The sequence below is a fragment of the Monodelphis domestica genome, chromosome 3 (assembly GCF_027887165.1).
Source record: "Monodelphis domestica isolate mMonDom1 chromosome 3, mMonDom1.pri, whole genome shotgun sequence".
In the NCBI taxonomy this organism is placed as follows: Eukaryota; Metazoa; Chordata; class Mammalia; order Didelphimorphia; family Didelphidae; genus Monodelphis; species Monodelphis domestica.
Genome location: NC_077229.1, coordinates 18,404,379 through 18,690,170, shown reverse-complemented (window position 1 = coordinate 18,690,170; position 285,792 = coordinate 18,404,379). Strand labels below are relative to the sequence as shown.

Sequence of the window (285,792 nt, the reverse complement as noted above, 5' to 3'; positions counted from 1 at the left end):
TTCCAAGTATCTCTATTGTATTAATTCTAAAATCAATCATGACTCAAAGAACTTCCTGTTCTATGCTTAAGCATAGGTCAAAGCCCTTTCCATTGTTTAGCAAAAGGTTTCTGTCCTAAAGTAGTCTTAAGTAGGGAGGAGAAGGACCCTCCCATGCCTAGGGTTTCACATTCCAATAGAGTTTCTTACTATCAGTAGGAAATTTTTTCCAGTATGAAATTTCCCAATGGGGAAATTTCCAACATTCATAAGTCTAAGAAATTTTAAGGTTTACAGTGCATAGTTCCAAATTGCCATCCAGAATGGTTGGATCAGTTCATAACTCCACCAGCAATGAATTAATGTCCCTACTTTGCCACATCCCCTCCAGCATTCATTACTTTCCTTTGCTGTCATGTTAGCCAATCTGCTAGGTGTGAGGTGATACCTCAGAGTTGTTTTGATTTGCATCTCTCTGATTATAAGAGATTTAGAACACTTCTTCATGTGCTTATTAATAGTTTTGATTTCTTTGGCTGAGAACTGCCTATCCATGTCCCTTGCCCGTTTATCAATTGGAGAATGGCTTGATTTTTTGTACAATTGATTTAGTTCTTTGAAGATTTGAGTAATTAAATGTTTGTCTGAGGTTTTTGTTATGAAGATTTTTTCCCAATTTGTTGCTTTCCTTCTGATTTTAGTTATATTGGTTTTGTTTGCATAAAACCTTTTTAATTTGATTTAATCAAAATTGTTTATTTTACATTTTGTGAGTCTTTCTAAGTCTTGCTTGGTTTTAAAGTCTTTCCCTTCCCAAAGGTCTGACATGTATACTATTCTGTGTTTGCCTAATTTACTTATAGTTTCCTTCTTTATGTTCAAGTCATTCACCCATTTTGAATTTATCTTGGTGTAGGGTGTGAGGTGTTGATCCAAACCTAATCTTTCCCACACTGTCCTCCAATTTTCCCAGCAGTTTTTGTCAAATAGTGGATTTTTGTCCCAGAAGTTGGGGTCTTTGGGTTTGTCATAGACTGTCTTACTGAGGTCATTTACCCCGTCTATTCTACTGATCCTCCTTTCTGTCTCTTAGCCAGGACCAAATTGTTTTGATGACCACTGCTTTATAATAGAGTTTGAGATCTGGGACTTCAAGGCCACCTTCCTTTGTTTTTTTTTTCTTCATTATTTCCCTGGATATCCTTGATCCTTTATTCTTCCAAATGAACTTTGTTATGGTTTTTTCTAAATCAGTAAAAAAAAATTTTGGAAGTTCCATGGGTATGGCACTAAATAAATAGATAAGTTTGGGTAGGATGGTCATTTTTATTATGTTAGCTCGTCCTACCCATGAGCAGTTAATGTTTTTCCAATTGCTCAAGTCTAGTTTTAGTTGTGTGGAGAGTGTTTTGTAGTTGTGTTCATATAGTTCCTGTGTTTGTCTCGGGAGATAGATTCCTAGGTATTTTATTTTGTCTAAGGTGATTTTGAATGGGATTTCTCTTTCTAGTTCTTGCTGCTGAGCTGTGTTGGAATTATATAGAAATGCTGATGACTTATGTGGGTTTATTTTGAATCCTGCAACTTTGCTAAAGTTGTTGATTATTTTGGCTAGTTTTTGGTTGAATCTCTAGGATTCTTTAAGTAGATCATTATATCATCCGCAAAGAGTGATAACTTGGTTTCCTCATTGCCTATTTTAATGCCTTCAATTTCTTTTTCTTCTCTAATTGCTACTGCTAGTGTTTCTGGTACAATGTTAAATAATAGAGGTGATAATGGGCATCCTTGTTTCACACCTGATCTTATTGGGAATGCATCTAGTTTATCCCCATTGCAGATGATGTTTGCTGATAGTTTTAGATATATACTGTTTATTATTTTTAGGAATGACCCTTCTATTCCTATGCTTTCTAGTGTTTTTAATAGGAATGAGTGTTGTATTTTATCAAAGGCTTTTCTGCGTCTGATTGAAATAATCATGTGATTTTTGTTGGTTTGCTTGTTGATATGGTCAATTATATGGATGGTTTTCCTAATATTGAACCAGCCCTGCATTCCAGGTATAAATCCTAATTGATCATGGTGAATGACCCTTCTGATCACTAGCTGGAGTTTTTTTTTGCTAGTATCCTGTTTAAGATTTTTGCATCTATGTTCATTAGGAAGATTGGCCTATAGTTTTCTTTCTCCATTTTTGACCTGCCTGGCTTTGGAATCAGTACCATGTTTGTGTCATAAAAGGAATTTGGTAGAACTCCCTCTTTGCTTATTATGTCAAATAGTTTGTATAGTATTGGGATTAGCTGTTCTTTGAATGTTTGATAGAATTCACTTGCGAATCCATCAGGCCCTGGGGATTTTTTCTTAGGGAGTTCTTTGATGGCCTGTTGGATTTCTTTTTCTGATATGGGATTATTTATGAATTCTATTTCTTCTTCTGTTAGTCTAGGCAATTTATATTTTTGTAAATATTCATCCATATCGCCTAGATTAGTATATTTATTGCCATGTAATTGGGCAAAGTAGTTTTTAATGATTGCCTTAATTTCCTCTTCATTGGAGGTGAGTTCCCCCTTTTCATTTTTGATGCTGTTAATTTGCCTTTCTTCTTTCCTTTTTTAAATTAGATTGACCAGTACATTGTATATTTTGTTTGTTTTCTCAAAGTACCAGCTTCTAGTCTTATTTATCAGTTCAATAGTTCTATCACTTTCGATTTTCTTAATTTCTCCCTTAGTTATTAGGATCTCTAGTTTGGTTTTCTCCTGGGTATTTTTAATTTATTTGCTTTCAAGTTTTTTTATTTGCATTTCCAATTCATTGATCTCTGCTCTCCCTTGTTGGTTAATATATGAACTCAGGGATATGAATTTTCCTCTGATTACTGCTTTGGCTGCATCCCATAAGGTTTGAAAGGATGTCTGACCATTGTCATTTTCCTCAATGAAATTATTAATTGTTTCTATGATTTGTTCTCTAAATAACCAATTTTGGAGTATCATATTATTTAATTTCCAATTAATTTTTGATTTGGCTCTCCATGTACCCTTACTGATCATTATTTTAATGCCTTATGATCTGAAAAGGCTGCATTTATTATTTCTGCTTTTCTGCATTTGTATGCCATGTTTCTGTGACCTAGTGTATGGTCAATTTCTGTGAATGTGCCATGTGGTGCTGAGAAAAAGGTGTATTCCTTTTTGTCCCTATTTATTTTTCTCCATATGTCTATTAACTCTAATTTTTCTAAGATTTCATTCACTTCTTTTACCTCTTTCTTATTTATTTATTTATTTATTTGATTTATCTAAATTTGACAGTGGCTGGTGCAGGTCTCCCACTAATATGGTTTTACTGTCTATTTCCTCCTTCAATTCTCCTAGTTTCTCCATTAGAAATTTGGGTGCTATATTATTTGGTGCATACATGTTGATTAGTGATATTTCTTCATTGTCTATAGTCCCTTTTAACAAAATATATTTACCTTCCCTATCCCTTTTAATCAGGTCTATTTTGTGCTTTGGCTTTGTCAGATATCATGATTGTAACTCCTGCCTTCTTTCTGTCAGTTCAGGCCCAAAAGGTCTTACTCCATCCTTTAATTCTGACCTTGTGAGTATCTGCCCGCCTCATGTGTGTTTCTTGAAGACAACATATAGTAGGGTTTGGGATTCTAATCCATTCTGCTATTCATCTACGTTTTATGGGTGATTTCACCCCATTCACGTTCAAAGTTATGATTGTCACTTGTGGATTCCCTGGCATTTTGATATCATTCTCTAATTCTGACCTTTCTTCTTTAGCTATAACCTTTTAAATTAGTAATTTACTTTAAATCTGCCCCCCCCAGTACCCTCCCTTGATATGCTTCCCTTTCTGGCCCCTCCCTTTTTGTTCCCTTCCCCTCCCCTCTCTCCTTCCTTCACTTTTTGTGTTCCCTCTCCCCTCCCCCCTCGGTTTTCCCTTCTCCCTTACCCTGGTGGATAAGATAGAATTCAAGATCCCAATGGATCTAGATGCTCTTCCCTCTCAGAATTAATTTCACTGAGAGTAAGGTTTAAATAAAAACTCTCTTCCTCTCCTTCTTATAGGGGAATTCTTCCCCTCCGCTTCCCATGTGTATCTTTGTGTGAGAAAGATTATTCTATTAATTTTTTTCCTTTCTATTTCTTGGAGTATATCTTAGTACCATTGATAATTCCCCCCCTCCATTTTTTCTTTCTTCCCCCCCCCCTTTCTCCATGTCGTCTTGATGCCCCTAACTTTCCCTATGCGTGATTCTTCTTACTACTCTAATGATGCATACAATTTTTGAGAATTACACATTACATTTTCCCCACATATTAATATATATAATTTGATATAAATGTAGTCCTTATAGAAGAGAGTTTGAATAAAAGAAAAAGATAACATTTTTCTCCTTTTTCCTTTCCTTCATATTTACCTTTTCATGTTTCTCTTGCTCTTTGTGTTTGGATGTCAAACTTTCCACAGAGCTCTGGTCTTTTCTTTACAAATACTTGGAAAAATTGTATTTTGTTGAATGCTCATACTTTCCCCTGGAAATGTATAGTCAGTTTTGATGGATAGTCAATTCTTTGTTGAAGACCCAGCTCTCTTGCCTTTCTAAATATCATGTTCCAGGCCTTACGGTCATTGAGAGTGGAAATTGCTAGGTCCTGTGTGACTCTGATTAGTATTCCTTTATATCTAAATTCTCTTTTTCTGGCTTATTGTAAGACTTTTTCTTTTGCTTGGAAGCTTTGGAATTTGGCAATTACATTCCTGGGAGTTGTCTTTTGGGGACTTAGTGTAGAGGGTGTTCTGTGAACTCTTTAAATGCATATTTTGTCCCCTTGTTCTAGGATCTCCAGGCAGTTTTCTTTGATGGTATCTTGTATTATAATGTCAAGATTACTGTTTATTTTTGGCTTTTCTGGTAGGCCAATGATTCTCAGATTGTCTCTCCTTCCTCTGTTTTCCAGGTCTGTCACCTTGTCAATGAGATATTTTATGTTATCTTCTAATTGCTTAGTCTTTTGACTTTGCTTTATTAATTCTTGCTCTTTTGCAAGATCATTGTCTTCCAGTTGCCTGATTCTGACCTTTAAAGACTGGCTTTCCTTTTCAGTTTGTTCTGACCTGTTTTTTGAGGCTTTGAGCTATTTCTGCATTTGCATATTTTGGTCCCTCAGATTGCTGAGTTCCTTTTGCATTATTTCCCATTTTTCCTGCCAGAAAGCTTCCATCTTTTTGATAATTTCCCATTTAAATTCTTCCAGAGCTTGTGGAGAATTTCCATTTCTTTTGGAAGGTTTTGGAGCATTTATTTGTGTTTCCTCTTCTATTTCCTCTGTATTTTGTATTTTTGCTCCATAAAACGTGTCCAAAGTCACCCCCTTCTTCTTGCTTTTCTTGGTGTTTGGAGGTTGTTGCTCCTGTGCACTGTTTGCCATCTCTATGGTTTTTTTTCCTCCCCTTTCCAGTCAGAAATCTGAGTGAGGAGGGCTGGCTCTCAGTGTATGACTCTAATGATCGAGGCTTTAGCCCCAGGCAAATTCTCCGTAGCTTTGCTGTCATCCCAGGGAAGCCCAGGGTCTCCCCCCCCCCCCCCCGCTGGCATTTTGGGTGTTACTGCTCTCAAGTGTGGGTCTTTGGTGTTTTTAATTAACTCCCAAGACCTGTGGGTGCCCCTTGCTCACTTCAGGGGATGCCTTCACACACTCGTTGATTATAGTGCACTAGTTCTGGGTGCCCACGATCTGAGTTCTCCTTGCCCCCCTGCCAGGGTTTTGGGTTTTACTACTCACAGGAGGGGGTCCTTGGTGTTCTTACTCAGGTCCCCAGACCTGGGGCTCCCCGTTGTTCAGTCCTGGGGTGCCCCTCCCTCACTTGTTGATTCTGGCCAGTTCCGACTTAAACTCTGGCTCTGTCGGTATGGTGGGTGAGTCAGCTTTTCATTCCCTTATGTTGTGGAAATTCTGGAGTCCCTCCTACCTTCAGTGCTGCACCTTAGTGTGGGGTCTCTCCTTCCTTATGAGGATGCTTGTTTTTGTTCTGGTGGTGGTGGTGGGGTCTTTTGATGTCGTCTGTGTTGTTGGGCCTGAGGAGAGCGTCTACTCTGCAGCCATGCTTACCCAGAAGTCCTGTATGGGGTATTCTATTGGTTTTGATCACTTCACTGTGCATCAGTACATAGAAGTCTTTCCAGGTTTTTCTGAACTTCTGTTCCTCATTTCTTATGGCTCAATAGTATTCCATTATAATCATATACCACAACTCATGCATCTATTCCCCAATTATTGGATGTCCTAGTTCAAGGGTTCTTAACCTGGGATTGTGAATTTAAGTATTTTGATGACTGGATTTCAATTCAATAAACATTTACTAAGCCTCTACTATGTGCCAGCCACTGACTAAGTGCCTGAGGATTCAAAGAGAGGCAAAGATAGTCCTTGCCCTCAAGGAGCTCACAATCTAATGGGGAAGACAACGCATAAATACATGCATACGAGGCAGGTGATTTCCAGGATAAATAGGAACTAAGGAATAGAGCGAAGGCACTAGAATTAAGAGGTTCCAAATGGAGGTGGGATTTTAGTTGGGACATAAAGGAAGCCAGGGAGATCAGCAGTTGGAGAGGAGGAGGGAAAGCTTTCCAGGCATGGGGGACAACCAGAGAGAATTCTGAGAGAGGAATATATGGAGGCTCTTGTTTGTAGAATTGGCTTCCCTTTGTAACCCTGCGTACTTGATATTATTCATTTAACAATACCATTCTGAGAAGGAGTCCATAGACTTCACTAGACTGCCGTAAGAGTCTAGGACACACACTGAAAGGTTAAGAACCACTGCTCTAGGGGGCATTGAGGTGTCTTAGTGGATTGAGAGCCAGGTCTGGAGATGGGAGGTCCTGGGTTCAAATTTGGCTACTTCAGATACTTCCTAGCTGTGTGACCCTGGGCAAGTCACTTCACCTCCATTGCCTAGCCCTTACCACTCTTCTGCTTTGGAACAAGTACACAGTATTGATTCTAAGATAGAAGGTAGGTAAGGGCTTAAAAAAAAGGAGAGAAGCCCTGCTCTAGTCCATGCCCTTTCCAATTTCTGATGAGGGAACTGATTCTCAGAGATGTTGATTCTTAGAGCGTTGTGGAGCTTGTTCATCGTAGATCTGAGCCCTTCTGTTGGAAATATGACAGATCTTATTATGAAAACATTTTAAGAAGAAAAGTCCATTGGAAGCATTCACACATATGATCCTGACTCCCCCAGGTTCCTCCAGCTCTCAGCTCCTGCCATCTATAAGGAAAACCTCTAATCTCAATTACGGACTGCTGAGAGCTGCTGAGGAAACCAGGGCGCCTCTCCAAAACAGGCTGGTGCGAGGGACAGGCGTGGGGAGATGCTGTTAGCAGCTGAGCTGGCTCCTTGGGGAGTGAGCTAATTTTACAAGTGCACACACAGGGCTGTCACCATCAATGATCTGCTCTACTATTTGGGTGAGCTCTGACTGATATATTGGGGTCAAATCTCTTCCGGTTCCTTGGGCAAAAACATCAGATGCCTGAACATGGCAGCATCTCCCTGCACTCCCCGCCAACCTTCCAGGCCAGGCATGTTCTCCCCCTTCCCTTCTGCCCCTTAGAATTCCAGACTTTCCAAAGAGCTCACATATCACCTTCTGCTGTCTCCCCAGCTGATAGTGCCTCATGGGCTAATGAGGAGACAACATGCAAGCAGGGATGTTCCAACAAGTTACAGACAGGCTGCTGAATACCTAGGAGACTCCCTTGTGTCTACCCTGAATGCATTGCACATGTATGTCATTTTCCCCACGACATCTCTCCCCTTAGAATGTAAGAAAGGCTGTTTTTCTTGCCTTTCTGAGTATCCCCAGTGATTAGCACAGTGAGTGGCACAGAGTAGGTTATTAGTAAATGTTTGTTGAGGGGCAGCTACGTGGTCCAGTGTATTGAGAGCCAGGTCTAGAGATGGGAGGTCCTGTGTTCAAATCTGGCCTCAGACGCTTTCTAGATGTGTGACCCTGGGCAAGTCACTTAACCCCCATTGCTTAGCCTTTACCATTTTACTGTCTAGGAACCAGTACACAGAATTAATTCTAAGATGGAAAGGAAGGGTTAAAAAAAGGGAGGGGGATTGATACTAAGACAAAAGGGAAGGGTCTTAATAAATAAACAGACAAATAAATAGAAAAATAAATAAATACTTATCCACTGATCTATTACAGAGATTTTAATACTGATTAAATATAAACCCCTCATACAGGAAGCACCAATTCGTAAAGTTTAGGGGGGGAAAGTCTAGATATTACATGTAAAGGACTTTGTCTACATAAACTCCTTCAAGATTTTAAACTTTTAAAAATGTATTTCCTTATTTTGGCAACGATTTGTAATCCGTCTCTTCCATTGTCAGCCCCCACTCCCCCAGTTCGGTAACAACAACCGCACCCAAAATAAAACCCTCCCCAGAAACATTCAGAAGTCAGCAAAGCCAATCCCCACCTCAGCGGCAGGAGGTTAGTGGCCTGTTTCATCCTGAGGCTTTTGAAGTCATGACTTATTGTTAGATTTTTCAGGGTACCAAAGTTTTCCAAAGTTGTTTTTCTCTATGATGCTTTTGTCATTGTATAAGGTATCTTCCTAGTTGTGTTCACCCCTTCCCTCCTTCCCTCCTTCCCTCCTTCCCTCCTTCCCTCCTTCCTTCCTTCCTTCCTTCCTCCCTCCCTCCCTCCCTCCCTCCCTCCCTCCCTCCCTCCCTTCTTTCTTTCTTTCTTTCTTTCTTTCTTTCTTTCTTTCTTTCTTTCTTTCTTTCTTTCTTTCTTTCTTTCTTTCTTTCTTTCTTTCTTTCTTTCTTTCTTTCTTTCTTTCTTTCTTTCTTTCTTTCTTTCTTTCTTTCTTTCTTTCTTTCTTTCCTTCTTTCCAACCAATATAAGTTCTTGAAGGCTATTCCAATGGAAAGATAGCTCTGCCAGGAATAGCCTTTGGCACCTGGCTTCCCCTCCACACCCTAGTGAATGTCATGGTAGGAATTTAAAGAAGTCTCCATTGAAATGATGTGTTATCATTGACCTCTTTATTCAGTCTACACAATTCTTTCCTTGACCACAAATCTTCTCTAGCCCCTTGAGTTCCCATCAGGCTAGCAGTGTCTTATATTTCTTTTGCCTCCCAACCATACTCCTAAAAAAAGCAATTGGCACTGGCTGGTCTCTCTTATTCTCCTCCTACTCATTCCTTAACCCTTTGTATTCTGGCTTCCAGACATCATTTAGTTAAAACTATTCCCAAAGCTCCCAGTGGACCCTAATTTCCCCTCTGGTGGCCTTTTTCCAGGCCTCATTCTTCTCAATCAATTCATTGTGGCCGATGATGTTCAACAGCTTTTCCTCCTGGCTCTTCACTCCTCTCTGGGTCTCCATAACACTGCTGTCTCCTGGTTCTCACCTTACCTGTCCAACTGTACTTCCTCCCTCCATTTTGCTGCCTTATTATCCATATCACTCTATGGTGTGATATGGCCTATCTATGGTAGCACCTCAAGGCTCTATCCTAGCCATTCTTTTCTTCCTTCTTATACAATCTCTCTCAGTAACCTGTTCAAGTCTCGTAGGTTTAACTCTCACCTCTTTACGCCTCATTCTTTGGTCCTCTGAGCTTGAATCCCAAATCACCGGCTGCCCATTGGACACTTCAGACTGGATGTCCCAGAGGCAGCTCAAACTCACTATATCCAAAGCAGGACTCATTTTGTTCCTCCTCAAACCTTTCTTCCAAACCTGATCATACGTGTTGGAGACCCCACCATCTTTCTAGTGTCTCAGGCTCATAATCTTGGCATTTCTCTGTCTCCCAATATAGCCAAGTCAATTGGCACACATTCCCATACCTCTCATCTCTCTATCCCTTCTCTCGACTCACACAGGGACCCCCTTAGTTCAGGTCCTCATCACCTCTTGCTCATCTTCGAGAGTTGAAATCCAGCCTCAGACACTTCCGAGTTGTGGGACCCTGGGCAAATCACTTAACTGCTGTTTGCCTTGGTTTACCCATCTGTATAAGGAGCTGGAGAAGGAAATGGCCAACCACTCCAGTAACTTTGTCAAAAACCCAACAACATCAGATGGGGTCATGGTAGTTGGGAATGACTGAACAGCATCTCCTCTTGCCAAGATTATTGCAATAGCCTTCTAAGTGGTCTGGAAGCTCTCATCACCCCCAGGCTATCCTCCACCCTGCTGACAAAGTATTTTTCAGGATCTCCTACTCAGTTGACCTGGTGGCTCCATGCTGTCTCAAGGGTCAAAAATAAACTCCTCGGTTTGGCTTTTAAAGCTCGGCATGATTTTGCCCCAACTGATCTTTCAGGCCTTCCTGAGAGTTTCTCCCTTCCTCAAACTCTGTTTTTTTCCTAACCTTTTTGGTCCTCACAGTGACAGTCCCTGAGCCTTGGCCCTGGCCATTCTCCAGGCCTAGTATGCTCACTAAGTATTGGTGCTAAGGTAGAAGAATGGTTAGGGCTAAGCAATTAGGGTTAAGTGACTTGCCCAGGGTCACACAGCCAGGGAGTGCACAAGATCAAATTTGAACCCAGGACCTTCCATCTCCAGGCTTGGCTCTCTATCCACTGAGCCACCCAGTTGTCCCCTCAGGCAGAGTCTTTTAAGCAGAAGTCAACTAGCCTGTTCCAATCATACTCCAACATGACCCTGTTAGTGATGTCTGTGATTCTCTTATTGGCTTGCAAGTTCCTATAGACCTAAGAACAAGCTGGGCTGGTCTCCCCAAGCAGGATGCATCAACTTGCATCCTGTTTACCTGAGATGAACTGGCACTAGAGGACAGATTGATTTCTTGCACCAATCGACAATGCCGGTGAGCTTTGAATGTGGTCCTGGGGCCGCCTGTGGTTTTGGAGGCAGGATGGAAAGTGCATTTGATTGGGAGCCAGAAGCCCTTGTTTTGAAACCTGACTTTGACAACTGGCTCCAAGGTTGTTGTTTTGTTAAGTTCTTTCAGTTGTGTCTGACTCTCTATGAAGTATATCTGGGGCTTTCTTGGCCAAGATACTGGATTGGTTTGCCATTTCCTTTTCCAGTTCATTTGACAGATAAGGAAACTGAGGTAAAGGGATTCATTGACTTGCCCAGGATCACCCAGAGAGTGCATGTCTGAGGTCAGATTTGAATTCAGGAAGATGAATCTTTCTGATGCCACGCCCCATATTCTATGCACTGCATCACCTGACTGCCCATAATTTCATATTATTCTTTGCACAATCCCTTTCCCAAGCAAAGTGGCCTGCTAGCTCCTGCCTGAATACAACACTCTATCTCCCATCTCTTTGTCTTTGCCCGAGTGGTTTCGCTGTTTGCAATGCCCTCCTTTCTTTTCTCTGACTTTTGGAATCCTTTAAAGGACTCCACTGCCTGATCTCCCCTTTTCCCTTCCTGAAACTTCTTTGTGCTTCTTGTATGTCCCTTTGTATTTACTTGTGTATACATTGTTTTCTCTCTAGAGGAAAGGAAGCTTTCTGAGGGCAGCTACAGCATTGTGCCTCCAATAACAAGCCTAAATGCCTCTGTCACTGAATTGAAGCATTCAGGAAATTTTGTTTTCTTTGCCACTAGGTGGCAAAACTAACCTGAGCCTAGATGGAGGCATGAGAAGAGTCCAAATAGAAGAGCCTCAACTTGTCGCCAATAAGGCATTTGGAGAAGGGATAGATAGAAGGGAGATTCCGTCAGGCCTGATGGTGCCACCATCCCTAAGGGTCAATTGTGGGACGTGGGCTGGGCCAGCAGAGAGGAATGGCTCTTGTAAGTCCTGCAGGAAAAGCCAAGATCAAGGCCAGGGTGCCGGGATCCACTGGAAAGATGACATCACAGACCCGCTCAGTTGGGACAGCCCTCTGGAGCTCCCATACCCAAAAAGGATCCTATTATAATCTACCTTCAGCATCAAGCTTGAAGAGCACTAAGGAGGGGGACAACCCCAGTTCCCAAAGCCTCCTGTTTGTTGGGGAGGTTTTCCTGACATCCAGCCAGAACTGACTTTTTTGGGACTTTGACCCAAACTGGGCTCTACGAAGGTGCTGCGAGATCTGCCCTCTGGAGCCTAGAAGATTCCCTCTCCATCTGACATCCATTCAGAGGCTTGAACAGAGCTCTCTAATCCAGGCTGAACATCTCCGGTCCTTCAGTTGCTCCTCATGTGATGTGGTGTCACCAGCCTACTTGACCTCCTCTAGACAGACACTCTCTAGGTGATCGACGTATTTCTCAAACTGATGCCCAGAACTGGCTCTGATACTCCAGCTGAGGTGTGATGAGGGCAGAGGACATGAGGACCATCCCCTTCCTGTTCCTAGAAGCTCTGCCCCCTTAATGAAGCTCAAGAGCCTGACATGGATGTCCATATCATGCTATTGACACATTGAGATTGGTCAATCAATCAATCAATCACAGTATTTGGCACATAGTAGGCACTTATATGATGTCCATATCATGCTGTTGACACATTGAGATTGGTCAATCAATCAATCAATCACAGTATCTGGCACATAGTAGGCACTTATATGATATCTATATCATGCTATTGACACATTGAGATTGGTTAATCAATTAATCAATCACAGTATCTGGCACATAGTAGGTACTTATATGATGCCCATACCATGCTGTTGACACATTGAGATTGGTCAATCAATCAATCACAGAATCTGGCACATAGTAGGCACTAATACATTTGATGGAGAAGGAAAGGGCAAATCATTCAAGTATCTTTGCCAAGAAAACCCCAAATGGGGAGTGGGGAGTCAGGCAGGTCTGAAAATGACTGAACAAGTACAGATAAACGGTTAGTGATAGACTAGTTAATTTTAATGTGGCTCAAGATCAGATCACCTATATTGGTTTCCATATCATATTGCAGACCTATTGAGATCAATCGATCTATCAATCACAGTGCCCAGACACATAGTAGGTACTTAATAAATGTTTATTGAACCTCTCTGGTTTCCTTTAAGTCCCAACTAAAATCCTACCTCCTACAAGCCTTCCCCAGTCCTCTTCATTCTAGTGCTTTCCCTCTATTAATTATTTCCTGTGAATCCTCTGTCAAGTTGCTTTGTAGGGAGTCTCCCTCATTAGATCATAAGTTCCTTGAGGGTAGGTATTATCTTTTTATCCCCAGCCCTGAAGACAGTGCCCAGCACATAGTAGGATCTTGATAAATATTTACTGGTTGATTATTAACTGAGTTTAATGTAGCCCAAGGTCACATCAGCTATCTTAGTTTCTATATTACACTAATGACACACCAAGATCAAAAAAGATAATATTTATAAAGCATTTAGCACAGTGCCTGGCACATAGTAGGTGCTTCATAAATACTTCTTTCCTTCTCCCATAAAACTCCCAGATTTTTTAAAGGAGAGTTCCTGGCTTTCCATGGCTTTGCCTTCTTACATATTTATTTATTTATAAAACCCTTACCTTCTTGGTATCGATTCCTACACAGAAGAGAAAAAGCTAGGCAATGGGGGTTGAGTGACTTGCCCAGGGTTACACAATAGAAAGTGTCTGAGGCCAGATTTGAACCCATGTCCTCCCAACTCCAAGCCTGGTGCTCTATCCACTATGCTATCTAGCTACCCGAATTCCTTTGATGTTGATTTTTGGTGATGTCTGAATGTAAGACTTTCCATTTGTTCTAGTAGAATTCCATCCTGTTAGATTTAGCTCTGGGCTCCAGCACATCAAGGTCCTTTAGGATCCTGACTCGGTCACCCAGGAGTGACCTCTCCTGGCTTGGCTTCATCTACACATCTGCTGAAGAGGCCACCTCTGAATTCAACTGAGTCAGTGGTAAAAACATTAAGCAGTATAAAGTCAAGCAGCTCCCCAGAGCAGTCACTAGAGACTTTCTGCCCTGGTACTGTGGAGCCATGGATAATTAGCCAAGTCCACATAAATGGAACCATGAACAGTCTTAGCCAGAGTGGACAAAGGCTGATGGGGGCCCACAGGCCACTGGGACTAACGGAGTTTTCAGAGGCATGATCGAGCTGCAAGCAATGACCTCTTGGAAGTTCTAACAGCAAGTGTCTACTGTATGCAAAAAGAACATGGCGCCAGGGCCAAGGAGAGATGAACAAACAAACATGGATGAAGCAGGCTTGCTGTCCTTGTGTGGATTCTGGTTGGCTGGTCTAGAGGGATGCCACAGAGCTCCAAGGCACGGTCACACAGGAGGGGCATGATGGTCTGAGTTGGGAGTCAGATGGCCCATGGTTGGATCCTGGCTCTACCAATGCCAATGAGGTGATTCTGGGCAAATCACTTTACCTCTCTGTATCTTGGCTTCCTCAGTGACAAAATGAGGGGCTCAGGTTAGAGGATATCCAAGGTCTCTTCCAACACCACATCTCTGATCCTCTCAGCCCTCAAGAGAACACCTCTGGGAAGCAGGAGAGGGCAGGATCTTCACCATCTGGTAACACCCAGGAAGGTGGTGCAGTGGACAGGGCGTTGGGCCTGGAGTCAGGAAGACTGCTCTTCCTGAGGTCAAATCTAACCTTAGACACATCCTAAAGATGTGGCACTGGGCAAGTCACTTGACCCTGTTGGCCTCGATTTCCTCATGTGTAAAATGAGAGATAAGGAAATAGCAAACCACTTCAGTATCTCTGTCAAGAAGACCCCAAATGGGGTCAACAAAGAATCAGACACAACTGAAAAACAATGAAAACTTAAAACATCCAGGAAGGCTTCCTGGAAGGGGTACCATATGAACTGGGCCTTTTAAATTAACATTTTTCAGATTTATTTATTTTATTTTAATAACAAATGTCCACATAAATTTTCCAAAGTTCCATGATTCATGTTGACTCCCTCCTTTTTTTCCTTCCCTCCTCCAGGAGTTGACAAGCAATGAATTGGGCTTTAAAGATTGGGTCATGCCCATGACGCCTGGACTATATTTCCTTTTGACAGGCAAAGAAACAAAGACTCAGAGAGGTGACTCAGAAATGTCACGGCAGGGGGCAGTTATGTGGTTCAGTGGATTGAGAGCCAGGAGGCCCTGGGTTCAAATCTGGCCTCAGTCACTTCCAAGCTGTGTGACCCTGGGCAAGTCACTTAAGCCCCATTTTCTAGTGCAGTGGTTCTCAACCTTTCTAATGCCGTGACCCTGCAATATAGCTCCTCATGTTGCGGTGACCCCAAACCAAAAAATTATTTTGGTGGCTACTTCAAAGCTGTAATTTTGCTACAGTTATGATTCGGAATGTAAAACCTGATATGCATTATGTATTCTCATTGCTACAAATTGAGAGGCTGAGAAACACTGGTCTAGTGTAATAGATGATAATTTGAGTGTATATTTGACTGATACTAGATAACTAATGGATCAAGTTTTGCCTACCCTCCTCCCTCTTCCTCCCTCTTCAGAAGCCTTTCAGCTTCCCTCCCCTCTTTCTTCTGTGAGCTATGAGATTTCAAAGGAAATACTCTTTTCTTTTCAAGTAAGGGTTTATTTGGGGAAGAAAGGATAAGGGTAGAGGATAAGGTAAGAGGGGTGGGATATCCCTATTCTCTGGGAAATGGCAATTCTGTCACAAGCATAAACTAGAGTCCATCAGAGAGATATAAGGACCACTGTCTTTTCTTCTTCTTCTTCTTTCTTCTTCTTCTTCTCCTCCTTCTTCCTTCTTCCTCTTCCTCTTCCTCTTCCTCTTCCTCTTCTTCTTCTTCTTCTTCTTCTTCTTCTTTCTTCCTCCTCCTCCTCCTCCTCCTCCTCCTCCTCCTCTTCCTCCAATCAGTCAGGTCATCTCCAACTTAATTAATTAAAGTCCCAGAGATACAAATAGCTTCCTCCTTCACCTCAGCCAGCAGCCAGCCAAAAACCTTCAGCTTCAGTCACCACCATCAGCCAAAAGCCTCTCAGCCCAGTTCAGCAGTTGGCTTGGCTCCAACTGCTTTTCCCGGTAACATTCCAAATGGAATTTTCATTTGACTGACAGATGATCCATCCCCAGTTTCTTTGCATCCATGGTAAATTCTCTCCTCCACATCTAACACAAGTTTACATGACACTGAACAAAATCCAATGAACAACATAATGATTGGATTCAGTGAGTCAGATTCAGATACAGAGTCAGAAGGAATACCAGAGGGTATAATAATAATGAATCTAAGTCTCTTATCTCAGTTGCTATTTGAGACATTATTTCTTTGATTTCTACATCTATTTCTTTTTACTTGTCTCTGCTTTTCTCTCAATTGATTAAAATAGCTATCACTAACAGATTCTATTTCTTGGGCTAATTTTTCATTGTTTCTCATCTTTTTCCTCCTAATTTTAACAGCAGCTTCTTTTTCACTGTTTCTTCTATCTCCATGTACCAAATTGCATACATTATAGGCCTGACTTCATAATTCTCTCCTAACCATGTTTGAATATTTAGGTTTGGCTCCAGATTTAATGGCCTGTTGCATTTCTTCTAAGTCAGTTGTTTGTTTTGTGGATTTTAGCTTACAATGAGAACAGCAAGTGGAATTTTGCTTTCTGTATCTAGTTTGTGTAGTTTTGTTGTTTATTTCATGTTTCTTATTCAGAAAATAGTATTTTATCAAGTGTCCTCTCTTGTGGCAGAAAAAGCATTCTCTAGTTTCTCTCTGCACTGGTTTTGCTTTATAACTAGGTTTTATGTAAGTCCTAACAGTATTGAGTTTCTTGATTTCCTCTATCTCCTTTTCTCTTAGATTTTTCTGTTACTTCTAATTTATCTTTTAAGTCTTGCATTAGTTTATGTTGTTCTGAATGATTATCATGGAGATAATTATCAGTTTCATGTAATTCTATCAGACTGATAATATCATATTTTGGGAAATAATGTTTTAAAAAATTCTTCAAGTGAGGTGTGCACCCCCACAAAAACTGTCTTCACACATGACTGTTAGACTCCTCACTATTAGCCTCTAGACCCATAATTGATTTTGCCATTTCTTAGAGATGACCAATGAATATGGCTGGATGTTCCCCTTTGTTTTGCATAAGTTTATCAAACCTTGCCCATGTATTAGGCTTCGAGCAACAGAGCTTTATAGCTTGGAGCAAGTCTTCCCTACATTTCCTTAAGTAGGACATGATTGTTGGATTTGCAAAATCTAGGTCTTCCCTTTGCTTTTCTGTGGGCCAACTAGTTAAGTTGTTATCTGTCCTGGTCTTTTCAATAAATTGGCATTGCTCATGGGGGCTAAACAGTTCAGACAAGAGAAATTCTACATCTTCAGTGTCTGGGTCAAAGATCCTGAAAGCACATTTCAGTTCTTTCTGTCTTAAAAGGTTGCTTGATGAGTTTTGGAAAATGCTTTTTCAGGGATTCAAGTTCCTGGGATGTAAACTGTGTGTTCACATTAGATTGTAATACACCAGTTGTGCTTGAAAGCTTGGTGACCTCTTTTAGTGGACAAATTTTTTCTGGTTCACTATCAGACTTAGTGTCCTTTTTCACTTTCATTTCCCTTTGCATTGACCTTTGATTTCTTTTCCTTTCTTTTTCTTTGGGTGCACTATCTGCCTGTCCATTGTTCTTTTCCTTAATCTGATCTAACCCTTTTTCCTTGATCAATTCCTCAAATAAGTTCTTAATAACAGCTTCTAAGTTATTATCTACCACCATTATCTGAACTGCCTTTTGGGGGATCACAAATCTAAATATATTCTTCAAATGGGTCAGAGTCTGTTAAGCTGACATAGAGATAATCTACACTTGAGTCAAAATCTGCCATAGTATAGCTTCAGTCTGAAATGGCAACTGCAGCATAAACATGGTGGTGTTGCCAATATAATCCTGAGAATCAAAAATCATGTTGGTCATTCTGGTATAGAGTTATTGTAGACCCAAAATCTAGTAATGGCTGCAAGTACAACAGTTCCACAGAGTATTTGCTTAAACATTTTTTCTTTTCTTTTCTGCTGTTTTTTTATGGATTGTGGAGTTCAGTTTAATAGATGATAATTTGAGGGTGTATATATTTTATGGTATATTAGATAACTAAAGGATCAAGTTTTTGCCTACCTTCCTCCCCATTCCTCCCTCTTCAGAAGCCTTTCAGCTTCCCCTCTCCCCTTCCTTCAGTCTCCCTCAAATCACTCAGTGAATTCTTAATCTTCTTTGTCAAACAAGGGTTTTATTTGAGGAAGACAGGACAAGGATGGAGGATAAGATAAGAGGAGTGGGATATCTCTATTCTCTACAGGGAGCCTTGGTTAGGAGGATATTGAGGGAAATGGCAATTCTGTCATAATTGTGAAACAGAGTCAGTCAGAGAGATATATAAGGGCCACTGCCCTTCTTCTTTCTTCTGCCTTCTAATCAACCAGGTCACCTCCAACTTGATTAACTCACAGTCCCAGAGATACAACTAGCTTCTTTCTCCACATCAGCCAGAAGCCAAAAACTTTTCAGCTTCAGTCATCACCATCAGCCAAAAGCCTCTCAGCCCATTTCAGCAGTTGGCTTGGCTCCAACTACTTTTCCCAGTAACATTCCAAATGGAATTTTCATTTGACTGATAGATGATCCATTCCCAGTTTCTGTCCTTTGCATGCATGGTAAATTCTCTCCTCCACACAAGCCCTTACCGCACTTCTGCCTTAGAACCAATACACAGTATTGATTCTAAGACAGAAGATAAGGGTTTAAAAATTAAAAAATGTCAAGGCTGTGAATTTTAAAACTATTCCATCCTAATCAGACTGTATTTTAGAATATCTGATTTAGCTATTTCCTGCTCAGTAACAATGGAGATACTTGGAATAACAGAATCAGGTCTTGGAAACTCTACATTTCTCCACCCTTCTTAGTTTAACAAGATTAGGAAGGGCTGCATCAAACTCAAGATTTAATTATCTGAGGAAATGGCCTTCAATAGACATGTGCAGAAAAACAGACAGATCCCTGGGCTGTCCTAAGTCAAGCTAAGCAATCATTGGTACAAATGAGATGCAGGAAAGTGATGTAAAACCATCCATATAAGGTACGTCACTTCCTCTCTCTTCCTCTTTCTCTGGAAAGGTAACTCTGGCTGAGAGTGTGCTAGGTGTTTCAACATCTTGGAGTATTGGTGGTGAGTTTTGCCCTTGAGCTGATTCAGGTTCGGGCATTTTAGCTGAGCCCCTTTGGAGGTCAGCCTGATTATTTCCTCCTTCACACTCAAAACCTTACTTTCTAGACCTTACTTTCTTCCTGTCTGGTACTAGCCCCTTCCTTCTTCCTCTTCTTAATCTCCTCCACTATATCAATTAAATCACCATAAAATTTCCAGCTGAGTTTGGGTGTTTCATTAGGATTTTATAAATAAAATCCTTGGCGACCAAATATAATAATTACATTCAGTCTCAACCATAATTTTAACCTTTACAGTTTTGGCAACCACGAAGGGATAATCACAGTAGAAAAAAAGGTTTAGGAAAGTTAAGAAGATTGAGGGTATTTCATCACAACCAACGAGGTCAGCCAAGACTGTAAAGGTTAAAATTATGGTTAAGACTGAATATAATAATTATATTTGGTCGCCAAGGATTTTATTTATAAAATCCTAATGAAACATCCAAACTCAGCTGGAAATTTTATGGTGATTTAAAGACTCGCACCTGGCTCTGCTGACTTGATGATGCCCCACTGAGGTTCTTCCCCATGCAGTCAGGCAAAAAAGCACTTATTTATTTATTTTTAACCCTTATCTTCCATCTTAGAATCAATACCTAGCATAGGTTCTAAGGCAGAAGGACTAGGCAACAGGGGTTAAATGACTTGCTCAGGGTCACACAACTAGGAAATGTAGCCACTTATCAACATTTATTGAGTACCTACTATTTTCCAGGTACCCTTTTAAGGGTTGATGTTACAAAGAAAGGTTGATGCATCGTCCCTGCCCTCTAGGAGCTCACAGTCCTTTTTTAAAAGATATTTTTCGTTCCCCAATTACACGTAATAACCATAACCTGTGATGAATTCCCAATAATGTCATCATTTTCCATCTACGTTTTCTGAAGTTAGAAGACCCCAATTCCCTCCCTCTATTTCTCCCCTTCCCAGGGATAGGAAACAATCAGATCGGGCTTACACATGTGTCATCACACAAACGTGCTTCCATATTGGTCCCTGTTGTGAGAGAATATTCAGATAACACCCCAGACCCAAACAAAGCTGTGAATGAGCCAATGACAGAGATGCTCTGCTCTGCATCAGATTCCAACAGCTCTTTCTCTGGACTTGGGAAGGGCTACTTCATCCCAAGTCCTTCCAAATCACCCTGGCTCTATCCATTGCTCAGAGTGGAGCTTCTTTTCCAACGGGGAAGACCCCCACTAACTCCAAGGAGGGAAAGCATCTAAGAAGAAGGAACAGCACAGAACAGGTACCAAGGGTACCCTGGAGGGGAAGGGCCCTCCAGTGGCTTGGTGCTATACAAAGGGTTGAACAAGATCTCCCTGTAGTCACCCAGTCTAATTGTTGGCCTCCCAGAAAAAAGTAGAGTTCGATTGTGTGAAAAGAGCCCACTAATGGAGGTTTGGTGGCACAGTAGATAGAGCACTAAGTCTAGTGTTGGGAGGACCTGGGGTCCAATCTGGCCTCAGAAACTTCCTAGCTGTGTGACCCTGGATAAGTCGCTTCACTCTGCTGACCTCAGTTTCCTCATCTGTCAAATGATCTGGAGAAGGAAATGGTCAACCACAGCAGAATTTCTGCCAGGAAAACCCCAAATGGGGTCAAGAAGAGTAGAATGTGACTGAAATGACAAAACATCCCACTACTGTTATTTATTTATTTTTATTGAATTTATTTTAATTTTTATTTAAAATATTTTCTATGGTTACATGATTCATGATCCCTCCCCACTTTCTCCACCCCCCCGCAAGCCAACAAGCAGTTCCACTAGGTTATACATGTATCATTGTTCAAAACCTATTTCTATATTATTCATATTTGCAATAGTGAACTTTTAATGCCAAAACCCTAATCACATCTTTATTGCACTACGTGCAATACTATATTTCTCTAATGCATTTCCTCTCCCACGGTTCTTTCTATGAAATATGGATAGCATTCTTTCTCGTAAATTCCTCTGAACTGTCCTGGATCATTGCATTGCTACTAGTAGAAAAGTCTATTACATTTGATTGTGCCACAGTGTATCAGTCTCTGTGTACAATGTTCTCCTGGTTCTGCTCCTTTCATTCTGCATCAATTCTTGGAGGTTGTTCCAGATCACATGGAATTCTTCCAGTTCTTTGTTCCTTTCAGCACAATAGAATTCTATTACCAACAGATTCCACAATTTATTCAGTCATTTTCCAATTGAAGGACACCCCCCTCATTTTCCAAGTTTTTTGCCATCACAAAGAGTTCAGCTATGAATAATCTTGTACAAGTCTTTTTCCTTATTATCTCTTTGGGGTACAAACTCAGCAGGGCTATGACTGAATCAAAGGGCAGGCAGTCTTTTAGTGCCCTTTGGGCATAGTTCCAAATTGTCCTCCAGAATGGTTGGATCAATTCACAACTCCACCAGCAATGCATTAGTGTCCCAATTTTGCCACATCCCCTCCAACATTTATCACTTTCCTTTGCTACCATAATGTTCAATCTACTAGGTGTAAGGTGGTACCTCAGAGATGTTTTGATTTGCATTTCTCTAATCAGGAGGGATTTAGAACACATTTTCATGTGATTATTGATAATTTAGATTTCTTCATCTGAAAACTTCCTATTCATATCCCTTGACCATCAATTGGGGAATGGCTTGGGTTTTTTTGTTTGTTTTTTAAGGGGTTTTTTTTTTGTAAATTTGACTTAGTTCCTTATATATTTGGGAAATTAAACCTTTGTCAGAGAGTTTTGTTATAAAAATTTCCCCCCAGTTTGTTGCTTTCCTTCTAATTTTGGTTGCATTGGTTTTATTTGTACAAAACCATTTTAATTTAATGTAATCAGAATCATTCATAGAAACCTCTGACAAAGGTTTAATTACTCATATTTATAATGAGCTAAATCAATTGTACAAAAAATCAAGCCATTCTCCAATTGATAAATGGGCAAGGGAAATGGATAGGCAGTTCTCAGATAAAGAAATCAAAACTATTAACAAGCACATGAAGAAGTGTTCTACATCTCTTATAATCAGAGAGATGCAAATCAAAACAACTCTGAGGTATCACCTCACACCTAGCAGATTGGCTAACATAACAGCAAAGGAAAGTAATGAATGCTGGAGGGGATGTGGCAAAGTAGGGACATTAATGCATTGCTGGTGGAGTTGTGAACTGATCCAACCATTCTGGAGGGCAATTTGGAACTATGCCCAAAGGGCGACAAAAGAATATCTACCCTTTGACCCAGCCATAGCACTGCTGGGTCTGTACCCCAAAGAGATAATGGACACAAAGACTTGTACAAAAATATTCATAGCTGCGCTCTTTGTGGTGGCCCAAAACTGGAAAACGAGGGGATGCCCATCAATTGGGGAATGGCTGAACAAACTGTGGTATATGTTGGTGATGGAATACTATTGTGCTCAAAGGAATAATAAAGTGGAGGAGTTCCATGGAGACTGGAACAACCTCCAGGAAGTGATGCAGAGCGAGAGGAGCAGAACCAGGAGAACATTGTACACAGAGACTAATACACTGTGGTATAATCGAACGTAATGGACTTCTACATTAGTGGCGGTGTAATGTCCCTGAACAACTTGCAGGGATCCAGGAGAAAAAAACACCATTCATAAGCAAAGGATAAACTATGGGAGTGGAAACACCGAGAAAAAGCAACTGCCTGAATACAGAGGTTGAGGGGACATGACAGAGGATAGACTTTAAATGAACACTCTAATGCAAATACTATCAACAAAGCAATGGGTTCAAATCAAGAAAACATCTAATGCCCAGTGGACTTACGCGTCGGCTATGGGGGGTGGGGGGGAGGAAAAGAAAATGATCTATGTCTTTAACGAATAATGCTTGGAAATGATCAAATAAAATATATTAAAAAAAAAAAAAACCAGCCAACCAACCAGTGGAGTAAACTTTTAGAACAAAGGCGAGAGCTCCCCAAGCCTGGGGGTAGCAGGGCTTAATGGGAGTCATTAACGTGGGATACATTGGACACCTCTCCAGAAAGGGAAAGGGAGGCACAAGACTTGCCCTGAACTCTGCCCTCAGCCCTAGCTGGATCAGTAATGTCAGTTTCTAGCCAGACATCCTTTATCCTTGGCTTATCCTCACTGCCCCGGCTCTGGTCTCCTCACTGCTGCTGACAACCCCCTCCTCCACTCAATTCTTCTCCTCATCCCAGGGTCCCTTCTCCATGTTTCTGCTGCCTCCTCTCAGTTTTCCTCTAGGAAGCCCTCCCCTCAAAGCAAAGGCCACTAGCTCTGGGAATTCTACTTTCAGGTCAGGGGTGAAGTTCTCTCAGCATGAAAGAAGACTGTCTTTAACTGGAGGAATTCCATGTGAACTGGAACTACCTCCAGAAACTGATGCAGAGTGAAGCAGGAGAACCTTATACACAGAGACAGATACACTGTGGAACAATCAAATGTAATGGACTTCTCTACTAGTAACAATACATTCATCCAGGACAATTCTGAGGGACTTATGAGAAAGAACACTATCCACATCCAGAGAAAGAACTCCATTGCATCCTGGGCCATCACCAGTCATCCCAATTTTTGTCTTGTCACTGGACTTTGATGACTTTGGAAGAAAGAGGGAGGCTGATGACTTACTACAACTCTGCCTCTTTTAAATCCAATTCACCCACTAGTCAAAATGTCTTTTTGATTGTTTTTGAATATGAAAGACAGCCAACCTAAAAGACTGTCTGCCCTTTTATCCAGCCATAGCACTACAGGGTCTATACTCAAAGAGATAATAAGGAAAAAGACATGTACAAGAATATTCATATTCTTTGTGGTAGCAAAAAATTAGAAAATGAGGGGATGCCCTTCAATTGGGAACAAATTGTGGTATATGTTGGTGATGGAATACTATTGTGCTCAAAGGAATGTTGAACTGGAGGGACTCCATGTGAACTGCAAAGACCTCCAGGAAGTGATGCAAAGTGAAAGGAACAGAACCAGGAGAACATTATACACAGAGATGGATACACTGTGGTACAATTGAATGTAAATGACTTCTCTACTAGTAGCAATGCAATGACCCAGGACAATTCAGAGGGACTTATGAGAAAGAAGCTAACCACATCCAGAGAAAGAACTGTGGGAGCGGAAACACAGAAGAAAAACAACTGCTTGATCACATGGTTTGATGGTGACATGATTGGGGATGTAGACTCTAAATGATCATCCTAGTGCAAATATTAATAATATGGAAATAGGTCTTGATCAATGACAGACATAAAACCCAGTGGAATTGCTTGGCGGCTGGTGAGAGGAGGGGAGGGAAAGAACATGAATCTTGTAACCATGGGAAAATATTCTAAATTAATCAATTAAATAAAATTGTAAAAAACCAACCAAACAAAAGAAGACCGTTTGCTCATCTCCCACTCGGCATCCAAACCTCCTGGCAGAGCTCCAGAAGTTGGGCTACAGGTTTCTCCACAAAGAAGCAAGCCTTCCGGAGCAGTCCCTTAACATGCTTAAAACATTCACAATTCAGTTTGGCTCAGGTGGGACTTTACCAAAGGTGAGTGTTGGATGTTGTTTAGTCATGGAACTCTTCATGACTCCATGGATCCATGGAGTGGGTTGCCATTGGCTTTTCCAGTGTCTCCATTTTACAGATGAGGAATTGAGGCAAATAGAGGCAAATATGCGGGGGGCATATAGCTAGTAATCCAGTCTGAGACTGGATTTTAATTCAGATCTTAAATCAGATGCTCAGTTGTGATTTGCCTAAAGGGTTTTCTTTGATCCCTCAAACCAAGAAACAGGAGGGAAACTTAGGTTGCAGCTTTCTTAAAGGCTGGTTAGAAAGTGCTGGAGGGCCTTCATCTTTTTCCCTTTTCCTGCACAGCTGATGCAATTCCTGCACTTGGGAGGACTGGCCAGGGGGTGCCTGGGAGGGCTCTTTAGCTCCTTGGGAGGTGGCTTAACACACTGCCCTAGGAATGTAACTGGCTATTATTGAGCCAGAAGGCACCACAGAAGGGCGATTTTAGGTTCCTGGGGAGAAGGAATAGAAAGAGGACGAGGAGAACAGCTGCTAAAAGGGCAGCATCCTTTGACAGGCTAAAGGACTCTGACAGATGCCACAACCAAGCCTGCATCCGGCCTGTTCCCCGACTTCCTCACAGAGGTGGGATGGAGCCGCATTTTGGTCATGGCTGCTGGGTGGATCCATCCTCCTGGGAGGTGTTAATTTGGGGGAGCAAAGGTTGGGGTCCCCCATCTTCCTCTTGATTTTTAATTGGCGGAGGGATCCAGGGGCAGGGAAGTTAGCAGTAGGGAGGCCTTGGCAAGAATGCCATCGACACATGGTTTTGAATGCACGGAACAGCAGAAGGAACTCCCAAGGAAGGACGGATGACTAGGAGGATTTTGAAAATAGTGTATAAAATTTACTGAGAATTAAAAAACAACCAACAAATATGTAGTGAATGGAGCTTCCTACGGAGCCCATTTTTGCCTCTGCTGTGAGCGTTTGTGGTGTTTAAGTTTGGAATAAAAAAGTGTAACTGATAGATGCAAAAATTTTAAATAGGATACTAGCAAAAAGACTCCAGCAAGTGATCAGAAGGATCATTCACCATGATCAAGTAGGATTCATACCAGGGATGCAGGGCTGGTTCAACATTAGGAAAACCATCCACATAATTGACCACATCAACAAGCAAACTAGCAAGAACCACATGATTATCTCAATAGATGCAGAAAAAGCCTTTGATAAAATACAACACCCATTCCTATTAAAAACACTAGAAAGCATAGGAATAGAAGGGTCATTCCTAAAAATAATAAACAGTATATATCTAAAACCAACAGCTAATATCATCTGCAATGGGGATAAACTAGATGCATTCCCAATAAGATCAGGAGTGAAACAAGGATGCCCATTATCACCTCTACTATTTGACATTGTACTAGAAACACTAGCAGTAGCAATTAGAGAAGATAAAGGAATTGAAGGCATCAAAATAGGCAAGGAGGAGACCAAGTTATCACTCTTTGCGGATGACATGATGGTCTACTTAAAGAATCCTAGAGATTCAACCAAAAAGCTAAGTGAAATAATCAACAACTTTAGCAAAGTTGCAGGATACAAAATAAACCCACATAAATCATCAGCTTTTCTATATATCTCCAACACAGCTCAGCAGCAAGAACTAGAAAGAGAAATCCCATTCAAAATCACCTTAGACAAAATAAAATACCTAGGAATCTATCTCCCAAGACAAACACAGGAACTATATGAACACAACTACAAAACACTCGCCACACAACTAAAACTAGACCTGAACAAATGGAAAAACATTAACTGCTCATGGATAGGACGAGCCAATATAATAAAAATGACCATCCTACCCAAACTTATTTATCTATTTAGTGCCATACCCATTGAACTACCAAAATACTTCTTCACTGATTTAGAAAAAACCATAACAAAGTTCATTTGGAAGAACAAAAGATCAAGGATATCCAGGGAAATAATGAAAAAAAACACATACGATGGGGGCCTTGCAGTCCCTGACCTAAAACTATATTACAAAGCAGCAGTCATCAAAACAATTTGGTACTGGCTAAGAAACAGAAAGGAAGATCAGTGGAATAGACTGGGGGAAAGCGACCTCAGCAAGACAGTATACGATAAACCCAAAGATCCCAGCTTTTGGGACAAAAATCCACTATTCGATAAAAATTGCTGGGAAAATTGGAAGACAGTGTGGGAGAGACTAGGAATAGATCAACACCTCACACCCTACACCAAGATAAATTCAAAATGGGTGAGTGACTTAAACATAAAGAAGGAAACCATAAGTAAATTGGGTAAACACAGAATAGTATACATGTCAGACCTTTGGGAGGGGAAAGGCTTTAAAACCAAGCAAGATATAGAAAGAATCACAAAATGTAAAATAAATAATTTTGACTACATCAAACTAAAAAGCTTTTGTACAAACAAAACCAATGTAACTAAAATCAGAAGGGAAACAACAAATTGGGAAAAAATCTTCATAGAAACCTCTGACAAAGGTTTAATTACTCATATTTATAATGAGCTAAATCAATTGTACAAAAAATCAAGCCATTCTCCAATTGATAAATGGGCAAGGGAAATGGATAGGCAGTTCTCAGATAAAGAAATCAAAACTATTAACAAGCACATGAAGAAGTGCTCTACATCTCTTATAATCAGAGAGATGCAAATCAAAACAACTCTGAGGTATCACCTCACCCCTAGCAGATTGGCTAACATTACAGCAAAGGAAAGTAATGAATGCTGGAGGGGATGTGGCAAAGTAGGGACATTAATTCATTGCTGGTGGAGTTGTGAATTGATCCAACCATTCTGGAGGGCAATTTGGAACTATGCCCAAAGGGCGACAAAAGAATATCTACCCTTTGACCCAGCCATAGCACTGCTGGGTCTGTACCCCAAAGAGATAATGGACACAAAGACTTGTACAAAAATATTCATAGCTGCGCTCTTTGTGGTGGCCCAAAACTGGAAAACGAGGGGATGCCCATCAATTGGGGAATGGCTGAACAAACTGTGGTATATGTTGGTGATGGAGTACTATTGTGCTAAAAGGAATAATAAAGTGGAGAAGTTCCATGGAGACTGGAACAACCTCCAGGAAGTGATGCAGAGCGAGAGGAGCAGAACCAGGAGAACATTGTACACAGAGACTAATACACTGTGGTATAATCGAACGTAATGGACTTCTCCATTAGGGGCGGTGTAATGTCCCTGAACAACTTGCAGGGATCCAGGAGAAAAAAAAAACACCATTCATAAGCAAAGGATAAACTATGGGAGTGGAAACACCGAGAAAAAGCAACTGCCTGAATACAGAGGTTGAGGGGACATGACAGAGGATAGACTCTAAATGAACACTCTAATGCAAATACTATCAACAAAGCAATGGGTTCAAATCAAGAAAACATCTAACGCCCAGTGGACTTACGCGTCGGCTATGGGGGGTGGGGGGAGGAAAAGAAAATGATCTATGTCTTTAACGAATAATGCTTGGAAATGATCAAATAAAATATATTAATAAAAAAATCATAAAAAAAAGAAAAAAAAGAAAAAAGTGTAACTGAAAAAGCTCTCCCAGCAGCCCTTTCTACTCGACTTTAAGCCTCCAGAGCCCCCAGAGCCACCCTGGCTCCAACTGCCATTTCTGTAAAGGGCCCAGGCTGGAGAGTCCCTTTGAGGTCGCCATGAATGTGCTGGGCAAATGGAGCTTTCTTCCTTGATCGGGACCTCTAGAAGGGTGTGGAGGCTCATGATTTGGGGCAAGGGGGGAAATGGCATTGGTGGGAGGAAGTATAAAGGATCGGGAGGGAGCAGTTTTTATTTAGAATTGTTGAATTCCAAGCTTGAACACTATAAAAGAGCCCCCCCACCCCAACACATGGCAGAATGCAAAAAATGGGATCCATAGGGAGTTCTGTTACATATTTGTTGCTTTAAAAAATAGACAGATAGATAGACAGACAGACAGACGGATAGATAGATAGATAGATAGATAGATAGATAGATAGATAGATAGATAGATAGATAGATAGATGGATAGATGATAGATAGATAGATAGATAGATAGACAGACAGACGGATAGATAGATAGATAGATAGATAGATAGATGGATGGATAGATGATAGATAGATAGATAGATAGATAGATAGATAGATAGACAGACAGACGGATAGATAGATAGATAGATAGATAGATAGATAGATAGATGGATAGATGATAGATGGATGGATAGATAGATAGATGGACGGATAGATAGATAGATAGATAGATGGATAGATGATAGATGGACGGATAGATAGATAGATAGATAGACAGACAGACAGACAGACAGATAGATAGATAGACAGACAGACAGACAGACGGATAGATAGATAGATAGATAGATAGATAGATAGATAGATAGATAGATAGATAGATAGATGATAGATGGACGGATAGATAGATAGATAGATAGACAGACAGACAGATAGATAGACAGACAGACAGACAGATGGATAGATAGATAGATGGATAGATGATAGATGGACGGATAGATAGATACATAGATACATAGATAGATATGTAGATACATAGATAAATAGATAGATGGATAGATTGATACATAGATAGATAGATGGATAGATAGATGGATGGATGGATAGACAGATGGACAGACAGGTAGATAGATAGATAGATAGATAGATAGATAGATAGATAGATAGATAGATAGATAGACACATAGATACATAGATAAATAGATAGATGGATGGATGGATAGACAGACAGATGGACAGACAGGTAGATAGATAGATAGATAGATAGATAGATAGATAGATAGATAGATAGATAGATAGATAGACACATAGATACATAGATAAATAGATAGATGGATAGATACATAGATAGGGCAGGCTAGGTCGCTCAGTGGATAGAGAACCAGACCTGGAAACAATAGTGTCCTGAGTGCAAATCTAATCTCAGACACAGCCTAGCTGTGTGATCCTGGGAAAGTCATTTCGCCTCAATTGCCTAGCTACTCTTCTGCCTTGTAACCCAAGCTTAGTATTGATTCTAAAATGGAAGATAGGGGGCATCTGGGTATCTCAGTGGATTGAGAGTCAGGCCTAGAGATGGGAGGTCCTGGGTTCAAATCCAGCCTCAGACACTTCCCAGCTGTGTGACCCTGGGAAAGTCATTTAACCCCCATTGCCTAGTCCTTACCTATCTTCTGCCTTGGAGCCAATACACAGTATTGATTCTAAGGTGAAGGTTTAAAAAAAATGGAAGGTAAGGTTTAAAAAAACTTACACCTTTTCCATACATTGGCATTATTTTTTCCTTCATACTGGCATTGTGTCCTCCTTTATTATAAGGGGGAGGGGAAAGCATACATTGGGAAATGTAGGTGATATACAAACAAAAGACCAATACAAATTGATTTTTTAAGAAAACCCTGACCTTCCACCTTGAATTCAATACTAAGTATTTGTTCCAAGGCAGAAGAGCAGAAAGGGCTAGACAATGGGATGAAGTGACTGGCCCAGGGTCACACAAATAGGAAGTGTTTGAGGCCACATTTGAACCCAGGACCTCCTCTCTTTAGTTCTGGTTCTCCATTCGCTGAGCCACCCAGCTGCCCCCACAAATTGATTTTTTAAAGTTGATTTTCTTTTCTTAAATTCACCATCCCATTTGGGTATTTTTGGCAAAGACACTAGAGTGGTTTGCCATTTCCTTTTCTGCTCATTTGATAGATAAGCAAACTGAGGCAAGCAAGGTGAAGTGATTTGCCCAGGGTTACTCCAATAGAAAACATCTGAGGCCAGATTTGAACTCAGGAAGACTCATCTTTGCTTATTCTTATACCTTCAATTGCTTTGTCTTATCTTCTTGTTATAGCCAGCATTTCAGTACAAGCTGAATAATAACAGGGACAAAGGGACACCCTTGCTTGACCCTTGATCTTTTTTTTTTATTTTAAACCCTTACCTTCTGTCTTGGAGTCAGTACTGTGTATTGGCTCCAAGGCAGAAGAGTGGTAAGGGCTAGGCAATGGGGGTCAAGTGACTTTCCCAGGGTCACACAGCTGGGAAGTGGCTGAAGCCAGATTTGAACCCAGGACCTCTTGTCTCTAGGTCTGACTCTCAGTCCACTGAGCTATCCAGCTGCCCCCCAACCCTTGATCTTTCTGAAATGACTTTTAGTTTATTTTCCCTAAAATAATGCTTGCTACAGGTTTTCAATAGATAATACCTATCATAAATAATAGGCTTCTTTAGACATTCTTTTTATGGTCATATATATGCATATATATAAGTCTGTAAAATTCTTTGCCTTCTCAATGAGGAGGGGGAAAGGGAGAGAACTTGGAAATCAAATTTTTAAAAAGGAATGTAAAAAAAAGATTTTAAAATATTTTATTTTATTATTTATTTTATATATATTTATATATAAGTATGTAAATATATATTTATTATTATACATTATTTCATTATCATTAAAATCATTTCATTTTATTTAATATTCTATTAAAAGATAATATAATGATACAAATAGCATAAAATGATTGACTAAATTTAATAATTTAAGATTGAATGATTCCTAGCATGTTTTGTATGAGAGACATTGACCTAGATTACTTTCTTTTTTTAAAATAATTAATTTATTTATTTATGATATTTTTCCATGGTTACACGATTCATGTTGCCTCCCTCCCCTCTCCCTGAGCTGATTAGCAATTCCGCTGGGTTATACATGTATCATTTTAAAGAATGTTTTTACATGTAATTGGAAAAAATAAAAAAAAAATTAAGAATGAAAAAGGCTCCATTTTTCTGGTGTATTTAATAGGAACGGGAATTGCATTTTGTTAAAAGCTTTCTCTGCCTCTATTGATATAATTCTGTGATTTTTGTTGTTTTTGTTATTGATATGATCACTTATGTGCATAATGTTCTGAACACGGCACCAGCCTTGCATTCCTGGTAGAAATCCCACCTGGTCACAGTGTATGATCTTTATGATATATTGCTGTAATCTCTTTGCTAGTAAAAATTAAATTTTAAGAAAACCCCTCACCTTCCATCTTAGACTCAATACTATGTATGGGTTCTAAGGCAGAAGAGTGGTAAGGGCTAGGCAATGGGGGTCAAGTGACTTGCCCAGGGTCACCCAGTTGCGAAATGTCTGAGGTCACATTTGAACCCAGGACCTCCCATCTCTGAGCCTGGCTCCCTATCCCCTGAGCAACCCAGCTGCTCCCCAAACTGATTTCTTTAAAAAAAAGCATAATCAAGAAAAACATTTGATGCATTTTTTGAGCTGTAGAAACTTCCTTTCTCCCTCCTCCTTCCTTCTCTTTCTCTCCTTCCTTTCTCCCTCCCTTCTTCCCTTTCTTCCTTCCTTTCTCCCTCCCTCCCTCTCTTCTTCCCTCCCTTCCTTCCTTTCCTCCCTCCCTTTCTTCCTTTCTGTCTTAGAAGTGATGCTAAGTATAAATCCTAAGACAGAAGAGTGGTAGGGGGTGGGCAAGTGAGGTGAAGTGATTTGGCCAGGGTCACACTCCAGGAAGTGACTACTGGTCAAATTTGAACCCAGGTCCTCTCACCTCCAGGCCTTGTGCTCTATCCACTGTTATCTAGCTAGCTTGCTATATATCGCAACGTTCAAAGCTATGGACGAAGGTGTAGAATTGTTATTTTGAGCTTTATCTGTAAGCATAATCAGAAGTGACAAACTCTTGAAACATTAAGAAAAGAAAAAGCTTTCAGGCAAACAGAAAAGAGCTTGATAGGGAACTTCTAGAATTTTGTTTTGAAAGTCTTTGGGAAGGGGGATAGGACGGGGGCAGAGAATCGGAGCCATGATCTTGGGCAAGTCATTTCTCCTGAGTCTCAGTTTTTCTCAGCAGCAAGTGTAGGGGTAGCACGAAACGATCCCGAAGAAAGCTTTCAGGACTCCTAATTTTTCTCTGATGCTAGACTTAGGGGGAAATGAAGATGGAAGGGACAGGCAAGCAAAGAGACCCGTGGTCCGGGCACAGACTCAGGCCTCTTCAATTTTCTCATGGCATGAAACATACACTGGACACCAACACCGAGAAAGTGACAGATTTTCTCTGCCCAGGCTTAGCGGTCACTTGCTGTGTTTGGAATGGAGAGCAGCGATTTCCTAGGGCCAGGCAGAAGGGCCATGCTGACTCCAGATGGACAACACTCTGCCCCCAAACAAGGGAGAAGTGTTGGACAGAGAGAGGAAGACAGACGCTGGAGTCCTTAACCCTCTGGAGCCCTGTGTAAACTGAGTCAGGACAAGCCTCTCTCCGGTAGGCAAATGACAGGTAAACCCCTTCTTCTTGGCCAAATCCTTTCACCTCCAAGATGAAACAGAAAACAGAAAAAATAATGCAGCTGTAAAAAAGGAAGGAGCAACAAAACTAAAACCTTGCTTGGAATTTGCCCTTTTTCAGTTACATTTAGAAACAATTTTGGACACTGTTTTCTGACATTTGAGGCCTCAGTTTCTCTTGGTCCCTCCTTCCCCACCTCCCCAGGCAGTCAGTGGTCTGTTACAGGTTATATCGATGATCTGAAATAGTGTTTTTAAACAATAATGGTGGGGGCAGCAGGGTGGCTCAGTGGATTGAGAGTCAGGCCCAGAGATGGGAGGTCCTGGGTTCAAATCTGGCCTCAGACACTCCCTAACTGTGTGACCCTGGGCAAGTCACTTGACCCCCATTGCCTAGCCTTTACCACTCTTCTGCCTTGGAGCCAATACCAGTACTGATTCCAAGATGGAAGGTAAGGGTTTAAAAAACAAACAATAATGGCAAAGTTTAGCCCCAAAGGAGAGCAAGACACTCTCCTGTAGATATTTTTAAACCCTTTTACTTTCTGTCTTGGGATCAATACTGTGCATTGGTTCCAAGGCAGAAGAGCAGTAAGGGCTAGGCAATGGGAGTTTGTAAGATTTAAAAGAGTATATGGCTTAAACTGTAATAATTAAAATTGTTGGAGACATAAACTGTAAGAGTTAAAATGGTTGATGATGTAAACTGTAGTGAGTAAAAATGGTGGAAGATAGATATAAGAGTGGGTGAGTAAATTTGTGACCGCAGAAAATATGTTTCACTACAGTGTCTTGGTTTTTAAATCAAATATAAGGTGGTCGCCAGGGAAATATTCCCAATTATGAATATACCCAAGTCAACTGGGTTTTATAGAGAATTTAATTAATAATACAATGAGGAATTAAAGAAAGAGAGAAAGAGAGAAAAAGGAAATAAGTATGAAGGGCCTTAAGCCAACATGGCCTAGACCTGAGTCTTAAGAGAGAGAGAATCAGTCAGTCTGTCTTTTATCACTCACCACAAGGTCTGTCTAAGCAAGGATTCTAGTGACACCAGGCCAGCTCCATCTTAGCTGACTTCACCAGAGAGAGTTCCAGCCAGAGTCCTCCTCAAAGAGCCTTCCATCCAGAGACTGTTTCAAAGGGCCTCTCTCAAGAGCCTCCAGAGGGACAGAGTCCCCTCAGAGGAGCTCCAGCGAGACCTCCTTAGAGATTGTCCTCCAAGAGCTTCCCTTCTCCAGAGCCTCTCTCAAGAGATCCTCCTCAAGCGATCCTCATAAAAGCTTTCTCCAAAAGGATTCTGCTTTTTCTTATATAGGGGGTTTCTTCTATGTCACCTCCCCTAAGTCCTTACATCTACCAATCACAGTAGACGTTTTCCAAAGGACAACCCATTCTAAAAACACTGCTGGGTCGACTAATCCCTTTAGTAGAAAACCTCTGAGTAAATCTGAACCAGAGAAAACACAGCTGAGTCGACTAATCCCCTTAGTAAGTTTGAACCAGAGAAAACACAGCTGAGTCAACTAATCCCCTCAAGAGAAAACCTCTGAATAAGTTTTCACCTCTTTGCTCCTGGCAAGTTTACAAGTTGCCAGACCTCTATAGGTACCTAGCATCTCATTGTATCAATTCTAAAAACAGGCATGGCTCAAAGAACTCCCTGCCTCATCATAAGCATGGGTCCAAGTACTTTCATTGTTTAGCAAGGAGTTTTCTCCCCTAAAGCAGTCTTAAGTATGGGTGGAGTAGAGGTCCTCCCATTTCTGATCCTGGTGAGTTCTCACATCAAAATGGGGAATGTTCCCAGTAGGGAATTGTTCCAATTGAGAATTCCCAATGTGGAAATTTTTAACATTCATAAGTCTGAGAAATTTCAAGATTCACAGAGTTAAGTGACTTTCCCAGGGTCACCCAGCTAGGAAGTAGATAAGGACACATTTGAACCCAGGACTTACCATCTCCAGGCCTGCCACTCAATCCAGAGTCACCAAGCTGCCCACTCAACAAACGGGCATTTATTAAACCTGTTTCCTAGGCATTGTGTTAAGCACTGAGGGTTCAAACAGAAATCCTCCCATTTAATGAGCCTACAATTCTAATGGGGGAGTTCCCAAGCAAACATGGACAGCCACCATGAGCTGGCACAATTTAGACAAAGCAACAGCAAAGGAGATCAGGAAAGATCACTCTGAGGGAAGGAAGCCCTGGAGAGAGGAGAGAGTAGCCAGGAGTGAGTGATCCACAGGGTCCAAGGAGGAGCCACTGGAGAGAGATCCCTGGAGCTTTGGAGAGAGCACTTTCACTTGGATGAGGAGGGAGGTGGGAAGCCAGATTGTAGAGTTAAGAAGAGAAAAGAAAGAGAATTGAGGTGTCCTATTGTAGATAGCCTTGAGGAGTTTAGCCTCAAAAGTGAGGAGAAATATAAGATGGCATCTAGTGGGGATGAATGAAGGAAGTGAGCTTTTGGACACAATTTGTAGGCAGCAGGAAAGCAGCCAGTAGACAGACAGACAGAGACTGAAGATGAGAGAAAGTGGTAGAGAGGCAATCTCCTGGATAGAAGGGGATCACTGGTATGGGTAACAGGCTCAGCCCTGGCAAGGACAAGGATTAGTGGGGAAAAGGATGATGGAGATCGTGGCAGAAGGTGGCTGGAGCAGGGAAGAAGAGGGAGCTCTCAGAGAATGGTCTTAATGTATGAATATTAATAATTTAATGAATTTTATTATTTAATATTAATAATTTTAAAATTAATACAACATTAATAAAATTTGAAAAAGAGGTCTAGAAAAGTTGTTGTGAGTGGGCTAGGGAAGCCATCAGGGTGGTGGAGAAGGACTAGCCAGGGAAGGCTAAAATAGCGGCCCCTGCAGGCATGTTTTTATGATCTTCTCCGTCTTGAAAGAACAGACCCCCCCCAAAGCTAAAATTGTTTTACAAAGAAATTTCTGAGGTCATGTGATCGAGGCACCCAGGCTGGAAAGGGAGTAGCTGTCATGCCCCAGATCTGGAAGACTAACATTATATTGGAGTGCTCCATTCAAGCAGTTTTGCCAAGAGGCATTCTGAAAGCAAGGCAGATTGGGACAGGTGCCAGTCACTGTAACCCAAACAGAAGCTTGGGGTGGACCCGTAAGAAATTCCTGAGTGTGCTCACCCCAAACAAGAATGCTTGGGTTGGATCTCAGCCTGGAAGAATTGGGAATCCTTGTTGCCATCCTTGGCATTCCTAGAGAGTTACTCGGGTCGAGCAGCATCCTTTGAGGCCGAGTGGTTGGACTGAAACAATATCAGAATCTTCCCAAATGGTACTGATGGGGGCCGACAGTGGGCAGGGAGGGGCAGAAATAGGAATGGGGCCCTCAGACTCGGAGATCTTGCATTTCTCACCAATTAGCACTGGTTAAACATCAGTGGCAGCATTAGTCAAGCATAAATTGTAGCATCGATCATTAGTACTGCTTCAGTAGTATACCATACTGGGCCATCAGCTCTGCTTTATTAATTACTCAGATTGTTCTATATTTACTTTAGTTCTGAACTGTAAGACCTAATTAATTAGCCAGAGTGCTCCTCCAGTGTACCACGCCGTGCCCCATGTTCTCCTTCCAGAAGGGCAGGAAGACTCTCCCACATTGACAAAAGATGACAAGGTGGACAATGAGGGGAACGAGAGAACTGTGCACTGGGGACTCTGGCATTTCAGAAGGATCCCCCAAACCTGAACGTGTTCCTTATTCCCTATGTCGTACATGTCAAACCCTAAAACACATCTCCACCTGAATTTAGCCTGGCCCATTTTCCAGGGTTTTCTGGAGAGGTGAAGACTTCTCTGGAATGGGAGATGACAAGCTCCCAGATCCTAATACTATCCATCCTGGTATTCCATCAGCTCCAGAGAGGCTACTCTACTAGCCCCTGGGTTTATCCATCAGCCCTAGGGCTATCTTATTAAATATTCCACCCGTCATTAGGTGATTTCACTCACCACCTTAAATGTCTTTTTCTTCAAACAAAATCCTTTTCTTACTTCTGGATACAATGGAGTTGGAGTCTCCCATTCTTGGGGCAAAACCTGGCTACAAACTTGGGTGTGTTTCTCCCCCAACAGTATAATTCATCATTTCCCCCACAAATTCCATTAGGCATTATGGGAAGAGGAGTAAAGACAGCACGTGGTGGGAAAGCTGCAAAGTTGGGGGCTGGCAGGACAAGATCAGTGATGGTTTAGGGAGACCAGGACTGTTTTACCAAGGGATCAAGATGGCAAGAGAGGAGAGTGTGGCCAGTGCCAAGGGGATGGCCTAGGAAAGAACTGAGGACCCTAGGGACTGGAGGTCAAGGAGAGACTGAAGAACATGATCTGGGGCTATAATTGATTGACGTAAGTACCTACTATGTGCCAAGCACTAGGGATAATAAGGTGTGTAGTTGGTCAGGAAAGACTAGCACCTCTGGTGTGTGGGTTTGCTGAACCCTTTTCAGGGCCACTCGTCCACCTTTGATGTCCACTGTCCACCCAGCTTTTGCCCAGTGGCCACAGCCCAGTAAACTGTCTAGGTAGGTTGAGGTCTCCAACCCATCAGTGATTTAGAAGGGGGTACTCCAGGTATGTGAAGATTTCTCCTGGAGGAAGAGGTGGTTGAGAGCAACTTGTTCTGGACAGAAGCAGGCAAACTGGAGCGCTTAGAGCTTAGACACCAAAGAAGGCAAGGTCACCCACCACAACCTGAGCCATTGCCAGCCATCTTAATCTTTGTCTTCCCGGAAGAGAGTGAAGACCTTCTCTGCCTCTCTTAAATCCAATTTATGTGCAGACCATGAGACAGCACCATTTGGGTTCTCTTCTAGCTCAAAGGACAACAGCCAATCTTTCTTCTTACTCCTCTACTTATAACTGGCCACTTACACTGTTCTCCTGGCTGTTCCACAAACAAGCCACTCCATCTCTCCACTCTGGGCATTTTCTCTGCCTCCTTATGGTCACTTCCTGCTTTCCCTGACTTCCTTTAAATCCCAGCTAAAATCTTTCCTTCTCCAGGAAGGCTTTCCTGACTCCTTTTAATTCCAGTTTCTCTTATTGACAGAGATCCTGGAGTGGTTTTCCATTTCCTTCTCCAGCTCATTTTACCGATGAAGAACTGAGGCAAATGGGATGAAGTGACTTGTCCGGTGTCTAAGGCCAGATTTGAACTCAGGAAGATGAATCTTCCTGATTCCAGGCCTGGCACTCTCTCCACTGTGCCACCAAACTGCCTAGCACATAGTAGGTGCCTAACAAATGTTGATTGGCTGACTGGCTCAGAAAGGACTGACCCTGCTACCAGGACCTCGATTCAAAATCTACCTATAGTGCTTTCTGGAAAACAAGTGTTCACTTGGACATCTCTAGACCTGTTTCCCAATCAATAAAATTTGGGGCTGGATTAGATGGCATCTGAGGACCAACATCGTCTAGATTCAAGATCCCGTCAACAACTTCAAGGACTAAAGGCTACAAGTCTACTTCGTCCATCTCCTTCCCTTGATGCTCTGGACCCACCTCTACCTTACTTCTCCCTTCCCCCATTTCTCTTTCCCCACCATTAGCTGAAAAATCCATCGAAGGGTTTTCAAAATCCGAGCTGTTGATGCATTTGTTTCTGGGAGCAGTTCTAAAGGAACACTGCCAATATCTTAATTTATGGATCCTTCTGGCTGGGGCCAGAAGCTTATTGGCAAGGAGAGACAACCTGGTTAGCAAGGCTGACTCTTTGGGACATCTCACGCTCTTCAACTGATTACATCTTGGGCTAATCAAAGTTCTTGGCTACATTGATTTTGAATTCTGATGGCAGAGGAGTTGAGAAGGCTCACCTAAATAACTAGAGAGATGGTTGTGTCTTTCATGAACTTTTTCAAGAGAATTGGCCAATGTATCTAGATTTTCATTTATCTTCCAGTCTCATTTTACTCAATATCTTTTTTAAATATATATTCCCCAATGAAGAGAAAAGGCTTTCTTCTAAACCAGTGCTTCTCCACCTTTCTAATGCCGTGACCCCGCAATACAGTTCCTCAGGTTGCAGTGACCCCAAACCAAAAAATTATTTTGGTGGCTACTTCAAAACTGTAATTTTGCTGCAGTTATGATTCAGAATATAAATAGCTGATATGCACTATGTATTCTCATTGCTACAAATTGAGGGGTTGAGAACCGCTGTAAACAGAGGGGCAGCTTGGTGCAGTACTGGGGTTTCTTAATATTTTTGCATTGTGGTCTTTACCCCCCTCCCCATCAGTAGTCTGGGGAAACCTTTTTAACCCCCTTTTCAGAATATTTCTAAATGCATAATATAGAATGTTGCCAAGGAAACCAATTATTTTAGTTTTCCAATTTCAAAATATTTTGAAAAAACAAGTTCAGGTAAAGAACTCCTGACTTTACACCTAAAAGATGAGACCGGCAAAGTTGGAAAAAAAGGAAAATGTCAAATGTGGGAAGGGATGTGAGAAAATAGGTACATGAATGCATTGTTGGCAGAGTTGTGAATGAATCCAGCAACTCTGGAGAGCAATTTTTTAATTGAAAAAATTTTATTTAATTAGTTAATTTAGAATATTTTTCCATGGTTACATGATTCATGTTCTTTCCCTCCCCTCCTCCCTCCCACTCCTACACCCACCTCATAGCCAACGAGAAATTGCACTGGGTTTTACATGTGACCCATTTCCATATTATTAGTATTTGCACTAGGGTGATCGTTTAGTCTACATCCCCAATCATGTCCCCATCGAACCAAATGATCAGGCAGCTGTTTTTCTTCTGGGTTTCTGCTCCCACAGTTCTTTCTCTGGATGTGAATCTTTCTCATAAGTCCCTCAGAATTGTCCTGGATCATTGCATTGCTGCTAGTAGAGAAGTCCATTACCTTCAATTGTACCACAGTGTATCAGTTTCTGTGTACAATGTTCTCCTGGTTCTGCTCCTTTTATTCTGCATCATCTCCTGGAGATTGTTCCAGTTCACGTGGAATTCCTCCAGTTCATTATTCCTTTGAGCACAAGAGTATTCCATCACCAACAGATACCACAGTTTGTTCAGCCATTCCCCAATTGAAGGGCATCCCCTCATTTTTCTGTAGAGTAATCTGGAACTCTACTCCAAAAGCATAACTTTTGACCCAGATCCCAAAGAGATAAAAGGAAGACAAAAAGGTCTCATATTTACAAAAAACATTTATAGCAGTTATTTTTTGTTGTTGTTGTGACAAAGAATTATAGACTAAGGGGGTGCCCATCAATTGGGAAATAGTTGAACAGATTATGGTAGTATGAATGTATTGGAACACTACTATACTGCAAGGAATGAAGAAGAAGGTGGTTTCAAAGACTTGGGAAGACTTGTATGAACTGATGCAGAGTGAAGTGAGCAGAACCAGGAGAACAATTTATACAATAACAACAATTTGTGAAGACAGCTTTCAAAGATTCAGGAACACTGATCATCACAATAACCAACCAGGACTCAGTGAAGCATATAATCCCCTTCCAAATATAGAGTTGATGGACTCAGAGGACAGAGAGATATTTTTTGACATGACTGATGTGGGCTTGTTTTGCTGGGCAATACATAGTTTTAAATGATTTTGTTTCTCATTGATTTCTCAATGGGGCAGGAGGAAGTGAGAGGCAGATCATCATTTGACATTAAAATGAAATTTAATAAAAAAAAAAACCTAGAACAAATAAAGTGTAAACCTTAAAATTTCTTAGACTTATAAATGTTGGAAATTTCACCATTGGGAAATTTCATACTTGAAAAATTTCCTATTGAGAGTGGGAACTCTATTGGAATGTGAACCCCATTGGCATGGGAGGTTCCTCCTCCTCCCTTCTTAAGATTACTTTAGGACAGATACCTTTTGCTGAACAATGGAAAGGGCTTTGACCTATGCTTAAGCATAGAACAGGAATTTCTTTGAGTCATGATTGATTTTAGAATTGATACAATAGAGATACTTGGAATGACAGAACCAGGTCTTGGAACTTACAATCTCCACCCTACTCAGTCTAACAGGATTTAGGAAGGGCTGCAGCAAAGGATCAAGATTTAATTATTTGAGAATATGACCTTCAACAGACATGTGCAAAGCCACAGACCTCTGGGAGGTCCTGGGTTAAGGTAGAGCCACCATTGGCACAGGGGAGACATGGACAGTGATTGGTAGATGTGAGAACTGAGGGGAGGGAACTTGGATGGTTTCCTTAAAGATAGCGGGGTCTGAGGACTGAGGGGGGTTGATTGGAGAGGTTTTTGGTCTGAGAGGTGGTGCTTTGAGGATTGGCTCTGAAGGAAGCTGGAGGTGGAGGCCCCTAAGACTGTTTCTCCATTTTGGTCACGTGAGTGATAGGGACTGATCTCTTTTCTTTGCCTCAGCTATCTAAGGGCTTGGGCCTTTGGGCCCAGCCTAAACAGAAGGGGTATTTAAGCCCTCTTCCCTTCTCTCCCCTTTCTCTCTCCCTCTCTCTCTCTATCTCTAATACCTTTCTTCCTCCTGTTTGTAATTAAACTCCATAAAAGGTTGACTGCTGACTTGAGTTTTCATTTAGGAATTACATAGCTGAATTCCTTGGCGACCTTAAATTAATATATATCAGTCTTTTAAAGTGATTTCCTTGTCACAAAAGACACCTCTGACTGTGGTGAATAGAATAGTTCATATTCTACCCCAGACACTTATTAGCTATGTGTTCCAGGACAAATTCCTTAATGTTTTAAAATTTCATTTTATTTTTTCCAATTACATGTAAAAACAATTTCCACCATTTTATTTTTCTTTCTTTCTAAAAAAATGTTTAAACTTTATTTATTTTTATCAATTACATGTAATAATAATTTCCACATAAGTTTTCCAAAGTTCTATGATCCAAATTGTTTCCATCTTTTTTCTCCTCCCCACTCCCAGAGCTGGCTAACAATTCAATCTGCGTTATACATGTATTATCACGCAAAACATTTCCATATTATTCATTTTTATAAGTGAACAATCATACAAAATCAAAACCTCGAAACATATCCAAATAAACAAGTGAAAAATTGTATGCTTTCATTTGCAATCCCACTCCAACAGTTCTTTCTCTGGAGGTGGATAGCATTCTTTTTCATAAGTCTCTCAAAATTGTTCTGGATAGTTGTACTACTGATCTAAGTCTATCACATTTGATCACTCCAAAATATTGCTGTTACTGTGTATAATGTTTTCTTGTTTCTGCTTATTTCACTCTGTATCAGTTCTTCTCAGCTCTTTCTGAAATGATCCTGTTCATAATTCCTTACAGTCCAACAATATTCCATCACCATCCTATATCACAATTTGTTCAACCATTCCCTAATTGAAAGACATGCTTTTAGTTTCCATTTCTTTGCCACGACAGAAAAGAGCAGCTATAAACATTTTTGTACAAGCAAGTCCTTTCCCCATTTTTTTTTATCTTGTTGGGATAGAGACATAGGTATGGTATTACAGGATGAAAGAGTATGAATTATTTTATCACCCTTTGGCCATAATTCCAAATTGCCCTCCAGAATGGTTGGATCAGTTCACAACTCCACAAGCAATGCATTAGTGTCCCAATTTTGCCACATTCTCTCCAACATTTATCATTTTCCTTTACTCTCATACTGGCCAATCTGATAGTTGTGGTTTAGTACCCCAGAATTATTTTAATTTACATTTTCTCTAATCAAGAGGGATTTACATTTTTTCATATGATTATTGATAGCTTTGATTTCTTCATCTGAAAACTGCCTATTTATATCCTTTGACCATTTATCAATTGAAGAATGAATTATATTCTTATAAATTTGACTTAGTTCCTTATATATTTGAGAAATGAGACTTTTATCAGAGAAATTTGTTATAAAATTTTTTCCCCAGTTTTTTGTTTCCCTTCTAATCTTGGTTGCATTGGTTTTGTTTGTACAAAACCTTTTTAAATTTAATATAACCAAAATTATTTATTTTATATCTTGTAATGTTCTCTGTCGCTTGTTTAGCCACAAATCCTTCCTTTCCACATTGATCTGAGAGAACATTTCTATGTTCTCCTAATTTACTTAGATTATCACTCTTAAGATCTAAATCCTATACCGATTTTAACCATATCTTGGTATGTGGTCAAAATATATGTATATCTTGATATAGGGTATGAGATATTGATCTAAACCTAATTTTTGCCATAGTGTTTTCTAATTTCCTAGACATTTTTGTCAAATACTGAGCTCTTATTTCCACATTTGGGATCTTTTGGTTTAACAAACAATGATTGCTAAGGTCATTTACCCCTAATCTAGTCTATCGATCAATCCTTCTGTTTCTTAGCCAGTATCAGATTGTTCTGATGATTACTGCTCTATAGTACAGTTTGAGATTTGGAACTGCTAGACTACAATACTTCACTTTTTTTCATTAGTTCTCTTGCTATTCTTGATCTTTTTTTCTTCCAGGTGAATTTTGCTATTATTGTTTCTAGTTCTATAAAATGTTTTTTTAGTAGTTTGATTAGTATGCCACCGAATAAGTAAATTAATTTAAGTAGGATTGACATTTTTATGATATTAGCTCAGCCTACCCATGAGCAGTTAATGTTTTTCCCAATTGTTTAGATCTAACTTTATTTATATAAAGTGTTTTGTAATTGTGTTTATATAATTTCTGTGTTTGTCTTGGCAAATAGATTCCCAAATATGGAGATTCAGTTTACATAAAAAACTTTAATTGAACTAGTGCAACACAACCATTATGGGTAGGTCCTTTCTATATTATTTTGACAACACCTTCAGCTGTTTGTGTATTAAAGAATTGTGACTGCATTGCTTACATGTGAAAAAAGCAACAGCAGCAGAAGAGATTACATCAGACAACATAGCTTACATGGCTGCTGTCAGAAGAAGAAATTGTTCAAGAAAAGGAATGAAACAGAGACAGATGAAGATCAAGACAAAGGTGAAGACAGCAGAGAAGAAACAGAGAAGATAGCAGAAAGGATGACTGAACTGTAACAAAGGCATTGAAGGGAAAATCAACAGAGAAGAAAAACACAGACTGATTATGGACATGAACTGTAAGATTTTTGTGCCATTGTAACATTACACACTTTCACTATAGTTGCAAACAAATATTACATAGTAACAGCACAAAGACAGAAGACAGTAGAAGAGGAGATGATTTTGAAGATTTGGTACATATTCACTACAAAATAATATACACTATAGGTCACATTTCTTACAAAGTCTGCAACATCATAACCATGTGATGAGTATTCATGGAAATGGTGAATACACATAAATCACTTTGGGAAGATAATGACTAAATTAATTAGATCTTATTAAATTAATTTATTTTAATTTTTTATTTAAATTAAATTAATAAGATCTTATCTCACAGAAAGACTTTATGTCTATGTAGGAGAAAACATCAGGAGAAGATACATATGTTTCTAAAGAAAATCTTTAAGGTTTTCTTAGACTACCTTAAGGGGGGAGTTTATTTTCCTTCTGCAACATGCAGTTTGTAAATACTATATATATATAGTCTATAATATAATTTGTACATAACATATACATAGGTGTAGAAATTGTACATATATGTATATACCTATAAATGTGTATATAGTTAACTTGTTGCAAAGTTTTTATTTTATTAGTATAGCAAGTTGATTTTGAATTTTAATGTAGTTAGTTTTGTTTTTCTGTCTTAGCATAGTAAAGAGTTTTGTTTGAATTATTCAAATAGGATTTGTATGATGCAGTTTCCATGAGTTTGCATAGTTATTATTTTAGATAGACTGTAGTTTTTTGTAAAACATAAGTTAAATTATTTTTTGGTAACTAATTGTTTCAAAAGTTTGCATTTTGCAATTCTGTAATTGTATGTTTTATACTTATATTTGTACAAGTATGTTTTCATTGATTATTTGTTTTTGGTGAACTTTTCTATTCTTTGATTTATATCCCTAATGTAGATTAGCATAGATAAAGTATAGCAATAAGAATAGGATGATATAAGCATAAGATTAAGACTATTTTTGGGGGGAAATATAATAATGTTAGGTATAGCTTTACAATTACAGAGAATAGCGAGCATATGGGAGAGATTTTTTATCTCTCCCATATGCTCGAAGGGGAGGGAGGGATTATAAGGATGATATTAGAAAATAAATCTTGTTATATTAGTTTAGAGATAAGAAGTAGAGAAGCTGGCTTAAGAAAGAATTGGAGTTTGAAGCAGATCTAAGACAAACTGTCAGTTTCAAATGTTGACAGTTTAATGATTTTTCTGTGACAGTTACACTCTCTGGGTGTGGCAGTTACTCAGAGGGAATTGGGAGTTACTCTCTGGGAGGTAGTTATGAGTTACTGTCTCTCTCAGAGTCCTAACTTGGTTCTTGCTGAGACTCAACTAGCTAGCCTTTGTTATTTTTATAACTTGAAGATAATGTTAAGAATTATAAATGATAATAGTTTTAGTTTATTTAGAATAGTAAAAATTTGGGTTAGTCAGATCAGGAAGGATCAGTGTAGCCTGTGGACACAGAAATGATTCCTTGCAGAACCAGGGAGTTTTATTTGGATGGAATTAGAATCCTTAGAGTTAGAAAATTTTTTTTTTAATCCTCATATTTTCAATAAATAATTTATTTTTATATAGCAAGAGTCTCTTTAGCATCCTTGTACCTGGCCCTGAAGAGAGGTTCATTTATGAGCTTCACTTCACTTATATATAACAGACATGTGCAAAGCCACAGACCTCTGGGAGGTCCTGGGTTAAGGTAGAGCCACCATTGGCACAGGGGAGACATGGACAGTGATTGGTAGATGTGAAAACTGAGGGGAGGGGACTTAGATGGTTTCCTTAAAGATAGCAGGGTCTGAGGACAGAGGGGGAGTTCCAGAGGTTTTGCTCTGAGAGGTTTTGCTCTGAAGGAGTCTGAGAGGAGAGAGGTCCTGGAGGGAGAGCTCCTGGAGAGGTCTGAGAGGAGGGCTTGCTCTGAAGGAGGCTGGAGGTGGAGGCCCCTGAGACTGTTTCTCCATTTTGGTCAAGTGAGTGATAGGGACTGATCTCTTTTCTTTGCCTCAGCTATCTAAGTAAGGGCTTGGGCCTTTGGCCCAGCCTAAACAGAGGGGGTATTTAAGCCCTATTCCCTCTCTCTCTCTCTCTCTCTCTAATACCTTTCTTTCTCTTGTTTGTAATTAAAACTCCATAAAAGGTTGACTGCGGACTTGAGTTTTCATTTAGGAATTACATAGCTGAATTCCTTGGCGAACTTAAATTAATATATATATCAGTCTTTTTAAGTGATTTAGATGTCACATGGGGTACAATACACTATCCTAGGCATTAGAAAAAATACAAATCTGATCTCAGACACTTTTTACATGTATGGCACTAGAGAAGTCATGAAACCTCCGCTGCCTCGCCCTTATCACTCTTCTGCCTTGAATTCTAAGACCAAAGGTAAGAGTTATAAAAGAGATAGAGAAATACAAAGAGAAATGAGATATCCTTGTTCTCAAGGTATTATACTTGGGGCTGGGTCAAGCAGAGGAAGCTGCCTCTTGGTCCCACATCCCACATCATCATCACAGGTGTGACTACCCTTGCAATGAGCCTCTGAGACCCCTGGTTCCCCTCCTGTTTGGTCCAAGGCAGGTACCATGGAGAGCCACAACAGGGGAGATAGGATTAGGGTGGTAGATTTGAGGATGGTTCCCCATTCAAAAGCCACAAGAGGCTAGCCCTACAGCTGCAGGTTCAACCCCATGTCCTCCTTAGCTGCAATTTCTTTCGCTGCTATTTCTGAATTTATTTTTTAAAACTAACAAAAATCAAAGTAAACAGAACCAGGTAAATCCATACATCAGAACAATAACAATGCAATTTGGGGGGAAATAAACCTCTAATAAAAACCCATTGAAATGATCCAGGACAATCCAGAGGAATTTATGAGAAAGAATGCTATCCACATCCAGAGAAAGAAGTGTAGGAGGAGAAACAGAAGAAAAGCATATGATTGATCATGTGGTTTGACAGATATATGATTGGGGATTTTGACTTTAAATGATTACTCTATTGCAAATAGTAATAATGTGGAAATAGGTATTGAACAATGATACATGTATATAAAGCAGTGGAATTGCTCCTCAGCTCCAAGATGTGAACTTTAAAAATTCTTAGCCCCTACTTCATAAGATTTGGTTAAGACCATTCCCCCTTTTAAACAATGAAGGGACTTAGATCAAGAATGTGAGACTTCTACTCCACCCCTACTTAAGCCTGCTTTAGGGGAAGAACCTCCTTGCTGAACAATGAAAAATATTTAAACCCATACTTATAGTAAGGCAAAAGTTCTTAAGCTGTGCCTATTTTTAGATCTAATACAAAAGGGTGTTAAGAACCTATAAAGGGGGGCAGCTGGGTAGCTCAGTGGATTGAGAACCAGGCCTAGAGATGGGAAGTCCTTGTTTCAAATCCGGCCTCAGCCACTTCCTAGCTGTGTGACCCTGGGCAAGTCACTTGACCCCCATTGCCTAGCCCTTACCACTCTTCTGCCTTGGAGCCAATACACAGTATTGACTCCAAGACGGAAGGTAAGGGTTTAAAAAAAAAAAAAAGAACCTATAAAGGTCAGGCAACTTGTGAATTTACAAGGAGCAAAGAGGTGAGAACTTACTCAGAGGTTTTCTGGTGTGAACTTAATAAAAAATTTAAGCCTTCTTAGGTGTGAATTAAGAATGGTCTGTCCTTTGGAAAATGTCTACTGTGATTGGTAGATGTGAGAACTTAGGGGAGGTGACATAGGAGAAAATTCCCTTTAAAAGGAGACAAAAAGCTCTCTCTGGGGACAGTCAGCTGGGAAAGGCTGAATTGGAGGAGGCAGCTGGCCAAAGCTGCCTTGAAGGGTCTCTCTCAGGTCTCCCTCTCAGAGATCTTGTGGTGAGTTGATAAAAGACTGACTGATCCCTCTCTTAGGGTTTTCAGCTTAGACTGGCTCATGCTGGCCTAGACTGGTATAGCCCTTTTTTCTCATTATTCCCTTTTTCTCTCTTCCTTTAATTCCTCATTTGTATTAATTAAAATCTCTATAAAAACTCAGCTGACTTGGGTATATTTAATACTTGGGAATCTTTCCCTGGCGACCACCTTATATTTGATTTTAAAACAAGACACTGTCTTGAAACCATATTTTCTGCGGTCACAATTTAACAAACACTCTTTTAACTGCCACAATTTATGTCTTCCACTATTTTAATCATCACAAAGAGCAGGGAGGGAAGAGGGGAGGGAAAGAACATGAATCATGTAACCATGGAAAAACATTCCAAATTAATTAATTAATTTTTTTAGGCCACTGAAATCACTGAATACCTTTGAAATTATAATGAATAAGCTTGGCCCCAGAGAAGAGCAACAGAAGATATGTCTCCATCATCTTTCCTTGCAGAGGTGTGTGGAACACTACCCAGCACCAGGCTTGGAAACTATTTTGTAGTATGTTAGTTAATTTTACAAATTTTTTTCTCCACTTTTAAAAAATTCTTTGTCATTAAACAAAGATTCCTAACTCTTTTGCTAGAGATCCTTTTGGCAGAAATCTGGCAAAGTCTATAATCTCTCAGAATAATGTTTTTTTAAATGCATCAAATAAAATACAGAGGAGGAAGAAAGAAGTCAATTATACTGAAATACAGCCATCAAAATATATATGTATGTATTTAAAAACAAATTTCCTAACTCCGGGTTATTCATCCCTGCCACAAAGTATGCCCTTTGGAGGGAGAGGAAGAAGGATGCAACAGGAAATGTAGTTGATACAAGAAGAAAAGATAGCAAGAAAATTACATTTTAAACTTAAGTAAGTTATCATTTATAATGGGAAGTTAGGTGGCAAAGTGGACAGAGTATCAGGCCTAGAGTCAGGAAGACTCATCTTTCTGAGTTCAAATCTGGCTTCAGACTCTTACTAGCTATGTGACCCTAGGCAAGTCCTTGTTTGCCTCAGATTCATCATCTGTAAAATGAGCTGGAGAAGCAAAATGGCAAACTACTCTAGTATCTTTGCCTCAAATAGGGTTACAAATAATCAGACATGACTGAAACAACAACAAAATCCTTTATAACAAACATGTTTTTTAAAAGGGAAAAACCAGTTCAGCACAACACTGAAAATGCTTGTCATCTCTTACCTGTCAGGTACTTCGAATTGCAGAATCTTTGGCAGCTAAGTGATGAAGGGCATCAAGCCTTCTACTTACTCCCTCAGCCTCAGTTTCCTCCTCTGTAAAATGTGGAGTTTGGATTTTCTAAATCCCATGATCCTAAGACCTACTTAGTTAAGGATAATGTAACAGTAAGAATGCGGAGTCCTGGAAAACCAGCCTATAAACCCGGATTCTAACACTCACTAGCCGTAGGACCTTGGGTAAATCACTGCTTCAGGCCAAGTTTCCTAATGTATAAAATGAGAATAACAATAGAACCCCTTGCACAAACAGCTCCTCCTCCATTCTGTATGAGGTATATAAAGTTCAGCCAAGGGTGTAAGGAGGACATACTGGGCCTGCTTGGTGGTTGCCAAGGCAATGGCTGTTTGAGATCACTTCTGGATCTTTGTCTCTGCAAGTGAGTTGGTGTAACTTGGGGAACCCAAAGCCCAAGCTTTGGATGGGACCCAGAACAAGCATTGGGTGGAAGCATTCCTTCCAGCCATTTGGCTTCCCTGGACAGTCTCTGAGGTCAGTCTAACCTCCAGTTTCTAGCCACATAAAGCTAGATTCCATAGTGAATATAGTATTAGTAAATAGTGTCTCTAGCAAGGATTGGAGGCTGGATTTTAGCCCAAGTCCCTGGGCGGGCTCCAGAGATGCTACCTATTCACCAGAAGCCATGGAAGAACAATAGATATCCCCAAATCCTCTAGCTAAGGGCCCCTCCCAGACAAGCCGGCAGCATAATGACTTCAAAAGCAGCTCTACATTGCAAGAGGAACCAGAAGAAATCTCCTCCAAACTGGAAAAGGAGTTCCTTGACCCCTCCTATTCCTCCATGCCCTCCAGGCCCTCATTCTTCCCACTAGACACATAGCTCATAATTGGTGTAACAGTTAAAATTTAGGGAAACCTGGCAGGTAGAAATTAGTTTCCCTCTGCAAGGAGTATTATATTTTTAGAGGTTTATTAAAGGTTGAGAATTTAAGAAAATACAAGTAAGAAAAGCACGTGTCTAGGCCCAGAGAGCCTATTCACGACCACTCACATCTTGCCTGCTATTTTGAGAATCAGGCCTAGAGACAGGGGATTCTAGTTTCAAATCTGGCCTCAGACACTTCCTAGCTGGGTGACCCTGGGTAAGTCACTTGACCCCCATTGCCTAGCCCTTACCACTCTTCTGCCTTGGAACCAATACCCAGTATTGATTCCAAGATGGAAGGTAAGGGTTTAAAAAAAATAAGTTTTATTGATTTTTTTTTCTGTTTCTTACAACACTAATATCCCTCCCCTTCTTCCTCCCAGAGAGCTTTCCCAAATGATAAATAGTAGTTTTTGGAGAAGAGGAAAAAATGTCTATATAACCAATCAACAATTTCACCAAGAGTTGGTTAGGGGATGACGTCTCATTTTTTTTTTCATTTGGGTCCCACTTGATCTTTATAATTTTGTTACATTTACTACAGGGTTTTTTGGTGTGTCATTGTTCTTTCTATTTATGACGTTGTTACTCTATATATGTCCTTTTCTTGATTCTGCTTACTTTGTTCTGCTTTAGTTCATTCATATAGCTCTTCCCATGCTTCTCTGTATCACCATACAGATCATTTCTATAGCACGGTATATTCCATTATATTCATGTACCACAACTTGTTGAGCCATTCTAGGGGGCTTCTAACACTACCTTTTGGCTTCACTGGCACTCAAAGTCTGTAGCACAAAGGACATTTTTTTGTTGTTGTTTAGACATTTTCAGCCATATCTGACTCTTTGAAACACTCATTTGGGGGTTTCTTGGCAAAGATACTGGAGGGATTTGCCATTTCCTTCTCTAGTTCATTTTATAGATGAGGAAATTGAGGGAAATGGAGTTAAGTGACACATCCTGGACCACACAGCTAATATCTAAGGCTGGATTTGAACTCAGAATGATGAATCATTCCGACTCCCAGCCTGGCACTCCCCTAGCTGCCACAAAGGGAAGTTTAGCTTTAGGCATACTTTAGGTACAAGAGGTTGGCTTGTTGGCATTCTCCTCTTCATACACTTTTCTTTGCCTCCATGATCTTTGTCATCATGATCTTCTCTGGTCAGTCTCCTGTTAGATTTCTTGCTGGCCTTTGATTCATTGTTTCCCTTGGGGCTCTACTGACACTCTTCTGTTCACTTGACTATCTAAATTAAATTCTAAAAATTTGTGTAACTCAAGCTTGATTAGAACAAGAGCACTGATCTAGAGGTGGAAGGAACCTTGGGAGCCATTGAGTTCAGTGCCTTCTTTTTACAAATTAGGAGACTGAAGTCTACATCCCTTGAGTTGCCCTAAATTCTTCTCCCAATGATCACCTTTCTACTGACTACCTTCTTTCATTCCCTAACTAGACCTTTTTGAGAACCAACTCCTCTCTTATCTAATCCTCTGGAATCCCTTGTTCTAGCACTAATTCCTCTTCTCCAAACTCCAATCTCTGATTCCTCCTACCATTGCTCCAATTCACTGAATTGCTGAATAAAACAAGAGGAAATCACAAAATTGATTTGTAGTCCCTGGGTTGACTACAAACGCATGCTATCTAATCTTACCTGGTCCCTCACTACAGCAAAGCAATCCTACTCCTACCTAACCAATTTGCTATCTCATCCTTTTTCAAACATTCTGGTCTGCCTCTAGCCTCCCACAGAACTTCCACCCACTCACCTGAGGACTCATCTCATTTCCTTTTATTTAAGTCCAGTGATGAAGTAATGACTAAGGAACTGGAGTTTCTAAGTCCACCTCTTCAGGGTCTATTTACCTATCAGACATGTCTTGGGATGTCTGGGAGAGGGACTGAGTTCTGAGATCACAGAAGTATATAAGACACATGCCAGAGGAATTTGCTCTCTTGTGCCACATTCTTTTGGGGCTTGTATTTTTTTTTGCCCTGCTCTTTGGCCCCACTCACTATCTTGGGGACCTGTTCAGTGTAAAGATTAAAATTTAGGAATATGGAGAGACTGAGGCAGGTAGAAATTAGTTTCTCTCTGCAAGGAATATTATATTTTTTAGAGTTTTATTGAAGATTAAGGATTAAAGAAAAGACAGGATAAGAAACACGTGCCTAGGCCAGAGTGGACTAGACAAAGTAATCTCACATCATGGAAGAGACACCTCTGCTCCAAAACGGAAGTCCAAAAAGAGACCCAAAAACCTTTGCCATCAGCTTAAATCCTTCCTCAATCTCGGCCCACCTCAGAGTTCCCGTGAGATTACAAAGCATTTTGGGGAAGTGGAGCAAAGGCTTGTGGGGATTGTAGTCCTGTATTCAAGTCTATTTTTTATATCAGATGGTGCCGGGAGTCTACTGGTCACTTTAGATTGTCTTAAGTGGTTACTTAATCAATCCACTTAAAATTCAGAAATGCTGCCTCTGGAGGATTTCAATCCTTACAGAATGATGACGTAATTTGATGATGCTGGATGTCTCGAAGTAGACTGAAGTCAAGTATGCAGGGGACTCGAAAATCCCAAACGGTACTAAAGGAATCCAGTCAAATAAAAAACCTGAGAACTGACCAGCACCTTGAGATGTGTGCTTCACAAGGCCAAACATTCTCCGTAAGAGACGTGGGACTATTTTGATCTTTGAGACAGCCGGTGAAACTGAGCCCTGGCTTGGAGTTCTTACAGAGATTCAAGGCTGGGAGAGACAGATGGAGGAGGTGGGAAACTCAACAGGTCAACAGCAGCAGCAGCAATGGGGACAGTTTTTCCAGCCATGCCTAGAAATGGTGGCGGAGGAGCAAAAGGAGAAGAGACAGAACAGGGCAACACTGAACTGAACAGTCTTGGCCCTCTAGGCCTTTTAGATCCTAAGATTTAGGCTACTTCTAAGCACAGGTCTGCTCTTCCCCCAGCTTCCCCTCTTGGTCTCTACCCATGAACCAACACAAAACATGCCTCACAAGCATCTTTACTAACCCATCTCCAGTAACCTCAATTTTGTCTCAGCCACGAAGAGGCTGGGAATAGAGAGACAAACAGAAGTTTAAGTGAAGGCAAGAGCCAAAGAAATCTCTGCCTAAAAGTCTGGAATTTTTCTAGCTCTTGGCGAGTGTGTTCCTTAAGGTTTCATTTAATATACTCTTCTTAAAGCAATAAAGGAGAGAACCACTGAGGATCTGGGAGGCTATTATATTACCTCAGGCAACAAAATCCAACAACCTAATTGTGAACAGACTGGGAAAGATCAAGTTTCGGAGACAAAGAGGACAGGGAAGAAAGGGTAACTTCACTGCTGATGTGCCTAGCAACTTCCAGCGTTGTTATGTAAACACGTCGGCCCCGTAAACAAGAGGTAAGTTATTACGATGTTGACAGGCCCCAGGACCACTATTATGAAGACAGAGCAACTCCAGAGTCATTCCTTCCAGAGCTAAATAGCATTTCCTCAGGGCCTTGGCCTCAAAGAGGACTCGGTACTGTACTTAGACTAAGGCAGACCTGAGTTCAAGTCCCACCTGACCCTTGTTCTGTGACCCTGGGGACAAAAGTTAACCTCAGTCTCATCTGTACAATGGCTACAATATTTATAATACTTAAAATAAATCACCCTTTTAGGCTGAATGAATCGAATTTGTATTTATTTCCATTTGTGTGCCGTTTCCCCTGGTAGAATGTTTCAGCTCTGCCTTTGTATCTCTAGCTCCTAGATTGGGACTTTGCCCAGACCCTGTCAAACAAAGTGTTTCATCCCACAACTCTCTAAACATATCACCTGAAAAAGAGTCCAGAAAAGGCCAAAGAATCCTAAGAAAGCAGGTAGCGGAGCTTTAGATAGGGCAAAGGGAAACCAAAGCTGAAATGCAAGATGGGAAAACAATAAAGCCGCCCCACGACCATCCTCAGCCCATCCACACGGCCCTTCCCCTGGCTTGCGGCATACCCATAATGCACTCCTCATTGTGATCACTTTTCAGGAGCTTCCCTTCTTCCTTCACAGCTCACTCAGGTCTCCCTCTTCCAGGTAGCCTGGCGGCGGCTGACTTCTCCAACTCAGTGGATTCTATGTTCGTAGCCTCCCTCATTTCTCTCCTCCGACAGGGCCACCATTCCAGGGCAGGCCTTCATCACCCCACGCCTCCAATTTATCCTCCCCTTAGTAGCCAGTCATCCTCCTAAAGTGCAGGTGCAACCAGGTCACCCACTCCTACTCCTCATCCAACGAATTCTAGCAATTCCCTCTTATCTTTATGACCCCAAATAAAACCCTATTGGGCCTGTAAAGTTCTTAACCGCATGGTCCCTTCCTATCTTCCACTTTTCTTGCACCGTCTTCCCCTCCACTGACTATAATCCAGCTGCAATGGTCTTTTTGAACCCTTACTTTCTGTCTCAGAATTAATACTGTGCGTTGATTCCAAGGCAGAACAGTGGTAAGGGCTAGGCCATGGGGGTTAAGTGACTTGTCCAGGAATTGTCTGAGGCCAGATTGGAACCCAGGACCTCCTGTCTCTGGGCCTGGTTCTCAACCCGCTGAGCCCCCCAGCTGCCCCCAGTATGGTTAAAAAAAAAATTTTCTTACCTTCTGGTTAGAATGAATATTAAATATCAGTTCCAGGGCAGAAGAATGGTAATGGATAGGTAATTAGGGGGGGAGTGACTTGTGTAGGATAATATAGTTAGGAAGTATCTGAGGCCAGATTTGAACCCAAGATCTCTCATTCCTAAGCCTGGCTCACAATACACCGAACCACCTAGCTGCCCCCTTTGTTTTTTGTTTTAAACAATAAATACCCCCAATGATCTAGTTCCTGGGAATACAAAGACAAAGTATGATACAACCCCTGCTCTCAAGTATCACACTTTCTACTGGGGAGGGAATCTGATTCTATGATGCATACTCTTAGATAAATCACTCAGCCTCCCTACCTTTAAAAGGAGATCGGCCTACCAATGGGGCTTTGAAACTGGTGCCCACGAACAGGTTTTTAAACAATAGTTTGATGACCGCATTTTTCTTACAACTGGTTTCCTTTATCATCTTTACATAACATGATTCTGAAAAGGGGCCGGCAGGTTTCCCCGATGGCCTGGGAGGTCCAGGACACAAAAGCAACCACGCAGTTCTACATGTATGAGCTTATCAAGCAGGAAGCATTTGTTAAGAAGGCAGGAAGTGCCTCCTGTATTTCAAGCTCTGGACTCTGGATAGGAAAAGTCTCAAGTTGCCATTCTATTGTTGGGAAGCACATTGTGCACACTCAAATAAAGAAAACTGCAGAGGCTACTAAAAGGGCAGGGGTGGGACAGTCTAGCCTCTGGCTTATTTTCGCATCCTTTTAGCTAGATTGGCTTGGAGTAACTTTTGAGCTGTGTCTGAAGACCAAGATGAGGCTATGTCATCACTGGGTGAAATGGTTTCAAACTGGCCCTCCAAAGTATCGTTCAGATAGGACAGCCTCACTCCCAATCATTGGTGTTAAGAAAAGGGGGGTGGGGGGGCGCTATTGGGTAGCAGATATATGGGAGACAGCACCAAGTATTGGCTCACGTTTCCATTCCCTACCATGACACTTAATATTTGGGCTGAGAACACAACTGGGTGGCATAAGGATGAGTCACATAAACACACGTTTACAATTGTTGCCTCATCACAGAAGCTAGGTTTCCTGTGGGGTTTGGTGACCCCTGGACAATTCTATGTCCATAACTGCTCAGCTTATTCTTCCCTTCCCCAAGGGTGGTAAGGGACTGGTGAGATGGCCTATGTAATCCCATCAGTGTCCCCCCATAATCCTTTATTGTAGTCCATGGCTAGGAATCCGGACATGTGGTGGCATACATGGAGCAAGAGATCAAGGCCTAATCCAGTTACCATTTCCTCTGCAGCAGAGATTTTTCTAGGCTGCTATGCCCACTTTTGGGATAATGGCAGTAACAGATTCCATTAGGGTCATCTCTGCTGGGTTGAGATACTGGCTAGGGTTACAGTTTAAGCCATCTCCCAAACTTCTAAAGTGCTCTCCTTCCCCCAGGAAGAGACCAACTCCTAGGCAGACAGTCACACAAACCCAGATAGCCCTTGATAAATTTATCGCCGATTCCAGGGGTGCCTGCACTCTTATTAATCAATCTTGTTCTTATGTAAACGTCAGGGGAAATTATGAATTGACACTCAGCAACGGATGGTTCACAGTAGAGCCTCTTTTGGCTACAGAGAACAGGTTTGGTAGCAACTATGGCCAAGTGGGCATTTTTAATTCTAGTAATTATTATTCTTTTTAGAGCTTGCCTTGGTTGATGTATTTAAAGTCTATACCTGTCTTTTATCAGGGGGAAAACTTATGTGTGTCCTGAAAATGATGGCTTTATTAAGTCCTAGTGGATTTGCCTTTTAAGTAATCAATGGGTTTCTTCAAAATTACATGTTTTTGATAATACATACGTAACCCAGATCAAGGCTTACCATCTCTGTGAAGGGAAGGCAGGGAGGATACAATTTGGATCTTATAATTTAGGAAAACATATGTTGAAAATTATTATGTATCATTGGGAAAATGAAATATCTTTGATTAAAAAGTACATTTTTTTAACTCTTACATAGTTGAAGGGGGTTTTGAAAACTTTTTCCCCTTTTATTTCTCTTCTGTTTTATTAGTTTTAAGAATGACCTTCAAATTTGTTTATAACTGATTATTTCATATTGAGGGATCAGTCTACAATGTCTAACGGCCCTGATAACAAGACTAGGGAATCACAATTCCCCCTTTTCTCATACTTCTCTCTTTTTGAGTCATGGCAGATGGTGGGAAACTACATTACTGTTTCACCTCACCTACATGCTTGTAAGATATAGGCTATCTCCACTAGACTATGGATAAGTACTAGGTAGTTGTTGTAATTTATATAAATTTTTCCTTATTTGGGGAAAGATGATTCATATATTATCCTGGTGACTTATTTAATGCTTTCTTAACCTTGCCATACATCCTATACCAAGTGTTGTAAAAGAATAAACAGCATGCTGGAACATTCTTTTATGTTACCATCAAGTTATATAGGGGCTTGTATATAGGGTTAGATCCTGGGCAGTATCTCATTCTTCTGAGGGGGAAGTGTGGAAATATCCTACAGGTCCAAAGAGTAAGATGTTAAAAAGCACTTTTAGGGAGAGATATTGTAAAGGACCTGGACCAGGAAAGCAAATCTTCAGGAGAAAATGCTCTATGGACTATGAAATGTCCTGATGTCCCCAGAAATCAGACACTACATCATAAGTCTTTGAATATAATTAGCTGAACTGTGGGAGCTGGGTCCTCTGTCTGTCCCCTTTGGTCCTCTTTAGAAGCCAATATTTTCTTTTGATTTCAAAAAATTCGATCCAAAAAAGAGGAATGCCCCCAACAGTTCCTTGTCAATACATCTCAAATTATGTTTAATATGTTATGAAACACCCTAACGTAGTTAGCCTCTAAATTATAACACCTTTGGGCTTTTATATACCCCGGTGAGAAAATCCTTAAATAGATAGAAGTTATATATGGAATGATTCATTAGAGAAGCTAACATGTGTCTTAATGAATCAGAGGGGGGAGTTGTGAAAAATTAATAAAATTAACACTAGCTGGTGCCCTTTCTTGGTACCCTAAATTGACCTTTGGATTGTAAATAGGGAGAGCTTTGATACTAAGTTTGAAATATCCCACTCTCTGATTATGTAGCATACCAGGCATGTTGGCATCTGGGAAGTATGGTTGATGTACTGATATTGTATCATATATATTCATTTATCAGATACTTGGTCAGATCAGTTAATGATCTTTGTACAAGAAGTTACAGTCCAAAGGGCAACAGAATTCCTGAGCCATCACAAAGGCTTAACTCTCCCCTGGTCAAACCACATTCCTTTGAAAAGCGCATGTCAGGTGAATCTCTACCTCCTCTGATCTTGTCATTGTCTATTCAACCAATGTTAAGACCTATGCTATGTTACATATTCATTGATCACCTCTCAATCCACAATAAATGCTGGGGGTAAGTAGCGCTATTCTCTCTCTTGATCCCTGCATCCTTGGAGTTCTTTCTCCTAATTTCTTCTTATCTGTCCTAGCAACACTGTCACCCACATGCTTTCTATCTAGGAGTTCTTACTCCCACATGTTTTCTTATTTCTCATGTTTTCCTTTAATTGATTATCCAAGGAAGACATTATAAGAAGATAGCGCCTCTCCCCATATCTTTTAACTTGTCTTTGAGTCTTCATTTATCATCCATTTCCCTCAGGCTCCCTTCTCCTTCTCAAGTTATAACCCACAGGAAAATCTTTATATAACAACCAAAATCTCGGAGTGTTATATTTGGCACCCCAGATGGGACCTTTTATTAGGCGCTAAATCGTGTACACAGCACTTGAGAAAACTAGTGAGGAAACTGACTGGAGTCAGGATTTGCGAATTGTGGCTGGGCCAGCCAGGTAAGCTTTTCCATTAAGGGAAATGGGTCAAAAATCTCACGCCTGTTATATTCAGTTGTTGCAGTCTTAATTCAGAAGGTAGGACTTAAGACTATCATAAAATCTTATCCTGGTTTCCCTAAACCCTGTTTTTTCATAGGGTGAGATCTTTAAAACTAGCAATTAAGATTGCAGGAGTTTAGCTCCAAGTGTTACTGAAAGTTATCTTGTAAATGTCCTGCCTTTAAAAAAAGGAGCAGTAGTTTCTGTATAACAATGGCATTGAAAATGCAAGCTATCAAAGGAAGTTAAAAAAAAAAGAGAACAAAAGATTGGTCATTAAGAAAAATATTACCAGCAATTGGGAGCACATGGACTCTAGTCAGAATACTTCATTAAAGTACTCCTGGCAGGAAGGAAGTGCTAGTCACAAGACCACTTCCCCCACAAACAGTCAGTCTTGTTTCCTTTCCACAATATGGAGAATTGAGTTATTTCTCAGTTTCTTCCCCTACCTTTCACTGACGCTACTATGTACTTAACTGAATTCCTCTTTCAACTTTTGGGCTTTATCTGACTATCTATTCATGCCCTTATCCCACACTTTCAACTTACTGCAGGAGTGGACAGTCCATCTTTACCCCCTTCCCCCCACTCCTTAATTTCAAACTCTGCCTCCACGAGAATTTAATGCAGTATTACAATCATTTTAAATTGGTAGAAGAAAGCAGGTAAACAGCTTCTCCAACAGAAATTAGAGATAATTCTGAAAGTGCAGACATAAATTTAGTACAGCCTAAGGGTGTTGTATTCCTAACTACTAAAGAAATTTAAAGCAAGGTAATTCAGTATGATAATGAAGCTCCTTTCAGTAAACACTGTTGGGCTAGATAAGCCAGCAAATTCTAAGGTCAGATCATTGCTATCAATTGAATCTAAGCTTATTGCAGAAGATTTCTTAAGTTAAAAACTGCTTGTTTCAAAAGTTATGCAAGGAACAAGCTAACAATCATAAGGAAATTTATGTGCCCATGCCCTTTGAGGAATTATCTGGCACAGGTAAATTTTGAAGGCTTAATAGGCAATTGCTAAATGCAGAACAAACCTTTAATCACATTGGGCTAGCTGCTTAATGTTAAATAGTTCTTGGAGGAAACAATTCCTCAGAGAAGAGCTATAAGAACATCCCAAAACATAAGAACTTTAGTCCTGAAGAATCTGAGGGAATTTAAAATGGAGAACACATGTTTGCTTTGCCTAAAACAAAGCTGGACATTTTAAAGGATCAGGTCAATTTAAAACCGAGATGGTCTCTTAAATTTTTCAAAGAATGTCCCAAAGAACAGCATTGGGTCACAACATATCTACTGAGACCACAGGCCTAAGCAAAATTGGTACATCGATGAAGTAATCCTGAGTTACTTTAAAATTCAGGACAATGAAGAAAAGACTAGTTAAAACAGAGACATTTGGCTCTCAAGGGGATAGCCAGGGCAACAAGCTTTACTCTTATCAGCAGAGTTCTATACAATTTTAGCATATCAAAAGGGAATCTGGGAGACTCCCTGAAGCACTCCCAGAGAATCCAGACACACTATTGTTTAAAAGCAAAAGGATATACATGACTTAAAAAAATCTAAATTTAAAAGATCTTAGCTAAAAATGGAGTTACTGTGAAGTCAAATTTAAAATTAAATAGTTCTAATTTACATTGGACATGGCAAAATCACAAAGAAATATCTGATTATATTTCTTTATAGGAAAAGTTAAATTTTTTCTCTGATATTTTTCATATACCATAGTCTCTTTGGAAAAGAGATATTTTATCTAATGAATTTTATTCTAAATTCTAGCATAACTGTAGGTTAAATACCATGGTGCAAAAAGAATTTTTAAAGGCTTTTAATTAGATGTGAAGCCACATGGGCTGCTTACAGCCACGTGACTTGCTTCTAAACCTATTTAGATCTTAAAAGGAAAGTTACTCCAGCAGATTGATAAATTGATCCTGCCACATGGATGACAGCACACCAGCACCTCAGGTTAAAAGTTTTTATCACAAGTACTGGAATTAGCCAACAGGAAAGTTAAAACGAAGTGTAATTGTTTAGATGACAAGCATAAATTGGTATATGCTTCAAAGAAATTTCAAATATATCCAAATTTTAAATATGTAGGAACAATTGTTTGTTAACAGGACATAAGGTCACCAAGGATAGAAATTATTAGACATTGTTTAAGAAACCTGAATGAGGTTCTGAAACTTTATATGAGGCTCATTAATGCAACTTTATCCAAAAAGCAAATTATTTACAATTCATTCTCAAAATGATGTAGCATCAATTCTAAAGATGAGACACACTCTCATTGTTGCATGACAGCAGAGTGGACACATTGTTGGATGGATTCAAATTTTTAACCAGTAGTTACTTATTAATTTTATTAATTAATTTGCTAACCAGTAAAGTGATTTATTAGTGGTTTAACAGTGGCACTACTACTACTTACTCAAATTACAGGTATTGGTCCTGATACTGATGTTAGTCTAAAACCAATGACAAGAATATAAGTTCAAATGTTACTTGTACAATATCTATTTTGGCAACTGAACTTTGCAAAGTTTGTAGGTAAAATCGATAATTCTATTCCCAGAACGAAAATCTTTTCAGTTACAAATTTAGATGTGATAGTTTAAAAATAATAGCATCATTGCACCTTGTTGATAATGCTGTGAAAACTTTCAATGCATCTAATCAGGAAAAAGCAGAAGCTCTATATCAGACAGTCATGCCATGTTGATGCATGCACAGTAGTTTTTTGCAGAAAGCAGAGTTGACTGCAGTTAGACAAATGCTTAAGATCCTAACACAAACTTGTAAAATCACACGTGATTCATTGTACGTTGTTTATATGGTGATTGGTTTAAAAGGTGAATATTGAACATCAATGTATGCTATCTTGCAAAGTCAAAGTGAAAACTTTATAACACACATTTACTGGGACATGAACCTCCCTTGAGCTAGCTATGAGGGAATTTCAAAGGTAAATAGCCTAGAGGCCACTGCTTTTGAGCAGGCAGATCATTAGCAATCACTACTATATCAGTGCCAAAGCTACTGTATCTCAATATTCTATGGAAATAAGTGAAATTACTTAGCAGTGCAAAATTTTGTGGAATATATAATGTCACTCACTCAATTCAAAGAGGTAACTGCTGGATTTTAAGAACTGCACAATGTGGGCTAAGGGATGCATTTCAACATGCTCCTGATATAAAAATTGAAAATTACTATGTGATTGGAGATTACTACTCTTCTGATGTATGAGATTAAGCCCAAAATGAAGAAGAATGCAAAGTTATTACACATCTTTTAAATAATCTTGCACATTTGACCATTCCAAAACAGTTTTGGAATAATAGTGCTTTTACCAGCAATAGATGGGCTAAATTGGATAAATCATGGAACTTATCTCACAAGACTGATATTCCAGAAAATTCTTAAATACAAGCAATTAGAATAAGGGCTCAAAGAAATTTATAAGCCCCCAAATTCAAAAACAAGAAGGATATATTTTCAGTCACTTTCTAACTGAATAAGACCTAATAAGTCTTTCATTTGGGGTTGAGATTTTGCTTCTATTTTCTCAGTTATCAGAAATCCATGGAGGAAAAATGCCAGCATAAAGAAAGTCAGCCCAGAAAGGAGAATGCAGATGTCTGTCTAGCACCAACCACAGCACAGCACAGAGGCCAGACACCAGAAAAAACAGCAGAAAAACAAACAAGGCAAAAACCGCTGCCTTAGAGATAGGTCTAATGCACTATCCACACAAATGTATTTTTTCTGAAAGACAATTTACCTACAGAAAAATATCATTAATTTGCTCACAGATATTCTATTCTAAAAATATATGGGTATTTATTGTAAGGCCAATGCTTGTCATGTACCTGAATATTTCAAATGGTATTTATACAATATGTAATTTGCAATTATTTTATTGGAGTTGTTCCATGTTACCCAAATTTGATCAAATAACAAATTGTGCAATTGGGAATGTTATAACAGTACATTAGATACTTTTCAATTGCAGCAGAAATTGTTTATATTTTCTAAAATGTATATATGATAATTGTCTTAAATAGCTCATTTTATATTTGCAAACAACAGTATGTCTTTATTATAGTCAGACTTGTTCAAAAGTCAATTTTGCGGAAAATGCCATTTAAGCTTTTAAAAGAAAAAAAGAGATGTAATGGTACTCCTAACCATCAACCTCTTCTACATCCCAGAAGGGATACAAGATACTCCTATGCAATAACATTTTGAATGTAATGAGAAAGATTACATTGTATGATAGCCCTGGATTGAGTTGAATATTACCAGGAAATTAAGACTAAAGGGGACGCAACAGGTTGATGACTTTGGGTTGAGGGTTTGCTTGTATTTCTACAGATAGTGAAAACATCTGGTCACCCACAAAGCACATCACGTCATGTGACACGAGACCAGGAAGAGAAGCAGATGAACAATACTGATGACATCAGCTAGTTGCACACCAGCCACAATCCAGACACGCTGGACAAAACCATCACTGGTGACTACATACACACCAAAGACTGACATTACACTTCTCTTAATTATGTTCACTATCATTCACCTGATGGACACTTGTCATGCTGACATCTATTGATCTATTATACCTAAACCAATATTAAGGATGTTAACTTGTATGGACTAAACCCCACATGTGTATGTTAATGACACCAGATAGATCCCCTACTCCAGACTTTACCATGGGATCAGAAGGGAATAGCTACAATTGTTCTTACACTACTATATACCTTCATTTTGTATGTCTGTGCTATATACTGTCAAGGAATTTATGTTCCATACATTGTAAAATTTCAAACTTGTATTGTAAGAAATGCTACTATTAACAATTGTATAGGCATTGGTATGGCTCTCTTAGGAGAAAGAGATAAAATTTTTCATTCACAACATAGTTCTAGTAACCCTGACAACAAAAATTGTGTTTAAAGCAGGAAGAGACACTGCACAGGGATTTATCATGGGCAGATTGTCCTGGTCAAACTCCTAGAAAGGATGAGATGTCAGATAGTTTTCATCTACATCTATGTATAGATTCTGTTCATGACAATACCTATATAGATATCAGGTACCAACCACTATTGGTGTGGTTACAGATTAATCTTACAAACATGGGCATCTACTCCAACTGCCCATTTTGTTCACAAACCATTTTCAATCATTACTCCTAAAACCCCCACCTTTTGGGTGATATCTTTATGGGAACTCTATCATGCTCTCTCTCACCGGCCCCAGAGGTCAGGCAAGCCGCTGGATTTGGGGTCTATCAGCTTCCCCTTCTAATACTAGAAGACGTTCTGGTATGTGGGAAGTCTAGCCTCAATGGTAAACTGAGTGCTCAAGGTTGGACAACCATATGCTTTCTATCTAGGAGTTCTTACTCCCATGCGTTTTCTTATTTCTCGTGTTTTCCTTTAATTGATTATCCAAGGAAGACATTATGAGGAGATAGCACCTCTCCCCATCTTTTAGCTTGTCTTTCAGTCTTCATTTATCATCCATTTCCCTCAGGCTCCCTTCTCCTTCTCAAGTTATAGTCCACAGGAAAATCTTTATATATGAATTAAATTACAATTCACCCTTTGATTAAGAACAAAGTCTGTCACTTATCTGTCAACAAACTACTTAAGATAGTGAGGGTATACATATTTTGCTACCATTTAAAGGTCTTGCTAGAGGACTCCTGGCCTTTGGAATACACTTGTCTCTCATCCCTCATGATTCTCTGGTGTCCGGAAGACCCACCTCTTACCTAGAATTAGGTCAGAGTCTTTCAATTGGAGGGACAAAGGGACATCACAAGGTGCATAAAAGGGAACTCAGGAAGAGGGGGTTTTTTGGTTGTTGTTGTTTTGTTTTGGTTTTGTTGCTGGGAATTGAGTGTAAGAAGGGTGCATGGGCACAGTTCCCAAGTTTGGTATGGGATCTGCCAGCCAGAAGAGGTGAGGCCTTTTCTTTCTGACCTGCTTTTAAAATCAATAATTATAAACTAAGATACAGTCTCCAGAAAACGTTTATCTTAACAACTGAAAAGGAAAGGAAGGTTCCCCCCACTCCTACTCCTATCCATGGCCGAGAGGAAGATTTCACAAGAGGTCAGTGATCCAGTAACCAACAGGCAACATAATATGAAGGAGATGAACACACATGTCAGGATTCTTCTGGTTAAAAAATTCCTCAGACTCACATTTTGCCCGTATTACTGCTGGAGCCACACACAAGAAAAGAAAGAAAATTGGAGAACTTTTTGAAACTTATTCAAAAAAAAAATTTATTTTCATAAATTAACACATATAACAGTGGGAATTTTAGAGTCACAAACTACCAAACAGAAAGAAAACTGCAAGGGGCATGATTGATGCCAATATTACCAAAAATGTACAAATTTCACTGAACTATTATTTATCATGATAGGATAGAAACACTTGGTTCAGGCAGCTACTGGCCCTGCCCAGCACAAGAGGTGCTGAAACATGAGTCGCCCGTTAGTCAAACGCAGCACCTGAAGGTGGCTTGGGAAAATGCTGAAGTAACAATTTTGAACATCAGCCTGGGCTGGGTGGATGAAACACCATCTTTCCCCACCCTCCCTCCCACCCCCACCCCTCCCCTCACCCCATCCCACCCACTAGGAAATCCAGAGAACTTTGGAGGCTGGGTTTGTGGCTCAATGGAATATTGAACTTCAATTTCGGTCAGCTGAAGCCTTCTCACTTGTCCAGTGCCTGGATGTGAGAAGTTCAGTTGTATTGGCAGGGCCCCTTCCTGAGAAGGTACACAGGCAAAGAGACTCCAAAAACTGCCAATTCTTTGTAATGCTTTGGATCAAGCCACTGACAATGTGGTACATACATCCTAGGTCCTTTCAGACACCAGAAGAAAGCTTTAAAAAAAAGTTTCCCACAGGCATTAAAGGAAGAAAAAAAAACAGGAGAAAACAACTGCCTTATCTTTCCTCTGCCTTGAAGTGACAAGAGATAAGCATCACTGCCTACAGGTTGATCTCTCTATATAGTGTTGAATGAAAGATCAAATCCCAGAGAGCAGCTCAGGAGCTCCCACTCAATAGCCAGCCCACCAAGCATCCAGTGGGTCAGGCAGACGGGCCAATCTTGGCAGAAAATGGCTTGAAGCATTAGAAGAGACTTCTCAGTTCTTCAAAGTTGGCTCCAGCTCCAGTGTGCCCTTCAGGCAAAAGAGTGACCAAGTATCATGATTTTCACAGCTGGGGGGAAGGGAAGAGGGGAGTCATGTTTTGGGTTTCACAGCATGAGTTTCTGAGCTCCTCTGGCTCCAAGTAAGGCAAATGCTACATGTCTCTTCACTGCACCCCCCTCAGTAAGACAACAGACATGATTGGCTTCAATGAGGTACTTTCACACCAATAGGGAAATGAGAATGAAAGAGGGGTGGGAGGAGGGCAATGGAAGGGGAAAGCCAGCCATGAACAATTCAGCGACAAGCAGAACCCTGCTCAGACCTGAGATTCCCATTCCCCCCCTCCACCCCCACCATCCCACACTGAAAACACCCCTGAGATGAAGTCCTGGTCCCTGCCGGTAGGGCAGTGTGGACCCCAGGGGCTGGAAGTGCCACAGAAAACACTTATGGACTCGAAGCTATAGCGATGCTAGTATCCATCCACTTCCCATGAGTGAGTCCAAAAGTCTGACCAAAGACCTAAAAGGGACAGCAAAGGTCTCTAGGTAGCGAGCAGTTTTATCTAGCTTCTTTCAACACTAGAGCTGGGAGTTTGGGAGGCTGGGCAGGGGGAGCCTTCAAGTCAGATGAATGAGAAATGGCCAGGGATGTCAACCCTGGGCCCGGTGTATAGCCCAGTGGGCCCCTGGATCGCTTCTCCCTCCAACGTGTTGCCATTCACTACCCCCTGGTCATCCAGCCCTTCCAAGTCCCACTTCTGGCTGTGTTAAAACTGAAACTTCTAATTAAATCAATATGGATCCTGTTGCAGTATCTGCCTTCTGGTCCACTAAGTGGCATGGCCTTGGTATCTCATGAAACCACCAATGGCTCTAACAAAATGGTCCCACTGGAACAAGCTAGCTAGCTAGGGAAGCTCCCTGAAAAGTGCCTGCAAAGGACCTACTCCTCAAAGGAAATGCATAGAGGGAGGAGCTTAGCATCAAGAGAACCCCATCTCAGGCAGAGGTAGGGAGGTGGAATGCAGGCTCTGATGATACAATGGACAATGATTCAATCAGGTCTCTAAAATTTGGCGGGTCCACAAGGGAAAGGCTTGGGTCTGTGGTGCAGCCATGGAAGTTACTGAGTTGGTCCAACTGGGTAGTCTGGTCCCATTCAGCAGTAGCAGATGCCTTAGGGCTATGTGTCCAGGCCAGAAGCTTCCCACTCTCTCCAAAATTGGCATAGATGGCCAACCTGCAGAAGAAGGGGACAGGGGCAAACTCCCTCTCCACCCTATTCTGACACTTAATCCCAAGTAGACACGTCAGACCCGGCAGGTGAATCTTGTGTGCTCCCTGGAGGCTTGCTGGGTACAAGGATAGGCTGGTGCCCCACTCACTGACTCAGAACCCTAGCTCTCTGCACTTGTTTTAGAGGAAGACCTGCTTGTGAGGAAGAGAAATGCAGGGGGAGAGGGAAGAAAAGGATTAAGTGTTGAAGGGCTTGTGAAATGAAGACAGCATCCCTCTGACCAAATACCCCCATAGGCACTAAGGATGAACCAACAGCTAGCAATCACTTTCCTTCCCTCCCTCTCCAGAAAGTTTCAAGTACATTTAACAAACACAGTGACTCAGAGTGCTGAGTGTCCTGGCCTGGGGCCAGCAAGGGCCGGCTTCCCTGATGCAACTTCCAGCAAGAAGGACGGAGAGTTTCGTCTCCTCTCCTCTGGAGCAGAGGGCTTTTCATACATTTGGAGGCTTAGGGAGTAAGCCTTCGAATCCAGCCCCAGGGATTCAGTCTACCATCATCATTTTGGCCATAAAAACAAAGTAAAATCCCACTTGATCCTAGTATATTAAAAACAACCTGGAGCAAAACCTGCTCTTTGACCATTAAATCCATTCACTTGGAGGGCAAGAGGCATACAGCCCTGATGCCATTGCAGGGGCCCTCCTTTCTGGGCTGGGCAGCCCTGGAAGCAGGGAAGGAATATAGCTTCCTGATCACTGTCCTGGGAGAGGTTGGGCCAGAGACACATCACATAGTGAATAGTCCTGGCTTAAAACAGATCTCTGCCTTTCTCCTCCACATGTTAAAAAATAAAAACAAAAACAAAAATCACATTTAAAGGCTCCCAACATGCAGCAATATCAACAACAACAATAATAATAATAAAAAGAGGAAACACCACAACATTGAAAAGTGCAACTGACTTGGAATGGTGCCTTGTTGGGCTCCTCTGGTGCCAGTGACCAAGGGCCACCAGCAGGTGGGGTGGGGCAGGGGGCTGGGCGGAGGGCAGGCCACACGCACAGAACCCAGTTCTAAGCAGACTCACTCCCAGGATTGAAGAACAGAATTAGGACAAAGCATTCCCCAACTCCTCCAGTGAGTTGGGGGGAGGGGGGGTCCGAAGAACAAGGTGATCAGCTTCTGCGCCTAGCACCACTGTAAACAATGGAGAAAGTCCACAGGGACGTGCAAAATGAAGTGGGTGGGTGGGTGGGTCCTGGGAATCCTAGTGTTATCACAGAAGGGGTGCCTGGGATGCCTGGCCCTGGGGAGGGCCCAGTCCCGAGCAGGAGAGGGCGGGCAGGCCTTCCTAGGGCCCTACGCTCAGCAACAAAGCAGAGTTCCTCTCGACCACACAGGACAAGTCTGCACCTCTACAGAGCTTATCATCCAGGAATCCCGCGTGCATGTGAGTGGTTTGAATGACCAGAAAGAATCAAGAGATCCTTCCCAAAGATGGCCAAGAGAGCTACCAACACAAGGCCCCCAAATTCCAAAAATGACTTGACTTCTCAGCAGCCTGATGCTGGCTCTCCTTCTCCCTCCTTGGCAAGGAAGGTCTCCAGGTCCATTAGTTTCTGAATCAAAAGGGCATCGAGCTCTCGGCTTTGCAGAGCAGCCTTTTTTGCCCTGGTAAAGCTGCCTGTCACCTTGATCTTACCACGATTCCTCCTCTTCCGTGGGACAGTGAAATCCTGAAATTCTAGGACCCGCTTTCTCTTCTGCTGGCTGACAGATATGAGGGCCCCATTTCTCTCTTTGGGCTCCTCAAAGATGGTCTCTAAACACCTGGGATAGGGAAATGGAAATGGGACCATTAGAATTTCACCATGTGCTCCCTTGATTAGGAAGGATCCACAGGGTCCAGAAGTAGCTACTTAAAAATCTATCTCTATGCAGGAATCATCTTTATAACATACCTGGCATGGGATCCTCCAGCGTTTCTGAGGAAGAGCTTACCACCTCCCAGGGAAGCCCATTCTACTTCTGGACAGCACTGACTTGGCACATCTGTCCTGACACTCAGCCTAGACCTGCCTCTCTGCAACTGCTACCCAATGTTCTTTGTTTCACAACCTGAGGTCAATGCCGGTCAGCCTTGTAGTCCTGCTTTAGAAACATTTTAGTTCTCCAATGTCCTTGCCAACTGTTGGTAACAAGAATTTGCAGAGTGTTCCAATTGTGGTCTAATCTTATGATTTTTCATCTTAGCTGCCAGACTATTATTATTATAACACCCTTTACTGGGGCAAAGTGGAGCTAAGACTTACACTGATGTGATTTCTTAGAAGCCTGATGGGGGCTCAGGAGTCATTTAGCCCTAGCCTCGATCCTCCTTGGAAATACCTTGTCAAATTCTGCTCTTTCCACAACTATTGAGTACTTAGGCTAATATGCTCCACGTCTCCTTATCACTCACTTTTTTTCTAGCATGTTGGGAGCAATTCCTTTGGATCATGCTCCTGTACTTCCCATGAACAGAACTGCTGGAACCCCCTCTTCTAAGCTGTGACCTAACAGAGACATGACATGATCTCCCACGCCATTTCCCAAACAAGGGAAACATACCTGGATGAGGGAGGAGACTTGTAATTCTTATTGGTGTATATTTCTTCCAAACTAAATTCCTTCTTCTTCAGCCTGAAAGAAGAGAACACGTGTCCACTCTCTATCCTCATGCTCAACTTGCTCGTAGATGGAGGCATATACAAAGCCTTTGCATGAGCAATCACTTATCTAATCCCCAGGCATTCTGTAAGGGTTATTATTACTGTTTTCTATAGGGTAGAAAGGCCCAGCAAGCTTTTCTGTCTGCTCAAGGCCACAGGGATAGAAAACCCAGGGCTGGGACCAGAACGCAAAGATTCCTCCTCTTGGACAAATATTCTTCTCTCATGCAATAGGGGAACTCTCATGGAGAATCAGTCCCTTAGGGGGCAGCTAGGTGGCTCAATGGATTGAGGGTCAGGCCTATAGACAGAAAGTCTTGGTTTCAAATCCAACCTCAGACATTTCCTGGCTGTGTGATCCTGGGCAAGTCACTTAACCTCCACTGCTTAGCCTTTACTGCTCCTTCTGCCTTGGAACCAATACACAGTATTGATTCTAAGATAGAAGGTAAGGGCTTTGTTTTGTTTTTAGAAAAAATCCATCCTTTGGAAGCAAAAAAATGTCCATGAAAACACATTCCCCTTGAATAGGGCAATGAATCTATGCCCAATAAAGGAGGAGAGAGGACAATAAGAGTCCTGGGTCCAGAGAATGTAGTGAGTTCTCTCCTAAATCTCCTAGGGGATTCCAAAATCCTAAGGGGCTTTTGTCAATATTTCCAATAGGATGGGCTCCTCTTTCAACTTTGGTTCTTTCTATGCCATGAGATGGAGGATAAAAGATCAATCAAAGTCTTGCTTCCAAGTTGTAGGACTTCTTTATCCCAGAGAAAGAGCTTACCTTTTAGGTCGAGGCAGTCCCATAGGGGTAAGGTTGGGATCTGGCCTAGGAATAGTTTTCCGGATTCGAATCTGTGAGACTTTTTTTGGCCGCTTCTCTGGTTCAGTCTATTTTTATGGGTTAGGATGGGAAGAAGCAATGTTGAAAATTAAATAAGTAAATAAAATGTATTCATTTTGTATGCATGTATACAATATAACTTTACAGGATTTTTCTAGCATATGATTTCATTGATTTTTCTGAGCAGCCAATTTACTACTCAAGAGGCTCTTTGGTCCTGACAACTCTGATTAATATGACTGAAACACAATCTCATAATTAAATTGAAAAATTTGGAATTATGAAAATTCCTCAAGGATGTCCCATTGGGAATGTTGTTTTGTGCTCTCTTGCCCTCCTGGGATCCCACCTTATTCTGAGACGTACAAAAGCACAAAGATGTGGAAGAAAAGAGGCCTGATGACAACAACGTTGTGCCTTTGGGGAGGTCTCTGGGGAGGCACAGCATAATAGTGGCTCTGGACATATGGAACTCACCTACTTGCTCAGTTTGACACCCTGGGTGGCCTACTGTCAAATGATAGGCTCAGAAAAGATCTAGATGAGAATGCCAGGTGAGAGTTGGGCCAGAAGGAGCCAAGACTAGCAGCAATGGGGCCAGCAGCCAGGAGAAGTTCATGGTGTATATAGGAAAAGAAGAATCATGGGACACGATGCTCAGGCTGTTATTCACAATGAATGTATCTATTTAGGGCTCTGGGCCTCTTTAAGATCAGACTGATTACATAATTCTGGTGCTCAAAGGGATTTTAGTGACTACTGAGCCCAGCCTAGACCCCCCAAAAGATGCCTCATTGCACCATCCCCAACAAAAAATTCAGTCAGAATTCAGCTGGAACCTTATGAAGAAGGGGAAACTCAGCTACTTCCTGAGGCAGTCAATTTCATTTTCTGGATAGCCTTGACTGTTCAAAAATTTTCCTTGACATCAAATCAATTTTTCCTCTTTGAAACCTTCCCATAATTACTCCTGGTTTTCGCTCTTTAGCCAAGCTGAACAAGGCAAATCTGTTTGCCCTGTGAGAACTTCTCAGATGCCAGAGCCAACAGACATCATCATTTCTATTTACCTCTTTCTGAGTGGCACTACTATGCTGATTGGAGCACACACTGGGGACTCTCCCAAGCTCTTTTAAAGCAGGAATCTGGTAGTCAGAGGCTGAAAGTCGGAGCACACTGACCGCTGGTTCAAAGGCTAAGCAGGACTTTGGTGCCAAAGCAGAGCAAGGAGGTCCCGGCCTAAGATAATGGAAAGGAAAGAGAAGAGAAGCATTAAATACGACTGTTTCTTACTTCTACCTAACCGAGAGATCAGCACTTTAGAGGTTATTTGTTTCTGTAGGGCCCCTGGAGCCAAGAAGCCAACCCCTGCTCTAGTCCATGGGACAACCAAAGCGAGTTCCAAAGCTGTTCTAGTCTACCACCTTCTCGAGACAGTACCTCCAACTCTTTTTGGTTCCCTAGGAGTCTTCCAAGAGCTGTATGCCAGTCAACGTGCACAGGCTATCAGCAACCCATCCAGGGAGCCCATAATGAAGCACTCTCCTCTTAACCACCCTGTGAGGTAGGAAGCACAAGTACTATGGATCCCATTTTACAGGAGTCCTAGGAGGTGCTACAACAAGAATTCAAAGCCAGGCCTCCCCCAACCTAGTGCCCTCTCTGCTGATCACAGCTTCTCCTTGCCAGAATGCATATGACTTCCAACTTCATTTCACCTTTTAGAGAAGGTGGGAAAAGGAACCATCCATTTAAAAGGGTTTCTTGTAGTAAGGAAAGGTTATAGAGCATGCTCAAGTTACATTATTCTTATCTGGTGAAGAGGGAAGGCTAAGCACTCATTCCTATCAACAGGTATTGTTTTTTAAATGACCCAAACTCAGCTTTGACTTGCCTCTTTCTTTCTGGTTAATGTAATGCACACTGGGGGCCCAGGAATCCCCCCACAGTAGGGTGGTTTAGAGCAGATGGAAGGAAGCTTACCTAACTGGACTGCCTCTGGTCCTTGCAGTGGTAGCTTCCATGCCCAACAGAGGCACATGTGGTAAGATGGCATGGCTGGTGTGGAGGAGAAAAAGCATAAAAAGTCAGCAGGTTAGGGACATGCAATGACAGGGTAAAAAATGGAATCCCCAGGTGGTTGTAAAAACCTACCCCAATTTAGAATTCCTAAGAAGAAAAAAGTCTGAGGCATCTTTAAAACAAACCAACAAACCCAACCATAAACCTCCCAACGAAAAGGCTCTCCATCTGCTGTGTGCTCTTGGTAACATGGGCAGGCTGGTCACGTCCTTAATATTAGCTAATAAGAGAAAATATGAGCTAATAAGAGAAAGAAGACCAAAGGATAAAAGGAAAAGGAAGGTAGGAACACAACAGTGAGTGTGAGGGGGTGAGGGAATATAATCCAGGACGGGGGAGAATCACTTGTAGACTTAAACCAGTAACTGTTTCTAACAGAGCACGCCTTATTAAAATGTGACTTGAGAAAAGGAAATTAATCTACTGATGTCACGCATACATAGGGACTGCTCACTTTCATGGGCACTGGGGGGGACCGTCTTTTACACTGGACAATCAGCTGCTTATGCTTCTCATCTGCCTTATAAATGACAGAGGAAACCAAGGCCCATCTCTAGAGCAGAGATCTAGGGAACAGGAGTGGGATGGCAATTGCCAACAGGGTTGTCTCCTATGTGTTTAAGTGGTTATTTTTAGCAACACATCAGCAGCACCAGCCACCAAAAACACACTGATCTACGATATGGGAGGGATTCGAAGCTCTCCCAACAGAGTGAGTGAAACCATTCTTCTTCCTGGGGAAAAGATACAAATTTGTATGACCTCCAGAATACTATTTTCATTACTGAGGCATTTTGGGGATGCTTAAAAACAAATTCCTCAGAGTGTTAAATAGTTCTGAGGGTTCTGAGGTAAGTATTCTTGGAAGTAACCATGAGTTACTGCTGTTATGGTTGTTACTCTCAGAGCAACATGGGAAAGGGATTGGCCATGGACCTCCAGAACCTAATCACAGCTCTGCTCCTTCCTCCCCAACCTGAGTAGCTTTAGGCAAGTCCCATCTCTGGTCAGCCTAGGCTCTAAGAAGGAGAGGTTGTCCAAGTTCCCTGGCTGCTCTAAATAAATACTCTAATCCTATTAAAAAAACATAAAACAAACCAAACAACCAGGAATTGCCATGAAAGTCTTTGCCCACATTCAATTTTAAGGGCATTTAAAGACAATCCCATCTCCATTGTGGTAATCCTACCACAATGCATTAGTAAATGGCACTGATCTGGAGAGAGCGGCTGTTTTGTGTTGGGCAAGGCAGTGAACCTCTCTGTTTCTTATTTTTATCCCCAACCACATCTTCCAAATGGTGACTAGATGTACATGCCTGTCCTATGGGTGTGGTGGACATTTTCAAAAATATAACAACATGAGACACATATATTATGAGTAGTGGAAGCCTTGGTGGCCCAAAGCTAGCCATTCCTCCGGGTTAAAAAATTGAGCTCATCAGTATTCATGTGTGCTGCTTAAGGAAGGCATCAAACTCTTTAGTGAGTACCTAGTAATTAGTTAAAAGAAAAGCCTTCTGAAGCCAATAGAAGTTCCAGACTAAAAGCTGGAAAACTTTCTTAGTCCTGGCAAGGAACTGTGAGGGACCTTCTGGAAAAGCACATGGCAAGATAGGAACCCTTAATGACTGGGAAGGACTGGAAACTCCTAAGAAGCTCCCATGTCCTCACAGGTGTCATTGTGGCAGAATGGCCTATTTCTTCCTCTCTCCCTCACTCCTTCCCTCCCTTTGAAAAAAAGCCCCAACTTTTATATATCTTAACTCTAAGAATCAGAGACAGAAGAAGGGGAGAAACTGAGACAAGATAAGGATGAGAAAAAGAGACAGATCTAGAGACAAGGAGACAGACAGATGAAAAATATTAATGGGTGTGCCAAGCTGGGAAAGAAAATCAGATGAAGAAAAAGAAACCAGGTTCCTGCCATTCGTCAATGGTGAAATAATCAAATGTTGAACCAAACTCAAACCTGTGGCCTTTTCAAGTCTGATAGATTTAGAGGCCAGGAGAGAAGCTGGAGGCGGTTCTGTCGTCCTTCCACTTAATTCTTTTGTGATCCTCAAGTCAATGAATCAGCCCACAGGGCAGTCAAAAAGGACCCAAACAAGCTGTCACTCTGTTTGCATTCTTAAATCAGCAATTGTCCCCTTTGGGAGAAGGAATAGAACTCTGAGGTTCTGGTGGGCTACTTCTGGGTTTTTGTTTTACTGATAAGCCCAGAGAAACATTCTGGAAACACAAGACAAAACCTGAAGCTTTCTCTATGACACGAAATGTCAGCTCCTTGGAGCTTTTAAAGCATAGGGTGATAGTATGTTTAAAAACTCATCTATTTAAGAACATGTTTCCTAACGGAGAAAATGTCTGCTTACAACAATTTAATTAACTTTAATAAGCATTAAATGGTGTACCTACTTCTTTGTGAAAGGTGCTGGGAATAATGACCCCCCAAAAAGTCTCAGCCCTTGAAGGGCTTCCATTCCATTCCAGCCACAAGGAGATGGTGGACAAGTTAAAAGAGAGCTTGTGACTTTTGTAATTCAATATCCTCTGTCTTTATGAGCCATAAGGCAGAAAGCTAGGCCAGTCACTAGTGAGAGCAAAAGTCACCACTTAATTTTTCCTTCTCTTTTAAGTTTTCAGAAATAAGGAGCAAATTCTATAGATAAGGCTATTTCCAGCAGTTGGGAGGAAAGAGCTATCCTCTGAAGGGATGGCAGAATAATTCATTTCCAGACCTGCCACATCCAGTGAATCCTTCAAACCTTTTTTTCCAGCTTAAAAAGGTTTACATGCTAAAAATTCCATCAAGCTTAGATAATTTATCCAGCGATCTCTGTAGAAAGGCATTACTGTAGAGATCACACATGTGAGACACTGAACAAACTTCAAAGGGCTTTATTGTTGCGATATTATTATATCATCTCATCTTTCCTACAGGGGTGAAAACGGTCATAGGATAAACACTTTATTATTATTTTCATTATCTCACTATACTATTATCAAGGGTATATTCATGTTAAGTTTGAGCAGGAAGAAGAAAAAAGTATGAAGAGAGAGAAAGAAAAAGAAAAAGGAAAGAGGTGGGAATTTCAAGAGTGAAGAGAATCTAGGAAATGAATTTTAAAAAGAAACAGTCCTTATGAGACAACAGGAGGAGTCTAGACAAGACTTCTTATCAGCCTTTCTCTGCAGAGTTGGACAGATTATCAGAAGAGGAAGGCAGAAGGAAAAAGCCTGCAAAGAGTCCTGGGCTTCCCGCTCAATCCTGGTCCCCATCTCCTTTCCTCAATGGCAGGGATCATACACTGAACATTTGCAAAAAAAAGCTGACAGACTTGGACTTTACCTGTTCCTGATGCCCAGAGTTGGCGGCCACTTGCTGTGTTTGGAATGGAGAGTAGTGATTTCGAAGGGGCAGGCAGAAGGACCATGCTGGCTCCATATGGACAGTACCCTGCCCACTGAGTAGGGCAGAGAAGGGAAGAGGCTGTTGGACAGAGATGCTGGAAGCCTTAACCCTTTGAAGCCCTGTGTAAACTGAGTCATGAAGAGCCTCTGGATGGTAGGCAAATGACTGGATAAGCTCCTTCTTCTCGTCCAGATCCTATAACATCCAGGGGAAGAAAGTGCTAAAACTGTATGAAGGCCAAGGACAGAGCAACCAGCTCTGACCTTCATTATAGCATTGCTTCCAGGGGCTTGCTCAGGGGAGAGGGTCTGCAGAGCAGCTTGGGAGAGCAGCTCACAACTGAGCCCAGCGTCTTCCCTGAAGGTGGCTGTCCCTGAAGAACCCTGAGACGTGAGGAAGGAAAAGGTCCACTGAGGCTGAGGTGGGTGTGTGGGATCCTCTCTTGGAGCACTCTCAGGAGGAGAACAGTGCTCAGAAAAAATCCTTGTGGAATCAGTTGGGAGCTCTGAGTCCAGGTTTATGTGAAAGGATATTGGGAAGATTTGGGCATTGAACTGCAATGATGGCATTTTGCTAATCAAGTCTAAGAAGCCTATTCTGAGGGCTTCAAGGGGATAAAGTGCCAAAGTCTGACTGTCAGGTATGTTCTTGCACCCATAATCACCTAAATGGAGGTTGAGCTGCATTATATTGTTAGGAAATTCATCCTGGAGCTTTTTAAACCTGAGCCGTTTGTAGGATTCAGCCACGGGAAGAAGTTCAGTAGAGCATGGCTGAGAGCTTAATTCTTGGGTTGCTATGGACGGGGCCAGCAGCTTCCTGGCCAGAACAGACAATTTGTTTAGCAAAGCTGAGTCTTTGGTAGATTTCTGAAGTCTCATGCTGTTCAGCAGAAGGCGTCTTGTGGCTTTCGGCTTGGGCATATGGTTGGCCACTGAAGATGATGATGGAGGAGGAGTAAAGGACCAGCTGAGGACTTTGTGTTCTTTGACTGAGACGGTTTCTGAAGCACTCTTTAAAAGAATCCACTTTTTGAAACTATTCATCTTTCTTCCAGTCTTGATGTGCTCTTGATGAATGACATTTTTACATGTCCAACCTAGTTTTTTCTTTAATGGTGGGAGAGATTTTCTTTGATATGGGGTAATCGCAAAGGTACCACGCATTTCTTCACATCCAGCAGAGCTGGTATCTTGGGGTATCATGTTGGAGATGGGGAGATGAGGACCTAAAGATAGCTCAATGGTGGAACATAAATGAAGATCTTGTTGTCCTGCCTCTGAATCATCCACCTTTAGAGACTTTAGAAAAGGCTTACTCTTGGTCTTCTTTGTTCCTATGATATCCTCCAAAGTGTCCTGCCTATGTGCATGCCCCTTAAGGCGGCTTTGACTTGATGGGCCCACTGTTGGCTCAGTAAAAGGCTCAGCAATCAGTGATGCTCCCTGCTGGAAAGAGGGTCCTCCTTTCTTTGATTGTGTGCCCTCTAGCCCTCCTTTAGGACATCTCCAGCCCTGGACAATTTGGCCTTCCTGAGACGCAGTCTTCTTACATATCCTCTTTCGTTTAAAATGAGGTCCACAGACACTTGAAAATTTATCACCACCATCTTTACTCAAAGTTTCCCCTTCAGATTCCTCGCTGACTTCGAAATCATTTAGTGTTCCTCGGTGGTGTTCTTTATTCTCTCCTCTGGTCATTTTATTTTTTGAATTCAATTGAAAAGAGGAAGTTGTCACACTGGAGTTCCATTTTGGCAGACATGTTCCTGATGTCTCCACCTCAGAAAGTGCACCTCTTTTGCCTCTTATCTCAAGATTAGGTCTTCCTCCAAGTGTTCTTTTCTTCACCTTGGTCTTTGACATGTTGCTCTTTAAATTTTCAGTGAGTACTTTGACATCTACGGATTCTGAAAGATGTTTTGTTTCTGGTTTTTCACCCAGGAGACCATCTGAACCACTGGCTGAATTTTCTTGGGAAGAGATAAGCAAAGGCATTGACTCAGTAGATTCCAACATTGGCTCTTTAGAATAAACTTCTAAGGAATCTTCATCATCAGGTGCAGAAATCATTTGCATACTTAACCCACCAGTGGTCCCTCTGGCCTCCCCTGGAAGCATTCCTTTAACAGTCTGCCCATGACGAATCCTCTCCAATGACACATTCACAGTATCAGACAACTCTGTATTTGGCTCATGATTGGTAATAGTTTCCACCCCATCGGTCAAGGAGTCCACAGGCACATGTGCCTCCTTGTTTCTTAGGGCTATACCCAGTTTCTGACTCTCCTGATTCACTGAATTACAAAGGCCAGCATCTCTTAGTTCACTTGATGATGTCCCTTTACATGATGGTATGATTTTTGGAGATTTCATATTAGAGGAATTGGAAGCACATGGTAAAACAGAGTCTGAGACAATCAGTCTTTCAAATGCAACATGGACTTCTCCTCCCCGAGGCTGGTCACTCCTCAACGGTCCATTTGGCTGAAGCAAGGGGGGCTCTTTTTGTCTTCTGTGACTTCCAGTTGATTCAGATTCTTTCATTTCCAACGTCCCTTCTCTAAGTTTATTACTAAGATGACAAGGGTCTACTCTGCACACGGCAGATACTTCATTATCAAGGGTACTTTTAAGGGAAGTTTTTAAAATGGTTTTCTTTGGAAGACTGCAAGATAGTTGGATGTCACTCAAGTCATTAACTAGCAGTTCTTTCTGGTGGTAGTTCAACCGTTTGATAGGTTTTGCAAGAGCCTCATTTTTACGACTAATTGTGTGTTGGACTTCAAAGATTCCTATGCCGTGATGCTTGATAATGGATTTATTTTCATTCGAGCATTCGATTGGACTGTTAAGGTCACTCTGGCAGTTAAGGCCTTGATTTGTCACCTGACCAACAGTCCCATCTGCTTGGTTTATAATTCTAACACCTGAGTGCTCTGTGTTAAGACATGGGACCATCCGCTCCTTAGGATTTGGAATGTTTGAGGATAGCTTGCTTTCTAAAATATTTTCAGAAGGATGGGACTCACAAGATAACATAATCTCCTTAATGCATGTTCCCAGTTTATCATCTTCTGAGCCCACCTTTCTTGCCGATCTTGCTCCAAATTTTCCATGCTTAACATGGCTCAAGGCAAGTGTATTTTTGTTTAAGGCTCTGCTGAGTAATGAACAGGAAACCACTTCATTTCTAATCTTGACTTCTTGAAAGCTATCTTCCATTTCTTTCACAGTTTTACTTTCCCCTGCTTGATGTCTCGCATCAAGGAAGCTTTCCGAACACTGAGGATCACTGGGCTCCAATATTTCTTCAGAAGACAATACAGACTTATTCTTAGCTTCTGGGGAGATTGTAGTAGAGTTGTAGGTAACATCCTCTGAGCACATGTCTGTTTCTAGGGCATTCTCAACTCTAGGGTGGCAGATATGACTACTATGAAATTGAGCACTTTCATGATCTAAGACAGGAGCCTCTTCAGATAATTCTGCTCCTTCTTTTTCAAGTGGAAATCCTGACACTGCCTCCAGTTTTCCTCTGACTCTGTTATTTTGCACCCTTTGGGAGTTCACTGCTTTAGCACTGACGTAATTCTGGGAAGAGGCACGGCAGGCAGTGGAACCTGGGCAGAAGGCATCTTTCACAGTTCTTGTTTGGATCAGAATGGTTTGCTGGTTGGCAATGACCTTGTCTCCATCCTCCAACAAAGAGTCAGCCTGTTGCTGAGAGGCCTCACTTGTTCTCTTATGGAGGTCTTCAGTAGGATCACCTAGAGACAACTCTTGGGGAGCTGTTGCTTCCTTGTGGTCCCAAGCATCAAAGGACATCTTTCCAGATGAGACACAGAAAAGCTCCCCCTTGTCTTCTCTGGACTCAGCAGGATATGAAGCAAGCTCATTCTGTCCATGAGAAGCCATTATCTGTCCATCTACAAATGGAATAACATTCCCACTTAACATTCTTAGAGTGTCTTTTGCTTCATCCTGGCTAGCAAGAACACTGCTGACCTCTGAGACTTTCCTTATAGGCTTAGGAGGGTTATCTGGCACAGAACAAGCAGTGGGGTTTCTTTTCTTGGTACTGCTCCCTAGGCCTCTTTGGCTGCTGACCAAAGAACTGGGACTCCAACTGTCCACATTCTTGTCTAATACACCCGAGTCCTCAGGCACAGTCTTTTCTGATTCTTCAGCCTGCATCACCAAGAAGTCACTTTCTTCTGTGTGTTCCTTATTTTGGTGACTATCACAAGGGCAGGTTACCCTCTTGCTTTCATGTTTTATGAGATTTTCTTGAATTTCTGAAGGGCTTTTGATAGGATCTCCTTCAGAAGGAGAAACAGAGTTCTCTTGCTGGATACTTCCTCGAGCCCTCTGACAGGGGCTGTGTAGGCAACAGATATCAAGGGCACATTCTCTTTGATCATGAGGATGGTGTTCATCACTAGAATATTTCAAAGGAGCCATGCCATTTTCTTCTCCTCCAGGCTTGGCATCAACAGGAAGTACTTCTCTACTTTGGCTCCTGACACTCAGAGCTTGATCTTCCCCTTTCAGTCTATAAGCTGAGCCTTCTCTCAAGACCTCTCCATTCCAGAAGGGTTTTTCCATCTTCTGTTGGTCGTCAGAGTCACATTTTTCAAGGGAGATGCTTTCAGACTCCGCAGAGGGCAAACTCAATGGGAAACATGACATTTGGAGGCAAACACCACTTTCCTTGCTCTTCACCTGAAGAATGCTTGGCTTGGAAGGATTCTCAATGTCACAACCACAGTTGTGTTGGTGATTGTCAACGGCGTTGTGGACAAGGCTCAATCTGGACAGTGTTTCACTGTACAATGTGGAGTTGACACTGTCCTCTGATGATGGCAGCACAAGAGGACAAGAAGCAATGGATTTTTCACATTCTTTTTCTTTTGAAGGCGCTTTTGTCAATTCAGGCTCCACAGAGGTTAAAGGCTCTAGGGAAACTAGGGTGCTGGTTTCTGAACCCTCACCACTGGTCATGATTTTGTCTCTATCTGGGCAGTCGATGAACCCAGTTGGGAGACTTTTACTCACTTTGTCATTCCTAATGGTCTCAGTCCCATTGACCTTCATACCTTGTTCTTCTTCAGTAGGTTTTGGCAGAGTTTCTGTTGTAACCTGTACGTTTCCTTGGTTTTCTTCTGCACAAGAGAAATGAACCCAAATCAGTATGACATGCCATTTAATAAAAATGCCCCAATGCTTTTGTTTTAACGTTATTAACAGGATTTTACTGTGGGGCAGGAGAAAGGTGCTGCAACCAGAGTCAGAGGACCTGGATTGAATCCTGACTCTGCCACTTGATACCTGTGTGACCTTTCCAGTCTTTCAGGTTCAAAACCAACCTGCTAGCTGCTCCATCTCTAGCCTCTGTGCCTTGGAATAAGTGGTCTCTCATATCTCAAATGGAGTCCTTCCTCACCTCGGCTACTCCGAAATCCCTATTTTCCTTTCCAGTTTATTTAAAAGGAGGTCCCACCTGTTACATGAAACCTGTCCTGTTTCCCAGTTAATAACACATCCACCTTGAAATTGTTTTGAATAGATCTGTGCTCATGTTGTATCCACCCAGTAGAATGAAAGCTCCTTGAGGGCAAAAGCTGCTTCATTTTGATTTTTGTATCTTCAGTTCCTGGTACACAGAAGGCACTTAACAAATGTTATTGAATCAAATTGGGCAAGTCACTTGACCTCTCTGGGACTTAGTTTCCTGATCTGTAAAATGTCAGACTTGGACTAGATTACCTCTGAGGTTCTCTCTCATTCTAAACTTATGTGCTATGGTTGTTTCTCTTGACAGAACAAGAAGCATCCAGCATATGGAGATGGCTGCTGGTGCTGCAATTGGCTAGGATAGGCTGCATTCCACAGAGTCAAACATGAGGCCAAAGCTGGGACTGGCAAAAATAAGCAGTCTGGGTGAGGGTCCTTCTGTAAATGTATTTATTAGTCACTCATATAAGGAAAGTGATGGGCAGAAGCTCTACATAACGGATCACTGTTACACAGACTCCTCATTATGACAATGAATGGTCAGTTCAGTCCCCCTAAAAAAGAACTAGAAGAAATCTGTAAAAGGTCTAAGTAAGGCAGGCCCTCATGCTTTCCCTATGACTAATGTTATCTTCAAACAGCTTAAATCGCAAGAGTCCAAGAGGAGGTAGCAGGCCCATTATACATTTACAGAATCAAGTTCTGGGCACCATGTTTTAAGAAATACACTGGCATGCTACAGCCTATTCATTAAGATGGACTGGTTGAGTCAATCAGGCTGGAAAGGGGGTTTGAAATGAGGATATGGGAAAATCAATCCAAAGAGATGAAGATTAACTTATTACAATGAGAATATCAATTCCTCAAAGGCTTTATTGATTTCTCGTTGGACCTATCACAGTCCTTCAATAAATGGGATGGTAGAGTTGCTCCATAATAGATGGATCTAGGCAATTTGCCTGTCCTAGAGTCTTCAAATCCACCTCATTCAGTAGTAAGAATTACAGGGTAATTAAATAAGAGGTTTGATTTTAAAGAATAAAAAACCTCAACAACAAGTAGTCTGCTCTCCATTTTTATTATATTTTTAAATTGGTCACAAAGGAAATGAACTATGTAGACATCTATTAATGATGTATACACTTGTTAAGGGCAGTGATTTTACCTTGTCTTTGTATCCCAGCACTTAGTACAGTGCCTGACAAAGGGGAGTCACTTTTGGTGGTGACGGGGTAAATTTCTGCAGTATAAAAACCAATTATTTAGTGGTTTGTAGGAAAAAAACCCTGCACAGGAGGAGAAATAAAGTGTTAGTATTTGAGGTGATAAGTATACCTATAAGGTCATGCATAATATTAAAGTGCCAGTGCACTGCCTGAGTGCTATGCAAGCATTATCAATTATAGAAATGAGAAGGCAGAGTGAATTCCAGTGAAGACTCCGGAGAAGACTGACTCTGATCTCTTCAAGTAGGTCCATGATGATAAATCTCTGAGCCACAGCAACTCAAAAAAAAACAAAAAAGTGGCTACTAGGTTGTAGATACAGGGCAGTAGGGTTTGAGATCTGTGTTGGAGTAAAGGGTTTCTCTGCCAATAAAATGAGATTTTTGGTGTCCTAGAGTATATTCAGAGGACTGACAAAGGCCTCCTTCTGACACCTTAATGTGGCATGAAAGTGACTGTGGATTTTCAATGGCTATGCCAATCTGCCAAAGAAGTGCAAGGTCATAGGACCAAGAGAGGCCACTAGACTCAGAGCCTGTAAGGCAAGAGCCTTACAGGAGCATGAAGTTCAACCTTTTCATTTGATGAATGAGGAAATTGAGGCCCAGGGAAGGAACTTGCCCAAGATTATGCAAACAGTAAATCATGAAGGTAGGATTTAGGTCTGAGCAAGGTTCTCCGACTTCGGGTCTTTTTGCTCCGTAGCATGCTGAGAAGAAAATTCTGAATTTGGGCCAATCTAGAGAATATGTGTCTGTTACCAGAAGGCTGCTCAACGGAGGAGGCTGGAGATGACCATCTACTGAAGTATCAGAGGAGTTCAATCTATACCTGGGGAAGGATTTGCCATAGGGATGAAATGAAAGATCTCCAAACTACTTACAGGAATGTAGGATACCTGAACACATCAAAAACAACTTACAGGTGAGCCACCATCTAGACAAATATTGCCTTGGTCCAACTAATCAATCCTGTGAATTTATTCACATACAGATGACAAAAAACCTCAAATGGTTGGACTACAAAGTGGCGTGGATCTAGATTTATTAAGTGATTGAGATCTGGTGCGATAGGGAGGACAATGACAATAATAAGGATAGCTGCACTTTACAGATCTCATCACTTTGATTCCCCAAGTACCTAAGACACTTCTATGTTATTAACCCTAATTTCTAGATAACATTAACTCAGGCTCATAGGTGAAGCTCAGAGTTCTCAGGACTCCATGGATCAAGGCTAGAATGAGATTGTATGAGAACATAAATATCGATACTATCAGTAGGATATGCCATGGAAAAAACAGCACGGGACAGTTGTGAGAGTCAGTCTCATTAGAAAGACTAGAAGATCACAAATTCAGCAGGAAAGCTTAGTCATATGATATTGAAGAGCTTAAAATTTGAATCACAGAGCTAGAAGGAGGGTATAAAAAAGCATCTAGTTTATGCCCCTTGTTTTAATGTAAAGAAACTGATGCTCAGTGGGCATGTTCATGAACTAATTTGTGCCAACTCCCCAGTCTTAATTCAAATCAATTCTTTCATGATATTCTATCATGTACAAGGACCAAAATTAATCTGTTTTTGACCTCAAGGAGCTCCCATTTGAATATACTAGGCTACCTCCCAACTACTAGTAACACAAATAAAAGAACTTTTTTCCTCATCCAGCCTATAATAGAGAAGGGGTGCTCTGGGTAAAACTAAAAGACTACTCAAAAGGTGAGTTTAAGGGGTCCTTCTGGACTTGGTTCTGAGTAGCTTCATGGAGAGGAGTACAAGACAATTAAACTCAATGTCCTGGGGAGAAGCTGACCATCTCCCTCCTTTCTTTGGGGTGGAGGTGGAGGTGGAGGGAGGAGACCTATGGGTGTAGAACAAAGTGTTGGTTTATCTTACTGAATATTGTTTTCTCTTTTTCCTTGTCATTAGAGATGGCTTTCTGGGGGAGATGGGTGAGGGATACATTAGGAAATGTAGCTAATGTAGCAATAAGAAACAAGAAGTAGCAAAAATATGTGTTTTTATCAAAATGCTTAAATCTGAAAAAAAAAAGTTACAGGGAAAAGGAAAAACAACTTACTCATTTTTTAAAAGCCAAACAAGCCTGACAACACGGGTGTTGTCATTAGGATGTCTTAAATAGAAGGAAAACTCTATCAGCTAGAACATTCACAGCAGCACTTTTCCTGGTAGTAAAAAATTAGAAACAAAGTAGGAAAAAAGGAGTAGCAGAAAGGCCCTTTTTGGCCTCACTGGCAAAGGAAACTAATAGGAGTAATAACCCACACTTTGAGAAGATGCTGAGGTTTATGAGATGAGAACTGATCAGCAGAACCAGATAAGATAAGCTTGTCCCAGGAGGTAGTGATGGGTGAAAGAGGAGATTGTTTACAAATTCATTCCCACTTTATAGAGAAGTAAGGCAGTATGAAACAAGCCCTGGACTTATGATCAAGAGCCTCGGCCTTGAATCCTGAATCTTATCACAAGGTCCAAGGAGCAGGGAGCCCAACATCTGCCATCTTAAAATTGTCCTCCCATGGCCGGGATATTTTTCCTGGTCTCAAGCCTAAACCTGCCTCTCCTAGTTGCTTCTACAATCCTAGTTCTGCTCTTTAGAGCCAAAGGAACAAATCTAACCCTTCAGTATCCTGCTTAGCCTCCTCTGAAAGCCCTTGCTACCCTTTAAAGGCCAATGGGAATGTGAATTATGGAAATATCAGAGGGTGACTTTCAATTCTGCCTCCCATCTGGTAGAGTGGCTCTGGAGAGTACCTGGTGCTCTCCAGAACAGTGCATTTGATATCTGGCTAGCTGGTTGTAATTATAATAAAGGGGAGGATAAAAAAAGGTAATGTTATTTCGATAAGGGATGAATAAATAAATAGCTAAAGTGGAAGACAGTTGGCATTGTTCATTTTCATAAAACCTTCAACAAGGTTATTCATTCATTCATTCATTCATTAGTTAAGCCCATACCTTCCTCCTTAGATTCAATACTATGTATTAGTTCCAAGTCAGAAGAGTGGTACGGGTTACTAGGCAATGGAGGTTAAGTGGTCACACAGTTAGGAAGTGTCTGAGGGCAGATTTGAACCTAGGACCTCCTGTCTCCAAATGAAACAAGCCTGTCTCCAGGCCTGGTTCTCAATCCACTGAGCTGCTGCAACAAGGTTATTTAACAAAAAATTATTTTTCCCTCCTGGATTAACCCATCATGGGACTGGAGAGAACTGTTTGTCAAGGATAAGGAAATGGCTTGCGACCCAGGAAAGAAAAGGTAGGAATAAACAAGCATTTTAATAAATGGAAAAATGTCAACTTCAAACTTCCTCAGAGCTTGGTTTGGTTGAGTATAAAAGGGAAAATGTACTATAGGGTCAGTTACAAGCTAGAAAATGACTCCTGGAGGCAGCCTGATAGACTGTCACAATCAAGTTCAGTCGGGCACATTCAGGAAGGGCATCAGAAGCAGATCCATACTCTACACCTATGAAATGGCACAATGTACCCAGAAAAGCCCCAGAGGGCAACAAAAGTGATGATAATTATACTTGCTAACATCTGTAAAGTCCTTCCTATGTGCCAGACACTGTATTTTACAACTACTATTTCATTAGAGCCTCATAACATGGAGGAAAGTGCTATTATTATACTCGTTTTACAGATGACAAAACTGAGGCAAACAGAGGTTAACTAACTTGCTCAGGGTCATACATCTAGTGTCTCCTGAGATTAAATGTGAACTTGAATCTTTCTGATTCCGCCAGCTATCTATCCAATGAGTCACCTAGATGCCCCGCAAAAGATGATGGACTAGAACTATCTATATATCTATAGACATATAGATAGGGATAAACTTTAGGGGGGAAAATCACAATAATTCTTAGTCTGGGCGTATAAAAGGTTAAGGGAGTTAAAACTGAGGAAGAAGCATTATGTTGAGACTTTTAAGAGTGAACATGAACCAAGAGAACTCTTTCTTAATGGTGTATCTGGAAATGACTGGAATATAAAATCAAAAGGCACTGTGTTAAAACATTAAAAAAACAAATATATATTAATTTTCCTTAAATACCAATTTAGGAACCACCCAAAAGTAATTGTTTCCAGGTATAATTTACTGACTCTAGAAAATTTTGCTGCTTAACCCAGCCCTAGCTCCATAGCCAACTGGGCTATAGAGCTTCCTTAACTGGAGGTGATGATTAACTCCAGGAATACATTATCTTAACAGATGAAACAAGCAAAAACCAAACCTAAATTCAAAGAAGGTTCCTCTAACTCATGGACTCTCTGAGAAGAGATATTTTCTGAGGCTGATCATATCAGCTGCCTTTCACTAGGCCAGCTATCCAGCATTTAGCTCTTTCAAGTAAAATAACCTGTAACTATGCCTCTTCTGTAAATATATTCAAATACCACTATCAAAACCAGAATAAATGGACCCCTTGCTATATATCCAGTCATTAGCATATTGTCTCCAGGTCTGTTTGTGCTTTTCTCTGTATACCCAGTACATATTGTAATGCCTGGCACAATGCCTGGCTTCTTGACTTGACTAATGATATTTCCTGTTTATAGTGATATTCACTGTCTTGGGTTTCAATAACTGAGACTAGGATTTATGTCAGTCATGTTATTCTTACTCAGAACTTGGAAGAAACTCAGAGTATAAGGTTTCAAAAGAAGCAAGTTTTAATGTCCTGTTTGTCTTTTTTCCTCATAGTTTTGTTTGGTAACCCCATATTTTAAAAAAAGTGATTGATAACCAACAGAGAGTATACTTTGACCATTAAATACAACCTATAATGGACAAATAGTTATTGGATTTTCTTTTTTTTAACTTGCGCTTTTAAGTTTATCTCTGAAATTTTTTTAAAGTGACTGATCTTTTGTTTTAATGTTGCTTTTATTTCTGAATACATCTTTTCCCCAACAACCAAAGTCATTCCTTGGAAAAAGAGGAAGAGCTGAATTCAAACTAACATATCACCTAACCTAACCCTCTTTGCAATATTCTCCACCAATGGTTTCTCTGGTTATGCAAAGGGCAGTGCATTTTCTCATTTCTTTTCTGGGGCCAAAGTGAGTCATTAAAAGTATATGACTTTATTTCATTTTTTGATTGATCTTGCCATTTACATTAACTGTTGGCTCTGCTGAGTATACTTCTCATCAGGTCATTGAAATCTTCATTCTATTTGTCCATTCTTGTTATGGTGACAGTCATATTTGATTCCATTCCTGAACCATAACACTTAGCTGTCACCAAACTGTTTCTACATGCTTGTTATTCCAAAGTTAGTGTTAAAGATGTTGGTGAATATGAAACCTTTCATTTTGTCAATGACCAGTCCCTAACCATAATGAATTTCATCTTCATAGAATTATTCAATAGATTCTATTATCTTGAGAATTTGGCAAAAGTGCTGGGTGTACAAAAAGATGGTTTAATAAAGAGGTGCCTGAGAAAAGGGAAGAAATCTCTCAATCAAAGCCTTTGCAGACAAACCGAATAAATTGAAGTGATGCTTTTCTATGTGCTCTTCTAATATTTCTGTAAAACAAATACAAAACAATACAAAGAAATAAAATTGGATCCGATTTTTTAAAGGTAATTAAAAATAAGAAAACTTCCGTCCATAGCTTCACTTCACCACCCAAAAGTAATTGTTTCCAGATGCAATTTATTGCCCCTAGAAAAGTTTGCTGCTTAACCCAGCAACAGAAGCAAGAGCCAAGGGCTCATTTCTGGATCAGCCCACCATGTTTTACTCCCTGTCTGATGATTGTTCTAATTATGAGAAACTGATAAAAAAAAAATCAGTTAATTAAAAAAATAAAAAGACGTGTAGTTTGTTTTTTTTCCCCCTCTTGATATCACCTTTCAGGGCAGAGATGTAAAGGATTCTATGACCTTTGTCCCCTAATGCATGCAAGGGCTCTTGCACTTTGGGAGGGTCCTATCCTCTCCCCTGAAACTATTCACCTCCCCATCAAGACGACCTCCTTTCCTGGGTTTCTCATAATCAAACACAGACCATGCTCTCCAGGTCTTTCTCAGTCACTACAAGACTGAGTGAGCTAAGGCAGGAAGTACAGCTTGATTTCCTCGATATGTAGAGAAAGAGAGGCTGTATGAAGTGGTGAGGTGATCAGGAGACTCTAGTGCACAGAGTTCACAGGTTTGGAATTAGGAAGATTCTAGTTCCAAATCTAGCCTCAGAAAAAGTCCCGTTTGGCACCCACTGCCTATGGCACCACTCAATGCTGGAAACAAATCACTAAGTTACAGAAAGAGTGCCAGCATGTCCTGGGAATAAGGTCTCCACACTAACAGAACCATGTGTCCAGGCTTTAATCCCCACACCCAGCACTGCCCACATTATGTGTTTCATAAACACTTGCAGAATTAAATGGAATTTGTCAAAGTCTTAGCAGCTATTTTGTGAAGTGATCTCCTGTCCAGAATAGTAAAAGTAGAGGCTGTGGTTTTTCATAGCCAAGAGGCATTCAGGAGGGAGGAGGAAGAATGTTCAGTCTAGAGGCTGACTGGGAAAACTCTGCCAGCTTTTAAAGCTGCAGTTGACTTACCTGCAAAATAGAGACATTGCTCCTTGCCTCCCAAGACTGTTGTGAAGATACGTCCTTTTATAAATCTCAGCCTTGTCCCTTTCTTAATCCACATCCTCAGAAAGACCCCAAATAATCCCCTTTTGCCTACCCTTTTAATTTTCATTTTGTACCTCAAAAAGCTGGCTGAGCCACATACACACATGATACAAAGTAGACAAAGAAGGAACATAGCACAGGGTGGTCTGTCCACTGTTATATTATCTTGGATGAGCCCAGGCCAGAAATGAACAGGTAGGGGAAGAAAGCCTAGATTGGGTAATGAGGCAGGCTGCCCGCCCTCTTGACATAAAGTTAATGGCCACCCTTCAGAGAAATATCCTGACAGATAGCAAGCCACCAAACTGAATGATTTTTGCTTGACTCTACTTATTTGTGGTAAAGGAGGGCTCTTATCTAAAAGCAGACAGGCATGAATCAGCATGGCATTTTAGAGATGAAAGAAGAATAAAAAAAACATTAAAAAGTAGATTAAAGAAAAAAGTTCTCTAAGGGTCTGATACAACAATTTCATTATTACAACATTGTATGTATTAAATATATATATTAAATTTGTTAAAAGAAAAACTATTTAACAACTTCATGTTTTCAAATAAAATTCTCTTTTGTTTCTATATATGTGGAAACATTAATTTTTGCTGATAATTTTTAGGGTAAGGAGAATTTAAATTGTTTTAATGCTCAGTACTTTCAATGATCCCAGTCAGCTTGCTGCCTAAAGAATTTATTTTTTTTTTGACAATTTCATCTTCTGTAGATGCCATGTGGTCATAACTAGGGGGACACTGGAGTCTGAGGGACCCCAAGGCACAAACGACACAGGGAGCATCACCAATGGGGATGGCTTATGTAAGGTAAATGGCACAGAATGCTTCATCACGAGATACAGGGATGACCCAAAAGGAAGGGACTGGTGAGGAGGGGATAAGGAAAGGAGTTCCTGAAGAGTGTGCGATCCCCACAATATTCTCCAAGGGCCCAAGGAAAGCACCAAAGGGCAATCTCAGACAAGGACAAGTATGCATCAGGGGAGAAAGCCAATAAGATTGAGTCACCAAGAAGATTGTCTTCCCTCTCCTCTGACTCACTCCCTTGGCCCCTCCTCCTCTTTCATACACATACAAGTATTCATTCATCCAAATCCTTTCACTCTTCATTTAGTAAAACCTCTGTTATTAAGGAAGCCTCCATCATATATATAGATATTGATATAGATAGATATATCTATGGTGAGAGGAGACACCTCTCCTTCGGGTTAGCCAGATGCCTCCTCACGTAGGGGATCTACAAGGGTTCTTCCCCATCCCAGAGTCCATCCCTTATAGCCATCATCTGAACATGGTTGAGGTACCACAAATAATGAATAATCAATCACCACATGGAAATGATCAGATCATTTTTATTGATCATCTTCCCAAACTGCATCCAAAAGATATTTAAAGTTTGTAATATTAATGACATGAATATGGAAACTAGCCTCCATATGAACCCAAACAGAATTCCTTATGGTATGCTGGGCTGTTGCTATGTTTGGGAGCAGAAAATGGAGGGGGGGAAAAACCAGACCAAGCACTGGGAGTAGGTATGGCACCATAGCTTTATTCTTCATCAAAACAATGCTCCGAGTGAGCAAAAAGTAACACAAGTTTTCACAAAGAACCAGAAACATGCATCTAGACACAACTGCTGGATGTCTCCCCCATGACATGATGGCAGTGAGGTCTTCACCTTCATATTACCTTTGCTTCTTCATACAAAGGTCAGCCTGCTGTCCCCAAAGATGCCCTTTTGTCCCCAAGGTCAGCCCTTTGTCCCATGACTTCTTTAATGTCTAATCAAGGGTCTCCCCAATGCTGTCATCTACCCCCCCCCAATATCCTTGCACTTTGTGAATGGACTTGTGACATCTAGGGGAGTGGTGGAAAGGAGCAAGTGGGTAAGAACATGGAGGTAGAGCCAAAGCCTTGGTTCCAGTCTTGGCCCTGCTCCTTGCCTGGTTTTTCTGGGCCTCAATTTCCTCCTCTGGAAAATGAGAAACAAGGGGGTTGGACTGAACAGGTCAAAATCCTCTAATCCTATGACAGGTCCTGATTTGATTGAACAAGTAAGATTAAATACCACAATAGCAGATTGTCAGAAGGGTGAGAAGCAACATGGAGCTTCAAGTTAGGAAAATCTGGTTTCCAATCTTGCCAAGGGCATAGAACAGCTGTGGAGACCTTGGGAGAACTAGTGGCTGAGGCAAGGATACTCCTGGCTTGGAGCATCTGGAGAAGGGCCCAGCAGCCCACCTTCAGGCCCCCTATAACATGCCCTGCTTTACCTCCCTTCCTCTTTCCCTTCCCTCCCCTGGTAGGAAGCAACTCTTCTACTGTGAAATCAAGACCAGAGGGCCCAGAATCCTCAGCCCAAGGGGCACAGGCTGAATTGAGCAGGGCCAGAAGAGGTTCTACTAATAAAGATGGCCTAGGGTTAACAACCCTCCTTTAGAGTTGCTGCTGTTATATTGGTCCTGCATGTGCAGGCCCAAACCTAGGCAGGCAGGGAGAGGAAGTCATGGCTTAGAGCCACACCTTGTTCTAGCATGAGAACTTCACTCCAATTCAATAATAATGTGTGAAGTATGTGGAAGGGAGATTTCTTGATGCCTATTTCCTCATCTGAAAAGTGGGGATAGTATTTCTACTAAAGGTAATTTTGGATCTCAGAACACTTAAGAAGTGGGGAACACCAGAGTAAGGTATCAAAGCAGGGGGCTACAGCCAGCACGATCCAGAATGTGAGGGCACTGGATCCTTAGAAGGTGATGGTGTGGGGTGCTGGGACAGATAGGAAAGGAGCTGAGAGGGCTCCAAAGGCATTTTCAATACATTAACATTGTTCATCTTGAAGGGGTGGGGGTGAGGGTGGCCAAGTCACCTCTGGGCTTCAATCTTGGCTTCAGCAGCATGGAAGGGGCTGCTCCCCTCCCCCTCACTACTGCACCTGAGGACAATGTTCCCATGCCTGTTCCCATGCCCCTCCTCGAAGCAGTCCAATGCGAGTGCTTCCTCCGATGTCAGGGACTGGGGGGGGGGGGGGGGGGGGGGGAGAGGGCGTGGCATCCGGGGGCTCACAGGCAGCTTGAAGATGCAGTTTGGTTACATGATCTCTAAGAGGTTTGCCAGTGCTGATATAGAAACATGACCAGGGACCACAAGGACTGAAGCATTAGCTGTTTAGATATAAGAACAGGCCCAACTGGATGGCCTGTGGCCTGCTGGGGTTGGGGAGTCAGGAATAGCAAGCGCCAAAGCCCATCTCCGCCACAGGCTGTGTGGAGTCACCTCTTGGATGCCAATGCGCCAGGCAGGACTAGCAGGTGTTTGCTCACTCAGGTAGTGAATAGTTATCAAACATGGGCAATGTGAGCTCTGACTAGCCCCAGGCTCCTCACGCTGATGCTAACACTCTGTATTTTATTGCCCATGGCAAACAGAGCCCTGCAGAAAGGCTTCAAAAGAGTCAGAGAATTGGCTACATCCCATGATTGTACTCGATTGTACAGTCCTTGAAGAAGGGAGCTAGACCTTCTTGTGCTCTGGCCTCACATACCTGATAGGTTACACTCACCAAAGCAGGCACATCCAGAACATCAGCTAAATGACTCAAGCACAGTAGGGACCAAGGGTGACCATCTTAGATCTGGGTCTGGAAGGGGTCTATGTGGTCTTCTAGATTATGGGTCCAATTTGGCAGGGGGACTGAAGTTTAAACTTAAAATCTCTTCCAGTTTGATAAAGAATTTCTTCTTGTCTCCTGCCCCTTCAGCACACAAGTTAGGAAAACAAGGTCCCTCCTCCACACTCCTTTAGGAGGTTCCCTTAATGGGCAGTGTTGCCCAGAAGAGACAGGGATCCTACTCCCTAAACCAGCAGCAAGCACAGGGACCAAGGCAGAGATTACCAGGGGGCAGGAGTGGTTCGGAATAAACTCTCACTCTTCTAAAGAAGCAATTCAGACTTAAAGACAAGTTCATTTGATCCATCCACCACTTCACAAGCCTTTATTAAGGCCCCAGGACCTGGGGATACAGAGACACAGGATTTCCAACAGGCAAAGACACATAAGTCTGGAGATGATGTTTTGTTTCCAGGCATGACACTCATCCTCCCCTCTTGTGAGATGCAGATGGCCCCAAGGCTGCCCTCCACTCTGCCAGCAGAGGGCAAGCCCTATCAAATTGGAAATGCTCTCAAACCAGGGCCTGGTAATGGAGAGTTATGAAAAGGCCAGCCCAGGAAAATGAGCCAAGGGCACTCCTGAAAAGGTGTGCACAGCAACCCCCCAATAACTCTGCTCAGAACTAGAGGCTGCTTTTTTTACTGATGGAGGGAGACCCAAAAGCTCACTTTTATAGGGGCTCTACAGTGAACAAAGCACTTTCCCCTCCACAGCCCCGCTCGCTCCAGTTGGTACTACAAAGTATGATTATCTTCACTTGAGACATGAGAAAACAAGCAGGGAAAACTGCAAACTGAGAGCAAGTGCCCATCAAGTGGGGAGTGACTGGAAAAGTTATGGTTTATTAATGTGATGGAATTACTACTGTACTATAAAGATGAAGGAGATGGCTTCAGAGAATCCTGGGAAAACCTATATGAACTGACACAGAAAGAACCATTTACACAGTCATAGCAATACTGGAAAGATCAATACAATGTACCACAATTCCCAAAGAAACCTGCTACCTACCTCCAGATGGGAGAAGTGACCGCCTCAGAGTGCAGACTGAAGCATATTTTCTTCCACTTCTTTGTTTCTTTTGTTTGTTTGTTTGTTTTTTTTGGGGGGGGAGACATAGCTAATGCAAACATTTGTTTTACATGTCTATACATATTTGTGATGAGTTTTATTTTTCTTCCTTTCACAGTGGGAAGGGGAGGAGGAGGGAGAGAATTTGGAACGGAAAATAAAGTTGAATTTTTTTTAAAAAAGAGAACTATAGGGATTAAATAAAAAGGCTATTAATTTTTTTTTTTTTTAGTAAACTCAAGCTCTAATAAACCTCTTTCTCCATGATAATGGGGAAAACAAGACTAGTCTGGTGAGAGAAAGAACAAGAGAGGGGAGAAAGCTCAGAGAAATTCATCCCTACCTGTGGGATGCAGGTCATTGTCAGGACCAGGATAGCTCCAGCTCAGGTCTTGCTTTAGCTGCTTCCTGAGGACCACCTAGAGAACCAAGTAAGAGAAGTTTCCATCATTAATGAGTTGTGCCTGGAAGAAACTACTTAGCCACTACCAACCACTGGGGAAGGGTTTCTCGCCCCAAGCACAGTCCGTTTCCATTTATCTAGACGACAATCAATTTGAAGATAAGACAGTCATCTATTGGTGGCTTTGGAACCAAAGAAAGACTGTTGATATTCCATTAGTTTGATTATTTAATATGAAAATAAGCATTCAAATGTGGGCATAATAAAATATTCATAGCTGCGCGTTTGTAGTGGCAAAAAATTGGAAAATGAGGGGATGCCCTTCAATTGGGGAATGGCTGAACAAATTATGCTGGTATGTTGGTATGGTATATGTTGATGATGGAATACTATTGTGCTCAAAGGAATAATAAAGTGGAGGAATTCCATGTGAACCGGAAAGATCTCCAGGAAGTGATGCAGAGTGAGAGGAGCAGAACCGGGAGAACACTGTACACAGAGACTGACACACTGTGGTACAATCGAACGTAATGGACTTCTCCATTAGTGGCAATGCAGTGTCCCTGAACAACTTGGAGGCATCTACAAAAAAACCACTATCCACATTCAGAGGAAACACTATGGGAGTAAAAACACCGAAGAAAAATAACTGCTTGAATACATGGGTTGAAGGGATATGGTAGGGGATGAAGACTCTAAATGAACATCCTAGTGCAAACATCAACAACATGGAAATAGGTTCTGATCAAGGACACATGTAATACCCAATGAAATTGGGCGTCAGCTATGGAAAGGGTGGGTGGAGGAGAGGGAGAGAAATAAAGTGATTATTGTAACCAAAAAACAAAAACAAATAGAAGGCATAAGATTCCCCCCAAAATTTTTAACTAAAAATTAAAAACAAAAAAACAAATGTGGGCATAATAAAAAGAGAACAAGTATTCAAATCAGAAGCCTTTACAGGCCATGCGACCCTGGGCAATATTCATTCTCTTAAAGTCAGCAACATCTGGAGGATAGATAACAGGAATAGCAGTCTCTCTCTCTTTCTTTTTTTTTTTAATTATAGAAATAGTCATCAATTTTTGAACTGCAAGAGACCAGAGAGATTGATCACCTTTTCTAAGCCACATTTGTCCTCATCTATGAAAAAGATCTTATTAGTCTTGTCTCACCTGCCTACTCCCCTAGGAGGTACGAAGAGAACCCTTTGGAAATCTCCTGTGTGCTACAGAAAAAAAAATGGCATCATATTACGGTGCCTCATTAATCAGAACTCCCTCTAGACAAATGAGGGTAAAATAGTATAGTAAATAGAGAGCTAGACTTAGAATCCTACATCTCACACAGGCTATGGACCCAGGGAAAAGTGACAAGTCAAAGCTTCAGTGCCTTTACATGTAAAATGGCGATTCTCTATGGAGAATCTGCACAGTATGCACACTCTGTAAAAATGAAGATTGGACATGTCTGGTCAGTGCCATGTGGTATTAAGAGAAGTTCTCATCATCAGTGCTAACTAACAAGAGCTTCCCAAGCCTTGAGAAAGGCTAAGTGGGAACAGTCTTACTCCCCTCTCACATAAAACACTGTTAAAGCATGGACACAAAAGGATGGGAAAAGGGGTGGCTGTCAGGTGGGGTCACATCAAGCTCTGAGATCTCCAGGGAGATCCCAGGCTAGTGCTTGAGGATCCTGCTGGGTCGGTGAAGCTTCTCTCTTTTTGTTCACCTGCTAAGTTCTGCATATTTCTTTTTTCTTTTTTTAAGTTTATTTCTTTAATTAATTAATTTGAGTATTTTTCCATAGTTACATGAATCATGTTCTTTCCCTCCCCTCCTCTCACCCCCCTCCCATAGCACCAAGGAGTAATTCCACTGGGTTTTACATGTGTAAAGACCCATTTCCATATTATTGATATTTGCACTAGGGTGATCATTTAAAGTCTACATCCCCAGTCATATCCCCATCAAACCGTGTGATCAAGGAAATGTTTTCTCTTCTGTGTTTCCGCTCCCACAGTTCTTCCTCTGGATGTGGATAGCGTTCTTTCTCATAAGCCACTCAGGATTGTCCTGGATCATTGCATTCCTGCTAGTAGAGAAGTCTATTATATTCGATTGAATTCTGCACATTTCTCCTAGAATCTTTGCTTTAATTTAAACCTTACTACTGGCAGAAAATCTACTTTCAAAATGTCACAAAACTTATTTGTGTTCATTGACTACTGCTGTAAGAAACCCCAGAGAAATCCCTGCTTCCCTTTGCACCCTCTCTCCCTAAAAAGGGATGAAAGGTTGATGCCTTCCTTCCCCAATTCATGGTATACTTTCCACTTAAAACTTGTCCTTTCTCTAGATCTATTATGCCATCAATAAAATAATGAGATTACATTGGGTTGTTTCAGGGCCCCCTCCCAGCTCTGATCTAAAGCCCCTTCTAGCTCTAACAAGCTAAGATCCCATAATATAGTTCTGGGGGTACTTGCAGCTTACTTTTCAAGACAGTAAGTTCTTCAATGATTTCTGATTGAAGTCATTTGGACTATTCTAAAGACTGGGGCCTTCTGAGCTCTGAAGCAAGGGAGGCAATGGGGCTGGGCAGCTAGCCTGTGTACTAGGTTCTTATAAGTCAAAAACAGAAGGGGCAGAAAATCAGAGCTAGAAAGAAACAAGCACCTTTCATTTAACAGATGAGGAAAATGCAAAGTGACTTACTGGTTCTCCTCACAAATAACAGACAGATAGAGGACGTGGAAAAGTTGGGAAGACTTTTAAAAACTCCCCAGAACTTCACTTGAGTCAACTGAGCTTGGCCATGGCATTTGGGGCCAATAAAACATCCTGCACCCTGCATAGCCTCTCCATGGCTGTGATGGTTCTGCTGTATGAACCCAGTGTATATGGAAAATGAGGCAAATTGTAATGCCTCAATGTCCCCATACATCACTTTACAGCATAAGAATTCCATCTTAAAGAAAGGGACTTTGGACTCTTGGGAGTGAAGACAGCTCCTTCCTTGACGGTTTTAAGAGACCTCAAGGGGAGGCCGTATTACTGGGGTTCACAAAGAAATTCAGAACCTGGAGCTTTTGACAGCTTCTCTAACTTTCCCAAAACAGAAGGAAATGAAGAGGATATCCACTAGGACCTCAATGGTCCTGCAAAGAAGTTACCAAGCAAAAAATCCACTTGGCTACACCATGCACACCTGGCCTCCAGATTCATTTCTCAGGGAAGTTTCCTTCTCAGAACGAAGGTATTCCATCCTGTGCAGGGCATGCAGGCTGTCCTTTTCTTGCCTGCAGTAGGTACAGAAAGAGGCATCCTTCTATCCTATCTCCTAGGCTGGCCTCTTCCTTAATGCAAAGAGAGAGTGAGGCACCATTCCATCCCATGCAAGTCTCCCTGAGTGGTCATTTCCTGATAGCAAGGTTTAGAGAGAGAGGACACCATTCCATCCTATATGGGCTCCTAGGCTGGCCATTTCCTAACTGCAATGGAGACAAAGAGAGGAACCACTCCATTTCATGTGGGTCTCCTTAGGCTGGATCTTCCTGCCTGCAGGAAACAAAGAGAAGAAAGTATTCCAATGCATGCAGGTCTCTTAGACCATTCCTGCCTGTAGGGAACAGAGAAACACCATTCCATCTTGCTCTCTGCCTATCTCCTGGCATGGCCTACCTGTAAGGAAAGGAGAGAAAGCATTCCATCAGCTCCCTGCAGTAGTGCCCTCACCTGTGAGGCTGTCTAGCACTCTGACAGTGAAACCCTAATGATGTTGCTAAGACCCCTGAACTCATTGTCAATGATTACATTTCTTCCATCATACCTGTGGAATATTTATATTAATTTGCACCCCTTTTTGCCTCCCCAAAGAACCTTTTGACTTTAAAGCTTAAAAAATGTTCAATCTGAAGACTGAAACTCAAACTGCATCTCACTGGGGCCATCTGTCTATCATGTTGGAAACACAGCACATGGCCATTCTAAAAGGTAGTAGTGTGGTTACTCCTGGTACTCCTGGAGTCCAGAAGACTACTTCTTGTCTTGATTGAGGTCTCAGTTCTCCAATCACAAAGGCTCAGGAAAGGGCCATCAAAAAGAAAGTAAATAGAGGCAGCTGGGTGGCTCAGAGAATTGAGACAGGCCTAGAGATGGGAGGTCCTAGATTCAAATCTAGTCTGAAGGCACTTCCTAGCTGTGTGATCCTGGACAAGTCACTTAACTTCCATTCCCTAGCTCTTACAACTTTTCTGCCTTGGAACCCATACACAGTACTGAATCTAAGACAGAAGCATATGGGTTTAAAAAATAAACAAACAAATAAACAAAGAACATAAATTGATGGAGGGGACAGGAAGTTGGCCCTTTTTTCCTGGAACCATGTACATGGTCTGGCCCCCAGATTGCTTAGTTGTCGGAGTCTATGAAGAGTCTGCAAGTACTGGCCAGCTAGGCATCCCCTTGCTTTTGTGCTCCCAGTTAGCCAGCCAAGCAGCTCATGCCTCTCTCTCTGGCCTACTTTTAGCTATTTAATAAATAATCATACAATTAACTTTGTGATTTTTTTTTAATCCAGAGAATTTTAAACATAACATACCCATCTCCACAGCAGGAATTCTGAACCCTGGTTGTCAATCAGTCGATAAAGTCTGATTAAGTGCCTACCATGTGCCAAGCACTATGCTAAGGATATTACCACTCAAACCCTTTTCTCTTGATCCCATCTCCCCCCTTAACCCAGCATACCTTTCCACCACTGACCTCTCCACAATTTAGGCTTTCATTTTAAACTTCTTCCTTTCCCACCCCCCTTCCATCTTCTGGCTCTCAAAGGATAGGTGGCCGCCTCCCTGGCCACTTTTTCCAGTCCTAGTTGCAATTTCACTCAACCTTTGCAACTCACTCATCAAGGTGAAGGAGTAGGAATACTCCTTAAGGCCTCTGCTGCAACTTCTAATTTATCTTCTACCCTTATAACTACTCATTGTGTGAAATAAAAAAACATAAAAATGTAACTCACAGTCAATACATGTGCATTTAATGTAGTGACAATGCAGTTTCTGACTTCTGGAATGGGCAGCAGGAAGCCCCCTTGGTATGGCCTCTAACCTAGTGGTGTTGGCATGATTACATGCCTGAACACATGACCCAGACTGTCCAATTAAAAGCCAAGTAGGTGTAAATTCATGGGCAAGAAATAAGAGCCAGGACAACCAGGGACTAGGTTTTTTGGCGCTGGTCCTTGCCTGAACTCAAGCCCACACTTTTGCTGGCCTTAATTTGTCTGGCCTGACCATGTGGTTAGCTGGACCCCCTTGCCACTACTTGTAAAATGGGCCAGGGAAGGTTGGGAATCTAGGACCTGATGAAGAAGCAGCAACTTGGCCAAAGACCTTGGGTAGTTAGGCTGGTAGTCTTCTTTCTCTCTACTAATAAACTTATAAATTTATTATAAAGTCTCCAAGACTAATTTTTATTTATTACATTGCCTTGAAGTTCACTTGATCTGTATCGACCAACCCATCCAAATTCTAGTCACTGGTCTGTCTACTAAGCTTCTTCTTTCTTTATTTAATGAGTTCCATGACTGACTCATAGTTTTTCCCTACTCCCCAACTCCTACCCTCAAAGAGACTTCAAAATAAAACAAACACTGATTTTCCCTCAAATACCCTACCTTTCCAGTTCCTCATTTCCCAGGCCTATTCCACCATCCCAAATCAGCCACAAACAAAGATAGTCACGCCCTTGGATCTTGCCATCACCATCACAAATGCATCACTATTCACTATCTGACTCAATCAACTCAAGTAGCACCACATTGTCCCTATGATCAAATAGAAATTCCTTTTTTACTTTTTACTCTTGACAACTTGGTCCCAATCTATTTTTTCATGCTCACTATACATGACTTTCTCTCCTGCCTGGCCAAAGTGGTCTCTCTCAAGGGCCTCAGAGTTCCCTTGCACAGCTAGAACTGTGATGCCCTGAGGCTCATTATAACCCACCTCTCTCTCTCTCTCTCTCTCTCTCTCTCTCTCTCTCTCTCTCTCTCTCTCTCTCTCTCTCTCTCTCTCTCTCTCTCTCTCTCTCTCTCACACACACACACACACACACACACACACACACCTTCCCATCTGCATAAGAATCTAGACATATACTAGTCTACTATACTATACTATACACAGTGAGGATATTACTCAGGAAGAGGCAGTCTTTTAAAAATATCCAATGAAACTCATTCAAGGATAGTCTTTATCTTTCCTTTTTAGTATTAACTTAATTGTCCAAAAACTCCAAACATTCCAGTAAACTAAAGGCAGAAAAGAGGTCGAGAAGGAAACGAGGAACTTTTGGCTACCTACAGTTTGTTTTTGAAAAGTGAACTAGGTTCAACAACATTGCCGAGAACGTCCTTCCTTCTGAAATGTTTGCTTTCTTCTGTTTTTATTTGTAGGCCTTTTTCTTTATAACTTGCTCACCCATCTAACCTACCAATTCTGAAATTCACAGCTCCTCAATACCTTCTTCCCGCTAGCTGAAGGGAAGGAAAAGGAGGTCTTATTTGAGAAGGGCACCCGGGGTTGTCATATCATCACTTCCCACCCAGCTAATAGCCTAGATTTCATCATCTCAAGAAACCCAACATTCTGCAAAATAAAATCAACACTGAAATTCACACCTCCTCAGCACCCCTGGCCTAGGGTGCCTTCCTCCCTCTGGCTAGAGAGTGGACATTTGGAAGCTCCTTCCAGATTCTTCCCCATTTGACTCTATTCCCACTAACTCACTCCCCTCTTCTAAGAATCCTTCCCTTGTATCAAAATGATAGTAATCAAGCAAAATAAAACGCCTTAGACATAGCCCATATTACAACTTTAGCATATCACCTCTATGCCAAGAGGTGCTTCATTATCAATTTTCCTCAAGTCATTATTTATTCCTAATTGATCAACTCGCTGAAATCAGTGATATAATGATGGTCATCAGAAATGTTATCCTGGTTCTGCTCACTTCACTCTGCATTAATTCATAGAAGTCGTCCTCAGTTTCTCTAAATTTTTCATATTTATAATTTATTATACCACTTCTTATATTCTATTACATTCATAGACTTGAATATGTTCAGCTATACCCCAATTGACGGCTACCTGCCCACTTTTCCAAGTTCCTTCCTACAAGAAACGGTATTGTGACATTTTTGTACCTCTCAGTCTCTTCCCTCTCTTTGACCTCTGAGATTAGTAGTGACAGTCCCAGGAAATATAGTTTAAGGGCTTCTTAGACCAATGCCTAGCTCTTCCAATAGTCCATCAGCACACCAAAGAGAAAAGATCTTAGAAATGAGTCTGTGGCTGACCTATTCACCATGAGTCACAATTATCTAAAAAAAGTAGAGGCTTCAATAGCCCAGTATGTCAACTACAGCAAAAAGTAAATAGGGGCAGCTGGGTGGCTCAGTGAATTGAGAGACAGGCCTTAAAAAAACCTTAAAGTTTTCTTCTAATAAAGTGATTCCCAAATGTATATCAAAATTATGCAAGATTCTTTGAAAGATGGAGCAGAACTAACATTATTTAACATCTTCCTGGTCATTAATATCAGGAAAAGGTATAAAACAAGGAAATATACATTCATTAAAGATGGCTGCCATAGGAAGAAAGAATAGAGTCCATACTGGAAATGGTCTTGGCACATGTAAAGCTTTTTGCTTATGTTTTATCTGTATCATGATAGCTACCTCTGCTTTTTTTTACCTCAACATAAGCATGATAGATTTTTCAGCCCCTTATTTTAACTCTGTATGTGCCTTTCTATTTCTGCCCCCTCCTCCTGATAGAAAGCAATTTGATATAGACTATATGGGTTCAATTATGCAAAACCTATTTCCATATTAGTCATGTTGTTGAAGAAAATAAAAGTGAAAAAAGTGAAAAGCTTCCATCAGTTCCTTCTCTGGAGGTGGACAGACAGCCCCCCCCCCCCTTTGTTTTGTGTATCAGTCATGTTATGAAGGAAAACAAGGACCCCAAAAAATTAACAAGAAAAAGAAAGTTTTTTAAAGTATTCTTTGATCTGCACTCAGCCTCTTATGAGTTAGAGGTGGACAGCTTTTTTCCTAAGTCCTTTGGAATTGTCTTGGATCACTGAATTGCTGAGAAGAGCCAAGTGATTTACAATTGATTACTGTACAATATTGCTGTTACTGTGTTCTTCTGGCCTGCTCATTTCACTCTTCTTCAATTCATGTTAAATCTTTCCAGGTTTTTCTGAAACTATCCTGCTCATCATCTCTTAAAGTATAATAGTATATCATATAACACAATTTCGTCAACCATTCCTCAACTGATTGGTAACCTTCAATTTCCAATTCTTTGCTACTACAAAGAGTTGCTATAAATATTTCTGTACAGGTGGATCCTTTTGCTTTTTATTGTTCATTAATTCGAGATACAGATCTTAGTGGTGGTATTGCTGAACCAAAGGTTATGCACAGCTTTGCAGCCTTTGGGGCATAGTTCTAAACTGTTCAATTCTGATTTTTAGGAATTATTTTCTTCTGTATCTCTTTGTGCCTTTTTTATCAAACTGTTAATTCTTTTTTCATAATTTTCTGCCATTACTTCTCAATTCTATTCCCAATTTTTCATCTACCTCTCTTTGATTTTTAAAATTAAAAAAAAATTAATCTTTCTTTTGTTCTTAAGGAATTCTTTTGGTCTTGTGTCTAATTTACATTTTTCCTTTGAGGCTTTAGTCATGGCCATCTTCTGTATTTGTGTCTTGTGCTTCTGTTACCATAGTAATTTTTCAGTCAGGTGATTTGTTGTTTATTGCTTGCTCATTTTTCCAGACTATTCTTGACTTAAGACTTTATATTAAAGAGTATGTTTCAAGGGGCAGCTAGGTGACGAAGTAGATAGAGTGTCAGAAGTTGGGAAGTCCTGGTTTCAAATCTGGCCTCAGACACTTCCTAGTTGTGTGACCCTGGGCAAGTCATTTGACTCTGCTTGCCTAGCCTTTGCCCTTCTTTTTTAGGGTTGTTACTAAGTAAAGGTTTAGAAAAAGAGAGAGTTGGGCCCTTAACATGGCTGGGGTAGGGGAAGGGGTTGGTGAGGAAAGAAGCAACACTGTCCTAAGCTTCTGCTGTTCAACAGCTAGGATCTGGAGGTCTGTCCGTTTTTGAGGCTTTCAAGATGCTGTGATCTGGGGAGAAGTATGGTCAAGGTCCTCCTGGTCCTTACCTACAGAGCCTGCTCCTTCTACCCTGGAACTGGGTAACAAGCAGTCCCAGTGATGCCCTCTAATCTCGATTTAAAAAGTGTTCAATTCTTTTACTGTCTCTGGGCATTGAGCACTCCCTGAATTGCTGTTGCTGCTGCCACAGCCATCTCTACCTCCCAGCCAACTCCTAGTCTATTTGCAGATCCTTCTTTCTGGGAAGGGAAAATTCACTCATTGTAACTTTTTCTTGGTTATTCCACTTAATTCCATTTCCATGCTTTTTAGAAAACTTCCATGTCAATACAATTTTTAATAATTGTTTTCTGACATGATGTAATCTAGATTCTTTCCCTTCCTCTCCTACCCACTCATAATGGCAGGCAACATGACATAGGTTGTACATGTGTTGTCATACACATTTCTTCCAGGTTCAACATATTGTGAAAGACACATGCTACTTATACTAGAGAAAAAAATCCATGCAAGAAATAAAACTGGAAAACGGTATGCTTCAATCTGCATTTGGACTCCAGGTTCCATGACAATAGACTGCCTTTTTTGTCATGAGACCTCTGGAGTTGAATCCCCAGGACCAGATGGACTTACAAATTAATTCTATCAAACATTTCAAGAACAACTAATTCCAAAACTATATAAACTATGAAAAATAAGTGGCGGAGTCCTACCAAATTTCTTCTATGACAAAAATGTTGGGGGTTTTTAAACATCTTAAAATTAATACACCATATTGGTTCCAAGGCAGAAAAGTAGTAAGCACTAGGCAGTAGGGGTTAAGTGACTTGTCCAGTGTAAGTGACTGGGTTGAGTATCTGTGACCAATTTGAACCCAGGACACCTCCAGTCTCTAGACCTGGCTCTCAATCCACTGAGCTACCTAGCATGCTGCCACATAAATATGGTTTTGATACCTAAACCAGAAAGAACAAAACCAGACCAATTTCCCTAATGAATATTGACATTAAAATTTTTTTAATTACCAGCAAGTAGATTATAGCAAGATCATGTACCGATCATGTACCATGACAAGGTTGGACTTATACCAGGAAACTATAAGCATAACTGACTGCATAAATAGCAGTGATTATTTCAAGAGATATAGAATAGGCTTTTGACAAAATATAATACCCATGCCCACTAAAAACACCAGGAAAAACAGAAATAAATGAACCTTTTCTTAAAATGATGAATATCTATCTAAAACCAAACGTAAGCATATCTGTAATGGAAATAAATTAGAAACTTTTCCCAATAAGAACAAGGTTGATAAAGCAAGGATAGTTACCATCATTTCTATTATTTAAATTTGGACTATTAATGCTATATATAACAAGAAAAAGAAACCGAAGGAATAAATAAGCAATGAAGAAAAAAACTACCATTCTTTGCAGATTGTATGATGTTCAAGGAACCAAGAGAAGCAAGTAAAAACCTAGTAAAAAACATTTTTAATTAAGTTGCAGAATATAAAATAAAACCACACAAACCATCAGCACTTCTATATATTACCAATAAAAACCAGTAAGAAGACATTGTTTTGCATGATTCTATATGCATATATATCACATCACATTACTTGCCTTCCCAATGGGTGGGGGAGAGAATAGGAGAATAAACTCCCCCCTCCCAAAAATAAGAAGCAGTAGAGAAATTCCAACTGCATACAATATGAAATACTTGGAAGTCTACCTGCAAAAACACACACAGGACCTATATGAACACAATTACAAATTGCTTTTAACACAAATAATGATCTAAACAACTGGAAAAATACTGATTGCTCATGGGTAGGCTGGGCCAATATAATAAAAATTACAATGCTACTAAAATTACTTATTCAGTGCCACATTAATCAAACTACCAAAAGATTATTTTATAGAGCTAGGAGAAAAAAATTACAAAATTCAACTAGAGGAATAAGAGGTTAAGAATATCAAAGGAATTCATAAAATACAAGTAATGGAAGGAGACCTAGTAGTACTAGTTTTCAAATTATACTGTAAAGTAGTAATGATCAAAACAATCTGATCAGGATAAGAAATAAATGTGTGGATCAGAGAATATTTTAGGTACACAATATACAGGAGTAAATGACTACAAGTAGCCTAGTGTTTGATAAACAAGTCACTGGGAACTCACTACTTAACAAAGACTGCTGGGAAAACTGTACAGTAATCAAACAGAAACTAGGAACAGACCATCATCTCACACTATATAACAAGATAAATTTAAAATGGGTACATGATTTAGACATAAAAGGTAACTTAGTGAGCAAATTAGGAGAGCATGGATGTAAGTCCAAACAATAGAGAATCATTGTAATTAATATGACAATTTTGGTTACATGAAATTAAAAAAGTTTTACACAAACAGAACCAAATTAGAAGGAAAGTAAGAAACTACTAGAAAAACATTTATAGCAAATTTCTCTCATGAAGCTCTGATTTCTCAAATAGATAGGGAATTAGGACAAATTTTTACGAAAGAAAGCAGGATCATTCCTCAATTAATAAATGATCAAAAGATATGGGCAGACAATTTTCAGAAGAAATCAAAGCCACCAATATTTTAAAATCCCCAAATCATAGATTAAAGAAAATACACATTAAGACAAGAGGTATTATTAACCTCACAACTATTAGATTGACTAATATGATAGAAAAGGAAAGTGAGAAATGGAGGGAATGTAGGAAAATAGGGACACTAACGCACTACTGGTGGAATTGTGAACTGATTTAACCATTATGGGGACCAATTTGAAACTGTCCAAAGGATTAGAAAACTGCACCTCTTTTAACTCAATAATAAATAATACTACCAGGTTTATACTCTGAAATTCGAGATCAAGGAAAAAGGAAAAGGATCCATTTGTACAAAAATACTTCTAGCAACAGCTTTTGAGGTGGCAAAAAAATTGAAGTGAGGGGATGTCCATTAATTGGGGAACTGCTGAACTATACACTGAATATGTATAAATGATGGAACACTATTTTGCTATAAGAAATGATGAGGGAGGTAGTAGTTTTAGAAAAACCTTGAAAGACTTGTATGAACTGATGTAACGTGAAGTGAACAGTATCAGAAGAATACAGTATGATCGACTGTGAGACTCAGCTATTCTCAGAAATACAATAATCCAAGACAATTCCAAAGGACTAGAGAACATGAACTCTAAGTGCAGAATGAGGCATATTTTTCTCCACTTTCTTTTTCTTTATTTTTATTTATAATATGGTTAAAGAAAGGTTTTGCATGATTTCATATGTAAAAAAAAAATACATAAGAACTCTTCTCAGTAGAATGACCACCAATGATCCCAGAGAACCAATAATAATGAGGCCGACCTCCACAAAGCAGTGCCAGGTTACATATACAAAACAGGAGCTACAGTTTCAATTTGAGAATGTTTTGCTCAAACATGCACATTTGTTAAAGGGTTTTCTTTTTTTTCCCCCACTTGTAGGGGCGGAAGGGGGGGGGGAGGTGTTGCAGAGAACAAACATTGAAATTACTGAAATATTCAATAATGATAAGAAAGAAATTAAGATTCCCTATAAATGGTGAAATCCTTTGAATGCATGAGGCCTCAGAACACTGCAGAACCTTCTGGATAAAGTCATTTGTCACTGTAAAAAGGAATTCTTTATTCCTTTTCTCTAATTTAACTGGGGACTTGGAGGTGCTCTTATCATAGAGATATGTAGAGATATTAACCAGCCCACAGTGACAGGAAGTAGAAACCATAGATACAGGAAGTGAAGGATTGTAAATTGGTCAGTTTGTCAGTTGCTGGGAAGATGGCTGCTGGGTCTGAGTTGGTCCTTGGGGGTTGGTTGCTGGTGGTGTGAGTTGGTGATTATTGTTTAGTTGCTAGAATATAAAGATGGGCCTGAGCTTATTGAGAAAGCTTTTGGCCTTTTCTGGGTTGGAAGGTGGCTGGTTTGATTAAACACTGATTGGGTTGGTTTTGATTGGGCTGGATTGGGTTGGAACTTTGTGGTGCAGCTGTTATTAATGGTAGTTATATGTAGTTATAGGTATACATAGGCAGTTTTAGATAGTAGTAATAGGCAGTTATAGGATAATTAGTATAGACATTAGGAAAATTTCTTTCTCTACCTCTTAACTATATTTATTTTACTATCTCTATTTTAATAAAACTAAATTGTTAATTTTTAAAAGCTGCTAGAAGTTTTCTTTTCTCTGGTTTAAGGGGATAATATTAATGTATAACTCTACTATATTCTCATTAAAACTTGAAAGTTATTAAATGCTGCTCTCTTATTTTATCAAAACTCCTAATTTAACCCTTACATCACTTGAAAGCATATCATGTGATCATTCAGAGGGAAAATTCAATGTATAAAAAATTTCCATTTTGCCCATATTTTGACCTCAAATTAGATGGATGACCTATAGAACTTACCCATCTTTCTAGATCAAACATGGCAAATGATCTATGAATTGGGCTTAGCATGAAAGAGGAGAAAGCTAGCAGGCTAGATGATCTTCAGGAAATGAAAAATTTCCTTTAACAAATCTATTATAGATGGAAAAATTCACATATGATGGGTTTTTGTATTTTCTGCTGGATGGAGAGCCAGGCCTAGAGATGGAGGTCCAGGATTCAAATCTGACCTCAGACACTTTCTAGCTGTGTGACTCTGGGTAAGTCATTGCCTAGCCCTTACCACTTTTCTGCCTTGGAACCAATATTGCTTAGTATTGCTTAGGGAGGGAGAGAAGAAGGGAGGAAAGCAGAGAAAGGGAAGGAGGGAGGAAGGGAGAAAGAAAGGAAATCCATTTATGAAGGGCATAAAAACAATCAATAAAGAGACTTCCAAATGGGAAATGTTTCTCCAAGAAATCAAAGACTTAGAGAGTCTGACTGCTATTTTCAACTATGTGAAGGGCTCTGATTTGTTCTGATAGGTTCTATTGGCTCATAAGGGTAGATCCAAGAGTAGCTACTCTTGAGTTTTCACCTTACACCTCTCCAGTTGGTAAAGATGATCCAAGAGAGGTAGTAATGGAGAAGCTATGCTAGGAGGGATGCCTGGTCAAGAATGGGCAGGGATCTCGGCAGCCCTTGAGGCCCCTTCCCACGCTGGAAACGGATGCTTCTTTATAAATAAAACCCTTTATCAGAGCTCTGTTCTATTAAAATCCAGTTAGAAATGGGCTGAGAATACAACTCAGCTGCACCAGAGGGTCAAATCACTGACTGTCCAACACGATGACTTCCCCCTCAACTATTCTCATGGTTTTTTGTGCACACACACAAAATTATCACCCAAGATTACAGAAATTATGGCATATCTATCTATGCAATGCTTCAGTTTACAAAGTCCTTCCTTTCACAGCCTACTATGGGCAACATGAAGATTCTTATACCCATTTAACAAAGGAAGAAACTGAGGCTGCTTCTTAAGGTTGAAGGCCCAAGTGACCAGCGTGAGCTAACTAGCAAAGATGAAGATTGGTGTGCAAGCAGGCTCTCCAGAGAGCTGCTATTCTCTCCTGCTTTACATACCAGGCATTTCCCAAAGAACCCCCTTTCCCAACTTTCTATAAGTGAGCATTATAACAAAGGAAACAAAAGCCCCAGGAGCCCAAGCAATGTGACATCCACAATGCATCAGCTCTACCAAGAGAAGAAACTGCTAATCGTCCCTGCTCCTCTGTAATCAAGAGTGGCCTTGGCATTTCCTTTGATTTCTGACCTCTTCTCACACAGTATCCATTTATGGAATTATAGTTACATTATATCTATAAAATCACATCACATCCGTATCACACATATGTATAATATATGTATGTGTAGAGACATATTACATTATAGTTTCATTGAAGGCGCAGCTAAGTGACTCGGTGGATAGAGCTGGAGAGCCAGGCCTGGGAATCCTAAGGCAGAAGGTAGGGGACTTTTTTAGTTTAAAAAAAAAAATCATTGTTCCATTGTTCTGATTCAGCTTATTCTATTATCTGCCTTATTCATGCCAATCTACTTGTGTTTCTCTCTTCTATCATCCTTGCCAACTTGCTAGACGTGAGGTGAAAAAACAAACCTCAAAGTGGTTTCAGATTTCTGTGCATTTGCATTTCTCTCATCTTTAGTGCTATGGAGCACCTGTTTCCTAGGGCTGGTGGTAGTTTGTGGTTCTTCTGAAAACCCATCGAACCATAATCAATCTTTGCCTATGTCTCAAATTAACTGCCTCCAGACCAGAGCTATGTCCTCCTTCTACCATCTTGTTTCTCCACTTAATAATCACTGCATGAATGAACACACACAGCAAGTCAACCACCACAGGAGTGACACCTAAGAGAGCTACAGCTCCTACAGTGTCTCTGATGAGACATGTGCCCAGGAGCCATCAGGAAGCCAAGAGAGGGCAAGCCATTTACTTGAGCTCTTGCAGGCCTCAATCTTGCCTCACAGCACCACATGTTCCTCCAATCCACCCTGGCTGGGCCTCCAGGTTAGCAACTGCTAGCTAGCTGGCATGACAAACCATTCCAGGTGCACAAGATCGTGTGTGACTCACTCAGGATCAGAAGGAACCTTTGCAGCAATGGGGGCCTGTGTAAGTCTAAAGACACTGACATTTCTGGTCATGGGGCTTCAAAAACCAAAGGTGGTTGGTGACCGGAGAAGCCTTCCAATGTGGTACCCCAGAGAGGCTAAGACCCAACTATTATCTGTTGGCCTTCCTAGGGGCTCTCCAATGACAAGTTCTATCTTCTCATCGATAGCCCTAACCTCATCATTCGTGTCTTTCTATCTTAGTGATCACAGGGTCACTATGAGAAGCGGTCTGCAAGGGCTTTGTTCTCATTCTAGCCAATAAGTACCTGGAGACAGCCTAGATACTGGCTGCCAATTGAAGGAAGGGCAATGGTCACAATTTGCTCCTCAAAATTTTTGTTCTGTTCCCCTACAGACCAGGCTGCCAAGTGTTCTCACCTCTACCTCATGGAATCCCTATAGCCCTCTTAGGCTCAATACAAGAATCACCTCCTACAAGAGGCCTTCTGGATTTCTCCAATGGTTAATGATCCTCCCTATAACATTGCCTTCTATTTACTCTGTGTGTACACATGCATGCATATGTAAAAAATATTGAACTGGTTTTAAGACCCTCCTAACCTGCCCCTAGTTTGTTGGGAGACGAATACTGAATAATGCACATTGTCAGACATTTTCAAGGTACTGGCCATTGTGCTGATTTGTCTTTTTAAATTTTTTTCTGTCTTAAAAAATAGTTGTTTTGTTATATGAGATGCCTCTCTGGGAGGGGGATAAATGAATTTTGCTGATGCAAAAAAAAAAAGGATGTCAATAAAACTTTTATTTAAAAAAATCTATTTATCTGGGTACATGTTGTTCTTTCTTACTCCCTTTCCTTTGAAGAATATCAATGCCTTGAGAGCAGGGATGACCATCTCTCTGTCTTTTATCTCTATCCACAGCTCCTGGTATATTAGTTGGCATCTAGGACATGCCTGCTAAACTCAATGGAGGGATGGATGAACTGCAGCCAGTGCTCTCTGAAAAGACTCTCAAAGAGTCCCTGGAAAGTCCAAGGAGCTGAGTGGAGTCGTCCTAAATGGCAAAAACAATCACTGACAGGCCACACTAGACACCCAACAAGCAGGTGCTGCCTCTGGATAGGGATTTAAGGATCCAGGGCCATTTTAAGCCTAAAAAATCCCATTAGCATTGTAATATTGGGGGGTCTCGGCCCTGGGAGATAGAGAAGAACAAAAGAGTATGACCACCAGCTTCATTTTCTAGTCAGGGAAACTGAGGCTCAGAGAATCCAAAGGTTCTGCCTTTTGATGCTGGCTCCAATAATTAGGAGCTCTGAACATGTCCTCCAAAAACTACTGTGAAGAAAGAGTTTTGTTACTTTAAAAACCATCTTTATTTAGAGGATCTGTTTATCACCTACAGCATTTCCTAATGTATCCCTCTTTTCCCTTCCAAAGAATAAAAGAGAGCTCAAAAGCAGTTATGGGCACTACCCCAGCATTACCCAGGCTAGCATAGCCCCTCTCTCAGGAGTGCTCTCTCCAGCTGCAGTTGGAAGGATTCCTTTCTTCAAGTTTGCACTTCGGTAACAAAGGAATCACCCATCAAATGAACTCTGAAGCACTGAAGTGAGAACATTTCCAAGAATAAAACAATCCCCTGGGAAGCAGGTGACATTTGCAATATGACTGACTGTCCCGACCATCTGGTGCCAGTGTGAAGCCCCATAGACCCCCCCAGGCTTTGCCACTGGCCTGCAGCTGAGCCCTCCTCTAGGAGGGGGCTTCCCCATTACAATGTAAACTCCTGGACAAGCAGCCAGAACTAGCGGGCTTTGGATCCACTGCTTGGCACACAATAAGAGTCTAATAATTGCTTTTTCATTTATATTTACTCACTCCCTCAGTTAAAAACTTAGAAATTCTGAATGCCTCTTACCTGGCATGAGCCCCACGCTCCTTCAGTCACAGCTGGGGAAGGCTGCTCCTGGCCTTCTGCCAATCCCTTGTCAGAGGCTCTCACAGTTCGTGCCTCCTCCTCCTGATCCCCATGGTTGTTCGAGGACTTCTGCTCCACACTCTCTGCTTGACTCTCTTTCTCAAAGACTCCTGAAGCCACAGCATCTCTGGCTGAGGCTGGGGAGCCTGCCAGTCCACAACATCTTGGTTTCCCCCTAACATCCATGGGGTCCCTTTCTGGAGAGCAATTTTCCACATGAGTTCTCTGGGGCTCTACGGGCAAAGTCCGGACCAAGGAGCTCGAGGCTTCAGGTTTTGCATCTAGAACAATACTTGGCTCAAACTCGGCAGAAAGCTCCGGGGAGACGCTCACTGGAAGTTCCGGGTACAACTCCTGGGCCCCTGCAGACATGGGGGAATCAAGAGGGACTGGCTGCGTCTCTATGCCAGATGACAGCATGAGGGCTGATGAGGACAGTAGGTTCCAGTTTATCTATCCAGATGGCTCACCCTAGCATAGACCAAAAAAGGGAAAACATATGTAAGACAAAGAAGAGAAAGACCCAAACAGTTAAATGATGAAAATAACAAATTACTTTTCAAATTCCCATATTATCATTAGTTATATCTACCAAAGGAGAGTAAATCTTCACATTTATTGAGAAAGTAAACACCATAAGCTCTAGGATAAAGGAAAGCAATTGTCTGATCTCAATCCAAAATACCCCCCAATTTAAATATGAAGAGAGAATTATAATCATAGAATTTAAAACTGAAAAGAACCTCCACAATTATGTAGTCCCAAAGGTGTCATCTTGGAGGCAACAGGGCTGAGATCTCTATTCTCAGAGATTAAGGAACTTGACCAAGATTACCCAAATACTGGCCCCAGAATTTGAACTCAATACTTTGGACTACAAATCCAACCCTAACACAACTGCTAGTACATGGTAGGCACTTAATAAAGGTTTGTTGAGGGATCAGCTAGGTGGCTCTGTAGATTAAGAGCCAGACCCAGAGACGGGAGGTTCTGGGTTCAAATCTGACATCAGATACTTCCTATCTGGGTGCAAGTCACTGAACCCCCATGGCCTAGCCCTTACTGTTCTTCTGCCTTGGAACCAATACACAGTATTGAGTCTAAGACAGAAAGTAAAGACTTAAAATAAATAAAGGCTGGTTGAATCCAAAACTCTAAGTCATGTGGAACTAAAACATAACATATGCCCAAGATTAGAATGGCCTGGTGACCTGTTTCTATGCTTTTTAAAATCTACCCTATGGTGCTTTGAAAAAGGAGGTGCTCAGGGGCAGATGGATGGCTCAGTGGATTGAGAGTCAGGTCCTAGGTTCAGGTCTGGCTTCAGACTCCAAGCTGAGTGACCCTGGGCAAGTCACTTAATCCCCACTACCTAGCTCTTACCACTCTTGGATTCAAGACATAATATTGATTCTAAAATGGAAGATTAGGTTTAAAAAAAAAGAGGTACTCATGAATCCCTAGAGCTTCTAATATTCACACTGAAACAGAATCCCAAAATTTCAAAACCTGAAGAGATTTTAGAGGCCACCTAGGCCCATTTTTTAGAGAAAACTTGCACATAACAAAGTGACTTGGCCACAGTCTCGAAGCTGAGCCTAGTATCCTCCAACTCTTGTGTTACATTTGAGGAAGGACCTTTGATAAACTAAAGAACAAACTGAAGAACATTCACGTGAGGATGAGCAGAATAGTAAAGGTCATTAGGATCACTTATTCTATGGTAATAAGAACAAGTCCCAGTTTGAGCTCAGTTCTTGATCTCAAAGCACTCTCAGACTCACCCATTTAGGGGAGAGGTGGCAACTGTCCCTCTGTAGCTTTCCCTTCCTAACCCCACAGAGCCAGAGAGGAAGAAGACTCCCTGAATAGGTCCCGTTCCATGGGAACAGAGGATCAGGAATAAAGAAGGGCCTTAAAAGGTTCTTCTGAGTAAGGGGCAGTGGTCATTCCAGCTGCCCACCCACCAAGGAAGGTTAAATCCAAATGCCCTCTAGGATTTAGGGGATTGAGAGTATGTCAATACCTTGTAGAAATAATTCACATTTGTATTTCATCTTAAGATTTGAACCTCTCCACATTTTTTTATTTTTAAAAAACCCTTACCTTACATCTCAGAATCAATACTAAATATTGTTTCCAAGGCAGAAGAGGAGTAAGATAGGCAATGGGAGTTAAGTGACTTGCCTAGGGTCACACAATTAGGAAGTATCTGAGGACATATTTGAACCCAGGACCTCCTGTCTCTAGGCCTGGCTCTCAATTGACTCTCACCTTGCTCCCCTCCCACCCCCACCCCCCATCCTTTTAAAGTAGATGCTTTATTATCCCTATTTTAGGTGAGCAAACAGAGGCTCAGAAAGTTTCAGGGACTTGTCCAGTGCCACTTAGCTCATCATTGTCTGAGGTTGGATGTGATCCCAGGTATCTCAAACTCCCAAGTCCAGCCCTCTGCCCACTCCAGAACAGTCCAGAATTGGAGAGAGTCCAAAAGGGTGACCAAGATGGAGAAAGGCTTTGAGATCCCACCAATTCAGACTGGCTGAAGAAATTAAGGACATTTAACTTGGGGAAGAAAGGTCAGATTGAGGAAGACAGGATTTGGATACAGCTCCCGTACCAGGCTCTGCCAGGCCCCCAGGAACAGTGAGTCCTTTTCAAGGGGATGTCAGAAAATAGGAGCTCCCCAAACAAGCTACCTCAGAGCACGAGCTGGTGGCTCTAGCTCCCAACCAAAGCAAGGAGACCATTCCCTAGCTGGCTATAGCACAGAGGAAATATAAATTTGGAGGAAAAATGGAAATGGAAGGTTCTGAATTCAAATCAGACACACTTCCAGATTGTATGACCCATGGTAAGTCATTTTACCCCATTTGCCTAGCCTTGCTCTCTGTCTTGAGAATTGTTACTAAGCCACGAAAGTAAGAGTTAAAAAAATAATAATAATAGACTTGAATATAAGTCTGCCTTCAGGTATTTCCTGGCTTTGAGCCTTGGTTTTTCAGCTATAAAATGGAACTAGTATTCTCTGGAATCCCTATTTTCAGGGTTGTTGGGAAGCTCAACGAGATGAAGTACGTGCGTTTCTAACTTTAAAGCCCTATGTATTCATTTAATGTTTCTTAGCTCAGTGATCTCAGTCAGTGTAGGCAACTTGTAGATGAGGAAGCTCCCTCTACCACTGTACAGTCATCTCCTTCCGTAATTTTCAGCCTTCGGGGACTTCCAGACAAAGTGACTTGTGCCGAGGCAGGACTTGAAAGTGATGCCCAGGCCAGCACTCTAACCACTTTACTGTACTTCCTCTGGAAGCTGATAATGGATAAATGGATGACCTGAAATTCTTCCAGCTCTGCATTTTCTGATGCTATGAAAACCACCCTTGTATATTCCAAAGGCCATCACCCGGAAGAGATTAGGCAGGGTGTCCCTAGTGCTAAGTTCTAGGTCATACCTGTGGTTCCACTGCCAAAGGGAACCGCCCAGGAGGAAAACTCTACAAAGCAGACCTACTCCTGTCAGCTCAGTGTTCCTTGGTAGGTGTGCAACTGCTTCAGTTCTGCCTGTGATCTCCCCGCTTAGTCCAGACTCTGATACAGAGCAGGCCCCTGAAGAACAACCTACCCCTCAACTTGAATGGGCTTGTCGGCAGAGGCCTGGCCTGGAGGAACAGCTACCAAGTCTCTATTCTGACCTGAAGGACAGGGCAAGGTCTTCTAGGAATGGCTCTAAGGAGAGCCAACAGGGACATCAAAAGCAGAAAGGGAAGTGAGGTGGGTGTCTCCATCACCAAGATGAACTGGACTGGAAGGGGGCCTCAGAGGTCTCATTCTGTAGAGGAACCTGAGCCCCAGCAAAGTGGAGGGACTGGTCCAAGGTCATACAGGTAGGGTGAGAGGTAGGATTCACATCTAGGCCCTCTGATGCCAAAGCCTAGATTCCTTCTCCTAGGCACGGCTCCTTTAGCCTGAATGCTGGTGTAAAATAACCACTAACAAAAGAAGATAATCATGTTTAAGGAGGATTTTTACCTAGATTTTAAGCCTGGTTCAATCTGAACGGCCACCTTGGGGAAGTAGTAAAGAGGATTCAGGTTTAAAGCTGACTAGTTGGTGAGTCAGGTACTGTGCCTTTAAGTGCTAGAGAATCAAAGATAAGCAAAAACATGGTTCTCTGCCCTAAGGGGAGACAACTCTGGCCCATGTGAGAACTAGACTAATAAGATGAAAGATGAGGTGATATCAGAGAGAAGGTAGAAAAGGGATCTGAGCTGGGTCTTAAAGGAAACCAAGGAACCTAGGAGGTAGAAGAGAGATGAAGTGGAACAAGAGAGACAGCTAGTACAAACACATGGAGGCGGGAGGTGGTGTGTGGTGTTCAAGGAGCACCAAGAAGTTGGGTGCCAATGGAGTTGGAGCCTCCTGCATGTGGACGGAAGCCAAGAAAGCAGGGAAGGGAGGAAGAGGCTGAGCTGTGAAGGGTTTTGAATGCCAAACCAAAGCATTTGATCCTGGTAGGAAAAGGCAGTACCCAGTGTCTTTCTAGACAGACTGCCTAGACTCATCTCTTTCCCTAAAACTTGTTTAAAGCAGCCAGCCAGTTAGGACTATGAATTTTAGATTTACTCCACCCTGCTTTGTCTTTAGAATTTTAGCAACCAGGAATGTATACACCCCCCCACCCCTCCCCAGGAAGAGAGAAATTATAAGGCATGCAAAAAAGGACATTAGCTGGAGGTTGATCAGCTGTCAATCAAAGGAAGATTCCAATATTGGAATGTTACTGGGAAACAGTTGAAGGCAAGAGCCAACTGCTGACTGATTTCTGGGCTTCTTGGCTGATGGTGGTGACTGTGAAGGAAGAAGCTGGGTTTATCTCTGGGACTTGGGATAATCAAGCTGGAGGTGGCCTGGCTGATTTGAAGGCAGAAGAAGAAGGACAATAGTCCATGTATCTCTACCTGACTGGCTCTGTTTTATGCTAGTGACTGAATTGCCATTTCTCTCAATATCCTCCAACCTAAGACTTACTGTAGATAATAGGGAAATCCCACCCCTCTTACCTAATCCTCCATCTTTCCTGTTTTCCCCAATAAACCCTTACTTGAGATAAAGAAGAGAAAGGAGTATTTCCTCTGAAACATCATAGTTAACCCTGAATGACTTAGGAGGCTGAAGAAGAAGGGGGGAGGGGAAGCTGAAGGGAAAGAGTTGAGGAAGAGAGGTATAGAGGGAGGAGGGTAGGCAAAAAGGAAGATAACTGCCTGATCTATTAGTTATCTAGTACCCATCAAATATACCCCCTCCAATATTATCTATTACAATTTGGCACCTCAGACTGACTGAACTTTACAATCTCTAAAGCAAGTGCTCTGTGGCGTAGTTGTGTTGGCAGCAATTATGGCTTATTGGATGTATAACATCCTATACAGTAAAGTGACCACCATGATTGTAGGTTCGGTTGAATACCTTGGTAACACCACGATGTTCATACCATAAGTTGCCATTCCAAAAAGAAACTGTCCTCTGGTGGATTTTGACTCAAGCTTATATCGTTTCCATGGCTGCTATACAGACACTGACTTATCTGAAGAACATCTGTAGAGTTCTGATCCCTAAATAAACAACTAAGATAATGGTGGTGGATAATAACTTGGAAACCTTAATAAAGAAACTGTTCGAAGAATTTATCAAGGCAAAAGGGCTAGACCAGATTAAGGATAAAGGACACGGCCAGACAGATAAAACACCCAAAGAGAAAGACATAAAGGCAAAGAAAACAAAGGTTAATGCACAGAAAATGAGTGACAAGGACACTAAGTCTAATAGTGAACCTGAGAAAATTTTTCCACTAAAGGATGTTACCAAGTTATCAAGTACAGTTGGTATGTTATATTCAAAGGGGCATAGACAGTTTACAACCCAGGAGCTTGATTCCCTGAAGAAATGGGTTCCAAAATTTATCAATCAGCCCTATAAGACTAAGAAAGAACTCAAAGGTGCTTTCCAAATTTTTGACGCAGCTTTCCAAGATGTGGAATTTCTCTTGTCTGAACTGTTTAGCCCCCATGAGCATCAACAATTCAGAAAACAACCTGAATTAGTTGGCCCACAGAGGAGCAAAGGGAAGACCTTGATTTTGCTAATCCTAAAAGCATGACCTACTTAAGGAAATGTAGGGAAGGCTTGCTCCAAGCTATTAAGCTTGTTCAAAGCCTAATGCATGGGCAAGATTTGACAAACTAATGCAAAATAAAGGGGAACATCCAGCTTCATTTATAGATAGATGTCTCTCTGAAATGGCTGAATCAATTATGGGTTTAGAGGCAAATAATGATGAGTCCATAAACCACGTGAGGAGAGTTTTTGAAAGGGTGCACACCTCACTTAAAGAACTTTTTCAAACATTACTTTCCAAAGTATGATACTGTCTGATCGAATTACATGAAACCGCGACTTACCTTCATGACAATCATTCAGAGCAAAGTAAATAAATGCAGGATTTAAAGGAAAAATTAGAGATAACAGAGAAAAATTTAAGAGACAAGGAGACTGAGGGAATCAAGAAGCTAAATACTATTAGGATATATACAAAACCTGCTTACAAACCAAAAACAGTACAGAGAGAAACTAGACAATGTTTTAAGGATTAAGTGTGGGGGAGGAAGGTCTATGACCCACATGTGCTAGCAAGTGACAAATCAGAAACAACTGACTGACCCCCTGGGCTGTCCAAAGCCAAGTTTAAGCCACCATTGGTACATGTGAGACACAGGAAGTGACATAGAGAACTGCCTTTATATTTTGCATCACTTCTTGTGAGAGGGACTTGCAGTGGAACTTGACTGTGGAGGAGCTCCAGCATGAGACCTCAGACTGCTTCCCTTAGACTATCAAATGGTCAGTGGAAGGCTTACTCCCCTTTCCTCATCTTGGAGGTCTCCTGGCTGGAACCCATGCTAGATTTAATTCTCTGCCCCTCCCCACCCTTGGCTGAGGCCTCTGAACTCCTGCCTGGTATCTCTCTCTTTTTTCCTCTTTCTTTCTTTATTAATATCTTCAGTCTATTGTAAATAAACCACCATAAAATTCCATTCTGACTTGAATATTTTGTTGGGATTTAGAATTTAGAATCCCTGGTGACCAACTAAAAATATATTCAGTCAAACCATAAGTTCTATCCCACACAGGATCTAGAATCCTTCAGCAATCCAGACTCACTGATGCCTTCTCCTATACCACCCAGGATCCCAGAAGTAGCTCCCCTTCTCAACACATCAAGGGTCCATGGTCCCTCTGGAAAACCCAGGCTTTACAACAATCCTGCCCCTTAGGATATGGCATAGGAGGGGGTTAGGAGGCCGAAAGGGGTATTGGGCTTCAGTGAACTCTCCAGAGGGTTCTTACTATACTTTCTAATCCAATAATGACGAACCCTTTAGAATACTGTGCCCCCTCACCCCACCCCAGACAGGGGAGGGGGAAAGTGCTCCTACTGGGCTGCTGGGCAGAAGAGTGGATGAAGTGAGGAATGTCCTCAGGACCATGGAGAGGGGGGAAGGGACCATTTCCATCCTGAAGACCCTCTGGTTTTCTAGTAACAAACTCTGGTGGGTGACTGCAGGCATGCCCAGAGGGCTCTTTGTGCCCTTTTGGCACGTGTTCCATAGGGTCACCACCAATGTTCTACTCCAGGTTGCACCCACCTTCCTACCGAGTCTCTTCCTTTCCAGTTGACCACTTATTGCCTGCAGTCTTGGACAAGAACCTTCACTTGGCTAGGCCTCAAGTCTTCATCTATAAAATGGGAAGCTTGACCTGGACCTTCCAGCTCAAGGTCCAAATGTTCGTTTTAACAATGCCATTTTTTTCTATTAGGAGCTTAACTCCATTCTCCATTGTTAATTTGGGCTGCATTTTTCTGCGGTAGTGCAGATCTTCCCTCTTCAGGACCCTTCTTTGAGAATGGATGGTGACAAGCTCAAAGGGCAAAGGGATTCTAACAAATAAGTCTGGCAGCTTTAAAACTTGGGATTTTAATCCTTAAATTGTGAGATCACAGAATGAATGTCTAACCTAAGGGATGTGGGAAGGAGAAATTTAGAAGGGAAAGAACTGTGGCTTTGTACCCAGTAAAGAAAGAAGCAGCCAAGTATTCCCACCCCTCCACTGCATAGAGCACCTGGGGGGGGGGGGGGGGGGTACAGTACACAGCAAGGTTAGTCTAAGGATACAAAGCAACTCTTCCCTTCCTCTGGGGGCTACAATCTTGCTTTTTCTGTTTCTGGTTCCTTTTGTGGATTATTCCAGGAAATAGGGTGGGGAGGACTGGATGGCTTTGCAGACAAGAGTCCAAAGGTTCCGTTCACTCAGTGATCAGAAAATAAGCCGAAGGGATCCAATACTAAATTAAGAAAGGCCGGGTTCTTGATGTTAGCAGTTTCTATTCTGTCCCATTAGAGGAAGGTAGAAGCTGAAGCAGATCCAGAAGGAGACACCCAAGTCAGCATGGGAAGGGATGTCTAGAGACTAATCAAGGGAAGGAATTGGGGAAATGGAAAGACTTGTCTTCAAATATTTCAAGGACTGCGTCCCTGAACCCTAATTCTAAATCACCTGTACTTCTTGGCCCCAGAAAGCAGAACTTGGAGTTAGTAGCAGAGAAATAGATTTAAATGAGGCTCTTTTCAGAGGATAGCTAAGCAGCTACCCGTGAGGGCTATGAGCAGAGTCTATGGATGCTCCCCTACCCACCATGGCCTAGGGCTGCTGTCCTGCTTAGTCATTGGACTCCTGTTTGAAGGCTGCAGCCTGGGCTCCGGTTTAGCTCAGTGCAGCTAAGCTCAAATTGCCTTCTTTCTCCAGGTTCCTTAGCCTGATTCCAGAAACATGGACCAGAGAAGACCTCTGCTGCATTAGTCTGGATACAGACTTTGATGAAACAAGTCCCCAAGGCCTGGCTGTTCAGACTGTGGCCAGGCCAACACCAGCTCTGTTGGTCCAACACTATCAAGGGTGCTCACTGCTCATTCCAGTAAAACATTAAGGGCAGAAAATGTCCTCTCTCCAGCCCTACAGTCAGATCCCTCTTATTAGTTCAGATCCCTTTGAAGTGAACTTCCTGAAATTCAATGGATTAATGAAAATCACAGGGGCAAGGGAGCTCCTGGATAGAGCACCAGACCTAGAGCAGGAAGGAGGTAGGTTCAAAAATGGAAGGAAGGAACCTCAGTGATCATTTGCTCCGACCCCCTCAGTTTACAGAAAAGGAGACAAACCCAAAGAGGAGGGGACTAGCTTCAGACACTTCCTAGCTAAGTAACCCTGTACAAGTCAATTAACCTTGTTTGCCTAAGCCTTGTTCTTCTATTTCAAAGTTGTTAATAAGACAAAAAGTGTTTAAAATAAAAATTTTAAAAACTGCATGAGGAAGCTGGAGGCCAGATTCATAGAATCTAGTTCTCTCATTCTTTCTCTTTCTCTCTCTCTCAGGGAGGTTACTCTTCTAAGAGCACAGGTAGCTCGGGACTCCAGAGACCAAATCTAGTACTCTTTACTAGATCAAGACTGACATACACTCATTCTCTCTCTCTCTCTCCCTTCCTCTCCCCTCCCGCTCCCCCCTCTGTCTCTCTCTCTGTCTCTCTCTCTGTCTCTCTCTCTCTCCCCCTCTCCCCCCAAGTAAATATATATATTATGGTCATTCAGTAGGATGAAAAGGCCTCAATGACCCAAGGGTTCCACAAACTCTTTAAAGGTCCAGGTCCCCAGAGAAGACTAATGGAAGGGCAGAAAAAGAAATAGCCATGCTAATGATATCACACACCCAATGACCTATTTCAGTAAAACTTAGTCTTCAGTAAAGACTCCCCACCCATCACAACAGGGTAGGGGGCAGCTGGGTAGCTCAGTGGATTGAGAGCCAGGCCTAGAGATGGGAGGTCCTGGGTTCAAATCTGGCTTCAGACACTGCCCAGCTGTGTGACCCTGGGCAAGTCATTTGACCCCACATTGCCTAGCCCTTACCACTCTTCTGCCTTGGAGCCAATACACAGTATTGACTCCAAGATGGAAGGTAAGGGTTTAAAAAATAAATTAAAAATAAATTTAAAAAAAAAAGCTGAGGCTAACGGAGCAGAGGAGAGGGGGCGTGGGAGGCTGGGCGCACGGGGCTGGCCAGCAGCGCCCCTCACCCCCTCCCGGCCCCTGTCCCAGCCTTCAGGACAGCTTCGGACTGGACAGGGAAGGATAGCGGGGGTCCAAACATAGTCGGATTTGGGGGATGGCTTACTGGACAAGGCTTTGGCCTTGAAGTCACCAAGACCTGAGTTTGAGTCCTGCCTTAGACTCATAAGCTGTATGACCCTGAGGCAACTTGCTCAGTTCTCTCATCTATAAGATGAAGAGAATCATAGCACCTATCTCACAGGGTTGTGATGAGGATCAAATGAGAGAATTTCCATAAAGCATTGTGCAGACCTTAAAAGCTTGATAGAAAAGTACACCACTGAGGATCAAATGAAAATGTACTCTATAATCATGAGGCATTACAAAAATATAAGCAATTAGTTTATAACTTAGAAATTCTGCAAATGTTCTATCAAAATCAGGACAAAGCATTCGATTACTTATTCAAACAAATGATATCCACATCAAACCTGCCCAAAGGATTCCAATTAAAACCAAAAAACTTCAAATATTAATATAAGCTTGAGAAATCTGACATTTACAAAGTGGTCTCTACCATTCTTGGGCTCCTATCACACCACAAAGGGAATCCCAGGTGTCTACCAGGCTTGGGAGTCTGGAGCTTGGCTCCTGACCTTGTGCCCAGGTTCTTCCCACCCTGTCTGACCCCAGCTAGTCCCCTCCTCTTTCTGGGTTTGTCTCCTTTTCTGTAAACTGAGGGGGTTGGAGCAAATGATCACTGAGGTCCCTTCCTTCCATCTTGGATACTCTGACCTACTTTCTCCTCTCTTCTAGTTCATGCTATTCATTTCCTACAAGATGGCTTCATCTGATTGACCCCTTCCTACCTCTGAGTTTTCTCACTTATGTAGTTATAGCCTGCTTATCCAGGTCAGACTTCCAGCAACCCCAACCACCTGGAATGTAGCCAGGACACCTGAGTAAGTAAAAGAACCTATTTTCTGAAATCAGGAGCTCTCTTCTGGTGGACAGCAGACCTAGATTCCAATTCCAGTTCAGCTCCTACCACTTATTAATCATGTGCCTTTGGACAAGTCATTTACCTCTCTGAACCTCAGTTCTCTCATCTTTTAAAATGGGAATAATAGTCTCGGCTCTGCCTAACCCAGGGGATGGTTTGAAAGATTCAAAAGCCTGAGTAGTAACTACTATGATAAACATTCCTAACAAGATTAATCATCCTATTTCAAGGTTGGAAGCTTCAATGGCTGCCGGGGGCAGGCTCAATGACAAAGAAAGAATGTCAGAAGACCAAAGAACTTGGAAAAAATATCAGAGATAAAACTGTACAGTTAGGGCTACCAAGCTTCTAGATAAAAAGTCAAAAGCCCCCAAAGGTCTAGCAAACCAATCTCATTTGATGTTCATTGGACTAACCACTAAAGTGGTTAAGAAAGGGCCCTATTTCATTAGTTAGCCACAGACTTAAAATTGGAAGAGAAAACTAGAGCCCAACCCATCCCAAAACAGGAATCCCTTTAACACTTCAGACATGTGGTCCTCCAGTGAGGAGGAGCCCACCACCTCCCTAGGCAACCCATTCCACTTTGGGACAGCTCTGATTGCTGCCAAGTTGTTGCTGTTTTTTCTTACATTAAACCTAAGGTTGGGAAGGGTATAATGCCTTCTTTTAAAAATAGGTAAGATAAAAATAGTTGGGGCACATAAAGGGATCAGTTTAATTTACCTGAAAACTGACTGAAATGGAGCACACTTCATTACTCAGTGATGCCAGAAAAATCTATACTGTCTGAAAAAGTCCCTTCACTGTTCTCCTTCCCCTCCAAAACTGCATCCTTTACAATGCTGTCCCCAAGCAGCTTAACCTGGCCCTGCAACTTAACATCTCTACAACTGGTATGGCTCTTCGCCAAAATGTTTCAGGTAAATATGCTTCAGAATCAGAAGGTTCAAGTTGTATATAATGATCACTTAGTCCAACCCCTTCATTTTACAATTGAGGAAACTAAGGCCCAGGTGAGTTAAATGACTCTCACACTTCTATGAATAGATCAGTTTGAAGTTTTACTCTGCTGTTCCTGTCATTCATCAACAATCAATCAATTCCTCCCAGAAGCCACATTTAACTTGTTCTAAACAGTACAGGATATAAATGCATACTTAGTAATGAACTGATATTTATAAAATGCTTCAAAGGGCTTACAAATGCTTTCTCCTCAACAGCCTTGTGAAACAGTTGGCAGGAATGAAGTACGTGCATGTTCACAAAGTAAATGTCAGACCCCGGCCCTTGCACCCAGGCATTTGGTGCTAGCTAGACTCTAAGAGGAGTGCTAGCACCATTTCATGCCTCATAAAATATCTTTTTGTGTGAATAGCTTACAAACGGTAACAGAAATGCCAAAAAAACTACCTATGGAGACCACTTTTATAGTCCAGTCTAAGGAATGTGATTGGCCAAGTCAAGAATTTGAGAATGTTCACCTAATTGTCAGAAGGTCAGAGCCAGAAGGGCCCTTACACCAGGTAGTGTCAGAGCTGGAAGGGGCCTTAGAACAGAGAATGTCACGGCTGGGAGGGGCCTAAAAACAGGGAATGTCAGGGTTAAAAGAGACTTCAGAAACAGCCTACTTTCACCCTGCCATTTTAAAAACAAGAAAAATGAAATCCAGTGAAGCTGAGCCATACTCAATGGGCCGGAGGCAGGGGCTTGAGGAAAGGGCAGGCTCTGAGCGACATGACCTCTAAGGTCCTTTCTAGCACTGTGATTGGTGGCTTCAGGGCATTCTTGCATATTTGTTAGTTCCTTTGAAATACTACTTATGTTTCTTTTTGAGTCTACGATTCAGCACTTGCCACTTGCTGAGGCTCCATTGTGCACCAGGTCCTAGGGATGGGAAGCTAAAAGCAGACAGCCTGTGTCCTCAAAAGACCTCAGCCTGGAAGCCAGGATAGGAATTCCACCCCAGACCCCTAGAAGTCAAGGCCCAACTGATCTGAGACCCTGGGCACCCATCTTTCCAAAGCTGTGGTCTCAGATGAGATCCCATTCTCCTTACTGCTCCTTACCCACACCCCCATCCTGTCTGTGCCTAGGCACTGGCTGCCATTAGGCCTCCAAAGCTCTCTCTCCTCCCCTTGGCATTTTCAAAAGCTAAGGATGCTCAGGAATTTGTATTCTTTCGGCAGCCTCTCCCATCACCCTCAGCTGACACTGTGTCCCCCTGTGTCTTACCTAGGTATGCACCTCCCCCAGCTAGATTAACTCCCTGAGGCCTAGGGCAACTTGGATTTTGGCTTTATATTCCTAGTCCAGTGCCTGCCACATAGGAGCTGGAAAAAAAACAAAGAAAAAACCAAATTTGACTACCAGTATGTAAAAATGCCAGGTTATATGAAATATGAACAAGCTATCAGGTGCTCCCCCACCATAGCAGAGGTGATAAGACAGGTCCATAAACACACCACATATTCGCAAACATATTGGGATTTGTACAAGTGCCACAAGATCAGAGGGAGATGAAAGCCCCTGACTACCAGCCCTTCTCCTTTTCTCCTAGTTAACTTGCAGGTATTAGTTAATAAGGCTCAATATGAAGGCCAATTTTTCTAGGAAACCATTGCTACTCCCAGCAGAGATGACTTCACGCAGCACACAAATATTGTGTATTAAAGCCATTTACGTCAGTGACTTTTGGTGAGTTGAGCTCCAGGAAAGCAGGGATGTGGTGCCTAGTCTTTGGATCTTCCAGCCCACAGCAGAGGTGAGAGGGGTGGGCCCAAAGCGGGCACTTAATACACTTTCACAGTATGACTCCATGAACTGCAACCCTCAGGAGGCTCTTGTTGCCAGAGACAAGACTCAGGCCTCTATTCTGAACAAGCCATTGCTACACAAAAGAAAACAAGATTCTAAAGAAGCCAGCCTCACACCCATCCAACCAAGAGCAGTTCTACCTGAAGGCAAGAGGGGAGGGAGAAGCAGCATCTCAGAACCCTAGCCTTGAAGTCAGAAACCTGGGGTTCTAAGTCCCATAAGACCTCTTCTTGCTTTACTCAGGAACCTCTCTGGGCCTCAGGTTTCTCTTATGAAAAATGGAGAGCATATGGTGGTGCTGAAAGGCTCGAACAAAATAATACACACAACTGGCAAACTTGCTAGTTACAACTGTGGAAATGGTTGTAATGGAATACTATTGGGCCACAAGAAGTGACAAACAGGGTAAGTTCAGGAAAGACTTCTATGAACTGATACAAAGTGAAGTGAGGGGAACCAGAATAGTGTAAACAGTAACAGAAATACTGCATGATTAACTGTGAAGACTAAACTATCATCACGAAAGCAAGATTCCAAGAGAAACCCAAAGAACCCATAATAAAAAATGCTATCCAAAGCCAAAGAAGGAACTGTTGGGAGTCTGAATGCAGATCAAAGCAGGCCATCTTCCACTTTATTTCCTTAGTGAGTTTTTTATTGTATGTGTGATATGTGTCTTCTGTCACACCACGAGCAATACAGAAATACATACTGCATGAGGGGGCAGCTGGGTAGCTCAGTGTGTTGAGAGCCAGGCCTAGAGATGGGAGGTCCTGGGTTCAAATCTGGCCTCAGACACTTCCCAGCTGTGTGACCCTGGGCAAGTCACTTGACCCCCATTGCCTAGCCCTTACCACTCTTCTGCCTTGGAGCCAATACACAGTATTGACTCCAAGACGGAAGGTAAGGGTTTAAAAAAAAAAAAGAAATACATACTGCATGAAAGCGACAGTGTAGCTTTTATCAGAACATTGGGGAGGGAGGAAAGAATCTGAATCACAAAATGCTGGGTAACAATTGTCAAAAACTGTTTCTACCTGTAACTGAAAATAAAAATGTTAATAAATAAAAACACTAGTTAACAAGAACAATATTCTTTCAACATTTTCTTCCCCCTCCAAATTCATATAGTATTCTTAACTACATTTCTCTTAAGGTGCTCATCTTACATTTATTTTGCATTCTAGGGAGGGAATAAGCACTTATTAAGGAATTACCAAGTGCTAGGAATTTTCTGAGAGCTTTCATAAATAGAATCAATTTGTGCAGTCTTTTAGACTGTAAGCCCCAACAGGGTAAAGGCCAATTATGTTTTATCTAACTTTTCATCTTCTCCTGAGGCAAAAAAGCCCTTTCCAGACTGGGAAAAAGCACATCCTTTCTGAACCTCATTTCCCCTTCAAAGACTGATCAATATCACTCTTCTGGGGCTCCTTCCACTTAAAAAAAAAAGTTCTTAACTTTCTGTCTCAATAGAAAGGGGTGCAAGAGCTAACAAGGTCATGCAACTAAGTATCTGAGGCTAAATTTGAACCCAGGTCCCCCTGGCTCCAAGACTGGGGCTCTGTCCCTTGTGTCATTTAGCTGTCCCCTTACCTCCACTTTCCTTTGATCCCTAAGACCTAGAACATTTTCAAGCTTGACCTAACTGCTTGTGAGCCCCCTGCTCTACTCCAGAGAACCAAGAAGGGCTTGCTTTGGGTGGCTGGACAGAGGGACAGGGCAGGCAAAAAATGTCCTTAGGCTCTGGAAAGAGGGGGCATGGAGCAGCTCCCCCCATGCTGGCCCTGCACACATGCCAATACTTGCCAACACTGACCTCATATTCCACTGAGGTCAATGAGGTTCTTCTCTTAAGACTGGTCTTTGGATAGGTAATAGAGAGGTCTGGAGGGGACTCCAGAAGGCTTTCCTTCATCTAAAGCTATTCTGCTAAAGCTTTTAGAGCCATATCCTCTGAGAAGGCAGTCACTTCCATGGACTTCAGGGAAGAGCTTAATAACAATGGCTTAGATCTATGAAGTGCTCCAGATCAGAGGTCAGCATGCCAGCACCAAAGACCCAAATCTGGCTCCTGGACAAAAACCGGTAGCAGGTTGTAGTTTGCTCAGCCTTGCTCAAGATGTATAAAGATCATCACAACCTCGTGATATTGGCAGGGCAGGAATTACTGCTCCATTTTACAGATCCTCGCTTTATTGAGTACTTAATGAGAATTGTTACAAATCTGGTGAGCCAGCAAGCCAAGAACATTGTCTCACACAAGCCATTTTATAATTGTGTGCTTCTTTGTTCTTTACAAAATACTGGCAAGAATTCATATCCTCACGAGCTACTGTAACAGTGAACAAGCTAAAAGAGAACAAGGAAAAACAATCAGCAAACTAATCACCTATCCTTCCATTTTCCAAAAGTTCCACAGGGGGAAATCTTGTGCAAACTGACCTTCAGGACTCATAGATTGTTTTTGGTTTGTTGGTTTGTTTTTAATAAGAAAAGTGGCCAATTGGAATGGGAGCTCCTTGAGAGCAGCACCCCAATTTTAACCTTTGTATCCTCAAAGGCACAGTGCCTAGAAAATTTAGGTCTCAGAATACAGGTCTGTAGACTGCCTGAGAACATGAAATGAAGTAAACCTAGGAAATAAGACAGTTTCATTTGAACCTAACTCATGGCTCAAAACCAACCTTTTAAAATTAACTTGCGGTCTGAAACATCTGTAACAGGGTTTCATCAACTTTTCAAGTAATGTTTTTAAATAAACAAAATCAAATACATAGGGTTAGGAAGGAAACAATAATGAAATCTGGTTATCAAGTCCATGGAACCCAGGAGGAAGAACTCTGATCTCAGGGGAAAATTCACAAATTTATTAATTTTTATTCCATGCAGCCATCAATTAACTACTCTCCCCCCCCCCCCATACCCCTACTCCACCTACCAGGAAAAGCTAAAGGTATCTAAACATACCAGTGGCAATGACACACACACACACACAGACACACAGGCACGCAGGCACACACACAAACAAGTGGTTCAAATCCGGCTGGTGACACACAATGCTTATCTGTTGTTGTTGTTTAGTTGTGTCCACTCTATGACCCCATTTGGGATTTTCTTGCCATTTCCTTCTTCAGCTCATTTTACAGATGAGGAAGAGACAAAATGGGTTGTGACTTGCCCAGGGTCACATAGCTAGGTAGATTTTAATCTACTTCCTCCCCAACTCCAGGCCTAGTGCTCTATCCACTAAGCCACCCAGCTGCCCATAAGAATTCTAGGCAAGTCACAATCTTGCAGTGCCTCCAGGCTAGTCTCTCAAACAGTAAGTTTAACCTATACACCCAAAGAAAGTTTCCACACCTGGGGGATCTTCCCAAGGCATCAGCCCTCTCCTCTCCTTCTCCCTGAAAGGAGATTACTAGTTACAGGAATCTGGCAGTAAATCCTAGAAGAACCAGGTGCCTCTTTCAATTTTACTGTAATTTATCATATCTGCAAATGAGTTTTAAATGCAAATAATTGCACAAAGATATTACAATTTTATTCTGAAATTTTAAAAATCCCACCCTACTTTATTTTCTTTGCCTTATGGATAAAATAACCAATGCTACTGCTTGGTCCTTCAAGAAATTCTTGAATTCCAGACCCTCTAGGATTTAAAGTTTCCAAGGTAGTTTCTTCACAATGAAGCTGCCATGATCCCTTCTACTTTTTTTTTGGTAAACCCTTATCTTCTGTCTTACTATTAATTCTAAGACAAAAGAGCAATAAAGGCTAGGTAATTGAACCTAAGTGACTTGCCCAGGGCCACACAGCTAGGATATGTCTGATGCCAAATTTCAATCCAGGACCTCTGATCTCTGAGCCTGGTGCTCTCTCCACTAACCCCGATTCCCAAGATTCTTTCCCAGCTTTTTAAAGTGAAAAGATCTGTTTGCTTTGTCATGTTCTGTACACAGGTGTTCTAGAGTAAAGTGCTCTAGCACAAGAGTTAGTCGGGAGGGCATGGAATTCACCATGACCCTTAGTGAAGGTCAATCTTCACTTCCTGCTGCAAGTTGGGGAGGGGGGTCTAGGATAGATGCCAAGACCACTTTCTCTGTCATCTAAGGGTAGGACTTTCATATTGGGGGAATACACTGAGAAGGACAGGCTCTTAAAAATCACATTGGGCAATCTAACCATTGCACTCTGCTGGGGTAAAGAAAAGGACCCTTATTTTCCTAAGGTATCAAGCAAAATTTACCCATCTTCATTCCCACAAAATAATTCCACAGATAATAAGGTTGTTTATAGGAAGAAGGCTTTAAAAAGCCATCAGTAATGGCTACTTAAAAACAAACAATCCCTTTGATGGTTCATATTAAAAGCTTGGAAAACCAAGAATAAAGAAGCCATCCATTTTTACTGCAAATCCTTAAGTATTGAACACACCTTTTTTAAAAGTCTATACTTGAGATGTTCCTCTTATTTCATGCATCACATGTAGCAGAGGATAAAAAAGCAACACAAAAGACGAAATAGAGTAATAATTTCCAGAAATGTTTGTCTTCTTTCTAAAAGAAAGAAAAGTCTAAATGCCTAACCTCATATTCATTTCAATCCTAAGGGCCTCCTCTTACTAAAGAGAAAGTTATCAACAATGAAGGCTGGCCACCTTACTCACAAAAATATTCACAACTGATCTCTGTTCTAAGAAAGGAACTATTTTTCCAAAGCCCCAGACTGAAGTGGGAGGGCAGAAAAGGAAGAAGAGCCCCGAGACAAGGGGCAATATCTCAACATGAAATATGGCAGAAATTTTTAAAAAGGAGGGGACATCTCCCTTTTGCTGTTTCACCAGAGGGGAGTCTCATTCTTCCCATTGAATGAGGGCTAAAAGAATGAAAATTCAGAGATGGGAGGATAGCTGTGTGGAAGGGAAATTCACAGCGACTTCTAGGGTCACTGTGGGAACATAGTGGGAGGTATCTTTGTTTCTCCTTCACCATGGGGTGGAGTTCTATCTTCTTTGCAGAAGGTGGAGGGAGGTTTTGGGCTAGGGTAGTCCTCTTCATTTCCATTAGGGAGGTCTCTTTCTGGATCACTCAAAGAGAGGGCCTTTTCAATTTAAAGATCACAGTGTCCTTTAAGGATCAGCTATCTAGTCCAAATCGCTCATTTTACTTTACAGGAAACTGAGGCCAAAGATATGACCTACTCAAGGTCACCAACTCCAAACCCAAGCATTTCTTCTATAGCGAAAAGATGAGGGAAAATAGGCAATTGGTCTTTCCTCTCTTCATGAGGAAGGAAAGAAGAGAAAGTTTCTTTCCATAAAAAAAGAACTCTGCAGTCTCATAACAAGGAGAGTGGTCTCTACACACAGGACTAAAAGAGGAAGTTCTTTTCTCAGAAGAGCAGAGAACTTCCTTCTTAAGGGCAGAGTTTGTCTCAGAATGGGGGTTTCTTGTGCTTCCTGGGGGGAAAGGGGGGATACAGTCCCCTTACAGAAGTTTCCCTCCCTTCTGGTAGTCAATAAGGACAGAGAGGCAATTTCCTCCACTTAAATCCCCACCCCCACCTGACCTGACCCAACCCCAAGACGGCAGAAGGTTGAAAGAAGTGGGGAGGCAAAGGGCTCATGGGTAGCTCTAATAGCTACTTTCTCCTAGGAGGAGCTGGGGAGGGGGAACAGGGGATGGGGAAACCAGGATCTCATTCTCCATACTCCTAGAGGTTACCTCTTGTTCTGTATGAAAGGGGAATGGAGAAGGGCTCAATCTTAAAGGGCAGAACTTTGGGAAAGGGCCATCAATAGGGAAAGGAGGTGTCTTTCTCTACTTGGATATTTAGGGAGCAGATCTGTGGCACAGATGGAAGCTGTCCCCATCTGGGGGTCCTTAGCATTTGCCCCTCTCAACAGGGGGGAGGGGATGAAGAGGCTCTTTGTGGGATGCCTTTGAGGAGGGCACCTTCTCCACTTGGGAGATTTAAGATAAGGAGGCTCCCTTCACCTAGGCTGGCCTCACCTTTCTTGGAATAGGTATGGGGGGCGCTCTTTGTGGGATCTGGAAGGGTTCTCTACCGGAGGGTCCTCTCCCCACTTGGGGATTTAGGAAGCCCAGTGATGGGAATGGCGCTCTCTCCACCTAGGGAGCTAAAGGTTGGCTCTGCCCCCAATTGGGGAGGGGGGGAGGGACGGGTGTTGTTCTCAGAGGGATTTGGGAAGGACTCCATGGAAAGGGCACTTTGTCCATTCAGGGATTAAGGAAGGAGCCAACTCTCTCTCAGTGGGGTGGGAGGGCCGCCACTGTCCTCACTGGGGGATATAGGAAGGAGCCCAGAGGTGGAAGGGAGATCTCTCCACGTCTCCCTAAGAGGGAAGGGGTGGTAAAGGGAGTTCAATGTAGGGTATGGAAGTGAGTACCAAAGGGGGCAAGCCCCCCACCATGGAGGGGGGGGAAGGGAAGCTCTCTTCCCACCTGGGGGGCAGAGGGCAGCTCTATGGGGGAGGAGCGCTCCAGTTCTCCCCTCCCTGCCCTCAGGCCAGTTCCAAGGCCAGGGTGGAGAGCGGATACTCTTCACAAGCTTCTCGTTTCCTAATTAGGGGCTCTTTCTCTAGGATAAGGGGGAAAGGTAGAGAGGGGGTCTGTCGCGACATGAGCGCCGGGAACGACCCCGTCGGGACAAAGTAAGGGCGTCGAAGGGTCGAGCGCCCCATAAAGGAGTGCGCGCGAGGATCCCGCCTGTCGCGACACTGGATATCGCGACATGACCGGGCCCCCTCCCCGGGACCGCGCTCACAACGGCGCCCGTCCCCACCCTCCTCTGCCGTCGCCTTCCCGGCCCCTCCCCCCCGCCCCGGAGCCGCCGCTACCGCGGCTGCAGCTACTACCTGAGCCGAGCGAGGGAGGGAGCGAGGGAGGGCCAGGCCGCTCTCGCCTCCGCCGCCGCCGCCGCCGCTGCTTCTCTATGGTCGCCCGCACTTCCCCATCCGGGACCCGCAGCAGGGTGGCTGGCCGCGCATGCGCACTCTCCCTGCCCCGCGCCAGCCACGCGGGCTCTTCTATGTTTCGCCGCTCCGCCCTTCGGACCCGGCCCAGCCCCGCCTCCGGCTATTCCAGGCGCGGTACACCCTCCCCCAGCAAAGCCGGGCCGCCAGCCCGCTGCGCAGCCTCCCTCCCCTGGCGCTCCCAAGCTCCAGCCAATTCTCTTCTCTCCACTTCTGCTTCTTGATCCATTGTTCTTGACCTCTATGACCCTCTCAGTTATATTTGTAAAGTGCTTAGCTCTGTGCGTGGCACACGGTAGGTGCTTAAACAATGCTATTTCCTTCCTTGATCAGTGCCTGGCATACAGTAGGTGCTTCAATCATGCTGTTTCCTCATTTTCTTCTCTTGGAGACTCTCCCCTCCAGTGCTTGCACAGTGCCCGGCACACAGTAGGTGCCTAATCAGTGTTTGTTGATTTCCTCGACCCTGCTTTATCCAGGCTCTTCTCCTCCCTCCTCCTTTTCTGCTCTTTCTTCAGCCAGGTCCCGGTGAGTCAGCTCAGTCCTGTGCCCTCTTGTCCCTTTCACTGGGGATCTCCTCAGCGCCCAGCGCTGCTGCTGCTTCTCTGATCTTGTTCGGCCAGCCCCAGCCTCGGCATTAACCTCCAGTTTCCAATGTCCTTCCCTACTCAAACCCGATTCCCCCTCCAACCCTCCTCCCTTCCCGACTCTGCTGTGGCTGCCATCCCCCCTCCCCCATCTCCTTCCTTTTCTCTCCCCACTCCGTCCCAGCCTCAGCTCGACGCCAGTCTGACCAGTGCCGCCCCCCCCCTCCCCGCGCGCCCATTCAATAAACTCCAGATGAAAACTACAAGCCTGTGGGGCTGTTCACGCCCTTCCTAACCAAAAGGCTCTCCGCCTCCCTCCACCACGGAGGAAGCGGGCGGAATGGGGGAGGCAGATGGAAGCAAACGTCTCAAAAACTTTGTTTTTTATTTTCGGGTCTGTTTTCTTTTGCAAAAGGACCAATGGGGAAATGTTCTGTGTGAGCACACTCGAATCGGCTGGGAAAGGGAGAGCAAAGAAGAGAATTTGCAACTGAAATGGATGTTAATGTTTTTACATGTAACTGGGAAATACTCGTGAAATAAGTAAAAATATGTGGGGGACCCTTTATCACCCGACCCCCTCCTACTTTCCCAATCTTTTCACACCTTATACTACCTCAGATAGATAGATGGATGGATGGATAGATAGATATAGTAGTATAAGGTATGTATATATATATATATATATATATATATATATATATATATATATATATATATATATATATATATATATATATATATATATATAACCTTTACCTTCTCTCCTAATAACAACTCCAAGGCAGAAAACTAAGGACTAGGCAATAGGGGTTAAGTGACTTGCCCAGGGTCACACAGCTGGGAAATGTCTGTCCTGTCTCTAGACCTGGCTCTCACTCCCCTGAACCACCAGGCTCTCTCTCCATATAGTGTCCAGTCCAATGCCACTGCCATCTCCCTACTCCAGGCATTCCCACCGATTTTCCTCCATGCCTGGAGCGCTCTCTCTAGTCTTCTCTGCCTCGACTTCCTTCTGGCTTTCTGACTCTGTCTCTTCTTGTGTTGCTTTATCTCAGTTTCTCCCAGTGTCTGACCTTCTCTCTCTCTATGGGTCCGTCTCTACCTCTCCCTGTGTCTCTCCTTTGTCTCTATTTCTGTCTGTCTCCCTGTGTCTCTCTCTGTCCTCTCTGTCTCTCTCCCTTCTACCATTCTTGCCTTCACTCTTCAGGGCACAGAGAGGGGGCAGCCCTTAGAAACCATTTACCCCAAACTTCTCATGCACAAATAAGAAGGAAATGGAAGGGGGCAGCTGGGTGGTTCAGTGGATGGAGAGTCAGGCCTAGAGACAGGAGGTCCTGGGTTCAAATTTGACCCCAGACACATTAAAGTTGTGTGACCCTGGGCAAGTCACTTGACCCCCCCTCATTGCCCAGCCCTTACCACTCTTCTGCCTTAGAACTAATATACAGTATTGATTCCAAGATGGAAGAGGGTTTAAAAAAAAGAAGAAGGAAATGGAGGCACAGGGAGCTTGGAAATTCTCCCATGCCTGAAAGGTGTTGTCTAGCTCTCACCACCTTCAAAATTCAACTCCATTCTCACCTCCTGGAAAGATTTTTTTCTGGTTCCCTCTGAGACACCTTCATCTACACTGTCTATATCTTCTCTCAGCGCCTCATTATCTCCATGTTGTCCTCTACCATTCGATTGGGAGCTCCCTAAGGGAAGGAACTGGGTTTTTGCCTTTCCTTGCATCCCTACTGCTCAGCACAATGCCTGGCACACAGTAGGTGCTTAATAACTGCTGACTGACTATATGCCAGGCACCGTGCTAGGTACTGGAGGTACTAAGGCAAACATGGAACATGACTTCTACCACTAAGGATCTTACATGGGAAAAATAGGCTAGATGGATGGATGAATGGATGAATGGATGGATAGAAATATATATATAAATGGATGGAGAGATAGATATAGGTGGATAGATATTGAGAAATGAATAGCTATAGGCATAACTACATAGATGTAGATATAATTAAGAACAAGGACCAGACCTGTGATTTCACTGGTATAAAGAATTCCCAGATGAGGAAACTCCCTCCAGGAATGTGAGTTGGCACCTTCTCTACAACTTAAAAGAGTAGAGAAGAGTAGATGATTTATGCAAGGTCACATAGCCAGGCTGCCCATGGTTAAATAGGTTTGAAATAAAGAGAGGAAACAGAAGGTACTGATAATAGAGGGTGAGGAGATCAGGGAACTTCCTGTAGGAGGAGGCACTTGACCAAACCTTGGAAAGATAGGATTACAAAAGGCCAAGGTGGAGTAATGCTATCTGGACAAGAGGGCCAAGTCTTGATTTCAAAGGGGCCATTTGGATTTTGCTTTCTGAATTCATTATTTATGCTGGTCTTTACAATCCGAATATACATTGGAAGACCCCAGAGGGTCTTCTTGCCCTCCTAATCCCCAGAAAATTAGGCAACTTGCTCTAGTCTTCCTCCTTCCTAGTCTTGAGACCTTGGGCAAATCCCTTTTAGGGCTCTGTAAAATAGAGATAACTGGCCCTGCCCTGCCTATCTCTTTCCCCTCAGGGCTGTTCAGAGGCCCAAAGACTTATGAAAACAAGCTCTTATAAATGCCAGATACATGTCAGGGATTAATATAATAACATTATAATAAATAATTAGATGTTTGGGGGCTTCAAAATTCTTTCTTTCTTCCTTCCTTCCTCCCTCCCTCCTTTTTTCTTCTTCCTTCCCTCCTTCCTCCCTCCTTCCTTGTTTATTTTCTTTCTTTTCCTTTCTTTCTTTTTCTTTCTTTTTTCTTCCTTCCTTCCTTCCTTCCTTCCTTCCTTCCTTCCTTCCTTCCTTCCTTCCTTCCTTCCTTCCTTCCTTCCTTCCTTCCTCTTTCTTTCTTTCTTTCAAGATCTTTACTATTTTCCTCTAGAGGTTAAAATGCTTTTTTTATGCTTTTTTTCCCCCTAGTGACAAAAGGAATCAAATTCTAACAACTCTTTCCTTAGAATATCTTCATCTACCCAACACAAGTCACAGGATCCTAGTTCTAGAGTTAAAAGGGACCCTGGACAGAGGCCAATGGAATACCACCCCCTCATGAAAAAACTGAGGCACAGAGAAGTTCCTTGACTTGCCCAGGGTCACACAGTTAAAGTGTCCCAGGCAGGATTTGAAGCCAGGTCTCCCTACCCCCAAGTCCAGTTCTTTATCCACAAGTTGATTTATTACAGGCACAAAACATACCAGAGGGCAAACAAGTGGTTTCCCTAAAGGAACTCTGTTCATCTGACTCACTTAAGAAGGTGTTCTTGCCTAACAAAAGAAATTCTTTCTAAATGGATGGGATAATTCATGTACTCCATCCTTACCGAAGATTTGATTGAGATAGACCAATCATAATCATTTATGAAGCAACTACCAGCCCAGGTGGGTCCACAAACAAAACAAAAAGTCTACAATGAGTCAACCATACCTCCCTCATCCATTGAGAATCCCATGAAAACTTCTTAGCCCTTTTCCATAATAAAGCTGTAGCTGGTAGGTAACATCCTGGCAGTCACTGGCACAGAACAACCCAGTATGGTGTGGCCAGATCAAGACTCGGTGCTCCAGGAGCAAAGCAGAATCACTGTAGCACGAAGGGAACATGAGATGTGAAAATTTAGGGACATCCCCAGCCCAAATGTTCAAATGGACTATTTGTGCCTGACCTGTGATAGGACCTTCTGAGCTCCTATTGGTCTGATCAGCCACAGATGAACACGTTGTACCCTGACCGCAACATTGTGATGTCATTGGTTCTCTTGGAGTATGAAGGACAATGATATCCCTCTTCAGAGGTCTCAGGGTTCTCCCCTACCACATACACACACACCTTCTCAACTAAGAATCTTGTCTTATTTCACTGAAAAAAATCGAGCCCTTTCCTGGCAGCTCCCTGTCTTCTCTTCCTCCTCTTCTCTTCCTCCTCATCTCTTGTCACCCAGGTATCTTTTGACACCAAGTCCTCCTTCATCGCTGTTTCACATTCCCCTTCAATGTGTCAAAGAAATCCCATTCCTGTCTTCTCCAGAGGATTGCTGCTGTTGTTCAGTTGTTTCAACTGTGTCTTGACCCTTCATAATGCCATTTGGGGTTTTCTCATCAAAGATACTGGAGTAGTTTCCATCCCCTTCTCCAACTCATTTTACAGATGAAGAAACAAAAGCAAATGGGGTTCAGTGACTCACCCAGGGTCACATAGCCACTAAGTGTATTGAGGCCACATTTGAATCTAGGACCTCCCATCTCTCTGGGTCTGGCTCTCCATCCCCCGAGTCACCTAGCTGCCCCTCTCCAGCTCCACTTAATATATATTTATTGATTGATTGTGATTAGGGAATTATCCGCAGGTCAATCCCTCAACTCCTCCAGAGTATTCTCAGTTTAGAGGGTTACCAAAGGGATGGACGTCCGTCAAGCTTAACTGTCAAAGTCCTTGACTTTTTGAGCCTCAGATTCTTTGACTCACTATTGGCATGTTGACCCTTTAGAAAGAAACCTGAAGAGAACTTGATGAAGGTCCTGCTTGTCTGGTGAGGAGATTCTGCTACCGTGGTCATTTAGCTCAACTCAAGGAGATTTAAGGGAATCCTGGAGGCTGGAAATCAGACCCACCAGGTCAGCTGATGCAAAAGGATGACTTCCTTACAAAGCCAGATCTACAAAGACATTTCAACCTCTTTGGAAGCTGAGAGAAATGTTTGAGCTCTTCTAGTGTATTAGTGGCTTCCCTTCCACTTACACCATGACCACGTCTCTTCCATCCCTACTTGTTGACCCATCCACCCCCAGCAGCAGCATCCTTTATCTCATCTTCCTTTTCTGGTCATTCACAATAGGGGGCTCTACTTCTTTTCTTCTCATTCTCTTCTTACTGCTTTGTAGTCTGGCTTTCAACTTTCATGTGGACTCTCCAGACCAGGGGTCCCCAGACTTTTTACCCAGGGGGCCAGTTCACTGTCCCTCAGACTGTTGGAGGGCCAGACTATAAAAACCTAACCCTAACCATAACTGGGCAGCAGGATACACAGTGCAGAATCCCCTCCCCCAGATCACCACTCACCATGCTGGCGTCTTCCATTCTGCAGCCACATAATCCTTTGTGTGGCACCTCGTTCTTGTTCAGTTACTCTCAGAACAAGGTGCCATGCAAAGGATTATGTCACTGGAAGTAGTACTGTACGTGAACAACACCACGTGCGGGGCTGCCACATCCAGTGCCCCTCTCACTGACCATCAATGAAAGAGGTTCCCCTTCCGGAAGTGCATTGGGGGCCAGATACATGGTCTTGGGGGCCACATGTGGCTGGCAGGCCATAGTTTGGGGACCCCTGCTCCAGACTTCCCAAGGATGTCTTAGTTGCCAAATCCAATGGCCTTTTCTCAAACCTCATTCTCCATAACCTCTCTGCAGCCTCTGACACTGTGGATCATCCTCTCCTCTTTGATATTCTCTTCTCTCTAGGATGGGTCCCTAAGGTCATTCCTTGCTCCTTGGGGCACAAATGCTGAGCCAGCTACAGAATCTGATATGGATTCCAATTCTTGGATTTGTGATGACTTGGTCTTTGGATCTTTTGAAATTCCCTATCAAACCCCTTTATTTCTTTAACCTAAGACCCCAGAGCAAAAAACAGAAATAAAGCAGAGAACCCAGGGCTACCCATCAGACTCTGTGGGAAAAGCTAAGGCCTCTCTCTCTTCTCTCTCTCTCTCTCTCTCTCTCTCTACTCCTCTCTCTCTTCTCTCTCTCTCTCTTCCTCTCTCCTCTCTTCTCTCCTCTGTCTCTCTCTCTCTCTCTCTCTCTCTCTCTCTCTCTTCTCTCTCTCTCTTTCTCTCTCTCTCTCTCTTCTCTTCTCTCTTTCTTCTCCTCTCTCTCTTTCTCTCTCTCTCTCTCTCTCTCTCTCTCTCTCTTCTCTCTCTCTCTCTCTTGTGCCTCCTGGGCATATTTATTAACAGTGAACAGGTAAAGAAAAAAGGAGAAAATGTTCAAGTCTCAGTTCTAGATATGCAGCTCCTTGAAAAGACTTCTCCTTGCCACGTGGTTAGTGGACCAGGACCAGTCTGAAGGACGTCTCTGGATGCTCAGGTCTCTCCAAGGGCACATCCACTAAAATGTTGCCATAATTCTTGTCATGGCAGGTTCCTCAGACTCCTCCAGAGGGGGAGATGCTATCAGAAGTAATCTGCTTACGTGTATCACACAATCAAACACTGATTAAGTATCTCTAATGAGGCAGGAACTGTGTGGGGGTATAAAGGCAAAATCTAAACTATTCTCATCCTCGAGGAACTGGCAGTAGCATGTAAAGGGCTCCAAAAAGCAATAATTGCCCTGAAAGTCGCCCAGTTCAGAGTAGATGGGCTCGTCAGTGGAGAGTCAACTACAAGAGATGAATTACTTTGGCCACAGAAATTCACAGAATTGTCTCTGGAGTGGAAGGGCCATAGTTTGCCTCACAAGAGGCAGGTCCACACCAATGGAATCAGCCATTTCTATCTTCGAAGATCCTTTTATCTGTACCACACTAATGATGTCAACGCCACAGGTGCTGTACATGACTCATCTGTCTGTGTTCCAGCCACATTGCATGCTTCGCCATTCATTCCTGCATCTCATCCTGCCCCCTTCTGTCTCCAAATGTCCAACGAGCCTAGAAAAGTCTTCCTTCCACTGAAATGCTTCATTCTCTTTCAGAATCAGTCTGGGGCCACCTCCACCAGGAGATCTGCTCTGATCCCAAAGCTGGGAGGGAGTTCTCCTTCCTCCATTCTCTAATAGGATTTGTCTCAGCTGCTTCTAAAGCCATAGATGATTGCTTTTTTATGTCTGTATAACACAGTTTGTCTAGCTATTCCCCAGTTGATGACTATATGGACAATCATTGATTTATGTAGCCCTTCATGTGCTACTGCCAGTTCCTTTAGGACAGGAATAGTTCAGATTTGTCTTTGTACTTCTCACAGTTCCTGGCTCATTAGAAATACTTAATGTTTGTTTGTGTGATACATGTTACCAGTTTTTTCCTACCATGAAAATGTCTGCTATCAATCTGTAAATTGATCGTCATCACAAGGGTTATTCACTATCATCAGGAGGGATTTATACCAGGAATGCAAGGATGGTTCAATATTAGGAAAACCATCCACATAATTGACCATATAAACAGGCAAACCAACAAAAATAACATGATTATCTCAATAGACGCAGAAAAAGCCTTTGATAAAATACAACACTCATTCCCACTGAAAACACTAGTAAGTATAGAAATAGAAAGGTCTTTCCTAAAAATAAAACAGTATCTAAAACCATCAGTTCACATCATCTGCAATGGCGATAAACTAGAAGGCCTTCCCAAAATGATCAGGAGTAAAACAAGGATGCCCATTATCACCGCTATTATTTAACATTGTACTAGAAACACTAGCAGTAGCAATTAGAGAAGAAAAAGAAATTGAAGGTATTAAAATTGGCAATGAAGAGACCAAGCTGTCACTCTTGTGGATGATATGATGGCCTACTTAAAGAATCCTAGAGAATCAACTAAAAAGCTAGTGGAAATAATCAACTTTAGCAAAGTTGCAGGATACAAAATAAACCCACATAAGTCATCAGCATTTCTATTTATCTCCAACACATCTCAGCAGCAAGAATTAGAAAGAGAAAATTCCATTTAAAATCCACCCTATACAATATAAAATACTTGGGAATCTATCTGCCAAGACAAACACAGGAACTCTATGAACACAACTACAAAACACTCTTCACACAACTAAAACTAGACTTGAGCAATTGGAAAAACATTGATTGCTCATGGATGGGACGAGCTAACATAATAAAAATGACCATCCTACCCAAACTTATTTACTTATTTAGTGCTATAACCCATTGAACTACCAAGAACCTTTTTTTACTGAATTAGAAAAAAACATAACAAAGTTCATTTGGAAGAACAAAAGATCAAGGGATATCCAGGGAAATAATGAAAAAATGTGAAGGAAGGTGGCCTTGCAGTCCCAGATCTCAAACTATACTATAAAGCAGTGGTCATCAAACAATATGGTACTGGCTAAGAAAAAGAAAGGAGGATCAGTGGAATAGACTAGGGGTAAATGACTTCAACAAGAGTCTATGATAAGCCCAAAGATCCAAGCCTTTGGGACCAAAATCCAGTATTTGATAAAAACTGCTGGGAAAATTGGAAGACAGTATGGGAGAGATTAGGTTTGGATCAACACCTCACACCCTACGCCAAGATAAACTCAGAATGGGTAAATGACCTGAATATAAAGAAGGAAACTATAAGCAAATTAGGCAAACACAGAATAGTATACATGTCAGATCTTTGGGAAAGGAAAGACTTTAAAACCAAGCAAGAGCTAGAAAAAAATCACAAAATGTAAAATCAATAATTTTTATTACATCAAATTAAAAAAGTTTTATACAAACAAAACTAATGCATCCAAAATTAGAAGGGAAGCAACAAAGGTCTAATTACTCAAATTTATAAAATGCTAAACCAGTTGTACAAAAAATCAAGCCATTCTCCAATTGAAAAATGGGCAAGGGACATGAATAGGCAATTTTCACTTAAAGAAATCAAAAGTATTAATAAGCACATGAAAAAATGTTCTAAAACTCTTATAATCAGAGAGATGCATATCAAAACAACTCTGAGGTATCACCTCACACCTAGCAGATTGGCTAACATGACAGCAAAGGAAAATAATGAATGCTGGAGGGGATGTGGCAAAGTTGGGACGTTAATTCATTGCTGGTGGAGTTGTGAATTGATCCAACCATCCTGGAGAGCAGTTTGGAACTATGCCCAAAGGGCGCTAAAAGACTGTCTGCCCTTTGATCCAGCCATAGCACTGCTGGGTTTGTACCTCAAAGAGATAATAAGGAAAAAGACTTGTACAAGAATATTCATAGCTGCACTCTTTGTGGTGGTAAAAAAATGGAAAATGAGGGGATGCTCTTCAATTGGGGAATGGCAAGGGACATGAAGAGACAATTTTCAGTTAAAAAAATCAAAACTAAAGTGTTCTAAATAAATCTCTTATAATCAGAGAGATGCAAATCAAAACAACTCTGAGATATCACCTCACATCTAGCAGATTGGCTAACATGACAGCTATGGAAAGTAATGAACACTGGAGGGGATGTGGCAAAGTGGGGACATTAATGCATTGCTGGTGGAGTTGTGAATTGATCCAACCATTCTGGAGGGCAATTTGGAACTATGCCCAAAGGGCACTAAAAGACAGCCTGCCCTTTGATCCAGCCACAGCACTGCTGGGTTTGTACCCCAAAGAGATAATGAGGAAAAAGACTTGTACAAGAATATTCATAACTGTGCTCTTTGTGGTGGTAAAAAATTGGAAAAGGAGGGGATGCCCTTCAATTGGGGAATGGTTGAACAAATTGTGGTATATGTTGGTGATGGAATACTATTGTGCTCAAAGGAATAATAAAGTGGAGGAATTCCATGGGGAGTGGAACAACCTCCAGGAAGTGATACAGAGTGAGAGGATTGAGGTTTACAGGAGCAGAACCAGGAGAACATTGTACACAGAGACTGATACACTGTGGCACAATCAAGTGTAATGGACTTCTCTACTAGCAGCAATGCAATGATCCAGGACAATTCAGAGGGATCTATGAGAAAGAAACTATCCACAGCCAGAGGAAGAACTGTGGGAGTAAAAACACTGAAGAAAAACAACTGCTTGATTACATGGATCAAGGGGATATGATTGGGGAGGTAGACTCTAAAGGATCATCCCAGTACAAACATCAACAGCATGGAAATAGGTTCTGATCAAGGACACATGTAATACCCAGTGTAATTGCGCACTGGCTATTCCACTGGGTGGGGGGAGGGGAGGGAGGAATAGAAAATGATTTTTGTAACCAAGGAATAATGTTTGAAATTGACCAAATTAAAAAAAAATTAAAATAAAAAATATGTTAATTGATCAATATGTTGAGTTTTTTCTTTCTTTTTTTTTAACCCTTCTTTTCTGTCTTAGAATCAATTCTGTGTATTGGTTCAAAGGCAGAAGAGCAGTGAGCGCTTGGCAATGGGGTTTCAAGTGACTTTCCCAGGATCATACAGCTAGGAAAGTATCTGAAGCCAAATTTGAACTCAGGACTTCTTATTTCCAGGCCTGCCTCTCAATCCACTGAATCACCTTGCTGCCCCTCAAATTATAATTATTCAATCTGCAAGAGACCTTGGAGTTTGTTAGAGGCAGGCAGAACAGTACAGTTGAAAGAGATCAAGATTTGGAGTCAAAGGACCTGGGTTCAAATTTTGGCCTAGTTACTACTTCGATGACTTTGGGCAAGTCTCTTTTCCTCTTTGCTCCTGAATTTTCTCCTCTCAAAATTATGAATTTTCTTATTAAATATTACTAATCAATAAAACATCACTAAACAACCCATATTAAATCCATGTTAATTTATTAAAATGATTAAAATAAATTAATGTTGATAGAACTATTATTAAATTATTATTAAATGGATTAGAAGGGATCAAAGAACCTGTCCTGAATCTGTACTAAACCATGGATTTCTGGGTAAATTACTCTCTTAGCTTCAGTTCTCTCATCTATAAAACAAGTAGACTGGAATGGATTTAGAAGTCTGTGACACTATCATTAAGTGCTGCCCCATAATTCTAGAAAGGGAGAAAATGAGTGCCAGAAAAGTTGACATTTGCTCATTTTCAATCCCATAATGCTATTCTCCTTTTCCATATACTTTCAAAAAGTCCTGTCACTTGTTAAGCAATCACGTCCTCAGGCTCTTCTGAAAATTTTCATTTTTTTGTTTGTCTGAACTCAAAAACATCAACAAATATGAACTTGTATGTATACAATAAAGAATAGGGAAATCAGGAACCACAACCTCATGCTGCTTCTTTCCTTTTTAAAAGTATATAATGGAGAGGAGGTAGCTAGGTAGCAGAGTGGATAGATCACCAGGCCTAGAGCTGGGAAGACCTAGGTTCAAATCTGACCTCACACACTTCTTGGCTGTATGTTCCTGGGTGAGTCACTTAACTCCCATAGCCTAGGCTCTGCTTCTTTTCAGTCTTAGGATTGATATTAAGAGAGAAAGTAAGGCTTTTTTTAAAGCATATAATAGATTTTAAAGTCAGTTTAAAAATTCTCTTTCTTGTCTCTATCCTGCTGAATCTTCTGTTCTCTTCTATGTATTTTTTTCTTCATGTAATGTTTTTTACCAACTCATTCTTTTTTTTAAATTGCACATAGAAACAATTAAAATATCAATTTCTTTCTGACCTTTTTCAATTTGAATTCTCTCCCCTCCCCTCTCCCGAGGTGGCAAACAGCCAGATCGAGTTGTTCCAGTTCTGTTGCTGCAATATAAATGTCCCTTTTCCTCATGTTGGGAAAGAAGACATAAATCACACAAGAAAAAACTCAGGAAGAAAAGAAGGCAGGAAATCTGCTTTTGTACTCTGACAATTCCTTTTACGGTTGGGGAGGGCATATTTTTTTGAAATGCTTCCTTGACAGTGTTCTTTTCCTCCTTTTTTAGCATCACTATCACTCATCCCTTTGCCTCATCCAATTCTCCCCAACCAAAAAAAAAAAAAATTAAACCCTCTCTCCTAACCATTAAGCATATCGAAGCAAAACAAATCCACATTATCAGCCATGTCTCATTCTACAAATCCAGCCCATCCTCCTAGAAGGGTGTACAAGTAGCATATTTCATTATGACTATTGAGAATAATTATTGACCATTTCATTGATTAGTCCCATCATTTTAAACATTTTAATAGGGTTGTGGTTATTATATAAACAGTTCTCCTGGCTCTTCTCACTTCATCTACCTCAGTTGATACAAGTCTTCCCAGGTTTCTCTGAATCCCTCTTCTTCATAAATCCTTGTGGCATCATACTATTTCATTAATTCATATACTAGCATTCCTTTGGCCATTCCCAAATGGATGGGCACCCTTTTGAATTCTTTGCTGTGACAAAAGTGATATTATGATATTTTTGTACACAAGAGTCCCTCTTTCTTTTATTTCTTTAGGCCATTTGTCTAGTATTTCTGGCTGAAAGGATATATATATTTTTAATGACTTTAAGCTTATAGTTCCAAATTGTGCCCATTTTTTCAATACCTGGGGGTGTAATTTGTCTAGGCTAAGTGACATGAATATATCATGGGATCTTGTTGTACCACTTTATATAAATACAGTACCTTATACATTAAAAAAAACAAATCCTTTGCCTTCTGTCTTAGAATTAACATGAAGTATTGATTCCAAGGCAGATGAGCAGTAAGGGCTAGGCAGTGGGGATTAAGTGACTTGTCCAGGGTCACATAGCCAGGAAGTGACTGAAGGCACATTTGAACCCAGAACCTTCTATCTTCAGGCCTAGCTCTCTATCTACTGAACCACCTACCTGTCCCTCACCATATAATAAAAATAATAAATATATATATAAATATAAAAAATATATTAATAAAAATAATAAAAATAAATAAATAAAATAATAAAAATAAAAAAAACAAACCAAACTTCTCTCTCTTTACCGCCCCATTGCCATTGAACAGTTAAAAAACTTAAATCCCAAGAACAATTACTCATAGTACAGTTAAACAAATTCCTACACTAGCCAAGTCCAAATATGCATGTGTAATTCTGGATTTGAAGCCCTGTTATCTCTTTGGCAGGAGGTGGGTGGGATGATTCATGCTCACTCCTTCAGACTTGGGATTTATCCTAGCATTAATCAAGAGTTCTAAAGTCTTTCCAAGTTGTTTTTCTCCATAATGTTTTTGTCATTGTGTAAACTCTCCTAATTCTGCTCACTTTACTGTAAATCTCAATTTCCCCACTTCTTTAGGTCTGATATTTGATTACACTCATGTACCACAATTCCTTTAGCCATTTTCTAATAGCTACATGTTTAGTTTCCAGTTTTTTTGTTTACTATGAAAAGAGCTACTAGAAATATTTTGTACATAAACATCCCTTTCCTCTTTCTTTGATTTTTTGGGGTTGTCCTAATAGTAGTACAGGTAGGTCAAGGGATATGCCACAATCAAATAACTTTTTGGGGCATAGTTCCTTCCTTCCTTCCTTCCTTCCTTCCTTCCTTCCTTCCTTCCTTCCTTCCTTCCTTCCTTCCTTCCTTCCTTCCTTCCTTCCTTCCTTCTTCCCCTCCCTCCCTCCTCTTTCTTTCTTTCTTTCTTTCTTTCTTTCTTTCTTTCTTTCTTTCTTTCTTTCTTTCTTTCTTTCTTTCTTTCTTTCTTTCTTTCTTTCTTTCTTTCTTTCTTTCTTTCCTTCCTTCCTTCCTTCCTTCCTTCCTTCCTTCCTTCCTTCCTATCTGCTTAGAATTGATAGTCTACAGGTTCCAGGGCTGAAGAGAGGTAAGGGCTAAGCAACTAGGTTTAAGAGACCTGCCTAGGGTCATAGTCATCTAGGAAGTATCCACATTGGTCTCTTTGGACAAATTCCATTTTCCCTTCTTTTTGGAATTGTTTCCATTTGTGACTTCAGAATTTCATTGTTTAGTTTCTTCCATAATTTCCCATCATTCAGGGAAGTGGCTCCTATGGAAAAGGAGCCAGGAGTCCCCACCAGCTGCTACTCATAGAATGGGCAAGTCAATCTAGCATTAATTGGCAAGGCACCTCAAAGGGAAGACAGGATGCAATTTTTTGCCAGGCAGGTCACACTATTACCACTACCTTGACCATTTGCTGTCTTCTGATCCTGATAGAGTTCAGGAACCTGAGCCTAAGAGCCTTGAGAAGAGCCATGCTCCCAGACACAGGGACAGAGGCAGAGAGAGACAAAGCCAGAGCCAGAGAGCCAAAGAAACAGGGAAACAGCCAGAGATAGATAAAGAGGAGAGACAGACAGAGACATAGGCAGAGAGAATATTGACAGTGAGAGATATGGCTCCAGAAGATGTCTGGGTAAAAATGAAGTCCTCCTTGGACCTGTGGTCATGGCTATGCCCATGTTTGTAATGTTTCCCAAATTTCTCAGCCCTTATTTCTTTCTGCCTGGTTGGTCCGTGGTAGATGAAAATCACTTAACACTCCTATCACTTCATCTTTGCCCAGTTGCTGCAACCTGATTTCTCCCCATTTCTTACATTTTCACATGAGTCTCTTTTCTTAATGTTCTCTTCTCTCTTTCACCCAACCAGTACTCTCTCTCTCTGTCTTCTGAGGCCTCTTCCCGGCTTTGCTTATATCCATCCAATTTTTATTATTATTCTTTTAAACCCTCACCTTCCATCTTGGAATCAATACTGGGTATTGGTTCCAAGGCAGAAGAGTGGTAAGGGCTAGGCAATGGGGGTCAAGTGACTTGGCCAGGGTCACACAGCTGGGAAGTGTTTGAGACCAGATTTTGAATCTAGGACCTCCCATCTCTAGGCCTGGCTCTCAATCCATTGAGCTACCCAGCTGCCCCCTTCCATCTAATTCTCCTGGGTGCTTCTGAAGGCCAATGGGTTCCTCTACTTCACCTTGCTTTTTCTTAAACTCCTGTGAATTTGTGCACAGACATTTGAGTGCATGCATTTACTACATGCTCCTTTCTTGGGTTTCTGATGAACTTGTGAATGTTCTGACTCCTTTTATTCTTTCTTCATTACAGCAATGAAAATGTGGCTTGTTGGATACACATGGATGAATGTTTCCCTCCTTTATCCTTTTTTCCTCCTTTAATTAGATTTTCCTATTATCAGGCAGTTTGTTGCTTAGTTGGGTCCATTCTAAACTCCGGGAGTTTGTCAGTTCTGTGTTTTTAAGTCCAGGATGGGCAGCTGAATGCTGCAATGGATAGAACACTAGGTCTGGAGGCAGGAAGAGCTGAGTGCAGCCTCGTCTACTTCCTAGGTGACCCAGGGCAAATCGCTTAACCCTGTTGGCCTGTTTCCTCCTCTGTAAGACGAGCTGAAGGAGATGGCAAACCACTCCACTCCAAGGATCTAAGTCAAGAAAACCCCTAAAGGGGTTACGTAGAGTCGGACAAGAGTGAGCCATAACAACAAAGGTCCAGGAATCCACATCCCATTCACAGAGGGTCCTGGAGGAAAGAGGAGAGGTGGTGAGAGGGGAAGGGGGCGAGAGAACGTCCAATGCGCATACTCAGTCCCAGCCAATGGGTAGCTTGGCGGGAAGCAGAGGCGGGGCCGCATCTTGGCGCCCGGCCCCGCCCCCTAGCCCCTACGAGCCCCGGATGAGGAAGTGAGGCTTTTGACTAGAGGAGGTGGCTCAGGCGGGGCGGGGCCGCGCGGAGGGGGCGGGGCCTGGGTGTGGGCGCGAGCGCAGGAGCGGGCGCTATCGCGGTCCTTACCCCAAGTGCCGGTCCGTGGAACCTGGGTTCTGGGACCCGGAGAGCGTGGCGGGCGGGAGCGGACGGATGGACGGGAGAGAGTAGCAAGTGAGTGCGGATCGCGGGCCCTTCTGCGCTTCCTCCTTCCCCCAGTGCCAGGCTCCCGGGGAAACTGAGGCCCGATCCCCCGCCTCCTGCCCTCCCAACCCCTGCTTCACAGACACCACGTGACCTTTCGGGATCCTGCGGGACTCGAACCCAGCACCTGGGGAATGGGAGCGGCGGGAGGAGCAGCAGGCGCTCGACAGTGGGGCCTGCTCAGAAGGTGGAGGTAGGGACTGGCCTGGCACCCCACTCCCCCTTGCAGTGGGGAGGGGGCGTCCCACATCCTCCTTCTTGCAGGTAATGTGCCTAAGTACCTGTTGTATGCCAGGTGTTCTGGTGTCCACATAGCCCTGCCCTGGGGGCATCCAGCCTAGTGGGAGGCAACAAATCAGTGAAGGAGAAATCCTCTTTGAGGGAAAGTGCCTACAGTCAGATTTCATGCATTGATTAAGTGCTTGCTGTGTACCAGCTGCTGGGGTGAATGGGAGATCCTCTTAGAGGAAGGAGCCTACAGTCAGATTTCAAGCCTTGATTAAGTGCCTGCTGTGTACCTGGTGTTGTGCCCACCCAGCCCTGCCCTGGGGGCATCCAGCCTAGTGGGAGGTGACACCTGGGGACAAACCTCTGGGATGAATGGGAGATTCTCTTAGAGGAAGGTCCCTGCAGTCAGACTGCAAGCATTGATTAAGTGACTGTTGTGTGCCTAGTTGCAGTGGTGCCCACACAGCCCTGCCCTCAGGGCATCCACCCTAGTGAGAGGATGACCGTTAGGGACAAAAATGGAGATGAGGGAAGGTGCTAGCTAGCTCACTAAGTGCCCACTAGGTGCTGGCACTTAAGAGCTAGGGATACAAAACCAGTCCCTGCCCTTGACCAGCTCCTAGTCTAAGAGAGGAGACAGCCTACAAACACCTCTGTACAAGTGAGATCCAGACAGGATTATCGGGGTGATCCCAGAGGGAGGCAAGGTGCCACAGTGATGGGGGAATCAGGAGAGGAAGTCTCTTGGGCCCTGGAAGGCAGAACCAGGACCCTTGGGAGGAAGGTTATACAGGAGCCACTTTAGGCTGGATGTCAAGAAACCTTGCTACCCAGGGGAGCTGCATCTGAGTGCTGTGGGCTGCCTTGGAAGACTGTGGGTCCCCTCCTCACTCATGGGTGGGGACAGGGCAGAAGGAGCCCCTGTGGAGGGAGGCTGGATATAGAAGGCCTCTGAGGGCTCTTGTTCCCAGGCTAAAGGATCTCTCCAAAGCCCCCTCCAGCACTTGACATTTTTTCAACCAACAAGCACCCGTTACACTGGGGGTCTCTGTGTCCTTTGTATAGAGGTGGACACAGGGGTACGAGCCCTCCCTGGAGTTGGGGGGAGGCCCTAGTGCATGAGTGGGGCTTTGTGTGCCCTGTCTGAGATGAGGGGGTTAGCCTCTTGGACCTCTGCCTGCACAGATATTCTGGGATCCTGCGGAAGCCATCTAGGCCTTTTCCCTTTTCCATAGTATCTGCAGATTTGATAGACAGAGAGCCTTTGGGGCCAGAGCACCTGTGTTTGAATGTCTGTGGAATCTTGGGTGAGTTCTTTTGGCCTCAGTGAAATTTCTGCAAAATAAGGGGGTCTCCCCAGGTTAGAGCTTTTTAACCTGGTTAATGTCTTGGGCCTTTTGGGCAGGCTGGTGAGGCCAAGGCCTTCCTTCTTGTGTTTTTGAAGGCATAAAATCAGATACACACCACTGCTATGGAAAGGAGTTCTGTTGAAATGGAATTATGGATATACTGAGAAAAAACACAGCAGATCCCAGGCTGAAAGCCCTGGAGCCTGAGGATAGATAGCTGAGGCTTGTTCCAGCTCTGCCTTACTGGGATGCCAATGGTTTACTCTTGTCGATTGGACTCAAATAAAATATTTGGAAGCAAAGACTTGGAAAGAAACCTGGAGTGGAAGCCAGGACCTGTGTTCAGTCCCACCGTGGCTCCTCATGACCATAGGCCTCAGTTGAGTCATTTGTAAGACGAGGGGCCAGTACTAGATGAACTGTGATGTCTCCTGATCTTTCTGGATTTAATGATTTTATCAGAGTGGACATTTCCTTCACTGGTGCTGATTTTGACCCCTCCTTTTTCTTCCTGTGGATTTTCCCCATTTTTTTCCCATTAGGCTGCAGACCTTCCTCTGATTCTTTGACTCAGTGATGAGTGATAATGATGATATACACACCCATAAAATACACAAATAAACAAACACAAACAGACACACTTTCTTTCTTTAGATCCAGCATTTAGGGACAGAGCTGGCCCGGGAGTCCCGAAGGCTCAGGTTCTGGTCCCACCTAGGACATCACGCCATCTTGTGACCTTGGGCACTTAATCTTTCAGTGAAGTCACTCTCTGAGTGTCACTGGCCCCCCTCTAAGATTATACATCATAGAGCAATGGTGGATATGCACTGCTAATCAGTTTCCTCTGTTAAAAAAACAACAAAAAACACTCTTTTTTGGTCTGGCCCTGCTGTTTCATATGAGGAGGGAATTCCCCTCACCAAGGGAATTTTGCAGCTTCTCTGTGACATATCTTCTGAAAGCTCTGTCTGGTAGCACAGAGATTTTGGGCTTTTCTCGGCCCAAGCCTGATACTCCTTCCTAGAGCACACAGATGTGACCTCAATGGAGTATCAATAAACTGTGTTTATGTAATGCTCTGGGTTTTGCCAGATCCTTAACTTCCATGTCATCTCTTCCTCAACCCTGTGATGAGTGAGGTTGCCCAGTTATCATCATCTTCATTTTACAGGGTGGGAAACTGAGTTTACAGGGAGAGAAGTGACTTGTTGGAGGTTATACAGCCTGTGGGTCTGAGCTGGGACTCCAGGTTTGCTAGCTCCAAGTAGAGGACTTGGGAAAAAAAAAACATCTTTGATTTTTTTTACAACAGTATAATTTCCCCTCCCTCTCCTATAACAGATATTTTTTAAATGACTGAAAACGATGAAAAATCATTCCTGATCAGTAAATTGAAGAAGTCAGAAAATCTCCCGGATGTGCAGTCCTTTTAGATCTCTTTCCTTCACCAAGGGGTGGGTTGGGATGCCTCTCTTCACCTTCTTTCTAGTCCTTCCCGATCTTTATAATTTTGTTACATTCCTTTCTGATTTTTGATGTGTTGCCATTCTTTCCATTTACATGATCATTGTGGATATTGTTTTCTTGCTTCTGCTGATGTCATCCTGCATCCGTTTATAGAGATCTTTCTATGCTTCTATCCCCTACGTCATTTCTTATAGCACAGGAGTATTCCATTACGTTCATAATTTGTTTAGCCATTCCCCGGTTGATGGGGATCGTCTGTTTCTGTTCTTTGTGACCACAAAATGAGCTTCTACCAATATGTTAGTTGATATGTTGAGTTTTTTCTTTTTTTTTTAACTTGTTACATTCCATCTTAGAATCAATACTGTGTATCCGTTCCTAGGCAGAAGAGCTGTAAGAGTTGTCCAGGGTCACCCAGCTAGGAAGTGTCTGAGACCAGATTCAAACTCAGATCCTCCTTTCTCCAGGTCTGGCTGTATCCACTGAGCCACCTAGCTATCCCTTTGATTTTTTTCTAACCTAAAACTCTTTCTTCCATAAAGTGTCAGCCCTTTTTGCCATCATTAGGATCCCCCTCCTCCTCCATTCCATACAACCTTCATAAAATACATCAATAAAGCAGTCACTTGCCAAGGATGAATTTGCTATATCAGGCATCTGCTCCGTCATGGCAGGTTGAGTCAAATGCTGGCCCTCGTCCCTAAGCTCATTTTCCTTAGACTAGCCACTTTGTTACTAAAGAACCAGAGTCTGAAAATATCTATTTGTTTCTTTCTTGAAGGCAGGGAGGCATGATGATTTCTCAGGACACAGCTTGGAACAGTTGAAGAAAGCACCGGGCCAAGATGAGGACCAATAAGGTCTACAAGCTCGTCATACACAAGAAGGGATTTGGGGGCAGCGGTGAGCATCCCCTGGCTCTGGGGTATGGGGAGGGCCTCAGAGGGAGGGGAGGGAGCCTCAGGGTTCAGCATCTGTTGACTCAGAGTGTTGCCAAAGGCTTTGGGAGCAGTGACCTGGACTTCAGCATAGGGACCTACTTGCATGAGAAGGGCATTCTGTGAATTGGCCAATGTCCCCAATGCTCAGCGATTGGGCAGTAGTGTTGGAGTTTCCTGATTGCACTGAAATGTTCATGACTAACCTGTTTACTGCTAATAATGATAATAACATAATTACAACTTCAAACACATCAAGCTCTTGAATTCACCAAGGTTTTATGCATATTATTTCATGTGAGCATTTCATCCCTCCTGACTGGTAAGTTTTTTAGCATTCCCATTTTATACATGAGGAACTGGGACCCAGAGCAGTTGAGTCTCATAAGTGCCTTTGGTCCCCTTGGCATCCATCTAGTAAATTTTCGTTGGATCAGGAGAGGGCCTTCCTGTGTGTGTACCTGGGGCTGGCCCAGGTGTAACCCAACCTCAGCCTTCCTGGCTCTGCCTCTCCCCCCACCATACACCATGACCATTGTCCTCTTCCACCTCAGATTGCCTTGGGTTTGCCAAACTTTGTTTCTCCCTGAGGGTTGGGACTATTTGCTTTTATTTTATCCCTGGAGCCTTGTAGTAGTCACCTGGTTTGTCCTCTTGCCCCAAGTCTCTTTTCACTCAGTTGTCAGATTGATAAAGCTCACAATAAGGCTCAGGTCCCACCCTGTCCATTTCAGTGGGTGGTTCCGTTATCTAGAGGATAAATTATTGTTATTAATTATTAAATTATTTTATTTATATGTCTTATATATTCAGTTATTATATAAACATTAGCCCCTTTCTTTGACTTTTGAAGCCCTTCATTCTCTCTCCTCTCCCTACCTTTTTATTTGGGCTCTTCATTTACCCCTATGTACTCTACAGTCCTGGTGACACTGGCCTGCTGACTGTCCCTCAGGCCTGTTGCTTGATTCAGGCATCCACATCTCTGCCCCACGGCCTCCTTTAAGTCTCCTCTTTGGTCCCGCCTTTGAGAGGAAGCCTCTCCCATTCCTGCTTGATCTCAGTCTTCCCTTTGAGGCCCCTCATTCATCCTGCCTAGATCTGGGCTGTCCACTGTTGTCTCCCTCCCACCCCTGTTAGACTGAGAGCTCCTGTGTACATGAAGGCCTCCCTTTGACCCTCCTTTGTATCCCAGACTGAGCACAAGGCCTGCCCCACAGTAGTGTTTCGTCAGTGCTGTGTGACTTGTTCACAGAAGCTCTAAAAAAGGTGTAATTGGATTGAAAGGCTGGTGTGGGGGTGAGAGGAAGCCAAGGGATGGAGTAGGAAGAGCCTGTGATGAACAGTTAGAGAGAGACCTGGACCTCCAGCCTGGCTTGGCTGCGAGCACCCTGGGCCTCTCTCCACGTCCCTGGCCTTTGGTTTCCTTCTGCCCACGAGAGGCTGTGAGTTTGGGACAATCGAGTCCTTTGTAGTTTGTTTTTGGCTTCCGGAGGAGAGATGGGGCATCTCGGAGCGCTGGAAGGAGCGTGGGCTCTGGCGGCAGCCCTGCTCAGCCCCTCGGAAGCTGTGCCTGGCCCTCTGAGCTTCCGCCTTCTCGCTCGACCTCCTGCCTCTCCATTTCACTCCCTGCCCCCCGCCATCTTACGGCAGATGAGGAATTAACCCATGCCGTTCCTCAAGCCGGGACAAACCAGGGGACCTCTTTGGGGAGCTGTATGTGGTAGTAGTTGGTCATTCGGTGTGGCCCCTTGTGGCCCCTTGGACCAGAGCCTCCCGCAGGGCTCCAGTGGTTTGCTGGTTCCTGCTCAGAGGTTAAATGACTTGTCCAGCATCACACGACTAGGAAGCGTCTGAGGTCAGATGTGAACTCAGGTATTCCTGACCGCAGACCCAGCCCTCTGTCTACTGAGCCACCTTACTGCCCACTATTCACCCCAGTCAGAGTGCGAGTATCGGTCAAGTTTTCTGGGTGATCCTCAAGGCCAGGGTCGGAGGCCCAGGACACAGGAAGTGAGCGTTGTTGGGGTCAGAGCTGCTCCAGCCCCGGGAGCTCCTTGGGAAAGGGAAGAAGCTGCCCAGGGCTCGCCGCTTCCTATCTATCCCAGGCACCTGCGTGCGCTCCGTGCTGGGCGCCTGGGGTGCCAACCCAAAGGGAAGCCTTCAGTGGGCCCCACACGGGCCTCTGCACTTAGATCTGGGGCCCCTTTAGCTCTGGCTTCCCACGTGTTCATCACGCATCCAGTGGGAAGGAAGGGGGCCAGGCAGGCAGGAGCTCTTCTCTCCATTTTACAGGGGAGCAGACGGAGGCCCAGAGGAGCTGTGACTTGCTTAGTCAGGTGGCCTTTGCCCCCGGCTTTCCGAGAGGCCAGCCTGCCTCGGCTAGCTTTGTCTGTGGACCTGCCAGGGCGAGGAGGTGCTGAGGTTTTCCCCCCTTGACCCCAGGCGTCCTCCTTCCCTTGGCTGGTTCTCAGTTTGCTCCGGCTGTTGGCTTTCTCTTTTGTGGGGATCTGAGGGGGAGACAAGCAGGGGGGACCAGAGCCCCCCTTCCTCTGCCCCGTGCTTGTGCCCTGGCCTAGACTCAGACCCTGGGCTGTGCCTGGTGGAGTCCCTGCAGGGTGGAGTCTCAGTGCCCTCCTCTGTGAGCCCCCCTCATGTGTAGCCCTTCCTGGGGGGCTCGTGGCCAGTTTTTGATTTTTTGTGCGACTCACCGGTGGGGCTCTGCTTTGTCTTGCAGATGATGAGCTCATGGTGAATCCCAAAGTGTTCCCCCAGATTAAGCTGGGGGACATTGTGGAGATCGCACACCCCAATGACGAGTACAGGTAAGGGTGCTTCCCTTTGCCAGCGCCAGGCAGGGGAGGCCTGCTGGCTTCAGGTTATGAGATTGGGCCGGAAGACGGCCGAGGAATGCTGCGGCCTTGGAGGGTGTCTCAATAAATGGAATTATTTATGTCTGGAAATTGGCTGGGAATGTTCAGGTGGCCTTTCTGCCTTTCTGGGAGAATCTGGACGTATGCTGTGGGGGAGGAGAGGGAAAAGGGCGGCAGGCCTTGGGTCTGGAGACCCCCGGCCGCTTGTTGGACGCCGAGCGGCCCTGCTTCCCGTTAGCAGTAACACAGCGCGGAGGAGCAGAGAGCGCGTGAGGAAAGAAGGAATGAAGAAGGAAAAGGAGAGTCCAAGGCCAGGCTGATTGATTTCTGTTGCCAGAGCACGTGGCATGAGTTTGGGGGAGACCTGGGAGAGGGGGAAGCCCGAGGAGGGTCAGATGAGGCTGGGGGCCTGGGGAATCTCTGCAGATCTTAGTGCCTGAGCAGGGTCCAGGGAGATGCTTCGGAGTGATAATAGAGAGAAGACCTTAGAGATGGCGGGCCAGTCAGTAGGGGGTTGGCCTCGGGAGCAGCAGCCCTGGGTTCAGATCTTGCTCTTGGTATCAGTCACTTACTCTCTAACTCCCTGGGGCAAGCGTCAGATGAGCCGCCGTCTTGGGGGTTGGGGGTGAGTGCCCCACCCAGACAGAATCACTGCTGCGAGCATACAGGGAGAATGGGTTAGGAATGGAGGACCTCGTGGTTGCATGGATGCAGCTCGAGTCTCATCCACTCCCGCACTGGTATCTGCCAGGGTCCGGGGTCCGGGGCTCTGGTTTCCTATTCCTTTGTGATTTGTTTGTGTGGAGCCCTCCCAGGGAGGACACTCCTGTAGCCAAAGCAGGGGGTCATTGCCTGCTGCCCAGAGTCTGGTCATTGAGGGTTGCCCGAAAGCCTTCCCTGAGCAGGAGAGGACTGGCCCAGGGTTGAGGCAGGCTGGATTTGAATTCAGATCCTCTTGACTCCAGGGGCAGCACTGTCCATTCTGCCACAAGATAGTTTTTGTTTTTAATCCTTTACCTTCCATTTAGAATCAATACTGTGTATTGGTTCTAAGGCAGAAGAGCGGTCAGGGCTAAGCAATGGGGGTGAAGTGACTTGCCCAGGGTCACACAGCTGGAAGTGTCTGAGGTCAGATTTGAACCCAAGACCTCCAGTCTCCAGGCCTGGCTTTCTTTCTCCTGAGCCACTGAGCTGCCCCCTCCCCCCCCCCCCAGGTTAGTGTTCACAGTAGTCCATGAGGTGACCTCCCACCGAGGGGGCGCCGGAGGGCTTGGTCCCTGGCTGGCTAGAGGACCAGGGGATTCGGCTCAGGGTGTCTCAAGTCTTCCCTCTCTCTTTTCAGCCCTCTGCTTCTGCAGGTGAAGTCACTCAAGGAGGACCTGCAGAAAGGTAAGCTCTCTTCGTCCTCTCTCCTCAGAGCCCCTGAGGCGGTGCTGCGGGGCCCCAGGAAGGGGTGGAGGGTCTGTCCTGGCTTGTCCACTTCAGCTGGGAATTAAGTGAAACAAGTCACAGAAGGGTGCGTAAAGAGCCCGCTGCCCCTCTCGGCAGCGTCTCCAAAGCCCCGAAGGCGTGTTATTGGGGGTTGCTCGAGAGCAGTAAAGCTTCATGTGGGGGGGCCTCAGAGATGATGAGAACGTCGGACACTGTGCTGGGCCCCAAGGACCCAAATACCAGCACAGAGAAAGACAGGCCACAGCCTCTGGGAGCCAACGGCACACAGAGAGGAGCTAGAAAAGGAGGGCGCCTGGTGGGGAGGCCTTGTTCAGGCCACATTAAGGGAGAGGCCCGTGCCAGAGTCCAGACTGGCCGAGACGCACAAAGGCCTGGAGAAGGGAGGTGGAGTGTCCTGGGTAAAGACCAGGGAGAAGGCTCCAGGGACAGCATTGCCAGGGAATAAAGGCTCTAAACGCCAAGCAAAGAAGTTTATACTTGATCCTGTTGGCAGTAGGGAGCCACAGCCAGCCCGCGGCTGTGTCGCACTTGTCTCTGGGTGTTGTGGACAGGAGCTTGGCTCAGACTGGCCGCCGGGGTCCTTGATTTTCTACAGTCACACGTCTGTCCGGAGGGCAGAGAGAATGCCAGATGCCCCTGCTGGCACTAGCCGGGCCTAGGAGGCAGTTGCCTTTCCCAGAATGTTAGGGCAGGGCCCAGTCAGTCACCAGTCCAGTCCCTTGTGTGTGCCAGGGCCTGGGGGATGCCAGCAGGAGGAATGAGCTCCTGCTCTCAGGGTATGGGAGACCTTGGCAGCTGAAACAGAAGATTGGGAGAGACCGGAGCCACGTCTGTCGATCCGGGAGGCACCGAGGATGGAGTGGAAGCCTGTCCTGCTGTGATGTGATGGGGAGGAGGAAGCTCAGGAGAGAGAGGGAGGGGAAGGGGCCACTTAGCAGAGTCTGGAAGGGCGAGGCTGGGCCAGGCACTAGATGGGCACTGAGGTGATGCCTGGCCCTTTGGAGAGGGCAGTGTGAGGTCCGGGGTGGGAGAAGTTCTTTGAAGTTTTGTTTCTCAAACACTTTTCTCTAGTTAAACTGCTTCAGAAATCTTGATGCCTTTGCAGGCAGCTCAGTGAACTGGGCCCGGAGTTGGGAAGACCCGAGTTTAAATCCGGCCTCAGACACTGCCCAGCTGGATGATGTCACTTAGCTGCCCTTGACGTGGTATAAATTGTTCTTCCTAATAATGATGGCTGGCACTTAGAGAGAGCTTTAAGGACCGCAAATATTTTCTCACTTAGTCCTCATAACCGCCCTGGGAGGTCCCCATTTTACAGGTGAGCAAATGGAAGCTGACAGGTAAAGGGACTTGCCCAGGATATACAGCTAGGAAGTATCTGAGGCCAGATTTGAACTCCGGTTCAGATCTCTACCGTCGCCCTAGGTAGCTCCTTGCTTCACTCTGCATTGGCTCACACAGATCTTCCCAGGGTTCTCTGTCCTTTTGGTGCTCAGCCTCTGATCTCCCTGCAGCCTCCATGCCTGTTGGTCGCCCTCTGTCCTCTGGTCTGGTGGTACTGCTCTCTCCTGGTTCTCCTCTGATCCTCTCTGTTTGACCCCTCCCCCCCCCCCCCCCCCCCCCGATTTATTTCCTTTTCTGGATCTTCCTCTCGGCCCTCTGTCCCTTGGTGACCCGACCTCTTCCCCCGGTGCTGTTGTCATTTTGAGGACGAAATGCTCCGGGTCCAGCCCTGGTCTCTGCTGAACTGTGTGGCTGGCATCTGGGCATTTCCTGTGCAAGGTGTCGAGAAGAATTCATATTGTTGATAACCCTACCCCTCTTCCAGTCAGCTAATCCATCAACTACCACCACCGCCGCCACTGTATTGAGTGCAGGGGATGCAGAGACAAAAGTGAAATTTCCCCTGGCCCCGGGGTGCTTGCACATCAACGCAGACCATTACGGGCAGCTGGAGCCCCACAGCGCCCAGAGTCTGGAAGGCTTATCATCCTGAGCTCAGATATGGCCTCAGATACTTGCATGACCGTGGGCAAGTAGGACCACCACAGCTTGCCATCTCTCATGTTTGCTCCCTTCTCTACACTCCTCCAGCAGCTACCGCGGTTCAGACCCTCCTGACCCAGACTGCTCTAGTCCTCCCTGGCTCTTGGCCTCAGGTCTCCACAGTGCTGCCAAAGCAGCAGTCTGAAGGCGCAGGCCTGGGCAGGTCACCCCCACTCCTCAGGACACTCCAGGGCTCCCTTGTGTCTCCAGGCCCTCGTTGCCATTTAAAGCTCTTGGTAACTGGGCTCTTCGCTGTCTTTCCAGTCTCGACCACTCCTCCCTTGCTAGCTCCATCATCCAGTCACATGGGCCTATGGGTTGTTCCTCACACGTGGCGCTCCTTTATTTAGTGGCCGCGTGGAGAGCAGGCAAGCCAGCTTAGCTGAAAGTGCAAAGCATGAGCGCAAGATTCTAGGGAGTGCAAGCGTGTCTCAGACATCCTCCCAGCCGAGACCCCACGTGTATCGTGGAGGAGAGCAACCCCTCTGGAAAAGGGGCCCATCTCCTCTCTGCTGACTGATGGCTACCAGGAGCCTCCAGGTCAGCAGTGCTCCCCAGAGTGTGGGCCCTCCTTCCGTCCTGGGGGAAGCCACCCCCATGAAGTGGGACCCTGTCACTGGGTCTGCCAGGGCTGCAGCCCCCACCTCCTCAGCCGCCCCGGATCCTGAAGGCCCAAAAGAGAAGATTCTCAACCCCCAAGTCTCTGCCCTGGAAAATGGTTTCACATCAGAAATGGATAAGATTTTATCCGTGAAAATGCCCTTGAAGAAGAGGCCTTACCTTCTACTCTGCGGCTGCCCCTACGGACCAGGGACCTTCTCACCCCCCTTGTAGCTGAAGCCTTCCGGATGTGTGGGAGCCCCTTGAGAACAGGGTCAGTCCGACTTACCTATGTGTGTCCCCATTAGCCCCAGTAACCATTTAGTGAATTGTTCATTGATTCCTTCATTCATCCTTGGCTTTCCCATCACTCGTCACGCTCTCCTTTCGCCTTTTAGAATCCCTGGTTTCCCTGCCCACATCACCAGTTCAGTTTTGGGAACCCCCTTGATACGTAAGAGAGCATACAGGGGTCAGTAACTGGGATGAGGAAGAGCTCAGGAATTGAGCCGCATGAGATCTGGGAAGGAACGTCGCTCTGTTCGAGGACCCCAGCCGCTTGTGCCTTCCTCCTGGGGCTATCTTCCTACCACAATGGATGCATCTTGGATATGCCTATTTCTGGATGGGTTGTCTCCCCCAAGAAGATGGAAGCTCCTTGAGGACAGGCACTTTTGACTTTGCATCTCCATCCTTTGCAAGCCTGGCACGTGGCCAATTCTTTTTTTCAGGCTTGATCTTTATTTTTAACATCCTTACCTGCCATTTTAGAATCAGTACTATGTATTGGTTCCAAGGCAGACAAGCAGTAAGACCTAGGCTGTAGAGGCTAAGTGACTTGCCCAGGGTCACACAGCTAAGAAGTGTCTAGATTTGAACCCAGGACCTCTTATTTTTAGGCCTGGTTCTCAGTCCACTGAGCCACCTAGCTGCTCCTACATAGTCAATTCTTAATAAATGATTGTCAGTTGATTGAGCAGGGCATATTTAGCTCAGAGGAGATCAGACTTCAGGGAATATCATTATTGTCCTTCAGAACATTAGTTCTTTTGGATCATAGAGATTAGGACTAGAAATAGTGGGTGAACATTTGTATTTTCTTCCTTATCTTCCGCCTTATAACTGATATTGTATATTGGTTCTAAGGCAGAAGAGCAGTAAGGGCTAGGCAATGGGGGTCAAGTCACCCAGCTGGGAAGTGTCTGAGGCCTGATTTGAACCCAGGACGTCCAGTCTCCACGCCTGACTCAATCCATTGAACCAAGTAACTGCCTCCAGCGGGTGCATATTTCAAAGTGGTGCATTCATTCTTGATGGCTGGATAAGCTCCTTTGCAAGGAGAGCTGTCCTGAAGTGCAGCGGGCTGCCTTGGGAAGTGGTTGGCCCTCCCTCCTTGAGGGTCTGCATCAGAGGCTGGGCGATGACATGTCAGGAAAGCTTTAATGTGAATTCTTCAAGTAGGGCTTTGACTAGATGGAGGTGAGGTCTTGTCTAAATCCAAATATTATGAGCCTGGAGGACTGAGTGGAGCCTAGGGACAGGGGGATCTGTTAGGAGACCTGCAGGAGTACAGATGGGAGGCAGTGCTGGCCAGAATGGAGGGCAGAGGCTGTGGGAGAGGAGATGGAGACAAGGGGCTTGACAGAACTTGGCAGCTGAGGCGAGATGGGAGTCTAGGGAGAGGAAGAGTCAGGGATGACTCCAGGTTGTGAACTTAGATGCGTGGAAGGACGGGGTGGTACCAGCAATACAAATGAGACATTTCAGAGCAAGGATGGTCTTGGGAGGAAATAAGGGCCCTGTTTGGAATGTTACATTGAGATTCAAATGGGGCCTTCAGCTGGACACATCTGTTTTTATATGGGACTGTTATTAATGGTTTGATTTCTTCTGCTTATTCATTTCCTTTGACCATTTATCACCCGGGGAATGACTAGTATTCCTATAAATTTGGCTTGTTCCCTAACAATTTAAGAAGTGCGACCTTTGTCAGAGAAGTCTGCTGTAAACACCCCCCCCCCCCCTTTTCCTGTTTTCCTTCTAGTTTGGGCTGCATTAGTTTTGTTTGTGTAAAAGTCTTTTAATTTCATGTAACAAAAATGATCTGTTTTACTTCTTGTAATCCCCTCTCTCTTGATAGTCATAAACGCTTTCCTTTTCCATAGATTCAACAGGTATATTTTCCCATATTCCCTGAGTTTGCTTATTTTTTCACAATTTGATTTTATCTTGGTATATGGTGTGAGATGCTAATCTCTACCTTGTTTCTGACAAATTGCTTTCTGGTTTTCCTAGCAGATTTTGTCAGATGGTCACCTACTTACTGTGTTTGGTGTGCCTAGGTTATTCTACTGTCTCAACACCATTTCTTGGCCAGGACTGATTAAAAAAATTATTTAAACTCTTACTTTCATTTTAGAATAATACTAAGTGTCAGTTCCAAGGCAGAAGAGCAATAAGGACTAGGCAATGGGGAATAAGTGACTTGCCCAAGATCACACAGCTAGGAAGTGCCTGGGGCCGGTGGCCTGGCTTCAAGTCTGGCTCTATCCACTGAGTCACCCAACTGCCCTCTACCAGATGATTTTGATGATGACTGCTTTGTAATACTGTTTGAGATCTGGTACTACTAGGCTACCTTTCTCCATTTTTTTTTCATCGATTCCAAAGGTCTTCTAATGAGGGAGACAACATGTAACCAGCTCTCTCCAATGCAAGGTGTGATTTCAGAGTGCTTCAAATGTAGATATTGATAGTGGAGTGCAGGGAGGCCTCCTGCAGAAGGTGGGGTTTGAAGTGAGCCTTGAAGGATGTGAGGAGGGAGGGCTGACTTTTTGGTGAGTTTTGAAAATGGTTCCTAACCTCGGGGTTACTGTCTAAGTAGGAAGTAAGGAAAGAAGTATTTATTTCCTGTGGCCAGACCCTTGGTTCCTCACAACAACCCTGGGAGGAAGAGGACTATTATCCCCTTTTTACAGATGAGGAAACTGAGCAGTCCTTCCTGATTCTAGGCTCTGTGCTCTGTGCACCCTGGTGCTTCCTGGTGGTGTCACGTGTAAAATGGAGAGATGACCAGGAGTGGAGGAAGAGCAGGAAGGGGCTGGGTGGTAGTTAAAGCTTTTCCAGGGACCCCTCCACCTTCACCATCTATCCGCTGTCTCCCTCCCCACCATTCATCGGTTCCTTTTCCCTCCTCCTTCTGAGATGACTTTGATTGTAGTTTGTATTATTTTTCTGTTGGCAGAGTGCTGGTCCTAGTCAGAAAGACTTGAGTTCAAACCCAGCCTTTGCCACTTAGCTGTGGGACCTTTGCCAAGTCACTGAAGCACTGTCTGCCTCAGTTTCCTCATGGGGATAATAACAGCTTCCACCTCCCAGGGGCTTGTGAGGATCAAACGAGATCATATCTATAAAGCTGGTAGCAGTTAGTCCACCTGGTGTTTTCCTGCCATAAAGTAGAAGTTTCTTGAGGGCAGAGATGGTGTTTTTGGTCTTTGTATCCCCAGCACAGTTCCTGGGACACAGTAGGTACTTAACAAGTGCTCGGTGAGGGGCAAAGGTGAATTGTTGGCTGTGTCCTCCTGCTTCCTTTGAGCTCCGCGTCCCGTTAGGTCGTTCTTCTTACCCATGCTGACCATCCTCCTTGCCCTGCCCCCCGCCAGGCTTCTCTCTGCTTGTCCAGGATCCTTCGTACCCAACTCCATGTGTCTCTGAATTCCTCTTTATTCATTGCTACCCAGGAATATTCTCTCGAACTCAGAATCCCTTATCTCAGATTGGCAGATTTTAGACAGGCACATTCTGAGCTGCACACAGAAATTCCCTCCTTCTAGTGTGGGTCTGTTGGGTGCTTTGTTTTTGGTTTCTGAGCCTAGCTCCGAGGGCAGTCAGGCAGCACACCGTCTGTCCTGGGGATCGAGGGCCCTGACGTGGCTTCCTTCTTCCAGAAACGATCAGCGTGGATCAGACGGTGACCCAGGTGTTCCGGCTGAGACCGTATCAGGACGTCTATGTGAATGTCGTTGACCCCAAGGTGAGGCTTTGTTTGTGGGGGTTGTGAGCCCCTCGTCACATCCCTGGATCCCAGTATTCAGATTGTGTCTCTTCAGAGGCTGCATGTGTGAGTGGATGCCATGAGGACATGTGCTTGGGCAGTTTTAGCGTGTCTGAAGCCAGAAGGCCCCTGGGTAGCCTGGTGAGGTAGAGACTCCAAATGTCCTGAGCCTGGTGACTTCAAAGGAGGACCCTGAGAGAGAGAGAGAAGGAGAGAGAGAGAGAGAGAGAGAGAGAGAGAGAGAGAGAGAGAGAGAGAGAGAGAGAGAGAGAGAGAGAGAGAGAGAGAGTATGTGGGGAGGAAGGGAGAGGGAGAGAGAGAGAGAAAGAGGGAGAGAGAGAGGGAGGGAGGGAGAGAGAGGGAGGGAGGGAAGGAGAGAGAGACAGAGAGAGAGAGACAGAGAGAGGGAGAGAGACAGGGGGGGAGAGAGAGAGAGAGGGAGAAGGAGAGGGAGAGAGAGAGAGAGAGAGGGAGAGAGGGAGACAGAGAAGGAGAGAGGGAGGGAGAGAGGGAGAGAGAGAGGGAGGGAGGGAGGGAGAGAGAGAGAGAGAGAGAGACAGAGAGGGAGAGAGACGGGGGGGGAGAGAGAGAGAGGGAGAAGGAGAGGGAGAGAGAGAGAGAGAGAGAGGGAGGGAGGGAGACAGAGAAGGAGAGAGGGAGAGGGAGAGACAGAGGTAGAGAGAGACAGAGAGGGAGAGAGGGAGGGAGGGAGAAATAGGGAGAGAGAGGGAGAGAGAGAGAGTATGTGGGGAGGAAGGGAGAGGGAGAGAGAGAAAGAAAGAGGGAGACAGAGAGAGAGAGGGAGGGAGAGAGAGAGAGAAAGGGGGAAAGGGAGAAAGAGGGAGAGAGAGACAGAGAAGGAGAGAGGGAGGGAGGGAGGGGAAGAGAGAGAGAGAGGGAGGGAGGGAGGGAGGGAGAAATAGGGAGAGAGAGGGAGAGAGAGAGAGAAAGAGAGGGAGGGAGAGAGAGAGAGAGAGAGAGAGAGAGAGAGAGAGAGAGAGAGAGAGAGAGAGAGAGAGAGAGTGTGTGTGTGTGTGCATGTGCGCGTGCCCCAGCCTGGGCTGTCCCTCTGTGCCTCTACCTGCAGATTATTTTCAGAGTGCTTCCTATGTTCCCAAACATTTGTATTTGGCACCATTGAATTGAATTGATTTAGTTTAAGCCCTTAATTTCCATTTTCATACTGTTTGGTTCCAAGGCAGAAGAGCAGTAAGGGCTAGGCAATGGGGATTAAATGACTTGCCCAGGGTCACACAGCTAGAAGTCTCTGAGGCCAAATTGGAACCCAGCCAGGCCCTTCTATCTCTTGATCCTCTGAGCCTCCCAGCTGCCCCTCGTACTAGTGTCCTATAACTGGCTGGCTGGACCAGAGGTTTGGCACTGGCCCAGGATCCTAGCCTTTGATCCTTCCTTGCCCAACTCCCTTTTTCTCAGCCGGCCTGTGCCTGTTCAGGCTTGGGGTGAGGGTGTCCAGGGAGGGGGCAGCCCGTTTCCCCTTTGAATCACTTTATTAGGACGTTGTATCTTCTTTCAAGCCCAAGCCTGTCTCTGCTGGTTCCTCGAATTGCTGGCTTCTGCTCTCTGGGGCCAAGAGGACCAAGCTTGAGGGTTTCTCTTTCCCATGGCTGGAAGGTGGGCAGCCGTGGTCCTCTTTGCCCTCCCCTCTCTTTCTCCTTCTTGCACCATGTCCTCTGTGCTGTGGCCTCCAGGCCCTTCTTCATCTGGGCTGCTCTTCTGCACTCTCCCCTCATCCACGTTTGTCCTAAACGAGGTGCCCAGAATGGAACCCGGCCTTGGGGTACAGGGGCAGAGGACGCTGCACTTCTGCTTCTCTTCTGAGCATCGTGCCTTACCTATTGCAGTCCAAGAGTGCAGAAGCTTTTTGGTTTGTCGTATTACAAGGCTCATTTTGTGGCTCCTGAAACCTCCAGATTGTTTTTGTTTTCTTCAGACAAGCTGCCATCTGGCCTTGCTCCCCCATCCATTTTTGAATGAAGTGTAAGACTTCAAGTTTGTACTCATTGGTTTCACCTTTTAATTTTTTAAACCTCATCTTCCATCTTAGAATCAACACTGTGTATCCGTTCCAGGGCAGGAGAGCAGGAAGGGCTAGGCAGTGGGGCTTAGTGACTGACCCAGGGTCACCCAGCTAGGAAGTGTCTGAGACCAGACTGGAACCCAGCCTCTTTTGTCTCGAATCCTGGCTTGAGCCACCTAACCACCCCCTCATTGGTTTCATCTTAATAAGTTTGGCCTAAAGTTCTAATCTGTTGAATCCCAACTCTCATCTGGCGTGTTAGCTCTGTTTCATCCTTTGTGTCATCTGCACATTTGACAAGAATGTTGTGCCCTTTTCTAAGTCATTGATAAAAACGCCAACTGCCCCAGGATCAAGGATAGTCCTCCCTGGAGCCCTGAGCACTCATTATCTGGAGATCTTCCACCATTAATAACATCCCTTAGTCTAGCGATGAATATCCTTTCCTTTCAGCCATGAGACTCCTTTTTGTCCAAAAGGTTTGCCAAAACCTGGGTTCCTGCTCTGTCCTAAAAAGAGCTGGTCTGGGGTGACCTGGTCTCATAGAAGCTGGACTGGCTATTGCTTTGGGGTGGCTAGGTATCTCAGTGGACAGAGTCAGGCCTAGAGACAGGAGGTCATGGGTTCCAATCTAGCCTTGGACACTTCCTAGCTGTGTGACACTGGGCAGGTCACTTAGCCCCCTGTGTCCAGCTCTTACGGCTCTTCTGCCAGGACAGAAGATAAAGGTTTAAAAAATAGATATAGTTATTGAATTTAATATGGTCAGAGTTTGAATTGCTGACTGTGTTCCTTCCTGCTTCTCTTTTTGATTTTCTCCTATGTCTGATCCATAATTTTTCTTCTGTTATCTTATTCTTAAGATGATTGTCTTTGGCAGAGAAGACCAGATGCCACACATACATACACTGTGTGGTTTGGCCTTCTCTCTTGATGCTTCATATGAGCATTTTCCTTTCCCCCACACCATACTGCCCTGGGCCTCTTCTTCCCCTCTCATCTCCTTGGTTAACTGCCAGCACCCTGGGCAATCCATGCAGACTTCTGGGCACTCTGTCCACTCTGAGGATGACTTACAGCCAATATGCTGTAAGTCGTGGGAGAGCCTCCTCCATCCTTAGCTGTTGCTCCATCCCCTGTACAGTGCCCATTTGTCTGTGCTTCCTTTGGGTCTGCCCAGTTTGTCTCCTGTTCCTCCTAGAATGTTGGTACTGACTCCGCTGCTATGTGCACTGTTCCCCCTGATGCTGTCCTCAACCTTTCCTTCCTGTGGTTCCTCTGGAGTTGTCCTTTCCCCCGGAGCAGCTCTGGCAGCAAGGAGAGCAGCTCGTTGGGATAGTTTTGGTCCAGGCCACTCTTTCTTGCCTTAATTTCCTTGAGCTTGGGCTTTCTTCTGTCAGCCACCTCTCCTTTTTTTTTGCACTGTCCCAAAGCCATGGAGGGCAGGGGCCCTTTGACCTTCATCCTAGTAGCTGACCACCGTGTGTGGGTGAGCTTTATAAAGGTTTGAATCAGTGGATGGATGGATGGATGGATGGATGGATGGATGGATGGATGGATAGATGGATGGATGGATGGATGGATGGATGGATGGATGGATGGATGGAAAGGGTATTTCCTGAGCCTGGGATTGAGGGCTGAGCATCAGGATGGGAATGAGACTAAGCTTCTCTATGTCTCTTTCAGGAGGTGACTCTTGATTTGGTAGAACTCACTTTTAAGGACCAATACATTGGGCGTGGAGATATGTGGAGGCTGAAGAAGAGCTTGGTAAGATGTGGTGGCGTAGGGTCCGCTTGGCACAGTTGCTCTGAGAAAGTCTTGTTGGTGCTTTTTTCTATCATGGGCATTTACCAGTATCCCCTTCTCCCCAATAAGTAGCAAAAGTGCCCATCTGTCTGCAGTGTTCAGAATCTGTAGTCCTCCACCTTTCTGCTAAGACAGAGCTCCTTTTATTATCTCTTCTGCTGGACCAAAAGTGACTTGTCATTAATCTGAATTCTGATTTTTGGGGGCCTTGTTTTCATTTACGGGATTGTAGTTGTGTACCTTGCTTCCTGGTTTTGTATCAGTTTAACATTTTTTGCCCCCAGTGCCCTCTCACCTGGGCTATTGCATTAGATTTCTAACCAGTCTCCCAGCCTCTGGTCTCTCTGCTTCAGTCTGTCCTACCCTCAGCGACTAAAATGATTTTCCTAAAGCTCAGGCCTGATCGCTTTCTTCTCTTTCTCAAAAAAACGCCAGCAGCTCCCTGTTGCCATTAGGATCAAGTATAACCTCCTCTCTTGGTCTCTTGCCATTCTGACCTTGTCCTCTTTGTGCCCTCCCCTGGAGTCCGGCCAGGCTGGCCTTCTTGCTCCCCCGTCTCCTGCAGTCCCTCACCTCTGTCACATTCCTGCCTCTCAAGCCCTAGCTTCTTTCCAAGCTCTCAGCCCAGGTGCTCTGTCCTTCCACAAAGTCCTTCCTGATTCCTGGTCGCCAGTGACATGCCCTCTAAGGTATCCTGATGTTTATTTTGTGTATGTTTATGTGGGTAGCTGGGGTTACACGTAGCAACAGGTCTCCTCCCTGATACATTAGCAGCTCCTGGGGGGCAATGGCGCTTTTATTTTTGTCTTTGTAGCCCACTGCCCAGCCCAGTTCCTGGCACATTGTAGCTGCTTAATAAATGTTTCTTGACTGAGTATTTCATAAAAATGGCCCCCCATTCCTCCAGATTTCTCTTGATGTCATTTCTTATGGCGCACTATATTTCTGTCCTACTCGTGTACCCAATGTCGTCCAACCATTCTCCCTTGAGGTGCACTGACCTTGTGCCTAAAGATAAGTGGTCAAGTGGTCAAGGACATAAACAGTACTCAAAGGAAGACCCTTGATTTCTGTACCACGGAATGTAAATGAACCCTCGATCCCTGCGAGAAATAGACTCCAAACCATTGCTGAAGCCCCTCTCATATCCAGCAACCACACAGAGGTGACATAAAATCGAAGTGAATAAGAGCTGGCTTTTGGAGGGACTGTGAGGAGGCAGGACCCCACCCTCCCCACCTGGTGGAGCTACTGTGAATTGACCCAACCATTCTGGAAAACCATCTTGAATTGTGTGAATAACACCCCTTAACTCCATCTTGAATCATGTGAACAATACTCCTTAACTTCCCCTGCCCTTCCTCCCTTTGGACCCAAGACCCTCCACCTCTGCAGATACCCCATGGACATCTTCAGAGTCATAAAGAAAGATCCCCTGTAGAAAAAAATGAGCTATGAGGCAGCAGAGAGCTGGAAACCAAGACGATGATCCCCATCACCCATCAGTGGAAGAATGGCTGGGTGTTTTGGGGTCTGGAAATATTGCATGGTAAGAAACAGGGCCTGGGAAGAAGATAGAGAAGCCCAGAAGAGTAGTGTGAACTGATGCAGAAGGATGTGAGCAGAACCAGGGAAGAAACATCCATCAAACTGAAGGCATGGCCAACTGTCACTTTGGGTTGGGCTGCTCAGTGCTCCTCACAGGTCTCAGAATAAGGGAGATGCTAATGAAGGAAGCCCCAAGGCATCCTCCAAGCTAGCCCAGCTGGCACTGACTCTCCACATTGCAGGCAGGGCTGGGAATTGGTGCAGCTCTTGTGGACGGCACCAGGGAGAAATTAGGCCAGTTGGGTTTCTGAATTGTTTATGACCTTTGAGCTAGAGGTCCCTCCCACTCCCTGCATGGACAGAGAAAGAAACTCACAGAACAGATTATTTACAGGAGATCTTTCTGTGGGAGCATAAATGGAGCCATTTACGAGTTGGGGAGAATTTAGGCCCAGTGGAACCTTGCTTGGTCCTTTGGAATTGACCTTTGCTGAATGTTCTCATTAAGCGACTTAAAAAAACTTTTTGATTGTTATTATGAATAGCAACAAATAGAACATTCCAATATAGATACAAGAAGAAAAAAATTGTGGGTAACCCTTTGAGTCTTTATCATTAATGGTTTGTCTTTTTTTATGTGCACATAAAGTTTAATGTGATAATGCTAGCACTGTCCAGCTTTCCCAGACATCCTCCTGAATGACCCAATGCTTTCGTGAACCTTTAAGAATTATTCCTTTCTTCTTTTGATTCTTTGCCTTCCCCCCCTCTCCCAACTTTCCCTCATTAATGACTCTGAAAGGTGCTTTCCCTTCTTCTCCAGTTTGTTTTTGGGAAGACCTCTCATGTTCCAGACCCTTCTCTGTCCTTACATGACTTTCCTTGGCTAGGAGGAAAAAGTGTTCACATTAAAGCCTCAAAACAGTGTATGTTGGCAAAGAAAACATGTCAGGCCATTGTCACTGATCTTCATCCAATTCTCTGAAGACAAACTTTTTTAAAAATGGCATTACCAGAATTCAACTCTATTCCTGGAAAACATTTTCTTGTGTAACTATAAATTCTTTTAACTTTTTAATTTCCATATTTCCCCCCTTCTTTAAACCCCTCTTCTCTATTGAGAAAGCAAGCAATATACTCTCAGTTACATGTGTAAAGTCATTCAAAATATATTTCTGTGTTAGCCATGTATCTAAACAAATGGCCCAATTAAGGGCAAGAAACATGCAGTAAGAAAATAAAACACTCGTGATTCAGTCTATTCAGATTCCACCAGTTTTCATTCTGGATGTGGAGAGTATTTTTCATCAAGAGTTCTCTAGAATTGTTTTGGATAATTGCCTTGAGCAGAGTAGTTAAGTCCTTCATAGTTGATCATCCTGACAATATTCTAATTGCTGTATACAAGATTCTCTTAGTTCTTCTCACTTCATTCTGCATCAGTTCATACAAATCTTCCCAAGTTTTTCTGAAACCATCCTGTTTATCTTTTTTTTTTTAATAGCATGATAGTATTCCATCATCATCATTTATCACCATTTATTCAGCCATACCCTAAGGGATGATGGACATCCATCCCCTCAATTTCCAGTTCTTTGCCACCACAAAAGGAGCTGCAATAAATATTTTTTATATATTTCCTTTAAAAAAAAATCTCTTTGGATTTAAAAAAAAAATTGCTTTCCTTTTTTTGTTGTGTTAGTGAACCTGATAGGCATGAGGTGGTACCTTAGAGTTTTTTTTAATTTGCACTTCTCTAATCAGGAGTGAGTTAGAGCATTTTTCCAGGTTACTGTTGTTAGTTTTGATTTCTTCTGAAAATTTTATATTCTCTGACCATTTATCAATTGGGGAATGCCTCTTAATTTCAATAAATTGGTCTTGATTCTCTATGTGATTGTGAAAATGAGGTATTTATCAGAGAAACTTGCTATAAATTTTTCCCCAATTTCTTTTTAAAAAAATTAAGTTTATTTATTTATTTAATTATTTTAGAATATTTTTCCATGGTTACATGATTCATGTTCTTTCCCTCCCCTCTTTCTATTCCCCTCCTGTAGCCAATGCACAATCCCATTGGGTTTTACATGTGTCATTGATCCAGACCTATATCCATATTATTAATATTTGCACTAGGGTGATCGTTTAGAATCTACATCCCCAATCATATCCCCATTGAACCATGTGATCAAGCAGTTGTTTTTCTTCTATGTTTCTACTCCCACAATTCATTCTCTGGTTGTGGATAGCATTCTTTCTCATAAGTCCCTCAGAATTGTCCTGGATCATTGCATTGCTGCTAGTAGAGAAGTCCATTACATTTGATTGTAATTGCAGTTTTTTAGCGCCCTTTGGGCATAGTTCCAAAGTGCCTTCCAGAATGGTTGGATCAATTTACAACTCCACCAGCAATGCATTAGTGTCCCACTTTTGCCACATCCCTTCCAACATTTATTACTTTCCTTTGCTGTCATATTAGCTGATCTTCTAGGTGTGAGGTGGTACCTCAGAGTTGGTTTGTTTTTATTTTAATTTTAAAATTTAAAATTTAAATTTTTTTCCTTTTAAACATTATTTTATTTGGTCATTTTCAAACATTATTCATTAGAAACAAAGATCATTTTCTTCCCCCCCCTCCCCATTGGCGATGCGTGATTCCTCTGGGTATCACATGTGTCCTCGATCCAAACTCATTTCCGTGGTTTTGGTTTTTGCATTAGGGTGTTCATTTAGAGTCTTTCCTCAATCATATCCCCTCCACCTCTGTAGACAAGTTGTTGCCTTTCCTTGGTGTTTTTACTCCCACCATTTGTCCTCTGCTTGTGGGTAGTGTTTTTTTTTCCTCCTTGATCCCTGCAGGTTGTTCAGGGACATTTCACTGACACTAATGGAAAAGTCCATTACATTCGATTGTACCACAGTGTATCAGTCTTTGTGTACAATGTTCTCCTGGCTCTGCTCTTTTTGCTCTGCATCATCACTTCCTGGAGGTCATTCCAGTTCCCATGGAATTCTTCCACTTTATTATTCCTTTGAGCACCAGAGTATTCTATCACCAACATATGCCATAATTTGTTCAGCCATTCTCCAATTGAAGGACATCCCCTCATTTTCCAGTTTTTTGCTACCAGAAAGAGAGCAGCTATGAATATTCTTGTACAGGTCTTTTTCCTTATTATCTCTTTGGGGTACAAACCCAGCAGTGCTATGGTTGGGTCAAAGGGCAAACAGTCTTTTAGTGCCCTTTGGGCATAGTTCCAAATTGTCTTCCAGAATGGTTGGATCAATTCACAACTCCACCGGCAATGAATTAATGTCCCAGCTTTGCCACATCCCCTCCAACATTCATTATTTTCCTTTGCTGTCATGTTAGCCAATCTGATAGGTGTGATACCTCAGAGTTGTTTTGATTTGCATCTCTCTGATTATCAGAGATTTAGAACACTTTTTCATGTGCTTATTAATAGTTTTGATTTCTTTAGCTGAAAACTGCCTTTTCATGTCCCTTGACCATTTATCAATTGGAGAATGGCTTGATTTTTTTGTACAATTGATTTAGCTCTTTATAAATTTGAGTAATTAGACCTTTGTCAGAGGTTTTTGTTATGAAGATTGTTTCCCAATTTGTTGCTTCCCTTCTAATTTTGGTTACATTGGTTTTGTTTGTACAAAAACTTTTTAATTTGATGTAATCAAAATTATTTATTTTACATTTTGTGACTCTTTCTATGTCTTGCTTGGTTTTAAAATCTTTCCCTTCCCAAAGGTCTGACATGTATACTATTCTGTGTTCACCTAATTTTCTTATAGTTTCCTTCTTTATGTTCAAGTCATTCACCCATTCTGAGTTTATCTTGGTGTAGGGTGTGAGGTGTTGATCCAAACCTAATCTCTCCCACACTGTCTTCTAATTTTCCCAGCAGTTTTTGTCAAATAGTGGATTTTTGTCCCAAAAACTGGGGTCTTTGGGTTTGTCATAGACTTTCTCAGAGTTGTTTTGATTTGCATTTCTTTAATTATAAGAGATTTAGAACACGTTTTCATGTGCTTATTGATAGTTTTGATTTCTTTATCTGAAAATTATCTGTTGATGTCCTTTGCCCATTTATTAATTGGGGAATGGCTTGATTTTTTTGTACAATTGATTTAGCTCCTTATAAATTTGAGGAATTAGAGCTTTGTCAGAGGTTTTTGTTATGAAGATTTTTTCCCCCAAATCGTTGTTTCCCTTCTAATTTTGGTTGCATTGGTTTTGTTTCTACAAAACCTTTCTAATTTAATGTAATAAAAATTAATTCATTTTACATTTTGTAATATTCTCTATCTCTTGCTTGGTGTTAAAATCTTTCCTTTCCCATAGATATGACAGGTAAACTATTCTATGTTCACTAATTTACTTATAGTTTCCTTTTTTTATATTTAAGTTATTCATCCATTCTGAATTTATCTTGGTTTTGGGTGTGAGATGTTAATCTAAACCTAATCTCTCCCATACTGTTTTCTAATTTTCCCAGCAATTTTTGCCAAATAGTGGATTTTTTGTCCCCAAAACTGTAATCTTTCAAATGAACTTTGTTATATTTTTTTCTAATTCTATAAAAAAAGTTTTTTGGTAGTTTGATAGGTATGGCATTGAATAAGTAGATTAATTTGGGCAGGATTGTCATTTTTATTATATTAGCTCATCCTACCCAGGAGTAGTTAATGTTTTTCCAATTGTTTAGATCTAGTTTTAATTGTGTGGAAAGTGTTTTATAGTTGTGTTCATATAATTCCTGTGTTTGTCTTGGCAAGTAAATTCCTAAATTTATATTCTCTAAGGTAATTTTAAATGGAATTTCTCTTTGTAACTCTTGCTGCTGAGATGTGTTGGAAATGCTGACGATTTATGTGGTTTTATATTGTATCCTGCAGCTTTGCTAAAGTTGTTGAATTCAGTTGACTTCCTATTAAAGAGAATTTTCATTTGTCACCTCCCCTAAATTTTCACATCTACCAATCATAGTAGATGTTTTTTCCCAGGACTGCCCATTCTTAGTTCTTACCACTCTTTAGTTCTCACCTTCTCTGGGTAGATTATATCTTCTGAGTACTTCACACCTCTTTTGTTAAGCTTGCCTTTTGTAAGTTGCTTGACCTTTTAGTGACTAATTTAACCTTTATAGGTACTTAGCACCCTTTTGATTTAGATCTAAAAATAGACCACCTAGCTTAAGGTTTTGGCTTCACTATAAGTATGAGTTAGGGACTTTTCATTGTTCAATCAGGAGTTTCCAACTTTATCTTCCCCTAAAGCACTGTCTGAGTAGGGTGGAGTAATTTTAAAAGTTCTCAATACATTCCTGACCAAGTACCTCCATTGTTAAAAATGGGGAATAGCTTAACCAAATCTTCTGAAGTAGAGTCTGAGCAGTTTTAAGATTCACACTTATGATTCTCACATTATCTTTCCTGGACTGGCATTCCAAGTCTTCTCAATGAGATATGTCATGTTTCTTTCTAATTTGTCATTCTTTTAACTTTGCTTTATTAATTCTTGCTGTCTTTTGAGATCATTAATTTCTACTTGCCCAATTCTAGTCTTTAAATGCTGGTTTTCAGCTATGATCTTTTGATTTTGCTTTTCATTCGGTCTATCCTGCTTTTCATGGCTTCCAGCAGGTCAATTCTGGTCTCCAATTTGTTTATCATTTCATTTGATTTCTGGACTTCTTTTTCCAAGTGGGGGATTTTCTGTCTTTTAAACTGTTATTTTCTTTTTGAACTCTTTCCCACTTTTCTTACCAAGTTTGTTCTATCTTTCTTATTTGATTCTCCACCTCCATTCTGATTTCCTGGAGAGCTTGTGACCAATTTTCATTTTTTTTTTTGAAAGTTTGATGTGTTTACTTGTTTGTTCCCTTCTGCTGTCTCCTCTGTAGACTATTGTTTTTAGCCATAGAAATTATCCAGGGTCAAAGTTTTTTTCTTATTTTTTTTGGTGGTTGTAGATTATAGTTCTTGGGTGTTGGTGACCATTGGTGTTTTAGTTTTTTCTTCCTTTCCCAGTCAGAAATCTGAGTGAGGATGGTAGGCAGGTCTCTGTGTATTGAGCTACAGAGTGGTTTTTGCCTTCAGGCTATTTTTCAGTCTCTGTAGTGTCTGCTGTGGGCAGCCCCTCTCTACCCTAGCTCTGTGCCCAAGCTCCATATTCCTTAGCCTCCTGGGGTTCCAAGTCTTGCTGCTCTCAGGGGTAAGTCTGTGTTGTCCTCAGCCTTCCGCCCCCCCCCCCCCCCCAAGAACCTAGAGATTGCCCCATGCTCACTCTTACTCTGGTACTGTAGGTGGAATGGGTGAGGGATGATTAGCTCACATTTTGGTAGGAGTAATTTTACCCCCTTATTCCGTGGAAATGCCCAAACTCTGCCTATCTTCAAGACTGCACCCTACAGTAGAGCCCCTTCGCTCATCTGATTTTGGTTTTGTTCCTTCTGAGGAGCTTTATATTGGTCAGTGGTGAGGAGAAGAAGACTTTTGCTTCTACTCTGTGGCCATCTTAGCCCAGAAGTCCTCGTGCTTTCTTTATAGTTCTGATTGCATAGGTTTTGTTTGTTCAAAATTGTTTTAGTTTCATTTTATCAATTTTACTTCCTGTGATTCTAACTAATCTCTTTTTAGGTCATAAACTCTTTTCTTACTCATAGATCTGACAGGTAAATGTTTTGACATCTCCTTAATTTACTTGTGATATCACCCATTTTGTTTAAAGCATGTTCCCATTCTGATTTAATCTTGCTATCCAGTGTGAAATTTTGGTTTCTACCTTGTTTCTGCCAAGCTGATTCCTGGTTTTCCCAGCAGTTTTGCAAAATGGTGAATCCTTGCCTGAAAAATTGGGCTCTTTGGGTTTATCTAGCACTAGGTTAGTATGTTCATTTATTCCTGTGTACTGTGTTTCTAATCTGTTCTACTGATCCTCTGCTCTATTCTTTTGGATTTTATTTTGTTGTTTCCTGCTGCCTCATGAAGTTGTTAGCTTCCATGTATCTGATTCTGATTTTTAGAATCTCTGCTCTATTTCTTAGCTGGGACCAGATTGTTTCCATTATCTCTACTTCATATTGTAGAGAAACAGATATATGTAAAGCAGGTTCTGCATAGTCAGTTAGCTCCCCTGACTTTACTTTCTCAGCCAGGTAAAATCCCCAGCCCTGTCCTGGCAGTGTTTTATATGAAACATGTAATAACATGTTAATTAGATTTTGGGGCATCCCGGAGGCCCAGTTTAGGTCTCGCTCATTCTGTAGCCTCAGTTTGCTAAGTGTCCTTTCTCTTTCTTCTTCTAGGTCAGCACATGTGCCTACATCACTCAGAAGGTAGAATTAGCAGGGATTCGGTGAGTCTTCCCCTGTCTTTGCCTATCTGGTGACTAACTGGGATGTAGCATCTGTGTGGACAATCAGGGATGGGAGCCTTAGTAGGGATCATGTCCTATGAAGTGTCACTTGTAGGCAAAATAACATTAGCAGCTCAGAGTATCTGCCAGATACATGGTTCTGAGAGAAGCAGTACTTAATGGGGAAAGAACAACCAGTATGGAGTCTTAGGACCTGGGTTCAAATCCCACCTTTGTTCCCAAACTGCCTTGTGACCTTGGGCAAGTTATTTCCCCTCTGTGGCCTCAATTTCCTCTTCTGTGAAGTGGGAGGTTGGACTAGCTGCCCTTTGAGAGCCCTTCTATCCCCAGTGATTCTGTAAGTCCGCGGTCAAACACACCTAATATTAGGATCAGGCCATTGAAGGTCAGAATGAATACCCTAGTGGGAGATGAAGCTTGGCACTTGAATGAGCCTGAATGTTGCTGACGTCAGGGGCTGGGCCTGGCTGAGTCCCAGCCTAGGAGAAGGACTTGGAGAGGTCACCATCTCGCCCCAGAGCAGAGGCAAGCCAGGCCTTTCCCGGAGATCCTGGTTGTCCTAGGAGCTCCATCCCCTGGGTGGCTGATACATTGGATGGGAGACACTGTGATGAGTGTCACTTGTGTGCACACACGCACCCGTGCACAGGTCTGGCTGGAGGGGAGTCTGAGACATGACATTGGCCGCACCTGGCCCCAGGAACCGCCTCATCCTCAGTGGCCGGCCGTCTCTGAGGGCTAAGGAAGACCCTCCTCTACCCAGACCTCTGTCCCCAACTCTACCCAAGCCCTGGGCAGACGCAGTGTCCTCATGGGCAGGGCCTGCTTCTTTGATGCCGCTCTTCCCTCGCCTATAGGAGATGCTCTGTATGCATTGAATGATGGCCTGGAGCACACCCCTTTGTACCTCCCCCAGTGCCTGCACACACATGCATGTGGGCTTACCCATCCTCTCGCAGTGGTTCATGAGAACTTGGGATTCTGGGTGCTGCAAAGCCGGCGGAAGGCTGGTCTTCCAGGGCCATTGGGAGAAAGGTGGCCCGCATAGTTTTTGTTTTTTCTTTTTTTTAAACCCTTATCTTCTGTTTTAGAATCAATACTATACTATACTATAAATGCCAGTTCCAAGGCAAAAAGAGCTGTAAGGGCTGGGCAATGGGGGTTAAGTGACTTGCCCAGGGTCACCCCACTAGGAAGTGTCTGAGGCAAGATTTGAGCCCAGAACCTCCCAACTCCAGGCCTGGCTCTAACCACTGAGAGACCCAGCTGCCTCGGTAGTCTTGCTTTAGATGCATCCTGCTGAGGTTAAGTGTGCTCTAGTAGCTTGGGGTCTGAGCTGGTAACTGTTTGGTGTGGGGGTGTGTGTGTGAATCACTGTTTCAGTGTTCTCTGAAGCGTAGGCGTCTCATTAGACATCATAAAGCCCCATCCCTGTCTTTGAACAGGGTCCAGTGGAACTTGGGAAAGGGTGTCCTGGGTCGCTGTGGGCAGCAGCCTTGATTTCTCAGCTTTGTGGCTTCCTGTGTTCTAGCCCTGAGAGTAGGAGTGTTTAGGATGAGTTTCAGTCCCAGTGGCCTTTCACATAATGTCCTAAAGAAGAAGGGGCTGGCTTCCTGGAGGATTCCTGCAGATAGCATCAGTGGCACAGCCTTGGGTGCCGTGCCCATCATATCCCAAGAAGGGTAAAGGGCTGAGAGTCTGTCTCTGGGTGCTCCCTAGTATGGCCCTTCCTTTCATGGGTGCTAATCCCAGCCTGTCCATGTGGCAGAAGGACCGTCTGCCTTTGCCTGAGTCTGACCCCGACATTACTCTCCTACGCAGAGGCTGACTTTGGGGGCTGCCGAGGAGCAGGGGCGGCATCTTTAGTTCACAGGTCTTCTCTTTCTGTCTCTGTTGCCTATCTGTGCATTTCCACTATATCATCTCTCTAGTCTCTGTATTATCTGTATCATTTATATCTTCTCAACTATCCACGTTTTTCATAAGCCTGGATGTGTCCATCTGGCCATATGTCTCACTCTCTTGTAGTGTGGTGGGCAGAGGGCTGACCTTAGAGTCCAGAAGGCCTGAGTTCAAGTCCAGCCTCAGAGCTGACTTTGGGCCCTTACTTCAGGCTCATTACTTCATTTTCCCATACTTTGGGCTGCTCTCTAGGACTACTTGAAGTGCTGATGAATTGCTATGGGAGGGCGTTTTGCCTTCTTGAGGTCCCTACAATTGACTTCAGAGCCTCAGACAGAAAGCATAGCTCATGGCATTCTAGACTTCAAAAGCCCTTGTCTATCCAGTGTGCCATTGGCTCATCCTGGCAGCCCTTTGAGGCAAGGGTAGGGGTGGGAGAGTGTAGGGACTCTTACAGAGGAGGAAATTACCATTCAGAGGGGAAATGACTTGTCCTAGGTCTTCCAGTTCACATGGCATAGCCCATATTGGCAGTTCAGGGCTAGGATGCAGATGTTGAAATGGCAGGGGCTTTCAAGGCCATCCATCTCCTAACTTGGACCCATCCAAGATTATTGTCTGCTGAGTACCTAGCAGGTACGTGACTGCCCAGCTTTGGTCCAAAGCAGCAAAGGGCTACTTGGGTAAAGCTCTGGACTTGAAATCAGGAAGACCAGGGTTCAAGTCCTGCCTTAGATTCTTTCCTAGCTGTATGATCCTGGACAAGTCACTGAGCCTCTCTTGGTGTTTGTTTTCTCATCCATTAAATGGACTGATGACAACATACTAAACGCGAGGGTGTGTTGTAATACATTTCCTGAATCTTAGAACTTGGTATAATTGTGAGCTGGGATGCTGACAGAATGTCTAGAGAGGGGCAGGCCACCGTTGCCCAAGACTTCCCTCCTGTGTCCCATTTGGATGGCTCTCGTTATTGGGAATCTTTTGTCTCACATCACACCTAAATCTTGCTGTTTTTCTTCTGCATACACTGCCCCGTGTGTGAGACTCTTGAAATCCTTTTTGTGGTCTCTTGCTTTCAGGGCCCAGGCAGGTGAGCTGTGGGTGAAGAGTGAAAAAGTCATGTGTGGGTACATCAGTGAAGACACACGGGTAAGAGCCCTTCCAGAATCCTTGGCAGCAGTTCTTATACTCCCAGCCCAAGCTATGCTTATCTTGGGTGATTACCTTCTGACTAAGTGGGGCTGACTCTCAAAAGTGGGCTTATTCCATGAGCTGTGCTGGCATCTGCCCAACGGCCTTTGCCTCCCATCTGTCTGGTGGTGCCAGGCATTTCTTTTCAAAGGCAGTTTTCTTTATGGGGAAGGGAACGTTGAATCTGAGAGTAAGGATTTCGTAAAGACCCTTCCAGCTTCCCTGTGCCTCAACACAATGACAGTGGAACTCAACAGTGGAGATAGAATGGAGGTTTCTAAGCAGTCCACATGTGCCCTGTAGAAGCCTCCATGCCAGTTGGGGGGGTGGGGCATAAAATGGCGAGAAGTTATACGGCAATGTGAGATTAGGTAACCTGCTGTCCCAAGTGATAACAACAAGTCACGTAGTGCTCTTTGGCACCGCCATTGCTGCTCTAAAGGCTACAAAGCTCTTGCTCTCAGCACCTTGTAGGACGGTTGGTACCAGGCCTGCTGCCTAGAGATGGAGACATAGCCTGAGATCAGTAAATCTCAGGGCCTCAAACCTGGGGGCATCTCACTCCTCCTAGATGCCATACTGTTCCCTTCATACCACCCCAGAGCCAGGCGTAAGGGAAGGCTTCAGGGAGGAGATAGGGAGGATTTCATTGGTGGGAAGTAATATGGAGGACACTCCATGAAGGGAGACGGCCTGAGCCAAGTTCCGTTTCCTCTCTCACCTGTGGTTCCCTAAACTCTCTTATTGGCCTATTTATAGTCTGAGGAGGGCAGTTAGTGTTCACAGAGATGGCAAGTCCCCAAGGAAAGGGGAAGTCATGCATCATGGCCTCCTCACGGAAGCTTCAAAGCGGTCCCAGATACAGGGACGCCCACCTGGGTCAGGGTGTTTCATTATCCAAGGGAAGGGTTGGAATTGGTTCCTCTCTATAGTTTGTAAGTTAAAAAGAAGGAAAAATCCCTTTGCTTCTTCATTTGGGATCTTGGCCTCAGTTCACATAAGGAAGCACAGATGTGGATGTCATCCCTCATCCTTCTCCACTAGCCCGGGTTGGTCACTACCACCACCCTTCCCCTCCTGGCTGTCTGCATCCATGGGAAGTTGCCAGGGCCAGGGCCAGGCATCCGGAGTGGGGAGGAGGGAAGCCAATCAAATGCTGGTTTTGCTGTTGTGCTAGCGTGGGGCTCTTTGGCCTTAATCCTTAAACCCTGGGCTTCCGTCTGTTTTTTCAGGTGGTGTTCCGCTCGACTTCAGCGATGGTTTATATATTTATTCAGATGAGCTGTGAAATGTGGGATTTCGATATTTATGGTAATGTTCCTGTTAGATGGGGCTGTTCAGAGCTGGGGCCCTTTCTGGGTTGTCCCTGAGGCAATGCGGAGATCTCCCTTTGTGACAGCCCTAGCTAGCCTCAGCCCTCTGGGCCCTGGGCTTAGAGAGATCTGTGATCTCCTCACTGGGAGGGCAGTGCAGGGGGCTTATTCCCTATTGGTCTACACTGAAGCCCAGCTCCATAATTCTCATCAGATGGCGTCATTTGTAAGCGACTTGGTATAGTGCTTGGCACATAGTAGGTGCTAGCTATATAAATGCTTATGCCCTTCCCTGCCTGCCCCTCTTCTTCCCCCTCCCCCAATAGCCTTCTCCAGAGGATCCAGTTGATAATAATAACGAACCCTCACATATCACTTTAAGGTTTATCAAGTTCTTTACAAATATTATTTCATTTGAGTCTCACAATAACCCTGGAAAATAAGTGATGTTCTCCCCATTTTACAAATGAGGACACTGAGGCAGACAGAGGTTAACAGACTTGCCCAGGGTCATATCACCAATAAACACCTGAAGTTAAATTTGAACTCAGGTCTTCTTGTCTCCAGGCTCAGTGCACTCTCCTTTGAGTAAGGGAATGTGGTTCAGTGGAAAGTGTGTTAAATTGGGAGTACCAGGTCAAAGTTGGAATCCTGGCTATTTGCTAGTTGTGAGATCTTGGGCAAATCCCTTGCTTGAGATGCCTGGGAGGTCCTTCCTAGCTTCATTTTTGTAATCCTTTAATCCTAATATTCTGATGCTTTATATTGTGTGCACATTTAGTCTACTCTTGGGCATCCCTTGAGTTCTCAGAATCGCAGAATTTACCTGAGTCAGAAAGGGACCAACAACTCAACCCAGAAAAATAGTTCTCTCTGTCTTCTCCCCTCTGCTTGAAGCTCTCCATTTGGGGAGAACCTCCCATCTTTTAGGGCAGACCATTCCTCTTTGGGACAGCTCTCGCACTTCTTCCTGACATCACCCTTGGTCTGTAGTTTGCAGTTTTCAGCCTTGGAGCATCCTCCTTCTGTTCTTCAGGGCCAAATAGAAGAAGTGTATTGCTCTCTCCCAGGAGGCCCACCTTCTGATATTTGAATACAGCCTTCTCATTCCCCCCTTCCCACAGCCTTCTCTTCTCCAAGCTAAACATTCCTAGTTTTTCCAACCGGTTCCTTTGGGACCCCAACTTGAGACCTATCACCATCCTCTTTGCTCTTGTCTGGGCACCCTCCAGATTATCAGTGCCCTTATTAGATTGTGGTGCCCAGAACTGAACACAGTGGCGGGGGCAGAGGCCAGAGACACTGTCATCTGCTTGTTCCTGGGTGCCATTTCCATCCCTGCACCCTGCTGAATGCACCCACCTCAGGTCATATACTGTCCTTTGCTATCATGTCCCCCTGTGTTTCAAATGGAGCCTGGACTTCATTATAATTCACAGAGCACTCCCGGACTAAAACTGCCCTCTCCCCTTGCTCCCCTTCTCCAGATTATATGTGGGAAGCAGAGGGTGCTCCACCCAAGTGTAAGACTTGACATTGATCCCTATTCCATTTGATCTAGAATCAGCTCAGTGGTTTGATCTGTCTTGATCCTTGGAATCCAGATTTTGGTACCTAGTCCTTCCTCTCAGCTTTGTGCCATCCGCAGATTTGATAAGCATGCCATCCCTGCCTTCTTCCAAGTCACTGATAAAAATGTTAACTAACTGGGCCAGACTGAGATCTCTGGGGCACTCCACTGGAGACCTTTCCAAATCTATGGTAAGCCATGAATGACTACTCTTTGGGGTCGTCCCTTCAATCAGTTCTGAATCAGTTGAATTATACTGTTGTCTAGCCTGCATCTCTTTATCTTTTTTTTTAACCTATAACCTTCCATCTTAGAATCAATACTGTGCATTGGTTCCAAGGCAGAAGAGTGGTAAGGGCTAGGCAATGAAGGTTAAGTGACTTGCCCAGGGTCACACAGCTGGGAAGTGTCTGAGACCAACCCAGGGCTTCCCCATCTCTGGGCCTGGCTCTTTATCCACTAAGTCACCTAGCTGCTCCCCCCAACCCCATCTCGATCTTTTTTTAAACCCTTACCTTCCATCTTAGAATTAATTCTAGATATTAGTTCCAAGGTAGATGCCATCTCTTTGTCTTTAAGAAAAATCATGAGAGAATGGCTCAAATACTTTGCTAAAATCTAGATAAATCATCCTTCTTATAGTTGATCTATTAAGTTATTGATCCACAAAAGGAACTAAGGTTAGTGTGGAATGAACTGGTCTTTTTTTGAACATCTGTCATTGTCTTGTCACAAAGTCATTTTCCTTTAATTCTCTCTTTCTGCTCTTTTCATGTCAAACCCTTCCTTGTAACGCAGAAACATTTAATCAAAGCCAACGTATTTTGTAGTTTGGTTCGATGTTGAGTGCCATATTCCAGTTCCATTGTCCCCTAGCTCTTCTGAAGAGGTGGCGAGGGAGTATGTTTCATCTTCCTTTTGGGGCACTCACTGGTTACGTCAGGATTGTTACCTCCCTTTCATTGTTGCTTCTCTTGACTCGAGTGGTTGATTCTCTGCTCATTCTGTCTCTGTTCATATGAGTTTTAGTGTTTCTCTGGATACTGGTGTTGGTTGTGTCTTGTGACATAATTGTATTATTATGTTTATATAATTGTAATTAGTTAATTATATGAAATATTATATATTCCCATTCTATAGTTTGTTTATCTATTTAATGGAGTTAATGAGATAACATTTTGTTTCCTGTTTTTTTGCTTTTACTCAACTCAGTAATGGGGTCCCAGCAGCTAAAGAGATTCATAATGAAGCCAGACTGGCATTTTGTGATTACTGCTTCCTATTCTAGATATACACTGACTCTCCGTTTAATAGTTTGTTCTAGAATTTTGTCAGGAATCAAAATCAAGCTCCCTGGCCCAGAGCTTGCAGACTTCATTCCCTTCTTTTTTTGAAAATCAGAACAACATGTGACCTTCTTTTGTTCTGTATTCTACCATTCTCCACAGTTTTGCCTTGATGATTGAGAGTGGCTTTCTTGCCACATTAACCCATTATTTCTGTACCCCATGACATGGATCATTTGGGCCAAGGTTATTTGAGTTCTTCCTGTGTTACTAGGCTTACGTATGATTGCCTTGCTTATCAATTCTCCAGTCATTATGGTCCTGAGATTATTTTTCTTGGCCGGGAAAAGAGAAATAAAAATTAAAATTAGGCTGCTCTGTCTTCTTTCTGTTCATAAATGAATGAATGATTAGAAAAGCATTTATTAATCACTTACTATCCACAAAGCTCTGTGGATAGAGAGGAAAAAAAACAGAGGCCCTGCCCCCAAGGAGCTCATGTTCTGATGAGGGAGACAACACCTTAGGAGGCTTTGGCTGCATGTTGGATGGAAGGGCTGTGCACCATAGGGTGTAGTGATAAGGCAGATGGGGATACATCTTCTGTAGTGTCATCTCCAAGAGTCAGATCACATCACTTTTTGATGTAGAATAATTGGATAATTGGACAGCATCATGGTCTTTGGAGGGAAGTCCTTTCTCAGTCTTGATTTGGATGACAAGGATGTGGGGGCTACAATACCTACAGTGGTTGGTACTAGGGAAACCAAGGTGACTTCCCTTCAAAATGGCAGTGAGGATGGGTCTGGTAGTCTAGGGGCACTGCTCTTCCTGGCATTCATGGGCTTATTTGCCATTTGTTGACTTTTGGAATTGGTGATAGGCCTACTAGATGATGGTGTAGGGATTAGGTTAGAAGCATTATCAGTTGTCCAGGAGAGGGAGGTGAGAGGAGAGAGAGAGAGAGAGAGAGAGAGAGAGAGAGAGAGAGGAAAAGAGAGGGAGAGAGAGAGGGAGAGACAGAGAGACAGACAGAGAGAGAGAGAGAGGGAGAGAGAGAGAGAGCATGTACATATGTGTGCGCATGCGTGCATATGTGTATGTGCGTGTGCATGTGTGTGTGTGTGTGTGTGTGTGTGTGTGTGTGTAAGACACTCTTCCTAGGACTCTTGAATGAAGGGTCCTTGTAAGTATCCATTGGATATTAGAGTAGTTAGTAGGTCTGACCCTCTTTGGCACATGCAAACTAAGGCTTACTTGTCCAGGGGTAATCCTTTCCCTTCTTCCGTCAACCTCTTTTCTCTCATCTAGTCATTGTTCCTTTTATTGTCCTTAGTGGTCCTCCACTGCCTCAGTTCATTCTGCCATTCAGCATTTCTGGCACCATTCTTACAGACCTTTGCCATCACGTAATTGTCCTGTGATCCCTCTTTTTTCTAGTGGTGCTCTTTTAAGATCAGATGTCACCCATTTGTTCACAGTGACCTCTTCAGACAAGTACTTCTCACTGGAATTATTTCTCTTTGTATTCACAGAATTTTATTCTTGAGAGTATCCATTGTTCCTGACTTACGTCTCCTGTAGGTGCTCCATCCATGGAATCTTCCTACCTATGCTTCTTTGTTGGTGTTCAGTCGTATATGACTCTGTTACCCTGTTTGGGATTTTCTTGGCAAAGATCCTAATGTGGTTTGGTCATTTCCTTGAAGTGACTTGCCCAGGGTTACACAACTAATAATTTTCTGAGACTAGATTTGAACTCAGGAAGATGAGTCTTCCTGACTCTTATGTCTGATGCTCTATCCACTGCACCACTGTGTAGCTGCTTCTTCTAAGTCCCTTGGAATCAACTCTGACTTGCCAAACAAGAGTAGACAAATCTAGACTTTCCCAGCATTCTTCCACTTCTTGACATAAGCTTCAGTGTGGTATGTATGGTCATTCCTTGCTAAAGTTCCTGGTGTTTCTGTCCCATACACCCATACTTCTCCAAAATCATGGGAATAAGAATCCGATTAGGAGGGAATTCCCCCTAAGTGGTTTTCTTACCTTCTGAAGATTGACATTGTCGTTAAGGTAAGTCAGAATATTATTAACTGGTCTGCTTTTAATGCTTCACCAGATGTCTGGATCACAAAAGCCTCCCATCATTACCAGCCTTGTAAACTGGCCCCCAAACTCCTTATCTATTTCTTCTTTCTGTTCTGGTGGTCTGCAGTAAACTCTGATTATATCACTTCTGTTGCTGCCTCTGTTGATTCTGACCCCCAGAGGAGTCCACTCTCTTCCCAACTTATCCCCTACTGTTTCCTAGATTTTTCTTGCATGAATCTCTCCTTATTAAAAAAAAAATATTTTTAACATTCTTTTTCATTAAAATTAAATCCCAAATTCTCTTCCTCCTACCCTACTGAGAAGGTAAATGATATGTTGATTATATATGTGATATCATGCAAAACATTTCCATATTAGCCACATTTTTTCTAAAAAAAGCAAGAAAAAGGAAGTGAGAATATAACTACCTCAGTTCGAACTCAGAGCCCATCAGTTTTCCCTCTGGAGATGTATAGCATTTTTTATCATGAGACCTTTGGAATCGTCTTGACCATTTGTACTGATCAGAGTAGTCAAGTCATTCTCAGTGGATCATGGTACAACCTTTAAGTTTCTGTGTACAGTGTTCTCCTGGCCCTTAGTCACTTCTTATAATGCAGTAGCCCTCCATCACAATCAACTGTCACAGCTTGCTCAGCCATTGCCCAATGGATGGGCATCCCCTTTTTCTCCAGGTCTTTGTCCATGAATATCTCTCCTTAAAGCACAGGACTGCTCCTTTCCACCCCTCTCTTCCTGTGGCTGGTTTCCAAAGCCGTATCCTGGTTATGACTCATCCTGTCCCCCCAGGTCCTGTGGTTCCCTCCGTGTTCTCATTGCAGGGTCATGCCTTGCTGCCTTCTCACAAAGGTCATATGTGTCCTTCATGAGGCCTCTTGTACTGTCTCACTGTAATTGCTGCTCTCCACTTACATCTCCCATGACTTTCCCTTATCCTTTGGGTCATCGGAATTGGGAATCTTCAGAGAGCCTGGGGGTTCTGGATGGCAAGCATATTGTATCCCAGAAGAGTACTGGACTTAAAAAGAAGGGCTTTTGTGCCAGGCAGAGTACAGAATGGTCCAGAGTCCTTCCTAACCCCTGACGGGCAGGATGGTGTTTGGGGATTAGCTCTTCCCAGCTCTGGGAATGGCTTCCATTTTTCTCATCCCCAGGCTCTCAGGATAAGGCCGCCATCTTCCTTTTTTATTGACTGAAACAAAGGGCAGGTTTGGTTCTCTGTGAAGGCGAGCCCCGGCTGTCAGCCGTCCCTTTCTCACCCTGGTCTGACGGGACCCCCACTTTTTCTCAGATTCATTTGGCTACTGTGTGTGGGAGTCAGAGGGAGAAGTATTTGCGTCCCTTAAACTCTTTGCTCTAATCCTTCCTTTTCAGGAGATTTGTATTTTGAAAAAGCTGTGAATGGTTTCCTTGCTGACCTCTTTACCAAGTGGAAGGTACGCTTATGTTTTCTAGTATGGAATCTGGTGCGATGAGGCTTAAGTGTACACTTTAGCCCTTAACGTGGTAGGTGGAGACTGATTGTGAAGTCGGGAACTTCCTGGGTTCTTGAAGTTCTGGGTTCAAAACTCAACTCTGACACTGTGACTCTGTGCAAGTCACTTAATTGGCTCATCTCCTCCATCAGACAGGCAGTGAGCTCCCAGACAGGGACGTCTCAATATCCACGGGATCAGAGATCCCAGGGTCTTTGTGTTTGTTTCAAAGAAACTTAGGCAGAGCACTTATAGGTTGGAAGCCAAGGGGTTAAACCTTCAGTTGGAAAATATCTGAGTATTTCCTTCTCTCTTCCAATGGGATTGGCAGCTCAGTGGCAAGATGGAGACAGTAATGTGTCCAGAGTAAGAAGCCCTGAGTTCAAATCTGGCCTCAGACACTTAGTAGCTGTGTGATCCTAGCCACGTCACTTAACTTCTGCCTCAGTTTCCTCATCTGTAAAATAAGGATAATAGCACCTATGTCCCAGGGTTGTGTGAGGATCAAATGAGATAATAATTGTAAAGTCCACAGTGCAGGGCACAGAGTTAGCGTTATATCGATGTTAACTCTTATTATCGTTGTTAATGGCAGTGGATTTTTGATTGAGCAGCTGTGAAGTGAGCTTTATGGTGTAGAGGAGACCTACTAGGAGGAAGAGGTCTGTGAGGACTTGCAGTTGGGGAGCAGGAGATTGGGCAAGAGGCAGAGCTTGGTTTGGCCAAGTGAAAGGGGGGAGGCAAAGGGAGGGAGTTGCCTGTGAATGTGGGGTGTGCCTGGGCCAGTGACAGGAAGCTGCCGAGACCCAGAGAACTTAAAGCTCTTAGCCCAGGGCTCGCAGGGAGAAGGAGGGCCAGGAACCTGCCAAGGTAGAAGGGGCATGAAGCCCCGAGTCTGGATCCCTCCTGGGATATGAAGGGTTGAACTGGGTGAACTTGGAGCTCCTGGAGACTCCGAGGCTATGACTTGCCCCGGGTCCTGGGGCCCAAGAGCTCTTCCCCATGGATGACCCATCCTGCCCCCTCTTTGTGCTCTGCGCTCTCTTTGCCGGGGTGGGGGGAGCCCGATCACCAGGTGTCCCCCTGTTTCTGCAGTGTGGGTCTGATATCAAGTGTAGGTTGGGAGAATGGCCCTACCAGCGAGCATTGTGGCGGGGCCCCAGGGCCACGGTCCACCTGTGTCCCAGGCTCTGGGCCTGCTCTTCTATGCTGGGCTGTGGACACGAGAGCAGACCCAGCTTCCCAGGGGCTCACAGAATGCCACACTTGAGGCTGTGCCCAGCAAGTGGTGGAATTGTCTCCGTCAGGGCCGTTCCTCTTCTCCTTTTTCTTGTACAGGAAAAGAACTGTAGCCACGAAGTGACCGTGGTCCTGTTTTCCAGGACATTCTATGATGCCAAGTCCATTGGTGAGTCCTCTGCCAGCCTCCCTCCCTCGAGCCCAGCAGCCCCTCACCGTTTGCTGCGGATGCTTCCTGGCCGCGAACCAGACCGGGTGCTCCGGAGGGCAGGGCTTGCATCTGCCTCCCAGCCCCCGTCTCTTAGGGCAGGGGCACGCGGGCTCAGCAGCTGTATCCCTGATAGGGTCTCTTCTCCCAGGAGTGGCCAGTGGGTAGCACTTTCTCGTCCACAGAGGGTTAGTTGTAGAATGGCCTGGGGAGAGGGTGGATGTGGGAGGTGAGGGATCTCACCCACTCTTGCTGCTGTAGGCTGGGACTAGAACCCAGTACACCAGCCCTGGCCAGTGAGGGAGGGAAGACATGAGATGGAACCCAGAGGCGCAGAAAGGGAGGCGCCTTCCCTCCCCCCATGAGCTTTTGTGGCTCCGAGGCCCTGAGGAGGCCTCGTTGGGGCTGGGGCCTTGAGGAGCGCCTGGACCCTGGCCACAGAAGCCAGGCTGGAAAGGACACTTACTGACAAGTGAGCTGGGCACAAACGGTTTTTTCTTTCCTCATGGACTTAGGGACCATCTCAAATCCTTGCTAGGGTTCATTTGATTTTATTCTTTAAAATTTAACTTCTGACTGTTGTTAACTGAAATTTGATTTTTTTAAAAATTATTTTTCCGTGGTTACACGATTCCTGATCCCCCTCCTGAAATTTAAATTTGAAAGCCAAGTTTTCTTGACCCTTTTTGTTTTAACATAGTCGTTGACCAATATATTGCATCGCCCTTCCCAGCCCTCCTTTTGTGGAGACAAAGTAAGTGAGCCGAGGCCCGGGTCTGTTAGTGAATGCAGCTTCCCGTCGCCAGGGGCCCTCACCTTTCTCCAGACTGGAAGAAGGTCCTTCCGTGGTCATTGCAGCTCCTTGGCATGACCCTCTCATTCGTGTCCTTGTCTGGATTCTGCTTCCTTCGTGTCCTATCGGCTCGCAGGGGTCTTCTCAGGGTTCTCCGGACTCCACATAGCTCATGTGGACACAGTAAAATGCTGTGATATTCCTGCCCGAGCTCTAGTGGGCACCCATTGTATTGCTGGTTTTTGACAGGCACAGGAAGCACACTGAGGCCACGTGGGGCCTTTCTTTCCACCTCTGCCCTTGGAGTGTGCTTGCAGGAGGCATCTCTGGGCCCACGGCTGTGAACAGCTGGTGATGCCCCTAAGACTGGTGCCTCCTAAGAGAATCTTCCTTTAGAGTCAGCTCGTGGGGCGGGGGGCCCTTTTCTGTGGCTCCGCACCCTGTGGAGCGCCCTCGGGGCAGAAGAGGGCCCTTCCTAGCAGCACATCCGCCTCTGCTCTTTCCTCTTTAGATGAGTTTCCCGAGACACACCGAGCCTCAATTCGCCAGGATCATGAAGGCCGATTCTATGAAGACTTTTACAAGTAGGTTTTGACCCGCTGGTGGTGCCTTTTTTTTAAACCCCTCACCTTCTGTCTTAGAATCAGTAGTGTGTATTGGTTCCAAGGCAGAAGAGCACTGAGGGCTAGGCAGTGAGGGTGAAGTGACTTGCCCAGGGTCACACAGCTGGGAAAAGTCAGAGGCCAGATCTGAACCAGGACCTCCATCTCCAGGCCTGGCTCTCCATCTAGGGAGCCACTTAGTTGCCCCCTTCATAATTTTAAAACTCATTCAGTTGTCTGCTTCTGCCCCTAAATGTTTTCCTTTAAAAAAAATTGATGGTAATAATTTTAAGGAAGGATCCCAAATTGATCTTGTTTTCCCATTTAGCTTGTGTGCAATGGTGAATTCGTCTGCCCCCTCCCGTTTCTCTTCGTTTTCTTTGTGAGTGGAACGGTTTTCTTAAGAGCCTTCCTCCCTTCTGAAGGGATCAGAGCTTGGACTCCTGGGATTGCTGGGGGCATCCTGATGTGTCTGACAGACTCTGCTCGGATCCTCCTCTGGGGATGGGGAACGAGTCATTCTTGGACTGTTTTGGCTGAAAGCTTTTGCTTGTGTGGCACGAGGGGCCTTTGTGTAGCTCACTGCTGTGAGAGCTGCCCTCTAGGGTCCTGCGGGACAAGGCTAGACCCTCTTCTCTGGGATACCCCATCAGATACTGGACGAGACCATGTCTGACCCTCCGACGACTCCAGGCTTCACTTCACTGGAGCCTCCAATGCTGGCCCTCACTCATCATGGTGCCCATCCCACGGCAAGTGCTGGGTTCTTTTAGGCAGAGCCCAGGCCTTGTGGGGGGCTTGACCTGCTCTGACGATGACTCTCTTAGTTAGGGAGGGCAGGAGGGTAGGAATCCCATCCTCCCCTTTGAAGCTCAGCACCTGAGGCTTTTGGCTCCAAAGGGATTCGAGGCTCATGTCATTCATCCAGACTGCTGCTTTGGTAGAGGAGAGTCAGAGCAGCCTCGCCTGGTTTGGACCTGAGCTCAAATGCTCCTGCACTGAATTCCCCATGTCCCCCTCCTTCTCCTCCTGAGGCCCCTAGGGGTCCTCACACGGTCTGGACTTGGCTGAGTGCCCCCACGCCGAGTTCTTAGTGCCCCCCTCCTTCTCCTGAGGCTCACAGGGGTCCTCACACAGTCTGGACTTGGCTGAGTGCCCCCACACCGAGTTCTTAGTGCCCCCCTGCTGTCTCCTCCTCCTCTGAGGCCCATAGGGGGTCCTCACACGGTCTGGACTTGGCTGAGTGCCCCCACGCCGAGTTCTTAGTGCCCCCCTGCTGTCTCCTCCTCCTCTGAGGCCCATAGGGGTCCTCACACGGTCTGGACTTGGCTGAGTGCCCCCACACCGAGTTCTTAGTGCCCCCCTGCTGTCTCCTCCTCCTCTGAGGCCCATAGGGGTCCTCACACGGTCTGGACTTGGCTGAGTGCCCCCACGCCGAGTTCTTAGTGCCCCCCTGCTGTCTCCTCCTCCTCTGAGGCCCATAGGGGTCCTCACACGGTCTGGACTTGGCTGAGTGCCCCCACGCCGAGTTCTTAGTGCCCCCCTGCTGTCTCCTCCTCCTCTGAGGCCCATAGGGGTCCTCACACGGTCTGGACTTGGCTGAGTGCCCCCACGCCGAGTTCTTAGTGCCCCCCTGCTGTCTCCTCCTCCTCTGAGGCTCAGAGCTGTCTTCTCTCTGTGGCTGGGGGCCGGCACCCATCTTCTGCCTCCTTTTTACTCCTTTCAGAGTAGTGGTTCAGAACGAGAGACGAGAAGAGTGGACGTCGCTCTTAGTGACCATTAAGAAGCTCTTTGTCCAGTACCCAGTGCTGGTGCGGCTGGACCGGGCAGGTACCATTGCTCTGGGGGTCCCCTGGTCACTTGGGCCTGTGTCCTTGTCTGTACTGTTGCTCCTGCCTTTGACTGGTGCCAGTCAGAGGTTGGGCAGCTCCTTCCCATGAGCCCCGTGTGAGCCCTGCTCTGGGTCTGGCTCTGGACAGCTCCCTCCTGTCTGGTGGCACCATGTTCCCTGCCTTCCCCCATGTCCTCAGGAGCATGGTGTACGGGGAGCTCCGGGAGGGCCGGTGGAGAGGCAGCCCCTGGACTGAAGCCCTTCTCGGGGGCCTGGTGGGGGTATGGCCATGACCCCAGGCCCCCAAAGCTGTGGCCCACCAGCTAGCCACAAGTCCAGGCCCGTCCTGCCTGGCGGAGGGCGGCTCTCTTGTCCAAGGCCAGATGAGCCTGGCTTGGGGTCGATACTGTGTATTGGTCCAAGGTAGAAGAGTCGTCAGGGCTGGGTAATGGGGCCACAAAGCTAGTCAGTGTCTGAGGTCAGTCTTGATCCCAGGATAGCTCCCATCTCTAGGCCCTGCTCTCCATCCACGGAGCCACCTCGCTGTCCTGCTCCTGTCTTCTTCTGTGACTTATTCAGGGAAACCCGGTGTGTGGGGGAGCGTCATGGGGAAGGGGAGTTAGCCTCCCTCCTCTGGGCCCAGGAGCAGATGTCTCCTTTTGCTTAGTGGTGTCCAAGGGAGGGGTGGGCTGGCCGCCTTGGGAGGTTGTATTTGAGGGGCTTTCTCAGGGAGAAGGTGGTCTGGGCCACTCGTGAGGCAGGCCCTGTCAGCGGGGTGCTTCTCTCGGGTCACTGACAATGCCTTCCTGTCTGGAGAGGCCCGAGTCACTGAGGGGCTCCTCTTTTCTTTCCTGTTTGTGTGCAGAGGGCTTTCCTCAGGGTGACAATTCTACCTCGGCCCAAGGGAACTACTTGGAGGCCATCAACCTGTCATTCAATGGTGAGTCTGGAGCCCCGTGGCCTGCCAGCAGAACCCCCTGGATTGTTCTTCAGGGCCTGACGACCAGAACCTTGGAACCTCCTGAACGGGCAGCCCATGAGCTGAATGAGCAGATGGGGTCCTTGGGCTGGGAATGGAAGTGAGCTGCCTTCTGGGATCCACTTCATCCAGCTGGGGTGGCTTCAAAGAGTCCCTCCTTTTTTTAAACTCCTGACTACCTGTCTTAGAACTGATTACAAGTATTGGTTCCAAGAGAGAACAGCATTAAGGGCTAGGCAGTGGGGAGGCGGAGGGGGGGCAGGTGACTTGCCCAGGGTCACCCAGCTAGAAAGGGTTTGAGGTCAGATTGGAACCCCAGACCTCCTGTCTCTGGGTCTGGCTCTCTTTACTGAGCCACTTCACTGCCCCAAGGCCATGTTGTTCACCCCCGTCCCTCAATCTGGCATCTGGAGCTGCTGTGACCAGAGCAGCCTTTGTCCAGTGCCCAGTTCTAGGCCCTCTGTGTATGTGTGTCTTTGCATGTGTGCACTGGTGCCCGCTTGTCCCTGGGAGCTGGGCATTTCCCCAAGTGTGGCTAGGATGCTGCCGTCATGGCAAACCTGTCCGGTGGGTCAGCTGCTGCTGCGGTCACTCCTGAAAGGGTTGGGGGCTTTGTCTACGTGCTCATCCCTCTGCCTTAGCAGCCCAGGCGGCCTTCTGGAGCTGCTCCCCCCAATGCCCCCTGACCGTGGTCTCAGGCCTTTGTCATGCAGCGGGCATGTGGGCCCCCGCCAGGCCTTCTTCCTACGTTGGTAGGATTTGAAGATCCCAGCTTTGGACTCCAAGAGACTTCTAAACCCCTCCCGTCCAACCCCTTGTTTTACAGAGGAGGGAAACTGAGGCCCAGTGAGGAGAAGGGACTGGCTCTAGGTCACAGAAGTGGTGGAGGCTTCCGAGGCAGGATTTGAATGTAGATTCTCTGACCTCAGATCACCTGCCCTGTCCATCATAGCACCCAGGACTGGCTGGAGCTCATTCCTATGGCTGTGCCCTTCCAGAGCCCAGGGGCCGTTGGAGCCTGCATGCTCCAAAAATGTGTCCGTTTTTCAGTTAAACCCCCTGAGGCAGGGTCTGAGCCAAGAAGTAGTCACTGAAGGGCCCTGGAGCTCCCCAGATGATACACAAGATACAGAAGAAGGGACAGAACGAATCCCCAAACGCCACTGGCCAATGAAGCTGTTCCCTGACTCTGGGAGGCCCTGCCGGCAAGGCTAGCCCAGGCACTTGTCACACGGGGCTTTGCGGAGAGCTCTGGTTGGACACGATGAGGGGAGAGCTCCATAAGCCAGGCTTTTCTTGCACCCCTGAAGAGCCCCCCAGCGTGGGGGGAAGGTTTTCCTGGAGGGTCATTTTCAGGACCCGGAGCTGGGCTTGTCCCCATTTGTGGATGGGCGCCTACGTCCCGGGGGGCTCTCCCCTTGCTGGTTGATGGGAGGGGGCCCTGAAAGTTCTGCGGGGGACACCATGACTCACTGGGTCCTGCGGGGTGCTTGGTGTGTTTCAGTGTTTGACAAGCACTATATCAACCGTAACTTTGACCGGACGGGGCAGATGTCGGTGGTCATCACCCCCGGGGTCGGCGTGTTTGAGGTCGACCGGCTGCTCATGATCCTGACCAAGCAGCGGATGATCGACAACGGTAACGTCACGGGGCTCTGGGCGCCGCGTCCTCCCCGGGGCGACTCGGGCTGGCGCCTAGCGAGTGCCCAGCGTGTGTCCACAGGCCCAGAAAGCCCTCGGATACAAAGGCCGACGGGCAAGGGCCCGTGGAACAGGGCGCTCGGGGACCACCACCTGTACCCGGATCGATACACACCAAGAGGGTGCAGGACGCAGAAAGTCTGCTTGGGTGGGAGGCGCTCAGAGCTGTGGAGGGGGCACCGCTGACCAGGGAGTGCAGGTTTTCCTGGGCTCCCTCCTCTCTGCACAGGGGCCCGCGTGCGGCCACAAGGCCTGGCCGCCCATCCCCTGCGAAGCAAGGGCGGGCAGGTGGTCCACCCTAGATGGGGCCAAGGAGCGAACCGAGGACAGAGCCCGCTCTGTGCCCAAGACAGAAAGGGATCTTCTCTCTCTCGTAGGGATCGGCGTGGACTTGGTGTGCATGGGGGAGCAGCCGCTCCATGCGGTGCCGCTGTTTAAGGTGAGGAGGCCCGGGACCTCCCTTTCCTGGTCAGTCAGCTCAAATCTGCATCACGTGGCTCCTGGGTGCCACCAGCCCCGGAGACCGGAAGAAAGGCCCGAGGCTGGCCCTGGCCTCCAGGAGCTCCCAGGCTAGCGAGGGAAGCCACATGCAAACGCGTCTGCTGCAGGCTGGGTAAACCGGACAGTCAGCAGGGGCCAGCTCCAGCTTTGAGGGGATTGCCTGGGAAAGGCCGTGAGGACAAGGAGCCCATCTCTTGGGCAAGCAGGAGGAGGGCAGCTGCCATCTCAGAGGCAAAATCCTCCGGGCCCATCCCCCACGTGGAGAGCCGGGCGTTGAGCCCCCTCCTCGGCCTCCAGCTCTTTCCATGAAGCCCCTGTGTTGGCTGAGAAGAGGAGGGTGGCCGTCCGTCTGCCTGCTCTCAAGAAGGGAGGCTGAGGGAGTCTGGGTGGCACTCTGGGCCCAAAGAATGGGGCTCCAGAAGGGAGCCTTGGGGGCAGGGCTTCGGGTGCTTGGAGCCTAGGCCCTGGAGGGGAGCTGGCCGCGGGGTGGGGTGGGGGTTTGGGGCCTCTCAGGCACCAGGAATCCCGTGGAGGTTCTGAGCTGTGGGGTCGTTCCGTCGTCGCCATCTTTCTTGCTCATGGATTCTCCTCTCTCCTTCAGCTGCATAATCGAAGCGGCCCCCGGGATTCCCGCCTCGGGGACGACTACAACATCCCTCACTGGATAAACCACAGGTACTTTGGCCCCCAGAGGACCCCATGGGCCGAGGGCCTCAGAGCCAGCTCTCTCCAGGCCCTGGCAGGTCGCTCTGAGCCTTCCCAGTGACACAAGAAAACAAGGGCAGCCTCCATGCAGGGTCGGGATGGGGGAGCCTCGTCTGCCGCCCTGGGCCTGGACACGGCGACCGAGATGAGCTCCTCTTTCCTGGAGCCTCATCCTTGGATAGGGTCGTGGGGGGCCTCCCTGGGCCCCGGAGAACTTCCCCGAGCTTCCCAGGCTCAGAGCTGTAGGACTAGGAAGCAGCCTCCAGAGCGGGGCTAGGCCAGCCACCCCAATCAGGGCATCCAGAGACGAGACTTTCCGGGGCCCCGGCCTGAACTCTGGTGCTTCGTGCCCATCCCGGCACGGCCTCTGCCCTTCCTGAGCTGGGAACGGCCACGGAAACAGGCCTCTTCTGAGCCCCTTCGTGTCCTCGGCCTCTGGGCAAGACAAAAGCAGAAATGGGCAGAGGGGGAAAGTGCCAGGGCTCGGAACTGGGGCGTCTGCGTTCATGTTCACCAGCTCTTAGCTGGGTGACAGCCACTTTGAGACTCAGTTTTTAAATCTGTGAAATGGTGCCACCTACACATGTCCTGCCTAAGGGACTCTTGCGCCCTTTGTAACCGAAGGGCCCTGCGCAGTGCAGCCGAGAAGAGATCCAGAAAGGCCCTGTTAGTGCCCCCACTTTCCTTCCCTTGTGGTTGCCTCAGACATGGGGCATTCTGCAGAGAAGCCACGCTTGATCCCTTATCCCAGCAGGGATAATGGCGCCGCCAGAAAGGCCCCCTGTGATGCATGTGTGATGGAAACTCGGGCAACACGCCTGGTTCCCAGGAGAAGCTCGGAAGTTGTGCTCTTTGGCTTTGGAAAGAGCGAGCTTAAAAACCAGACAGGAGGTGGCCAGGTTGCCAAATGGTTAGAGCCAGGCCTGGAGCCAAGGGTCCTGGGATCAAATCCAGACTCAGGCTCTGCCTGGATGGGTGACCCTGGGCAAGTCATTTAACTCCCATGACTGCTCTTCTGCCTGAGAACCGAAACATAGTATTGATTTAGGAGGCTCAAAGGGTTTAAAAAAGAAAAAAACCCAAATCAGAGGGGCTTTTGGCTATAGGATTTCTCAAAATTAGGTTTTGTCCAAATCAAGTGGCCAGCAGCATAGATTATGGAATAAAGCTATTGAAGAAGGGCAGGGCTGGGAGGGGCCTAGAACAGGGGGTGTCAGGGCTGGGAGAGGCCTAGAACAGGGGGTGTCAGGGCTGGGAGAGGCCTAGAACAGGGGGTGTCAGGGCTGGGAGAGGCCTAGAACAGGGGGTGTCAGGGCTGGGAGTGTGGTTAGAACGGGGTGTCAGGACTAGGAGTGTGGTTAGAACAGGGGGTGTCAGGGCTGGGAGAGGCCTAGAACAGGGGGTGTCAGGGCTGGGAGAGGCCTAGAACAGGGGGTGTCAGGGCTGGGAGAGGCCTAGAACAGGGGGTGTCAGGGCTGGGAGTGCGGTTAGAACGAGGTGTCAGGGCTAGGAGTGTGGTTAGAACGGGGTGTCAGGGCTGGGAGTATGGTTAGAACGGGGTGTCAGGGCTGGGAGAGGCCAAGAACAGGGGGTGTCAGGTCTGGGAGTGCGGTTAGAACAGGGGGTGTCAGGGCTGGGAGAGGCCTAGAACAGGGGGTGTCAGGGCTGGGAGTGCGGTTAGAACGAGGTGTCAGGGCTAGGAGTGTGGTTAGAACGGGGTGTCAGGGCTGGGAGAGGCCTAGAACAGGGGGTGTCAGGGCTGGGAGTGCGGTTAGAACGGGGTGTCAGAGCTGGGAGTGTGGTTAGAACAGGGGGTGTTAGGGCTGGGAGAGGCCAAGAACAGGGGGTGTCAGGGCTGGGAGTGCGGTTAGAACAGGGGGTGTCAGGGCTGGGAGTGCGGTTAGAACAGGGGGTGTCAGGGCTGGGAGAGGCCTAGAACAGGGGGTGTCAGGGCTGGGAGTGCGGTTAGAACGAGGTGTCAGGGCTGGGAGTGTGGTTAGAACGGGGTGTCAGGGCTGGGAGAGGCCTAGAACAGGGGGTGTCAGGGCTGGGAGTGTGGTTAGAACGGGGTGTCAGGGCTGGGAAGTGTCTAGAACAGGGGTGTCAGAGATAGTCCATCACCATCACTTTATAGTTGATGAACTGGAGGCCCAGAAGGGTCAGCGCCTGGCCAGTCACCCAGTGAGTCAGTCTAGAGCTCGGAGCAGACCCAGACGCCTGCCGCCTGTCTGGTCCCCCACTTGTTAAACTCCAGGTTGTGGTACAGAAAGTATAAAGAGGCCGCAGAGCTGTCAGTGGGCCTGGATCGTGCCTGAATGGGTGGCTCTCGAGGGTCTCCGAGGTCTCCTGAGCAGCCCTTGAGGCTGCCCCGGGTGGCCCACAGGCAGCCTTGGCGCCTGGCAGGTTTGAGTTCGAATGCTGATGCAGCTGTCGGGAGCCCGGGGTTCAGGTGGGTGCTGAGCACCTTGGTGGAGGGCCTTTCCCTGCCTGGGAATTCCCTGTGTGGACAGACACAGGTCCAGGTGTGTCTGGGTCAGGCTCCCATCCCGGCTCACAGTGTTGGCAGGAAAGAGCTCTTGAAACCTGGGCTGCACGCCCGGTTAGACCTGGCCTTCCTTGGGCCTCTCTGCTGGCGGGCGGGCGCTGAATTCGGATGCAGCCTGGGATGGGGCCAGGGTCGTGCCTCCTGCCGGGTCAGCGTGAGCTCCCTTAGCAGCAGCCTTGGGTTCAGGGCCGGGTCGGCCCTGTGGTTTCTGGGACCTGGAGGGGTTTCCACATGGAAACTCGCTTCCCCACACAAGTGGGGAGCTGCCGTGGGCCCAGCCACGAAGGGCCGCAGTCAGTGCCACAAGTCCAGAGTCCGGCCCTTCCTCTCGTCTTCCTGGGAGGGCGAGACTCTCAGTCGTCGTCATTTAGTCATGCTTGGAGAACTCTTCATCACCCCTTTGGGGTTTTCTTGGTTCCCCATTTCCTTCTCCAGCTCATTGACAGATGAGGAAACTGAGGCCCACACGGTTAAGTGACTTGGCAAGGGTCACCCAGTTAGGAAGGGTCTGAGACTTCCTAGATCGAGGCCCAGGACTCTCTCCAGGCTAACTCCTGCTGCCCAGTGGAGAGTCTCTGACCACTGAGCCAATGTCCCGAGCTCTCTGGGCCCGAGTGTAATCCGGAGGAGGAGGTGGCAGGAGAGGTCAGCTGGGCCGCAGCCCCCGTGGGAGGGGACCCTGGCTTCCGCTCCTGGCTTGGGCCGCGGGTCTGTGCTCTGCAGGAAATGGAATCCACCTCACGCTCCTCTCTCCTCTCTGCAGCTTCTATACGTCCAAGAGTCAGCATCTGTGTAACAGCTTCACCCCACGCATCAAACTGGCAGGAAGGAAGGTAGGCCCCGGCCGTCCTGGCCTCTCCTCAGGGCCTCGGGCCTGGCATTGTTCCTCTCCGCCGGCCCGGCCCTGCTCCCCTGGCCTTGCAGTCCCCGGCAGCACGACTGCCTCACGTCCCTGCACAGGTCAGAGACCTGAGACCTGAATTCAAGCTCTGCCCTTGACCTGAACTGGCCAGAACCCCTCCGAACCTCCGAGTGCCTCAGGCCAGGCACGTGTTGGCACTGGCTGTCTCTTTGGGCGTTCCTAGAGCGGCCTTTCTCAACGATGGCCACCCGGGCGTTCCTGAGGTCAGGCTTGTTTGTCTATAAAGTTTCATTGTTTTCCTTCAGTTGTGTCTGGCTCCCCGTGAGCCCATTTGGGGTTTGTTTGGTTTTTGGCAAAGATACTGGAGTACTTTACCGTTGCCTTCCGCAGCTCATCGTGTTTTATTTTCGTTTTTTAAACCCTCACTTTTCATCTTAGAATCACTACCGAGTATCGAGTTCAAGACAGAAGAGTGGGAGGAACTGAGCAATGAGGGTTAAGTGACTCACCCAGGGTCACACAGCTAGGAGGTGTCTGAGGCCAGATTAGATCCAGGACCTCCCGTCTCTTTCCACTGAACCACCACCTTGCTGCCCCTGGCTCAGCTCATTTTACCAGTGAGGACCTGAGGCAAACAGGGTGAAATCACTTGCCCAGGGTCACACAGCTAGTCAGTGTCTGAGTCACATTTGAACTTAGGAAAATGAGTCTTTTTGACTGTAGGCCCTGTGCTCTGTGCACTCCGATGTCCCCTGGCTGCCCCTTTTCTAGCTCCCCCTCCGAAGTACCGGGAGCCCATTTTCTTCTATTACTGCCAGAACAATGGGTCTCCACAAATTGAAAGCAGAGGCAGATGAGAGCATCAGCTGGCTTCCATTAAGCTCAAAATGAAGGAGATTTGCAAAAAATATATTCATCTTCCTATGAAACGATTCATTTTGGAAAGTATAATTCTTTTTCATTAAAATCATTTCTTTATGTAGCAGTTAGGTAGCTCAATGGATAGAGTGCCAGGCCTAGAGTCAGGAGGTCCTGGGTTCAAATCTGGCCTCAAGACACTTCCCAGCTGTGTGACCCTGGGCAAGTCACTTAACTTCCATTGCCCAGCCCTTCCTGCTCTTCTGTCTTAGAACTGATACTAATACAGAAGGTAAAGGTTATTAAAAAAAAAAGAAAAATGTTTAAAAATATGTGTTCTATTAACGTCACATGCTCACATAAAAGGGTTCTGGTAGTGTAACTGTTAAATTGTTAAAATTGACCAATTTGAATTTCTAATAGGGTAAATCGGGATGGATATAACCTCAGTGTATCCTGAGTCATTTTTAAGAGTGTCCTGAAGGGTCCTGAGATCAACAAGGTGGCAAATCCTTGCCCTACCCTGTTGAAAGCCCCCAGCTAATCCCAACAAACAGGGTTTTGAGCTGAAATTAGTTTATAAGAATCACACTTTCCCAACTTGGATGCCAGTGCCAGTAGTCTCAGTGGATGCTTCGGGGATTAATTAGAATTAATAGAAAAAAAGGTTAATTGGAAGGGACCTTGGAGCCGTTGGCCACGCTTGTGGCTGTGGCATGGTCATGTGTTGATTTACAGGCGCACAAGCTGAGGCCTGGCCTGGGAATGGCCCCCATCTGCTTAAAATTCCAGAGCTCTTGGGTGACCTGCGGTCCGAGAGAACCGCTTTGAAATGAGGCCATTTTAAGCAGAAAGAACGAGGCTCTGCTAACCTGGGGAACCTGGAATGAACATTTTTTGAAAAGATAAATTGTCAAAGACAGTAACTTCCTTTGTTCTGTCTTTTCTGCTCTCCCTTCTAATGTTTTCTTTTTATTTTTTTACAGCCTGCAACCGAAAAGGCAAAAAACGGCCGGGATACCTGTAAGTATTTCTTAGCTCTGATTCTTCTGTCATCTTGGGTGCTGTTCCCTGACAGTATAGGACAATGATGGCGAACCTTTGAGGGCGATGGCCTCAGGCAGCCAAGGAGAGAGGGAGGGGAGCAGCCCAGCTCCGTATCCTTCTGACTTTCTAGGGGGAACTCTGGCAAAATCTGTGTTGGGGTGATGGCACTGTGCCCACAGAAAGAACTCTGAGTGCCCCCCTCTGGCACATGTGCCATAGGTTCACCGCCGTGGGCCCAGGATATTCCCTAACAGCCCATATTTCTCTGTTGTCTTGGGGGCTATTTGTTCTCTGACAGTCTAAAACATTCTCTGCCAGTCTAGAATGTCAGCCCTTGAGGGAATCACTAACCTTGATGTAGTCATGGAGAGTTTCCCCAGCACTTACATCCCTCCTTGGTCACATGCCTGGGAAGTTGATGAAGCCACTATCACTGGCTTCCCAGGTTCTAGATGAGGTCCTTGGGGAGGCTTGAAGGGGAAGGAAGGAACTCGCACAGAGTTCCTGCACTAGTCCTAGAGCACCAAATGTGCATGGGGAAGAATTTGGGAAGTTTCTAGGACCCTGAGAGGTCAGGCTTAGTGGGCAGCAGTCCCCAGGGCCCGGAGGAGGCCCAGAAGGGCAGGGCCTCTGACCCCTTCCTGCTCGGAGAAGCTGTTCTTCTCCGTCTCCAGCTCTGACCTTACTCACTCTGTCATGTGGCCGAATTGCTTTCCCTCCTGGGGAAATGGAGGTTTGACCAGATGATGTCCGAGGTCTCTTCAGATTTGGGGGGCCTGTTTTTAAGAGGGGACACAGGGCAGTTTGTCTCTGAGAGGGGAGCTCTTCATTGCTATGGTCCTTGGAGGAAATGTGTTGCTCTAAGGCTGTCCTGCTGTGGGTTCTTCCTCTTGTCCCAGATTATGACCTTTCTTTAGCTTAGATCTGTGGTGTCCTGCTTAAATAGAAATGGGGCCACTAAACTGTACAGAAGGCCCCTGTGGGCCACACGCTGACTCAGAAAACCACATGTTTTATTGTGTTTGTATTTATTTTATTCCAGATTTCCCAATTGCATTAAAAAAAGCCCCGCAACCTTCTGCTTTAAAATGGACACCGTGTATTGGCTCCAAGGCAGAAGAGCGGTGGGGCTTGGTGGTTGGGGTTAAATGGCTTACCCAGGGTCACCAGCTAGGAAGCATCTGAGGCCAGATTTCCCAGGTACCCTTTAATCTGGTTTGGGACCATTGGCCAGTGTTGTGGCCCCCTTTTGACCTCTCTGGTGGGGCAGATAATCCGGGCAGATTGCACATGAAATTCAGCCCGGGGCAGCGACAGCTTGGGGAATTTAGCTCAGTTGTCCTCGGCCAACATGTCTCCCCAGAGCTCTTCTCCAAGCTTCGGTGACTTGGGCTAGAACCCTCCAGAGATGGTCCTGTTGACCAAGCCTTCGAGGCCTCAGGCCACACTTTGCCCTACTGAGGCTTCTCTCAGCTGGTTAGCAGATGTTTTTAAAGCAACCTTTTCCTGACCTGGAGTCGAGCCTTCTAAGCTCTCCTCCATCGGATCAGCCAGTCAGGCTCGCTGCACATTGTGAGGCCCTTTTGGGCCTCTTCCACCCACCGCTGTGTGCTGAGAGAAAGCTAGAAACAGAGTCTGTCCTCAGGGGCTGCCGCCTAAGGTGGGGCACCTCAGAGGGGACCAGGAAAGGCTGGACCTGTGTGACCTCCTTAAGAAGCCCAGGGGTGGCGGCAGAGCCAAGGACGAGCTCAGTGAGGAGCAGGAAAGACTGGCAGTCGCTGTTGCTGTTTTTTTTTTCTTTTTTTATAGTATTTTATTTGATCATTTCCATGCATTTTTCATTAAAGACAAAGATCATTTTCTTTTCCTCCCTCCCACCCCCCGTGGCCGACGTGTGATTCCACTGGTATCATATGTGTTCTTGACTTGAACCCATTGCCATGTTGTTAGTATTTGCATCAGAGTGTTTGCTCCGAGTCTTTCCTCTGTCATGTCCCCTCAGCCATTGTAGTCAGGCAGTTGCTTTTCCTTGGTATTTCTATTCCCTCAGTTTGTCCTCTGCTTTTGGATAGTGTTTTTTTCTCCTTGATCCCTGCAGATTGTGCAGGGACATTACACCACCACTAATGGAGAAGTCCATTACGTTCGATGATACCACAGTGTGTTTGTCTCTGTGTACAATGTTCTCCTGGTTCTGCTCCTCTCGCTCTGCATCACTTCCTGGAGGTTGTTCCAGTTCACATGGAAATCCTCCACTTTATTATTCCTTTTGGCACAATAGTATTCCATCACCAACATATACCACAATTTGTTCAGCCATTCCCCAATTGATGGGCATCCCCTCATTTTCCAATTTTTGGCCACCACAAAGAGCGCAGCTATGAATATTCTTGTACAAGTCTTTGTGTCCATTATCTCTTTGGGGTACAGACCCAGCAGTGCTATGGCTGGATCAAAGGGTAGACATTCTTTTATCGCCCTTTGTGCATAGTTCCAAATTGCCCTCCAGAATGGCTGGATCAGTTCACAACTCCACCAGCAATGAATTAATGTCCCTACTTTGCCACATCCCCTCCAGCATTCATTACTTTCCATAACTGTCATGTTAGCCAATCTGCTAGGTGTGAGGTGATACCTCAGAGTTGTTTTGATTTGCATCTCTCTGATTATAAGAGATGTGGAGCACTTCTTCATGTGCTTGTTAATAGTTTTGATTTCTTTATCTGAAAACTGTCTATCCATGTCCCTTGCCCATTTATCAATTGGGGAATGGCTTGATTTTTTGTACAATTGATTTAGCTCTTTATAAATTTGAGTAATTAAACCTTTGTCAGAGGTTTTTATGAAGATTTTTTCCCAACTTGTTGTTTTCCTTCTGATTTTAGTTACATTGCTTTTGTTTGTACAAAAGCCTTTTAATTTGATGTAGTCGAAATTATTTATTTTACATTTTGTGATTCTCTCTATGTCTTGCTTGGTTTTAAAGTCTTTCCCTTCCCAAAGATCTGACATGTATACTATTCTGTGTTTACCCAATTTACTTATGGTTTCCTTCTTTATGTTTAAGTCTTTCACCCATTTTGAATTTATCTTGGTGTAGGGTGTGAGGTGTTGATCTATTCCTAGTCTCTCCCACACTGTCTTCCAATTTTCCCAGCAGTTCTTATCAAATAGTGAATTTTTGTCCCAAGACCTGGGATCTTTGGGTTTATCGTATACTATCTGGCTGAGGTCGCTTTCCCCCAGTCTATTCCACTGATCCTCCTTTCTGTCTCTTAGCCAGTACCAAATTGTTTTGATGACTGCTGCTTTGTAATATAGTTTGAGGTCTGGGACTGCTAGGCCCCCCTCATTAGTGTTTTTTTTCATTATTTCCCTGGATATCCTTGATCTTTTGTTATTCCAAATGAACTTTGTTATGCTTTTTTCCAAATCAGTAAAGAAATTTTTTGGGAGTTCCATGGGTATGGCACTAAATAGATAAATAAGTTTGGGCAGGATAGTCATTTTTATTATGTTGGCTCGTCCTACCCATGAGCAGTTAATGTTTTTCCAATTGCTCAAGTCTAGTTTTAGTTGTGTGGCGAGTGTTTTGTAGTTGTGTTCATATAGTTCCTGTGTTTGTCTTGGGAGGTAGATTCCTAGGTATTTTATTTTGTCTAAGGTGATTTTGAATGGGATTTCTCTTTCTAGTTTTTGCTGCTGAGCTGTGTTGGAGATATATAGAAAAGCTGATGACTTATGTGGGTTTATTTTGTATCCTGCAACTTTGCTAAAGTTGTTGATTATTTCGATTAGCTTTTTGGTTGAATCTCTAGGATTCTTTAAGTAGACCATCATGTCATCTGCAAAGAGTGATAACTTGGTCTCCTCCTTGCCTATTTTGATGCCTTCAATTTCTTTTTCTTCTCTAATTGCTACTGCTAGTGTTTCTAGTACGATGTCAAATAATAGAGGTGATAATGGGCATCCTTGTTTCACTCCTGATCTTATTGGGAATGCATCTAGTTTATCCCCATTGCAAATGATATTAGCTAATGGTTTTAGATATATACTGTTTATTATTTTTAGGAATGACCCTTCTATTCCTATGCTTTCTAGTGTTTTTAATAGGAATGGGTGTTGTATTTTATCAAAGGCTTTTTCTGCATCTATTGAGATAATCATGTGGTTCTTGTTGGTTTGCTTGTTAATGTGGTCAATTATGTGGATGGTTTTCCTAATATTGAACCAGCCCTGCATCCCTGGTATAAATCCTACTTGATCATGGTGGATGACCCTTCTGATCACTTGCTGAAGTCTTTTTGCTAGTATCCTATTTAAGATTTTTGCATCTATATTCATTAGGGAGATTGGTCTATAGTTTTCTTTCTCTGTTTTTGACCTGCCTGGTTTTGGAATCAGTACCATGTTTGTGTCATAAAAGGAGTTTGGTAGTACTCCCTCTTTGCTTATTATGTCAAATAGTTTGTATAGTATTGGGATTAACTGTTCTCTGAATGTTTGATAGAATTCACTGGTGAATCCATCAGGCCCTGGGGATTTTTTCTTAGGAAGTTCTTTGATGGCTTGGTGGATTTCATTTTCTGATATGGGATTATTTAAGAATTCTATTTCCTCTTCTGTTAGTCTAGGCAGTTTGTATTTTTGTATATATTTGTCCATATCACTTAAATTGGTATATTTATTGCCATATAATTGGGCAAAGTAATTTCTAATGATTGCCTTAATTTCCTCTTCCTCAGAGGTGATGTCCCCCTTTTCATCTTTGATGCTGTTAATTTGCTTTTCTTCCTTCCTTTTTTTAATTAGATTGACCAGTACTTTGTCTATTTTGTTTGTTTTTTCAAAGTACCAGCTTCTTGTCTTATTTATTAAATCAATAGTTCTATCACTTTCAATTTTATTAATTTCTCCCTTAATTTTTAGGATTTCTAGTTTGGTTTTCTGCTGGGGGTTTTTAATTTGGTCACTTTCGAGTTTTTTTATTTGCATTTCCAATTGATTGATCTCTGCTCTCCCTAGTTTGTTAATATATGCACTCAGGGATATGAATTTACCTCTGATTACTGCTTTGGCTGCATCCCAAAAGGTTTGAAAGGATGTCTCGCCATTGTCATTTTCCTCGATGAAATTATTAATTGTTTCTATGATTTCTTCTCTAACTAAACGATTTTGGAGTATCATATTGTTTAGTTTCCAATTAGTTTTTGATTTGGTTTTCCATGTACCATTACTGATCGTTATTTTTATTGCCTTGTGGTCTGAAAAGGCTGCATTTATTATTTCTGCTTTTCTGCATTTGTGTGCCATGTTTCTGTGACCTAATGTATGGTCAATCTTTGTGAATGTGCCATGTGGTGCTGAGAAGAAGGTGTATTCCTTTTTATCCCAATTTATTTTTCTCCATATGTCTATTAATTCTAATTTTTCTAAGATTTCATTCACTTCTTTTACCTCTTTCTTATTTATTTTTTGATTTGATTTATCTAAATTTGATAATGGTTGGTTTAAGTCTCCCACTAATATGGTTTTACTGTCTATTTCTTCCTTCAATTCTCCTAGTTTCTCCATTAGAAATTTGGGTGCTATATTATTTGGTGCATATATGTTGATTAGTGATATTTCCTCATTATCTAAAGTCCCTTTTAACAAAATATAATAACCTTCCCTATCCCTTTTGATCAGGTTTATTTTTGCTTTGGCTTTATCAGATATCATGATTGCCACTCCTGCCTTCTTTCTGTCACTTGAGGCCCAGAAGGTCTTACTCCATCCTTTAATTCTGACCTTGTGGGTGTCTACCCGCCTCATGTGTGTTTCTTGGAGACAACATATGGTAGGGTTTTGGATTCTAATCCATTCTTCTATTTGTTTACGTTTTATGGGTGAGTTCATCCCATTCACGTTCAATGTTATGACTGTCACTTGTGGACTCCCTGGCATTTTGATATCCTTCCCTAATTCTAACCTTTCTTCTTCAGCTCTACCTTTTAGTCCAGTGATTTACTTTAAATCAGTCCCCCTTGTATTTCCCTTTCTACCCCCCTCCCTTTTAATTCCCTCCCTTATTTTCCCCTGTAGTCTTTTTAAAAATTCCCCCCCCCACCCTCTCCCTCCCTTGTACTGCTTCCCTCCCCACCAGTCTGTTTTTTACCCTTCTACTCCTCTATAGGGCGCAAATCTATTCTCTTCCCCAATGGATTGGATTGTTCTTCCCTCTTTGGGTCAGTTTCAAAGTACGTAAGAGTTGAATATTTCCTATCTCCGACCTCTTTACCCTTCCAGTGTATCGATGTTCTCCCCCCTCCCGCCATGAGCTTCTTTGTGACATATAAATTTACCCCCATTTGTTTCTTTTCCCATTTCTTTTAGTCATAACCTCTTTTCTTTTTTAGCTTTAGTCATGTATATATATATATATATATACATACACATGTATATGTATTTATGCATGCATATCTCTATATACCTATTTATGTCTTGTCCTTTCATCCTATACAGTTTGTCCCTTCCCTCTGAGTGTAGTTCTTCTAGCTGCTTAGGTGATAGCAACAGTTTTTAAGAGTTGCCAATGACCTCTTTTCTTATAGGGATACATATCATTTTAACTTATTGAGTCTCTTAAAAAAAACCTTTGTTGTTGTTGTTTTTCCCCTCTTTTTTAATTACCTTTTGATGATTCTCTTGAATTCTGTGGTTGGACTTCAAATTTTCTGTTCAGGTCTGGTCTTTTATTTATGAATGCTTGGAATTCCTCTGTTGTGTTAAATGACCATACTTTCCCCTGTAAGAATATAGTCAGTTTTGATGGGTATTTTATTCTTGGCTGTAGGCCTAGTTCCCTTGCTTTCCGGAATATCATATTCCATGCCTTTCGGTCCTTCAGTGTGGATGCAGAAAGATCCTGTGTTATCCTCACCATGTTTCCATGGTATCTGAATGGTTTCTTTTTGGCAGCTTGTAATACCTGTTCTTTTATCTGATTGTTTTTGAATTTGGCTATAACATTTCTTGGTGTTGTCAGTTGGGGATTAAAAACAGGGGGTGATCTGTGGATTCTTTCAATCTCCACTTTCCCCTCTTGTTCTAGGATTTCGGGACAGTTTTCCTGGATAATTTCCTCTAGTATTATGTCCAGGCTTTTTCTTTTGTCGTGGTCTTCTGGTAGTCCAATTATTCTTAAATTGTCTCTTCTTGAACGATTTTCTAAATCGTCTGTTTTGTGAATGAGATGCTTCACATTTTCCTCAATTTTTTCATTCTTTTTGTTTTGTCTTATAGTGTCCTGCTGCCTTGTGAGGTCACTTGATTCTAGTTGTTTTACTCGGGTTCTTAAAGATTGGATTTCATCTTTGGCTTTTTGGTCGTCTTTTTCCTTCTGGTCTGAGTTTCTTTGAAGATTGTCTTTCATCCTCTTTATCTCGTCTTTCATCTCCTTTGCTTCATCTTTCATCTCCTTTGCCTCATTTTCCAGCTGGATGATTTTGGCTTTCAGGACACTATTTTCTTGTTTTAGTTCAAGTGCCTCTGTTTCCAGATGACTTATCTTAATTTTTAAGTTCTTTTCCCAATTGTCTTCAGCCTCTCTTAGCTGTGTTTTGAGTTCTTCCACAGCCTGTATCCAATTCGCTGGGATTTCTGGTTTATCGTTTGCTAATCTCTCCCCCTCTGTTCCATTTGGTGAGTAGTAGCTGTCTATTGTAGTTTCTTTCTTCTGTTTCTGTTGTTTGTTCAAATTCACCCCTTCTTTCCTCCCTGTATTTGTCTGTGCTCTTGTTCCTCTCATTTTTCTGTTTTTTAGGGACTTCTATCAGTCTCCCCTCTTGGAGCTTTAACAGAGGATCTCTTGGTGTAAACTCTGAGGGAGGGTTGTTGGGGGTTTGAGCTTTCCTGTCCTCTGGAGGCTTTTGATTGGCTTAAAGTTCAGCAGTCAGTGAGGATGGATGGGGAGCCTGGGCTTCCCTGTGTTCTGGAGACTTTTGATGGGATTGAGTTCAGCTTATTTGGGATGGATTTATTCTGAGTTTTAAACTTCCTGGACGGCTGGAGCAGATATGGAGGATCTCTAAAGCTCTAGCCAGGCTGCCAGGTCTATGCTCCTTCTAGGCTGCCATCTTGACTTCGCCTCTAGGTTTCTGTTTTTTCAGAAGACCCAGCTCTCTAAGGGGGGAGGGGTTGTGGCTTGCCTGGACTCTGAGGGCTCCTGATGAGATTAGGTTCAGGTGGTTCTTTCAGAAGACCCTGCTCTCTAAGGGGGGAGGGGTCGTGGCTTGCCTGGACTCTGATGGCTCCTGATGGGATTAGGTTCAGGTAGTGTGGGCCGAATGATCCCGGAGCCAAAAAAGAAGAAAGAGAAAAGCAGCAACCTCCTCTTCTACAGTCTGTGTTGAATGCCCGGAAACTGGCCCGGGTTACTTTCAAGGCAAGCTCCCCGGAGCACCCCCCTTGCCAGCCCTGAGTTCTCCGTCCTCTCAGCAGCTCTAAGGGCTCCTGATGGGATTAGGTTCAACTGGTTCTTTCAGAAGACCCTGCTCTCTAAGAGGGGAGGGGTAGTGGCTTGCCTGGACTCTGATGGCTCCTGATGGGATTAGGTTCAGGTAGTGTGGGCCGAATGATCCCGGAGCCAAAAAAGAAGATAGAGAAAAGCAGCAACCTCTTCTTCCTCAGTCTGTGTTGAGTGCCCAGAAACTGGCCCGGGTTACTTTCAAGGTAGGCTCTTCGGAGCCACCCCTTTGCCAGCCCTGAGCCCTCTGTCCTTTCAGTAGCTCTGAGGGCTCCCGATGGGATTGGGCTCAGATGGTGCCCCGAAGCTGGGACCTCCCCCGAGACCCAGAGGGAAGAACCCAGCCAGGAGGCCACAGGCTTCCCCCTTCTCTCTATGCTTCCCTGCCGTCTGTGTTGGGCGCTCCGGAGACTGGCTCAGGTTGCTTTCAAGGTGAGTCCTCAGAGCCCTGAGGTTCCCGCTGCTGCCGTGGGCTCAGCACTCTGGGTTGGGGGGGATGGGTCCTGGGACCTTCTTTCTGTCTACCCCTTAGATCTGAGTGATCTAGGGTTCTGGCTTTTGGGGTGCGGTACCTTTTGATCCAGGTCCAGGAGGAGGTTTCCCCAGGTCTATCCTGTTGTTCAGCTTGAATTTCGGTGGCCTAGGAGCACTTTGTTTTCGATCGGTAGGGAAGGGTTTCGGAGGTCTGAACTTTCGCCGCTTCTACACCGCCATCTTGACCGGAAGTCTCCGCTGTTGCTGTTGGAGCACAGACTGGAGAGGAGTGAAGGAAAGGCTGGGCAGAGGGGGCCTCTGGGGAGCTCAGTGGAGTGGGCTCTTGTTGGTCCTCTGTGAGGGCCCTTTTCTCCTGCTTGGGGCAGTCTGAGGGAGGTTTCCTGGTCCTGCGGATTTTCTTTTTCTTTTTTTTTAAACCCTCACCTTCCGTCTTGGAGTCAATACTGTGTATTGGGCAATGGGGGTCAAGTGACTTGCCCAGGGTCACACAGCTGGGAAGTGTCTGAGGCCAGATTTGAACCTAGGACCTCCTGTCTCTAGGCCTGGCTCTCAATCGTCTGAGCTACCCAGCTGCCCCTCGGATTTTCTTAAGCACTTTGCCTTATGGGATCTGGCCCATGCTGTAACTGAAGCATCTCCTAGCCCTGTTCCCATCATGCCTTGTGCTTTACCCGTTAGAACCTAAGCAAGACTATAGAAGGAGTAAACATTTATAGGTGCCTTCTGTGTGTCAGGCCCTGTGCTACAAGTAAGGGAAGGAAAGAGAGTTCTAGAGCACAAGTAGAATGGGGCCTGGGCTCACCCAAGTTCATTCTGGCCCTTGGAGCGGTCCTGTAGCGTCTGTCTGGAGAGCGCCCAAGATCAGGGCAGCTGTCCTGGTGGTCAGGAAGCCGTGCCTCGCCATGAGCCTCGGTCCGCCCTCTGTCTGGCCACCCCTCTCTCCCATTGTTTCTGGGGGTTCCTCATTTCTCCTTATTTGTGCATTGCAGCCATCGGGACCCCAAAGGAATCAGAGAATGCCCTGCCCATCCAGGTGGACTATGATGCATACGATGCCCAAGTGTTCAGGCTGCCTGGCCCGGCCCGTGCCCAGCGCCTCACCACCTTCAGGTCCTCGGGCACATTGACAGGGGCTCGCCGTGGGGAGGGACAGTGCTCCCGTGGGGAGGGAGGGACTCTGGCCCAGAGCTTGCCTGACCCCAAGCTACTGAGAGGAGCCGGTTTATGGCCGAGATACCCAGGGAGGCTGCCTAGGAGCTTGCTGGGGAGGACAGAGGTCGGGAGGGGGGGTGTCATTTTTTATTTTTTATTTTTTTTAACTCCCTCCCTTCTGTACTAGAATCAATACTGTGTATTGATTCCAAGACTGAAAAATGGTAAGGGCTTGGCAATGGGGGTTAAGTGACTTGCCCAGGGTCACACTGCTAGGAAGTGCCTGAGACCAGATTTGAATCCAGGACTTTCTGTCTATAAGCCTGTCTCTCAATCCACTGAGCCACCCAACTGCCCCAGGGGGCATCATTCTTAAGGGCAGTTGTCTGTGAGGCTACAGCGTAGTGCAGTGGAGAGTGAAGAGAGAACTGGGTACAAATTCCCCTCTGACCCTAACCCCCGGTGCAGAACGTGAAGTTCAGAACATGTCAATGAGCACTCCATTTTGGAGTGCTCTTGCCCCTTCTAAGCTGTGTAGCTCGTCTCTCCATGACCATACGGTGTTGGCACGCATGCCCCTTACAAAGTTCTGAGCCGTAGTCGTGTGCGTTTGGCAGTTCTGGAATCCTCGGCCCATCTTGTGTAGGAGATGCCGTTTCCTTCCTGTAGAATCCCAGAATGCTCTGGTTCTCAGAGCAGCTATCTTTCATCTTCTGACCCGGCCAGGAAGGCCCAGCTCTCTGGGAGCCTGTGGGTGCTAAGGCTGATGGGTCCGGAAGCCCCAGGGGAAGATTCCAAGGGGCTTCAGCCTTTGGACGTTAATCCCACCTGGGGCACTCACTAGCTGTGTGCCTGTTGGCAAGTTAAGTTTTGAGGCTTCAGGTTTTTTTCATCAATGAGATGGGAGATACTTCTGCCAGTTTCAACTAAACAAACACTGGAGATAGAAGAAGAGGCAGAAGCCCGATCCTGCCCTCAAGGAGCTTCTAGTCTACAGCTGTCCTGAGCAGTCTGTAGACAGGATCAGTCAGGAGTGAGGAGAGGGGAAGGTGGTGGGACATGGCTAAATCTCAGGAAACCCACGTGATAACCCTGGCACATCTGCTGGGTAACCTCAGGCAAATTGTGGGCCCTCCGTACGAAACGAAGGGTTAGACAGAGGGCTTGCCAGCAGCCGCACTGCTTTCTGGGTCAGAAATGCTGTGAGCATTTGTGGGCTGGAGCTGGGGAATCCCAGGATGTCATAGTAAAAAGGACCATTGTGGGGTGGTGGACAGAGAGCTGGCTTCGGGGCCCGGGGGAGCCGTGTGACCTGGGCCAAGTCCCTCTGCTGACTCTTCAAGAGCGGGGTAGAGGCAGGTTCTTTCTTAACTGGCGAAGCCACAGGGCCAAACCCTAGTGGAAAAGTTCTAGCGTCCAGATTCCTAGGACCAGCCGGCTGGCACGGAGGACACTTGAGGGTTTCTGAAGCCCCTTTTGTGACCCTGGTTCAGTGAGACAGTGTATATAGGTATGCGGAAGCACAGTGACCTGTCCAAGACCACACAGCCAGTCCGTGCTGGTCACATTCTCTGGGCTGCCTTCTCCTTGGTAGGAAGAATGCCCTGGGGGCAGTCAGTCGTGTGGGCTCATCAGGAGTGGACGGCACCTTCTGTGGGGACTCACCCTCATCCTGTCCTTGGTCAGGTCCATGAGGGAACGTGAGAGCCACGGCCGGAAGAGCTCCAGCAGTTTCGACGTGTCATCCAGCCCCTCAGTGCAGAGCCGTACCCTGCTGCCCGAGGAGGGGAGGAGCCAGGCCTCAGACGACAGCTCCCTGGGCAAGGGCTCCCACATCCTGATGATCCCCCACTCCCACCTGCACCAGTATGACGTCAGCAGCTCTCTCGGCTACCCCAGCACCCGAGGTCAGTGTGGGCGCTGTAGGAGCCCCCGGCTCTCCTTTTTTCATTTGGCATCTGAGCTGTGATCTCCCCCTGCCCACGCACTCGGGCATCTCTGTAGAGAAGAGCTGTGGGAGGCTGTCTGGGCCAGCGAGGGCTAATTTGGGTCTTGCTGACCCCCTGACTCTGCCTCCTCCCCACGGGGGCCATTGCTGTCTCTCGTGCCCCTGCCCACTCAGGACCTTTTTAGGCCCCTTCTGGACGTTTCTAAGTAGATAAGACTTCCCTTGTAGAAATCTGTGCCAGCTGCTCTCGCTCATGGCACTCTCGTGCCATCTTGGGAGATGCTTGGTTGTCTCTGTTTTCCGCGTGTCTCACTCTCCTTGTGCTTGTCCTTGGGGCCCACAGATGTCCTGGAGAACCTGATGGAGTCCCAGCAGCGAGACTCAAGTGCGCCTGGGAGGTTCCACGTGGGCAGTGCCGAGTCCATGCTGCACGTGCGTCCTGGCGGCTACACGCCCCAGCGAGCGCTGATCAACCCCTTTGCTCCGTCCCGCATGCCCATGAAGCTGACCTCCAACCGGAGGAGGTGGATGCACACCTTCCCCGTGGGTAAGTGCGGGTGCTGGCCTCTGCTGCCCCTTCCTTGCCCCCTCCCCCCGGGATTGCTGCTCTCAACTCACCAGGTTCTAGCTTCAATAAATATCTCCCTTCCTCCCTGGCTCCCTGCCTCCCTGCCTTCCTGCCTCCCTCCCTCCCACCTTCCCATCCTAGCATCAGCAAAAGAGCAGTGAGGGTTGGGCAGTGGGCATTAAGTGATTGCCCAGGGTCATACAGCTAGCAAGTACCTGAGGGCAAATTGGAACCCAGGACCTCCTGACTCCTGACCTGGTGTTCTGACCACTGTGCCACTTCACTGCAGAGCCTGCTAGACTAGGGGAACATGGAGATGGGGGAGGTTCTTGCCACCCACGAGTTGATAGTTTCCTCGGAGAGAGGACATAGAGATGGAGAAATGCAAGGCAGAGTGGAGTGGAAAGGGCCGAGGCAGAGCCTGGGGGGCTCCTGCCCACAGGCTCAGGTAGAGGAGGTGAAGGGTGCCCTCTCCTAGGCCAAGGCAGGGCCCCCGGAGGCCCCTGTCATCGTCTGAGCCAGGGGTCAGGTGCCTGCTCTTAGGCCGGGGGTCGGGGCACTTGCCTGCACGCCAAGGATATTTAGGAGGGAGAACTTAAACCCCAGTTCCTTTGAGACGCGGGTAAGAGTGTGTCCTGAGGGGTCTCCAGGTAGAGGATATGGAACCTCAGAGAAGTGTCTGGTGAGTGTCAGGCCCACAAGTGACTTTACCAAGGGCTGAGAGTGGGCTGGCCAAGAGGAGGAGGGGAAGGGGGAAGCAGGGACCTGCCCCAGACCAGTGGCTGCTTGCCTGGACAGGTCCATCTGGAGAAGCCATCCAGATCCATCACCAGACTCGCCAGAACATGGCGGAGCTCCAGGGCAGGGGGCAGCGCGATCCCACTCACTCATCTGCAGAGCTGCTGGAGCTGGCATACCACGAAGCGGCAGGAAGGTGAGGACTGGGAGAGGGGCGCCTCGCGGCCAGGGGTGTAGACAGGTGACGCAGGCCCAGGGCACCTGGCCCCCGACCCAAGGCCGGTGATGCCAAGAGTCTGAGGGATGAGCTCCGGCTGAAGGGGACTGTGGGGCCTCAGAAACAGCTGTTGCCAGCAGGCTTAAGGGCTTGCCATCTCGGGGGGGCCTGGGCAGATTTTCCCCAGCTGTGGGAGGCTCCTGGAAGTCTCTCCTGACTGTAGGAGTGCCAGGGCTGCCCAGATCAGCCTTGGCTCACACCTCGCTCAGCACCCCACTTCTCTTCTGCTTCTGCCCCCCTTTGGCAAACCTGGGATGACACACATTTCTGCGACTCTCCTACGTTTACAAGATGCCTTCCTCACGACAGCCTGAGGAGCTGGGATCCCACCAAGAAGGCTTCTTTGAGAAAACCGAGGCAGGTGGCCAGTAGCTGGTCACTGCTTTGCCCAGAGTTACCCAGCTGGCCTTGGAATGGAGTGTCTGCTGGGATGAGGCATCTCATGGGGGGGAGGGCATGCTCGCGTCTCTCATAAGGAAGGTTTAACAAACCCTTGATTAGGATAGCGATGGGACAGGGGATCCCCGGGTGAGGACGTTTGCGCTCCTGAACCAGATTGGCACCTCTTTGCAGTCTTAGGGAGCTGGCCTAGTATGTACCTGAGTCTTCCTGGCTTTGAGGCCTGCTCTCTAGCCACTGTCCCAAGCAAGGGGTGGGGAGATCAGGAAAGGCCCCAAACAGGCTGAGCCCAGGATCCCAGGAGGCCGAGGTGTGGAGGGAGACGGTGCCAGGCTTACTTTGGTGGGTGCAGCCACCTGGGCAAAGGCGCAGCAGAAAGAGTGTGGGGTTGGAGCCCCAGGCCTGTCTGGCCCAACCCCCTTTTACACAGGGGGTAGCAACCCTTTGGAACAAGGACATCTGTGGCCGAGGTTCTTTAGTGGTCTGGTTGGGTGTCGTCCCCAGCTTCTACTGCCCATGCTCTCGATGCCTTCTCAGTGTTCCTCCTTTGAGTCTGAGTCTCAGCTGGGGGACACCAGCAGGGCTTTGGAACAAAAGAAGTTGGGGGTCATGAAGGGACCTTTGTGATTTGCACCCCTTCCCCTGCCTAACTTTCCACTCTCGGTCCACATTCATGCGAACAGATGGACACGTTTGGACCCTGGGAACAAGATGATTACTGTAACATCCCAGAGAGGAGGGCAGGCTGTGTGCCGCGTTGGGCATTGCTGCATCAGGGCGGTGGGTGTCTTTAGAAGGCCTCTGTAGACACAGACAGAACCTTCAGAAACTTCCTTTTGGTGGTCATCACCATAGCAGAGAAGGTGGTTTGTCAGGGGCTGGGAGTGCCAGAGGGCACTGCAGGTTTGGGGCCCATTCCCTAGAGCTTGGGGTGTCTGTCACCCGGCCCTGTGGGCATGGTGGGCTCTGAAGGAAAACCCTCAGGCCGCTTTTTGTCTCATGACTGTTGGAGTGGCAGCCGGGCGACAGAGATTGCCCTCTGCTCAGCCCAGAAGCTGACCCTTTGCTCTCTGCAGGCATCTCCCTTCCCGCCAGCCTGGGGACAGCACATCCTTCCTGAATTTCAGTGGATCTAACGAGTTTTCTGCCCGCCTCCTCAGCAATAGTGCGACAGGTAATTGGTCCAAGGGGCGGGAACGTGCCTGGCACTAAACCGACAGAAGATGACAGAAACAGGCCTCGGTGCCATCTGGGACTATCTTTAGACTCTCTGAGACACATTTTGGGGTGACCCATTTAGAGGCAGCCCTGCCTCATTAATGGTGCTCTTAAGTGGGCCGCATGATACGTATTGAGGGTGCCCGCCTGGGCCCAGCAGTTCCTCAGCAATATCTAGGCCATTCAACATGGCGGCCTTCCCCCTGCCCAACACTTTCTAGATGGAAGAGAAGGTTGCGGCATGGGGCTTGGCCACAGAAAATTTACAGGCAATTTGGCAGTTAAGCCAGCGGGCACTTATTAAGTGCCTGCTATGTGCCGGGCACTGTGCTAAACCCTGGGCAGTCCCTGCCCCAACGAGCTCCCATCTCGGTCTAATGGGGGAGATGACAGACAACTGTAGGCAGCATTCTTTGGAAAGAATCACGAGGGATTGCAGAAAGCTGGGACTTGAAGGAAGCTGGGAGGCAGGGAAGGAGCGGCCACGAGGTGCAGTAAGGAAGCCAGTGTCATTGGGGTGCAGAGAACGTGTTGGATGGGATCGGGGCTGTATGGGATGAGAAGAAGAAAATGGGTCATGTGGGAAGCCTGAATAGTCAGGTGGGACTTTGTATGGGATCCTAGGGTGAGCGGGAGCCCCTGGGGATGGAGGGACCTGCCTTTCAATGGCCAAATGGAGGATGGATTGGAGAGGGGAGAGCCTGGAGGCAGCAGACCCCCAGTAGCTATTGCAGAGGTCCAGGCATGAGGTGATGAAGGTCTGTGCCAGGGGAGAGGCTGTATCAGAGGGGAGAAGGGGGCATAGAGGGCAAAGCCGGAAATCCAGGAGCATGTGGAGGGTCAATGTCCATAGGTGGGAGAGGGAGAAGGGCTAAGGAAGGACTCGGTCAGGCTGGCCATTAAAGGACATGGACTGGAGGGAAGTAAGCGAGAGAGGGGAAGGCGTTCTGGCCAAAGGGGAAGAGTGTGGGCTGCAAGGCGGAGACCCAAAGAGCTGGCCTGAGCAGAGTCGAGGTTGGGTCTTGGGCAGCAGGTGACGTTTGTTGGCATCTGGAAAAGCATTCTTGGCCCTATCAAGGAGTGAGTTGGGAAAACTTGTCCCCTTTCTTCCTGCATGGGGCTGGGGGTGGACCAGGCTGGGGGCTCCTGGAGGAAGACTGGACCTTTGTTCCTCTAATTCCATTCAGCCCAGTATCCTAGACTGGCTTAGCCATCCCTCCTGGCCTTGTAGTATCCACCTGTTCGATGAGTGATTCCATCATCCTCGTCGTAGCTGCTGTTTAGATAGCACTGCCAGCTTTACAGAGTGCTTCACAAATATGACCTTGTTTTAGCCCCACTACAGTCAGGGAGGTGCCCTTATTATTCCCATTTTACAGATGGAGAAACTGAGGCAGACAATAGTTAAGCGATTCACCAAGGAGCACACCACTAAATAAGTATCTGAGGCTGGATTTAAACTCAGGCCTTCATGACTCAGTGTGTTGGACCCCTAGCTGCCTCGATGCCAATTATGTCTTTTTTTTTTTTAAACCTTACCTTTTATCTTTGAACAGTACCATGTGGGCAGAAAAGCAGTAAGGGCTGGGCAATGCGAGTTAAGTGACTGGCCCAGGGTCGCACAGCCAGGATGTGTCTGAGGCCAGATTGGAATCCAGTCTCTAGGCCCAGCTCTTTTCTGCTGAGCTACCCAGCTGCCCCCATGCCAATTATAACTTCTCTAAGTCACAAAATTTCCTAGGTAGAAGGGACCCCATGAGCCTTCTTGTCCCACTTTTATTCCTCCAGACAATTCCATTGCATGTGATTGATAGAATGTTCCTCAGGAGAGCCAGGGAGGTTGGGGGCCCTTCCCCTTGACTGTCTCCCCTGGACCTTTCCTCAGAGTCATGTCTGTACCCCATTGAAGGAAATGCTTGCTATCCAGCAGGGATAGTTGTTTTCCCAAGTGTACTCTCAGCCCCCCGAAAGCCCCAGGTAAAGAAGCCCTGCCCTTGACATTTCCTCTCTTGGCACAGCTTTAGTGTCTGAAGAGCTTATTTCTCAGGGTGTATGTGGGGGTGGGAGGGGAGCAGGACCAGGAAGAAGGGGCATGTGGCCCAGTGGAGACTGGGGTAAGGGGGAGCTTCGGTTCCCATTGACTCAGGCGGCCCCCACAGCATGTTAGGGCTCAACCACGGCTCAGTCTTCCTCCCCTCATCCCATGGCCTGCCTTATTTGGGCTTCCCTCCTCTCAGAGGGTTCCCCCAGAGCCATTGGCACCTCCTTCCTGACAGAGAAGAGAGAAATTCTCTAGGCATTCTATCGGGCACCAGGTGGCAGCAGAGCCAGGACACCCTCTGCCCACCCATGGATGGAGGATCTTCTGCTGGGGGCCAAAAAAAGAGGGCAGTGCTCTATTCAGAGGTGCCCCAGGTCTGCTTGCTCAGGGCCGGAGGCTAGGGGTCTCCTGGGAGCTTTGAGCAGTGGCCACATCTCCTGAGAGAGTCTGGGCTGTCGGAGAACTGACGGCCAGCACAACTGACTGGACAATCCTTCCAGCTTCCCTGCCCACAACCTGCAGATTTAGTGTGCAAAGGGCTTCAGGGGTTGTCTGGCCCCGTCACTGGCTGCTGCCTCAAGACCTTCTAGGAGGGGGATGTCCAGGCCCTCCTCCAAAGGCCCTGGCACTTTGCCGCTTTGGGATAGCTGTGGTTGGCCAGAGAAAACTTTTCTTGATACCCAAATGGCCTCCCTCCCCTATGCCCTCCTGTGCTCTAGCCTGGCCCTCTGGGGTCAAGTCAAACCCCTCCTGGGTGGTGGGTGGCTCTCTAAGCTTACTGTAAAGATTAAAATTAGGGAATTTGGGGAGACTGAGGCAGGTAAAAATTAGTTTCTCAAAGGAGTATTATATTTTTTAGAGGTTTATTAAAGGTTAAAGATTAAAGAATATACAAGTAAGAAACATGTGCCTAGGCCAGAGGCCTAGACAAAATAACCTCACATCACGCAAGAGGTGCGTCTGCTCCAAGACGGAAGTCCAAAAGAGAGAGAGCGCCCCAAAAACCTTTGCCACCAGCTTAAATCCTTCCTCGATCTCGGCCCACCTCAGAATTCCCGTGAGATTACAAAGCATTTGGGGGAAGTGGAGCAAGGGCTTGTGGGGATTGTATAGCTGCTGATTGTCTGGCTGTCAGCGTCCTCAGGGCAGGGGGTCTCTAGCCAAGGGCCCCAGGGTTCTGGCTTGGTCCCTTTTGTTAGCCATGTATGTGGATGAAGGCAGGAGTCTTACAGTTGAGGGTTTCCATAGTCTTCATGGTTCCTGGAGGGCTCTACCAAATGTTTCCTTTTGTCCTCACACCCTGAAGGATGTGCTCTTATTTTTACAGATGAAGATAATAGGGCCTGAGGGGGTTAAATAACTTAGTGGGAGTCACACAGTAAGTGTATGAGGCATAATTTGAACCTGGGTCTTCCTGACTCTAAAGCTCTGTCTAACTTGAGTGGTGCAGTGGATAGAGCGCTGGGTCTGGAGTTAGGAAGATCTGAATTCAGATCCACTTATTTGCTCCGTGCCCTTGGGCAAGTCACTTAAGCCCCATCTGCCTCAATTGACTCAACTCTGAAATGGGGATAATAACAGCCCTTACCTTCTAGGATTGCTCTAAGCACCAAAAGGGTTGATCTTTGCAAAGCTCTTAGCTTGGCACCTGGCACATGGTAAGCACTATAGAAATGCTATGTATGTTGACTGTTAGGAAAGTTGGGGCAGTGAGATGGTTCAGTGGATAGTCTGACTCCAGGCTCATCTTCATAAATTCAAACTTGGTCTCAGACTCTTCATAGCTGGGTGACCCTGGGCAAGTCACTTCACTCTGTTTGCCTCAGTTTCCTCATCTGTAAAATGAACCAGAGAAGGGAGTGGCGAACCACTCCAGTATCTTTGCCAAGGAAACCCCAAGTGGGACCACAATGCATTGGATGTGAGTGAAAGCTCCAACTGGCTGTTGTCCACACTGGCCGAGCTGCCAGTAGGTGGCAGGCTTTTCAAATGTCTCAGTGACAAAAGCCAGGAGGTGAGGTAGGTCCGAAGACCTTGGCAGGCCACAGCATTGGGCTGAATCTAACACGTTGACAGTCATCTGAGATAAATGTTAGGTTTGAAAAACTGGCCTCACCTGCCCAAGATGGGGAAAACTTGGTTAGGTAGATGTTTGTCTGGGGGGGAACGTGGGGTGGGCAACGAAGGCAGCACTGCGACTAGAGTGCCAGGCCTGGAGTTGGGGGGACCGGGTTCAAATCTGGCCTGAGACCTTTACTAGCTGTGTGACTCTGAGCAAGTTGCTTAACCCTATTTGCCTGGCCCATGCCTTTCTTGTGCTAGAGTTGTAGGACAGACGGAGTTGAAAACCCTAGACACCTGAGGGTTTTAGTGGGTCCAGTGTGTGTCATTAGGATGATGGGGCAGGCAGCAAGGCTTGTGGGACCCTGGGGGGCCCTGTGCCCAGGATTAAGCAGTTGGGGCAGCCTTCCATCCTCTGCCCCGACCCTGTCATGTAGGGTCTGCCGTGTCGAGTTCTGGCGGCCCCCGGTTAGTAAGGCTGTAGAAGAGCCGGCGGGCACCCAAGATGGTGGTGGGTAGTGGGAGATGGGGGAGTAGTATTGTTTAGACTGGAGAGAAGGAGGCAGCAATGACCAGTCACTGGAGTATAGAGCCAAGGGCGGCAGTTGTGAGGAGCCATACATAGGCCCCGTGCCAGGAGACACCTGGAATGATTAGGCCTGCTCCAAGGTGGAATGGGCTGCTTTGGGCCGCAGCGAGCTCCCTCTTGTTGGGGTAGGGGACCACTCACCAGGTAGGCCATGGAGGGAATCCTTGTGGGGACATGAGCTAGATTTGGTGACCCTTCCAGCTCTCAAATTCTGGCCTTCTGTGGGAGGATAGCATGCGACACTGTGTCCTTGGTACACCAGAGATGCTGGAAATTCAGCATGGCGCTTTGGAGGCGGCTCTGGAAGAGATGTTCAAGATGGGGTCAGCCAGGAATCCAGCTCGGTGTGGCCTCGGACGAGGTGCTCCGCTTCCCTGGGCCTCAGTGCAGTGTCCAAGTCACCTTGGGGCTCCCAATTGGTCACCAAGATGCAGTAAAGAGCTGTGGGACCCTTGTTGGAATACCCAAGATGCTGATCATCTCCAGAAAGACAGAAATGGCCCCAAGGGGAAGAACCGTGAAGGGACTGAAAGCTTCTAGGTTTTCCCGGTGAAGAAGCCTTTCCTTCATCACTGCCCCAGGTCAGGGCGAGGCCAGCGTGTCTTGGCCCAGGGGACAGCTGGTATTGGGCCTGGAGAGCTTAGCTTCTCTCCTATGGGGAGACTTTGGCCAAAGCCCCTGGCTCCAAACCTTGATCGTCAACACACATGGGAGCTCACTGGTCACTTAGTTGATAGAAACATCAATGACATTGCCTGGGGTTAGTGTCCTGGACTGTTTAGCTGAGGCACTTGGGTGAAGAATGCTGCAAATTGGGTTTTATTTTCTGAAGTTCTCATTTGGGAAACGGAGGTTATTCAGAAGCCAAGTGTTCAGATGCTGTCCTCCCCATCCCTCTGACCTCGGCCTTCCTTTTCTTCATGGAGTGGGCAGTGCAAAGCATTTAGCTCAAAATCTTATATTTGGCCCCAAACAAGTACCCCATGAAGGATCCAGGATCCTGGCACCAAGGGGGACTCCCGGCGGGGGAATTCTCTCCATCGCCATAGATCTTACCTCCCCTGTCTCAGTAGCTAAGGTTCAGGGAGGGCTCGAGCCACGTCCAGGGTGATTAGCTCCCCCAGGCTTCCATGGATAGCAAGTGTCCAAGGTAGAAGTTGAACCTGGATCTCCTGGCTCTGAGTTCATTTCCCTTTTGGCTCTGCCATATTTGCTTTATTCAGCAAGGCCTGGCAGCCAGCATTGAGGAAGCCCTCACTGTGTGCCAGGAACTGGAATCCCAATAGAACTAAAAAGCAAAACAAGTCTTGCCCTCAAGGGTTCGCAGCTGTTCTATCATCCAGGTGCAGGCCACTTCTTCATGGGCAGAAGGGTGAGGGTGTGGGCAGCTGTGGCTCTCGTTGGTCAGGCGTTTCTCTATCTTTCTGCAGGACCCAGGAGCCAGAACAAGGATTCTCTAGAAGACAGTGTGTCCGCCTCTTCAGATCCTAGTAAGAGGGAGCACTTGGTTACAGAATTGGGGGGGGGCAGGGATGTAAACAGCAAGGGTCCTGCTCCCCAGGAACATGGTCCAGTGGATGCCTGGGGCTGCTAGAACTATTGTTGGAGGCCCAAGAGGGATCTGGGGGGACAGTGAGGGGCAGCTTCTGTTCCACTGGGAGGAAGAGGGAGAGGACAGCCTCGTACCCAGATATGTAGAGGGTGATGGGCAAAGGAGAGGGCCTCCCCTCTCCCCAGGACCTTCAGGGCTTTCAGTGGGAGACCTCAGGGCAGTTTAAGTGGAGGAGAGGAGGGATGAGTCCCAGGCTGGCGCAGGTGCTGTCCAGTTAAGGGAGAGGAGAGGTGGGCAGTGTGTTGGGACCACTCCATCCATGCGGCCAGCTTTTCCTCTCAGTCCTACCTAACCAGTCCTGGCTTTGGAGGGAGATAGAAATGGGCTTCCTGGAAAAGCAGGAAAGGCTTAGGACTTCCATGTTTGATGGTGCAGAGGCCTTTCTTCATGTCACCATCATAGGCCAGAATTCAGCCCAGGGACAGACCTTTGTGTCAGGCCCAGAGAGCTTTGCTTCTCCCTGACTGGGGGACTGTTAGGAGAAGCCTCCGGCCTCCTAACCTCCTCAGTTTGCCCAGCTCTTCTGAGTGTGCCCCAAGGACAGCCAACAGACAGCTCTGTGGGGACAGACCGCCGAGCTAGAAGCCTGTGAGGCACCGAGCTGAGCCGAGGCAGGACCTGGCCTCAAGGAGCTTCCAGGCAGCGGGGCATCAGGTGCCTTTAGACGCCTGTCTGCTTGTTAAGCGCAGCTCAGAGAGACAGAACAGAGGCTGCCGGCCCTCAGGCCCAGCACAGAGTCTTCCTCGCTCTGCCCTCCCTCCATGGGATGTGACTCTGGTGCTTGTAAAATGAGTCAGAGCTTTGGTGCAGAACAGGCCACCTGGCACGGCCCCTGCCCCCTTTTCTTGTAATTTAAAGAAACCTCTTACCTTCTGTCTTTGTATCGATTCTAAGACCGAGGAGTGGCTAGGGCTAGACAGCGGATCTCACAGCCGAGAAGCATCCGAGGCCAGTCCTCCTGGCTCCAGGCCTGGTGCTGTAGCCTCTGGGATACTGAGCTGGCCCAGGCCCTTGTTTCACAGAGCAGGGAGCCGAGGCTTCAGGAGGGAGAGAGACTTGACCACGGTCATGCAGCGGCCGTGGCTATGGTAGATGGAGGCAGGTGGGATTGAAATCCAGGCCCTTGGATGCCCACAATCCATGCTTTGTCACCTGAACTCTGCTGCCTGTCAGATGGGAATAGTCTTCCCCCAAGCTACCATTTGGGGCCATCGAGAGGATGGAGGCGTTCATAGCAGAAGGTGCTTAGGAAGTTCCTTGAAGAATAACAGTTCCTGGCCTTTCCGGGCACTGTTAGAGGGGTTTAGGAGACACTCCCTGCCTGACAGCCCTAGACGGGTCAGACATTTGAGGGTCAGAGCTGGGCCTCCTGGTGGTGGGGTCCGTGTTCTGGCCACTGCATTGCCTTGCTGGTCCTCATCTCCCAGCCGAGTAGCAGTACATCAGAAGAGCCTGGGTGACAAAGCTCACGGGCACATGTCTGGGCTCCAGAGGGTGGCAGAGGGCGCATTTGTGGTCACGGAGCTCCACTTGCCCGTGACAGCGTGGACCTTCTTGGACTCCCACACAGACAGTGCCTTTTTGGTCCCTTCTTTTGGGGACACAGAGGTTCCCCTCCTTCCGAGCTGTCTGAGAGCTGGGGCTCTGGCGCTCCCTCACCCCTTTTCCCTTTCGGATCTGTCGCTTGGGTGGCCGCCTCCGCCATCGCTCCTGTCTGCGCTCTGTCTGCTGCTCTGTCCAGAATCTGGCTGAGCTGCCCTGCCCTGCGCAGGTGGGCCTGCCCCGCTCATCTGCTCTCCAACGTTGATCGGCTTCAGGGCCAGCGGTGCCCAGCTGCCCGCCCTCGTGCCTCGCCACTCTCCAGCTTGTAACCGACAGATGATTCTCAGAATTAGCCAAGCGGCCCACCGCATGATGGGCCTCAAGACGCATGTGCATTGCCCTGGTTAACAGACTCTGTCTCTCTCTCTCTCCTCCCTCCTTTCTCCTCCCCTCCTGGCGACTGGACCCCCTCTCCCTCTGCTCCTTGTCTCCCCCTCCCTCCCTGTGCCCAAACGTTCCTTGTGGGGGAACACCCGCGACCTTGCGCCCCGCGGCAGTTCTGACGCTGTCTGCTCCCCCTGTAGTGCCGGGCTTCTGTTGCACAGTGGGAGTGGACTGGAAGTCTCTCACGACTCCGGCGTGCCTGCCCCTCACCACCGACTACTTCCCAGACCGCCAGGGCCTTCAGAACGACTACACCGAGGGCTGTTACGACCTCCTCCCGGAGGCCGACATGGACAGGTGAGTGCCTGCCGGAGCCTGCAGCTCATCTTTCCTTGGAAAAAAGGTCAATGGCCCTTTAAAGGGAAACTTGTCATTTCTTACTAAAAGCCTTCCCCTTCTCAGAATGAAGGGAGAACCAAGCAAAGCCCAGTAGCTGCTGGTTGGCCACAGTCGACAGCTGGCATGCCCCATTCTGCCCCGGGAGTGCCACCTCCCCAGCCGAGGAAGGAGGGAGGCAGGAGGCAGCCTTTCCCCGACATGACCCGACATCTCGTCATTGGCCACTGGATGGATCTGGTGTCAGAGAGCCTGGCCCAGGGTTTTCCTGTATGGTGCTATGATTATTGTGGCCCCTGGGTTCTGGGATCAAATTGTTCTATTTCCAGAAAATGTCGTGATGTAAGATCCACCCCCTTTTCTCTGTGGCACGAGTTTAAAAATCAATCTGCAAAGCTTAGAGGGACAGCCTTGTCCATCACCTTTGACCTGCACCTAAGGCGGTGTCAGGGACAGAAAGGCCACACACACACATGCCACAATGTTAGTAGAAACCCTGCCCCCCCCCAAAGGCCATGTTGTTTAATGTGACCCCAGCAAAGACCTGAGAAGTGTCCTTGGCAGACTGAGGGGCCGCAGTTTGGCTTGTGGCAGACATTGCTAGGCCCTGTGGACATGTTGCTTAGTTTTGGGTATCCCTGGATACGACTTGTCCCTCATTTCTGATTAAGGTCAGAATTCTGCAGCAATAAGAGGGAAATGTGACTTTGATGAGGAGCAAAGAGCTCAAAGGCCCCTGTGGCCAGAACAGAGGTAGCCAAACCCTGTCTGTAGAGAGCCCCATCATGATGGACCTCTGGGGATGATGCCCTTGAAAATGGGGCCAAGGCCCTGCAGGAAGCTTCCTACTACAGAGAATGAAGAGTGACTCCAAGTGGGTATGCAGAGATGGATGGCCTGCCCCTGAGAGGGGCTGGCCTGTGAAATGTGGAAGCATCTGACTCTGGAAGGTCCCTCTTGTCTAGGTTTAGCAGCCCTTCATGTGCGGGGTGTAGTGGGCCTGGTCAGCCAGAGCTTCTCTCTGTGCTTACTTATTTCCTGTCTCTGCTTTTCTTTTTTTTCCTCTGGTTGCCTCCCCCACTCCTATTCTGCTCCTTTTATGCCTTGTCTTCCCCCATATATGTAAGCTTCTTGAGGACTGGGCCTATCTTTTTGCTTGTTTTGGTATTCCCAGAGCTTAGCCAGTGTTTGGCTCCTAGGAAGGCTTACTCTGGGTTCCTTCTGTCTCTCTACCAACAAATCTAACCGAAACAAAAAAGAGGCAATTTATGTGTGCATTTTTCTTTTTCTTTTAACTTAAAAAATAGTTTCAAGTACAGATAGAAACAATTTTTGGTGATTGCTTTCTGACATTTTGTGATTCAGATCCTCTCTTCCCCTCTCTCCTCTGCCTGAGGTAGAAAATGGTCTCTTCTAGGGTATACCTGTGCTTTCACGCTGTACATTTTTTCATATTTCTCATGCCATGACAGATCACACATATCACACATACAATAAAAAACTCATGAAGGAAACAGAGTGAAAGATGGCATGCTTTCATTTCAATAAGACTCCAACAGTTCCTTCTTTGGCTTTGGATGGCATTTTTTTTATCAAGAAACCCTTGGGATTATCTTGGGACCTTGTTTTGCTATTAATAATTTAGACCTTCACAGTTGCTCATTATATTTTTCTGTTCCTGTATACATTGTTCTCCTGGTTCTGCTCACTCCACTTTGCATCAGTTCATATAAGTCTTTCTAGGTATTTATGATACCATCTGTTCATCGTTCCTTACGGTGCAATATAGTACTTACTCCATTACAATCATATACCGTAACTTGTTCAACCATTCCCCAAGTAATGGACAAGCCCTTAATTTCTAATTCTTTGCCACTACAAAAAAGGGCTTACGCATGTATTTTTTTGAGAAAACTAGCTAAGGAGTAATACAACACTTCTTATAGTAATGCACAAAAGCAGGAGTTGAGGGTCCTCATGAAGAGAATCCTGATTTGGACTTTTTTTTAGCAGTGGTTTATCTTCTAGAGGTACCTGGTAGCCATTGGATAGAGCGCTGGTCTTGGAGTCAGAAAAACCTGTGTTCTAATCTGGCCTTAGACACTTCATAGCTATGTGACTCTGGGCAAGTCACTTAAACCTTTTTCTGCCTCTGATTCCTCAATTGTAAAATGGGAATCATCACAGTACCTAGCAGGGTTGTTGTAAGGATGAAATGAGATGATATTTATAAATTGCTTTGCAATCCTTCCTGTGCTCTGAAATTCTGACAGTAGAACTGTTATTATCATGTCTTTGGGACTCCGTTTGGAGTTGTGTACTCTCTTTTTTTTTAAACTCTTTGGGAACAAGTTTGCTGAGAAAACTGGAATACTATATGGCAGAGATTAGGTAAGGACCAACATCTTGCACCATACACCAAGATAAATTCAAAATGGATACTTGTTGGATGATACCATAAATAAATAAGGGGAGCATGGAAGAGTTTACCTGTCAGACTTATGGATAAGGGAAGTATTTAAGACCAAACAGGGTATAGAGAACATTACAAAAAATGAAATAGATAATTTTTATTACATCAAATTAAAAAGGTTTTGTATAAACAAAACCAATGCAACCAAAATTAGAAGGGAAACAATGAATTTGGGGAAAAAATTTATAGCAAATGTCTGACAAAAGACTTATTTCTTAAATACATTGAGAACTGAGTCAAATTGATCGTAATATAGAACATTTCCCAATTGAGAAATGGTCAAAGTATGTGATCAGGCTCTTATCGGAGGAAGAGATTAAAACTATCTATAATCATATGAAAAAAATGTTCCAAATCACTATTGATTAGAGAAATGTAAATTTAAAAAAAAACAGTTCTGAGGTACCATCTCACAACTACCAGATTAACATGGCAAAATGACCAAAAAGGAAAATGGAGGAAATGTGGGAAAATTGGGACACATACACTGTTGTGGAACTGGGAACAGATACAGACATTCTGGAGAACAATATGGAATCAGGATCAAAGGGCCACAAAACTGTGCTTACCCTTTGACCCAGTAATACTACTACTGGGTCTATATCCTAAAGAGATCGGAGATAAGGGGAAAGGACCTATTTGTGCCAAATATTTTTGTTAGCTCTTGTTGTAGTGGCAAAGACTGAGGGAGTTTCCATCATGTGGGGAATGGCTGAACAAACTGTGTTATATGATTGTAATGGAATACTATTGCCCATACGGAATAATGAAGAAGATAAATTCAGAAAAACCCTGTAAGATTTATATGAAATGATGCAGAAGTGAAGTGAGCAGAACCGAGGGAACACTGTATATGGTAAGAGAAATATTGTGCAATGATCAACAGTGAAAGACTCAAACCATTAACAAAAAGCCAGTCTCCAAGATAACCCCAAAGGACTCATGAAGAAAATGCTCTCCATAGCCAAAGAAGGAACTATTGGAGTCTGAGTACATATCAAAGCATTCGTCTTTCATTTTATTTCTTTCATGAGACTTATTTTATGTGTGATATGTGTCTTCTGTCATGACATGAGCAAAAGGGAAATGTATATATTACATGCAAGTATGGGTATATAACCTATAGGAGACTATTCACCTCCAGGGGTGGGTAGGGAGGGAGAAAATCTGAATTTTAAAATGTCAAAAAATAATTATCAAAAATTGTTTCTAATGAAAAATAAAAATATTGTTAAAAAAAAGTCAAGTTTTCCAATAAAACAGTATTGGTCACATCTAAATTTCAATTTTATTATCTATTAAATAGCTAAATTTAGTTACTATCTTTTACAAGCCTCTTAGTGGTCATAGATATCTTTTTTCCACACTCAGCATATTCTGCATTTCTGTTGGTTCCTGAGTCACGTGGGTATGAAGAAAAGAACATGCTGGGCTCCTGAGTCCAGACTGGGCTCCATTCACTCTGCTAGGTAGCTGAGAGGAAATGTAGAGAAAGGCTGGCAGCACTGATTTGGGACTAATGACAGCCTGTTCTGGACCTGGCCCAATGATTCCGTGTCTGAGGGCCTTGGCTCCATGATGCGCCCTGATGCCCTCTGGGACATGGATGAGGATTCCTGCCCTGGTGGCTGAGTTGCCCCTTCTCTGATGTGATAACTATGTCTTTTCAGGAGGGATGAAGAGGGCATGCAGATGACTGCCCAGCAGGTGTTCGAGGAGTTTATTTGCCAACGTCTCATGCAGGGCTACCAGATCATCGTACAGCCAAAGCCCCAGAAACCCAACCCGGCTGTGGCCCCTCCCCTGAGTAGCAGCCCCCTCTACAGCCGGGGTGAGTAGTGCTCATTCATTCTTTGTCCTTCTCACTCTCTCTCTCACTCTCTCTGTCTCTGTCTCTCCCCTCCCCCCTTCTCTGTATTCTCTCTCTCCACTCCCTTTGTCTTTCCTTTCTTTCTCTCCTTGTCTCTTGTCTTTGTCTTCCTCCACTTTCTTTCCATCCCTCCTCTATCTCCCATTCCTCTGCCTCCCTCTTCTCTCTCTCTCTCTTTCTCCACTCCCTTTCATTCCTTTCTTTTCCCCTATCTCTTGTCTTTGTCTTTCTCACCTCCTTTCTCCACTTTCTTTCCATCCATCCCTCTCTGTGCTCCCACTCCATTTCTTTCACTCTGCCTCCCTCTATCTTTCTCTTTCTGTCTCTAGGTCTCTGTATCCCTTCTTCCCTCCACTTCCCTACTCCTTTCTCTCTCCCTTTTCTTCTTTCTGCCTTCCTCTATCTCTGTCTCTCTTAGTTTCCTCACCTCTAAAGTGAGCTGGAGAAGAAAATGGCACGTTTCTCCAGTATCTTTGCTAAGAAAACCCCAAATAGGATCATGAAGGGTCAGATTCTTTCTAGCTGGGAGACCATGGACAAGTCACTTAACCCTATTAGTTTCTTCATCTGTCAAATGAGCTGGAGAAGGAAATGGCAAACCATTCTAGTTTCTTTGCCAAGAAAACCCCAAATGGGGTCACAAAGAATCAGACACAACTGAAAAATGACTGACACCAGAGTAGTCTCTAAATCAGGTCAGTCAGGATGGACTCCTTACATAGCTCTGTGCCAGGCTCTGTACTAAGCCCTTGGGAACACAGAGAGAAGCAAAAGGCAGGGTTTGCCCTCAAGGAGCTTCCACTTCAATGGGAAAAGGTGGCCCATAAAAGGGAACTGAAGGGGGTGCTGGGAGGACAGAGGAGGAGGAGAGAAGGATCTCCAAGCTGGCAAAATCCGGCAAGTCGATGCCAGACCAGAAAGGATGGCGACTGGTTTTCTGATTGGGCTGAGCGCTGCCTCAAAATGGAGATTCTGGAGGGGGGTCCTCAGTGGGAGGAGTTGCCTCTGCTGTGTGGGCACTAAGGTTCCTTTCATCTCTTTCGTGGCCTCTTACCCTTTTGGTGGTTATCATTTTTGAGCCTGAGGTTCTGAGGTTTTCTGCTTGCCCTAGAAATATTCATGCAAGTTTCATAGGAATTAACTTTTTGATAGGATTTTTTAAGATTATGAATTTGACAAATACCAGAAAAAGGAGCAAATGTTTCCATAGACAAAGGACAGAAAAAGAGGATTCCACTTCAATCTCTTGTTACAAACAGCTGTAATAAACTCAACCTGTTACTTTCAAAGCTGTCCTGTTGGTCTGTGTCTCCCACTGAATTTCTTTCTTCTCTTCTGTCCAGTTTTGTAAATGCTTCAATGATCCTCTTTTGTATCTTTTTTTTTTTGGCTAATTTTTCTTTCTGCTCAAGACCACATCTAATAAATGAAAAACCCAATCTTTTTTTTTTTAATTTTGTTTTTATTGTTATGCAAAGCCCACTTCTAAATTGGTCATTGTTGCAAGAGCACACTCACATGTAATCAAAACCCTTAATACACTGATGTGAAAGACAACTCCACCAGTTATTTCTCTGGAAGTGGATAGCATTCCTGGTCATAAGGCCTTCAGGATTGTCCAGATCATTGCGTTGCTGAGAGCAGCCAAGTTTTCATAGATAATCATTGTACAGTATTGCTAGTATTGTGTACAATGTTCTCCTGGTTCTGCCTATTTTGCAGATCTGCATCAGTTCATACAGATCTTTCTAGCTTTATCTGAAATCATCTTGCTTATCATTTCGTATAGCACAATAATATCCCATCACCAACAGGTACCACAATTTGTTCAGTCATTCTCTAATGGATAGACGTCATTTCAATTTCTACTTCTTTGCCACCACAAAAAGAGCTGCTGTAAATACATTTGTACAAGTAGGTCCTTCTCCTTTTTTATTATCTCTTAGGGATACAGACCCAGTAGTGGTATTACCAGATCAAAGGGTAGGTACAGTCTTAAAGCCTTTTGGGCATAGTTCCATATTGCCCTTTTGAATGGAAGCCCAATCTTTCCAGCAAATAATTCGAGCCAAACAAAACCTACCCCGCTGTGTTCTAGATGCAGAAGTGTCTGCCTCTTCCTGCATCCTGAGCCCTTTGTCTCAGGGTCAGGAGTGGGGGCACACGTCATCACTGGTCCTCTGGAGAGATTAGGCCGGTCATTGCATTTGCCATTTTTTCAGTGTTTCCCAGCCATTTGTCTTTAGACTGTTGTTGTTATTGTTATAGAAATGGTTCTTCTGGTTCCGCTATCATTCCTGCATCTGTTCACTTAGTCTTCCCCAGGTTCTCTGCATTTGGTACCATTTTCATGGGAAGGAGTTTGCCAGTCTCTTCTACGCTGGGCTTCAGTCCATCCCCATACACTAGGGTCAGAGGAAACTCTTTGGCCTTCTTTTCTCCACGTAGGCCTCGTGTCCCGAAACCATCCTGAGGAGGAAGACCAGTATTGGCTGAGTATGGGTCGCACTTTCCACAAAGTGACGTTGAAGGACAAAATCATCACAGTCACCCGCTACCTGCCCAAGTGAGTTGTTTGGGGTCACACATCCGGGCAGCGTGTCAGATGCGGTCATGCCGGTCAGGAGCAGGAATGTTGGTGGAGATGCTTCCTGAGCAGGGCAGAACCTCGCAGGCTGTGACGTCCGCCTGGGACGGCTAACCAGCCCTGCTGACCTGGCGCCGCTTTGTTGCAGGTATCCCTACGAGTCTGCCCAGATCAACTATACCTACAGCCTGTGCCCCTCGCACTCCGACTCAGAGTTTGTGTCCTGCTGGGTGGAGTTCTCCCACGAACGCCTGGAAGAATACAAGTGGAATTACCTGGATCAGTACATCTGCTCGGCGGGCTCCGAGGACTTCAGGTCAGCTGCAGGCCAGGCTGTGCCTAGGGTCTCTGAGGGCTTTCCTCCCCTTGTACAGATGAGGACACGGAGGCTCAGGGAGCTGGGACTTGTCCAAGGGCACATGTGGCCAGGGCTGCTCTAATGGAGCTCATGACCAAAGAGAAAGAATAGTGAGTGCCAGGCCTGCCCAGGCCTTCCACGTCTGCAGAGGTGGGGACTGCGGTACCCGACGTCACACTTGGCTTGTGCCTCGTGTAAAGCTTAAAATTAGGGGAGACTGAGGCAGGTAGAAATTGTTTCTCTCTGCAAGGAGTATTATATTTTTTATAGGTTTATTAAAAGTTAAGGATTAAAGAAAAGACAGGATAAGAAACAGGTGCCTAGGCCAGAGAGGCCTAGACAAGATAATCTCACATCATGGAAGAGCTGCATCTGCTCCAAAACGGAAGTCCAAAAGAGACCACAAAAGCCTTTGCAATCAAGTTAAATCCCTTCTCGATCTCGGCCCACCTGAGAATTCAGTGAGATTACAAAGCATTTTGGGAAGTGGAGCAAGGGCTTGTGAGGATTGAAGTCCAGAGTTCGTGTCTGTTTTTTACACTCGGCTTCTTTGGCCAACTCTTGTTTCTTTGTTTTTTTGTTCTTGATCTCTAAGAGGGGCCATGCTACAGCGTGTAGAGAGTAGGCTGTAGATTCAGAAGGATGCGGCATCAAGCCCCATCTCTGTCCTATCCTGGTTGTACCGTCTTGGGCTCATCAGTCTTAGAGCTGCAAGAACTCTCTTTTTTCTTTTGAACTTTAAAAAAAGCAAAGATTTCTATTCTCCCTCCCACTGCCAAACTGAATCCTGGTGTCCAATATGTACAGAAGGCCTATCCCATGTAGGTATCTGATTCAGCCTCTCTAGTCCCTCCAGCCACTCTCTAAGGGGCAGGTGCTGATCCAACGTGAACAGTGGTGATGATGGTGACCAGTGATAGCATTTAGGTCATGCAGGCCTGGTGGCAGGAAGACTCATCTTCCTGACTCTGAATCTGGCCTCAGGCAGGAGTACTATACTGCGAGATAAAGTCATACATGCTCTTACTAGCTGGGTGACCCTGGGCATGTCACTTCACCCTGTTTGCCTCAGTTTCCTCATCTGTAAATTGAACTAGAGATTGAAATGACCAACCACTCTAGTATCTCTGCCAAGAAAACCCTAAATGGGGTCACAGAGAGTAAGATATGACTGGAAAACAACTTAATGAGCACCTTCTATGTGCCAGGCACTGTGCTTGCATCTCATTTCATCCACCAGTAGGTGCTCCTTATAACAATAAACTAGCAGGCCCTAAAAAAAAAAAATTCTGTATTAAAGGGGCAGCTAGACTGCTCCATGAATTGAGAGCTAGGCCTGGAGATGGGAGGGCCTGGGTTCAGATTTGGCCTCAGACACTTCCTACCTGTGAGACCCTGGATGAGTCACTTAACCCCCTTTGCCTAGGCTTTAGAGGTCTTTTGTCTTGGAACCGATACATAGTGCTGATTTTAAGACAGAAGGAAAGAGTTATAAAAACAAAATTAAAAAAAATTCTGTATTAATAATCTGGATGGTTCTCTGGGAGGGGAGAAATGAAGGTGATATAAAAGCAGAAAAGACCCCCTTCAGTTTTTTTAAAGCTAGAAAAGGAGTAGAAGGAGGAGTTATGAAATGTGGGCAGGGAGCAGGCCCCATTACTGCCTTCGGCTATTCTTCTCAGAAGAGCAATGCCCCTCCCACAAAGGCCTCAGGACTTTAGACCAGAACAAGGTGAAACAAAAAGATGGCACAGGAAACGGAATCTGTTTGGTTCCGTTGACTTTCACATCCCGTCCTAGAATCAATACTGTATATTGGTTCTGAGGCAGAGGGGTGCTAAGAACTAGTCAGTGGGGGTTAAGTGACTTGCTCAGAAAGTTCCTGAGGCCACATTTGAACCCAGGACCTCCCATGTCTAGGCCTGGCTCTCAATCCACTAAGCTACCTAGCTGCCCTCCAATTTACTTTTTAATGTCTTAAATTTTCTGTGGTTGTCCCAGCCCTGCCCTGCTTACATGGGTCATTTTCTTGTTGGGTCAGATGGATTTCCATCCCTAGCTGTGTAGGCAAGTGTCCAGTTCGGATGTGGGTGAGGGCCAAGTGCCGTCTGCTCCCCACGACCCCCCCAGCACTGGCCCCTCTTTGTTGTATAAACTCCCCTTTTCACGTCGTGTTTCTGTGAGATACCTTTCCCCATTTATCTCCCCTTTTCCTCCTCCCACTTTATCCCTCTTTCTCACCCTTCCGTTCTTCCTTTGAGATTATCCCTGCACCAGAGTCACACCCAGGCTCTCTGACTAATTCGTCTCCCTCTAAGACCCCTGGAGTGGAGCAGCTTCCGAGGGCTCTTGTGGGCCCCGTCTCCATAGAGAGGTGTCCCCGGGTGACCCAGGCCCTCGCGTTTCCCTTTGCACGCCTCCTTTGGCTCCTGGGTCTTCAGCCAGGCTCATCGACTCTCACGTGCCGTCTCTGGGCTGCTTAAACTGTTGTCCTTCTGGCCCTGCGCCATCATGCGTTGTAGCTGGGAAACCTTCTGGGAGGAGGGGCCGCTCTTATTTTTGTGGGGAGGATGATGATGATGAAGACGACAGTGACGCTGCTGATGCTGGTTTGTCTTCCTGGGCTTTTGGTCCTCTAGTTTAATTGAGTCGCTGAAATTCTGGAGAACGCGCTTCCTGCTGCTCCCAGCATGCGTCACTGCTACCAAACGCATCACAGAAGGGGAGGCGCACTGTGACATCTACGGGGAGAAGCCCCGCTCGGATGAGGAAGAGTGGCAGCTCTTGGATGGCTTCATCCGCTTCATGGAAGGCTTGAATCGCATCCGGCGGCGCCACCGGTCAGACCGCATGATACGGGTGAGTGCCTGACTCAGCTCCCCTTGTGGCAGGAGGAACGTCATCCAGCGAGGCATGGTTGTCTCCTGGAGGTCTCTCCTTTTTTCAACTAAAAAGCTTTTTATTTATATTATTCAACCTTTCCTCTCTGTCCTAGTAGCACCTCTAAGATAGAAGGGCAAGGCCTAGGCAAATTGGGGTCAGGTGACTTTCCCAAGTCACACAGGTAGGAACTGCTTGAGTCTGAATTTGAATCCAGGTCTTCCTGACTCTAGGCCTGGTGCTTTATACATTGTGTCACATAAAAACCCCATGCTTATCCTTTTTAAAAGAATAAATAATATTTTATTTTTCCCCAATTATATGTAAAAACAATTTTTAGCGTTCATTTTTTTAAAGTTTTGAGTTCTAAATTCCCTTCCACTCTTCCCCCTCCCTGAGATAGTAAGCAATCCAGTATGTATTTTATGTGCGCAATCATATAAACCCCTTTTTCATATTCGTCATTTTGTGGAAGAGATCTCAAACAAGGAGTAAAAAAAGAGAAAGAAAGCGAAATATAAAATGTTCCAGGTTGCCTTCAGACTCCATCAGTTCTTTCTCAGAGGACAGATGGCATTTTTCAACACAAGTCTTTTGACCACCCTTCAGGGAGGACCTCTTGTGGGCCTTTCTTTCTCTTGCTCGGATTTTACAATTAGGCAGATTTCCACTGTCGAGGAGATGGAGATGGATGACTCAAGGTTGTGAGCTCAACAGACAGAAAGGAGGAGGCGGGGTATGCAGCTGGGTAGCTCAGTGGATGGAGAGTTAGGCCTAGAGATGGGAGGTCCTGGGTTCTAATGTGACCTTAAATGCTGTGTGACCCTGGGCGAGTCACTTGACCCCCATTGCCTAGCCCTTACCACTCTTCTGCCTTGGAACCAATTCTCAATATTGATTCTAAGATGGAAGTTAAGGGTTTAAAAAAAATAAAGAAAGAAGGAGAGGGAGAGAGATGGGGAGATGGGGAGAGAAGAAAGGAGAGGAGAGACAGAGAGGAACACCCACTCCATCATGGGTGCATGGTTTTACTCATTCAGAATGAAGTACCTGTGTGATGGGTTTTCTCATAAAGCTGTGCTCCCAAGGCATGATCTAAGGGGACTTCATGGAGAGAGTCTGGGTGTAGGAGGGACCCCTCTCTGCTAATGTCATGTCCGCTTCATCTCTTCCTAGAAAGGGGCTGCTATGAAGGGCTTGCAGATGGCTGGCCCACTCTCTGCCCACTCTCTGGAGCCGCCGGGACCACCGGTTGGAAAGAAGGGGACGTCTGTCCTCTCGGCTTTGCTGGAAATGGAAGCCAGTCAGAAGTGAGTGCTGCTGGGATCCTGGGGGTGCAGGTCCAGGGTGGTCTTGGCCAGCTCTTCCCTCTGTAGCAGGCCCTCTCTCAGGTCATCTCGAGGGCGCTGCGGAGGGACCTTTGCCTTTCTTCCAGGCTCCGTCCTTCAAAGTCTCTGGATCATTCCTCTGTCACCCCATACAGTGAGCAAGGACTCATGCCTCCGCCTCAGTGAACTTCCCTCTCTGGGCCCCCGCTCCTCTGGGAGTCTCTTGAGTCCCCCTGAGGACTCTTGGAGACCTTTGCCCACCCACACGCCCCTTGGCCAAGCCTCGGATTCTACTGTCCATCTCTCTGGGTGAGGTGGTGCAGGGGCCGCAGAGAAACTGGTCCATTCTGGCCCGCCTTGCCATCGCGGAGCCTGGGATCGAGGTGGGGGCCGAGGTAGGGCTGCCCATAGATGGTGAACGCTACGAGGCAACTTCTTCCTCAGAAGGGATACTTCCTATTGATTCTAAGATGGAGGGGAAGGCTGAACACTGATCAACTACTAAAAGAGATTTTGTTCACTTTAAAATAATAACATGCCCATTACAAGTTAACATCCCATTTTTATGAAAAAGAACTATTTTCCAGCTCCAAAATAATGAGAAGTGGGCTTGTTTTATCTCTTTTTTGCCAGTTTCTTTAATGTCTGCCTTTATGGAAGACAGCTGGATTCTCCCACCAGTTTCTGCATTCAGTCTGTTGCACTAATGTTTTGGTCGAAGTATTTGAAGGAAGTCTCGCCTCGCACAGATGTGCGCTTGGCTAAGGAAGAGCATTGGAACAGACACATAATGTCACAGTATTCTTTTTATTAAATTAAAAAAAAAAACCCTTTCCTTCCTGACTCAATACTGTGAATTGGCCCCAAGGTAGAAGGGAGTAAGGGCTAGGCAATGGGATTAAGTGACTTATCCAGGGCCACACAGCTAGAAAGTGTCTGAGGCTTGATTGGAATCCAGGACCTCCAGTCTCTAGGCCTGGCTCTCACACCACTGAACCACCTAGGTGCCCCGTGTCATCATATTATTATGAAACTACTTTGGACCTCCAGGACATCCTGAGAGTGTCTCAAGGACTCCCAAGGGCCACCCTTTGAAAACCCCTGATGTAGGGACTTAGTAGAAGCTTGCTGAGAGGATCCTAAGGGCAAGGGTCTGGTGGATGGGGAGACTGAGGAAATAGTGAACAGGAGCCAAATTAGAAGTCATGAGAAAGTGGTGGCTCAGTGGCTTCCTGGGTTCTGATCTGACCTCTGACACTTCCTGACTGAGTGACCCTGGGCCAGTCACTTAACCCCCATTGCCCAGCCCTTCCTGTAAGTTCTTCTGTCTTGGAACCAGCACTTTGTATTGGCCCCTTGAAGTCTCAGGCTTTCATGGAAGATCAGGCAGCCCTTCTGCTGAGAGCCTTGAGTACCCCGCTGGGAAATTGGGGTGTTGGGAAGAGACTGATCTGGAGAGTGAGGGCCCAGTTACGGCCTCTGTGCCATCTGGCAAGTGGACTGTGGAGCCCTTCGAAGCCCCGGTGTGGACTTTATAGCTGAGTGGCTATGTCAAGAGAGTCTGGAAGCTCCTTCCTGCCCTTGCTGTTCCATCCTCTCTAATGCTCCTGGAGCTCCCAGCCTGTAGGAGATGTTGGTGAACCAGGGGAGCCTGCTGGTCGACCTCTCAGGAAGGCAGCTGGGGCCTGGCTGTGTAGGAGAGGCCTGAGCCTGGTTCTGAGATTCTTATGGTCCTGAGAGGAAGTGGGAGGGTAAAGGGTGGGCTACAGTGGAAATGGAAAGAAAGGGCTCCCAAAGAAGATCACGGCTCAGGAAGACCCAATTAGGTGCCCCCAAGCTCTGATAGAACATCTTGGAAGGACCCTGAGAACCAACTAACCCTGTCAGGATCAGAAAGGGAGCCCCATGGGGTCAGCTTCTGCCCAGAGCCCCCATCTCCCTGGGCAACCCATTCCCTTGGAGATGGCTCTGACCATCAGGGAGCCTCCCCTGCCCCTCTGACTCCTAGTTCTGCCCTTTGGAACCAAATCCAACTAGACCCATGTCAGTACCTATAGAAAAGTCCATTGAAAGAAAGGAGATCCCAGAGCAGCTTTGGGGTTATCAATGATAACAACAACAGTGATCGTAATGGCAGCTCGCATTAGAGAATTTTTTAATTCAGGTTTTCAACCTGCTTTTCATTTCTATTTTTTAAACCTTTTTTTCTGTCTTAGAATCAATACTAAATACTGGTTCCAAGGCAGAAGTCCACCTGGGGGGCAGCTGGGTAGCTCAGTGAATGGAGAGCCAGGCCTAGAGACGGGAGGTCCTAGGTTCAAATCTGACTTCAGACACTTCCCAGCTGTGTGACCCTGGGCAAGTCACTTGGCCCCCATTGCCTAGCCCTTACCACTCTTCTGCCTTGGAACCAATACACAGTACTGATTCCAAGACGGAAGGTAAGGGTTTCAAATTTAAAAAAAAGAAAGAAGAGAGAGAGAGAGAGAGAGAGAGAGAGAGAGAGAGAGAGAGAGAGAGAGAGAGAGAGAGAGAGAGAGAGAGAGAGAGAGAGAGAGAGATTATCTCAGTTCTCTCAACAACCCTGGAAGGTAGATGTCCAATTTATAGGTTATATATCCCCAATTTACCAATGAAGAAACTGTGAGGGCAGACAATGGTACAATGACTTGCCCAAGGTCACAGAACTAGGAAGGTCTAAGATAGCATTTGAACTTGGGTATTCCTGACTCAAGAGTCCAGGAGTCCTTCCATGGGGCCACTTGGTTGCTCCCCTCAGGGGAGCTGGCCCTCAGCTTGGTGGGTTCCCATTGTTGCTGCATGCAGCCCTGGTTCCCCTGGAAAAAAAGAATGAGAAACGTGGAGATAGAAGGGGTGTGACGCTCCTGGGGGTGGGAAGGAGGTTTATTTTTATTTTCTAATGACTCAGACCTTGGAATGTTCCAAGAAGCCTCTTCCTGAGAAATCTGGAAAAGGCATTTGGAAGAACATTTCCCAGATTGAAAATGTTAGCTTGTGGGCCGCCCCATTGAAGGGGTACTGGAGGGCATGGAGGGGGCAAGCCTCGTCCTTCTGCCCAGATGGCTACACCCTGGCTGGAGAGAGGGAGGTTTTTGATGCCAGGCTAGCCAGTGCAGCCTGGCCTCCTGGAGGGATCGGGGAGCCAACCTGGGTTCCTACGACCAGCTCCGGCCTTTCAGGGCTTTGTGGGCAGCTTCCATCTCCTTGCTGGAGTGTCCCGGATAAGAGATATCTGGGTCCCATGGGATAGGCATGCTTCGGGTGAGCCCCTGGTGTGAGAGGATAGAGCCTGATGAGACCCCTGCAGAAATGTTTGTTAAGTGCTGCCTATATATGAAGAAGGGACCTCCAGGGGCCCATCTCCACAGGAGTCACTGTCTAAGGGAGGAGATAGGAGGCAGATAGAGAGGAAGGGATGGATGGATTGGAGACCCACCATTAAGTTCCACTGTGTGCCAGGTTCCAGGCTGTGTGCCACTGAGGCACAGACCCATGAGGGAAGATGGCTCAGCCAGGACTGCAGAGGGAGCGAGGGGCCAGGCAGAAACAAGGGGCTCCGGCCCGGCTCCTTCCTTTAGGGCACATGTGGAGGTCATCCCCCAGGTTTGCTTCTGTGGAGTCAGTTGGCCTCCATCCTTCTTTCCCTCTCCTCCCATGTTGGCTGCTCTTCATCCATAGCACCTCCCAAGTCATCCTAGGCCTTGGTTCTGGATCAAGGCCTCATCTTTAATCTGGCCCAGTATGTCAGCATCCATTTGTCACCAGCCTCTAGACTCCCCTGTCTGTACATCCCTGTAGTCTTCCTAAAGTACATTCCTCTCCTAGATCCCAACTTCTCCTAGGACAGTGATGGCAAATCTTTGAGAGACAAGTGCCGGGCACCTCCCCCACACCAGGTGTTTGGTCCCCCCCCCATACACACACACAGGGGTGGGAGAAAGAGCTCCCATTGGGCTGTGGGCAGAGGAAGTAAGGAATGTCCTCAGCAAGTGTATAGAGGGTGAGGGGAGTGGCCTCAGTGCTCTGCTCCCCTCCAGCTCTGCGTCCTGTGAGCTACCCACCTTCCCCACTGTGTACTTCCATTGGTTTCTGGGCAGAGGAGTGGGGGAAAAGGGGAGGGGAGCAGCTGCACTTGAGACCCTCTGCCTTTCTAGTAACAAACTCTGGGGGGTTGGGGAGGGAGGGAGGATGGCTGAGTTCCCACAGAGAGCGCTCTGTGTACCATCTGTACCTGTGCAGTAGGTTTACCATCATTGTCCTAAGAGGAAAGATACCCTTTTGGGTATCACACCCTGGCCCTAGGCCTTCCTCCAACCCTGGGCCTCCCTGCAATGACTGTGTGCCCTGGATGGGGAGGGCTGGATGACTGCCCCCTGAGGGCCTGAGGATGATGCCTACTTCTCCCCTCTGCTTGCTCTGCACAGGAGCCCTTCCCTCGCCCTGAGGAAGCGTTCTCTGCTCTGAAAATGCCAGCTTGTTGGCCAGAGCCCTCAGCAGAAGTGTGGGGGTGCCCCAGATTCTGCTTCTACCCATGCAGAGCCTTTTTCTCTTCTGTTAGGTAATGCCGTCACCGCCACAACCTCGAGTTCCCTCCCCCATGGGCGATGGGCATTTCCACGGTGGGAGAGATGTTCCATCCTGGGGTGGAATCATTTGTTCTGGGGCTCCCAAAGCTGGGCAGGTGGACTCACCAAACACCTTGTTTATGGAGGTCCCCTGCCTTGGAGGAGCAAAAAGAAGCAAGGAGAGCATAGCCTTTTTAATTTTATTTAGGCCAGCGGGGTGACGAGACCTGCCTAGGAAGGGACAAGACTGCATTTGAATTTGGGTCTTCTTGACTAAGCCCAGCTCTCTCCCCACACTCCATGTTAGACCTGGAGTTACTCTTGAGATCCCCTTGTCCAACCCTGGCAACTCATGCTCAGGAAACTGAGGCTCAGAGACGGGGAAAGGTGTTTCGGTGCTGGACATCATTTCCCAGGCTCCCTCTGAGTCCAGTGCTGGGAGAGTGCTGTGGAGGGTCCAGTCCCAGTAAGCAGCTGGTATCTGAGGGGAGGAGAAGGGATGGGAAGAACTTTCAGACCTAGGAATGGGTGATCCAGAGTGCTCATATGGGCAAAGCCGCCTGGGTTCCATCTCTTCCTGGCTTTGGGCCTGATAGCAGTCTCATGAGGCCAAGTTGTTTTAGTTGTGTCTGACTCTCCGTGACCTCATTTGGGGTTTTCCTGGTAAAGATTCTGGAGCGGTTCACCATTTCCTTCTCCAGTTTATTTGACAGATGAGGAAATGGAGGCCAACAAGGTGAAGTGACTTGCCCAGGGTCACACAGCTAGGATGTACCTGAGGCTAGTTTTGACCACAGGTCGGCCTGAAGTCAGGCCCAGGACTCTTTACTGTTTTACACATGAGAAAACTAAGGCTCGGAGGGCCCTGGTCATTTGTTCTTGACTCCCAAGCCCACCATGGTCAGGAGTCAGATTGGATCCCAGGTTTCTCCTGCCTCCGCTCCTGAGCCTGAGAGAGAATCAGGGTTGTGATGTTCGTATCCTCAGCATTTGAGAAGTTGTTGTGCTGGCAAACACGGGCTCAGAGATTGTTCTTTACCTTCTTCTAGGTGTTTGGGAGAGCAGCAGGCCAGCCTGCATGCCTGCAAGGGCCCTGCCCATCCAGCAGAGAATAGTGGTGTGGCCCTCACACCGACCTACCTGGACAGCCCCCGAAAGGTGAGCAGGAGCGGGACGTGGGGGAACAAGCGAATGGCCTCTCCGACTTCCTGGGGGCCTCTCTTTTCACAATGCTTCTGATCTCTTTCCAGGCCTGGCTGGAGCTCGAGGAGGGGTGGGGAGTGGGGTGGGGGCAGGCTTTCCCTTAGTCACAGACTGCTTTTCTGGATGAGATAGTGAGGCTAGCCGAGCCCTTGCTGTTGTTGAGGTTGTATGACCAAAACTTTACTGGATTTGGGAAACTCATTTGGCCACAACCATGGGAAGTGGCAGATCCAGGCACTCTTGAGAGGGGGTGTTACTTTCATGAACATGTCATTAATGGACTAGACTTGCTTGGCACATTTCACCAGGGACTGCTCCTGGAGTTTTATTTTTTTAACTTTTAAAATACAAGCATTTATTGACTCCTCAGTCCTAGAGGATACTATTTTTATTCATTTTGAAGAAAATGGTAACTCACATAACTGACTTTTTCAAAATTAGCAACTAAATATTATTTTAAAAGAAAAACTTGAAAATGAGACCAGAAATACCAAATTGTTTTGGGGAGATTCTAGTGCACCTGGGTCCACTCTGTATGAGGGTCTTTGTCAACAGCCTCGGGCACCTTCAGCTGTTGGCCCCTCTGCTTTGGGGCCTCTTCTCAGCCAAATAGGGGAGGAATTTGTTGGTAGTGTAAACCTTAAAATTTCTTAGACTTATAAATGTTGGAAATTTCACCATTGGGAAATTTCATACTTGAAAAATTTCCTACTGATAGTCTATTGGAATGTTAACCCCCTTGGCATGGGAGGGTCTTTCTCCTCCCTACTTAAGATTACTTTAGGACAGAAACCTTTTGCTGAACAATGGAAAGGGCTTTGACCTATGCTTAAGCATAGAACAGGAAGTTCTTTGAGTCATGATTGATTTTAGAATTGATACAATAGAGATACTTGGAATGACAGAACCAGGTCTTGGAACTTCCAATCTCCACCCTACTCAGGGTAACAGGATTTAGGAAGGGCTGCAGCAAAGGATCAAGATTTAATTATTTGAGAATATGACCTTCAACAGACATGTGCAAAGCCACAGACCTCTGGGCGGTCCTGGGTTAAGCTAGAGCCACCATTGGCATAGGGAAGACATGGACAGTGATTGGTAGATGTGAGAACTGAGGGGAGGGAACTTGGATGGTTTCCTTAAAGATAGCAGGGGGTCTGAGGACTGGGTTGGTTGGAGAGGTTTTGCTCTGAGAGGTTGTGCTCTGAGAAGCTTGCTCTGAAGGAAGCTGGAGGTGGAGGCCCCTGAGACTGTTTCTCCATTTTGATCACGTGAGTGATAGGGACTGATCTCTTTTCTTTGCCTCAGCTATCTAAGGGCTTGGGCCTTTTGGCCCAGCCTAAACAGAGGGGGTATTTAAGCCCTATTCCCTTCTCTCTCTCTCTCTCTCTCTCTCTCTCTCTCTCTCTCTCTCTCTCTCTCTCTCTCTCTCTCTCTCTAATACCTTTCTTCCTCCTGTTTGTAATTAAACTCCATAAAAGGTTGACTGCTGACTTGAGTTTTCTTTAAGGAATTACATAGCTGAATTCCTTGGCGACCTTAAATTAATATATATTAGTCTTTTAAAGTGATTTCCTTGTCACATTGTGGCGACCACGAAGGGACAAGGAAATCACTTTAAAATGAAGAAGGAAGTGGGAATCTGGAGCTTTAGGCCTTTAGAAGAGACCTTTGTTATTTGTTATTCTGCTTGGGAAATTGGGAGTTCCTGAAATCAGAGGCATCCACAGTCAGCTATTCTCAGAGGCCCCTGCTAGAACTGGAGTCTCCTTGGTGTGGGGGTTCCGAGATAAATTCTTCTTAGCCTGTCCTGTATGACCCTTATCCTTGACCCATTCCAATACAATTACAGGCTCCTTCATAGGACTTTGCTTCAGTCTTGTCTTTATTGTGATATCTCATGGAGAGTTGACTGTGCCTGAGCTTGGCCTGCTGAGAGCTGCAGGGAGAAGCCAGGAGTGCCCATTTATCCTGGGATGAACCACACCTTTGCAAGGGGCACTTGAGCACAATGAGGCAGACCATGAGCATTTTTGATTCAAACCTTCGTGTTACCAGAGGGCACCATGGTTCCCTGATGGGACTTTGGCTACTTTAGCTTCTTTTGTTTTGTTTTTTAAACTCTTACTTTCCATCTTAGAAGAGTGGTGAGGGCTAGGCAATTTGGGTCACCCAGCTAGGAAGTATCTGTGGCCAGATAGGAACCCAGGATGTCCTGTCTCTAGACCTGGCTCTCCATGTACTGATTCAACTAGCTGAGCCTGTTACCAGTCCATGTACCCATGCCAAGCCTGGAAGTGTTCTGAGGAGGATGGAGCTGGCCCCAGCATGGTGGGCAACTTCTTGGGAGTTAGAGAAGGCAGTTGGGAAGGACAAGAGTATTGATATTCTCAGGAGATGGTGGAGGTAGGGGAGCCACTGTATGGGCAGGAGGCAGCCTCTTGTTCCAAGCTCAGTAGCTGGGCTCCTTGGTCATGATTGATTCTCCTTATGATTCTAAGAATTCAGTCTGCTGTACACAGCAAGGCCTAGCTCCTTGGGGAGTCAGAGCCAAAGATTTGGTGATTGCTACCACCCAGACCACGGCTCATACACTGAAGAACAGAGACGGGCCTCAGCATGTTGGAACAAGAGGCTGAATCTGGCCAGTAAGACTTGAAATGAATGATGGCAGTGAGGCTGTTCAAGGAGGAAGTGGCTGGACAGAAGATTGTGAGAAAGAGAAAATAGGAATGCTGGGAAGATTCTGAGCTCTACCTGGCTTCGCAGAGATAGACATGTGTGAAAAGGGAATTCTTTGTTCCCTTTGCCTATTCTGAGTTCACACTTGTGAAAAGGAATCCTTTATTCCCTTTGCCTATTTTGAATTAACACACCTTTTGATTGGATCAACAAAAGCTTGAACTAGGTGGAGGAGCTCACAAACCACTTAGAGAATTCACACTCTTAGAAATTCAATCAATCAGGAAACTGAACCTTTTGATGAAAAATTGACCTCCAGAGGCCTTTGATAAGAGTTGACACCTTCAGAGGATGAGAGGTGTGAATCCCACAGACGTGGCCCTCTGGGTAGTGCTGGACAATTTGGTAACTGTGATTAGCCCCTGTGAAAGAGAAACTACAAGGAGCCACTATAAAAGGCCCTGAATTTCTGGGGCTAGGGAAGTCGACTCCAAGAAGGAAATCAGCTTCAAGAAGGTCTGCTTAAGGAAGAAAGTGGGCCTCAGGAGTCACCTTCAGCTTGTGTCATTCATTGTCTTGACCTGCCTCTTGGAGGAAACTTGGGTAAGTGAATAGCTGGCTTTTCCTTTACTGACCTTTGGAGAGAGTTTAATTCCGGATGAGGGTCAACAAGTCCTGGCCAAGTCAAGCACTGGAGTAATATTTAGTTAGATAGGCTAAATATTTTCTCTACTTTTTATATTTCTCTACTTCCACCCTTTCTACCTTTTTTGTAAATAAAAGCTATTAAAGTCATTTTGATTTTTAGCAGTAATACTTTGAATCAGCGAGCACCATTATTATTTATAATTTTCATATATTTAGCTAAACCATTAATTTTAATCCCTACACATGATGGCCAAAGAGTGTGTTTTTTTAAAAATTAGTTTCCTGGGAACTTCATTTCCCAGCATTCTTTACTCTTAACTGGGGTTTCCTTGTCTTGTATCCCTGTATTGCACCCTGGTGTGGGTTTGTTTAGAAATTTGCTGAATCCCACACTGTGGGGGTATTTTTTTTCTTTGGCTTGAGCGCGGCAGGCTTCTGGGTCTCTGGCTTTTTGCTCTGCTCACTTGGCTGAAGGAACCCCTTTCTCTCTTTGTTGTTATTAAATCCTATAAATTTTAATACTTGGAGTATTCATTTTAGGCTTACAAGAGCACATTCAGCCCACAGCGGCACTTGTAGCAGGAGAGGCTTCTCCGTCTACAACTCTGACCCGCGTGGGGTGCCATGTTTGTAAGGAGCATTGGGTGAGGGGAATTAGTTAAAGGCCTTGGAAGTGGGTGACCAGCAGACCAGCCAGTGCCTTAATGGGAGCTGACGGTCAGAATAACTGAGGAGATAGTAAGAGCACCTTGTCACCACTGACAGATTCAAGTCACCAGCCCCAGAGTAACAAAAGCTCATCCTCAGGTACCCAGAAGAGCTGGTGGTACTCAGTGTTACTTGGAAGACCCCTGAGAATGGACACAGTGTGGCAGGACTGGAGACCCCTGCCCCTGATTTTCCAAAAAGAAAAAGGAAGAGAAGTTCTCTGCAAAAGGAAGGCCTGGCAGTCAGGCTTTGAGACAGTCGCACAACAGAGTATCACAGAGAAAGTCCTTCTGATTCCTGAGAAGCATCTTGGCCATCCTGCCAGACCCACCTTTCCTTTTCTGCCAGGGTTCTACAGGGTCCGTGAGAGAAATGCTGTGGATGGAACATTCCTCGGTGTTGGCACAGCCTTTGGTCAGGTGTCTCCTGGAGAAGATGGAGAGGTGTAGTCAGAGGACTGCCTTTGAGGGCTGCTCGTGGGAATGGGGCCTTCCCTGTCCTCTGAACCTGCCCCTGGGGTGGATGCCACATAGCCCAGAGCAGTCGTGTGTGGTAATGAGGCTCTGATTGTGGAGTCTGAACACGACCTGGAGGGTGAGAACGTGGTGGCCTTCATCACTCTGACGTGGTGCCTCTCTGGATAAAACTGCCTGGCCTGAGAAGAAGGGGTTTGGGGCCAGAGGGCCCAGCTTCCATCTCTGCTCCACTGACCCTGGGCCAGCCACATTTGTCGCTGTGGGCTTTGGTTTACTCAGCTGTATTCAGGGGTTGGTCCTCATGACTCCCAAGATCCCTCTGGGCATCGCTGACTGTGCGGCTGCCTCCTGTGAAGTAGCCTGTGAAGCAGCCATGACATAAGGGATAGTTTCAGGAATCCCATCGCCAGAATCCGCAATCCCATTGGCCTTGGCGGGTCAGAAAGGTGACCCATGGTGCCAGGCTGGCAGGACTCCAGGATCAGGGCATCGATCCGTAGGCATCTATGAAGCACCTGTTCTGTGTTGGGTGCTGGGAGGAAAGAAGAGAAAAGTGAGGTCTCCTGACTCAGCAGGCACACATTTTATTGGGGGGTCACAGGCATGGTCAGGGTGTCCCCCAAGGCTTTGGGCCACATTTACCTGACAGCCTGTTAAGCTTTGGAAGCTCAAATCTTCACTAGGACTTTTGGGACACACTGTTATCTAAGTTTATGCAAAACAATGCCAAATAAATACGAAGTGATTTCTAGGTGTGGGAGACCCTAGCAGTAAAGAAGCGCCTCCTGGAGGAGGTGGCACTCAGGCTCACTTGGAAAGAAACTAGGGATTCTGGGAAATGGAAGTGAGCAGGGAGTATTTTGTGGGACTGGGAGCTGGCCTGTACAGAGGCCCAGAGAGGCCAGTCAGGCCAGGCCCCTCGAGTTGGAGCAGGAGGAAGGTCTGACCAGGCTCCAGGGCAGTTTGGGGCCAAATGGAAAGAGCATTTATCGAGCAGGGCATGTTTAACGTGATCAGGCTGAAGTTTGAGGAAAAGCTGGGCCATCTGTGTGGAGGATGGGCCTGAGGAGAAGTGCAGGGTCAGCTGGGAGCCCAGGGGACAGGCCCAGGCCCAGGGAGAGCTGTGGGAGATGAGGGAGGCATTGAAGGAGCCTGGATGGAGGTGTCACCCTAGGGAGCCTGGAGGGAGGACTGGAGGGGGTGACCCTAGGGAGTCTGGAGAGGGGACTGGAGGGGGTGACCCTAGGGGGCTGGAGGGGATGACAAGGGGGGCCTGGAGAGTGTGATGGGGGCCTGGAGGGGGGTGACTCTGGCAGGCCCCAAAGGGCACCCTTTCAGGATGGCAGTACAGAGTTGATGATGGGGCCTGGAGCCCAGCAGGGGGACCAGGTCTCGACTGTGGCTTTAGAGCCAGAAGGACGTTTTGAGAAACATCTCATGGAGCCCCTTTGTGTTACAGATGAGGAAGTGGAGGCCAAGAGCAGCCAGTCAGGGGCCAGGCCAGGTCTGAGCCAGGGTCCTTTGATGGCAGCTCTGGGGTTCTCTAGATGAAGATCTAGAGATATTGATTCACAAAGGCCGAAGAAGGGGAGACCTAGAGGATCCCTTCTGGCATTCCTGCCTCTACCACACACTGATCCCAGAGAGGGGAGATGGGTTCCCTGGAGAAGTGAGATGAGGTCTCCAGGTACGGGCAGTGTGGTGATTGACTGGACTGACCTATTAGAAGGGAAGAAGGCAGAGTGGACGAGAGTCCTGGCTGTGGAGTCAGAGGACCTGGGTTCGAGTCTCCCCATGGGACCTTGGACAACTTATTTCATGTTGCCGGGCCTCGGTTTCTCCTTTTGTAAAATGAATGGGTTGGCTCAATGGTCTTTGAGCTCTTCTGACTGGTTCTGTGAGAAGACTCGAGTGGGAGAAGCTGAGGAGCCCAGGAGGGCCCTGAGGACGTGCCCCTGGACGCTCGCCCTCGGGCTGGTGGTGATGGAATGGAGCAGGGGAAGGCGTGCCCTTCGGGGCCTGGGTGCAGAGCCCAGTGCTGCAGCCCTGGGTGGCCACGTCGTCCTTCTGAGCCTCAGTTTTCCCATCTCTGAATTTTAATGTAAATGCTCCCAGGTCCTCAGATTCATCTCGGGTCTGTGCCCCCCACTCCCCATCTAGGCCCTGCCCGGAGTTCCTTCTTTCTGCCTCTTGGGTCTTCCTTGGCATCCCCTCGGCTGAGCACAATGCCTGGCTCAGAGTAGGTGCTTCTTGAATGCTTCCTGCCTGGCGCTGTGCCTGCTCCCTGCCCCTGGGCAGCAGGGCAGGCCCCCTGGGCCCCCTGAGTCTGGAAAACTGGGCCTTCAGGGCAGGCCGGCTCTGCTGCCTCCGGGCTTTGGCCTCCTCCTTCCCTGCCTCCCTCCCTGCAGAGAAGGCTTTGGTTTTTTCATTTCCTCTTGTTCTCCCCTCCGTTTTTTTTCTCCTCTGCCTTGCCCACTGCCCCTGGTGATTGCCTGCCGGTGCCTGTTTCTGTTCCCTCACCTCCTCGTTCCGGTGTGTCTGCCTCTTCCTCCACCGCCTCCAGGAGGGGGCCTTCTTTACGGAGTCTGTCCGCAGCCCACGTACAGCGCCATCTGCCTTCTACCCCCAGGTCAGTCGAACCCCCCCACCGCCTCCTCTGCCCACTCAGACCTGTCCAGAGGTGGCCACAGTCTCCAAATGGAGCCCAAAGCAGGCCCCCGAGAGCAGGAGATGAGGGCGGACATCCCCCAGGAGCCGGAGCTGTCTGACCGGGTGGCCCCCACCTCCTGAAGACGGCCTCTGGCCTCCCGGGCCATGGCGGCCCGACAGCAGCGGTTGCTTGGAATGAGTGCCGGCTCCTCACTCCTGCCTCTCAGGCAGATCCCAGGGTTCAAGGATCGAGAAGTTGTGTTGTGAGTGTGTGTGGCACATGGCCAGCGATGGTCAGAAGGGCCCCCCGAGGCACCACGGCCATACAGGCATGGGGCCTGGCCCACAGTCAGTGCTTTTAAAGTGCGCCAGCCAGTGTCGATGGTACAAAACGCCTTCATCACTTCCTTTCTGGGCAGCTGGCGGAAGCAGCCTGGTGCCTTGGCTGTCGTGATCCTCTCCCCCTTATCCTGGCATGCAGCCCCCCTTCTGCCAGGGGGCACAAGGTCAGGGTTCACACCCCAGCTCTGTGGCCTGAGCGAGCGAGCCCCCGTTTCCTCCTCTGTCTAGTGGGTCCAAGGCCACGTGCCCTGCCTCCCTCCCAAGGCCTGGGGAGGAAACTTTCTTGGCAAAACGCCCCGAGTGTTAGTTCTTATTAAGATCTGGGCCATCTGGTGCCTGGAACAGTCCCTGTAGAGAGAGACAGAGAGGGCTGCCCATGCCCGCTGCCTGGCATGGAGAGAGAAACTGAAGAACAGGGCCCTGGGAGCCCCCAGCGCCCCTTTGGCCAGGCCTGACGTAGCTGGGACAGGGAGGAAGGGACTGGTGCTGATCGTGGTGCTGAAAAGCAGCCACTTCACCGAGGTCGGGAGAGAGGCAGAGGAGGAAGAGGGTGGTGTGCTCGGGGGAGATGGGGACCCCGCATTCCCCAAATATCCATGAAATGTACCACGGCCTGGGGAAGAGCCGAGGTGTCAGTGAGGTGATCCCCACCCCCAGGTGTGTCTAAAAGGGGATGAGACACTGAACACGGGACCCAGAAATGCAGTGCCGGGAGGCAAGGGAGTCAGAAAAGGCTTCAGAGAGAGGGCAGCTTCCCAGGTGGGCTTCAGTAGCCCATGGGGGTGCAGAGAGGCATTCTGGGTACAAGCCAGCAGGAGCAAAGGCTCCTCCAGTGACCCAGCCTCTCTGAAGTGCTGAGGGCCTCTGGGACTTCAAATGGCAGAACCAAGAGGGCCCATAGAGCCCATTTCACAGATGAGGACACACAGCCAGAGAGAAGGGTCCTGGGACCATAGATGTCAAATTGTTGGAGACTTCTGAGGCCATCTAGTCCAAAATGTCATCTTACCAAAGAGGAAACTGATGCAAAGGGATCTGGTGTGCTTCACTGGATAAAGACGCTGGACCTGGAATTAGGAAGACCTGAGCTCAGTTTGGCCTCAGACACTTAGAAGCTTTGTGACCCTGAGTGAGTCACTTCATTTCTGTGCCTCAGTTTCTTCATCTATAAAATGGTGATCGTTAATAGCACCTGCCTCCTAGAGTTGTTGTGAGTATCTAGCAAGTTGGTATTTATAAAGTGCTTTGGAAGCCTTGAAATGGTCTATACATGCTAGCTGCTATTATTGATTATTGTTGTTGGTCAGAGGCGGAATTTGAACTTCAGACCCCCAACTCCAAGGCCAGGTTCCCAGGCAGTGACTTGCCCAGGGCCATGTAGCTAGCTCCTCAGCAGCTATGCCCCGACTCCTGGGAAATGCTGTGAAGACAGCTGAGCAAGTTAGAACAGGGCAGCAACAGAACAGATCGGGCTGTTGTTTTCTACCCATTAAAACGCCAGCACCAGCCTTGGGGAGCAGCTCTGCACCCAGAACCAGGCCGGGAGCACAAATCAAACCCAGCCTCCTTTTCTGGGAGAGCCTGGAAGCTGGGTGGCTTTCGTCTTCCCCAGTCTGTAGGGCTTGGAAAGAGCCCTGACCTTGTGAGGAGAAGCCCTCGGGCTCCGAGCCCTCCTGGACAGCCGGGGGACCCCAGTTCAGCCCGTGGGGCCTCAGTGGCTCCTCTGTGAAATGAGGGGACAGGACAGCGAGGTGACCTCTGAAGGCCCCTCCAGCTTGGAGTCCTGTGACTGTAGACTGCCGATGCAGCTGTGCTAGGAATGAAGCCACGTCTCTGGTGGGGCCATCCAGCCTCTGCTTGGGCATTCTGAGGGCGGGTGGCCAGAGAGGCCTGCTGGGCCTCCACCTTGTTGGAAGGGGCAGAGTTGGCAGCTCCCATCTTCTCTAGGCAGGAGGAATAGTCAAACTACTTGAGTAGGTCTGGGAAGGGGGACAGTGGACAAAGGCCGGGTCCCCTTCCTGGAAATGATTCTTTCCTTAAAAGAATAGTCACCGGGGCCAGCAGAGTGGCTCAGTGGATGGTAGTGGGGGGTCTCTGCTGTGGCCCAGCTTCAGAGGCCAGAGAAGCAGGCAGGCCTCTGGCCATTGTGGTCAGCCACGTGGGAACCAAGTGCCCACAGGTCTGAAGGTCAGGTGTCCGACTTGGTAACAGGCCTGGGGAGGAGCAGTGGGCAGCACTTAGGGAATGGGCACTCCATTGACTAATAGAAAGGGAGCCGAGGCCTCGTGGGGGAAGGGGAACGCTAGTGCCAACTCCCCTCACTCCAAATCTCATGGATTTCCCCGCGAGTCTGTTCCAGCTGTGAGGAGAGGGGAGAGGGAGCCCGTCAGGCCTGCTCTCTGCCTAGGTTTGGGGGGTCCTTGCCTCCCCCTCTCCCAGCCATGCCCTGGCACGGCCCTGCTTATACATGGGCAGGTGGTAGGTGGGAATTTCAGGCCAAATCTCTGAGTAGTCGCCAACAGCCTTTGGGCCTTGTTGGGGTTTTTGTTCTTCTCCCCCGGATCCTTGGGGTGACCGTGACTTGGGTATTAGAAAGCACCTGTGAGTCTGTCGGTCTGGGCCCTTCTCCCTGGGCACTCGATCACCACCTACGGGAGTCTGGGCCCATCCCCAGGCCTTCGTGGCATCTGCCAGCCTGTGCTGGGCAGGTAGAGTAACCCCTTCCCTGCTGCCAGGAAGCACCCAGCCTGCCAGCGAGAGGTCCTCGGGTTTTCTGGGCCCGATGAGGCCCGTCACCCCGGCCTTCTCACAGCCAGGGAACAGAGGATAAGAACCTTCCCCAGGCTCGCTCGGCTCTGCTGCTTCGCGTTCAGCCCGTGCTTCCGAGAAGGGAGGCTAGACAGAGACGACCTCTGCCCATCAGGAGCCCTGCAGGCTGAGAGGAAGCTGGGGGGCTGCCTCACCTCTGACCCTCTATGAACCGTCCCTCTTGTGTCTCCTCATCTGTAAAATGGGCAGAATTCCTCTTGCCCTGCCTGTTTTAGGAAAGTGGCCTTAGGGTGCTATTACAGTGTCAGTTGTCGTTCCGGGGCCTCTGTGACAGTTAGACCCCAGAGCCTTCACCGGAGGCTTCCTGGTGCAGGTCATATTGGTATTTAAATGTGAGGCCTAGGGGCAGTGAAGTGGCACAATAGATAGAATGCCAGGCCTGGAATTGCAAGTCATTTAACCCTGTTTGTCTCCAAAGAAGAGAGAAAGAAGCGATTGCCCTACTGGCAATCTGGAATCTCAGGATGGAATGAGGATCTGGGCTTTCCTCAGTGTGCCCAGAAGGCTTCTCCAGGACAGGAAAGAAAGGTTGTTCCTGGGGAATTCCACTTTGATTTCACCAAGTCTCTGCTCTGTGCTTTTCCACTCCTGCCTTATTCATTCCAGGACTGGTCTCTGGGTTCCTTCCTCCCCGGGGTCACCAAAGGTTAGGACCGTGCTTGGCACGACCAAGTGCATCTCGGTTTGGAGCCACTGACCAATATTAGAAAGAGGGGGCAGAATGGTCAGCGCCTCCCCAGATTTCAAGAGGCAAGAGCACAGAATTGCAGGCTCTTGGCCAGTGAGCCTGACTTAGCTGCCTGGATCATTAAAGGGGTGGCTGGTGGCCATTTCTAAGGGAATTGGGGAGCCCAGCGAGGCAGCTCGGCTTCACCTCTGCTGACCTTTCCCTGTCTGGCAGGATTGCCGAAGTTTCAGACGAGGCGAATGGCCCGGCTTTGGTTGACTTACCTGATACAGTGAGGCTTTTGACTGAGGATTGCATGGCCACTGAGGTCCCCCCTTTGACTCTTAAATCCTCAGGTCTGTGACCGTAGAGGTAGAGAGGCCCCCGGGATTGCCTCGACCAGTCCTCTGCTCATTAGAGGAGCCTGAGCCTCATGACTGCAAGCCCCGTGCCCCTTGGGGAAGTGCCACACTGGGCAGGGCCCCGGGTGTAGTTGGAAGCGCTTGCCAGCTCCCTCCAGGCGAGGTTGGAGCCTGAACTCCTCGAGGGGCGTTGGAGGAGAAGAGGGAGCCATTCTGACAAGAACAGGCTAGAACCTCGCCTACTTTCACATCCTTGCAGGTCTCGGTGGATCAGAGTGCCACTCCAGCCTTAGATGGCACCAGCCTGGGCATCAGCGTGGGCCAGCCCATGGACAGAGGCAGCACGCAAGCCTTTGGGAATGCCCAGGCTGCCGGAGAGCAGGGGTACCCCCTGGCAAACCCTAGCGATGGCAGGTGAGACACTCTGGCCACAGGACTGCCACCCCAGCTTTGGACCCCTCTTTTGTCCTTCAGTGCTTAAAGGCTCCTGCTTTTATTTGTGCGTGCTCTGTGAAGGCTTCCTGAAGAAAGTGGCATGAGTTGGGTTTTAAGGAATTGACCCAAGGGAAGAAGAGACAAGTCCTTTGGGGAAGGAGGTTTTGGGAGAAGTGGGATCCCACCCAAGATGGCAGGAGGAACCCTGTTGGCGTGGGCTCCCCTGGCCTGTCCTGACTTAACCCACTATCTTCCCCATGTTCCAGCTCTCAGCAGTTCCCAACCAGCTCCCTGAATACCTCCTCCACCCTGCTGGAGATCCTGGAGGCCATGAAACATCCCTCGTAAGTAGTGAGGCCCAGGACCACTGCAGAATAAGGCTCCAGACATGGCTTACACAGTGGAATGTTCTGGGCCCAGAGCCAGTCTTGGATTCTAATCCTGGCTCCATTTTAACCTTGTCCAGTTTCTTCCCCTCCCTGGGCCTCGGTTTCCTCTGGTTGGCATGGTGATCGCTAAGCTACCTTCTGTGTTCAGTCTCAGCATCCTTCCATGCGCCCTGCCAGAACACACTCACTGTCTCATTCTGTCTCTCTCTCTCCCTCCCTCCCTCTCTCTTTCCTCATCCTCCTCCTTCTCTCTCTTCCCCCCTCTGTGTCTCTCTATCTCTCTGTCTCTGTGTCTCTGTCTCTGTCTCTGTGTGTGTGTGTGTGTGTCTCTCTCTCGCACTCACACTCACACTCACACTCACACTCACACACACCCCACCATCTCTGTTCCCCTTCTTCAATCTTGGCCAAGACCCTTCCTCCCCGGGCCTCAGAGTCCTCACCATTGAAAGGAGGAGAATGGGCTGGATGCTGCTCTCTGGAGTCCCTCAGGGCAGTCCCCCAGGCCCTGACTCTCTTCTTGGTGCCCTTCGCCACGGCATCCTCCCTAATGGCCTCTGTCTCTATGTGCCCGGGGCCCCGGGGCTCCAGGACAGGAGTCCAGCTGCTCTCGGAGCAGAAGGGCCTGTCGGCGTCGTGCTTCATCAGTGCGGAGGTGGTGCACTGGCTGGTGAACAGTGTGGAGGGCGTCCAGACCCAGGCCATGGCCAGTGACATCATGCAGGTGAGGCCTGAGCCAGTGTCGGGGAGGTCCCATTTTGGGCCCAGAATTCTCTCTGGTGGCCAGACGGGGTGTGGGGCTGGGAAGGAAAATGGCCTTTGAGACCGATGAGCAGCCTCCCCGTCCCAGGAGCCCCGCTTAGATCCCCGGGAGGGCAGCTGGCAATAGTGTGTGTGTGTGTGTGTGTGTGTGTGTGTGTGTGTGTGCGTGTGTGCGTGCGTGTGTGAGTGTGCACATGTGTGTGCATGTGTGTGCGCGCGTGCGTGTGTGAGTGCGCGCGTGTGTGAGTGCACCTGTCTGTGTATGTTTGTGTCTGTGGGTGGGTGTATGTGTCTGTGTCTGCCTGTGTGTGTGTATGTCTTGGTGTGTATATTTCTGTGTCTGTATGTGAGTCTGTCTGTGTGTCTGTATGTCCATGTGTATGTCTCTGTCTGTGTGTGTCTATATACGTGTGTCTGCCTGTGTGTGTGTGTGTGTGTGTGTGTGTGCACACATCTGTGCATAGGGACCCTCGGATCTCCCTGGGCCTCAGTTTCCTCATCTCTAAAGGGAGGGGGAGGGTCAGTGAGGTGGCCTGGAGCCGGGAGGTCTTGGGTTCCAGTCTGGCTTCAAACCTGGCTTCCTGACCATGTGACCCCCTTTGCCTCAGCCTTGCTGGCCTGGTGCTTGGAGCCGGTCCCCAGTGTGAGTTGCTATAAGGGGGGACAAGAGTGGCCCCCCGACGGAGGCCAGGCTCCAAGATCAGGCCCCCGTGGACACGCTCCCCAGGCCTGTGGGGCTCTGGAGACATCCGGCCTCATTGCCGCCCCCTGGTTCTGCTTCCTCCCTTGGGAGCCCAGAGGAGGGTCTCCTTCCTCTTCGCAGGGATGGCCAGGGCCGAGCCGGGGTGCTGGGGGTGCTGCAGGGCGACGGCCAAGAACCCCTTCGGGCTGCCCTGTGGAGTCTGCGGGTGGAGGCTGTGGGCCCAGGGAGCCGGGGTCGAGGGGGCCTTGCTGGCCGGAGATTGCCCCCCTTCTGTGGCCCGACCCCTCCGCTCTTCTCTTAGAAAATGCTGGAGGAGCAGCTCATTACCCACGCCTCGGGGGAGGCCCTGCGCACCTTCATCTACGGCTTCTACTTCTATAAGATCGTGGCCGAACGCGAGCCCGAGCGAGGTCAGCGGGGACGGCGCCTGGGCATTCTCCCTGCCCCCACCCAGGGGGTGCCCCTTCCCCTGCCCAGCCCCACCCCAGGGGGTGTCCTTTTCCCACCCAGCCCCCAACCCAAGGGGGCACCCCTTCCCCTCAGGCAGCCCTTTCTCTCTCAGGGGAGAGTCCTGGGTTGGGGGCCAGGGCCCAGCCTTGCCTCTGAGGGGGGCCCTTTTACAACTGCCCCCCGGTCAGTGAGGACTGCAATGGTCTAAGCCATTGACCCCATCCTGGGAGGGAGAAGCCATTGGGCCCAGGGACTGGCGTCTCTACTCCCCACACTGGCTGGTGGAGACGGGTCTCCTGGGGCGTCTGGAGGCTGTCTGGGCTCTGCCCAGCTCCACACTGACCAGGGTTGGGCAGCCTGGGCCCAGACTGTCCCCAGCCCTCACTGGGCATCGGCTTGCTCCTCCTTAGAATGGGAGGCTAGCCTGGACAGCCGCTGGGCTCCTTGTGGCTGGCGCCCGGCTCCCCGGCTCCCGAGCAGGCGGCCGTTTTGTCTGCACCCCTCTGCCTTTCCCTGGGCCTCCTCGGCTCGGGCCGTGCGCACGGCCCACCTCTCCCTCGTGTGTCCGCAGGGGGCCTGCAGCAGCCCGCGGCCTGGCACTCGGCGGCCATGGAGGACTTCACGGCCTTCCAGCGGAAGTGGTTCGAGGTGGCCTTCGTGGCCGAGGAGCTGCTGCACTCGGAGATCCCGGCCTTCCTGCTGCCCTGGCTGCCCAGCCGCCCCGCGTCCTACGCCAGCCGCCACAGCTCCTTCAGCCGCAGCTTCGGCGGGAGGAGCCAGGCGGCCGCACTCCTAGGTACCGTCGGCGGGGGGCCTACGGCGGGGGGCCCGGAGGTGGGAGGAGGCCCAGGCTTTCACGGAGGAGGGGGTTCAGCCCCCAGACTCAAGGCGGAACGGAAGGTGATGAGCTCCCTGTCCCCGACAAAGGCGGGGGTCAGGGATGCGTCCTAGGGTAGGTCGGAGCAGGCTGCCAGGGCACAGCCTGGACTGGAGTCTCGAGCCTTCCCTTGCTCAGACGAGCCGGCCGGGGGTGAGGGTTCCGCCTCTTCCCATAGCCGTCGGGCAGTGGCTTCCCCTCGCCCTGATGCCCATCCGCTTGTCCCGGGCCTCCGGCTGCTCGAGCCATCGAGAGGGACTGACCTTGGAAGGCCCTCCTCGCCTTCGCTCCCAGGGAGCTCCTGGATGCTGCTTCCTTGGGCCAGCGCTGGTGCCTTCGGATGACCTCGGGGGGGCCTTTTGGCGGGGTGCCCTCGGGAGGGGTGGGGCGGGTCTCCCTCCTCGTCCTGGTGGCCCTGCTGCTGTGCCCTGTGCTTGGCATGAGCCGAGGCCCTTCACGGAGCCTTTGGGAGTGCCCGCCTGCCGGGCAGCCTAGGGCTGCCCTCCCCATGCCCACGGGCTCTGGGCCCCTCGCTTCCTGTCTGGGCAGCCTTGGGAGAGCCCTTGCCTTCCGCAGGCCTCCATTTCCTCCCATGGAGAAGGCAGGCTCTGCGTCATGGATTCTGGCCCCGGGTATTCCCAGATCCCACCAACAATCCTGCTGGGAAAAAAGCAGGGGATGGGAAGGCACGAGCCCCAGGTTCGAATCCAGCCTTGGGTGCTCTGTCCATCCACATGTTGGCTCCCTCCCCCACAGAATGAAGGACCCCTTCTGCCCCGACAGCTGCCTCCTTCGTGTCCCCGTTCTTTGTTCCCTCCTTGATTTCATTTCATCCCAAGAGGCCAACTATCGAGTCTAGACCTCCTTCCTTCCGAGCCATGTGACTCGGCCTCAGTTTACTTCTCCATACAGTCGGGGCTCGACTCTTGTTCCAGAGTCTGTCCTGCCAGCCCTTCGGGTGCCATTGGCCCAGACTGTGCCCGTGCTTTGGGCACAGGGTGCTGGGCAGAGGGTGCCCCTGAGGAAGGACGGATGGACCCTCCAAGGCCCACTGGCTGACAGGCCCACAAGTACTCGCCCATGGGGGGGACTCGGTCCTCCTCTTCCCCTCCGAGCCTCACTTTGTGCCCCAAAGGCTGGTTCTTGGGCGACGGGGCCCCCCTCCCTGTCATTGTGTCTGGACCCAGAGTCCTGGGAGCCAGGAGGCCTCCCACCCGCCCGTCCGCCAGCACCGTGCTGCCCCCAGCAGGGGAGAGGTCAGCCGAGGAGGGCCGCCGTGCCTCCGGGCAACTGCAGTCAGCTGGCGCAGAGGAAGAATGAGTGGAAGTTGGGGTTTGGGGGGGCCCGTGGAGGGGCTCCCCCAAGCGCTGCTTCAGCCCTGCCCCTGCCCACTCACATCCTCCCGTCCCGCCGCAGCAGCCACTGTGCCCGAGCAGAGAACGGTGACCCTGGACGTGGACGTGAACAACCGCACCGACCGGCTGGAGTGGTGCAGCTGCTACTACCACGGGAACTTCTCCCTCAACGCCGCCTTCGAGATCAAGCTGCACTGGATGGCCGTGACGGCCGCCGTGCTCTCCGAGATGGTGAGCGGCCCCAGCAAGGGGGGGAGGGTGGGCCTCGGCGAGCTGGGGACGCCTGGGGCTTGGGGGTCCTTGAGGGGTCTCGGAGCGCCCCCTCCGTTTTCTCGAGGGGCCCCCGTGCCTTTTCCTAGCCACCCTGGCCAGGCCCTGGGATTCTCGGTGGGCTTCATTCAAGGTCTCCTCGCCCTAAGGCATGGATGTCCCTGTTCGGAGCCCTGCGGCCTTCCTCTAAGGAGAGCCGAGCTCTCCAGGGGGCGCGGCGGCCCGCCTTCCTAAAGCGCCTAGGGGCGGAGCCAGGCCTTCTTCATGGCAGCCCTGGGAGGCTGGCTGTGCAAGCAGCAGCGTCCCCATTCTACAGAGGAGCATCGAGGCTCAGGGAAATGAATGGACCTGCCCCAAGTCAGCCTGCTGCTGGGCTTAGCAGAGCTTATCAGAGCCAGGCCTGGAAGCCTGGGAGCCTCAGACTTTGGCTCGGATCTTCCAGTGTCGAGCCCAGAGTCAGGCCCCGGCCGTGGGTGGCCGTTCTCTGGCCCGGATGTCTGATGTCCAGAGCCAGACCCCGTGCCCTTTCTCGGCCCCAGGGAACGCAGTGAACTCTCGGGAGGTTCATCTTCCCGCGACGCCCCCTCTGCCCGAGAGGGCACAAACGCCCCTATGGAATCTGGCGCCCTTAGGGACGTGCGAGTCGGCCCGTCGGCCTTAGCTGCCCCCAGCCTCCGGGAAGGGCCTGCTTTTCCTTGTCGGGCTCCATTCGTCGGGCGCTCTCAAAGCGCGCGGGTAGTCCCGGCTCCGAGGATTCTGCCTTTGAGCCGTCGCTGCCAGCCTCGGAGGCTCCCCGAGCACAGAGGCAGCTTGTGTGTGTTTCTCACAGGTTCAGGGTTGGCACCGGAAGGCCACGTCCTGTGGCTTTTTGTTAGTGCCAGTTCTGGAAGGCCCGTTTGCCCTGCCCAGCTACCTGTATGGAGACCCGCTGCGAGCCCAGCTGTTTATCCCACTGAACATCAGCTGCCTGCTGAAGGAGGGCAGCGAGCACCTGTTTGACAGTAAGACCTGCTCTGCTTTGCCCTTTGTGCCCCCAGGGCTGGCGAACAAGAGCCTTCGACCCTTGGGGCTTTACAGCCTAGAGGGGCAGAGCTGGAAGGGCCCGGGGTGCGGAGTGTCCTTCGGGGTCCTCTCACCCTGGCCCCCTAAGGAGTCCGGGCCTACCGAAGGCGAGGACCGGAAGGACCAGGATCCAGACTCTGGGCCTCCACTCCGCAGGCCTGCCGAGGGGACCTCGGTGGCTCTCATTTTCTCCCTAATTCACGCCCCTGGTTCCCAGTTCTGGAGCGCGGTCCTCCCTGATGGTGTTGCCCCGGGTTAGTGGGATATTCCATGCTAGGACAGCGCCTCCTCCTCCTCCCTCCTGCCCTATAAAGCATTCAGGGCCATTTTCAGGAAGGTTGCTCCCTCGTAGGAGACCCTGGCAGGTGCCACCCCAGGGGCCTGGCTACTCTTCTGCATTTTGCCCTGCCATACCTGACCAAGGAGGGGGCTGTGCTGGAAGGGCCGGAGGAGGGCACGCTCCAAATCAGGCTGCTGCCAAAAGGAGGAAAGCAGGGGATCAGTGGTGGAATCCATAGCCCTGAGCTCCAGCCCTCCTAGCTGGGTAAAGCCAGGACAAACCTGGGCCAGCCCTTTCCCATCTGGTAAATGGGGGGAGGTGCTAACACTGCCCCCCCCACTCCCAAGGGCCCTGGAAGGAAGGCCCTTAGGATGGGAGAATTCCCATCCCTGAGGGCAAAGGGAGCTTCGTGTATCCCTTCCCAGGATGTTGTGGGCAGCTCAGAAGGGGCAAGTTTAAGGCGGATGCCTACACTAGCCAGAAGGGTGACTGCAGAACCCCAGGATGTCCAGGCTGGAAGGGGTCACCCCAGCTCTTCTTTGCCCTTTGTACAGCTCTCTTGCTGCTTGGGCCAGGATGTTTCCTACCCTCTGGCCCCCTCTGCCCCTTCCAGATGGAAGCTGTGGGGGGAGCCGGAGGATGAGCTCAGGCTCGGGCAGCAGCTTCGTGGTTGTGTCCACAGCACTCAGCAGCTCTGTTTCTTCCAGCCCTAAATAGAGCCGCTTAACAGCGCATCCCCTCAGTTGCTATGGTTACCACCAGGGACAGAAGCCCTGGTTTCCGTGATGGAGGACCGGCCTCTGAAGCCCTTTCTCCCTGCTGACGGCCTCCTTCTGTCTCATGGGAACATGCTCTAGATTTTTCTGAAACACAAAAGCCTGATAGAGCCTAAAAAAAGGATGACGCCCTTTGGTTGTTCCGGCAACCTCCAGTTTGCCCTGACTAGAAAATTGCAGATACAGAGTGGGCTGGCTGGGGTGCCGCAGGCTCTGCGTGTACTTCTGGGGACGGCTCCACGAGCACCAGCTCCCGAAGCCTGGGGTGGCGTGGGGACCACTGATGCCATCCGTGACAGGTTTGGGGTTTTTTTAACCCGTGTCTTCCATCTTAGAATCAGTCCTGCATGTTGGTTCCAAGGCAGAAGAGTAGTAAGGACTCAGCAATGGGGGTCAAGTGACTTGCCCAGGGTCACCCAGCTGGGAAGTGCCTGAGGCCAGATCTTAACCCAAGACCTTCCGTCTCTGGGCCTGGCTCTCCATCCACTGAGCCACCCAGCTTCCCCTCCTCACTGGTTTTTTGAAATAAGTTTTTATTGCTGCTTCTTATTTTCCTATCACCAATGTTTTCCCATGTATCCATCCCCCTTCCCACTTCCAGAAAGCCATTCCTTATTACCAAGCATCAAAAAGATTAAAAAGAATTAAGCCACCAGTTCAGCAACACCAATGGACACATGGGACCAGTCTGGTATTTGAACAGCGATCCGCACCTGTCGTCCCCCACCCCTACAGAGAAGGAGGCAGAAGGAAGGCGCCTTCTCTGTCTGCTGTGGGGCCAGGCTTGGCCATCCATGGCTGATTTTAGATGCTCTGGGGACTCCTTTGAAGGGAGATGCAGCCCCTTCTTCCTGTCCCCATTATATAGACAAGGAAACCAGGGCAGAGTGACCTGGAGAGACTTGGCCAACATGGGGAGGCCACGTGACTGGGCAATAAATAGTGCTGGGGTCGGGTTTGGAATCTGGGTCTTTAGATTCCTCATCCATTGCTCTTGTGAGAGTGGAAAGAGAAAAAGAAACAGGGAATTGTGGAATTGGAGGCACTATTGAGTCCATTCCCTCGTTTTATAGAGGAAGAAACTCACATCCAAGAGGAAGGATCATTGGCCAAAATGGCCCCCAGACTCTTCATGAGTGAAAAAGATCCTCCAAGTTCATCTTGGCCAGCCCTGCTTCCCCCCTGAACAAGGCGTTTCCCTCTCAGATTCCAACAAGTTCTCACTTGGCCTTTGCTTTGAGTACCCCAATGGCAGAGAATCTAGTCCCAAGTATGGCAGCCTGTTCCAGTTTGGACAGCCCTTCTGACAGATGGGCACATTTGCCCGGAGAATTGAAAGCTGCCTCCCCCACTCCCTGGGATCCTCTGCCATCTCTTCCCTGCTTCTGCTGGTGGGGCCAAGCAGAACCAGTCCGATGGTCCTTCTGCTGCCCAGGTCACCTAGGACTCCCTGGCTCGTAGACCCAGAACCAAGAGGGACCTCTTGGCTGGCTCTTCATGGCGGTCACTTTCTCCCCTAGGCTTTGAACCAGAGACTTACTGGGATCGGATGCACCTCTTCCAAGAAGCTGTGGCTCACAGGTATGTGGCTTGGTAAAACAGATGTGTGTGGGCCTCTGGTGCCCAGGGCACACTCAAATCTGGTGGCAGGCTTGCCCTCCCCCAGTTTGCTCTTATGTCTGAGAGAGATTATGACACAGTGTCAGCACGGAAACCCATGACAGCAGCAGGAGGAGGGAACTCGGGGATCAAGGGTTTTCCCTCCTCTTCCCCCAGGGCCCCCCAATAGCCTATAAGCATTGAGCCTTTTTAGGCCAAGTTGGGCTAGGGGCAGCTAGGTAGCTCAGTGGATAGAGCCAGGCCTCGAGATAGGGATTCAAATTGGGTTCAAATATGGTCTCAGACACTGCCTAGCTGTGTGACCCTGAGAAAGTCACTTAACCCCCATTGCGCAACTCTTATTGGGACTGATACACCGAGTCCAAGACAGAAGGAAAGGGTCTTACATAAAGGAGTAGGCTGGTCCTTGGACAACAGAACCCCTGAGCCCACTCTATCACTGGGTCTGGCCTTGATGACTTTGCAGCACTCTAGGCCTTTGGGGGTCCAGAGGCTCCCCTGTGCCCCGGTAAATGCTCAGGGGAGTGAGGAAAGGATCTGGTGGGCTGGGGGCCTTGTGGCCTCCTCCTCCTCACAGAGGCACCCGTGGCCCCCTTGGCCCACTCTTGGCCGCCTTGGCTCCAGAGCCCTCGGACCACTCAGGGTTCGCTTTCTTTCCTCAGATTCGGATTTGTACAAGACAAATATTCTGCCTCCGCCTTCAACTTCCCTTCTGAGAACAAGCCCCAGTACATCCACGTCACAGGTGAGCAGGCGGAGCAGCGGCTCTGGGGATGGTGGCCCGGCGGCCAGAGATGCAGCAGGCTGTGGTCCTAGCCTGGGGGCTGGTCCAGGGGGGCCTCTGGCCTGTTTCCCAGGAGAGGGGCTTCCCGCCTGGGCTCTTGAGCACAGCCAGAGGTGGGTGCAGGAGCCCAAGGGGCCTCTAATCTCAGAATCTGGGGTGGGCAGGCAGTGGCTGACCCCAGGCCCCCCCTCTGTCCGCCCCTGGGCTGAGGAAGAGGAGGCCTGGCCCAGCAGTGGGCACCTGACTTGGGTTCCCCTTGACTGACCTTGACTGGGTTCAGGGCCCATCTGAAAGTGGGCCCTTCTCCCTCTCCTGTGCCAACCCGCAGGAAGTGGCAGGAGGGATGAGGCCACGTGTTAGCTGTGTGGCTCCAGTGCCCAGTTCATCCTTCCTGAGGCACAGGGAGGGCCTTCTGACCCCTCATCAGCCCATCGGGTGGGTCTGACGGCTCCTCTCTCCACAGGGACTGTCTTCCTGCAGCTGCCCTACTCCAAGCGCAAGTTCTCGGGCCAGCAGCGGCGCAGGCGCAACTCGACCAGCTCCACCGGCCAGAACATGTTCTGCGAGGAGCGCGTGGGCTACAACTGGGCCTACAACACCATGCTGACCAAGACGTGGCGCTCCAGCGCCACCGGGGACGAGAAGTTTGCCGACCGGCTGCTCAAGGACTTCACCGACTTCTGCGTCAACCGCGACAACCGCCTCGTGGCGTTCTGGGCCAGCTGTGTGGACAAGATGCACGCCAGCGCGCCCTGAGCACCGGGGCCGGGCAAGGGGCCTGGCCCTCCGGGAGAAAGGGCTGGGCGCAAGCAGAGGCCCAGAACTGCTGGGGGGCTGCAAACGACCTGCAGCCTGGGGTGGTGGCCCCCCCGGACGGAGCAGAGACCAAGCAGGGCAGCCACGGAGTGGGCCAGCCGGAGCTGGAGCTGCCGGGGCCGCCCTGGCCGAGGGCAGAGAAAATTCTGTGAAATAGTGTATCATACGCCAGCGTGAGTGTACAGAGTGTAAATACGGAAGAGGAATAAAAACCTGATGTAGCCTCGGCGTCCCGGCCTCATCTCTGCTGGGGGAGGAGGCGCCGCGGCCACCCAGTCCCCAGAGCCCGGCAGCAGCTGGCCTGTGCCCACACTCAGTGTGGGAGGGAAGGGAGCTGGGGGGAGTCTAGACCCTACAGAGCTGGTGGGGGCCTTGGGGCAGGGAGTGTCCAGGCTGAGAGGGGCCTAGAACAGGGCGTGTCCAGACTGGGAAGAGCCTAGAATAGGGGGTGTCCGGACTGGGAAGAGTCTGGAACAGGGTGTGTCCAGGCTGGGGAGCCTAGAACAGGGAGTGTCTGTGCTAGGAGGGACCTAGAACATACAGAGCGGATAGGGGCCTTAGGACAGAGAGTGTCAGGGCTTAGAGGGGCCTAGAACAGGGCGTGTCCAGACTGGGAAGAGTCTAGAACAGGGGAGTGTCTAGTCAGTGGCGCCTAGAACAGGGCGTGTCCGGACTGGGAAGAGTCTAGAACAGGGGAGTGTCTGGTCAGTGGCGCCTAGAACAGGGCGTGTCAGGACCCGAAGAGTCTAGAACAGGGCGTGCCCCATCTGGGAAGAGCCTAGAACAGGGGCATGTCCCGACTGGGGAGAGTCTAGAACAGGGTGTGTCCAGGCTGGGGAGCCTAGAACAGGGAGTGTCTGTGCTAGGAGGGACCTAGAACATACAGAGCGGATAGGGGCCTTAGGACAGGGAGTGTCAGGGCTGAGAGGGGCCTAGAACAGGGAGTGTCCAGGCTGGGAAGGATCTAGAGTAAGGAGTATCAGCTGGAAGGGGCCTAGAACTAGGGGGTGTCAGACCTTGGGGAGTGGCTTGCACCTTGCAGTGTCAGTCAGAAGGGACCAGAGAACCAGTTGTCAGGCAAGATGAAGGCTAGAACAGGATGTCACCATGGGGAGGCAGCTGAGAGCCGGATATCAGAGCCAGGAGTTTCTTTAAAGGAGGACTAGAGCTGGGCGGGGCCTAGGACAGGGAGGCATGTCTAGGTTGTGGCAGTCTTAGAACAGGGAGTTCTGACCTGGGGGAGGGCCCTACACCTTGGAGTGTCCGTGGGGAGGGACCAAAGAACAGGTTGGGAGGGCTGATAAGGTTAGGACAATCTGTGCTTAGAGGGGTCAGAGCAGAGGAGGCTTAGAACCCAGATCAGGGTATCTAGGGAAGGCTCTAGAACAAGAGATTACAGAGAACCAGGAGGAGCCTTAGAACACTAAGTGAACACTTACAACACTGATGGCTCCCAGCAAAGAGGGAGGAGTTTAGAATAGGGGGCCAGAAGGGGGAGGGGCTTAGAGCAGGGGTTCCAGAAGAGGAGGGGCTTAGAACAAGGGGTACCAGGAGGGGGAGGGGCTTAGAACAAGCGGTACCAGAAGGGGGCGGGGCTCAGAACAAGGGTTGTCGGAGGGGGCGGGGCTTAGAACAAGAGGTACCAGAAGGGGAGGGGCTTAGATCAAGGGGTGCCAGAGGGGGGAGGTGCTGGGAGGGCCGTAGAACAGGGGATGTCCTGGCTCTGAGGAATGCTGGCAGCTCGGAATCTTGAATCCTCCCCAGGCCATCTCCTGGCCCCGAGCTGAGGGGACTTGTCCTCGGTCACACCCCGCTCCCTGCAGCCCCGCCCCCACCGGGCCAGCAGAGGCTCTGACCTGGCGCTGACCCCGTGGGGGCGGGACACGCCTGTCACCTTCGGCAGCAACAAAGTGGCCCCCCCCTGCAAGACCCCCCAGCCTGGCGCCGCCTGCCCCACCCTCCCCCTCCCTAGGCGCCACCTTGGGCTGCTCGACGCCACTAGCCTGGCCTGGGTCCGAGGGTCCCAGCGTCTGTACAGCCACCTCTGCAGCCCCGGCCTAGGGGGGCGGTCCCGGGACCCCCAGCCCTGACCCCGCCCAGCCCCCACCGCCCGGAGCAGCGTGAGTCCGTGGTCTGGCCCCTCCCCCCGGGACCCTTCAACTCAAGGACCAGGGGGTGGGGCGCTCCCTCCTCGGTCCAGCCTCAGGCCGCGGGTGGGGGGGACGGGCATCCTGTGCCTGACACGGGGTTCTAGCCTGGGGATTGGGTTCTAGGTTGGGCCCCTCGGGGCCTCTAGGTTCTGCGCCTTTCTGATATGCCTGGTCCTCCGACTCCTGACGGCCCATTCTAGTGCCCCTCCCCCCATACCTGGAATGCCCTTGTTCTAGGTCCCTCCCCACCCCCATCCCTGCCATGTCTCTGGCCCCACATGCCCTGGTCTAGGGGCTCCCCAGCCATGGTCTGCGCCCCCTGCTGTGAATGTCCCTGTTCTAGATCCCTCCCAGCCCCCACCCTGCTCCCTGTTCTAGGTCCCCCCAGCCCTTGCCATCCCTCCTTCTAGGACCCTCCATCCCACCCTTCCAGCTCCAGAGCCTCTGAGTGGCTCCCTCCTGCCCTGACTCCTCTCTCTCCTCCCCCCAGGCTCTTCCATGGAGACCCCTGAGAGCTCCCAGCCAACGCTCTCCCCAGAGCAGGGTGAGTCATCCCTGAGGAGGACACCGGGGAGGGCTGCCTGCCCCCCCTTCCGCTGAGGACACTGGCGGGGCCCAGATGGGCCCTCTGGCTCAGCTAGGACCCTCGTCCTCTGTCGGGGGAGAGAGCCACGCCCCAGGTCCTGGGTTCAGATTTGGCCTCAGATACTACCTGGCTGTGCAGCGGGGGCAGGTTCCTTCACCTCCACACCTCTCGCAGTGGCCTTGGAACCAATGTATAGTACTGATTCTAAGACCAAAGGGCAGGGGCACAGAAAAGCTCTGTGTTCAAGTTCTCTCCACAGTCAGAGCTTCTCCCAGCCCTCCCAGACAGCCCCTGTTCTAGGCCCCCAGCCCCTCTGACACCCCCACTCTAGGCCCCCAGCCCCTCTGACACCCCCATTCTAGGCCCCCAGCCCCTCTGACACCCCTATTCTAGGCTCCCCAGCTCCTCTGACACCCCTATTCTAGGCTCCCTAGTCCCTCTGACACCCCTGTTCTAGGCTCCCCAGCCCCTCTGATACCCCAACTCTAGGCCCCCAGCCCCTCTGACACCCCCATTCTAGGCTCCCCAGTCCCTCTGACACCCCCATTCTAGGCCCCCAGCCCCTCTGACACCCCTGTTCTAGGCTCCCCAGCCCCTCTGATACCCCTGTTCTAGGCTCCCCAGCCCCTCTGATACCCCAACTTTAGGCCCCCAGCCCCTCTGACACCCCTGTTCTAGGCTCCCCAGCCCCTCTGACACCCCCACTCTAGGCCCCCAGCCCCTCTGACACCCCCATTCTAGGCCCCCAGCCCCTCTGACACCCCCACTCTAGGCTCCCCAGCCCCTCTGACACCCCTATTCTAGGCTCCCTAGTCCCTCTGACACCCCTGTTCTAGGCTCCCCAGCCCCTCTGATACCCCAACTCTAGGCCCCCAGCCCCTCTGACACCCCCACTCTAGGCCCCCAGTCCCTCTGACACTCCCACTCTAGGCCCCCAGCCACTCTGACACTCCCACTCTAGGCCCCCAGCCCCTCTGACACCCCCACTCTAGGCCCCCAGTCCCTCTGACACCCCCACTCTAGGCCCCCAGTCCCTCTGACACTCCCACTCTAGGCCCCCAGCCCCTCTGACACCTCTATTCTAGGCCCCCAGCCCCTCTGACACACCCATTCTAGGCTCCCTCAGCCCCTCTGACACCCCCTTTCTAGGGTCCCTCAGCCCCTCTGACACCCCCATTCTAGGCCCCCAGCCCCTCTAACACCCCTATTCTAGGCTCCCTAGTCCCTCTGACACCCCTGTTCTAGGCTCCCCAGCCACTCTGATACCCCAACTCTAGGCCCCCAGCCCCTCTGACACTCCCACTCTAGGCCCCCAGCCACTCTGACACCTCTATTCTAGGCCCTCAGCCCCTCTGACACCCCTGTTCTAGGGTCCCTCAGCCCCTCTGACACCCCCACTCTAGGCCCCCAGCCCCTCTGACACCCCCACTCTAGGCCCCCAGCCCCTCTGAGACCCCCATTCTAGGCTCCCCAGCCCCTCTGACACCCCCATTCTAGGCTCCCCAGTCCCTCTGACACCCCCATTCTAGGCCCCCAGCCCCTCTGACACCCCTGTTCTAGGCTCCCCAGCCCGTCTGATACCCCAACTCTAGGCCCCCAGCCCCTCTGACATCCCCATTCTAGGCTCCCCAGTCCCTCTGACACCCCCATTCTAGGCCCCCAGCCCCTCTGACACCCCTGTTCTAGGCTCCCCAGCCCCTCTGATACCCCAACTCTAGGCCCCCAGCCCCTCTGACACCCCCATTCTAGGCCCCCAGCCCCTCTGACACCCCTGTTCTAGGCTCCCCAGCCCCTCTGATACCCCAACTTTAGGCCCCCAGCCCCTCTGAGACCCCCACTCTAGGCCCCCAGCCCCTCTGACACCCCCGTTCTAGGCTCCCTCAGCCCCTCTGACACCCCCGTTCTAGGCTCCCTCAGCCCCTCTGACACCCCTATTCTAGGCTCCCTAGTCCCTCTGACACCCCTATTCTAGGCCCCCAGCCCCTCTGACACCCCTGTTCTAGGCCCCCAGCCCCTCTGACACCCCCGTTCTAGGCTCCCTCAGCCCCTCTGACACCCCCGTTCTAGGTTCCCTCAGCCCCTCTGACACCCCCGTTCTAGGCTCCCTCAGCCCTTCTGACACCCCTGTTCTAGGCCCCCAGCCCGTCTGACACCCCCATTCTAGGCCCTCAGCCCCTCTGACACCCCCGTTCTAGGCTCCCAGCCCCTCTGACACCCCCGTTCTAGGCTCCCAGCCCCTCTGACACCCCCGTTCTAGGCTCCCCAGCCCCTCTGACACCCCTGTTCTAGGCTCTCCTCAGCTTCTCTTCTCCGGGTCTAGATGTCAAGATGAAGCATTTCCTGGCCGTCCTGGAGGAGACTCGGGCATCCCCAGCGCCCGCCCTGGAGCTGGTGCACCTGGCGGCACGGCTGTGCCACGAGCTGCAGAACGGGCCTCCGCTGGGGCTGGAGCCGCTGGCCGAGGCGGTGCTGGGCAGCCCGCACTGGCAGTACTTCCTGGCCCGCATGGACGTGGTCAGGGCGTGCGTGCTGGTCCTCACCTGTCGGGGCCAGCACCAGGCGGCCTGCCGGCTCCTCGAGGTAGGGGGGGGCTGGGCCGGGGGGGCCGCTCACGCCGGGCCCTCGGATCAGCGGCCACAAAGCCCATGCACTGGCGCTCCCCTAGTCTAGGACTGAGGCGAGCCAGCGCTACCTGTTGGTTCCAGGGTGGTCAGGGCTGGGCCATGGGGTCAGGTGACTCCCGGAGTCACCCAGCTAAGAGGAGTCTGAGGTCACATTAGAACCCAGGACCGCCCGTCTCTGGGCCGGCTGGGCATCCACTGAGCCGCCCTGCTCCCCTGACACTAGTTGTGTGGCCCAAGCCCGGGGGAGGGGCGCCCCCAGAGGCAGAACTTGAAGCCGGTGCCCGCGACCCCCCACAAGAGCCTTCCTGTGCTCTCCCCAGCACTGCAGGGAGGCGGGCGAGAGGGAGCAGCTGATCCAGCTCTGGAACGAGATCCACTACCGCAAGCTCATGGAGAAGTGCCACGTGGACTCCCTCACCCCCGTGCAGAAGTTCCGCTGCAGGAAGAGGTACGGGGAGCCTCGGCCGGGGTGCTGGGCGGGGGAGGGGGGAGGCTCACGCTGGCTCTCGCACCCCAGGAACCCCCCTCCTCCCTCCCTGTGCCCCGAGGGCGTGAAGAGCCGCAACTTCTCCAAGGACGTGAGGCAGAGACTTCTGGCCTTTGCTGCAGGGGTGACCATGAACCCCAACAGGGAGCAGCGGGTAGGTGTCCGGGGGCCGGAGGGTGCCCCCTCCCAGGCGGGCTGACGGGTCCGCTAACAGGAGACAGCGGTCAGTGCTCAGCCTGGGCCGCTCGGGGGCTCCAGGGCGCAGGGCAGGGGTCCTCTGCCCGAGCCCTGCGGCGACGGCGGCTGGGAAGGACCCCGGAAGAACTTTGGGGCGCAGGGTCGGCCCGGAGCTCCTCCCGGCAGGCAGGCGTCCCCCGTCCTCAGGACCGTCCTGAGGCCATCCTAAGCCACCAGGCGGCATCGAGGGGCTCATCCTGCGGGGCAGCCGAGGCGGCAGCGTCGGGCCTGAAGGGAGGGAGCTGGCGCTGGCCGGCCCCACTTCTGAGGCCTCTGGTTTCTCTCTGCCTCCTTGGGGGCTGCAGGGGAGGCTGGCCTTGGAGACGGGCCTGCAGGCCCACCAGATCTACAACTGGTTTGCCAATTACCGCCGGCGTCAGCGGTCGTCCCTGCAGAGGCAGGGGGGGTGTCAGGCCCTTCCCCCAGGCAGGGAATCCGCCCCAGAAGCCCAAGCCTGGCTGGACCCCGGACCGTGCAACCTCCAGGCCCAAGGTAGGACGGGGGGCAGATCGCGCCCCTTCTGGGCCCCTTCCTCGCCCCGAGCTCAGTCCTGCTGGTTATTGTTAGCCCCATTTCACAGAAAGGGAAACTGAGGCTCCTTCCACACCTCGTGGGGAGGGGGGACCGGCACCCCCGAGAAATGAAGGCAGGTAGGCTGGACAGTTTGCTGAAGAGCCCTCGAACCCCGTCATCTGCTGGATTTCTTCTCTGCTTCCAGCTGGATTCCAGGGAGACGTTCACCTGGGCCCACCAGAGGCCCCGCTGGGTCCTTGTGAGCTGGCATGGGAGCCACCCATGCTCGGCCTGAGGTGCCCCCCGGAGGAGGGGCTGACCAAGCTGTTGGATGCCAGGTAAGGCCCTTTCAGAACAAAACAAACCCCTTTATTTTCTGTTTTAGAATCAATACTGTGTATTGGTTCCAAGGCAGAAGAGCAGTGAGGGCTAAGCAACAGGGGTGAAGTGACTTGCCATCTGGAACCATCTAAGGGCACATTTGAACCCAGAACCTCCCGTCTCTGGGCCTGACTTTCCATCCTCTGAGCCACCCAGCTGCCCCCCCAAATCACAGTATTTTAGAGCTGGAGGAATCCCCCCAGGCCTGCTAGTCCAACCCCCTGATTTTATAAAGAAGGAAATTTAGGCCCAGAAAGGGGAAAGCACTTGTCTAAAGTCACACAGCTACTCAAAGGGGACTCCAGATCAAACTCAGGTTTTCTAACCTCAGATTCAGTCTTTCCTTTGTGCCAAATATTTCTTTCTTTCTTTTTTTAACACTTACCTTCTGTCTTGGAATCAATATTGTGTGTCGGTTCCAAGGCAGAAGAGCGGTAGGGGTCAGGCAATGGGGGGAAAGTGACTTGCCCAGGGTCACTTGTCCAGGATACTAGGAAGTATCCCAGGCTGGATTTGAACTTGGGAAGACGAGTCTTCCTGACTCCAGACTGGATGCTTTTCCTAATTATCCTTGTCATTCAAAATCCAGTCCAAGGCCCACCCCTTCCTCCCTGCTTGTCACAGCCTAACTTGATCACAGCATCTGCCCAGTCTTGTTATTCCGATGTCTCCTGTTTCTCTGACCTCCCCTTCTCAGTCTTTGCTGCGGTCTCCATCCAGCAGGAACTAGCAAAAGAGGGAATGAATGAGGAAACCAAAGGTTCACTGTGTGGGGCGAAGGTTTATTAAACGACGCATGCCCATGTGTTAACAAATCGGGACCAGGCCCCTTCCTCAGCTGAGGGCTGGACCCCAGAGACGGGGCCTCGGATACTGTCGACATTGAAAATGATCAAGTAAGGCCAGTTAGTGAAAAGGAAACAGTCCAGCATTAGGCCATCTGGTTTCTAATTGGAGGAAAGATGAGGGACTTTCCACGTTGGAGAGGGGGAGAATGAATAGACGCAGCTCCCTGATTCCAGGAAAAGAGGTGCCCCCCCCAAGGATCTGGGAGCAATCCAAGGAGCCTGGAGCCGGGGCCCTGTTTTTCAGACAAGACATTTGGGTTGCTTGAGCTGTACACCTGGGAGAAACTCTTGACCTCCATCCTAGGATCTGCCAGTGTTTCTGGTCAGCATAACCTGGGGCCTTGGTTAAGAGTCTGTGAACAAGGGGGCAGCTGGGTAGCTCAGTGGATTGAGAGCCAGGCCTAGAGACAGGAGGTCCTAGGTTCAAATCTGGCCTCAGACACTTCCCTGCTGTGTGACCCTGGGCAAGTCACTTCACCCCCATTGCCTAGCCCTTACCGCTTTTCTGCCTTGGAGCCAATACACTGTATTGATTCCAAGACGGAAGGTCAGGGTTTAATAAAAATAAAAAAGAGTCTGTGAACAGCAGGTCCGGGGTTTCAGATTCCCAGATCGAATAAGCCTTCCTTCCCCGTCAGACTTTGGACAAGGCCCATCACTGAAGAGCTGGCTCCAGAACTGGGTCACAAGATGGGGTGAGCGGGATTCGCTTCATTGCCATGATGAACCACTTGCTGTCCTCATCCCCTCAGTTCCTTCCTGGGGCACCGACGAATCGGGGCGGTCTCCCAAGGCCCTGTCCTGGGCCCTTTTCTCTTTCCCCTCTCTGCTATCTTACTTGGTTATCTTGTCATTCCCAAGAGTTCAATGATCACCTCTAAGCAGATGATTCTCTGACCACTTTATCCAGCCTTAACCTCTGTAGAAAATCACTCATTGCTTATTTAATTTAATTTAAATTGAAAATTTGTATTTACTTAATTGAGAATATTTTTCCATGGTTCCATGATTCATGTTCTTTTCCCTCCCCTCTTCCTCCCCCCTCCCTCGTAGCTGGCACACAATTCCTCTGGGTTTTACATGTGTCATTGATCAAGACCCATTTCTATGTCATTAATATTTGCATTAGGGTGATCACTTAAGAGTCTACATCCCCAGTCATATCCCCTTGACCCATGTGATCGAGCAGTTGTTTTTCTTCTGTGTTTCCGCTCCCACAGTTCTTCCTCTGGATGTGGATAGTGTTCTCATAAGTCCCTCAGAACTGGACATTTTTTTAAACCCTCACCTTCTGCCTTAGAATCACTTCTGGGTATCAGTTCCAAGGCAGAAGAGCAGTAAGGGCTAGGCAATGGGGTTAAGTGACTTGCCCAGGGTCACACAGCTGGGAAATGTCTGGGACCAGATTGGAACCCAGGACCTCCCTGGTTCCTGGCTTGGTTCTCTATTCACCATGTCACCTAGCTGCCCATCTTCTGGACTATTTCTATAACTTCTGAAGGGTTGACCTACTCCATGTCTCTCCCTCATCCTGCTCATGCTCCATTCATCCACCAAAGGGAATTTTCGAACCCACCTTCCTCCTCTATAGGCATCCCACATATACATAGTTACTTCCCTGTTGTCTCCTCCATTCGATGCACTGCTCCAGGGGCTGATGGATGTTTTTGCCCTCCTTGGTGTGCTCTGGAACACAGGCCCTTGCTAAATGCTTCTTGACTGGCCCTCAGAGCTCAAAGGGCCTCTGGCTACCTCGAGACCACTTCCTACTGACCAAGAATCCCCTTCTGACATCCCAAAGAGCAGATGTCCAGTCTCTGGTTGGAAACCTCCTCCAGAGGCCGCCCACTCCTCCCTGGGCTCTTTGTGAATGGCAGAGAGATTTTCCTGACCTCGAGCCTTTGCCCACCATTTCTGCCCCTGCCTCTGGTTAGGAGAACTGGGCTGTCCTGTGGAAGGAGGAGCATCCTTGTGCTGCTTGGCCTCAGGGAGGACAACCAGGACCCGGGTGGGCGGGACGGGAAGCAGTGGAGAGGCTAACTGAGGCCTAATGCCAGGGTGAATCTCTTAACAATGAGAGCTGGCCCAAGGGAGGTCAGGCAGCTTAGGGAAGGGGTGGCATCTCCGTCCTTCCATTTCTTCAGTCAGAGGCTAGATGACCCACTGCCCCTCTCTGGGCCTCAGTTTCCTTCTCTCTAAAAAATGTGGGGGTTGGGCCAGAGGCCTCCCAAGTCCCTTCAGATTCTAAAGTTCTATGGTTCTAGCATCGCTTAAGAGCCTCTGCCCTGGGTCGTGGCTCATTTGGAATTCGCACACTGAACCCTGGGCTGCCTTCTGCACTGCACTTCCCTCTTCTTGGCCGTGCTCACAGGTTTGTGAGAAGCAACGAGATGCCGGTGGAGAAGCTGGGCCAGGACCCCCGGACCCTCCTGCTGACCTCAGGACCGAGCTACCCCTTGGAAGGCCCAAGCAACGCCATCTGCCCTCCTGCCTCCGCCGCCAGGCCAGGCCCCGTGATCCCTGCCCTGGCGCCCTGGCCCGACAACTTCCTGCTGGGCCCCTGTGAGCCCCTGCCGGGCCAGGTCCAGGAAGCAGCCTACGGCCAAGCACTGGAGCTCCTGCCACCCGTGCCAGGAATGTCGCACGAGCCGGCCTCCACAGGGGCGCTCTCCCCTGGACCCCTCTCTGCCTTCTGGGATCCCAGGTCCTCAGGTCAGGCTCCAGGCTCTGCCCTTCCCTATTTCAGTGCATCACTCACTTAGAATGCCCTGCTTGGTAGGGTTTTTAACCCTGATTTTCAGGGCTCACAAACTGGGTCAAGGGACTTGTCTAGGGTCACCCAGCTGGGACGTGGAGTCAGATTTGAACCCAGGACCCCCCAGCTCCAGGCCAGGTGCTCTATCCACTGTGCCACCTAGCTGCCCCTAAAAGAAATTATTTCTAAGGGAGTTACCAACACTTTTAAGTTCGTGCATCCCAGGTTAAAAACCTCCCATCTAGACGAACTCTTATTTTTTTCAGATAGGGAAACTGAGTCTTGGGGAGAGGATGGGATTCCGCCTCAGGCTACTCTGATGGCCAGCCCCAGGCTAGCCTTTAATAACCTCTGGCCTTTGCCTGCTCTTCCTTCCCAAGCCTCAACTGCATGTATTCCTTGAAAATCAGGGCCTGCTTGTAGTGTGGCAGGCAGGGGACCCCCAGGGGACCACGAAGGAAGGGGGAGCCCAAGTCTCGGGCATCGGGACCCCCGTGTGAGCTGCCCAGGGTCCCAGAGGCAGGAAGTGGTACAGACAGGATTTGAAACCAGGACTTGGTGTTTCCAAGGCTGGCTCTTAAGGAATGTGAGCGGATTGGCTCCTTTTTGGAAGGGCTCTTAGAACAGGGGGTGTCGGGGTTGGGAGGGACCCTGGAATGTTGGTGGAGTCGAGGAAGGCGTCCGAAGTCCCGGGCTTAAACAGCAGCTCTTTGGCTCTCTACTTGTGTGAACCTGGGCCGATCACGCGTCTCCCCGAGCCTCAGTTTCCATCCCAGGAGCTTGCTGGATTATGCAGTCGTCCCGGAGAGCCCGTGGCTGAGCCCTGGCTTGTGTCCTGCTCTTTGACGGGGGTCTCGGCCCGGCACGAATCCCAGCATCCCCGAGCTGGAAGGGCCTTTTTCTGGGGGAACGCGCAGGCACGCAGCACTCGAGGGGCCTGGTCAGGAGAGGCTTCATTCTAGTTCCTCTGCCCCAGGTTTCCAAGCTCCAGCGGGCAGGATTGCCCCCAGGGTGGGCATGGACCCCCGCCCTGAAGTGGTCCTCGGCCAGCCGGGCTTAGAGGTGGGCAGCTTCATGCTTCGAGAACAGCAGCTCAGACCCCTCGAATGCGTCCTTCCACAAAGGTAGGAGAGCAAGTCGGGCTCCTCAGACTTTGGGGCCTTCCACCCCGTGAAGAAGGTCCGAGTCCGGCCCCTCTCGATCCCCCCAGAGCCCCCCCCTGCCCTTACAAATAGGGGTGCAGCCAGCCGGGCCCAGGGAGAGGCCTCGTCCCCGGTGGGCAGACCAGCCAGGGCTCAGCCAGCCGCCCCTCAGCCCGGGTTTCTTAATTAAATGGAGGAGGCCCGACATGTGGACACCCCAGAGAGGCGGTAGAGGCCCCTGGGCCCTTGCACTGCCGCTGCTCTGCCCTGGAGGGGGAGCCTGAGCCCACAGAGCTTGCCGCCTTGGGCAGGGGGACCAAGGCGATGAGACCGGAACCCAGGACTACCCCGAGGGGCTCGTCCTTCCTAGGCCTGGTGCCTTGCACGAGACCCTTCTCTTCTATGCCACAGATCCCTCGGCTACAAACAGAGGAGTTGAATTAGATCATCTCCGAGACCCAGCCCTGACACCCCCTGTTCCAGGACTCCCCCAGCTCTGACAGCCCCTGTTCTAGGCTCTCCCCCAGCTCTGACAGCCCCTGTTCTAGGCTCTTTCCCAGCCCTGACAGCCCCTGTTCTAGGCTCCCTCACAGCCCTGACAGCCCCTGTTCTAGGCTCCCTCACAGCCCTGACAGCCCTGGTTCTAGACTATCTCGCTCAGCCATGACACCCCCGTTCTAGGCTCCCTCTCAGCCCTGACACCCCCATTCTAGGCTCTCTTCCAGCCCTGACAGCCCCTGTTCTAGGCTCCCTCTCAGCCCTGACAGCCCCTGTTCTAGGCCCCCCTCTCAGCCCTGACAGCCCCTGTTCTAGGCTCCCTCCCAGCCCTGACACCCTGTTCTAGGCTCTCTCCCAGCCCTGACACCCTGTTCTAGGCTCTCCCAGCCCTGACAGCCCAGTTCTAGGCTCTCTCTCAGCCCTGACACCCCCATTCTAGGCTCTCTCCCCAGCTCTGACAGCCCCTGTTCTAGGCTCCCTCTCAGCCCTGACACCCCCGTTCTAGGCTCTCTCCCAGCCCCCTCTCAGCTCTGACACCCCCGTTCTAGGCTCTCTCCCAGCCCCCTCTCAGCCCTGACACCCCCGTTCTAGGCTCCCTCTCAGCCCTGACACCCCCGTTCTAGGCTCCCTCTCAGCCCTGACAGCCCCGTTCTAGGCTCTCTCCCAGCCCTGACAGCCCTGGTTCTAGACTCTCTCTCTCTTAGCCATGACACCCCCGTTCTAGGCTCCCTCTCAGCCCTGACACCCCTGTTCTAGGCTCCCTCCCAGCCCTGACAGCCCCCGTTCTAGGCTCCCTCTCAGCCCCCGTTCTAGGCTCCCTCCCAGCCCTGACAGCCCCGTTCTAGGCTCCCTCTCAGCCCTGACACCCCCGTTCTAGGCTCCCTCTCAGCCCTGACAGCCCCGTTCTAGGCTCTCTCCCAGCCCCCTCTCAGCCCTGACAGCCCCGTTCTAGGCTCCCTCACAGCCCTGACACCTGTTCTAAGGCCCCCTTTCTCTGATTCCTGGCTCTAAGGCCCTCACAAGAGCTCACACCAGCAGCCCAGCCCCACGGGCTGCTTCCAGTGAGATGCCGCTTGTGAGGCGCTCTGCACGCTCGGGGCGTGAGAGGGGATGGCGGCCCGGCCGCTCCCGTGGAGAGCAGGCTCGGGGTCCTTCGCCCTGCGGGTGGCAGCCTCTCCCTGCTGGTCCCCCCTCCCTCCCGGGAGGAGCCGGCTGCTCCCTTCACAGCCGGGCTCCGTCCGAGGCCTTTCCAGCGGCTGCTCCAGCATCGTCTTGGAGGGAGCTCGCGGACGCCGGAGCACCACCGAGGCTCGGAGGACGAGCCGGGGGGGAGGGGCGCCTTGTGGGGTGGCGCACGCGAGCGGCGGCTGTTGTGTTCTAGTTCCTCAGAGATGGGGATGGAGAAGCCGCCGAGCCCGCGCCAGATTTCCAGCCTGGATGAGCCCCGGGACATGGAGTACGGCCAGGTGAGGGTCCCCGCGGCTGCCGCAGTCTCCCTCGCTATCGGGGCTCAGGGCTCTCCTTGGGCTTCTCCCCGGGAACCCCCGTCTCTCCCCCTGAAGTCCTCTCCTTCCCTTTAGAATCAGTCCTGGGCACGGGCTCCAGGGCAGGGCAATAAGGGCTAGACGATGGGGGGAGGGGACTCGGCCAGATTGGAACCCAGGACCTCCCGGCTCTGGGCCTGCCCTCCCTGCACTGAGTCCCCCGGCTGCCCCCATTTAGTCTTATTCTTAACACACTGATGGAACCCGCCAGGTAGAAGAGCGCCCCCGGCCCCCGTGCCTCCCCTTTTTCCTCCCTCCCGGGCCCCCTTGGGTCGGGGCTCCCGGCTGGTGGAGCTGGAACGAGCCTCAGGGGTGATCCAGGTGGGAATCCCGGCTCTGCCCCCCCAGCCTCGGCCTGGAGCCCCCCACGGAGGGCGGGAGACGCTCGAGGCTGCCCCGCGGCTGGCGCTCCTTGGGCGGCTCCCGGCCCGCGGGCTGCGCTCCCCCAGGACAGGGCCCGGGTCGTGGCTGTCTTTGTAGGCCTGGCACCAGCTCGGTGCCCGGGCAGCGCTTGGCGACTGACTGAATGATCGCTTCCCCTTTGGTCTGTGGGCCTGCAGAATAGCTCCTTCCCTCGCCGACTCCGGGCCGACCCTCCTTCGCCTCTGCGGGAGGCTCCTCCAGAGGAGGGGGGTGACGTCGCCCGCTTCTCGCCCCCCAGATCCACCTGGCCCCTGCGGGGAGCGCCGGCGCAGCCTTGGAGGATCTGGATGTGAGCAAAGAGGAGGCGGAAGCAGTGACTTCTGTGCGGGTGAGTGGGCGGCCTCGCGGGAGGGTCTCCTTCCCTGGGCGCCCCCAGGCCTGCCGGCTTCCAGGGGCTGGCCCTGTGCGGCCGCCCCCTGCCCCGCTGCTGCCTGGGCCGTGCTGGGCCTGGGAAACGAAGCCGGGGCAGCTCCCCTGCTGCCAGGGTGCCTCAGCGTCCCCGCTGGGTGACCCCGGCTGCCTAGCGCCACTGGGATGGATCGGAAGGGAGTAAAAAAGCAAAGGGTGCTTCTTCAGGCCTGCGGGCAGCCTGAGGCCCGGGAGGGGAAGGAACATGGCCCGAGTCTCCTCACTAGCGAAGGCTAAGCAGGGCTTGTTCCCATTGTGGTCTGACAGGGCCAGGCATGCAGCTGGGGCTTAGTCAGTGCTGGGTTCGGGGCCCTCCTTTGACCCATGCTGGATGTGTGACCTCGGGCGAGTCATTTTCCGTCTCGCCGGTCTAGGCAGCGGAGATTCCAGGGTACCGAGTGCTTTGCGCCAAGCCCGCGCTGGCTCGTTCATGAATTCACAGACTGTAGCGGAGGGAATTTCCTCCTCTGGGAGTCGCCGATATCAGTGTCAGGGAAATCACAGGTCCGGGGCCCCCTCTTCCCAGCTGCCCTCCATCCACCCCGAGCTTCCTTCTTTTCTGGGTAGCCGTCTCAGAGCCTGGATCTCGGGAGAATGAAGCCGGCTTGCCCCAAAGTGGGAGCGAGCTCCCCATCACAGAGGAGTTCTTTGGACTCCTCATTAGGGATTCTGCAGAAGGAGGGGAGGCTTTAAAGGGAGGAAGGTGCCTCCGGGCGTTCAGACGCTCCCCCTCATTGTACAGGGGAGGAAACCAAGGCCAAGAAAGTCAGAACGGCGTCTTGTGGCCGTGCGGCTAGTCGGTGTCGGGCAGCCCGTAGGAGGTCCAGCCTTTGGGGACTTCCGTCCCACCCCCGGGGTTTCACAGAGGAGGAGAGAGTTCTGGGAAGCGACGGCTCGCCCGCACCGCTCCCCCAGGCGGAGCTCTGACTGTGTGTCTCATGTTCCAGGTTCCGGGGGAGTCCCTGAACGAGCAGAACTCCAGCGACACTTTCTGGGCCGCTCTGCTGCTCTTCGAGTTTTCTGGGGGCAACCGCGTGTGAGGCGCTCCTGCTTGGCTCAGCTTTCCTCCATGTTGGAGAGGAATGCCAAAGCCACCCTCGCGGCTCCCCGGGGCCAGGTTTCTGTTCCGATGGTGAATCTGGGGGGCCTGTTGGCCCCTCCAGCTTGGTTTGTTACGGTGTTTCCAGGGAGGGCAGTTTGGCTCTCCCGATTTGTCAGCTTCTCGTTCACAAGGATGCTGTGTCCAGGCAGACCCTCGGAGGTGGGCCTCCCGTGGGGCCCAGTTTGGTCCTGGCTAATTTTTTCCTACGTGCCTAAGGTTAGAGGGAGGCTCCGTCCTTGCCTCCAGGGTTCTGGGTCCTCCTTGTTTCCGTCTTTACTGCAAGCTTCCAAGAGAGCGAAGGAAGCCCAAGGCTCTCGAACCCTAGGATCAGCCGCCCTCCAGGTTGGCTCTTGCCGTCCTTCTCAGGGAAAACCACCAGCCGGGCTGTTGGTCCTCTTCGGGGCATCAAGACCAGGATTGTCGAGGCTCCTGCAGGGGGCCCCCTTTTGTGGCAATCCTGGTTTGGGGGGTCAGGAAGAAGGGGGAGATGTTGACTTCCATTTCTGATGAAGTACGTTTGCCAAATAAAGGTTGTTGAAAGCACATGCTTGGGGCTGGTGACTGACAGTGGGGACCACAGCCGGGCTTGCCAGAGGTGGGGGAGATCGTCCAGAACACTGTAGAAGGGGGCGCCCAACCTGGCCAAGGTTAGACCCTTCTCTGCTCCACGCTCCTCCTCTTCTCTCTTTTCTACAGAGGAGAGATTGCTGGATGTGGATGCCAAGAGATCTGGGTTCTAATCCCACCAGGGACATTTATTAGCTGTGTGACCCCGAGAAATCCAATCCACATAAACATAAGTGACTTCTTTTGGAATCCCATTTTTTTTATCCTTTTAGAAACATGATCTAAGAAGGGGTCCCTAGGGGTCCCCAGACAGCCCATGGAAGCCCTGACTGGCATGGAAAGGGTTACAAGTCGCTGGTGTGGCCCAGGTGAGAACCTGAAGCTCTGGGTGCTGGTGACTGCCCTCCAGACACAGGATCTTAGAGGTGGGGGCACAGGGGGCCCATGGATCATGGGAGGGGCCCCAGCAGACATCTAGCCCAGCCACGCACAGGAAGCATCATCTAAATTCAACCCTCATTGGACAGAAAAGGAAACAGACCAAGAGGGGTCAGTCCAAGGACTTGCCTGGGGCCCCACAGGTAGTGAGCAACAAAACTGGGCCTGGAGCCCAAGTGTCCCATGGCCAGTAAATGAAAGAAGCTGCTCGAGCCTCAGTGTTCTCATCTGTAAGATGGGGTTCTCACTGGGAGGAGAGGGCTGGGCACACTGGTGGGGTATTGGCTGATGTCGTTTTGGGGGGCTGGGATGCTGGGGGTGGGGAAGGGGTGGGGATTGCAGATGGCGGAGTGGCTGGCGCTGAGATCCAGACATATCCAGCCAGATCTGTCTCCACGCAGGGCTCGGTCCCTGCTGCCATGTCTGCCTCTTTTGAACCCATCACGGGCCCTGGTGGCCTTTCTAACAAAGAGAACGGCCAGAACCCCTGCCAGGGAGGCGGCAGGATGGGGAGATGACTGATGTTCCAACAGGAGCCTGACTCCCGCCTCCCCATTGGCTGGCTCCCAGCAGGGCCATGGCAACAGAGATGGATGTGCCTTGCTGGCTGCTGATTGGCCAGCGGGCCTTAGCAACAGAGCCAGACGATGCTGGTCTCCGAGGCAGCCGAGACACCAGCCCCAGCCCCACCTTGCAGGGAGGACCAGGCCTGTGTCCTGCTTGGCGCAGTGCTAGAGCAATGGGGACCCTTGGGGGGTCCTGGGGGGCTGCCTGGTGTTCTGATCTAGAACCAAGAGCCAGGAGGGGCCTCAGAGGCCATCTGGTCCTGTGATCCCAACCCCTTATTTTACATATGGAGAAACTGAGGCTCAGCCCCATGGGGCAGCATTGGGATGGTCTCAGATTTTGCTTTAGGAGAGACAGAAGGAGAAAAAAACGGGGCCCTTCCCCATCTAAGGGTTCGTCCTCGTCCCTGCCCAGCCTTTGAGGAGAATTCTAGACTGTGGGGAAGAGGGTCTCTTCTGCCCCTTTGCAATCATCAGGCTGGGGGTACGGACCGCTGGCCAGCTTCTGCTGGCATCTCTGCCCCTCATTTGCTGGACGAGCCTTTGCCTTTCTCTGGAACAAGAAAGCCTGGCCTAGAAGGGGATGGCCTTGGAACCGAGCCTTAAAGGGCCTGGTGGGAGTAAATGTGGGGAGGGGAGCATTCCAGGCAGGCAGCCCCGTCAGTTCAAAGACGTGGAGGAGGGAGACGAGTGTCTCAGCCAGCATGGCCGGAACAGAGACCCTCGGAGGAGAATAAGTCCGAATCAGCCTGCAAAGGTTGGCTGGAGCCGGACTGGCTTTTGCCCCCCACCAGAGGAGTGTGGGCTAGCTCCGAAAGGTACCAGGGAGCCCCAGAATTCCCTGAGCAAGAGAGCAACGGTCAGAAAGGGGTCGGCCCGGCCTGACTGGGGGCCTTTAGCCGTCGAGACGTGGGCCAGCCCCTCTCCTGCTTGACTCGCTCTGTGGCCTCTCTCTGGGCCTTTGTTCCTCCTTCTGTGCTGGGAAGAAGAGAGGGATGGAGAGGAAAGTGCCCGTCCTGGTTGGCAGCACCCACCAGGCCCACAGAGGTCCCCTGTCAGTTTCTGCCCCACCATGGCGAGCGGGAAGCCCCCTCCCATCGATGTCTGGCCGGAGCTTTCTTCCCTGGCCGCTCAGGCCCTTTGGGATCTCCCCCAGGGCCAGGCCACCTGAGGAGCGGGGGGGGGGGGTTCCTCAGCTCAGCTCTCCGGGGCTCCATTTCTGGGCCCAGTCCTGGCCCCGGCAGATTGGATCGGCAGCTTCCCAAGGGCAGGAACCGCGACTTTCCTGGGGAGAGCAGCGGTACGGCCCGAAGACCCGATTCTAGCCCGAGCCTGGTGACTGTGGCCTAGGAGAATTCTCGGGTGCCTGGGGGATGGGACAGAGGAGATACTCCCCTACGTCCCAGCATCTTCCAGCAGCCTGAGCTCCCCCCGCCCCACCGAGCTCTGGCATCCCCTGTTCTAAGATGATGCAGTGGATCGACTATTGAGGCAAGAAGACCTGAGTTCAAATTCAGCCTCAGCCATGTCCCAGCTGCTTCCGCCTCCGTTTCCTTAGCTGTAAAAAGGGGATGATAATAGCAGTTGCCTCCCTGGGTTGTTGTGAGAGCAAATGAGACGATATTCATGAAGCGCTTCAGCCACAGGAGGGGCTTATTGCCTGGTTATCCTCTTGCCCCCCTCCCCCCAGCCCCCTGGCCCAGGCCTTCGCCTCCTCTTCTCCAGACTCTCAGAGCAATATTCCAAGAGCACCCCAGCACTGGTGGAAGCCCCTCATTCCTGGACTCAAGAAGCTTCTGGAATTCTCCAGGGCCTTTAGATTAAATATAGACTCCTGCCTGGCATAATGCCCTGCTGGCTCTGGCCTGCCTTTCCCTATGGATTTCCCAGGATTCTCTCTCAAGCATGGCATTCAATCTCTCCCCTCCATGCTCTTGCCTAGACTGTCCCCTGTGTCTGGAATGCCTTTCTTCATCCCTGCCTCTTCTTTTTATTGGTTGTATAACTGTGGGCAAGTCACTTCACCTTGTTGGCCTCAGTTTCCTCATCTGTCAAATGAGCTGGAGAAGGAAATGGCAAACTACCCCAGGACCTCTCCCAAGAAAACCCCAAATGGGGTCACAAAGAGTTGGACCTGGACAACCACTGAATCACAACAATAAATGTTTGTTGACTGACTGACTGACTAGTCCTCTTTGAGGGCAGGCACTGAACTCAGTTCCTCTTAGTTTCCCCCTCAGTGCTCACCACAGGCACTGGAGGAGCTTAAGAAGGGAAGGAGGTATCAGGAGAGGACCTGACATTACACTAGTATCATGGATTCCTAAAATTATTGGATGTTCCAGCTGAACTAGCTCTCTTCCTCTTCTCTGAGCTCAGTTTGTAATTTCCTACCTCCATGCCTTTGTCCAGCTTATCTTAGAATCCTTAGAGAGGTTCCATATTTTCTCTTGTAGATGGAGCCCCTTTGGTGGGACAGTCACAGAGCCCTTCTCTGGGCTGCTCGTCCCCCTCTGGTATCCATCTGGCTCCCAGTTCTCATTTGTGGCTCCAAGAAGCTGTAGCACGTGTGGTGGCCATACTGAGAAGATGATCTAGAAGATGGCCTGGACCAGTATGGGAGTAACCAAAGAGCCTCAGGCCCGTTGGGGACTTAGGAGAGTGTCTACAGCAGGTGTAGGAAGACTTCCCCAGGCGGAAGGGGAGGAGGAGAACAATTGGTTTCAGTGTCCATGAAGGGGGCCGAAGCAGGCTCTGGAAAGGGCTTAGAGCTTGGTGAGACACAGACGGACAGCGCCAAGGTCCCCCCTGCCCCCTGGGCCGTCACCAGTGGTCCTGACTTTTGTCCTGCACTGGACTTGGATGGCTGGAAGAGAGAGGGAGGCTGATGGCTTCAGGCAAAGCTGCCTCGCACGTGCAAGTCAAGAATCACCCAGGGTGCCCTTGGTCTTCGAAAGCGAAGGATGCTCAGCAAGGCGGGTGCTTAATAAGTGCTGCTGGCTGATGCCTCCGTGCCGGAAGGCGGCACAGTATGGAGAGCATGTGAAGCAGAAGGGATCGCTTGTGCCTAAGGACAGCAACA

The 285,792-nt window shown here is 46.8% G+C and overlaps 3 protein-coding genes across 21 annotated transcripts; 2 read left to right on the top strand and 1 right to left on the bottom strand.

The window, feature by feature from the left end:
- Window positions 1-65,100: 65,100 nt before the first annotated feature.
- Window positions 65,101-138,018, bottom strand: PRR14L (proline rich 14 like). 10 transcript variants are annotated; one of them, XM_056821450.1, is made up of 10 exons: window positions 133,529-133,694; window positions 112,603-113,133; window positions 94,822-94,897; window positions 76,242-81,468; window positions 72,792-72,866; window positions 71,879-72,047; window positions 70,749-70,855; window positions 69,867-69,938; window positions 68,959-69,086; window positions 65,101-66,081 (listed from the first exon to the last, which is right to left on the bottom strand). In XM_056821450.1, the coding sequence occupies exons 2-10, from the start codon at window positions 113,080-113,082 to the stop codon at window positions 66,044-66,046; spliced, it is 6,372 nt and encodes a 2,123-aa protein (XP_056677428.1). In that variant the 5' UTR covers window positions 113,083-113,133; window positions 133,529-133,694; the 3' UTR covers window positions 65,101-66,043. The 10 variants fall into 10 exon arrangements, 8 of the variants coding, with proteins under 8 accessions (XP_056677428.1, XP_056677426.1, XP_056677425.1 ...); XR_008917266.1 differs by having other exon boundaries at window positions 65,101-69,086; window positions 81,403-81,468; window positions 133,529-133,698; XM_056821448.1 differs by lacking the exon at window positions 133,529-133,694 and adding an exon at window positions 137,945-138,018 and having other exon boundaries at window positions 65,101-69,086.
- An 11,533-nt stretch (window positions 138,019-149,551) lies between these two features.
- DEPDC5 (DEP domain containing 5, GATOR1 subcomplex subunit) lies at window positions 149,552-265,664 on the top strand. 9 transcript variants are annotated; one of them, XM_056821440.1, is made up of 43 exons: window positions 149,552-149,731; window positions 153,590-153,711; window positions 156,484-156,571; window positions 157,962-158,008; window positions 164,665-164,750; window positions 168,496-168,579; window positions 177,492-177,541; window positions 180,547-180,616; window positions 181,891-181,969; window positions 188,317-188,378; window positions 189,756-189,825; window positions 191,169-191,241; window positions 192,986-193,089; window positions 193,956-194,030; window positions 195,574-195,708; window positions 196,148-196,209; window positions 196,873-196,946; window positions 200,285-200,354; window positions 202,228-202,264; window positions 212,279-212,399; window positions 214,128-214,348; window positions 214,733-214,936; window positions 215,756-215,891; window positions 217,448-217,545; window positions 223,711-223,770; window positions 226,019-226,175; window positions 230,358-230,518; window positions 233,006-233,123; window positions 233,293-233,460; window positions 236,142-236,361; window positions 237,559-237,692; window positions 243,346-243,454; window positions 250,577-250,642; window positions 255,122-255,276; window positions 255,564-255,641; window positions 256,278-256,410; window positions 257,453-257,561; window positions 258,173-258,397; window positions 259,898-260,064; window positions 260,933-261,104; window positions 263,742-263,802; window positions 264,504-264,586; window positions 265,089-265,664. In XM_056821440.1, the coding sequence occupies exons 2-43, from the start codon at window positions 153,654-153,656 to the stop codon at window positions 265,379-265,381; spliced, it is 4,773 nt and encodes a 1,590-aa protein (XP_056677418.1). In that variant the 5' UTR covers window positions 149,552-149,731; window positions 153,590-153,653; the 3' UTR covers window positions 265,382-265,664. The 9 variants fall into 9 exon arrangements, with proteins under 9 accessions (XP_056677418.1, XP_056677417.1, XP_056677416.1 ...); XM_056821439.1 differs by having other exon boundaries at window positions 259,895-260,064; XM_056821438.1 differs by having other exon boundaries at window positions 225,992-226,175.
- Window positions 265,665-270,497: 4,833 nt separating this feature from the next.
- On the top strand, window positions 270,498-281,682 carry ANHX (anomalous homeobox). 2 transcript variants are annotated; one of them, XM_056821435.1, is made up of 10 exons: window positions 270,498-270,757; window positions 271,122-271,249; window positions 271,319-271,442; window positions 271,831-272,017; window positions 272,244-272,376; window positions 275,639-275,979; window positions 276,999-277,146; window positions 279,044-279,128; window positions 279,868-279,957; window positions 280,985-281,682. In XM_056821435.1, exons 1-10 carry the CDS (start codon window positions 270,506-270,508, stop codon window positions 281,075-281,077), a joined length of 1,581 nt encoding a protein of 526 aa, XP_056677413.1. In that variant the 5' UTR covers window positions 270,498-270,505; the 3' UTR covers window positions 281,078-281,682. The 2 variants fall into 2 exon arrangements, with proteins under 2 accessions (XP_056677413.1, XP_056677414.1); XM_056821436.1 differs by having other exon boundaries at window positions 279,767-279,957.
- The last annotated feature ends 4,110 nt before the right edge of the window (window positions 281,683-285,792 follow it).

Excerpts from the sequence above, each read along its gene's own strand:
- PRR14L (XM_056821448.1), bottom strand. The coding sequence starts at position 113,082 with ATGCTGTCATCTGGCATAGAGACGCAGCCAGTCCCTCTTGATTCCCCC. Across the intron at positions 69,939-70,748 it reads GGACTGCCTCGACCTAAAAG|GCTGAAGAAGAAGGAATTTA; the intron begins GTAAGCTCTTTC and ends CTCTTCTTTCAG. Across the intron at positions 69,087-69,866 it reads AAGTCTCCTCCCTCATCCAG|GTGTTTAGAGACCATCTTTG; the intron begins GTATGTTTCCCT and ends TCCCTATCCCAG.
- DEPDC5 (XM_056821437.1), top strand. The coding sequence starts at position 153,654 with ATGAGGACCAATAAGGTCTACAAGCTCGTCATACACAAGAAGGGATTT. Across the intron at positions 223,771-225,991 it reads GTCCGCCTCTTCAGATCCTA|TTCTGACGCTGTCTGCTCCC; the intron begins GTAAGAGGGAGC and ends GCCCCGCGGCAG. Across the intron at positions 263,803-264,503 it reads CAAGAAGCTGTGGCTCACAG|ATTCGGATTTGTACAAGACA; the intron begins GTATGTGGCTTG and ends TTCTTTCCTCAG.
- ANHX (XM_056821435.1), top strand. The coding sequence starts at position 270,506 with ATGAAGCATTTCCTGGCCGTCCTGGAGGAGACTCGGGCATCCCCAGCG. Across the intron at positions 271,250-271,318 it reads AAGTTCCGCTGCAGGAAGAG|GAACCCCCCTCCTCCCTCCC; the intron begins GTACGGGGAGCC and ends CTCGCACCCCAG. Across the intron at positions 279,958-280,984 it reads AAGCAGTGACTTCTGTGCGG|GTTCCGGGGGAGTCCCTGAA; the intron begins GTGAGTGGGCGG and ends CTCATGTTCCAG.